Here is a 288,358-nt window from a genome sequence, read left to right as displayed (position 1 = left end):
ATAGTTATGTAGAGTGTTGTATTGGTGCAGGGATCACTCCATCAATGGAAGAGCTGAAGGCTAGGGACAGACTCTAGAATATATACAGCTAAGTACATGATGAAGATGCTCCCCTACACATATGCACACAGTAGATGATATGGATTATTCAACAGTGGTATTAAAACTATGAGAACAAAAGTATCAAGTTCGGTACTCATGTCATACTGTACATCAAAACATATATCAAACAAAAATAAGAGTTCATTATAAACAACAAACCCATTGAAAAGTAGAAAAAACGTGGTAGAAAACTGAAATAATTTGAGGATGGGAAAGAACGTTTCACACGAAGGATAAAATTTTAAATAGAAAGACATGTTTTTGATTACATACAAATTTAAATCTTATGAACATCAAAAATACATGAAAAATTAACAGGCAAATAATAAACTGAGGGAAATATTTGGAACAAGGATGACCAAACATTTTCAGAGCATTTATGAAACAATAAGAAAAAAGACAGATATTCATTAGAACAATGGAACTTGCCCAAACTACAAGACTACCAACGACCAAAAACATAAAAACTCTTCCATCTCAATATTCATTTTAAAAAGCGTCTTTTAAACCAAGATGAGGTTATTCTGCTTATCAAGTTCACAAATTTTTCTAAAGTTCCTAATTGCTAGGCACAGTGCAGTGAAATTGATAGCATTCTTTTTTGTTGAAGGTAGGGGTAAAAATTGATACAAAGACATGAATGTACAGACAGACATAGGAGAAGGCAAAGCTTGCATCTATGGAACCACACTGAAGAAGAGCAGATAAAGGAGGGGAAACCAGAGGCTCATATGCAAGGAGTCAGAAGCCGACATTTCCCTGTTTTAGCATCCTCATGATGCACATTTTAAACACATTGTTGCTAAGACTTTTAATGTCACGTTTCATTTCTTCAGCTGTAGGTACAAATGAGAATAGACCTTTTATAGTTGTTCCAAGAACTGGAAGATACTAAGCTAAGGGCCAGATATGGCCTAAGAGTCAGAGATATGGAAGTAAGCTAGAATTACTACAACTCCCCAGGGTTTTTCAAGTTGTTTGAATAATTTTTCTAATTACCATGTTTCATATATTTATGGAATATTTTATGGTTCTTGGGCCGTTTCAAGCCAAATGGGGACATACATGGTGCAGCATGCTCAGTTTTGCACTGAAGACTAGAGAGAGTGACCTTGTGGTCTTAATTCACTCTAAAATCTTTTAAACATGTATCTGAACTTAGCTCATAGCTTTCTGTTAATAGTGTTAGAAATCAACCAAGACATCTCTTATTCCAGGAGCCAAATGCTTTTGAATTACATAAAAATTATTAGATAAGGGAAATTAAACTATAAGACTATAGTTAATCTGAACATAATGGTTAAATCCTTGTAATGGATTTTGTATTTTAGGCAATGTTCTTCTGGACTACACTTTACTTTCATTCAGTTACTGTGGCACCTACCTGGCTAGTTACTCCTCCCTCCCAGAATTTGAACTGGCCCTCTGGTAAGTTGCAGCCTCCTGCAGAATTCCTTTCATTGGGTCACATTTTAATCCTGTCCTTCTGGATTGTATCAAAGGACATATACATGAAAAATCCAGAACAAGGAAAAATGGAAGGAATAAAAGTCCTAATCATAAGGTTTAATATAGTCACTACTTTCAGGCAGAAAATTGGCAGGGCAAAAGCTAAAAGAGCTTAATTACCGTCTTTCTCTTTTTGTTAACCTGTTATAATATTTCCTTTGTCAGGTACAGAGCACATGGATAAGTACATAAAGTTTCATCTTTTCTTAAAACAAATTGTACCTTTGAATTATTTTCATATTTTCCACTAATGTTGAAATTAAGATGGTCTCTATATTAGAGCTCAGTCTGAGTAATTGTTTTTAGGGACGTTGGAACAATTATATGTTCAGAGAATGGAACATTATATCCCATTTTCCAGCTGTAGAGGAAATACTTGTGAATAAGACACATGCCTGGTCTTTTCTGGGTCACTTCATGTGGCCACCTTCAAAGCTGCACTCACTCTTCCATCCATAATATAAACTGCTTCAGGGGGGAATTTATCTTATTAAGGGGAAATACAGAATGTTCCACCAATGGTTGAGGACGCTCCTTACATACCAGCATTTCTCAGGAAAAAATGTAATAATCTAGATCCTGAGAACAACACTTAGTTTATGCAGAGTTACTTTTTTAAAAAACAGCTTTACTGAGGTATGACTGGTGTATAATATACTGCTCATACACACACACACACACACACACACACACACACACACACACACAACTTGATAACTTTTGACTTACCCATAAATCATCACCATAATCAGGATAATGAATATATCCATCACCTCCAAAAGTTTCCCTTTGCTCTTCAGACCCTTCCTTACTGGCTCTTGCCACACATTCCTATACACCATCGTTGCCCTGCCCCTCGGCCCCAGGGAACCACTGATGTGTTTACTCACACTCTGGATTACTTTGCTTTTTCTAGAATTGCACATACATTATATACTCTATTTTTTGGTCTGGCTTCTTCCATGCAGCACAATTATTTTGAAATTCTCTCATGTACTCTGTGTTTCAATAGTTCATTCCTTTCTATTCCATGGTATGGATGTACCACAGTTTGTTTACCCACTCACCTGTTGATGGTTGTATTGGTTTTCTAGGGCTGCCATTAACAAAGTACCACAAACGGAGTGGCTTAAGCATAGAAGTTTATTGTCTCACAGTTCTGGAGGCCTGAATTCTGAGATCAAGGTGTCAGCAGGGTTGGCTCCTGCTGAGGACTGTGAGGGACAATCTGTTCCAGATTGTGAATAACTGTCTTCGTGTTCACATGGTGTTCTCCTTGTATGTGCATCTGTCTCTTAATTTCCCCTTTTTATAAGGATACTAGTCATATTGGAGTAGGGCCACCCTAAATGGCTTCTTTTAATTCAGTAAAGACCCTCCTTCCAAATAAGGTCACATTCTGAGATACTGAGGGTGAGGACATCCACCCTTGAATTGTGGGGGACACAATTCAACCATAGCAGTACTTAAAGGATGAGTAGGAATCAGCTTTGTGAAGAGGAAAAGGAAGAGGATTCTAAGCAGAGGAAAGGCATGTGCAAAGGCCATGAGGTCAGAAAATATGGCGAGTTTGCAGATTTAATTAAGAGATCATAATGATGAGGACAAGAGATCAGCCATGAGAGGCAAGCCCAGAGGGACAGTCTGAGGCCAGCTCATGAGCAGCCTTGTAAATATGTGACCATGTAGTTTACCATCCAAATCAGGACACTTGTGAGAGTGAAAGGGGTATGTTATCAATAATTAATACAGAAGGATACTCACCCTATGTATAAGTCATGCTAGTAGGCACATCCTTTATCCTAGAGACATTGGGAGACTATTAAGGATTTTAACCAGGGATGTGACATGATTAGATCTGCATGTAAGGACACTCCTAGTCACATCATGGAAGGATATTGGAGGGAAGTAAGCCATGAACATCAATTAGGAGGCTGTGGTGGTCCAGATGAGAGGTGGTTGTGGCATGGACTGGGGTGGTGAGTATAGGGACAGAGAAAAGTGGAGATGTTTAGGAGGCAGTACCATGAGGCTTGGTGACCGACTGAATGTTGGGCGTGGTGCTGAGGGAGAGGGACAGTTGAGGGTTTTACCCAGAGTTGTGACTTGGGAAACTTGAGGACGTTGTGGTGCTTTTCAGAAAGATATAGAGAGCATGGGTGGAGGGAGGTTGGACGAGGCAATGGGGAAGATGAGTTGGGACAGCTGAGTGTGCCTGAGATAAAGAAATGGGGATGTCCAGTTGGCAGTTGATATATCAGTTAGGATTTAGGTTCAGTTGCTGTCACAGAAGCCCAAATCACCCTAAAGAGGTGGCTTAAACAAGACTGAAGTTTCTTTCCCTCCCATGCAGCAGTACAGGTATGAGCAGCCCATGGCTGGTCTGGTGGCTCCCCAGTGTCTGGGACCTGTCCACCCTATTTTGTTGTTCTCCTACCCCTAGCGTGTTGCCCTCATCTCTAGTCTGAAGTGGGGCACCAGCCATGTATTCTGGGGAGCCATGTGGAAAGGAAAAGCATAAGGGGAAGGGCACAAACATTTGTTGGAATGCCCAGCCTGGGAGCTGCACACTCCACTGCCACTTAGATCCCACTGGCCAGCTTAGTCACAAGTCAAATCAAGCTGCAAGGGAAGCTGGGAAATATGGTCCTCACTGTGGGTGACATGTGCCTGGCTAAAAACCAGGGGTTCTGTTACTCAGAGGAAGAAATGGAGAACAGATGTTGAGAGACACAATCTGTCACTGTCCTAGATAGCCAGACCCAGAGCACAGGAGAGAGGGCTGGAGATTAACATTTGGTTGTTGTTACATCAGATTAGTAATCAAAGTGCGAAAAGTGGATTAGAGCACCTACAGAGGAACCTCAGATAGAACCTAGAGGAAGACCAATAAAAGGGATTGAAAGAGGCAGAGGGATCTCACAGGACACTCAGAAGGAGCAGTCACGGAGCAAAGAGGGACAGAGGCATGGAGGTTCCAAAATATGCCTCAGCCTGGATTCCAGAGAAAGCAGAGCCTGAGGCGGAAGCTCACCAGCGACTTCTTTAGGAGGGAGTAAAGTTCCAGGTGGGAGGCAAGCTGGAAAAGGGGGCAGGGAAGGGGAAGGAGCCAATGTGAATGTGCATTACTTTACTGGGTACCACTTGGCTGCTCTGTCCCGCAGGTGGTCTTCTGAGAGGCCGTAATGGACTCTTGTGAACATGGACAGTCCCTGGGCTATGACACAGGGGGCTGGGGAAGGGAGAGGAAGATATGGGAACTTACCCACCTACTCCCGTTACCCTATCAATCAAAGTTTCCCAGCCCAGGGTATTAACTCCGCCACGCTTTCAGATTTATTGCAACCTGGGATGGCCCTGTGCGTGTGGAGCGGGCATGAGGTGTGCCCGTGAAGTTAGTTGAAGCCTACACTGCTGGACAGCCACCGAGTCAGCTAGGCAGAAGAGGTGGTCCAGGTCCCAGAGACAGTGCGAGGCCGACAGGTATGGGGTGTCCCATAAGAGCCGTGTGACAGAGAGTCCAAGAGTCATCCCAGAAGGTAGTTGTGGTGAGCGGAGTCCAATTCTGCAGAAGTGAAGTTAGACAAGGACTGAGAAGTGCCTGCTGGGTTTGAGATGAAGGCGGATGTCAGTGGATCTTGGAGACACACAGCTTTGTCGATGGAATGGTGGTGATGGGATGCAGATTTCCTGGAGTGAGGAGAGAGTGGGCGTGAGAAAGAGGAGGCGGTGAGTTTAGAACAACTCGCTAGGGAAGTCTGGCTCGAAGGGAGGGAGAGAGACGTGGAAGGGTGAGACTGAGGGAGGGCTTTTTTTTTTTTTTTTTAAGATAGTACAGATGAGCGCTTAATTTAAGTGCTGACAGGGAGGAGTCAGGAGAGAGGGAGAATCTGAAGATGCAGAAGAGAAGGAACAATGGATAAACTAACGTTCCTAAGAAGTCAGGACCTGTAGGGTCCAGAGCACAGGTGGTGAAATTGGCCTTAGGCAGGAGGAAGGATATGCCTTCAGTGTAACAGAAGAGGAGAGGGAAAGAATGATACAGATCCTGGCAGGTCACTACACTCGCTAGCAGAAATTTGGAGGAATTCTCAGCTGATGGCCTCTGTTTTCTTTGTGGAAATCATTTACTGAGAGTAAGAAAGAGGTGGAGGAGTTTGAGGCTTCAGGAAAGTGGAGAGTATTAAAAAATCAGCACTTTAGAGAACAGGAGAGAAAACCAACCAGAGAAACATAGCAGGACTGGAGGTGGTATAGAGGGTCCCTGGGGGTGGTAACCATGAATTTATAATGTCACTGACACACTTAGTCCTGTGATCTTTCTTCTTTTCTGTCAACTGCCCAGGCTTTCAGTTGTATCCATCCAGGGTTAATGGGTTTTCCCAGGCATCTGAGGCAGAAAGTCAAAAAATCCAGGGAACCAGTGGTACCAGCAAGGTTGATATTGATGGATGGGACCTTTGTGACGGGGATGGAAAGAGGTGGAAGCAGGAGGGAGCTGATAGACAAGGCGAGCTCCACACCTATTAGTTCCAATTCGCAAACCACTTCAGGAGTCCATTCAGGAGTCAGACAGCTCAACATTAATTTTTTTTCTGTGTATGTCATCTAGCAAAGGAACTTGCTTGTGATAGGCATTCACGATATTCTCTCAAATAGGTAAATGATTTAGTCTGTTTCAAGGTACTAGTATTATGATTTTAAAAGCTCAGTAAATGGTCTACTGGCATCAGTGTGTACAGCACGTCTCGATCTATGAGGAGTACTCATGTGTACGAAGAGATTTAGGTACCTACACTTACTTTTCAGCAAATGTGATGATATATTCCATTTTCTAGATTTGAATGGGTCAAATCCAAATTTTTTTTTTTTTTTTTTTTTTTTTTTTTTGCGGTACGCGGGCCTCTCACTGTTGTGGCCTCTCCCGTTGCGGAGCACAGGCTGCGGACACGCATGCTCAGCGGTCATGGCTCACGGGCCCAGCCGCTCCGCGGCATGTGGGATCTTCCCGGACCGGGGCACGAACCCGCGTCCCCTGCATCGGCAGGCGGACTCTCAACCACTGCGCCACCAGGGAAGCCCCAAATCCAAATTTGATAAGGAGATAAAACAGCCTTAGTAGCATATTGAAGAGTAATATTTTAAAATAGTTATTTTGCTTCCCTAGGAGGGCACACTATAATGATAAGCATAATTATTTATAAATTTGATATTAAGATCATAGATTAATAAGTTATATCATAAATTCTCAATTTATATAAATTGTTTTCAGATAATTAGATAAATGTTCTCAAGATATGAAGCTCAAACGAATTATTTTTCACCAAACTCAATTTTCCTCTCAGGAACTGGGAATCGGGTGTCATTTTGTGCAAGAAATCACAACCCGGTATAGATGTGAGCCAGATGACTTTTAACCCCATGAACTGGCACCAGTTGTGCTTGTCAAGTCCAAGTGCAGTGACTGTGTGGACAATCGAAAGAAGTAACCAGGAGCATTATCTCGAAGCAAAGTAAGAGATTTCATTGCAACACAACAAAGTGGGGATTTTTGTTTGCATTCATGTAACGTGATTGGATCAGTCTGGTGAATTAAGTGGCCTTGTACGTGCATCCTTTTTTTTTGTTTGTTTTTTAAATACTTTTAAATTAAGTTTAATTGGAGTTTAGTTGATTTACAATGTTGCGTTAGTTTCTGCTGTACAGCAAAGTGAATCAGTTATACATATACATATGTCCACTCTTTTTTAGATTCTATTCCCATATAGGTTATTACAGAGTATTGAGTAGAGTTCCCTGAGCTATACAGAAGGTTCTTTTTTTTCCCCTTCCTTATTTATTTATTTATTTATTTTAAGCAGGTTCTTATTAGTTATCTGTTTTATACATATTAGCGTATATCTGTCAATCCCAATCTCCCAATTCATCCCACCACCATCACCCCACCCCCCCTGCTTTCCCCCTTTGGTGTCCATACGTTTGTTCTCTGAATCTGTGTCTTTATTTCTGCCTTGCAAATGGGTTCATCTGTATATACGTGCATCTTAACTTAAAACATTCTTTCTACATATATCAATATAATTTCCTTGGAGTGGTTGTTTGCATTTCGAAAGGATTCTCTGTGCTTTGATTTCCCACTGAGTTTCTTTTAAATATCAAGCTTTTCCCACATGGTTTAAATCAAAATTGTATTTGCTCTTACTATTTCAAAACATTCCTATTGTATATATATATATATATATATATATATATATATATAATTATTTTTTTTTAATAAAAAGGTCATGTTATCACTTTTTGCTCCTATTACTTTGATGCCCAACTGAAATCTCAAAAATAAGAAATTTTTAGATATGGGGAGTGTGTAGATTATACCTTCAGCCACATTATCTGTAAACAAAAGGGTAGTTGCATGTAGTGAAGTCATGGAATTGCCTGTTTAAATAGAACTGGGTCAAAGAGAACTTCTATGACCAATGTCCTGGTGATAGCTGATAATAATGGTACCTTTGTTGAAAAGAATTCAAAGACTCAGGGTGCCCCTGAGCTGACCATTCTCATCATACTCCCCAAAGTCAAAGACTAAGGAACGTTGGACATACACATCCTTGAAATTGCAGTTTTTGAAAAACTGCCTTCTTAAAGAGCAATGTAAAGTTAGTAAATGAAGTTTTCGAATGGAAAACCCTAAGAGAGGCACTTCTTTCTCCTCAGTATTCTTTATGTCTCAATTTCATTTTTACAAGAACCCATTGAATAGCCAAATCTGTCTCAGGGCAGAGTTGACAACACTGTACCTTTTTATAAAGTGGGTAATGTCTCTATCAGATCCTCGCCACGGCAGGCAAGTAATTTATCACATCTTTCTCTCCTTTTGCTTCCCTTGAATATGCTTCTTTAGCTCTGAATGTTGAGTTGTGATTTTTCTATAGGCAAATAAAGTGGGAGGCAAAGTGAGTGGATTGTCCTGGATCAGAAAACAAGCAGGATTTGAAAATACTTAGTTAAGTCTTGCATTTGAGTAGTAAGTACTGTTTTTGCGTGATCATTTTTCAAAATTATTCATCATTCATAAAACATAACCAAAAACATTTTGAGTTTAACACATAACGCCATGAATTCTCTAAACTCACTTTTATAGCCATGTTGTGGTTTAAAAGTAAATATTTGGCAAATCTGAAAATAAATTCTTGATACTAGAGGTTGTAAAGGTAGCTGAATACAACCTACATTTATGGTTTTTTTGGTCCATGTGTGTTGCCAATATTTAAAATTTGAGAAATTTCTCATAAATACACAGATTATGATTTTCTCTTGAAATTTTGGAACCAAAGTTCTCACAAGTCAGCAAACCCTCTTGGTTGGAACTGAGTGGTGCCTGCCAGCTTTAGGGGGTGTGTATAGAGAAAAAAACTCAGATTTTCTTTTTCTATGTAGGGAAAAGCCTAGTTCTTCCCTACTGTGTTTTTCTTCCCCATGAGTCTCCTTTACTACTCACAGTGAACACTTCAATTCTGACATTTGTGGAGGAGGTTTGTCCCGGCACTAAGCAAGTCTCCTTGATACCAGCTGGGTGTCTTACCATTCAACTCAATTCTTACGCTATCTACCCAGAGACAGAGTCAGATTCCACAGGCTAAGGGTTCAGTCCTACAAGACTGTCCTCCCCTTTCCACTTCAGACGCTAGCTGCAGCCCAGGTTGTTACCTGTACTTCTGACTAAGTGGCTATAGATTAGAGGTTTCAATGACTCCCTCCTTGGGTTCCATTAATTTGCAAGAGCAGCTCACAGAACTCAGGGCAACAACACTTACTTACATTTACTAGTTTATTAAAGGATACGATAAAGGATACAAATGAGCAGCTAAATGATGAGACACGTAGGGCGAGGTCTTGGAGGGTCTTGAATGAAGGAATTTCTGTCCCATGGAGTTGGGCTGCATCACCCTCCCAAGTGTATGTGTTCACCAACCTGGTGACTCCTGGGACTCTGCAGACTCCCTACCATTGTGATTTTATGGAGGCTTCCTCATGTCACACGATCAATTATTTGCTGCATTTCCAGCTCCTCTGCTCTCTCTGGAGGATGGGAGTTGGGGCTGAAACTTCCAAGCTTCTAGTCATGGCTTGGTCTTTCTGGTGACCAGCACCCGTTCCGGAGCCACCCAGGAGCCCACCTAGAATCGCCTCAGTAGCACAGAAGATGCTCCAAATGCTCTTATCACTTGGGGACTTACAAGGGTTTCAGGACCTCTGTGCCAGGAAACTAGGAAGAGACCTATATACATATTTTCCACTGTCTCACAGGAGGGAAAACACTTTCCCATCTGCCACAATCCTACCTGGCCACACACCACCTGCTTAACCCCTGTCAGTGTTCAAATTTACAATTCCCGCTTTACATATTAACTTTTTGAAAAATCCCTATATACTTAATTTATGACTGTGTATTACTTGTACTTTTATGATATATATTTTTAAATCTACTATTTGGTTTCATCTGGTTTTTGCTAGGTTTTTTTAATGAGTTGTAACACCTCCCATTCTGCTTACCACTGATATGCAGCAGTTCCATCAATGACTTGTTTCTGTTAATCTGATTATTCTGATGTCTCTTTTTTCCACAGGTCAGTAAAACTGCCTTTGGAAGATGGGTCATTTTGTAATGAAACAGATGTCGTTTTTCCCCAATCATTGCCCAAAGATCCTGTCTATGGACCTGTGCTCCCTGTGTCAGCCGTTGCCGGACTAGTGGGTGAAGAGGCAGAAACTTTCAGGGTAATGACCTGGCCCCTCTCCGTGTTTGCCTATTTGCGTTCATGACCATCCCATGAGACATGCAGGATAGAGAGGATCTTCCTGGTTTTTATTTCAGACTAGCCCTGGAGGCCACGAGAGATGAAGGCTCTGGAGTTTTGAGTTTGGGTGACTCGGAAGATGATGGCCTTGCTAACTGAAACAGGGGGCCCAGATGTGATTTCAGTTTTGGACATACTGACTTTGGAGTGCTGGGCAGCATCCAGGTGGAGATGCCAGGTGGAAGCTGGCAACTTGGACCTAGTGTCAGGGAGGAGAAGGCAGGGCTGGAGACACAGTGTGTGGTCAGAGTCATTCCGCCAGAGAGGATGGTGGGAGCGTGGCGGGGGGCAGGGGATAGGGGGTGAGGAAAAGGAGAGAGAGGGTGTCAGGGAAGAGAGCAGGAGAGGAAGGAGTCAGCCAAGAGACAGGAGGAAGAAGAGGAGCCTGAGGGGGGACAGTCACGGAAGCAGGAGCAAATCTAGGAGAAAATGAGGCAGTGGAGAACGGTGGAAGAAAGCTTCATAAGTAACTGTTTGCCAACAGTTACTCAGTTTTTTTCATTCAGCAGATACTTATCAAGCTCCTTGTAGGTAGCAGGCACTGTTTCGGGCAGCAGGGTCGTATGGCGACCAACCAGGCATAATAACCCTGCTTCTCGGAGCTTCCATTCTACCAGGGAGACAAAGCGGCAGCACCACCAACACCAGAAGTAAAGAGATACAGCAAATCGTTGTGAAACGTGACAGTTATTACAACAGGATAAATGAGAGGTGGGCGTGGAGGTGAGAGAGAGATTAACATGCTGCTCAAGGAAGGCCTCTGGGGAGATGACTGAAGGACAAGGAGGCGCTCCTCCTACTATAAGCAGGGTAAAGAGTGTTCAGGCAGGGAGAACTGCGCCTGCCAAGGCCCTGGGGGAAGAAAAGAACTCAGTATGTTTGAGGAGCTGAGAAAAGAGCCCTGTGTCTGGAGCAGAGTAAGTGAGGGGGAATGAGGTGCAGTGATGGTCAAGAGCGAGGCAGGGAGTAGAGAGTGACACGTGCAGGGCCTTTGGGATGAAGGTAAGAGGCTGGATTCTGCTGAGCCTCTGGAACCTGCGTTATGTGAATGCTTGTGTGAAAGCTCCAAGCCCAGGAGAACAGAAGTAGAGTTTCCCCAGTGTTTCTGAACACTGCAGAGAATTAAGCTATAGATGTTTAAAATAGTTCCATGTGATAATTAATCAAAAAATCTCTGGCCAGCAAGGGAAAAGGTTGTATGCTCTTAGTATTTCCTCTAAAGGATGACAATTACTCACTTTTTTAAATTACAGAAAATAACTAATTCCTTTTAATTGTACAGGTCCTATGCTTGGAAATGCAACCACATTCAGCCACAGTGGGGCAGCAAAGTAAAAACAAACACATCAGCCATCAAGGTTTACAACTTGAAACAATGTTTCTATGCTTAGTTTTTGATGCCAAAGAACCCACATTTTCAACCATCTCAAATTTGTGTGTGTGTGTGTGTGTGCAACAAATTTCTGTGGGAGCCCACATCATTCACCCTTTGTGCCAACTTGATGGTTCCTACATAAAACATTTAAAATTCAAGCAATTGTTCTTGTTATTTGAAAAATGCTATGAAATGCCACCTTTAAATAATTAAATGTGGAGTTACCATTTTTTAAAATGCTCATAATAAACAGGCATCTTTATTTCCTAGGACTTTTGTAACTCAGTTCATTTTAACCTTTTTCTGAAAACAGAAATTTAATATTAAAGTATGACATTATAAATCATACAGGGAATATTATTAAAGCCATTTACTTTACATTTAAATTAGAAATCAACTTTCCCAGTATTTACTTCTTTCATTTTATAGACAAATAAGGTGAGAAAAATTGCTAAAAACAATGAGTGAAAGCATAACTAAACTTAGATCTCAAATGTCTTGATTCTATTTCTTCCTGTGAATGAAATTTCTTGTGACCCAGTACCAATGGCAAAGAAACCAGTAATGACTTGACCTATTTAAGGGTCTTAAAAATTGACCCTTAAAAAGGGTCTTAAAAATTGACAAATGTGGATTTTTATAAAATTACAAATGTTAAATACTCCCCTATTTCTCTTATAGCTAACACTAGAAAGACACATTAAATAGGACTTTAAATAGGCCCGCATCACGTTACACAACTTATTTGGGGCATTAGAAATGGTATCCAGTAGTAGCATGGGGGAAATCAAAGGCAGGTGTTATCTGGGCAGAAATTGGATCCAAGATAGTGAATTTAATCTCAAGGGTCCAGTTTTCTTTTTCCATCTACTTTTTTTTTTTTTTTAAAGCAGAAGTTGCTAAACAGAAATTCCTTTTAAAACTCAAGTATTCTGACACATATTCAGATGCTTACAATTTCTAAAGCAATATTAAGTTGGGCTTGAGTTTTTTATGTTTTGTCCTCGAGTGATCAAAATGTTTGATTCCAGAGGACTGAACAAGGAGGTGGTGTTACCAACAAATACTTTTAAACACTATTGGCACCTTTTCTTTTAACATTCTCAAGTTCCAGGATTGAAAATTATTGTTTCTGCTTGCACCACATAATATTACATTCATTTTTAAATGGCACAGAACATATTTACTGATGAAAGAAAGTAATAGGAAGACAAGCCCAGGTTTATCTTAAAGTAAGAAAAGCCACACACAATACTAGTTTAATATACCAAGGCAAGAAAATTCCAAGTTTTAATTCTCACCTTCTATGGCATACATACAGATTCACTGGTATTGTGAGAACCAGATATGTGTGGTTTTTTAAAGATTTTTGAGCCCATTGCCATACGAGGTAAGAGTCTGTCTTTTTGTGATTTATAGTCTAAGGTCATCAAGACAACCCAGGCAACTTTTAAATAATGATGATTAAATAATGATAGTCAGTGAGTAACTCTTTTCCCTCTGAGTCAAATCTCAGTTTAGACACCACAAAAATGTCATTAATCAGCAACAGTTTAATCCTTTTGAGTGATTTTTGTCCGCTTTCTTTTCCTGCCCACTGGGTGGCGAAATTGTTACTCAAGTATTTATTTTCTAACAATCCAAGGCTATGAGGGCATGAAATAGGCCAATCATACAATTAAAGACAATGTATCCTTTAAAAAATTATCACGTGGAGTGCTTCTATGTATGATTTCTGCCTTAGTCATATTTCCAGGTCCATCCCAAATGATAATTCTCTCTCTGTCCACTTCCTTCACTCTACCAAGAACAAATTGCTTTCTCATAGATTCTCTTGTAATAGTTAAACACTCTTCTACTATAGCCTACTATATTTTCTTTTTTCTTTTTTTTTTTTTTTTTTTCAAGAAGATGTTGGGGGTAGGAGTTTATTTATTTATTTATTTATTTTTGCCGTGTTGGATCTTCGTTTCTGTGCGAGGGCTTTCCCTAGTTGTGGCAAGCAGGGGCCACTCTTCATCGCGGTGCTCGGGCATCTCACTATCGCGGCCTGTCTTGTTGCGGAGCACAGGCTCCAGACGTGCAGGCTCAGTAGTTGTGGCTCACGGGCCTAGTTGCTCCGCGGCATGTGGGATCCTCCCAGACCAGGGCTCGAACCCGTGTCCCCTGCCTTAGCAGGCAGACTCTCAACCACTGTGCCACCAGGGAAGCCCCTGTTTTTTACATTTTTAAGTGATTTAAAAAAAAAAAAAGGGATATGTGACAGAGACCTATGTGGTCTGCAAAGCCTGTTCTCTACCTGGTCCTTTACAGGAAAAATTTGCCATAGACCCTTGGTCCATATTATTTTTAGTTCCCAAAACCAACATTTCTTCTAGGCACATCCCAAAGATTTGTGCATTTCTCTCTGAGTTTTCCATGGAATCAAAGTCAAGTAGGATGTTTCATGAACTAGAGAGGCTACCAGAGGCAGATAAAGTGTCCTCTTATTTCCCGTGACAGTTAACCAAGCAGAGGATCGAGGCCAGCCTCTCCATAGCCACTCAAGGAAAATCACATTCATGCCCCCCTGCAGAACCAGGAGGGGAAAGGTTGACCAAAATCTTCCTCAAATGGTGTGATTTTAGCTAAACAATGACTTTCTTAGATGCAAGATATCAAAAAGTCCACCAAGAAACAGTGTAGAAGTTATTACTCAAGACTTTTGTGGGACTTCCCTGGTGGTGCAGTGGTTAAGAATCCGCCTGCCAATGCAGGGGACACGGGTTCGAGCCCTGGCCCAGGAAGATCCCACATGCTGCGGAGCAACTAATCCTGTGCGCCACAACTACTAAGCCAGCGCGCGTAGAGCCCGTGCTCCACAACCAGAGAAGCCACCGCATGTTCACCTGTTTTGTCTTGGAAATTGTTTTTGCTGAGTATTTCTCTGGCTCTTAAGCCATGACTGTTGTCTTAACACAAAGTTTTAAACCTTTCCTTGAAGCCTAAAGACGATCTATATACTTTGCTTCACCCGACTCTGCACTGCTGGACTCCAACAAGTGACCTATATGTTGGCTGTGAAGAGGGTCATCTTTTAATGATTAGTGGAGAAGACTTGAAGGTAACTGTGCTTAATAAGATAGAAGACGGACCACCAAGGGGTAAGAAACTGCTTTGCTTTATCTTCCCAGAAGTGTAGCCATTGGTGATGGTTTTGCACTTGACAATGGATGTTTTGTTCCCTATTTTTCTCTTTCTAGAGACATCTTTGATTCCTCCTTCTTTATCCTCTAGTTCATTACCGAGTCCTCTGGATGTTTCTTGTAGCTAACTAATGTTTATTGAGTGCTCTATGCTCTAGACTTTCTGCTATCACTCTATATGTATATGTCACATAATCCTTAAATCAAATTTGTAAGGAAATACATTTTTATCTTCATGATATAGATGAGGAAATGGACGCATTAAGAGGTTAAGAAACATGCCCAAATTCACATAACTAGTAAATTATGGAGCTGACACGTGAACCCAGACAATGACTTCAGAGTCCAAGTTCGTAGCTACTATGCTATATCCTTTCCCATACATATATGCCTGTTGTGTTTAATCAGCTAATGTGCCTTCTACAATGACCCTTTCTCCACAAGACCTTCTTTTAAGACCAACTGCCATCTTGAAAATTACTTTTTGTTGCTTGGTTAGAATTTCTGAGAGAATCTGACCTATTCTCCTTGGATCTGGTGTCCATTCCTGGTCCCGTCAGCTGTGGCCAGAGTTGGGCCTGAGTCAGAGAAGCCAATGTCACCTTGTGGGGGGCTACGTGTAGACACTTTGAGAAGGGATTCTCACCAGGGCAAGTTCTCCAACCTGACCAATGCACGCTCCACTCCAATTCCTCTTATTATTTCACACCTTGATTTCTGCAGCAACCTTAGGGCTGACTTCATTGACCTTAATCCGCAGCTGACCCAAATCAGGCATCTCATCCCTGCCAAACTTGAAGACCATTTTCAACATATAACTCAAGGACTACTTTGCCTTGATTTCAAGCCTTCTCTAATCTGATCTTACCTGCACCATTAATATTGTTTTAGTAATATTATTAAAATAAAAATATTATTATTTTAATAATATTATTTCCTGCTACTCCCCAGTATGAGTTTCCTGATCTAGCCAGTCATTTCTTCCCATCATTTTACAGACACACCACCCAGCTCATTCCCTTGCCACCTTACTCTCTGAATCCTCCAGTTCCCAGCTCAAACACCACGTCCTACAGCAAGTTTTCCCAGCTGCATGTCCCTTATCTGCTCCCTCTCCTGTTCCCTGACTCACTCCACTGAGAAAGTGAAGCCATTAGGTTCAACTTTCCTACCCCAGTCCCCATCTCTCTTCCCTTTACTGTCACCTGTACTCTCCAGGCCCAGTCCACCCTCTGATCTCATGTCCACAATGCCATCCCTCAGCTCTCTAAAAACTAAGCCTCTTTTCTGGCCTATCTTTCCAGTTTCAGCTCTCCCACTTGATCCTTTTAGAAGTTCTCATCATTCCTGTGCTCTCTCTAAATTCTGCCTGCTGGCATTGGTAGTTACCTTTGTCTAGGATGCCCTTCTCTTCCTTGTCTACCTGGCAAAATTATCCATTCTGGAGCCTTCCTCTGTCCTCACCCCAACCTACAGGCAAAATCAGGTGCCCCATTTGGGGTTCCATCAGACTCACTTCTTTGTTAGAGCCTCATCCTGTGCTGTTACAACGCCCCATGTGCCTGTCTGTCTTTGCCACTAGTCACCAACTCTTTGAAGTTAGGAACTGTGACTTACTCAAACTTTGGCTCTATAGTTTAATTCCAGAGATTGCTAGGGAGTAAATTGGCACTTCTGTGTGTTTGTAAAGTGAATTACCAAACAATGTTTCGCATTTCCAAATCCCTATCACACTTGTAATGTTTTACACAATTTAGGACTTAGTTGTATGTAGTCTTTTTTTTTTTTGGCCACACTTCGCGGCATGCTGGATCTTAGTTCCCTGACCAGGGATCGAACCTGCGCCCCCTGCAGTGGAAGCGCAGAGTCTTAACCAATAGACCACCAAGGAAGTCCCTGTATGTAGTCTTATATTGTTCACTATTTCCTTTCTGTACACTATTTTTTATTATTTTCACGATATATTATAAATACTTTCAAATAAATATTTATCTAGCTTCTACAATGTGGAGGAGGACACTAAGCAAGGTGCCTCCAAGTTGACATAGGTGGCAAATACATAATCTCATAATCAGCACATTCAACGTGCTGATTTATATTTTATTAAAGAGAATAAGACAAGTTGACAAATAATTGCAGCCAGGAAAATTAAGATGTGAGGAGAACTTCATAAAGTGCTATGGGAATTCAGATGAGGGAAAACTGCCAAGTTAAGTCATTTTGTAGGTGGCATTTAAAATAGCCCTTAAAGGATGGGTTCACAGACAGAGATGAGTGTAGGTGGAAGTTGGGGCAATGGTATCTGCATAAACAAGAAAACATGGGGAAGGCTGAGAAAGGGAAGTGGTCCAGTTTGTCTGGAGCATCGAGTGTTATGCAGGAATAGTGGGGAACAAAGGGACATCTATCTGATACCATATCTGACCTTGAATGTCTGACTAAGGCATTTATACTTAATTCAGCTGACAGTGGACTGACATCAACTCCTGAATGGGGATGTGCCCCAATTGGAATTGTGCTTGGGGAGATTAATTATCCATAGTTCAGGGAAGCACAGTCCTAGAAGCAGGTGGCTATAAGTAGCAGGCACCTAGACTAGGCCAGGAGTCATAGCAACCTGGACTCTGGTGGCAGTTGGATTGGAAAGAAGAGACTGCTGGGGTGAATAGTCTTTGAGGAAAGGACAGTATGTGTCTTAGCATCTGGCAAAATGCCAAGCATGTAGTGTTCAGTAAGTAAAAGTCTGATACATGTCTCTGAGCCTTTGATCTTATAGTTCTTGCGGTTTATCTACATAAAAGGTAATATGCTTTTTGTTACTTTCCCCAGGACAATATTTTATTAATAACAAAGTTCTTATAGATCACTTTTTCTTTTTACTTTTTTAAGTCCACTGTGTTTTATTTACTGAGGTATAAATTTATATACCATAAAATGTACAAATCTTAAGTATACAGCTTAATATAATACAGTTTTTGTCTTTTTTCTTTCTGACCCCTTAAAATTTCTGATACTTGCTTTCCTAAAAAAGAAAATATATTAACTATATAATTCCACAATGTTACTTCCATAGATCTGATGATACAGAACATTAAAAGAAAAAAACTTGTGTGATTTACATCAGTAGTCATTGCAAAGCAGCTTTTATTCTTCATTGTTTGAGAACCATAGCACATATCCTGATAGGAAGTTGATTTGTGGAAAGAAGAATTACAAAGAAATGAATAGTCCTAGGAAAGCAAGTGAGATTAATTACTCTGTACAGCACTTTTAATTATGTGTCACCTGTTTTACCTTGTTTTTCTTTTCCAAAGTTGGAAGAAATCTTGTCAGTCCAGTCACCATGGCATATCAGAAGGGAGGCGTGCTTGCTTCTGGAATTGTAATGTATTTTTTTCTTCAAAATCAATTGCTTTCAAGAAAATATACAAACATCTGAAGCTAACACAACATTGTAGATTAACTATACTTCAATTTAAAAATGGTTAAAAATTTATTTCAAATAGAAAGAAAAGAAAATATACAATTTCCATTTGCTTCTATTTTCTATGATGAGCCATGATTTGGGATGTCAAGTTCTGTCAGGTTATTAATTAAAATTCTGTTTGGGGAGATGTTTATTGTAAAACTTTTTATTATGAAGAATTTCAAATATATACAAAATTAGAGATAACAGTATAATGATCTATTATATGTCTATCTTACTGCAAATAAGCAAAAACAGGATTAAAAAATCCAACCCCCCAAACACACACACACACACACACACACACACACACACACACGAAGGAGTCAAGTCTTAGAGAGTTCACCAGCCAGTAAGTGGAGAAGCTGGGACTTGAACCCAGGTGTGGCAAACTCCAAAGTTCTTGCTCTCGTTTATTAGGGCATATAGCCTCAGTAAGTATGAAAAGAGGCCAGACCAAGTTACGTTTCCATGTGGTTGTAATCAATGCTCAGGTTTGGAGCTGACCTACACTAAAATCTCAGGTCTACTGGTAGCCGTCCCAGAACACTGTTAGCTTTGTGTCTTCTTTTGCCACAGATCACATCTCCAGGAACCTAAGGGCAGCTAGGCAATGATGTCAGAATGAGAGATGTAGATCCACCAACAAGAAACAATCTGGAGCTCATTAACCTACATGTAGCTTGTAATCTCCTCTCCCCAACCTTGCAACGGACTACTTCCTCCTACATTTAGTCTGCATTTGTCCTTCTCAAGGCCACCCTTGGTGTGTTTTTTTAACCTAGTTTAAAGGAGAGGTTGGAGCATCTGCTCTGGTGAGGGATGGAGAAGGATGATGGGCATGGAGAAAGCACCTTGCACATTTCTCCCCCCAGGTCTTAAGTCTGAACCCAGCCGTTTTTCTTGAGAGTAGTTAAATTAACCTAAAGCTGTTTACAACTAACTGATCAACATTTAACCAACGCTTTTTTACTGGATACTTGCCCTGTTTCTAGCACTGTGTGAAAAACTAGAAAAGAAAATACAAAGGAAATAAACAGCACACTCCCTACCTTTGAGTCATTTAGAGATTTAGGAAATGCACATAATGATGATTATACATACATTAAGGCTAAGGTCTTTGAAGTAAGGAGACTTCTGGATACCAGCCACACGATAAACTCTGCCTCATCTGCCCCACCTCCTATATAATGAAGAATGTGGTAAGAAGATAAATGCTAAAGAAGTTCAAAGAAAGGAGAGATCAGTAAAATTTTAGGTAATTGAAAAATGTGTCACAAAAGAGATAAAATTGAACATTGACCAGGAAACATGGTTAAAAGTTGGCTAAATAAAGGTAAGAAGCCACGGCATTCTAGATAATGTAAACATAGATGATGATTCCAAAAAATGGATAGTAGATGGTAATCAGTAATTCTTAGCTTGTTTGATGAGGAAAGTATATTGAATACTATGCATTGATCAAGACTAATTTTCTTCATTTATCTCATTGTTTTTGGTCTCTAGGATGGCTTTGTGTATTCTTTTCTTATTAAAGATACAAATTACAAAGTAGAGGATTTTCTTGAGGTTGAAGGGCCTGTGGAACATTTGATGTTTTCTCCCAGTTACAGAATGTTGCTGATTCAGACAGACAAGGTATGCTAGATGGTGGTTTCTTGACATGAAATTTAAGATATTATTATTATCATCATTGCATGACAGGAATGAAGGGCAGAGTGTGTTGCATAATGATACACTACTAGTCAGGACTCTTTAGCTTGCAAATGAAAAAATACCCAGTTTAAAAGACCTAAATAACAGAAGGATGTTTGTTTGTTTGTTTTTGTGTGTATAACTGAAAGCAAGCAAGGAATTGATATAAATCCAGGAGCTCCCATGAGGCTGCATGCCTTGTTTTTCTGCCATATCTTGGCTCTGTTTCCTCTCTGCTTCCTCCTTTTCTATGCAGACTCGCCCCTGTGGTGTCAAGAGAGCCTTCTGCAACTCCAATTTTGTATTTTTATCCTCTTGGTGACCCTGGTAGAAAATACCAGTTGGAAAAAAATGTCCTGGAATCTAGACTCATTGTACTAACTTGGGTCACCTGTTTACCCCTGGGTCAAGTATTATGTCCAGAGGAATTCTAAACTCTCATTGACCAGGCCTAAGTCACATGTCTACCCTTGGACCCTGGGTAGAGTCAATCCACCCAAACATGAACTGAGACTGGGGTCATGGGTGGTTCTCTAAGGAAGACACAGGTTCTGTAAGAGAAGAAGGGAGGGAAATAAATACAGGTTAAAATCAAATGCCCACCTGAATTATACTGTTGGGAAGACTCCTAGGTCAGGATATATTAGTTTATGTTGTTAGGCAATGATTTTAGATGAATTACAAGTAAAGTTCAATGATTTTCTGCCTAAAAGAAATTTAAATTTAAATATGGAAAGAGTTAAGTTTCTGTAATTACCAGAAGTTAAACTGTGCTAACGATGTTTTAATAAATGACAAATTTAAAATATCTATGGAGAACAGGAAACAATAAAAAAGTAACATAACAGAAGGGAGAAAGACACAAATAGAAGTTCTAAAAAATAAAAATATGCTAACAAAGAAAAAATTAAATGAATATGTCTGACAGAAGACTGGAGAATCAATGAATGGAAGATAGATCAGAAGAAGTTGTCCAGAATGAACCCAAGTGACAAAAGCATGGGAAATACAGAAGGGAGGGTAAGAGAAATGAATGATACAGTGAAAAGATCTAACATGTATTTGATTGGAATCCCAAAGAGGAGAGAGAGTGAGACAGAGGTAATATTTAAAGAGATATTTTCCAGAACTGATTAAATACATGAATTTACAGCTTCAAGAGGCCCAGTGAATCCCAAGCAGGAAAAATATACACACTTAGACTTAACAAAGTGAAATTTTTGAAAACCAAAGACAAAGAGAAAATCTTAAAGGCAGTCAGAGAAAAAAAAAGATTATTTCAAAGGACTTTCAGTTACACTAACAGCTGACTACTCTGGCAATAATGTAAGTAAGAAACAGTGGAATGAGATCTTCCATGTAGTGCAGGGGTCAGGAAACTGTAGACCCATGGGCCAAAACCAGCCTGCTGCTTGTTTTTGTAAATAAAGTTTTACTGGAACACAGTCAGACCCACTTGTTTATGTATTATCTATGACTGCTTTCACACTACAATGGTAGAATTAAGTAGTTGTGAGAGACCACATGGCCTGCAAAGCCTAGTATATTTACTAGCTGTCCTTTTATAGAAAAAGTTTGCTGACCCCTGATTTAGTGAAATAAGGTTATTACCACCCGGAATTCTATACTCAGGGAAAATAATTTTCAGTACAGGGGTAAAAAAAGACTTTCTAGATACTCCAGAATTGAGAGTTTGTTAGCACATCATCACTAGAGAAAATTCTAAAGAATGTACTTCAGGCAGAAGGAAAATGACCCCAGATGGAAGGACTGGGATGCAAAAAGAATGAAGAGCAGTAGTAAATGTGTAGAGAAATGTAAGTGAACACTGACTGTATAAAACAGCACAAATAATTCAAAGTTGGGTTTAAAAATAACATTGAATTAAAATTCCAGACAACAATAATGTAAGATGGAGGGAAAGGAGTAAATGGAATAATGTATTTCAAGTTTATTTTATTTCCTGGGAAGAGAGTAAATGTTTTAAGTAACTTCTGATATTTATAAGCTAAGTATGCATGTTCTGACTGCTAAGGTAACCATAAAAGAACTGAAACATCAGATGAAATTTCCACATCATAGAGGGGGGAAGTGAAATGTTAAAAAAAAAAAAACAACGCAAAACAAGGTAAGAAAAGAGAGAAAAAGAAACACAAAACAAATGAGAAAGTAGAAAGCATAAATTAAAATGTAATGTTTAATCTCAAATATACTAGTAATTACAATTAAAGCAAAACAGAATAGTTGGTCTAGTTAAAAGGCAAAGATTACCATATTTGATTAAAAAAGAATCCAGGGCTTCCCTGGTGGCACAGTGGTTGGGAGTCTGCCTGCCGATGCAGGGGACGCGGGTTCGTGCCCTGGTCTGGGAGGATCCAACATGCTGCGGAGCGGCTGGGCCCATGAGCCATGGCCGCTGAGCCTGCGCGTCCGGAGCCTGTGCTCCGCAATGGGAGAGGCCACAACAGTGAGAGGCCCGTGTACTGCAACAACAACAACAACAACAACAACAAAAAAGAATCCAAACCTAACTCTGCACTGTTTTCAAGTGACATATCTAAAGCATAAGATTGAAAGTAAATTTTAAGAAATAGAGTAACATTGAAAATAAATTAAAAATTGAAAGTAAATTTAGAAAATGGGAAAAGATATATCATGCAAACATTAACCAAAAGAAAGCCTTTGGAGATATATTAATATTAGGCAAAAAAGACTTATAGGCAAAGTTCATTACTAAGAAAAAATGGGCTTATTTTAGAATAGTAAAAGGTTAAATTCACTAGGAATACATAAACTTTTAAAATATATATGTACCAAATAAAATAGCCTCAAAATATATAAAGCAAAACATGACAAAATGACAAGGAAAAACAAAATCATGATCTCAATAGGAGATTTTAATATACTTTTCTCAGTACATGATAGAAGAGACTATGTGTACTCAACATAGCAGCCAAAGTGAGCAAAGCATCTCTCTCTACTACTCAGAGCCCCCCAGTGATTCCCCATGTTATTCTGAGTAAAAGCCAAAATCTTCACTATGCATTACAAGGCCCTTCATGATGTGGACTCCACTCCCCACACTGGCCTTATCTCCCACGACTCTTCTTCTTATTCACCCTGCTTCAGTCATGCTGGTCATCATGCGGCTTGCTTACACGCACCAGGCATGCTCCTCCCTCAGAGTGTTTGCACTGGCTGTTCCTTCTGTCTGGAATGCGTTTCCCACAGAATCCACATAAATCCCTTCCTCATTTGCTTCAAGTCTTTTCTCTAAACACACCTTCTCTGTAAAGCCTTTCTTGGACACTCAGTTTAGAATTTCACCCTCTTATTTGCCATGTCATATCCTCTTTCCCTGCTTTATTTTCTTCTTCTTATAATTATTGCTCTTTAACTTACAATATATATTATTTAGATATCTTATTCATTGGCCGAAGTCCCCAGTAGAATGTAAGCTCCATAAGGGCAGGGAACTTTTGTCTGTTTTGTCCTCTGATGCAGCCCCAGCATCCAGAGCTGTGTCTGGCACAGTGTATACACTCAATATTTGTTGAAGGAATTAATGAAAGGTAAATTAATGAAAGGTAAAATCAGTAAATACCTACCAAATTTTAGACTTTACAGAGTTGTATTTTTTAGATAAACAGGAACGAAAATATTCATGTTTAACCTAAGTAAACTTGAAGAACTTGTGATCAGTTGAAAGCAGACTTCTTATTGCTAGTTAAATAAACATACCATATTACAGTTACTTGCCAGGGATGCATAATGTACAGGATAGATTTTTTGGAGAGGTGAATTTGGAACCTGAGTATGATAAACACGTCATAAGTAACAGCTTCAGCCACACCTCTACAGTTTTCACAAATGTACATTTAAAAGTTTTTGTTAGTGCCCACCATGGTCTAGTATGTGGTAGAAGTTAGTTCATCTTAACAACTTTTCTGGTTTTCTACATTTTCCAAATTTTCTGCATAAGTAGACATTATTTTTAAAGTCAGGAAAAAGTGCTTTGATATGTATTGTAATCTTAAAAAAATGCTTGGAAATGGAGAAAAGAAGAAAGTCCTATTTATTGATTATTTTAATTGAGGAATGAATGAATGAATCAATAAACATTTATATTTTAAGCTCCTCAAGGTCAGGGCCTTACTGAGTTTATCTCTACTTTCCCACTACCTTTTCTCACACAGTGCCTTGTTCACAGTAAGCATTTAATAACTATTTGTTGAACTGAACACACAATTGCATTATTTTTTTCTTTTTTGGTATATTTACAGGGATCTATTTATATTTACACTTTTGATGAGGAGCCAATCTTTGAAAAACTCCTAGCGGCTTGTGATGGGAAATTTCAGGCAACAGACTTTATCACACCTGGAAATGAATACTGCATGGTAAGGAATATGGTATTGTTTCACAGTAGGATTTAAGGGTAAGATTTTGGAAGTTCATGTGCAACCTGTTGTAAATCCCTGCATTGGGATTGGGAGCACGAAGTCTTAACCACTGGACCACCAGGGAAGTCCCCCAAGCATACTCTTGAAAGATGTGGTAGAAATGCCAACCACTTCCATCATCAAATCTACTCCCCAGTTAGAATGACATCGTCATATTGTGACTTCATAATATTAAGTCTCTGAACATGACCAAAGCAATTAAAATCTTAGGAGCCATCCTGTTTGTTTGTTTTTATTTTTTAAACTTTTTGTTTTATACTAGAGTATAGTTAACAATGTTGTGATAGTTTCAGGTGTACAGTAAAGTGATTCAGTTATACATATACATGTATCTATTCTTTTTCAAATTCTTTTCCCACTTAGGTTGCTACATGATATTGAGCAGAGTTCCCTGTAGGAGCCATCCTGTTTGTATTCACCATCCAAGCTTTCCAGGCCAGATCGTTAAACACATTCATTGCTAATGAGTTGTCAACACTTATTAAACTATTAGTGTTTACTCTCTCAGAGTGATGCAGCCCGATCTGAAAATGAAAATGAAATAGTTGCCATGCACAAAACATGTATTCAGTCTACTTCGGAAAAAAAAAAAAAATTCCCTCTACATGCAGAAAAGAAAATTTTTTTCTGGTGTTTAACTGCTTACTTTTAGTTGATCTCAAGAAACATATTTCAGTTTTCATATAATTCATCAACAAATCCATTAAGATTTTGGGAGTTCTAGCAAATAAAAAAATACATAGACTATGGAATAGGTAACACTTAAGGTTCCTTCCAATCTTCAGATTCTGATTATGTGATTTTTCTTCCAGATGTTCTCTGATAAGAATTATGTCTGTTTTTAGGGTTGTTTCAACTCAATAAAAAAGTTTAATACAAGATTTTCATGTTTAGGATTTAGATACTTGATCCATAGTATCATGTTACCCACTCCCTAGTATTCAAGAAACAGAATTTAAATTGTATCACATTGCAGTTACTTTAAGCTGCTTTCAGTCTTGATCCTGTGAAAGAGTAAAAATTATCTGTAAAAATGAATATGAACTTTGGGTTTCCAGTCCAGCATGTAAAGAACCTCACAACAAGAAAAAGCTGAATTGAGCTTCCCTGGTGGTGCAGTGGTTAAGAATCCACCTGCCAATGCAGGGGACACGGGTTCAAGCCCTGGTCCGGGAAGACCCCACATGCCACGGAGCAGCTAAGCCCGTGCACCACAGCTACTGAGCCTGCACTCTAGAGCCCATGAGCCACGACTACTGAAACCCGTGTGCCTAGAGCCCATGCTCCGCAACAAGAGAAGCCACCGCAATGAGAAGCCCGCACACCACAATGAAGAGTAGCCCCCACTTGCTGCAACTAGGGAAAGCCCATGCACAGCAACAAAGACCCAATGCAGCCAAAAATAAATAAATTAAATAAATAAATTAATATATCTTAAAAAGAAAAAAGCTGAATAAATTTAAAATCAACAATTCCTCTTAGACCCATCAGATAATTGAGGTCATAGGGAAAACCACTCCCCCCAAAATTATAGAGACAGACAGGCAGATGCAAAGAATTACAGCTTACTGGAGCAAATGCCCAGAAGTAGAAACCACCACTGGAGCCAATACCCAGGTGGATTACAACTGGAGAAACTGCACATCTCAGACCAAAACAAGGACACCAGAGGAAATTTTAGTTTCTGACACATTCAGCTACAGCAATCAGTAAACACAGTCTAACTCCTAGCCAGATAAACATAAAACCTCACACTACAGTCTATTTAATTCATATTCTTTTACCCAGTACATCATGTCCAGCTTTGAACAAAAATTATAAGGCATACTAAAAGACAACAACAGAAGAGATAGAGCAAGCATCAGAACTAGACTCAGATATGACAGACACGTTGTAATTACCAGGCCAGAAATTTAAAACAAACTATGATTAATATACTAGGGATTCTTATGGAAACAGTGGACAACATGAAAGAATGACTGGATAATATGAGCAGAGATGTGGAAACTCTAAGAAAGAAAAAAGAAATATTAGAAATAAAAAGCAGTGTAACAGAAATGAAGAATGCCTTTGGTGGGCTCATCAATAGACTGAATTTTGCAAAGGAAAGAATCAATAAGCTTAAAGAAATGTCAGTAGAACCTTCAACACTGAAATGCAAAAAGAAAAAAGAATGAAAAAGAAAGAACAGAATATCCAAGAACATGGGACAATTATAAATGGTATAACATACACATAATAGGAATACCAGCAGGAGAAGAAAGGAAGGAAGGAACAGAGGAAATGTTTCACGTAATAATAGCTGAGAATTTTTCAAAATTAATGACAGATCCAGGAAGCTCAGAGAACACTAGCAGGATAAATACCAAAAAATCTACACCAAAGCTTGTTATATTCAAATGATAGAAAATCAAAAACAAAGTAAAAATTTTAAAAAAAGTCCAAAGGGAAAAAAAACCTTACCCTTGAAGAAACAAAGATAAGAATCACAGTGGTCTGCTCTTCAGAAATCATGTAAGCAAAAGTAGAGTGAATATCTAAAGTGTTGAAAGAAAAAAAAAAAACAAACCCAGGATTCTATATCCAGCAAAATTATCCTTCAAAAGTGAAGGAAAAAATATTTTCTCAGACACATAAAAATTAAGGGAATTTGTCACTAGCAGAACTGCCTTGCAAGGAATGTTAAAAGAAATTTTTCAGAGAGACCAGCAGGCAAAAGATCAAAATCATAGGTGAATTGAACAATACCATCAATCAACTGGATCTAATTGACATCTATAGACTACCTCATCAAATGATAGCATAATGTACATTCTTCTCAAGCTCACATGAATTATTCACCAAAATAGATCACATTCTTGGTCATAAAACATACCTTAACCATTTAAAAGAAATACGTTCTCAGGCTACATGGAATTAAATTAGAAGTAAATAACAGGTAGCTGGAAACTCCCCCCACCCCAAAATAATTGGAGAGTAAACAACACACTTCTAATAACACATGGCTCAAAGAAGTCTTAAGAGTAATTAAAAATTTGAACTAAATGAAAATGAATATACTACATATCAAGATTTATGGGATTTTGCAGTGAATACAGGGCTTAGAGGGAAATTTATAGCGTTCAATACATATATTAGAAAAGAAGAATGTTTAAGATCAATAATCTAAGCCCCCACTTTAGGAAATAGAAAAAAAAATTAAATCCAAAGTAAGCAGAAGAAAAGAAATAATAAAAATGAGAGCAGAATGCAATGAAACTAAAAATAGGAAATCAGTAGAGAAAATCTAAGAAACCAAAAGCTGGCTCTTTAAAAAGATCAATAAAATTGATAAACTTCTAGCCAAGTTAACGAGGCAGTGGGGAGAGGAGGGAGAGAGAGAGAGAGGAGATACAAATTACTAACATCAGAAATGAAAATTAAAGAGGGGTCATTACTACTGACCCCAGGGACAGTAAGAGGATAATAAAAGAGTCCAGTCATCCTTCAGTATCCATGGGGGATTGGTTACAGGACTCCCCGTGGATACCAAAATGCACGAATGGTCAAGTCCTTTATATAAAATGACATAGTACAGTCAGCTCTCCGTATCTGCAGGTGCAGAACCCACAGATACACAGATACCCACAGATACAGAGGGCCAACCATATTATGAACAACTCTGTGCCTACAAATTTGATAGTTTAGATGAAATGGACCAATTCTTTGAAAGGTGTAATCTACCAAAACTCATACAAGGAGAAATAAATAATCTGAGCCTATATCTATTAAATACATTGAATAAATAATTAATAATAACATTACAAAACAAAACCTCTCAGCAAACAACAAATAGTGGGTAGCTTCTTCAGTCTGATAAAGGACATCTTTAAAAAAGAAAACCTTAATGAAATCAACTGGAAGTCCTAAATGCAATAAGACAAAAAAAAAAAAAAAGGGGGACGTGGGGAATAAAAGGTATTAAGATTGTGAGGGAAGAAATAAAACTTTGTTCTTAGATGACCTGATTGTCTATGTAGAAAATCCCAGAGAATCAATAAAAAATCCTTCTGGAGCTAAGTGATTATAACAAGGTTGCAGGGCGCAAGTTTAATATACAAAAGTCAATTGCTTTCTTATACAAGCAGTGAAGAATTGGAATTTGAAATTTAATACCACACAATAGCATTTACGTTAGCACTGAATAAGTAAAATAGGAATAAATCTAACAAAATATGTACAGGATATATATGATAAAAACTATAAAACTCTGATGAAAGAAATCAAGATCTAAATAAATGCATAAATATTTCATGTACATGGGTAAGAAGACTCAGTATTATTAAGATGTCGATTCTTTCTAACTTGGCTTATAGATTCAATGCAATTCCGATCAACATCCCAGTAAATTATTTTGTGGATATCAATAAACTGATTCTAGAACTTACTGATTCTAGAACTTACTGATTCTAGAACTTACTGATTCTAGAACTGATTCTATAATTGGGTAGGACTAACACTACCCAATTTCAATATTTACTATAAAGCTACAGTAATCAAGACAGTATGGTATTTGTGAGAGAATAAACAAACAGATCAATGGAACAGTATCTTGAAATATAGTCAACTGACCTTTCACAAATATGCAAAAGCAATTTAATTGAGAAAGCATAGTTTTTTTCAACTAATGGTGCAGGAGGAAGTGGACATTCACATGCCAAAAAAGAAAAAAAATCTAGTCACAGATCTTACACCCTTCACAAAAAATTAACTCAAAATGGATTGTAGACCTAAATGTAAAATACGAAAACTATAAAACTCCTAGGAGATAACAAAGGAGAAAAATCTAAGTGACCTTGGGTTTGGTAATGACTTTCTAGACACAACACCAAAAATGCAATCCATGAAAGAAAAAATTGATAAGCTGGACTTCATCAAAATTAAAGACTTCTGCTCTGCAAAAGACACTGTCAAGAGAAAGAAAAGACAAAGCACAGGCTGGAAGAAAAATCTTTGCAAAACATATATCTGATAAAATACTGGTATCCAAAATATACAAAGAACTATTAAAACTCAACAATAAGAAAATAAACAACCCCATTGAAAAATGGGAAAAAAATCTGAATAAACACCTTAACACAGAAGATATACAGGTGGAAAGTAATGATGAAAAGATGTTCAACATTTTTCGTCATTAGAGAATTGCAAATTAATACTACATACCTATTAGAATGTCTAAAATCCAAAACACTGACAATACAAAGTGCTAGTGAGGATATGGAGCAGCAGAAACCCTCATTCACTACTGAGGCAAAATGGTACAGCCACTTTGGAAGACAGTTGGCAGCTTCTACAAAATTAAACATACTCTTACCATATGATTCAGCAATTGGGCTTCTTAGTGTTTACCCACATTAGTTGAAATTTTATGCCCACACTAAAATCTGCATGTGAATGCTTATAGCATCTTTATTCATAATTGCCAAAACTTGGAAGCAATCAAGATGTCCTTCAATAAGAGAATGAATAAACAAACTGTGGTACATCCATACAATGGAATATTATTCAGTACTAAAATGAAATGAGCTATAAAGCCATGAAAAGACATAGAGAAACCTTAAATGCATATTGCTATGTGAAAGAAGGCAATCTGAGAAAGCTGTATGGTTCCCTCTGTAAGACATTCTGGACAAGGCACAAGTGGAGACACTAAAAACAATCAGTGGTTGCCAGAGGTTCAGTGGGGAGGGAGGGAGGGATGAAGAGGTGAAGCATAGAGGATTTTTAGGGCAGTGAAACTATTCTGTATGATACTGTGATGGTGGTTACATGTCATCGTACGTTTGTCAAAAACCCATAGAATGTATAACACAAAGAGTAAACCCTAATGTAAACTATGGCTTTAGTCCATAACACTGTATCAATATTGGCTCATCAATTCTAACAAATATACCACAATAGTGCAAGTTGTTAGTAACAGGGAAAATTGTATGGATATTGGGAAGGGCAGGGAGGGAAGTGCAACTCTCTACTTTCTGCTCAAATTTTCTGTAATCCTAAAACTGCTCTTTAAAGCAAAGTCTATTAATTTTTTAAAATACCAATTGTGATTTTCTATTTCTAGGCTTATTCACTAGGAAATTCATTGAATTTCCAAGTAACTTATTTCAATTATGTTACACAGAAAAAAAAAACTTTATTTCACTTTTCTAATCCTAATTAGTTATTATGTGTTACTTAAATTGCATTAAAGGTAATAGTTAATATTTGTTCAAATCAGAAGTATTGACGTTGAAATTGTAATTTTAATCCACATAAATAAAATGAAATTTTATACTAAATCATCAGATTGACATACTAGAAGGGAATTTAGAACATACTCCCATAGCAAAGTCTTGTTTTCCATTTGAGTTTTCTTTTTCTTTCTTTTACAGACTCTCACACAGTCAGGAGAAGTTTGTGTTTGGGGTATAGAGGATGGTGCTTGTGTCAGCAGGATTTATCTGAATATCCCAGTAAGTGTGCCTTATAAATGAATTTAAAAATATATATATTGAATTCTACTCCAACCTACTTTTTCATATTCACATGTCAATAGTCTGTGGAAATACTCATTACAGAGGCCTTATTGCATTTTTACCTTGTATATTAGAGTAATTCTTGTGTATAAAGTATATTCCACAGCCCAGAGGGTGGAACATAAGGTACTCTATTGGTGTATGGGAAAGAACAAGATTTTCTGTGGTGGTAGTTATTCCTGAAACCCTAATGGTTTATATCTCACTCAGGCTGTAAGTTCATTGTGGATTGACAGGTTCTCTGCTCCACATGGCCTTTCAGGGAACAAAGTCGACAGAGGCTCCACCAGCTAATAGCTCCTCAGTGCCATGGTATGGGAAGAGTGCTGGAAGGTCTTGAATTAGCAATTAAGTGCTTTTACTAAAAAATGATACATCTCCTTGGCCATAACTAGATAAATGACCCCATCTAACCTCAAGAGGATTGGTTAGAAATGAAAGAAAGGGACTTCCCTGGTGGCGCAGTGGATAAGAATCTGCCTGCCAATGCAGGGGAACATGGTTTCAAACCCTAGTCTGGGAAGATCCCACATGCCGCGGAGCAACTAAGCCCATGCGCCACAACTGCTGAGCCAGCGCTCTAGAGCCTGCGAGCCACAACTACTGAGCCCGCGTGCCACAACTACTGGAGCCCGCGTGCCACAACTACTGAAGCCCGCGTGCCTAGAGCCCATGCTCCACAACAAGAGAAGCCACCACAATGAGAAGCTTGCGCACCGCAATGAACAGTAGCCCCGCTCGCCAAAACTAGAGAAAGCCCGCGTGCAGCAACAAAGACCCAGTGCAGCCAAAAATAAATAAATTAAAACAAACAAATGAAAGAAAAGTACCACTCTAACCAACATGAACCAAAAATTAAAAAGTGGGGGTTATTGACTCAATCAACTATAAAGTATAGAGTTTGTCTGGGCTCAGCTGTGGCTTGATCTAGCAACTCAAATGATATTACCAAGGATCTTGTTTTCCTCTCTGTCTGTATACTATGTCTTTAGTTTCATCTTAGGCTTCATTTAGTGGTACCCAAATGCCACAGGTACCAACGTCACATCAGATCATCAGGGAAGAAAGCCTCCTACAGTGGGAGGAGGAAGAGAAAAGGTTTCTCCTTTTCAGAAGGCTTAGTAAATACCTCCTAATATCTTAATAATAACCCTGAACTAATCACTGTAGACAGGGGGATGAGAAATGCTAACTGGCTTAAAGTCAGCCAGGAAATGGGAGTCAGATCTGTTCCACTCAGCCCTGAAAATAGGGGAGAGATGGTTTCTCAATGGATATTCAAGAAATTTTCCAGAAGGAAGGTGTGTTGATGCTGGGTGGCAAACCACAATTCCTTACCTAAGCCTAACCCTAGCCTACCATAAGGTGATACCATTCTTTCCACCATGTTCATGGTGCATTTTACATAAAATAATATTTTAAAAAATATAAAAAGACCAAGAAACAGTGGTAATGCTATTTTTTCTTAAATTATCATTTTCTGTATTACACAGTTCTAAATGAGATATGGATCTTGCTAGTAGGAAGAGAAGTTACAATCCTTCTCTGTTATAAATTAAAATCTCAGTTATAATACAAGATGAAGCATCATACTTCACATAAGAGGATACAAGATGCAAAAGGATGCAAGAGGATTACAAGGTGCATAAAATTCAATGAGATAAAAAACTCATCCTAAAAAGTAAAGATAAAAATTCTTACCTGAAAGAATATGTGTAGATGCCATAATCTATGTGACAAGGTTTATATGTATTCATTTCTGTTAGAATTACTAGAACTAGAAAAATCTTAAAGCTCATCTGATCACACCTTTTACAGATGAGAGACATAGAGATGTTTAACAACCCACCCAAGGGTCTGTATAATCAGGACTTACCTTGCACTTCCTGGCTAAGGAGGGATATAGGTACCACCAAAAGACCCTCTTTCTGCTTCAGATATCTTCCCTTCTTCTGATCAGAGGGGAGAGATTCGGACGACTGTCACAGGTAATTAGACAACCCTTCATTGAGCTCCAAACCAGGCATTGTACATTCATGTAGTTCAGCTCTTATTGGGGAGAGTCAGTGGTTTCTCCTTACTGGAGGATACTGCTGCCCCGTGGGGAAATGATAAGTGGATTGACCCAGCAGTGCTGAGGCCAGATCTTCCTGCCTGTGCTGGGGACTGTGCTCCCCATGAACATTTTAGGCAGTGGTCCTTAGAGAACCCTGCTCAGCATCATGATGGCAGGATGCATGAACACTACTAGCTTCCCCTGATGGTGCCTGCTAGGGTAACTAAGACCCCTCCAAATATTGCTGTACATATTTAGCCTAGTCCACAATAGCCCTGGAATGGAGGGTAATTTCAACTGATTATTTTGAGGAAACACAGACACACAGACACACGTACACACACACACACACACACACACACACTGAGATCTCCCATAAAGGCTTTTAGCTAAAAAAACAAACCCTCCCCACTTCGTTTCCAGTTTCATACTGAGATACCACTAAAGATTCAAACTGGTTAAGGCTTGGAAAATTCACTTTAAAAAACAAAATGAAAACCTGCTCAATGGGGAAACTGTGCATTCTAAATGGGGCAGGACACCTGAGTTTTCCTCTGAGCTTTGTTACAAGCTATGGGATCCTGGGGCAAATTGCTACATTTTTCTTTGCCTCCGTTTTCTAGTCTGCAAAACAATGATCTCTTTAAGATCTTTTCTATTTCTAACATTCCATTATTTTATTCAAAACAAACTACAAAATGTAATTATGTTACCACCCCTTTCGAGTTGGGCCCCAGTAGGGGTCCTCTTCTCAGGTGTTGCCCGTGCCAATCGATTGAGACTGAGTTTGGTTCAGAAACAAAGGAAAGTTTTATTCTTTGATCGGAGAACGGAGAGGTGGGAGCTCTCGCTCTAGAGCACAGGTTTTTGGGACGGGGGATGGGTGGGGATGCTCTATATGGTTCTCCTCATTGCGGGGACGGGGTGGGGGGGGTTGGAGCTCTCGCGGGGCTAGTGCAGCTGTGCTGCTCTGGCTTCACATCCAAGTTCTGGGTGCAGTGTCTCTGCGCACTGCCTGCCACTGCCGCCATCTTGAATTGCGGTGTCATTGGCAGCGCTTCTCCACACGGCCACGGAGTCGAAGTGTCACTTTCCTGGTCTGAAGTGCTGGGTGCAAGACTGCGGCACACAGCACCCTATGAGCAAGTGAAACTAGATGAAGCACAAAAGAAGAGGTTAGACCTTATCACCTAGATTCCATCTTATTTTTCCCGGGAAACCCAGTGGGCTTTGTCAGTGACAACTATAGAGGAATGAATCTGATTCCTTAAGTATCATGACAAAAAATTTATTCTCTTAGACATCGTCTTCTGTAAATGATCGCGACATAAGCAAAAATCTGTGATGCATTTCTTTGGTGACAGGCCACATGGGCCAGTGATATATTGGGTTGGCCAAAAAGTTCTGTAACATCTTATGGAAAAACCCAAACAAACTTTTTGGCCAACTCAATAGTTATTTTCTTAAGTCTTCCTCAGTTATGCCAGCATCTCAGGATCTACCGTTATCCAGCAGTTGAATGCTGATTTTTAAAAATTGCAAACATTCTATAAAGATGTCCAAAAGATGCTAGGGATATATTTTAAATTTCTTATTTTATTTTTCATTATTATCAGGTATAATAATTTTGCAATCATTTAAGGATAGAAATGAAGCCATGGTTTAAAGTTCAAGCAATTTCCTTATATTTTTATCATTCTAATTTTAGGATGAAAGAGGAGGATGTACAGATTGCTGTGACTTCTTATGCTATCGATTAGCTGAAGAATGTTGAGTGTATAATTTGTAATACCACACAACACTTGCCACTCTTCTTGTTCTGCAGGCTTTTCAAATAAACTGTAGAATTCTTATGTGAGGGAGAGCAGGTTTCATTTTCTGGCACAGTGAAGTTGAGCATCTGGGGGGTTATTTTATTTTATTTTATATTGAAGTGTAATTGATTTACAATACTGTGTTATTTTCAGGCGTACAGCATAGTGATTCAGTATTTTTGCAGGTTATACTCCATTATAAGTTATTACAAGATAGCAGGTATAATTCCCTGTGCTCTACAGTATACCCTTGTTGCTTATCTGTTTTATGTATAGTAGTTTATGTCTGTTAATCCCATACCCCTAATTTGTCCCTCCCTCCTTGTCTCTTCCCTTTGGTAACCACAAGTTTGTTTTCCATATCTGTGAGTCTGTTTCTGTATGGCGTTTATTTTAAACAGGCAACAGTTCTGGCTTGCTGTCCCTCCTCCCTCTCTGCAGCCGTGGGGACCAAGGGTGGCTTTGTCCACTTCCTCGACATCCAGGACGTTGAATCCCCTCACTCAGTTCATAAGGCCTATCTCTCTGAATCGCCCGTGCAGCACCTCCTGTAAGTAATGCCTGCTTCTGACAGCAACTTTGTCAGGCTTGTCTGTTGAGAATTCCAGTGAAGCCCTAATTTCTTTTAATTTTAAGTTTTACATGTATTGTTTTGAAAATTAATATATTGACTCGGTTCTACCTTCAAGAAGTACAGAGCAGTGTATGGTAAAGTTTCCCATGCTTGTCCCTGAATACCCAGTTCTCCTCGCTGGAGGCAGCCTGTTACCAATTTCTCATGTCTTTTTTCTGGATATATTTTATTCACAAACAAGCAAAAAAGATAAGTACTTCCTTTTAATTATATGAATACATATCAAGCACTTAGAGTGTGCCAAGCACTTCTGTTGTATTAACTTCATGAGATAGATATTCTTATTGTGTCCATTTTAGAGATAAGGAAGATGATGCACAAAGAATTTAAATAATAATTAATATTACATGCATAGTAAATGGCAAGTTTTAGGATTTGAACCGAGGCAATTGGGCTCCAGAGTCATTGCCTTGGCTCTTACAGGGCAGCAAACCATATACAATGTTCTGCACCTCAATTTTTTTTTTTTTCCACTTAATGGTATGTCTTAGAGAAAGTCTTCTATCCACACATGAAGACCTTCCTCATTCTTTTTTACAGCTACATAGCATTCCATTATATGGGTATACCATAATTTTTAAAAGACAGTATGCTGATGGACATTTAGTTGATTTCAATATTTTTTTTTTTTTTTGGTGGTACACGGGCCTCTCACTGTTGTGGCCTCTCCCGCTGCGGAGCACAGGCTCCAGACGCGCAGGCTCAGCGGCCATGGCTCACGGGCCCAGCCGCTCCGCGGCATGTGGGATCTTCCCGGACCGGGGCACGAACCCGTGTCCCCTGCATTGGCAGGCGGACTCTCAACCACTGTGCCACCAGGGAAGCCCAATTTCAAATTTTTTGAAGCAATACTTTTAAGAAGACAGCATAGAGCATTGGATTTAGATTCATGTTATTATTCTTTCTTTCGTTATATCATAATAGTAAGTATTAATAAGAAATGACATTTATGCCCTGCTTTACAGCTCGAGGTGCTGTCACACACTGTAGCTTATTGAGTGTGATATTTGCCCCACATTCAGAAAAGTATTATGCTTGTTCCTATTTCACAAGTGAGATAATTTAGGTTCAGAGAGGTTAAGGGAAGCATTTGCCCAAGATTGCTCAACTAGTGCCGGGAGGAGCTGGGTTTCCACCATCTGTGTTGTTCCTACAAGCTCTGCTGCCTCTGGCTCAGTGGGGAAGGATCTGTAGTCTCCCTCCGTTTACATTCTGCTCCTCTGTACTGTATTTTTTGGTGCTCCTTTTTCAGATCTTTCTCTCTTACCCTAATTTGCATTTCCCACTTGTTCCAATTTGATGATAGGATAGAAACATTTCACTACATTCTTCCTCTTTCTGCCAGGATGGGTACTGAGAGGCATTGGAATGTTCCACTCATCACTACTTTAACAATTGCTTATGTCCACTTGAAATATTAAGAAAGCTTTACTGTCATATTTCATTTACTTATGATGAAATAGTTACCCATTTTTAGTGAATCTTCTTGACCATGTACTTATAAGTTGCAATTGGGAAACAGTATTAGCCTAGAATGTAATGATTACGTTTATATATAATCACTCGCCTTTTATAAGGTCTGATAATATTAAAAATCACAAACCATAAGAATAGCTGGTTTTGGATGTATCTCCATGCTGTCATTCAATAAATTTGTTTACCATCTTATTAGTGAAACAAGTAGAATCTGATAATCAGATTTCTTCTTTTCTAGGTATGACCAGAGAGGAATATATCTATTAGTTGGAACATCAGAAGGACACGTCTTTGTTATCGATGCCAAACCCTCAAGCTTATTTCAGATTCTTGGATTCATAGGTACCCATGTAGAATGCTTATTAACTTAAAATATTGGTCACTTTATTCCAAAGAATTTAAAGTTGTGAAAATGGGGCTACGGTGAAACAATTACTTGTAGCATGTTTTCTAAAACAGAGATATTTAAATAACTGTTCAAAGTTACTTAAGAGAATTCCCACATCATATTTAGAGGTTTCGGTACATGTACTTGGTACATAGTTGATGGTAAATAAATCTTCTTGAATCAGTTAATGAGTTAATGAAATGGCTAAATGTTTCTAATGTTACTACAAAGGAACGTTGGGTTGATTTATCCCTGAAATACTTTTTAAATAACATTTGATCTCTATTTAATTAAGATATCCAAAGAAAGTTTTGTTCCATGCATCTTTAGAGTTTCCTCTTTAAACAAAATGACATCCAGCTTTTGCAGTAATGTGCATCCAAACGCCCAGGTAAACCACAGATTTGGTAGGTGAGATAGCGCTTAGGTGATAAATAATAAGAACTAATACTTTTCTTTCTGGCTTTACATACCAAATATGTATGTATATTTTAAAATCTATGTATTGATTTTTAAAAATTGAGTGCCTGCTAGGTGTAAGATGCTGAACCTAGGCTCTTTAGGAGCATCGAAAGGTCAAGGAGACAATTTAGTGGAAGAGTAATGGCAGAGATCTGTGTAGGCTCAGGGGAAGAAGCAATTAATTCTGCCATGTGTGAAGAAAGGAATGGAAGTGATGGGGTGGCACAGAGGACTAGGGGAGAGTTTTCCAAAGACTTAAAGTAGTGGAGGATGGGGCTTGTTGGTATTCTAGCTTGGGACAAAAGTTTGAGCAAAGGCACTTGGAATGGTAAGAAGTCTAGTGTAACAGGTAAATAAGAGTTTACTAGATGATGATCATGGTGAAAAAGTCTGAAAGAAAGTGGAGCACGCTGAACATCATTCCAAGGAGTCTGGACTTTGTTCTGTAGTTAATGACACATCATCAGATGTTTTCAAGATGGGACTGGTGTGATTTGACTTGGTTTTTAGAGGATGACTCTGGCATCACTGTGAAGGCTGGAGCAGAAAGGCAAGAGAATGGAATAAAAAAGACGAGTTAGGAAACTATAATATTACAGTAACTTAGGCAAGAAATGATATTAATCATAACAATAGCCAACATTTATTGAGGGATTCCTTGCCATGTGATAGCCAGTATTCTAAGTACTTGGCATGTGTTAATTCATTTAATTCTTACAGACAACTTTTATGAGGTAGAGACTACTGTTATGCCCAATTTAAACATAAGACAATTGAGGTACAATGAGGTTAAGTATTTGTTCAAAGCCGTGAAGGTAGGTGGTGGTGGAGCCAGGACTCAGACTCAGGAAGACCGACTTCAGGGCTTGTGCTCTTTTCCACAATGTACGAGGCCATGCAGCAGTCATGGGAAGAGAAAGGAGGGGACAGCTCTGAGTGATGGAATTGGTAGGACTTGAAAATTGATTATATGTGAAAGGGAGTGATCAGCAATGACTCCAAAGTTTCTAACCTGGATGGTGGAAGTTTGTGCTGTCATCAATTGAAGTAAAAACTCAGGGAAAGGCTTCCCTGGTGGCGCAGTGGTTGAGAGTCCGCCTGCTGATGCAGGGGATATGGGTTCATGCCCCTGTCCGGGAAGATCCCACATGCCAAATGCCGCGGAGCGGCTGGGCCCGTGAGCCATGGCTGCTGAGCCTGCGCGTCTGGAGCCTGTGCTCCGCAATGGGAGAGGCCACAACGGTGGGAGGCCCACGTACCGCAAAAACAAACAAACAAACAAAAAACCTCAGGGAAAAAGAAAGTTATGGAGGTAGAGGGATAGGGTGATAGCTCTGTAGAGTTGAAGCCAATAAACTCTTCATTTGGGAATCTTTACCATAAATTTGGAAATGAAGATTTGTAGTTCAAAGTCTAATGATAGAATTCTGATCTTGAAATCCTGGAAGCTGATGAGATAGATGGTTTAAGACAGAATTGAAGCAAATCCAATTGTTTAATGAGGTCAAACAGGTAACCTAAATATGTAAATTAGATGACATGGAATGTGGTAGGACCTATGGCTGACCTCAGAATGGGTACCAGTCCTGCCTAAATGTTACATTTTTCAATATATCTGGTCAGTCAGAGTGTGGAATGGGAAAAGCTACCTACTCTGAAGTTGTGGGCAGAGGAAGACAAGGCAGTGAAGAAAACTAAGGATGGGCCAGAGTAAAGACAGAACTGGGAGTCACCCACTCCAGGAAGAGCTTGAAGAAGGAAGGCTACGTGAAGGGGTGGATTGTGGCAGAAGTGTGAGTGGGGTGAGGGCTAGGATGAGGCAGTCAGTGTGTGAGCCCAGGGACAGCTACTCCTCTGGAACAGAGAGACAAAGAGGTTCAGGAGGGAGTGGAGGTCAGAAAAGGAAGTCAGTAAGTAGCAACTTCTGCTCTTAGAAGTTTGCAGTGGAGAAAAGAGAATTAGTAACTTCTAAAAGAGAATTAGAATTAGCAGGGTTGAAGGAAGCTCCTAATTTGAAGATAGGGGAGTCTTGAGGACTGAATAGGGGAAGCCATACAAGACACAAGGAAATTAAAAGAGGTAATTGATAGCACATGGTGTAATAGGATATTAGAGGTGTGGGCTCAGAATCACAGATGGAAAGGGTTACATTTTGTTCCCACAAAAATGTCAAGAAATGAAGCAGGAAGATGGGTACAAACAGACAGAAAATGTGAGATTCAGGATAAGAAACTTGAGGTCAAGTTTGTGTCAGATGTTTTCTGTCTTCCTCGTTAAGTAAGAGGAAAGGTCATCCAGTGGACACCTGAGGGGAGGGGCTGAGATGGGGCCTGAGAAAGTGGACACATGCTGAACAGTCCCTGGGGAGAGTGGCAGTAGTGAATCTGGAGAGAATCCAAGGTGAGCCCCAAGCACCTTGCAGAGGTCAGATCACCTGGGTTTCTGGAGGACAAACTCACAAAGGCATGTGTAATCCCACCACACCTGCAAAACCTTGACTACAAATACAAAGAACACTGATGCCTGAGTTTATTCAGTATCGGGAATGGGCAGATGGCTGGAGTGGACATTCAAGAGGCCAGAGCGTGCAGCTGCTGCTGAGTGGGGTGGACATGGCAGACTCTGGAGGCCTCTCTGTCTGGAAAGAAGCTGAGTCCAACCGAGCTGGATTGAATCTGCCAACCCAGACATCTAATGTGGAGAAGCCCCCATCTGTTCATCAAAAATGTTTCCATCACTTATGTTTAAAGGTCACTTAAATATCCAGTAAATAAATTTGGATCTAAAGATTTAGTGAAGGCAGTTCTATAGTGTGATATCTTACCTGGGAGTATAAAAGATTCTATAAACTTATCAATGATGACTTGTGGTGTTGATTTCCATTTTCTTTCAGAGGTGGGCAAAGGCATTTTACAAATATCCACAGTGTCTCCTTTGGAAACAGATGTAGTAGAAGTGATGGTGCTTTCCCCACTTCCAGAAACAGGAAGAAGCAGGCTGGAAATATTTACTCTGCCTAAAATACTACCACAAGGTAAGGAAAAAAATGATCAACAAATTCTGTCCTGGGCATCCAGTTGAATAGCTGCTATAGCTTTCCTTCTTTTTTTTTTTTTTTCCTGGTGATAGCATTTTTTTTCCTTTTAACGTGTGAAGAGGTTAAAATGGCCACCACCTTTTCTGTGTCTTACAAAATGAAATTGATGTGGCTGCTACATAACGTGAAATGTGGACTTTCCTCTAGGTCCCGTCATTCATATGAATCTGTCTTATTATCAGAGAAAAAACAGGATCAACTGTCACTTTTGTCAAATTGATTTGTCATTTTGTGATGTCTCTTTTTTGTAGCCTTAAATATACATAGTCAAATTCAGATAGGTTACTGTGTAGTTACGTTCACTGATAAAATTATAAAGAAAGCTTTCGGGATGAAAAGGTCTGATAAAATAGACACTTTATTTTATCAATAGATAACAAATATATCTGGGTAGCTATTTTGCAAATATATAATTATAGAGTATAAAAGAGTCAAAAACCTCAAAGTACTTTTGTGTCTTAATTAAGACTCTAGACCATCATGAGTTTCTTTTAATGCTGTCTCTACTTAACTGATAAAATTAACCAAGACTTTATAAAAGATATTTTACTCACTATTAGTCATTTAATACTCAAGTATTTCCAATGGAGCCAAGTAGCTTTCCAATCATTTTTATCTCCTAATTGTTTCTGCATTAATTGAGCATTTAACTTTTTTATTTTGCTTTTCATAGTTTTCATAACAATTTTTTAAAAATAAAATCAATATATGGTGCAAGTGATTTCTCTTCTTCCCCAAATCTTATAGTTTCTGCAAGCTTTGCTGATGAACGAGGGAGGCTGAGAGATGCATTCATTCATAAGTTCGTGTATGAGATAGAGCATACTCTGTCCTCAGCTGTCTTGAACTTTCAAAGTAACCGAATATATGGCTTCTGTAACCAAGTGCCATACATCTGCAGCTATCTTCTTCCTGAAAAAGTATGCCAAAACTTAAGCGTGCTATCATTTTTCTTAGCCGTCAAGATTGACACATCGTATCAATTAGATGTGATCCATGCTTTAACACTCTAGTCCAGTTAACAAATGTCTTTATTACAGTAACATAATTTCTTTGAATTAGATATATGTTAGCATGATTTGTTAATTCATCATAAAATACATTTGAGCAACCTCACACTTACAACATCATACTTGTCAGATAAAAGTGCAGATGACACGATATTAGTTTAGTGCCTTTCAAAACTGTTTTTTAAAAATCTATCATTAGAAAATCTATTCCACAGGTGTCAGCAGCTACAGGGTTGATGATTTTGGGTGGAACTTTGTACCTGAGTCCCAAAGAAAATTGCACAAAATACCTAAACTATGTTTCTGGCATCCTTTCATCATACTGTCTTCAAACTTCTCCCATACTGTGTCATTTCCTGCTACATATACTGACCCAGATTATCTATCACCCTTGCTTTTCTAAATCCTTCAATCAAAGGGCTTCTCTCCCAGAGTAGACAATGTCAGCAAGGTCTGAGACAAAGACATTCAGAGATGGAAGAAATGGTTTATCATAAGGAGGATTCAAGAGAAGCTTCCTGGTGGAAGTAATATTTGCACTGGACTTTGAAGAATAAGTCAGATTTAGACATGAGAAATATTGCGTGCAATCTTGGCAGGGAGGTGGGTTTCCTTATGTAGGGAGGGGGGCCAAATTGGTGGGGATGGGATGTGGAAGGGCATTCCAGACAAAAGTCACAACACATGCAGAGGTTTGAAGGTGGGCATACATGAGAAACATGGGGGGAAATTGACTCATTTATTTTGACTTGAGCACAGGGGTATATGAAATGGATTAGTGAGAAATAAAGATTGTCAGTTGTAGGCTGGGATTTTTAATGGTAGCTAACATACAAAGAAAGCTTTTCTTAGTTGGCCAAAATGAACTTTTACTTGCAATCAGAGATGGAAAATGTGGTGCAAATATAGGTGCCCACTTTATCATGTATCAGTTTATTTCCAATGACAGTGTTTTTGAACCTGACTCGATATGCTCAACTGCAAACCCCAAGGTACCACTGCCCTGAGCTTTTCTATAATGTGGTCATTTTCTTTGGCAGGAGCATAGTGGTATTTGCATTCTTAAGTCATACCAAAAAGTACAAAGCAAGCAATATGGACCTGGAATGCTCTCTCTGTCTCCACACGGATTGTGGCTCATAACAATAGCTAAATGTGGAATTCTGTGTATCCGAGATATTCATACTTTGGTAAACTCCTTTTTTTTTTTTTTTCCAGTTATGGGATGTGTGTCTTGATCTCATATAAGGAACAAAAGCTCTTACAATAGGAATTAGAACTCTTAAGTAAATTGGCTCACAACTTATTTAAATTGACTCACAACTTATTTAGCCCTAATGGTGTTATTGATTCCAACACTGGGTGTATTTATGTGCTAAGGTTTGAGTCTCTAAGGGAGGAAATGCCAACAAATAGACTGAGATCTTGCAAAGAAGGAACATGGGGCTGGGATACAGTAGGTGAGCTCTAGCCCAGCTCCATCGCCACTTACTGTGTGTCTTGGAAACTCACTGAGCCTCACTGAGCTTCAGCTGCTCCTCTGCAATTTTAGGGAAGCCTTGCTTGCTCTCACCCTGTGGGATTCTGGTGAGAGCTGGTGAGAGGGTACATGCAAAACTTCTTTGAAAATAGTGAGTTGCTGTGCAAACCTAGGGTTGATTACGGCTAGCTCCCTGGCCTGGAGGGCCTCTAGGCTTGTTGCTGCCACCCCGCCACCTGACTCTTCACGTGATGCTAGAAGAGCATAAGGGAGAAGGGTGGGGCCCTTACTGAGTCCTCCCCTATCACTTGCAGACCTTGATGTCACCAGTACCACTACCAATTCTGATTTCCATTTTTCTCAGATCTCTGAAAAAATGAAAATAGTTTCTTCTCCCAAAAGAGTGAAAGATCCTTTTCTAGGTTTTGAGACCAAGTAGTACTGGTTATCAATTTAATTTAATTCGGTCAGTTATTTTTACCCAGGGATCTACCCCACACACCCGAAGCATCACAATCACCCCACATGCCACTGTCCCATGGGGCCACAGGTAAACTGGGCCCTGGCTGTGCATATCCAGCTCTCCTTGCTCACTTGTGCAAGAAAGCATATTTGGAATATAGTTGGACAAAAGTGATATTATTATTATATAGGAAAAATCTTAAATCCCTTAGAAATTATTTTTAGGTGAACAATGTGCAAACTCTGCTACATTGTCTCTTATTCAAATGATTTGTAAATGTACACTACAACTGATAGCAGCAAGACGTCAGAGTTTTTCTGGGTGAGTATGCAAAGTACCTCACAGAGGAGGTTATTCATGGCAGTACTGTTTGTAAAAGCAACCTAATGTCCATCACCAGAGGACTGGATAAATAAATAATGGTACATAAACAGTATATAAATAAAGTATGGAATATTATGCTGTAATACAGAATGAGGAAATCTTTATGAAACGGTATGGAAAGAATCCCAAGATATATTGTTAAGGAGGAAAGGCAAGGTGTGTAATATACGTATTATGTTACAATTTATGTTAAAAATTGTTTGTATAAAAATTTGTTTATGTACATTAAAAAAAACCCTGAAAGGATATTGAAGGAACTAATAATATTGATTGCCTTTGGGAGGTGTTGGGGAATGGGGACAGGAAGGAGATTTCACTGCATACTCTTATAGTTTTTTAATTTTGAAACATTTGAATGTATTGCCTATTCAAAAAATTAAAAAAATTTTTAAAGGCATCATGGTTGATAACTAGTGTGATAAAGAAATCTCAGTTTTTAGTCAAAGAGTTTAAACCATTGCACTGTGTACCAATTAGTGATTTGTTTGGGTTCTAATGAAACTGGTCTAATTGGCATCCTGTGTCATTCTTCACAGAGCCCATCACCTTCTCTTATCACACTCAGCCTCTCTGCACATAAAGGGAACTTGCCTAATCCGTGAAGGCATCTGAATTTGCCCGCACCGCTTGCTCAAGGCCCGTTCTCGTAGTCTTCAGCAAGTCCATTCACCTCTCTGTCTGATTTTCCTATTATAAATTGATGATAATAATCCCTCTTCTTCCGTATTACACAGAAGGGAGAACAAACCAGTACTGGTGAATGTATTTTGTACTAGGAATTTTCAGTGCTATGTGTTATTAAGAGGCTACTCCATACCAGCTAAAATGCTGTTGACAAATAGAAAAAGGTTTATCCACGAGCAAAAGTGCACGTAACCCCCTTAGGAAAACCATGTGGTAGAATCGCATTTGTAATTTCTGCACTTTGTTCCTAAAACTATTAAGGAAACATTTGTTCAGTGTCGGAGTCATTCTCACCAGGGGCATGGAATTCAATCGGTGAGAATTTCAATGGATGGACAGAGCATTCTGGTGAATGGGAAGGATGACGGCACCCTTGTTAACCTGAGATGGAGGTAAGTACAGTATACAATAAGCAACCTCACATGCTACGGTGTTTTAAAATAAAGATGTTGTTATTATTTAGGTAGTAGCAAGGCCAACACAACAGGAGACAACTGCCATTGAAAAGATTGTTATACTAATGATCCCAAGAGGAGGGGATATGCCATGCTATGGGGGTGCCACATGGGGAAGCACCAGGGAGGGAAAGGAGGCAGAGGGAGCAGGGAAATGTGGGCAAGTGTCTTCAATATGGTTTCTATGGCAAGGAGCGGGAAGGTTTGGGATTGACTAGTTTGGATAATTTCAGTGGGCTCTGGGCCATAGGGGCTGCTGCTAGTTTTCTGGTACCTGACCCAGGGATGATTAGGATAGAAATAGTGGTCCCAAGTGTGAAAGCCCAATAGAGGATTTGGTTGGGGATGTGGGCTCTGGGTTGGTGGGTTTGCATTTGAAAGGTGAGCTCCAGATGAGTTGTTTACCATCTCTATGAATTGCTGGTTCTGGGAGGGGCATTTCCTCCAAGGTTATTAGCAAGACCCCAGATGTCAAAGCATCAAAATACAAAAAATAAAAAGACCCAGTTAAGACCTATGAAGTGATCAGTCCTCCCTTTCATAAAATCTGTTGGAGGAGCACAAGGAATGAGGACAATTCTGAACAGTAGATCATTTTTAAAACTCCTATTTATCTCTAAAAAACCTGACATAGGTATGTATGTATCTGTAAACACATACACGTTTACTTTCCTAATTAGACTTTGCCTAGACAATATTAAATTATTTAGGCTTTGCTTAGACTAAAATTAAAATCCTAAATAAACAAATATTAGCCAAGCATACAGATAATGGCCAGGGCATAGAGAACATGAAGGTGACACCCTGGACTTGAAATGTTACCTTGTTTGATCTGCCGATGCACGTCACTAGTCAATGTGCAATTCATTTCCACAAAAATTTCACGGTGCCTCCTGTGAGCAAAACAATAATAAAACATGGCGTATCTCAGTGACACTGTGAAATGTTACATATTATGGAGATTCTATATCATAGCAATTTTGGTCACCACTTATTTCAAAGACCCATTTGACGACTGACTGTATCATCATGCCCATTTTATACGTGGAATCCTGAATAAAACGCTAACCTGTATCTCACTATATAAATCCTAATGCATTCTTTGTAGTAAGGGATCACATAGCATCTCAAGCAACAGCAAACATGTGCTGGAGCCCTATTTACGGCAGTGAGGACATTTCCATCCATTGGCAGTTAATCTCATGGACCTCTGACTCAAAAACAGTTGAGTTTGAAAACTTGGTCCAGCACTTGTGACCTTAGGCATCTGACAATCCCTCTAAATCATCTATAACCATGTTATTCAAGGTGGAATCTGCAGCACCTGTGAGCTTGTTAGAAATGCATATTCTTGGGCCTCATCCAGACTTTTCGAATCAGAATCTCTATGGGTGGGGCCCAGGAATCTGTTATAACAAACCCTCCAGGCCATGCTGATGTGCCTGAAGTTTGAAATGCCCTGGTGTATTGAGTGGAAGTAATAATACTTTCCTGAGTGTGGGGTGGGGGCTATGAGGACTGAATGTGGTAATGTGGTTATATATGTGAAGCAGCACAGCACCTACTATCTCTGAGGGTTCAACCAGAGCAGTGGCTCTTCTGCGCAATGACCGGGGCAGATGGATACAGAGGGCATGCAGGGTAAGGGTATGGGGACAGTGTGAAGAGAGATGACCCCAGGGAGGTCAAGAAGTTTGTCATGTCCTGGAGCCCATGAAAGTACTGTCCTTTAAGAAGCAGAGTCCTAATATCTACAGGGCACTGCAGAGAAGTATCCACATATTTCTTTGCGTAGAAATGGTTAGGTATCTGGAAATAATACTGCTAAATGTGTCTTTTTCAAATTGTGATTTTGTAGCCTATGTGTTTTCTTTTTTATTAATACAGGCAGTTTGGAGGAAACTTAGCCAATGAAATCCTTGAATATAGCCAGCAACTTCCAACTTACCTGAGGAGCACCATGGATGAGGAGAATGATTATTTAAGTATAGCAAAAAAAGATTCCTTGGATTTGGGATCAGAACCTGAACATGCAGTTGAGTTTCACTATAGTTTTCTTTCTCCTTCCTTCCTCCCTCCCTCCTTTCTTTCCTTCTTTTTTTTTTTAATTTTATTTATTGATTGATTGATTTTGGCCACGTTTGGTCTTCGTTGCTGCGTGCAGACGGGCTTTCTCTAGTTGTGGTGAGCGGGGGCTACTATTCCTTGTGGTGCACGGGCTTCTCATTGCGGTGACTTCTCTTGTAGCAGAGCATGGGCTCTAGGTGTGCAGGTTCAGGAGTTGTGGCATGCGGGCTCAGTAGTTGTGGCTCGCAGGCTCTAGAACACAGGCTCAATAGTTGTGGCGCAGGGGCTTAGTTGCTCCGTGGCATGTGGAATCTTCCCAGACCAGAGCTTGAACCCCTGTCCCCTGCATTGGCAGGCAGATTCTTAACCACTGCACCACCAGGGAAGTCCCTGTTTCCTTCTTTTTTTCCTTCCTTCCTAAATCAGATATCAGTTTTCAGTTTGTGGTTTTATTTTAGCAGATATTTTAGTAATATTCCTTATTATGCAGCTACCTCATGATTTTCAAAAAGAGCATGCACTACATTTAAGAGAAAATATTCAGCCTTTCTCAACACAAATATCACATTTCAGATCTCATTTAAACCATAGTACAAGATCTGTCTGGGCTTGCTTGAAAAAAAAATCTACTACAATTCTGGCGCTTGTTCAAACTAGTCTCTCTATACTTTTACATCACATACATTATTTAGGATGTGTCTAGCCAGAGAACATTTATTCACTCAATCATTTAACAAATATTTATCGAGTGCCTACAAAGTGCTGGACTCTGGGGGATACAGGCATGAAAAGATAGGAAAAGTTTCTGCTTTCATGGAGCTTACATGCTAATTGGGGGTTGGGTGTGAGCAGAGAGAGATAAATAATCAAATAAATAAGAAAAAAATAGGTAGTAACAAGATCTATTTTGTTACCAAATAATCTATTTTTGTTACCAAACCAAATAAAATGGTTTGGTGTGATAGTGTTTGGCTGGAATAGCCCCTCCACGGAGAAAGGCTGTGATCTGACTTAAAAGAAATGTGCCAATATGTGGGGGAGGGGCAAGCACTCAGGGCAGAGGGAGAAAGAGCTTGGCACGTTTGAAGACCTAAAAAAGGCCTGTGCAGCTGAAGTGAGCAAGGGAGAGAGTGGTAGGGGATAAGGTCCTGGAGGTGGGAAAGCAGGGCTTTGTAAAGCAGGTAGCATTTGGACATAATTTTACATGTAATGAGAACCTATTAAAGTGTTCTGAGCAGAGGATTTACAAGATCTTATTTACATTTTTGAAATGATTACTTCCGCTGTGTGGAGAATGATTCCTGTAGGGCACAAGAGTAGAAGCAGAGAAGGAGTTAGAAGGCTTAGGTACCGGTGATAGAGGTGCAAGAGTGTTGTGGAGAGGTGGTAGTTTCCAGGCAGTTTGCAGAGGTAGAGCTGACAGAACTTCTGATGAATTGGACATAGAGGGAAAGGGAAAGAAAGGACTCAAGGATGACTCCTAGATATTCTACTTGAAGAGCTATGTAGAAGAAGGTACCACTCACAGAGAAGGGGAAGACTGTGGGGAGAGGAGCCACTGTGGGGAGAAAGAAGGGGATCTAAAATCAGTTCCCTGGACTGAGCATGAGAATACTGTTAGACATCCAAGCGAGATACCAAGTACGCTATTGTGTAGATGTTCTGGGGAGAGTCCAGGACTCGAGATGTTGATTTGAGAGTCAGGGGCATATGAATGGAGTTTAAAGCCATAAAACTGAGTAAGATCATCATGGAAGAGTGGATGGTGACACACAGAAGGGGACCAAGATAGAGCAACTTCTAGAACTCCAGGAGAAGAATTCAGGGAGGCGAAGGAGATTGAGAAGGGGCAGCCAGTGTGGTTGCAGGAGAACCAGCAGAGTGTGATGTTCCAAACTCTTTGAAGATTTTTTGCTGCAAAGGGAGCACAGAAATAGGGTGGCAGCTAAAGGGGAAGGTGGTGGTCAGTGGAGAGTAGCTTTCCTGGGACAGGAGATTCCAGAGCATGTTTAGATACTGTAGGGAAAGATTCAGTAGAAGGCAGAAATGGATGATGCAGAAGGGTGGTGGAAATTTTTTTAAGTGCAGAGCCTTCAAGAAGGAGGAAAAGATTAAGATCCTAAGCACAAATGGTGGGGCAGGCCTTGATAGGCAGCAGCATTTGGTCTACAGTAACAGGAAGAAGGCCAAGAGTGATCTGGTGAACGTGTGACCTGTCTGATCATTGCTGCTTTCTCAGTGAAAAGTGTGGCTGATATAAGCACAGAATGGAAGGAATAAAATTAGCTAAACATTACATCTTGAGCAGGCAAATTGTTTGGTGGTATATTTTAAAATGCAACAAGTGAGGGATTCAAAGCAATTAAATGAAGTAGGGTAGGAGGAGAACTTGATGAATTTTTAATTTAAGATATGTCTGTCTTCTTCTAAGATAAATGAGAATGTGAGGTTAAGCGATGACTCATTACAAGAGGAATTAGTCAAAGTTGACAATACGGTGGAAATACCCTGGATACAACAAAAAAGCCAAGAGGTATTTATAAAACACGAGAGAAGTTTGAAATAATGCTTTGTAGGGGTGCCAAATAGATTAGTTTCCTGTGAAACCCCTTGGAAAGTTAGAAAGTGGAAAGAGATACTACTTGGCAGACCATTACATGGTATAAGTGTACCTTCCCTGAAAGCAGGTAAACACACTAAACACGGCCCAGTGTTTTAGATAAAGTTATGTGAGCTTTAAGTGCTATACTTAGGCTAATACGAAACCCGAGAAAAGTGTCCACGTAGGCCAAAGCAAAGAATGAACTAACATACCTCATGCTGAAGTACATTTGGGGGGATGCTGCAAGGTAGGCTTAAATAAAAGGGGTGGGCCCGCAACAGAAGAGACATTGTGGCTTCTGATGTGCAGAAAGGTGACATAGGTGGCAGCCTGTGTCTGGATTTAGCTTGCTTATCTCGTCTCACTCAAGTTCCCAATAAAATAGCAGACTAGTTTTCTGTTATCAACTGTTCTTTAATTTTTCACTAAATTATTTTCTTTCTGTTGGCCTTATCATTGACCTCAGTTCCAAGTTGCTTCAGTGGCCACTTACATAGTAGCAATTTAGATTTAAGCAAAGTATTGCAGTGGTATTATTTCATGTACACTTTATATTATTAGTCTTTAATTTTTTCCTTATTTCTGTTTCTAGGGAAGTGCTATCTATGTATCTAAGTATGTACATATGTATCTATCATCTCGCTATCGTCCCTGTTGCTTGTTTAAATGATGTACTTTCTCCATTCCAGGCCATCAAAAACGAGGTTAAACTGTTTTCCAACAAAAGGAAAGAGATAAAAAGAGGAATCAAAGCACTTGCTAAAACTGTAAGTGTTGTGATTCCATATACTAATACATTTGGCCCTCCGTCTAAAATTACATTTTGAACTTTATTTTGTTCAACCCAGCATGAGACACTACACCCCATTTTTTTCTCTGCCTGTAAGCTTAGTTTTCTTGGGCACTTTAATAGGGTATAATTTTTATCATACCATACAACATATAAACAGTGGTTTTCTTCCTGTCTTCCCCAAATACTGTCTTTAATACTTATTTTTGTCAAAGTTATACATTTACATTTTTACAAATTAAATAATACAGAGTTACATAATTAAAAATAATGTTTTTGGGGCTTCCCTGGTAGCACAGTGGTTAAGAACCCGCCTGCCAGTGCAGGGGACACGGGTTCGAGCCCTGGTCTGGGAAGATCCCACATGCTGCGGAGCAACTAAGCCCGTGCGTCACAACTACTGAGCCTGCGCTCTAGAGCCCGCGAGCCACAACTACTGAAGCCCGTGTGCCTAGAACCCGTGCTCCGCAACAAGAGAAGCCACCGCAGTGAGAAGCCTGCGCACGGCAACGAAGAGCAGCCCCTGCTCGCCGCAACTAGAGAAAGCCCGCGCACAGCCACAAAGACCCAATGCAACCAAAAATAAATAATAAATTTTAAAAAATGTTTTTTCTAGCAGCACCTGCTCTACTTTTCTTCACTATGATTCCTGCAGTCCTGAGGTAAATGTTTTCAGTTCTTTCAGCCTTTTTGTTTGGATATTTACCTCCACCTGTGTAATGGTCTGCTTAATACTGCTATTTCTTGATATTTCTATTTTGACCCTCGCTGTGGGCTTTCTGGTATGGAAGATGAGTGCTCAGGTTCTTTTACACCCTCCACCACTACTGTATGCACATAAATCAATGCTCAGGAGGTACACTATTATAGTTATATAAATATTCTTCAGAGCTGAGCCACATGGTATATTATGACTACATTTCCATTTTTACAACTTTATTTTTCCTGGAATTAACAATTGCCTTTGTTTCAGATTAAGCCTTTCTATTCAAACTCTCTCAAAATGCTAGATACCTGAGGTAATCAATCTGTCAGTGAATTTTTTTGTGTGTGTGTGTGAGACCTCCCTTCTAGAGCTTTCTATGTTCCAGCACTAGTCTACGCACCTTGCTCTCTAGACCAGGCACACAGCTGCTGTTCTAGGGACTTCTCTTGTCCATCTTCCTGGGAAATTGTCTCACCTGCCTCCTGAGTTAGAGCCCCTGTTTCCAGAGTCCTGTGTGTTTTTCTTTGTCTTCTTGGTGTGCATCTTCCAGTAGCTTTCTAAGCAGGACTGCTGTGCAGGCCCATACTTGGGAACGTCATTTATCATGCAGCTGTGCTAGTGTCATTCAAATGTAATACAGTGTGAGTGATGCCTGCCCCCTAGAGGTGTACAATGCTTTGACTCTGTTCTTGAGAAAGGGTACATAGGAGGTACATTTTTTGAGACGTGGTTTTTCTCAAATACAATGATTTACCCTCAGAATTTTGAAGACTTGCTCCATTGTCTTTTAGCTTTCAGTGTTTGCTTTAGAGAAGTCAATATCTTTTTTGTGTGTGTGTGTGTGTGTGTGTGTGTGTGTGTGTGTGGTACACGGACCTCCCACTGTTGTGGCCTCTTCCGTTGCAGAGCACAGGCTCCGGACGCGCAGGCTCAGCGACCATGGCTCACGGGCCCAGCCGCTCCGTGGCATGTGGGATCTTCCCGGACCGGGGCACGAACCCGTGTCCCCTCCATCAGCAGGCGGAATCTCAACCACTGCGCCACCAGGGAAGCCCTCAATATCTTTTTGATTCCCAGTTCTCTAGGTAACCAGATTTTTATCTCTGGAAACTTACAGGATCCTTTCTTTTTCTCTGGTGTTTGGAAATTTTACAATATGCACCTTCATACCTTTGATGGATATTCTTGATTTGCTGGTGCAGACATACTCTTCACCCTTTTTCACCCTGCTCCTAGCCCCAAGAGGCTGGCCTCTGTGGATGGCATCAGTGAGCTCTCTTGCCTCTGTCTTCTGTTTGGGTTTAGACAGTGAGTGGCATCAGCAGACGATCGAGGGGCAGGAGAAGACAAGGTCAGTGTCTTTATTTCTCCAGTTTCCTCTCTGTGATGTTATGAGTTGGCAGTGACTGCTAGCCCTCTCCTACAGCTACTGATCTCCCCAGGTTCTAGTAACCACTTCCCATCCTTGCCTTTCAGACCTGGGAGTGGTGATAGCTTCCCGTGGTTGCTCGCTTGAGATGCTTTATCATGCATTGCTGATTTCCCTTTCCATGCCAAATCTGTTTTAAAGGTCCCTCTCCCCATTTATGCCATTTGAGTGTGTCATTCTGTTTCATACCAGGACCCTAGCTTGTTTGGGCTTTCTTGTCTCTTTCATGTGCTAGGCACTGGAGCACTTTTAACAAGAAACCTTTCTCTTTCAGGTCTGGGAAATGTTCTTTAATTATTTCTTTGGTAATTTCCTCCGCTTAATTTTTGTTTTCCTGATTACTAATGAGGCTGAACATCTTTTCATAACTCTGAAGACTGAATTTCCTCTTCTATAAATTCCCTGTTCATGTCCTTTGCCAATTTTTCTATCGGGTTGCTGGTCTTTTTCTTGTTGATTGTAGAAGTTCTTTATTTTTATTTTTAACTTATATTTCTTTATATAATTAGCGTTATATAATAATTCTGGGTAGGTGTTCAGGTCAGCAGCTGCTCTGTTCCATGCAGTCATTCAGAGACCCAAGCTGACAGAGACTCTGCTGTCTCTAGCACATGGCTTCTAAGGTTGCCTTGCTTGATCTCATCCCACTCAGCTGGAAGAGGAAAAGAGCACGGAGACGTGCATTGGGCAAATCTGGAGGTAGCCCTTATTATTAGGTTGCACCACATGAGATTGCTGTTTTATATGGTTCAGCCCAATATACTACAAATATTTTCTGTTTTGTCTCAACTTTTATACTGCGCCTTTTAATTTATTTATTATATTTATTTTTTATATAAATGTATTTATTTTGGCTGCGTTGGGTCTTTGTTGCTGTGCGCAGGCTTTCTCTAGTTGTGGCGAGCCGGGGCTGCTCTTCATTGTGGTCCGCAGGCTTCTCATCGCGGTGGTTTCTTTTGTTGTGGAGCACGGGCTCTAGGCGCACGGACTTCAGTAGTTGTGGCAGGTGGGCTCAGTAGTTGTGGCTCGCTGTCTGTAGAGTGCAGGCTCAGTAGTTGTGGCGCACGGGCTCAGTTGCTCCGTGACATGTGGGATCCTCCCGGACCAGGGCTCAAACCCGTGTCCCCTGCACTGGCAGGCGGATTCTTAACCACTGCGCCACCTGGGAAGTCCCTATACTGTACCTTTTTAAATGCAAAAGTTTAAAATTATTATCCGAGTGCATTGATCATTTATAGCTTTTGCTTTATGTGCATGATTTTTAAAGGCTTCCAAATCTCACGTATTTCTCCTGATACTCCTTTATTTCACCTGTAATTTACTTTTGTGAGTGGATATGAGGTATAGATCTAACTTTATTTTTTCAAATAAGTAGCACATTTCACCAATGCTTTTTATTGAATATACCGTCCTTTTCCCGCTGATTTGCAGTGCCTCCTTCATCAATCCCTGGATTCCCATGAATACGGAATTATTTCTAGACACTCTATGTTCTGATATTGAGCATGGATCTTTTCCTTAGCCAATTCCAAACTATTTTAATTGCTATAGCTTTATAAAATGTTTTTATATCTTGAAAGTAATTCTCCCTTCGCTCTTCACTTTCAGAAAATGTTGGCCTCTTTAGGCACACTTACTTTTTCATCTGAATTTTAAAATTAGCTTGTTGAGCTCTGTAAAAATCTCTGATTTGATTTTAATTGAGAATAACTACTTACAGTGTGATTTGGTGAAGAATTTATTTGCCATCTCTGAAATTTAATACATATATATTGTATATATTTATAAAATATATAAATCTTATATATTATATATTACATATAATTAAATATATATCTTTATTCACATTTTTAACAAGTTCTTTAGTGAAGTTTTATAGTCTAAAAGTGACTTTGTATACATCTCTTGTGAGGTCTTTTGTGAGTGAAATATTTTCTATAACATTTTCTAATTGGATACTACTGGATATGAATGTTACTAATTTTATATATGACCACCTTGCTGAATTCTCTCTTTTTTTTCTTTTTTTTTTGCTCTGTGCTTTTTCATTATTTTTTTCTTTTTTTTTTTTTTACATCTTTATTGGAGTATAATTGCTTTACAATGGTGTGTTAGTTTCTCCTTTATAACAAAGTGAATCAGTTATATATATACATATGTTCCCATACCTCTTCCCTCTTGCGTCTCCCTCCCTCCCACCCTCCCTATCCCACCCCTCCAGGCGGTCACAAAGCACCGAGCCGATCTCCCTGTGCTATGCGGCTGCTTCCCACTAGCTATCTATTTTACATTTGGTAGTATATATAAGTCCATGCCACTCTCTCACTCTTTATAATTGAAATTCCCTATTATAATTTCACTACACCAGTTCAGCAAGCTTGGGAAGAAGATGTGTAGGAGATCTGACTTCAGCAGGTGTTCCAGTCTACCTTTTGCTGAGCTCTGTCCTGGGGACCCATGGGGCCATGATACATCATTCAGATCCAACTGATTTTCATCCTTCAGACTTTAGAGTTTCCATGCTATTGAAGGATCCTTTTCTTCCCCCTCTTAATTGCAGTGTTGGATTTATTGATTTATTATACACTTTTTTTCCTCTTAATTTTATGGATTGGGGCAAGAAAGGAAGATTGTAAAGCCCATTCTCAGTCAATTTTGAAACTGAAGTCCTCATTTTTTTCTCTCATATTGTCTTTGTTGTTTTTGTTTATTTGTAAGGGCTCTTTATATTTTGAAGATATTAATATTTTGTCATATATGTTGTAATGTGTGCCCTTTGTCACTGAATTTTTTTGAAGCTATAAACTTTTAAAGATTTTTATTATAGAAATGTTCAAATATATATAAAAGTGGAGGGAATAATAATATAATAAATCTAATCACCAATATTTTTGCCTCTATACACCATCCACTATCCTCTCCCCTGATTGTTTTGAAAAAGACCCCAGATGTCATATCATTTCACCTTTAATTATTTAAGTATATGTGTCTAAAAGATAAGAACTCTGAAAATTCTTAATAATAATACTACTAGCACACCTAAATATTAGTAATTCCTTAATAGCATTACATATTTTTGTTGTTTTTAGATGAATGAGTTTTTATGGATTAAATCTTAAAACCTAAGTAAGCCTATTACCTAATGCTTTATTTGATAGTTACATTTAGATACACAGAGTATCTTTTTTTTTTATTGGTTTCTGTCTCAAGAGACTCAGAAAACCATCCCTTTAAAGTTTAATTCTTTGCTTGTCTCCATCCTTTACTATTGGAAAATTCAGATTCTGGACATGATGGAAGAAAATGAAGCAGTAGATAATATTGCAAAATTAGAGCAACAAGAATTTGGTCTGGATCTTGAAGAACTGGAAAGACTCCACGATGAAAGTGAGGAAGAAGTGGCAAAGGTATGGAAAAAATCTGATTTAAGCACCATAAAGATTTAATAAAGAAAGTAAAAAGAAAATAGGAAGGAGAACTTTTCTAGGATAATGCAAATAAAACAAACCTTTTCCAGCGTGATGTGAATACAGCAAATTTAGTGCATACAAATGGAATGAGTCAGAGAATTATTGAATTTGGGAGTCAGGGCAAAGAAGAACATCTAGACCAGCCAGACGTCTGATGTTTGTCTCTCCCCCATGACATTAATGCCAACCATCTTCCACCATATATTTGAACATTTTTAGAGATCTCCTCAGCCACCTCATACATTTTTGGTTTAGTAAGCCCTTTCTTCATTAGAGTTGAAATCTTTCTTCCTGTACTCACTGATTCTTCTACTCTTTTGAGCACCATCTCTATAGCCACTGTGAAAGTGGTTAGAGAAGACTAGCAATTATCATGTTTCCTATGTATCTTGTCTAGGCTAACTATCCCAGCTCCTATGATATCATATACTGTAGTTTTAATAGTTTTATTATTATTGTAATTTTCCTCTAATTTCGTTTTATTTCTGTATGACACCCACAAAAGTATTTTAATTATTATCTTTCCAGTTTAGAGAAAAGCATAAACTGAAACCTACACTTTTCTAGGTACTGTACTTCTATTAATTCACCCTTTGCACTGTTTTGTGGCAGTCACAACACATTGCTTACTCATACGGATTTTATTTTGGGTAAAAGCCTTAAGAGTGTTTTACACAGGATGTTCTTAAGCAACCTCTCTCTCAACCTGCACAGTACATTTGATTCTTTGAGTGTGCAAGTATAAAAACATCTTCCCCACTGAACAAGAGAATTAAATAAAGCTGGATATAAGGACATTTAAGTGGATTATAGTTGGTTAAACAACTACACCAAAAAGAGACTTGTTATTTGATTGATGATTCTAGGAGAGAAATCTCCAATCATGTGGCCCAGGACTCTGTCCTGTTAAACATGTTTATTAATGACTGGAGTAAAGATGTGAAAATGAGGCAGATCTGTCCAAATGGTAAATGACATGAGGCTGAGAATGAGAGGAAATATATTAAATAACAGAATTAATACCAAAAGTACCTCAAGGGACTAACTCAAGGAGATAAAATTCACCTGGATGTTCATTCGCCCATCCATTCATTCATTCTGCAACATTTATTGAACACCTATTACATGCCAGGCACTACTGCAGGTGCTGGGGATACAATGAATAATACAGATAGGTCCCACCCACATGGGGCTACTCTAGTAGAGACCAGAGACCATAAACAAATCTCTATATATTATATGATGGAAACAAACCAGATTTGATAATAGATGTGGGGGATCTACTTCTGTGGTCAGAGAAGACAACTTTAAAGAGGGGACCTTTCAGTTGCAGACTAAGAGAAGAGAGGGAGCTGGCTATACAGAGATCTGAGGAAAGAGATGTCAGGCAAAGGGAGCAGCAAGAACAAGGGCCCTGAAGCAGAAATTGCTCAGCATATTCCAGGGCCAGAAAGGCCAGAAAGGCTGTAGCACAGTGGACAGGAGAGGGCCTCACAGAATGAGGTGGGAGAGGTAGGCAGAGGCCAGCTCTGAAGACCTTGTATGTTGTGGTGAAGAATTTGGCTTTTGTTTTTAAACATACAACAGGAAGCTATTAGAAGGCACCAGTCTAGGGGCTTTTTGAATGTTATTTGATCATCACAGCAATCCAAAAATGTAGGTTATTGTTTTCCCCACTTAAGGAAACTAAGGCTTAGGTGGTCGAGTCACTTGGCTAGGAGCCCACAACTCGAGTCTGAGCCGGTAAGCAGTCCTGGTCTGCCCACCAGGCTTCTGGCTCATCCTCCTCAGCCCTGGCCTCACAGGCCTGGAAGGCCACCTCCTATTCTGGCACCAGGTCCTCCCAGCCCATTCATCTTGATCACTCTAAAATGAGTTCGGCTTAGGTGCCTGCCCCTGTTCTCACCCTCTCATTGCTTTTTTCTCCAAGCTCTTGTCTGACCACTCGGCCCCATGAACCTGCTCCTCTGGACTGTTGACCTACTGACCACTGATGAAGCCACTCTCCTCACCTGACCCCCACCCTGTGCCTCTGCCCCAGGTGCCCCCATCCCTTGATGCTTATCAAATTCCTGTGCATCCCTCGAGGAGCCTCCTTGATACTCTGTCGCAGGCTTTGGTACAGAGAAAGGCTCTTCACGTGCTCATTTCCCTCACGTTGTTTAGTTTTCCTGAGCTCCGGGCTTTTGAAGAGATATCAGCCCTAGATTGGGCGTGATAGTAGAACCAGACAGTCCAGGACAGAACAGTGCTAGCAGATGGCACCATAAATCCACCTGGGAGCAGAACACTAACCCCTGGGAAGAGCTAAGGATCCCAGTCCTAAAGGGACCAGGCTACTAGCCCACCCTGGCCAGGATCTCAACAATAGGGCAAAGACCAAAGCCCAGTAATGACCACCTAGACACAGTATTAGCATTATTCTGGAGGGATTGATAAATAGCCTCAAGAGTAGCAAGGGGAGGAATGGAGGAGCCTGGGAATCAGACAGGTTCTGACAACTAATATGCCAAAACAGCTGTTTAAGAAAAAATAATTTAATACTACAAAGCTACAGTAATCAAGACAATATGGTACTGGCACAAAAACAGAAATACAGATCAATGGAACAGGATAGAAAGCCCAGAGATAAACCCACGCACCTATGGTCAACTAACCTGTGACAAAGGAGGCAAGGATATACAATGGAGAAAAGACAGTCTCTTCAATAAGTGGTGCTGGGAAAACTGGACAGCTACATGTAAAAGAATGAAATTAGAACACTCCCTAACACCATACACAAAAATACCCTCAAAATGTATTAGAGACCTAAATGTAAGACCGGACACTGTAAAACTCTTAGAGGAAAACATAGGAAGGACACTCTTTGACATAAATCACACCAAGATCTTTTTTGATCCACCTCCTACAGTAATGGAAATAAAAACAAAAATAAACAAATGGGACCTAATGAAACTTAAAAGCTTTTGCGCAGCAAAGGAAACTACAAAGAAGATGAAAAGACAACCCTCAGAACGGGAGAAAATATTTGCCAACGAATCAACAGACAAAGGACTAATCTCCAAAATATGTAAACAGCTCATGCAGCTCAATATTGAAAAAACAAACAACCCAAAGCAAAAATGGGCAGAAGACCTAAATAGACACTTCTCCAAAGAAGACATACAGATGGCCAAGAAGCACGTGAGAAGCTGCTCAACATCACTAATTATGAAGGAAATGCAAATCAAAACTACAATGAGGTATCACCTCACACCAGTTAGAATGGGCGTCATCAGAACATCTACAAACAACAAATGCTGGAGAGGGTGTGGAGGAAACGGAACCCTCTTGCACTGTTGGTGGGAATGTAAATTGATACAGCCACTATGGAGAACAGCATGGAGGTTCCTTAAAAAACTAAAAATAGCATTACCATATGACCCAGCAATCCCACTACTGGGCATATACCCAGAGAAAACCATAATTCAAAAAGACACATGCACCCCAATGTTCATTGCAGCACTATTTACAATAGCCAGGACATGGAAGCAACCTAAATGCCCATCGACAGACGAATGGATAAAGAAGATGTGGTACATATATACAATGGAATATTACTCAGCCATAAAAAGGAACGAAATTGGGATGGATCTAGAGACTGTCATACAGAGTGAAGTAAGTCAGAAAGAGAAAAACAAATATCATATATTAATGCATATATGTGGAACCTAGAAAAATGGTACAGATGAACTGGTTTGCAGGGCAGAAATAGAGGCACAGATGTAGAGAACAAATGTATGGACGCCGAGGGGGGAAAGAGGCGGGGTGGTGGTGGTGGTGGTGTGATGAATTGGGAGATTGGGACTGACATGTATACACTAATATGTATAAAATGGATAGCTAATGAGAACCTGCTGTATAAAAAAATAAATTAAATTTAAAAAATCAATGAAATCAAAAGCCGATTCTTTGAAAAGATTGATAAAATGAATAAGCCTATAGCTAAGCTAAGAAAAAAGAGATAGATACAATTACTAATGTTAGGAAGAAAAGAGGGACATCACTACAGATTCCATGGAAATTAAAAAGGAATAAAGGAATTCTATGTTTTTGAAGATTCTATTGTTACATTCTCTAGCTCAGAGATTCTTTCCTCAGCCATGTCCGGTCTACCATCATGTCCAGAGCCCATCAGATACCTTCTTTATTTCTAAACAAAGAACATTTTTGATCTCTGAAAAAAAAAAAAAAAATTGAAAACTGTATTAGCCATTAACTCAATGGGTAAAATCAAAAATAAATAAAACGCAAATTAAACAAGGTATTTGTTCAGACAATGAGTAAGATAAACATGAATAAATGAGTAAATGAATGAATGAATGAATGAATAAATAAATAAGACATTTTCTAATCTGGGAGATATTATTTTCAGCTAGTTTGCTAACGATCTGCCAACAAAGTGAAATGCCAAAAAAAAGAGGTTCTGTACAACATTGTAAATCAACTATACTTCAGTAAAAAATTTTTTAAAAAAAGTTTCTGAAGAGGACCCTAAGGACTAAGGATTGTTGGGTGTCACTTTCATGCCAGCTCTTTTGGCAAACTTTATTAAAATAAGAATACTTAATCACTTAAGGAGGTAAAACTAATTGAGGTAGCATATGTTTCTAAATGGCAAAAGGTACATCATACGATCCCCAAGAATAGTGGAACATTCATTTCACAGTGGACATAAACAATAGAAGAATATAGTGCAATAAAACCCCAAGACAGAGGTCACAAAATGCCACTTCAAATATGCATTGACAAGGATTAAGCCAACATTTACATATTTCAAACTTTTCTAATAAAACAGGAAGACTTGGCACAGTGGGTTTGCTTTAGCACCTTGCGCCAACCAGGCAGATCTGTGATGGTGTGTGTGTTAGCTATCCAGCTACCATGGCTGTGCAACTGCCCACACACCTGCCTTGGCTCCTGTGTAGGACCTGCCTGCCTTGGTGGTGTTTGTGTTGACACCCTAGTCCTCAAGGAATGGAATCCTAAGCCTCCAGACTAAATCAAAGACAGGGAAGTATCCCCCTCCAAGTGCATCTGGTTTTTACAATTGAGGCCACATTTTCATTCTTACTTTTCCCTTCATTTGTGTTCCTTAAGATAAGAAAGGATGCTGAGATGCAAAACCTAGCCAAGAGATATTTGGCTGAACTTATCAAAGGAGAATGCTGGAATTCGATGGCTGTGAAAGGCCGAGCTCTTAAGGTAACAGATAGAACTTCAGGTACAACACCTTTGCCAATGAAAATTTTCATGGAAAGTCTCATGGCAGAAAATTTTAAAAAGAAAAAGTTTAAGAAAATCCATATATAGGAAAGCATTCGAAGCACACCTTGCTCCTTCTTGTACTGACTCCACCTCAATGTGTCATTTTCCCTTGTCTCGTTCTTTTGTCTCTGCTCAGTCCCCATGTGCTTCTAAGCCAGCATCTCTTAAGCTTTGTTTCAGCACCTCTTTCCCTCTTTCCTCTACGACACCACCTGCATCCGGGTCTCAATATCTGTCTATTCCAAAAAGCCACTTCACTCACATTCCACACAGATTGAAAACTAGACATAATATTATTCACATTTCTTTCTTACATATAAATTTATTTTATTTATTTATTTATTTTTGGCTGTGTTGGGTCTTCATTGCTGTGCGTGGGCTTTCTTTAGTTGCAGTGAGTGGGGGCTACTCTTCGTTGCGGTGCATGGCTTCTCATTGCAGTGGCTTATCTTGTTGTGGAGCACGGGCTCTAGGCACACGGGCTTCAGTAGTTGTGGCACGTGGGCTCAGTAGTGTGGCTCACCGGCTCTAGAGCACAGGCTCAGTAGTTGTGGCGCATGGGCTTAGTTGCTCTGCGTATTATTCACATTTCTACCTGTACCTGCCTTCACATTTTCTTTTCCTTTTTTATTTTTTAAAATATTCACAGTGAGATTTTTATGATATTTTTTTTTTAATTTATTTTTTTATTTTTGGCTGTGTTAGGTCTTCGCTCCTGTGTGTGGGCTTTCTCTAGTTGCGGTGAGCGGGGTCTACTCTTTGTTGCAGTGTGTGGGCTTCTCATTGCGGTGGCTTCTCTTGTTGTAGAGCATGGGCTGTAGGCGCACGGGCTTCAGTAGTTGTGGCACGAGGGCTCAGTAGTTGTGGCTCGCAAGCTCTAGAGCGCAGGCTCAGTAGTTGTGGCGCACAGGCTTAGTTGCTGCGCGACATGTGGGATCTTCCTGGACCAGGGCTCAAACCCTTGTCCCCTGCATTGGCAGGTGCGTTCTTAACCACTGCGCCACCAGGGACGCCCCTGCCTTCACATTTTCTAAAGGACTGTTTTTTGTGCCTTTTTATTGAGATTCCTCCCAACACAGTTTCCCTCTTTGTGTAGGGTGACCAAGAGTCCCAGTTTATGCCTGTGGTCCTAGAGTAACTATTAACAGCACCTTTTTCACTTTCAAATATGCCCCCTGTTTAGATAATGAAGTATTGATCACCCTCCGTTTATGTGATTGAGTATTGCTCTAAAACAGGGTTTCTCGAGAACGGCACACTTGGGGCTGGATAATTCTTTGTTGTAGGGGCTGACCTAAGGATTGGAGGATTTTGCAACATCCCTGCCCTCTATCTACCAGGCCCCAGCAGACTCCGCCACCCCAATCAGTGACAATCAAAAATGTCTCCAGACATTGCCAAATGTCCCTGAGGGGCTGGAGAGGATGGAGACAGTGGCCAGCAAAATCACTTCTGGTTGAGAAGCACTGCTCTAGAAATAAATCTTTCACAAAAGCACAGTATTTTTTATACAAAGTTTACACCAGTACTGAAGGCATACATTGTTTTATTTTATTTCTTTTTTTTAAATCGAAGTAGAGTTGATTTACAGTGTTGTGACAATCTCTGCTGTACAGCAAGGTGACTCAGTTATACACATATAGACATTCTTTTTTCATATTCTTTTCCATCATGGTTTATCACAGGATATTGAGTAATGTTCCCTGTGCTCTACATTAGGACCTTGTTGTTTATCTACATTTATTCTAAATGTAATAGTTTGCATCTACCAACCCCAAACTCCCAGTCCATCCCTCTCCCTCCCTCCTTCCTCTTGGCAACCACAAGTCTGTTCTCTGTCTACAAAATAGATAAGTTCATTTGTGCCATATTTTAGATTCCACATATAAGGGGTATCATATGGTATTTGTCTTTCTCCTTCTGACTTACTTCACTTAGTGTGATAATCTCTACATTGTTTTATTTTAAAGAAAGCTTCCATGGGCCATTTCACTCATGCATGATAACCTATGGATTAATTTTGTTGAGAGAAAACATGCCCCACTCTGCCCCAGATACACACAATTGTTCTAAAAATGGATTTATTTCATTTTGCTCTTTTTTTCCCAAGTGCTTTCACATTCCACGTGTGGTTGAGAACTTCCCAATGAAAGAACGCACAGATGAGGAGCTTAAAGAATTGAAGAGAGTCGTGCAGCAAAAAAAGATCGAAGCAGAGTGTCTTAAAGTACAATTTTAAACATATATGTGTTTATATAAGTGACGTGTTTTCTTTCAGGATTTCCTTCATACAGATTTGAGTTGGAATACTACTTAAAATACGTTTAGATATTGTTTGTGTTTATATTTATATTCCTTGTTTATGTGTAGGAATATATTCTAATGAATATAGGAGCCTATATCCACGTAAGGAGCCTATATCCTAACAACATTGGCTATCCCTCAAATATGATGATATACTTTTAAAATTGAGATTTGGGATTTTGTTCTTGTCCTGGTCAGAAGTTCTTCATCCACACATACTCTTTTTACCACCTCTTATCACTGGGGATTGTGTTTTAAGATAGTTGGCCAAGGATGAAGTAGAATCTGTTTTGGTGGGATTTATGGTTTTCCTAAAGCAATCCTAGCTTTTTTTTTTTTTTCCAGTAATCTCTGTCAAACAACTTTAAAACACTGCCCAATTGGTGTAGTTTCATTTTGGCCAGAACTTTGCATCCATTCTTTTTCTAAAACTAAAATGAAGTCATGCTTAATTCTTTTTACATACACATACCAGTCCTATGTGAATAAGTTCCTTTGTAAAATGTGAAGAGAAAGTATATTTTTTAATGCTTAAGTACCAAGAAAGACTCAAAATATTTATGAGAAGCTGTCGTCCCGACAGAAAAATATGAATATTACACACTATCAAGAAGAATTTTTACTCTTATGATTTATCTACAGTCTATCAATTTCTGAGGCTTTCTCTTCAGCAGGTTCAGGACATCACTTTAAATTCAGTTGTTGGCAAGACAATTAACATCTTAAAATGATTGTTGAAATAATTAAGTTGTCCCAAAATTGCCCTTTAGAGAATTCTTCTTATTGCATAACTTTCATTTCATCTTTTTCTATATTTAGCTACAGAAGGAAATTGTAGAGGTTCAGTCTGCAATTACCTTGGTTAAAAAGCATCATGAAGAGGAGGATGAAGAAGAGGAAGAAGATGGGACAGCAAAAGATACCAACTTGCCCAATTACCTGCTTGGTAGTCTGAGTACTGATTTTAGGGTACCTACCTCTTTGTTGTCAAGCCAACTGGAACTTCATTCCAGAGAGGAGAAAATCAACCAAATTATATTACTGAAAGTGGGTGAATTTTTTCTTTACCCTTGAAAATCTCTAAAACTTTCCATGAGGTGTCTTGCAAAGGCTCAAATTGAAATCCAATGCCAATCAAATGATGTCTTTAAAGTACACAGAGAAATATCCACATGGCTAGCATCCATGTTCTTTAAACAGAGCTCGTGGACAAGAGTTGTTTTCATCCATTTGGTGTGGGTTCTGTGATACCAGGTTTTCTAAAGAGCACCCTCCACTGACTAACACCGCAAACCATTTTTCTACTTAGATCTTCGGGAAACTCAAAGATAAAAGAAATCCTTGAATGCCACCTTCTAGGTAACCCAGATGTCAATTAGGACCTCCCTGTAAGATCAAGATGTGAATGCTTATCTATCTCCTTAATCTAGGAAAATACAATTTCCTCTCTAAGATTTCTATAAGTGCTGGGGCTCAGGGATAAGGCATGGTGTCCTTCAGGCTCTAAGCTCCTACTCCTTGCTTTCCACCAAACAAGTCAGTTTCAGAACACACCTGTACATGCCACGCCTACTGAAGGTTTTCGAAAACTCAGTAACTGAGATTGCACCAATGCAGACGGTTTGAAATTTAATGTTTGGCCATTCCTATTCCTGAAGATCCTTCAGCCATGTCTGAAATTTGAGTTTTAGCCTCTTGCTGTGTTACTCTGCTCTCCCTTCCTATCTTTTTCTCTTCTTTGTCTCCTCCAATACCTAAAATTCCTGTGCATTTATACTGAGAACTGTTGAGTTATCCCTTTTGTTGCTTAGCTTCTGCTGACCTATGCCCTCAGTGTCTCACCTTCCTGCTGCTTTATTAAGGTGTTTTCCTACACGAAAGTAATTTCAGCCTGAGAGAAATTCTGGTGCGAGCCGTTAAGATCATTTTCTACCCTGCTTTAATGGTTTCATCTTCAGTAGGATAGATATATAGACTGAAGTCTGACGGTAAAGTCAGGTCTACTTTTAGTTTGACCCATCATTCTACTCACCAGCAGAGCTAGGGGCAATCCAGCTGGACCCACATCCACCTTAGTAACTGGCTGATCCAACTGGGCAGCTTGGGTTCCCTTTCTACCTGAAAATGACCTGTCCATACAGAGGAAGAATATTGTGTGTAGTTGTGCTTCTCTGGAAGATTCTCCAGACCTCTAGAGGCCATCTTTTCCTCACCTCCTCTCCCCAAACCTGGTTCCAAAGAAAAGATATTTCCCAACTTTAATACTGAATATTTCTTTTTAAATATTTTTATGATGGATTTTTTTAAGAACATACACAAAAGTAGAGAGAATAGCCCAAAGAGCCTCCAAGTAGCCATTACCCACTTATCAATATACCTGCACACTGAGTTACATCGGGCGTTTCTGGAAGTACGTTGTAGTATAACAGTTATGCTGTTGCTTAACCTTACCCATGGTGGGATGCCACTATAGATTACTGAACCAAGACGTGACTTAATATAAACAGTATTTTAGAAAGATTACTTTACTTATAATTTGTAAAGTGATTTTGGAGGGAAAGTAAAGCTGTGGGACCATGTTGCCAGGAAAGGTATAATACATGGTGTGTTTATAATAACATATTGATATTTTAGGATATTATTTACAAGGTAAAAACTGCTTTCAATAATGAGTTTGATGCGGCATATAAACAAAAAGAGATTGAAATTGCACGTGTGAAGGAAAAAAATGTAAGAATTCAAGAAATCGTTTTGGATCTGGAGTTGGAAGAATCAGTCTGGCAACCAGAATTTGAGGACTGTGAGAAGCCAGAGAGAACCCTTATTGTGGAAAGTACTGAGGTACGATTATCCGTACATCATCTCTTCCCTTCTTTCTCATGACGTCTTCCAGGCTCTTATTTATTCTTCTTGTTTTTGCTACCAGAAGCAACTGTATAAGGTAGCATTCTTGGTTACAAGTAACAAAAACAGTTAACACAGCCCCAGCAATAATGGGGATTTTTTCTATGAATGCTGTAGAGTCCAGAGAAGATTTGGACACCAAGCCTAGAAAGAAGCAGGAACCACACACTGGAACCTTGTGGAGAGTCCAGAAGTGCTCTTTCTTCATCTCTTGACTCACTTCTCTCTGCATTTCAGCTGCCTCTAGCAGTTTCTATGTTATATCACCTATGCTCAAGAGAGCAATTTGTCCAAACTATAATCTCTTAGTCCTAGTTCTGGATTCGCCTGGGAAGGGGCTTCTTGGTCCAACTTGGGTCCAGCACCTGTACCCATGGAGGCTGGGTCATATAATGGGAATGAGGCTGATGGAGCTCCAGTAATTATCTAGCCATTAGAGTAGTATGGGTCCCAGAGAAAGGGGCTCACTGGACAGCCTTCTTAAAAGGTGTTTGGCACAAATGCAGTTACAAATAAATGCTTAAAGAAGACAATTCAAATATAATCATACTTCATTTATAAAAAGTAACTCAAAGAGAACACCCTTGGTCACATGAAACCATCTTGATTACTTTGAGGCAAAAGATAATAGTGTTGCTTAGAAGTAATAACAAACACTCATACAGTCCCTGTTAACAGTAACCATCTATTTTTCTCACTCTCTCATTTTGGACCTCATCTTCATTCCAAGATAGGAAATTGGTTGCAAAATCTGGATAGTCCCTCTATCTCCTTAATCCCTTCTAACCTCCTCCCGGTGTGTGGAAAGAAAGTATGGCTTGAATTTTGTAAGAATAACAGCAGGAGACCACATTTTCTCTTTCAGATTACAGCTCAGAGACATATTAATCCACAGCAAAAAGCCAAAACAGAATTGCTTGTGACCCGTGAAATGGAGCGATTGCTTCTGTCACAGGTATACGGTTTTTTTAAATGGTACCTAAGACCCTTTTCCTTTTAGGGATATTTGTTCCTAATTTGGTTGAATAGCCTTGTACTCCACCATAGAAACACATCAAGGCATTTGTTGTGGTCAGAGGTCACTGGAATCTCAGTGGCCTCCTCTTCTCCCCTCCATGCATGCCACTGCCCACCCTCCCCAATCCTAAATGCAGTCATTCTAACATTGGGGACAGGGGGGCTGTCCCCAGTGCCACTGGAGTGTCAGACCTCTGTCTCAGTGACCCTCTCTGACCTTGGCTTTTTCCCAAGGGCCCCACCACAAGACGCCGAGCCCTCATGGACATGATGGGAGGAGTTCTGGAAGTCAAGAAGGAAGACATTTTGAGAATGGTGAGATTCCTGGTCATCCTTGTGGAAGGTGGAATGGGATGGAAAGAGCTACTGAAATGTGACCATTTTTTCCCACGTGAACCTGAGTTGTAGAAATTCTACAGCGACAAATATACCACCCCCCAGTACCTTATACACTTACCACATCAGGCAAAGAAGAAGAAGTTTGAAACACCAGGCTTGCCTTCCAATCTGATGAAAAGCAAACAAATGAACAACAACAAAAAAACAACCACAGTTGTTTGGGTCTCTACAGAAAGTAGGGATAATACTGCACCTCTAATTTTCCAGATACACCAAGAAACATTCCGTTTGATACCTGACATAGGTATCCCTGGAGCTCAGGCATAGTTCTAGCTATGCAGATATCAACTCACACTTTTGAACTTGTCACCTAAGAGTCAGGGTACATCCCAAAATGCTTACCCTCGCTTAAGTGACAGAAAAACCATTGTAACATTTTTTCATATCCTTTGGTCAAAGTGTTAGGTCATTGCCTTGCCAATGTGAAGAACTATACCCTTTTAAAGGACTCTTTTTTTTAAACTGTAACAATAACTCTGAATTTGACTATATTGCTATATTTATGTTTAACCTAGAATATATGCTTTCCTTTATATCTTCAGGTGATTCCTCAACCTGCTTTCATGTCAAAACCTGATGCTTTGTGGTCTGAAAAGGAAAAGAAACAATTCAAAGAGTATGAGAAAAAAGTCAAGGAATTAAATGAAGAAAGAGATAAGTATAGAAAGGTCAGAAGAGCAAAGAATATAACCTACCTTAGCAAGGGTTTTGTTTCAGTATCTTTTCAAATGAAGTGCTCTTTATTTTCTCAGTGTCTTTAGTAGCCTAGAGATGGTGTTTGGGCTTAAATTCTCAAGAGAATTTGAAGAAGCGAGTGGAGATAAATTTAAAGGCTTACTACAATTTAAAACGAAAAGAACATGTAGCAATTTTTTAAAGTTCTTATTGATTTCAAATTTCACATCATTACAGTTCATTTGGTCATTCATTCTTCAAATATCTAATGAACACCTATGGTAGTATGTTCAAGGCACTGCAAGGGACTGCTCTCTATTGTCTACGTCAATTTGAGTTGTATACTGTTGCTTGACTTGCTCTCAATTTCAAGGAAAAGACTTGAGAGAAAAATGACACAGTCAATAAAGTTCTAATTTGAGATTTTTGCAATGCAGGTCTCCCACTTTTATCCTTCCATCACAAGGAAACATTCCCACATTAAAAGTGCTTACAGTTATAATAGAGATGTAAAAGGTGATGGTATACAACCAAGTAAATGATATTTATTCTTCTGTGAAGGAAGTAAAATCATACCATCATTTGAGGCAGGGCAGTTTGTCAGCTTTATGGTGAACAATTCCTTTGAACGTATTGTTAACTTGTCCCTGTTTTTATTCACTGCAGTCCTCTAACAATGTCTTTGTGTATTATCCAAAATGAGTAGTTTTGAATGCAGTAAAGATTTCAAGAAGTTACAGAGTATAGACGCCTAAAGTGGCGCCATTTACTCCACAGTCTTGCACTGTAAAATAGCCTGCTGCCTACACCTTCACCCCCTGCTCCTTGGCCATGCTCACCTGGTAAAACCTCAGCCTTGATTAAGCCAGGACTCAACCTTCTCTGCACCTGCACCATGCAGTGGGTAAAGGAAAAATACTGACTGGTTTCAGTCTAATGACGTTAACCTTTATTGTGTCCCTAAAGCTGCTCAACAATGCTATTCCCCCTAGCTTTCAATTTCCCCCTAGCTTAATCCACATCACCTGGGGGAGCTTTTTTAAAATACAAATTCAGAGTCCATCATTCTGAGGACATAGAAGGACCCTGAGATTCTGCATTTCTAACAAGTAACCACATGGTGCAGCTTCTGCTGGTGGGTGGACTACAAGATCCTAGCGAGATCCTAGAGGGCCACTTCATGTGTTCTCCCCATCCTCAAACCTCCAACACCTGACCGTCAACTCACTCTCACCTTATTTTCTTTTTCACTGGGAGAAGAGAAGCAACTAAAAGAGATTTTCCTTACGCCTCTCCCGCCACATCTACCACCCACCTGCATTGAATCCAGAGATCCTCCCTGCCTTTCTGTTCCTTATGGGTGAAATGGCCTTGCAACTGCCGAAGCCTGGTCTTCCACTCGTGCACTAGGTCCCATCCCATCTTACCTGTTCAGTGCTGTTACTCCAGCAATTTGCCCCTTTTCCCTGCATCGTCAGTTTTCCCCCCTCTACTGGATTTTTCCATAGACACATGCTGTAGTCATTGTATACATCTCTCATCTTATACAAAAGGAAAAAAGACTCCCTTGAACAGGATTCTGGAGTTCTTTCTATTATTCTTGTGACTTTGGGGTTAGTCTGAATTTATTTCAAAATAAAAAGTTAAAAGAAAAGAAAAAACAAACACTCCCTTGACTCCACTTTCTTCTCAATCCACTGCTCAATATCTCCTCGAAAAACTGATGTTCACTGTCTCTATTTCCCCTCTTTTAAAAGAATCTTTTTTTTAAAAAAACTTTTGTGTTATGGAAAATGTCAAACATATATAATGACGCCCTTATGCAGCTTCAACAATCATTGACTAATGCAAATCTTATCTCATTTTATACCTCTACCTATTTCCCTGACACTGAATTATTTTTTTACTCATTTGTAAAACTTTTTTTTTTTAATTTATATTTTGGCTGCGTTGGGTCTTCACTGCTGTGCACCGACTGGGCTTTCTTTAGTTGCAGCAAGGGGGGGGCTACTCTTTGTTGCGGTGCACACGGGCTTCTCACTGCGGTGGCTTCTCTTGTTGCGGAGCACGGGCTCTAGGCGCGTAAACTTCAGTAGTTGCAGCATGCGGGCTCAGTAGTTGTGGCGCATGGGCTTAGTAGTTGTGGCGCATGGGCTCAGTAGTTGTGGTGGCGGGGCTTAGTTGCTCCATGGCATGTGGGATATTCCTGGACCAGGGATCGAACCCGCGTCCCCCGCACTGGAAGGTGGATTCTTAACCACTGGACTACCAGGGAAGTCCTGGGAATGGGAGAAAATCTTGGTGTGATGGATTCTGCATTGTATATTCATCCTTCCTACTTGGTCTCCCATCTCTCACCTCCCCTGCTTCTCATTTCTCAGCATCTGATACAGACATTTTTAGACAAAATTAGATTTCCCCAGGAATGTTTGAGGGAAAAACTTGTGTTTTTAACCAATACTCCTTGAGTTCCCACTATGTGCACCAACGTTAGATCCAAGGGACACGTGGTGAATAGAAAGACACAGCCCTCAACCCTCAGTGTTCACTATCTGGTGGTGAAGGGGGTTATATATTAACTGGACATCCACAAAATAATTATTTGACTACAGTGTGATAAATTAGGAAGGACAAGTTCTATAACAGCAAACACAGAGGCACTGACTTAGATCGGGGTGTTCACCTGGTCCCCTTTACAGGCTGGCCTGCCCGTCCCTTTGCTGCTGTGAGTGCTGCAGCTAAAGGCTTATACCCAAGGCCACCGGAGTCTTGTCCTTGGCTGACCAAGGGGGCATTATTGTCCAGAGACACCGCAAGGTTATACCACTGCTCCCACCCAGAACGGCCAGCAATTGACTGATGAGATGGGGGTATGAAAGTCCAGCCCTCTCGGCTCAAATTGGGACAGGTCAGCAGAGCCTCTCTATTACCCTTATACCCCTGAGAATCAGGCCAGGGCTGGGCCACCTGAGAGCACATCATAGCTCAGCTCCTGCCCCTTCCTACCCGTTTCCTTCACCCCCGTATAGGTGTCAAAAGCATGTGCACTGGAATCCTGTGCCAGCCTTTGCTGCTAAGACCCACGATAGTGCCCAAGACAGGACCCAAGAAAGGCTTCCTTGAGAAAGTGGCATCTGTTCTCACATTAGAAGAATGAGAAAGAATGAACAGGTTGAAGAGTGAGGAAGGGACGGCAGGCAGATGGAAAAGCCTGGAGAAGGGCCTGCAATGAGAAGAGTGTGGGGCATCTGAAGAACAGTTTTAGCAAAAGACCATTTTGATATCATAAAAAGTTCCTTTCAGACCAGAGAGCTTCAAAGGCCTGAAAGCTCAGTGTTTAAAGAAGGGTGCATAGGGGACCCTTGGACAATCTGGCCTCAGGAGGCTGTGTCTTTGGCCATTTGCCATATAATGATGCTTCCATTATCCAGAAACACCTGAACTTGATAAACAACTACTAGGAGGCCACAATTCATAGGATTTTTCCATTCCTATGAGATAGTGTCATAAATTATTACAAGCAAATTGGCCCAGAGCTGTATTTGTTTTATTTTTAATATTTCCTCATTGCTTAATTAGCCTAATTTAGGTGGTGTTTCTCCTTGTATCATATATTTCTATACATTTTGCTAAACTTCTCTCTCCATAATCTTCCCAGGGTTAGTCTCTTCCTTTATTAAACCAGCATAGAGAAAACTTGGTTTTTTAAAATAAATTTAAAATAATAACAACATTCTACCATCATAGTAATAATTGATTCAGGTGAGAATTATCAATGGATGCTAAAAGTTTGATGAGAAACAAGATTTTTTTACATAGTCTCAAAGTATTTTCCCACAAATCAATTACAAATGGAAAAGCGGGAACGGTACAATAGAGAAACTAGAAGACGCTACCTAACCCAGTGATCACAGTTAACATCAGCCAAAGTGAAACGAAGCAGCATTGTGTCTCCTGAAGTGGTGCACTGGGAAGGATACAACATGATTTGTGGAGCATTCCTGCTAGAAATGTACATGCTGGTCTAAGCATAGGAAACGCCAGACAGACCTAACCTGAGTGGCAGACCCCAAAATTACTAGCCTGTATTCAAGTGTCTGCAGCTTATTCTGAAATGGTTGAGAGAGAGAGAGAGGAAGGGGGGGAGATTTAGCAAGCGATAAAGGAAATGGGGTAGAATATTAACTGTTGATTAATTTGGTTAAAAGCATATGAGAATTCTTTGTCCTATTCTTGCATCTTTTCTGTAAATTTGAAGTTATATCAAAATTTAAAAGTTACCAAAAATTTCTAAGGTAAAAATAGTTTGTAACAGTATGTCTAGGATTGATCTGCAGATGTCATTCTCTTTAAAAATGTAAATTTATATCTTTCCACCTACCTACTGTGTGCTTAGTGCTAAGTCTTGTTGGAATTTTAAAGAAGGAGGTGGTACTTTTTCCTTCTGATGTAGAACTATATAGAGGGAGAAAACATACAGAAAACAAGAGAGAGTATAAATAACATAAATATGTATATATACAGTTCACCCCTAAATGACTCAGGCTTAGGGGCCCTGACCCTCCTCACAGTCCAAAATCCGAGTGTAATTTTACCGTTGGCCCTGCACATCTGTGGATTCAACCATCCGTGGATGGTGTGGTACTGTGATACATATTTGTTGAAAAAAAAATCTGCGTATAAATGGACACACACATTTCAAACCCACGTTTTTCAACCACCAACTGTATTCATAACTTAAAAAAACAAACCAAGATTTCTTAGGGCCAGATTGTGTGCCTGGAAATTTCTGTCCTGTATAGAGAGTCAGAATTTTCTGGAAAGCTTTGCTGCAATTTGTTTTACTGGACCTCTGTCTGCTTGCATCATTAGCCCTGATCAGTGATTTTAACTTTTTTTTCCCAGTGTAATCTTTTTTAAGCAAAAATCTCAGATTCACAATATAACAGACCCAGCAGAAACATCTCTGGTTAAAGGGGGAGCCCAGAGTACCTCACGAGGCCTGCCCTCCACCTGCCCCTTTGTTTTAGCAAAATGTAAACAACCACTTCCTAGGAACATTTGATGTTCCTAAATGTTAACTTTGCTGTTGATTTCCTTTTAGTCATTAGAAACAGAAATGAAGAAACTTCAAAACTCTATTCAAGAAAGCACACAGAATTTTGATGAACATTTGAAAAGACTCTTTGAAAGGAGAGTGAGGGCGGAGATGGCTGTCAGCCAGGTAAATAAAAGCTTTACTTATATGACTTGTTCTTTTAAGGAGCCTCCAGGGCCTGTCATTGCTCTTAGGACAAAGACCAACACCCTGTCTGGCATCCAGGTCCTGCACTCGATGGCCATGACTCCTGCTCCAGCCTCATCTGTGGCGCCCCCCTCACTTGCCATGCTGAGTTCTCTGCCTCCTGTTCACATCTCCTTCCTCCCAACGCGGCAGTAAGACTCTGCCCACCTCTCTGCTTCCTGGGCTATATCTACTCATCTGTCAGGTCCCAGACTAGGTTAGGTCTTCTTGTTATATACTCTGTTCTTTTACTTCCTATCACTTATTACAACTGAATTTTAATTTATTGTGAATCATTTTTTAATGCTCCCAAAACTCTAAGCTCCGTGAGGGTAGGGACCGAGTCTGTCTTGTTCATTTTTGTATTTCCAGCAACTAGCAAAGGGCTGGGCTCATCTTGTATGTTGAATGAATGAATAATATACATGCCCTAAAAGATCAGATGAAAAATCTGACTTAATTTGATTCAGCAGTAAGAATATAAATGAAGCATACAATAACTTAGAAGCAAGAAGACCAAGAATGAAGGCTTTAAATTCTGAGGGAAAATTATTCCTAACATTAGATTCTATACCTGACCAAACTATCAACTGAATGTGAAAGGAGAATAATGTTTTGAGAAATGCAAGGTCTCAAAAATTTATATGCACCCATTCTCTGGAAGCTAATGGAAGATGTATCTCACCAAAGCAAAGGGGCCAACCAAAAAAGATGAGAGAGGTTAAGGAACCTCCAGGAGGATGTCTGTATTGTCAGGGTCCTAATAGGAATGGTACCCTGAAAGGGTTACGTTTAAGAGAGGTAATGCAGGGACTCTTCACTGAGGTATGGGCAGGGTTAAGAGAAACAGTAAAGAATGGTGAAACAGCCAGAGACTAGAAACGATGGGAAGCCAGTGTCATCCCTAGAGTTAAAGAGGCAAGGGAAGGGCACTATTACCAGGACCCAGCAAGACCCGTAGCGATGGGAGAGGGGCTGTTCCTCAGTTATCGTGGCCACAGATAGAAGAACATAATCACTGGCCCAGCAGGGAGAGGATGTATGCATATGGTAGTTAGGTGGGGGGAGATTGGGAATGAATGCTCCAGCATTAGTCTTAAGAGTGCGTTAGTCATAATGGCCAAAACGTAGAAATAATCCAAATGTCCAACAACTATGAATGGATAAATAAAATGTGGTTTATCCCTATAATGGCATATTATTCAGCTACAAAAAGAATGTAATAATACATTCTACAACATGGATGAACCTTGAAAACATGCTAAGTGAAAGAAGCCAGACACTCTAGGCCACATATTGAATGTTTCCATATATATGAAATGTCCGGAATAGGCAAATCCATAGAGACAGAAAGTTAAAATTAGTGGTTGCTTTGGGTGGAGGCATGAAGACCTCTGGGAGGTGTGGGGAGAAATGGGAAACGGCTGCTAATGGATTTCTTTTAGAAGTGATGAAATATTCTAAAATTGTGGTGAGGGTTGCACAACTGGTAATCTGATTTTTAAAAACCATTGAATTACAGACTTTAAAGGAGTGAATTGTATGGATCGTGAAATACATCTTAGTAAAGCTGTTATTTTAAAAAGATAGAACATCTTTTCATACAAGACAATGAGGAAACTATCAAAGACTACTAAGTAACATCAAAAGGACTCAGGAGTCAACTTTAAAAGTTCCCCTAAATGGGACAATTTAAGATTCAACGATAATAATAATTGCAATTAACTGAAACCTATCAAATTTGTTAGATTAATGAATGTGTGATATTTTAAAAATAAAAATGCCGTCAAAGGATAACAAATTTATTATCTAAAAACTAATAAAGAGAAAGTGTCAAGTATTTACTGTTTTCCTGTATGAACTAAACTGCTAGGTAACCAAATAGATAGGGAGAAGCGTCCCTTTATAAGAGGATTTCAATCAGTAAGTGAAAAAGGAATGATAGAAATATAACATCACCATTTTGCAGCTCCCAGTGGATTAATGGACCCGGGCATTGAGATCTACAGCTGCTAACATCTCAAAAAGAAAGACAACTTGATACTACCTGTTTCCTGATCAAAAAGCACAATATCCTTTATGATCTTCATAAAAGGATCAAACATAGGTCTGATCTGTCCTCTGATTCAGCTGCCAATTTTCAGGAAATACATGGGATAAAGGACTCTGAAAAACTTGCCATAAGTATGCAGTTAGCAAAACCCAGACTAGGTGAAACTACAGATAACTGCAAATAAATGTGAGGAAAAGAAAGGGCTGAAAGGGAACCTGTGGATTATAAGAGACTTTTAAAATGTGACAGTTTTTTCACCAGCATGTTATACAATAGTGCCTAGAGATACATATTTGGGTAATAATACTGCAAAGAAACATAAAGAGGTGATTACTATAAAAGTCAGGACAATGGTTATTATCGGGGTTGAGATTAGAATGGGGACACATGGAAAGGGCTCTGGTAAAGTGGTAAAGTTCTAGTTCTTAATTGAGTGGCGATAACAAGTGTGTTTTGCCTTTATAATAACTCATTCAACTATACATTTGTTTTACGTATTTTCCTATGTATGTGTTTTATCTTACAATGAAAATTGAAAAAGGTAAAAACTACTGAGCAGTTATTGCAAGTTTATATTCCCTTTTTCTTTAAAAGAATTTCTCTTACTTGTATGTCATAAACTTGCTTGATGAGTGCCAAGTCTGTGACCCTCAACAGGAAGTCCTTTCAAAGGTAGGCATATTGATCATTTCCCCCCTTTTTAAATATTTCTGTAGGAGGAATTGAAAATAAACAACCTTGTGTTTTCCTTACTGTTGGATGAAGAAATAAGCTCCAGAGAAGCCTTCCTGAACAACTACCTTGCAAGGAAGCAGGAGGAGAAAGTAAGTATAGTGTCTGATACCTGAGCACAAGCATCTTCTGACAAAGGGGATCCCTCTTAACAAGAGCTCACATGCCTAGCCCCTTCCTTCCTTCTACATTCCTACTCAACTGTGTGCTTTCCTTGGCTCCCTGTCTGGGACTTTGCCCCAGGGTCAGATGAAAGTGCCCACTCCAATCTGTTCATAAAGTTATGTGATTCTGCGTCTGCAATCATTTAGTCAAACGAACTATGTAACTTTCATATGACATATGGTTTATAAAATGAGGCCATGTGGCTTCATGGTTGAAGGGGCCCACTTTTAACCACTGACTAGCTATGGGACCTTGGACAAGACACATAAACTTTAAAGCTATTTTCAAGCTCTTCTCTAGGGAATGTTGTTCTCTCTGGACCTTTTGGCACCCTAAGTTTCACTAAATATATAAGTAATGGCTTAGCTTATAGAATGAAAAGCTGTCATAGTTTGAAAATCTCAAATAGGAGCATGAATAGATATGTTTCATTAAAGAGACAATGAATACAAAATACATGTCACATGATAATTTTCAAAAGATGTCAGCTTTTATTAGTATTAATAAATGACATTTATGAATGATATAAAGTATCAAATGACATATGTAGTTATTGTTGCCAAGAGGCTGTTAAAGAGCATATGCAAAGCACCTTCTAAATACAACCCTACTTATAACAACCCTACAGAGTACGGGATTTCTTTTGTAGATGAGGAGTCCATCTCAGAGAGACGGGTAACAGGCTAAGTCACTCATTAGTGTGTAACACACCAGAAATTGGAACTGTAGATATAAATAAAGACCCTCCAAATGAGAATAAGCAGACTGTTTATTCAGAGCTTGGTATAGTAAGGGAATCAGCCACCATCACTTGTGTTTGGCAGACACTCAAAGCCAGGCAGGGGATGAGAAAGCTTTATAATGAATAGAAGAGAGGGCTTCAGCTATTCCCTGATTCGAAGTTGTTGGCATGGAGAAGCCTGGAGCAAGTTAATTAGAAGCTTGGCAACCTATGTGCTTGGTTTAGGAAGGAGCTTTGGCTTTCTCTGGTTGGTCCTAAGTTGAAAATGGTGGCAAAAATTAGGAAAGCTGAAAGTTATTGACCAAGTCCTGGCAGTTTAGGGCCGATCGCTGCAGAGGCTGTGGTTTCCCCTCCTGGCTAGTTGTAGGTTATGGGTCAGGGCTCTATCTTTATATACGGTCTGGCCGTTGTCCATTTACATATTCAGTCTCTCAGAACCAAGGTCCGTGCAACTCCCAAGCCTGTGCAATTTCATCATCCATACTGCCCTGCCAAGAGTGTAGTGTGCTCCCTAGTCACTTACACTCACATACAGAGCTGGCTACCCTTTGAAACAGGTGAGTGGATGTTTGTCCTTTCAGTCTCCAGTCAGTTTACTTTCTTCTGTGAATGTTATATGTAATCGATACTTCACTTCACATTTATCTTGTACTAGGGAATTCCTTGTTCTTTTCAGTATCCCCAATATTTTTGTTTATCCTGAAAAATCTCCAGTTCCAATCTTCTATTCCCGATGTTATTATAGAGCCAGACTACAGAGGCCATCCGGAAATCTAGAGAAGACCTCGATATGTACAAGGAACACTACGACAACTTACTGGCGGAAGACAAAGTGAGAGCTGTTGTCTCACCCACTCGCTAATGCAATAGAGTTGCTGCTGCCTGGATTTGGGGAAGATTAAGAGGGATATAATTTAATTTCCTCATAGATTTTTCTCCTACTGTAATTCACAGTTACGGGTGTACTTCATTCTATGCCACTGTGTATTTCTAAAAATCACTGTGTAAAATAAATTTTTTAAAACTTCTCTCGTTCAAGCTTTCTCTTGTACAAAAAAGAGAGAGCTCATGTAGACTTTGGAGCTTTTTGAACTTCAGGTTGCAAGTCCCATTAGTTGGTTATGAAATCAATTTAGTAGGCTATGATCAGCAGATTTATAATGGAAAAGAATAGGATAGAAAAGCAAACAGAAGAATAGAATAGAACGGAATGGAATAAAATAGAGGTAACTTGCATGTTTTACAGGTAAATATCATTTTGTGAAACTTCAGTTCTGAATGATTTCTAAGACCTCTTATATGAAGTAATGTTTTAAATTTACTGAGGTGCTTCTTGTTCAAAGTAAATCTTTGTTAAATCCTTGCACAGTGAGTGGTCACCCTCTAACAAGGTTATAAACCAAGTTTTCATGAATTTTTAAAATCAAAGTGACACAACCTATATTTTAAAGAGTATTGTCAACAAATAAAAGCCTTCTGAACAAAGTTACAATCCTGTCAATGATATGTTTTCCCTTAGGTTCTAGATCGCAGCTTTAAAAAGGAATTTTCTGAAATTCCCAGTCATCAGGTGGATATACTCTACAAACTTTTTAAACGCCGACCAAGGTTTGTTTCCTCTTTGTTATCATGTTTTTGAGAAAAAAATTTGTAAGCGTTATTAGATGTCAGCTTTTTCTCCCGATTAGTTCGTAATATTCAATGTAACATCTTTTATGTGAAAATGTTCAAGTGTCTTGATCATAACTCAGTTTGTTAAAGATCATTCTTATATCTTACAGTAGGCAATGAAGACTAAGGATTTCTTTTTTACTATTTAAAAATAGTTAAGTATCTAAGTAATCATAGTGCTATTATAGGTTCTATTTTATACATGAAAGTAGTTCCTCGTAAGACACAGATGGCAGACAGATTTATAAACTGTTTTTCCCAAGATGTGTTCCAGCAAGTATGAGTCCCTTGCAGTATGAATTGGAATTACACATAAAAGTCTTCCAGGACAAAATAAGTTTAAGGAAATACTGGGTTGAAAAAGATAAAGTTAAAAGATTTTCTTTACTGAAGAACATTTCAGAACTTTTTGTAGCCTTTGCATCCCCAAGTATAAGAAATAGAGTAGGAAATGTTTTCCAGACTTATTCGACCACCAATACCCTTTCCTCGGAGCATCTCATGTGATTTGTGTTCAAGATAAAGTTTGAAAAATGCCAGTATAAATGATTGAAAATAACCATTATCAGAAGAGTTCTAAAATATCTGATTTTTATACCAAGAGTAGCATTAGAACTACATTTCACAGATTTCCAAATTTTTATAAATTCAGATTTCCATAATTTTTAATTAGACATAATGTAGGAATCATGGAGTTTGTCACAAAGATATAGGCTCATTTGTGTCTGAGATGCAAACCCATTCTCTCACCTTTGACAGGTTACATGCAACCTGAGGAATTCAGTCTAGAGCAAGCCTTATGTCTTTGTTTCCCTATTTTTAAAGGAGTGAGTTACATAAGCCTGTGAAGAAAGAAGTGAGACCTCCCATATACTGGGAGGCAGCAGTGGAAAAAGCATAAACTCTATTGTCCAACAGAATTAGCTTTAAATCCTAACTCCACATCTATCAGACCTATGGCCTTGGCCAGTCACTTCTCTCAGAGCCTCACTTCCTTCATCTAGAAAAAGAGGATAACAATAGTAACTTCACGACGTATTGTAAAGCACCTTGAGAGTGAGTGCCTGGTACAAATCTCTGTACCCTTCTCTTCCCAGCTGCAGGCCAGGGAAACAAAACTAATCCATTAATGTAGATAAAAAGAGGCACTTCTCCAGTTGCACATATAGCTGAACATTCTCCAGGCTACTCACCTGCAACAAGGATACCAGCAGGGGATGTATGGGGCAGAACCAGGGGACATCCACACTTCCCTCAGGCATTTACTTACCTGCTTAAAATGCCCAGAAGGGAGACATTTTCTAGTGCAGGTAAAACTGCCAGTGCTGACAGAAACTGGGGACATCTATAGTCCAGCCGAGGTCATGTCTGGGGATCCAGAGGGGATGGAAGAAGGTCCAAGTGGGTGCTTTTCTCTTTGGGGTAATCCACCCACTAGCCACAGGAAACTGTCTTGCAGTATCACACCTCTGCTAAGGGTTGCATTAATTTAACAGTGATTTTTTTTGTATGTGAGAATGTGAAAGGTTGATGGGCTTTTATTGGTAATACCAGGATTCACAAACAAAAAGTGCACTCAGATACGACCAGTCTTGTGCCTTTTGGAGAGCGACCAGGATCTGGGAAATTGAATAAGGATGCCTTTGCCCAGTTAATGAAAGCCATGGATGACTTGGACAGTATTAATAACATGCCACAAGGCTTGGACCCCTCCGTCTGGGAACATTTCTGCATGACCAGACGAGCGAAAGTGGAAAATGAACAGAAAGTATATAATAACATTTTATTATTTTATTTCATTTCATTTAGTGTACTAGTATCAAATATATAGTTTATGGTGGTCAGTGCTTCTAGAAAAGCTAGTTATTTAGGTTTTCGCACTAGGGTAATAGTAATATTAATAATAATGATAAAGAAATAAAATATTAACCTCAGTCCTATTGAGGGCTAAGTACTTGTAGACCCAAATTGATGGCCACTAGCCACACGGGGTTATTTTTTACTTGAAATAAATGTGGACAGTCCTAATTGAGACATACTGTAACTGGAAAATACACACAGATTTAGAAGACTTAGCATGAAAAAAAGAAGGGAAAGTGTCTTAATATTTTTTATATTCCTTACGGGTTGAAATGATAATGTTTCGGATATATTGTATTAAATAAGATAATAAAATTAATTTCATCTGTTTCATTTCACTTGTATAATGTGGCTCCTACAAAATTTATAATTACATATGTGGCTTGCATCGATGGCTCACGTGACATTTCTCTTGGACAACACTGTTGTAGATACAACTTCTCCTGTCTGCTCTGGTCCTGAGTAGTCCTCATCCCTTTTTGCATAGAAGAATTATGTTTCACCAGAATCAGCTTTATAGTTTTGCTAGAATATTTTGTTAATGTAACAAAGGGTAGCAATTTGAGAGTGTGTTTAATTAGGAAGAGACTTCTTCCTCTTGCTGCTTCTTGACCACACCTTGCCCCCTGGCCCTGCCACCAGATTACCTAAATTGTGTGCCGCATGCGTCAGGCTGTCATATTTTTGTTAAAGTATCTATGATTGTAAAACTTTATCTAAGATGATAAGATATAAGAAAAATTCTAGTTGCTTGCTTATTGTCTTTCAGTGAGAAGCAAATTTGATACTTTTCTAATTATTCATGGGAGGTACCATGTAGGTTTTGGGTTTCTTATATTACATAATGGCAGGATTTAAATTTTGGTTTATTTCTTAGAAAGTTGGACTTGTTAAGGTTTTGTAGCAAAGTTAAAAGATGTATTTTTTTAAAGTTCTTTAAAATTAGTTTGCTTTTATTTCTAAAGCTCCGTATGTTCTGAGATGTTGGTGGTTTGTTTTCTTCAGGTAAAGCAGAAAGCAGCTGGCTTAGTAGATATGGTGGCTTTCCTCCAGAGGAGAACTGAGGATGATGAGAAGGTGCAACATGAAATTGAAAAAGTGTTCCGTGAGCTCACCCTGTAATTTGAACCTTTCATTCATGTTCATTTATTCAAAATCTAGGGCTAAATTAGGTTGTGTTATCATGGGGAGAGAATGCTGACTCACTGGTTTTCAGCTGGCACTGGCTTACCTATATTCATGGCTTTATAACTTCTCCTTGAGAAAGTGCATTTTGTTACATAAGACCTTATTTCAGAATGAAATTTGCCTACTACATGCTCCACTGTTCTTACTGCAAATGGTCAAGTTTTTTTTTACTCTTCAATTTCTGTTTTTCCCTTTTTTTAAATTTGGAGCATAATTGACTTACAAAATTAGTTTCAGATGCGCACATAGTGATTTGATATTCCTATACATTACTCAGTGATCTCCATGATAGGTCGTTACCATCTATCATCACACAAAGTTATGACAATTTTTTTTTTTTTTTTTTTTTTTTGCGGTACGCGGGCCTCTCACCATTGTGGCCTCTCCCGTTGCAGAGCACAAGCCCCAGATGCGCAGGCCCAGCGGCCATGGGTCACGGGCCTAGCTGCTCTGCGGCATGTGGGATCCTCCCAGACCGGGGCACGAGCCCTTGTCCCCTGCATCAGCAGGCGGACTCTCAACCACTGCGCCACCAGGGAAGCCCAAAGTTGTGACAATTGTGTTGACTATATTCCCTATACTATACCTCACATTCCTGTGACTTAATCAAATAGGCAAACTTGGGGAAAATCTTTTATTTTAATCTCCTTCCACATGAAAATACAAAGAACACGTTTCTGCTGGTAAGTACTTTTAAGCTCAAGCCACACAAGCAAACTGTGTGGAAAATTAAGTAGATATCCAAGAAATTTCCATGTAGAGGCCTAAGCAGCTAATATTTTTTCTTCAAGGGAGCTTGTTGTATTTTCCAGAGTAATTGGGTTACTGTTTTAAGTCCTTGCTTCACTTTTGGCTGTATTTACAGCCACATTGATAAATACTTCTCTGATGTTCCCAAATTCATCATTAAACATCATTTTCAGATCTAGGTGATAAGTAGGAATATGAATTACCTAAAAATAGATTTGATAAGTAGTATGCAGATTAAACATTGTTAATATAATGTCAGAGATCAATACACAAAGTCAGAACTTTAACAGATTTGTTATTTGGTAGCATCTCTATTTTTTCCACTTACATTCAAAACCATATTAATCTTTTCTTAATCATGAAGTAAAACTTTATGAATGTGTTTCTGTCCATACCATTCTTTGAGCAGCCCAAGTGTAATTCCACATCAGTAAGAAGAGGTACCATAGAGACCTCTAGGAAAGCTTGTCATTGGGAAAATATTTTCCACATTAACCTCCAGCATGTTTTCCTTCAACTTAAGGAAAATTAATTTTGAATTTTATATTCAATTTTTATATCAGATATATTTTATCAAATTTATATATCAGATGATAGATGAAATTTTGAATATAAATGTATTACAACTACTTACTTTAAAGTCTTTTTCAATTTAGATTACAGGAAGACAAAGTGAAATTCCAGTTGAATTTGACAATCCAAATCCTCCTTAAACAAGGGCAAGTAGAACTGGAGAATTTCCAGTTACTGCTGGATTATTCTGATGCAATCCTCATCAACAAGAACATAATTGAAGACTTGAATTCTGTGATTCGGGTAATTATCATGCTTTAAGGAGAAAAAACCAACATATCACCTGCTGTACCAAATATTTTTCATATTCTCCCATTTCTATGGTAAATCATTTTCATTCAGTTGAACCAGTGGTTGCTAACTCTGACTCTACATTAGAATCACCTGAACAAGTTTACAAATGTGTCCAGACCCCATTTTTTAAAGCTTGCCAGGTAATTCTAAGGTAAAAGAAGTTCAGGACCATGGAGTTAAATGTTCATCCTAATATACATACTATTATTTTGTTAGAGTCAATCTCCTCACCTAATGATAAGTTTGATAAGCTTAGAGAATTGATTTCAGACCTTGCTTGTTTTCTGATATAAACATTTAATGTTATAAATTGCTTTCTAAGCACTATTTTAGCTGCATTCTGCAAATTTTGAAATTTTGTATTTTTATTTTCTTTCCATTTAAAATATTATCTAATTTCCCTTGTAACTTCCTATTAGAAGTTACTATGGGTTATTTAGAAGTGTGTTATTTAATTTCCAAATATTTGAGGATTTTGTGCTATTTGGGAATTATGTGCTAATGTTGCTATACATATTACTTTTATAAATGCTCTTAACCCACAATATATTGTTATTATTGTTGCTATAGATAGTTATCTTTTAGAGTGATGAAAGTAAGAAGAAAGCATTTTCTATTCCCCTCCAATTTCACTATTTCAAGAGATCTTTCTTTGTATAGATTGAAGTTTCTGTCTTGTATTATATACCTTATACTTAAAAAACTTCTTTTAACAACTGAATTGCAAGTCTGTCGGTAATAAATTCTCTGTTTTTCCTTGTCTGAAATTGATTCACCTCTATTATTGAAAGATATTTTGTTGGGTTCCCTGGATTGACAGGTTCTTTCTTTCTCCCTCTTATTCTTTTCACTTTAAAGGTGTTCATCTTCTTCTGGCTTACGGAACTACTGACAAGATGCCTACTATATTTTTTTAATCTTTGTTCCTCTTAAAATAATGTGTCTGCCTTTGAGATTTTTCTCTTTATCTTTGGTTTTCAGCAGTTTGAACATATGTCTAGGAGTGTGTGTGTGTGTGTGTGTGTGTGTGTGTGTGTGTGATCCTTTTGATGTACTGTTGACTTTGGTTTGCTAATATTTTGTTCATGATTTTGGCATCCATGTTCATCAAGGATATTGACCTGTAATTTTCTCTCCTTGTGGTGTCTTTGGCTTTGATAATCAAACAGGGTAATGTTGGCCTCATAAAATGTTTGGAAATATTCCCTCCTTTTCAATTTTTTGTTAAGTGTTTGAGAAGGATTTGTATAAGTTCTGGTATGTTACATTTTCACTTACATTCATTTTAAAGTATTTTCTAATATCCCTTATTTCTCTTTTGACCTCACTGATTATTTAATAATGTGGTGTTGAATTTCCACATATTTGTAAATATTCCAGTTTTCTTTCTGTTATTGATTTCTAGTTTCATTCCCTTGTGGTCAGAGCAGATACTTTGTATGATTTCCATCTTTTAACATGTATTAGGATTCATTTTATGGCCTCACATGTGATCTGTATTTGAGAATGTTCCATTTGCACTTGCAGATAATGTGTATTCTGCTGTTATTGAGTGATGAATTCTGTATATGTCTCTTATGTCTAATTAATTTGTAGTGTTCAAATCCTCTATTTCTATATTGATCTATGTACTTGTTCTGTCCATTAGTGGAAGTGAGATATTGAAGTCTCCAATTATGGTTATTAAAATGTCTATTTCTCCTTCAATTCTGTCAATTTTTGCTTCATATATTTTGAAACTGTTTTAAGGTGAATATATGTTTATAATTGTTATATATTCTTGAAGGATTGGCCTTCTATCAGCATATAAAAGACAATTTTTGTGTTAAAGTTTATTTTGTCTGATGTTAGTATAACTATTCCAGCTGTTTTTTGGTTACAGTTTGCATGGAAGATATCTTTCTATCCTTTCACCTTTGAGCTACTTGTGTCATTGGATCTAAAGTGAGTCTCTTCTAGACAGAATATTATTGGATCTTTTTTTAATCCATTGTGTCTATCTTTGCCTTTTAATTGTAGGCTTTAATGCATTTACATTGAACGTAATTACTGGTAAAGAAGAATTTACTGCTGCCATTTTGGTATTTGTTTTCTGCATGTCATATTTTGTGGTTGTTCAGTCCCTCCATTATTGCTTTCTTTAGTAGATAATTGGGGTTTTTTGCAGAGTACCATTCTGATCCCCTTCTCTTTTCCTTTTCCGTATGCTTTCTTAGTGGTTACCCCTAGGAATTACAATTAACATCTTAATTTTATAACAGACTAGTTCAAATTAACACCAACTTAGTTTCAGTAGTATGCAAATCTCTGCTTCCATGGAGCTCTGTTTCTCCCCCAGTTTGTTATTATTATCATGAATTGCATCTTTATATATTATGTGTCCATTAACATAGATTTTTAATTATTATTTTATGCATTTTTCTTTTAAACCACACAGGAAAAATAGAGTACTTACAAACAAAAATACAAGAATACTGGCTTTTATATTTACCTATGTAGTTACATTTTTTATTTAGTTTTTTTGTTTTTTTTATTTCTTTTGGCTTTGAGTTACTATCTACTTGCTTTTTATTTCAGCTTGAAGGACTCCCTTTAGCAATTCTTGTAGAGCAATCTAGTAATGATGGACTCCCTCAGTTTTTGTTTATCTCAGGAATTTTTAATTCTCCTTCAATTTTTGTTGTTAGGGTAGGAGCAACCATCATCAGATTTGTTGATGGACTGAATGTGAAGGGTCAGGTAAAGAGAGGGATCAAGAATAAATCTTAATATTTTGGCTTTTGAGCAACTGAGAAGGCGATGGTGTCATTCACTGACATGAGAAAGACTGGGGAGGTATAGCCTTGGCTGGGGACATAGGATGAAGAATGTTGGCTTTTGTTAAATTTGAGATACCTATAGAACACCCCAGTGGAAATATCTAATAGCCAGAATTCAGGGTTGAGATATATATTTAGGAGTGTTCTATATGTAGATCACATATATTTAACTACATATGGATTATTACATATAGATATCTGCATATAGATAATTTATGCCACAAGATTGCTTGAGACCACGTAGGAAGTGGGTAGATAGGAGGAGGGCGTTTGGGCCAACACCCGAAGTCCAGTTCTGAAAGATCTAGCAGAGAAGGAGTTAAGTGAGGAGACTGAGAAGGAGCTGCCAGTGAGATAGGAGGAAACCTAGAAACCATGAGAGAAACAGTTCCAAGGAGGAGGGAACCATGCACTATGTCAATTACTTGACAAGAGCAGTCTTAGTGGAGGGTTGGGGCAGGAGCTCAATTGGTGATGGCTGAAGAAACAATATGAAGTGAGGAAGTTGAGACCAGGACTATAAAATAAATCTTATGACAAAGTTGACTGAAAGGAAAGGAGAGAGGAGATGTGGTAGTTCGACAGAAGTGTTTCTCAACCTCAGCACTACTGACATTTTGAGCTGGATGATTGTTTGTTGGGGAGAGATGTCCTGTGTATTGTGTGAAGTTTAGCAGCCCCCCTGGCCTCTACCCACTAGATGCCAGTAGCAATGCCCCCCTACAATTATGTCAGCCAGAAATGTCCCCAGACATAGTTGAATGTGCCCTGGTGGGGCAATATTTACCACATTTGGGAAATACTGCTCCAGAGAAATGCTTGACCTTAAGATTTCGGAACTGGCAATGACAAGATCAAGGGTATGATCATGGGAGCTGGGTGGCTGAGCAAGATAGAGAAAAGAGCATTGAAAGTGGGAAATTCAAGGAACTGAGGCCAAGCAGTGACCAAAAGATGAAAATAATTTTTAGAAAGAGTAGCAGTTGGTATAGTCTAGTGGCATGAACTTGAAAAAACTAAGTTCTTGAAGGAGAAGGGAGGAAAAATATAAAACATTAACTGATGGAGCTCACATACAAATTTATTTTAGAGACATAGTAGTTTCACTGTTAGCAATCTGGGAGAACAACTCCATGAAAATATTCCTGAACTTCATGTAGGCAATTTGAAACGAAGTACAAAACATCTAGGTGTTTAAATATCATATTTAACCCATTGAATGTTTTTGCTTTTCCACTAGCTACCAACAAGATACTGCTGTGCCTAGCTGCATTAAATTACAATCCTTTATCTATAGTGTCAAAAAGCAGGGCAGACTAGGGGTATAAACGCATACAGATTGGTAGATGGGTGATGGCAAGAGGAGTTCCTGCCTAATCACTGACATAAAAGTAAATTGGCTATGCCATTCAAATGTATCTTATAATCCCTTCTGTTCAGTAACTACCATGCTTTATAGTGATCAGATTGTGCCCACAAGTAATTTTTTAATATCTACTACATTTTAAGAAAGAGGATAGAATTATCTCTGCATTCCAAGCGTTTTCTAAGAAAAGCATTCAGCTTCAAATATTCTGTTTCCTGTATGTAGAATCATATTATATGAATATCGGAATGTACTTTTTCTTTAAGACTCAAGGACAAAAGAAAGTTGCTAGCATGATGGAAAGTAAAGAAGTCCACAAAGGAATATTTCAGATCGAGTGGGAACATAAGAAAATGGAGATGGAAATGGAAGATCTAAGTCAGAAGGCTCGGGATATTCAGATGCTGTTTTTCTCAAGAGATCGTCAAAAGGTAAGTTCTCCCTGCCCCCCACTATATAATTTTAATTTCATTCATTAATGTATTCATTCATTCAACCAGTATTTAATAAGAAGCCTCTGTGATGTCAAGCATGTTCTATGCCAGAAGTAGTTCATAATGTGACTATGAATTCTGTCTGTTTCTTCTGGTAGTTTACATTTGCTGCCTCTGGTTCTTTGTGACCCATTCGGTAGTATAGTTCTGTTTTGCAGTTCACCAAGAATTTCCTAATTGTCAAATCTAGTGGTCCCTTTCCCAGTCATAACCATCCCTGTAGCATTTGTCCATCTTTTTTTTTTGGCCGCGTGGCATATGGGATCTTAGTTCCCTGACCAGGGATCGAACCTGCAGTGGAAGCGCGGAGTGTTAACCACTGGACCGCCAGGGAAGTCCATCCATCTTCATTCTTAATTGCCCATTGTTCTGGCTTTAATCATCCCTGTTTTCTCCTGTATTTCTTCCAACATGTCAGACCACTCTGCCTCTTTTCCTCATTTCTCTTTTGTTTCTCTTAAGTATAGCTATTTTTAAGATTCTGCCCTCAGCTCTGTGTTTCTTTCCATGCCCTCTCCTTTGATGATTTCTCTTTTTCTGACTTTCATGATCACTGCTAAGACTCATCCAAGCTTTCTGGACTCCAATTAAATTCCAATTCCAATCTAAGCTCTCTGAACCTGACCTTTCTCAAGCTCTATTTCTGTATTTCCTACTTCCCAACAGCTCCTCTTCTTATTTTGCTTATTTCTGTTCTTTCAGCCATTCACTCAGGGTTAAAGTTGTTGTCCTCTTTGATTCCGCTCTTTCCCTTGTCTTCCAAGTCTTGACTAGTTTATCCATTTACTCCCTCATTCCCTATGCCCACTGCCTTTACCTTGCTTCAGTCCTTCCTTTTCAATGGTTTAGAGTATTTTATAATAATCTCCTAACTAGTCTCTTGACCTTGGGTTTTTCTCTTCTAATTATACTGTATACTGCTGTCACATTCCTATTCAGGTCTAATAACATTACTACTCCGCTCAAACATTTTAATGCTCCTCTTCTTACCTGGCACATGAATTCTGAAATCCTTAAGTGGCGTTTGGTGTCCTTCAAACTATCTTTTGAAATTCATTCCCACTGTTCCTCTTACACATCAGTATTCTCAAACCAAACTGATTTTATATTCCAGGATTCTACCTCTGTGCCTTTGCTTATACTGGTTCTTCTACCTGCAATATTTTTCCGCATTTTTTTTTCACATCCCTAATCTATCTATTTTTCAAGGTCTGGTTTAAATGCCACCTCATCCATAAAGCCTTTTGATTTCCCCAGTTCAGAGAAACCATGGCCCAACTCAAACCACCTTTTAATTTGCATGTCACCTTACATACATTCTGGCAACTAATCGTACTACACGTTCTCTTTTTCTTGAAGTCTCTGTCATGTTATCTATCTTTGTTATCTCCCTCAGTATCTTTAACTGGGATACTGTTAATATGGGACTTAATGAGACACTCTCAAATGAGACACAATAAATATTTGGTGAGTTGAATAAGTGAATGAATGAATGAGAAGATAAACTCTAGGCATTTGTAACTATTAGTATATAGATGAGTGTATCAATAGTCAAATATAAGTAAATAGCATGACACTAAAGTCAAGTCAATCCTAACTTGGATAGATAATTTTCATGAGAAACAGTAACTTTCAAAACTAAGATAATCTTTATAAAATTATCTACTGAAAGAAATAGAAAAAAATATCCTTACATACATTGTGGGGTTTTTTTTTTCCTCTTAAAGTACTTAAATGAACCAAACTATGAGACTATGATTGCCATTCAGATTGGAATAATGGAGCAAACCATTGCTGTTTTAGATAAGGTAGGTCTCAAGGATACTGATCATTATAATTCCAGTAGTTGTGAATGATTTAAACAAAGTAATAGTTTGCAAATCATGAATTCAAATAGAACCTACCAAAATCTTGCTCTTTTATACTGATATTCAGGATGTAATTAGAGGTCTCTAAATAGTGTCTTTGCAATTGTAACCAATGTGGTAGCCTGAAGCACTTCTTTTTTTAAAAAAATTTTATTTTATATTGGAGTATAGTTGATGAACAGTGTTGTGTTAGTTTCAGGTGTACAGCAAAGTGATTCAGTTATACATATACATGTATCTATTCTTTTTCAAGTTCTTTTCCCATTTAGGTTATTGCAGAATATTGAGCAGAGTTCCCTGTGCTATACAGTAGGTCCTTGTTGCTTATCTATCTTAAATATAGCAGTGTGTATATGTCAACCCCAACCTCCCAATCTATCCCTCTCTCCCTTCCCCCAGTAACCATAAATTTGTTCTCTAAGTCTGGGAGTCTGTTTCTGTTTTGTAAATAAGTTCATTTGTATCATTTTTTTAAGATTCTGCCTATAAGCAACATCATATTATATTTATCTTTCTCTGTCTGACTTACTTCACTTAGTATGATAATCTCCAGGTCCATCCATGTTGCTACAAATGGCATTATTTCATTCTTTTTAATGGCTGAGCAATATTCCATTGTATGTATGTACCCCATCTTCTTCATCCATTCATCTGTCAGTCATTTAGGTTGTGAAGCACTTCTTTTAACATTTGAATTAACCCCTTGGGAGATATCAGAGTGTAGGTGAATTTCCTGTTTCACATTAGGTTACCTAAGATTTATGTAGTAGAAGTGTTGATAGTCTTTCCTTTGCATTGTAAAGGCTTTGTTTTACCCTAATTGCCTAACAATGCTCAGTTTTGAGTGTTTAACATATATAAGATGGAAACAAAGTAATCTCAAGGCTATGTGTTTTTTAAATCTTCTCTTATTTCTAAGAATATACAAATATTTTTCTAAAATGTGTATTAACATACCATTCTATCTATCAACAAATAATTTAAGTACCCACTATGTGCAGGTATTATGCTAGGTACTAGGGATATGATGGTAAGATGTCCTAATGATGACAATGTATTTAAATTTTAAGAATAATGTCTTTATAAAATATATTTTTTTCAAAATTATTTCTGTGGGGTGTCATGGGAACAAAAATTTCAGACCCACAAAAAGAATGTGGAAAACTGCAAAAAGCTGCTTAAAAAACTGAGAAGGTACAGCAATCAAAAAGATGTAGCAAATTATACCCTAAGCTGCAATTTACGAGAAGAACTGGTGGCTGTCTCAGAGAGAAAAGACATCTGTAATGCAGTGGGTAAGATTTTTTTCTTTAATCAACTGTCAGTTTCTTTAAAAGTGATCATAATTCCTAAAATCTGTACAGTGGTTATAAAGCTACCCGTATTTGTTCCATATGTTTAATTGATTCTGAGTGCTGTTTCTGTATTTAAAAGTATAGATAATAATCCAAATAATTCCTTCTTCTTCATTTCTGGGATAAGGGTCTACACTGACTTGTGAAAAGATTGCCAAAGAACGATATGAAAACATGATGCAACAGCAAAAGTTAACAAAAATTTCAAAAGAACAAGCTGAGCAGATTTCAATACTACAGGCTGAAGTTGAAAGATTAAGGATGAAAACATTTCCTGCTCTCGTTCAAATGTAAAAATGCTGGTGGGAAACATAAGACCAAATCAGTCGTTTTAAAAATAATTTCATTTGGTTAAAATGATTTCTGTCTCTCTTATATAAGGAAATTTAAGTAGAGTCTCCTCTTAGTGGCATATTTTTAATAGCAAATTGATTGATTTTAGCCTTAGTCATTATAAAAACGTCCTGCATGAATAAATGTCTAAAGTAACACGAATGATTTTTATTCAAGAATGAACACGATTTTAACTCAGAATATATTCAAGATCTATTTTATTGTCTTAATTTGATCAAAAATTATTTTCACAGTAGAAATACAGAAAGTCTTAAAGACAAAAAATTATTTTTAGCCACTACTGGTATTTCTAATTTTATAAAATTACCAGAAATGTTATGAGATTATGAATGATTTTTATCTTTTATACTTTTCTATATTTCCCATTTTCTTCAGTAAGCATTTCTCTATCATCAGAAAAAAAATTAATAGGATGTTTAAGATTATTCCCTGTCCTACCAATGGGAACAAGGTGAATTGTTTACTTTTACCAAGCCCTAAATCATTTGTAAATTACAACATATTTTCTTCTACATAGACGTTCTACATAAACATGACATAATCTTCTATATTCATATATATTGCAACAGAACTTAATTTTGTGCCCCACACGATAGTTTAGTAAACAGGAAAAAAGCATTTTCTCATTGTGATATTGTGATTTATAATAAGAAATATATATATTTGGTCTTCGACACCATTCCTGGCACAGAGATCCTAAAACCCTCGGAATTTCCTAAGTGATGAGAGAGGTACAGGTGTCTTGTTATGTTAATGAGGTGACTTTCTGGATTGCACCTAAGGATGGGGGCTGTTTTCGAGGAGAACCAACCCTGTGTCCCAACCTCCCATCCACCCACCCACCCTTTACGCACACCCACCCCCCACCCCCACCTCTAGGAAGGGTAAAGGGGCTGGAAGTTGAATTGATCACCAATGACCAATGATTTAATCAATTGTGCCTATGTAATGAGGTCTCCATAAAAGCCCAGAAGGACAAGGTTTGGAGAGTGTGCCCAGAGAGAGCAAGCAAGCTCTGAGCTTTTCACCATAACTTGCCTTAAGCATCTCTTCCATCCCGAGGTTCCTGAGTTACATCCTTTTATAATAAAATGGTAATCTGATAAATAAAATGTTTCTCTGAGTTCTGTGAGCCACTCTAGCAAATTAACTGAACCCAAGGAAGGAGGGAATCTTGGGAACCTCTGATTTATTGCCAGCCGGTCAGAAGCACAGGTAACAATCTGGGTTTTCAAATGGCATCTGAAGTGGAGGGCGGTCTTGTGGGTCTGAGCCCTTAACTTGTAGAATCTGATGCTGTCTCCAGATAGATGTGTCAGAATTTAGTTGAATTGTAGGACATCCAGATGGTGTTTTGAGAATTGCTTGGTGTGGAGAAACACAGACACACACAAAGGAATTTGGTGATCAGAATTCTTACATTTCCGTGAAATAGTTTATCACTTTATTCATGTAGATGATGATAAATAAGTAATGAGAAGATTAACTGTTCAGAAAACTGCTTTGCCTTTCCATAGCCTATGGACTGCTGCATTCCAAGGTAATACCATTGGGATCATTAACCACAATCTCCAAAGGGTGTCAATGTCTCAATGTTCTGCAATTTGTGAATTAAATGTTAAGTTTAATTAGTAACACCATACCCAATGTACACTGGTGTAGGTAAAGCAAGAGAGCAATTATAAAACATTCTATTTAGAAAAAAAAATTTAGAAGTTTTAAAACCTTCTATTTAGAAATTGCCAGGATAGTACCATAATTGATCACCTGTATAGTGATCAGTGGTGGGAATGGTAAGGAAAATAGAACCAACATCATTTTGACATCTCCCCCCCTTAGACCTAGAATGACTCCTGAAGTAGTCGATTTGGCTGATTAAGCAGGGTAGTGCCTATTGGTAACATTTCCATGTCACCTAAGTTAGCTACTGGAGCCTCCATTTGCTACTAAGGCAAGGCCACAAATTTCGCTGGACAGTGCTCTGTGGATTCCCAGGTCTTAACAGCCTGTTTCGTTTCTGTTTCTTAGTGTCTACCCTGAGTGATTCTGGCAATGCTCCTTGCTTGAATGCCTCAGCTTTGAGGCATAAATAGAGTGGAGGTTAGCAAGAGCCTCTTGCCCCCCCAAGCTGTATTCTAGTAGCAGCACTTTCAACAAGAGGCATCTTCTGCTTTGGGGTTATTGGCAGGTGCTTTGGAAGGGCACATGGGTCATGGAACCCAGTCCTCTCTCTTGATATGTTTATGGTACTGATTCCTCTCAGCTTCTGCTGAACTAAGAGCAATTATATTTGTATTTTTATAGCCCTTTAAAATATTATCTATATTATCAAGTAGTAATATATATAATTAATTGGGTCAAACATAACATGGTTATGAGCTCTGTTGCTGGGTCGCTTGGGTTCAAATTCTGACTGTCACTAAATAACTAGTTAATCTTAAAATTTCCTCATCTTTAAAATTGGGATGTTGATAATTGTAAAACTCAAATGAGTTAACATACTTTTAAAACTGGCACAAAGCAAGTGCTAAGTGTTAGCTTTCATTTTAATGAATAAAAATAATTCTTATTCAGTAGTTCTTAATAAATATATCCTATTAAATGGAGGTGAAATTCAATAGAAATTATTAAAAAGGGGACTGCTTCATGGGCACCCCTAGGCCCCAAACTCTCCCATAAGCCCCATCCATACTCCATGATCCACCTCCTCTTGTAGAAGTGCTCACTGAGCTGTTGGAGCCCTCAGCACCTAGCCAATGCCTTAGAAATCCCCATTGCTATAGCACCAACTGCTCCCCAACTCTCCCAAAACCAGAGTCCCATTGATGCTGTAGTTCCCCCAAATGGACGTGTAAGGGTGACTCCAGGGGATGTGCTAGTCAGTAATGGGCAGCTGCAGTCAAATGCTGGCACCATCACCAGGGAAACCACTTCTCCTGCCACATTTAGGACCTCTGGCTGAGCAGCAAGAAGCAATGGAGGCTGGTCAGCACAGCTTCCCAGGGATGCCCATCTGGGAATCCCAGAGCCAGGGAAGGCCAGTCCTCTTGGGTTCACAGAAGCCAATGACGATGGCGTGTCTAGAAAGCAAGAATTGAGGCCGGGGTGAGGGTTAGGTTACTGGCATGGGCATTAACAATTCGAATGCATGCAAGAGCAGGGTCTTGATATGCCAACATTAATAGTCTGTTGGATCACGGGGAAGGACTGGGCTGAGAGTAAGGAGCAGCTGGGGGCGGAGCGGGGAAGCTTAGGGTAGTGGCTGTTTACCAAGTAGTAGGGAAGTACTTTTCTTTTAAGATTGGGGGGAAAAAAAACACAACTAAGTAAAGCTGTCTCAGCCCTTAAAAGGACCCAAGAGACTGGAAACCAGAACCAAGAAGCCACTGACCCACAAAGTTCTCTCTCCGTCATCTCTGCCTTTCTCTGTAAGGGCAGACTTAAGCACACCAGCTTTTCTGCTTTCAAGTTCACATACAACAGCTCCAGCCACAAAAAGAGATGGGCTTTCTTTTCTTGAGCTCAATTCCGAATTCTCAAGGACTGGGATGCTTGGGTCCATCTATGGCCAGGATGACAGATAACGTACAACATGGCAGCCAGAACCCCATCCCAGTGAAGGTGGGTTTCTGACTGAGGAGTCACTGTTAATGGAGTAGATACGCTAGCTTTTACCTATTTCACAGATAAAACTAGAAAGGTAGATGAATGTAAAAGGCCCTGTATGCTGTGATGCCCTGAAGTGGGTGATGAGGACATGTGGTTTTATAAGAAATAGATGATCACTTCACTAACTGAGATGACGAATACAAGTAACAAATTTGAAGAGACAGAAACTAATGTAATTTTGAACATATGTGCTTACCTGCTAGACCATCCAGATGGAAATATGTGGTAAATGGGTGGAAACAAAGGAGAGGCATAAACTTAGGAGAGGCGTAAACTTAGGAGAGGCAGACATTTTCAGACAAGTTTCAGTTTAGACATTCACTAGATGGACTGTTTTTTAACATTTAAAATAAAACTTCTACCACAATAAATAGAACAATGTATTAAAACTCACTTCCACAGTTGTCCAAATTATTTTTTTAATCATGATTTAATTTAAAAAAATTTTTTCACCTTTCTTTAACTGTCAAGTTTTCTTTGGCAAATTTATTCAAAACACTAAATTTTCATTTTAGAACCTGGTTTATACTTATATAACAAAGGCCCTAAATTGATCCAGGTTCACCAGGATACCTTTCTCTAAGCCCTAATGGTTTACATCTTCCCTTTAAAATGTATAAATATCTTTTAATTACATTGTCATCCACAAAGACATTCTGGAGAAAAAAATTATGAATTAAACACCTATAAATTCTTCTTCATTTCTGTTATAGTGTAGCAATTTATCATCTAACCCATAGTGGTCTATCAGCTGAGTAAGGCTTAGTTTCTTGTTCTCCTCAGACATAGCTGACTGCAGCTCATAAAGCAACAGCTGGCTACAGCTTCTCCACTTCTTTATTAACATCTGTAACTGAGACAGGTCATTCTGAAACAGAAAAAAAAAAAAGACATAAATGTATGTCAATAACTAGATAGCCATCCTAACTTACTTAATGAAAGTTGTCAAATCAGTCGATGAGTAGTAGGTTTAAAGGGTAACACATTGGACATAAATGGGACTTCTACCCAGGAAAAAAGTAGGATGGTTTTAAGTAACTATCACTCAAATTGAGTTCTATGGCTGTTTTGTTTGGTAGAAGCTCTGGGCTATCCTTACCCTCAGGGAAAAATCGAATCATTAAATAGGGCAAAACTATGTAAAGAAGCAAAAATATGGGTTAAAAAAAAATCTACTTTTTCTACCACAGCTGTACTTTAAAAAATGATATTAATATTTTTCAATGTCACTATCTCATAAAACTCAAGTAGTTATATTTAGAGAAGTCCTAAAAATTCAAGAGAGCAAATAAGATACAGTATTCCATCATTTATGACACATTTGCTGGGGAAGAAGGAGCAATTGCAATATACATGAATGATCCAGGTAAGTAAGGGTCATCTTCTTCCAAGTGCCCAAATTCTATTTTCTTCAACCTTATCTGGGTTGAAATCTAAAATCTAATATACATTTGTTGTTTTCTTAAAGAAAATGTTCGGAATACTTTAATAATTTGTTACACACAATTGAGTAACAAAAGATCATTACTAAAATTACTTTTCATTGTACTCTGTGGTCCATTTTTCGCTTTTTTTCTCATTCACGTTCACTGTTGCTTCTGTTCTCATTGCCACTTGCAGCTAACATTTGAAGCTTCTAATACTGCTGTGGGCTGGAAACTAGATAGAAAGCTTCAACTGCATATGAAATAAGGGCTGGGACTTTTAAAAGTTATACCTGGTGTTTAGAGGCCTCTTCTGCTCTACTCTAAATCTATGACATATTTGAGTTAAAGCTGTTGGAAGCCAGGTTTCTGGATACTTGGCTTACTTCTTATTATGCTAAAATAAACTTTTCTTTTTGAAATACTTTCCTACCATTTATCTAAAAATAAAAAAATTAATTAGGCAATGGTTCTGAAATTCTTCTTACCTTTGATCTATACATTTTGACTAGTTTTAGCCTCCGAAGAAGTTCTTCTTTCTCCTGAATCTGCTTCACCAATTTTGCTTTTTCTTTGTTTAATCCATGTTTGGGAAGATTCTCACTCATGAAGTCATTCCGGAGGTCACTGCATGACTCAGAATCAAGTGATTTAGATGCACATGCATTGATATTCTTGAAGGTATTTTTCAAATATGTACTTTCTTCAAATTCACCGTCTATGTGTTTAAAATTTTCTTGAAATTCCAAACAGTTTTCTTCTGTTGAAGGTGCTGGTTTCTCTGAAAAGGTCTGATCATTTTCTTCACTCTCTACTTTAAGTCGTTTTACCACACCATAACAAGAATTAAATGAAGATCTAGTTTTCCTTAATCGTTCCCTAAGGGTTGCACTCATAGGCTGAAAAAGGCATCAAACGTTAATAATGTTAATCAAGACTTGATATAAATAAATATACTAGAAATCAAGACCGTACGTTTCTATGGCAGGCACCACTAGATGACTTTCTGTCTCCATATATCTAAAGTAACCATCACAAAATATCTTTAATTCCTGTAAGCTCCACTAAGTTTTAACCCCTTTTTATATTAGCAGAGCCAGCACCCTTCTAAAACAGTGCTGAAACACTTATCTCAGTAATCACAAACATTTGTTCAGCAATTGTCCCAAGCCTGACATGGTTAGGTGCTTCAGAGTTACAAATTAAGGAAACGACCTAGATCTTTCCCCCAAAGACCTTCATGATGTCAGATTCAAACTTCCTGTTTGGAATGCTGTAAAAACTTGAACTGAAACTAAATGAAAATAATTGGGTCAAGATGAAAATTAGAGGGGAAGGTCCAATACATTATCTAAGGGGAAAGACCTAAAATTATGTTAATAAAATTTTTACTTACTAATTTACACATTACGTTAACTGACAATGTTCAGTAGACTTGAAACCACCATTGCCACAATACTTAGAAATATAGACTAGATCCACTGAAAGAACTAAGATTTTCATACTTGTTTTCTTGAACTGCTTGTACGAGGAGACGGTGGATTGGCACCAGCCTGTGGAGTGCTAGGTAACACCACAGCTGAGTCTGATGGACTTTCCATCTTGAAATCTTGCTTTACTTCTAAAAAACAAAAAATAATCACAAAACGGAAATCAAATTAACCCACACCTCTATATATTCCTTAATTTTTATCAAAGAATTTTTTATTGTTTTACATAACATCACCAAGTAAGCCAGCCAACTTCCTTCTTTCACTTAGTTGTGATTCATTCTTGCTTTTTGTTTTGTTTTGTTTTCCACTTACTTTCCTAAATCGGATTGTGTTGCTCATTATGGTGACTACTAGTTTTTTTATGACAAGTTAACTAGCTAGCATCTCATATGAACAACTCCACATTTGTTTTTATTGATGGATAAAATCTGACAAAAATCCTCAAAATCTGCCATATTCGGGGGGGTGAGTTGGATAACAACTTTGGATAGTCAGGAATTCTTTAATTTCATTACGCCAGCTTCACAATGAAAGGAAATGTAACTGAAATCTTGACTCAAAAAACCATAATCAGACCTGTCACGCTACCCTAAATCCTAAAGGCTCTGTGCCTAAAACAAATGACCCTCCAGGCCTGAGGAATAAGGAGCCCAAGCACAGATAAACTTACTCCTGTCTGCATCGTTTTCGATTAAGCAGCTAAGAGACCCTGAAAAGGAGAGACTGAAGTTTGCTTCTCAAACAAAGGCCATCAAACTTTACCGGGAAAAATACCACAGGGAGTCCTCCCTCCCCTCCCGCCACTACAGCAAGCCCTCGAGAGACCCCAGGCCTGAGGTGGAGCTGAGAGGTTCCCTGACCAGGGAAAGGGAGCGCTACTCGACTCCCCACCCAATCCCCGAAGAAGTCCAGTTCTCAGACGCCCACTCCAAGCCCAGCACGCTACCTCCCTCCGCCATCCCCGGAGAGCGTAGAGAACTAACCCAGCTGCTGCCGGCAGCCGAGAGTCTGAGAGGCGGGGCCGCGCGGGAGGCGGAAGAGACCCGCGATTGGCCAGATTGACTGACGCGCGCAGCTCCACTCAGCCCCGCGTCAGGAGCGGCGGGACTGCGCGCGCGCGGCCGCGAGCCTCCGCAAGGGAGCGGGGCGAGGCCGCGCGGGAGGGGCCGAAAAGCGTGATTGGCCAGGTTGACAGAGGCGCGTGGCTCTGCTCCGCCCAGCGCCCGAGAGCTGTGGAACTCGCGCGCGGCCGCAATCCTTAGCAGCAGTCGGGCGCTCTCCGTAATGCGCTTGAAACGAGTAACCGATTCCGGGAGGGGCGCGCTTTTATTCACGGCTTCCCCTCCCTCCTCTCTCCTTGCTTCGTCTTCCCTTCCTGCTTCCTAGATTTTGTGTGTTTGTGAAGGACGCCTGGGAATGCCCCTCCCGTTCTCCTGGCTCCCGTCAGTCCCTTCTCCGCGCTCCCCCCAGCAAAGGCCTTTCCTCAGACTCCCCGGGACCCAGAGCCGCGCGGCGGGCTGTGTGTTAAATTTACAGCTTGTGAACTCCAAAGGCAGAGACCACGAAAGAGCAGCGCGGGGTTCAATGGCCTGTTGACAGTCAAACACGTTAGCAGTCTCTCTGAGAGCCCCGGCGGATGCAGTTGAGCTCTTTTGTAGCCTTCGTTGCCGCAAACTCTGCGGTCCCGCCACGGGTTTTCTGCCGGATCTACCTCAAAAGTTAGATTTCTTAGCTTGGCTTCGAATCTTGTCGTCAAATCTGAGAGAAAATGTAGCCCAAGGAAATCTGTTATGGTGCAACACAGGAAGCAGAACAATCACTTAATAAGATTGGGTTGGTCCAGAATTGGGGTGATTGAGGCAGATAGGGCCCTGGCTGAATACTGGGCAGCGGCATCCTCAGTCTAAAATAATCCTCCTCGTTTCCTGTGTGGTGATGTTCCGTTGCTGTGCAACAACAAAGATAACTAAGTTGGAGCCCTGGGTTTAGGAAAAGACAGTTGAGTAATTTCTGAGTCGCGTGGAAGTTGGGAATTTTAACGGGCCAGTGTTGCGAATCCCGGTGAATGGCCATTTTAAACGTTGACCCTGTCTTTTTACTAACATCTGATAGTAATGGCTTAGAGGTAGCTAGGATCCAGAAGGAATTCACTGAGTGCTAAACAGTGGGATGTAAATATAGAACCTGAAGACAACCTAATACAGTGATTAAGGACATAAATGTTGGAGTCAAATTGCCTAGGTTCAAATCCCAGCACCATCATTTTGTGTGCTTTGTAAGGTAGGGTCGCTGTGCCTCGGTTTCCTCATCAATAAAGTGGGGATAATATTATCAACCTCCTAGGGTTTGGAGAATTAAATGAGCATTCATGACAGGCAGTGAAAAGCAGCAGTAGGTATCTAAGAAGCACTCGATAGTTATGCTAGAGATGCAACTATATTCACCATTCCCTAATTGATCTAAAGGAATGCATCATACAGTTCTTTCACCCCTTCACTTACCTCCCCAAAAAAGGCCACAGATTTTTTTAAAAGATGCTGTGATGTGTAGGACACCTCACCATGTAAGCCATAAATAGCAGAAGACTTGGAGCTTCCACATATAATTGATAATATATTCTGATCCTTCTAAATTTTTCAAAAAGTATGTAAATTAATCTCAAGGAATTTACAAAATGAGAGAACTCATGATTTTGTGATACAGGTGTTATTCACCTCAGCAAGCCACAGGTCCCAGCCTGTACATTTATTTCTCCCTTTACTCATCCATTGGCATCAGTTACACTGAAAAAAAGCGGAGTGATTTGTCCTGAAGCATAATGCACACTCTGCATTGCATATTCTTTACACTTTGGGTTGGGTTGTTTTTATGATTCCCTAAAATAAGCTGCTCCAAAAGCCTTTTATCATTATAACCTAAGCTTAGAGCTGTGTTTTTGCTGGCTCCATAAAGGAAAACAACATCTTGCCTAGCAAAAGTTCTGACTTGCTTATTATGTGAACTGGTATATTATAAGGGATTGTTTTAGCCAGATTTTCAGAGAACTTCAGAACATGTACTCAGAAGAACTTGTATTTCATAAGTGTGCATTTGTTGACCTACATCTCAGACTTTCACGTGTTAGAATCGAATGATTTTCCCAAATACAAGTTTGCATTTTACTTACTCCCATTATGTACCAAAATGGAAACATACCTTTCACTCTCAATTTAGTGTAAAGGATCTGGAATATAGCCCCTATAGTTTTCATTGTACCTTTAGATAAAGCCCAGCAACCATTTCCATGTCTTTAGGAACTTGAAATCTACTGGCCTATTAGGAGTTTGTTGTTTCTGACACATGACATTGTATGTTTCATCCGAAACTTTTTTTAAATCTTTTTTTTTAAATTTGTTTATTTTATTTTTGGCTGCGTTGGGTCTTCGTTGCTGCGCGCAGGCTTTCTCTAGTTGCGGCGAGCAGGGGCTACTCTTCGTTGCGGTGCACGGGCTTCTCATTGAGGTGCTTCTCTTGTTGCGGAGCACGTGCTCTAGGCGCGCGAGCTTCAGTATTGTGGCACGTGGGCTCTAGAGCGCAGGCTCAGTAGTTGTGGCGCACGGGCTTTGTTGCTCCACGGCATGTGGGATCTTCCTGGACCAGGGCTCGAACCCGTGTCCCCTGCACTGGCAGGCAGATTCAAAACGATTGTGCCACCAGGTAAGCCCCCATATGAAACTTTTCAGGCAGGGAAAAGTACTGCCCCAGAGAACCAGAAGGCAAGGACTCTTTACTCCACCATAGAGAATAATTTGGGCAATAGAATTCAATGATAATAGTAATTAATACTAACCTAAGGCAGGCTTTCTCTGTTTTTAACTTTCTTCAGTACCCAGGGCTACTATTCACCACTTTGTTATTCATCAGGGTGTGGTAAAATGCTCTTCCGTTCATTCTTGTCTGTGATTATTGTTGGTGGGGTAATGACGTAAACCTAAAAACCTTTATGAGGGTTTTTTCTTTTTTAATAGCAAGAAGAGAATAGTGAATAGTGTCTCTCTCCCTATCTCTCTCTCTCTGCCCCTCTCTCCATACAACCAAGCATACACACAGGCACACACTTTCAAGCCACAATTTAAAATTTTATGGCAGTAATTTTTGTAAAAATTCTTAGCTTTAGCATTACTTTAAAAATCTTAACAGTAATCTCAGGATGACCTAAACTCCATTCCATTGACTTTTCTGTATTGATAGGTAGTATCCGTAGCTATTTTTAAAGCAATTTAAAATATACATACACACTTTTAAAACTGGAATTAAAATCCACTTGGGTGAAGAAGAGCTATATAAAATCCACATGATTAAGTTGATTATAAAGTCCATCAGGACAAGTTAAACTAAATTTATAACACTCACAAGAAAGTCTACTACATTCTCTCAACTGGCTTTCAATATTTCTAATGACACTGATATGTAAGTTGAAAATCACCTTCAAAAACTCTTCTCTAGGTTTCTCTTGCCATGAATTCAAATCTCATCCTATAGACCTATCCATGGTGAAGAAGATGTAGTTTTAGTGCTCTGTCATCTCATAAGTTTCCCTTTGAATAACTGACAAACTCATTCTGTTTTTTTCTCTATTACCTAAATATTTCATATGGAATTCTACAGTGTAATTGGTTCACTTGTAAAGACTGTGGAAGACTTTGTTATCAAAAAGTGACCTTTGAGGGTAAACTGTTTAATATTTTTAGTCAAGCTAAACAAGAAAGGATTTTATTTTCAACTTCAAGGTGAAAGAGCCCTTGACTTAGCTATTAGGCATACCTGTGAGGTTGCCTCACTGAGCAGGATGGCTACTTCGAGCCTGGAGATAAGGGGAGGGTCAATGATAAAAACCTGTTCACCACCAGGTAACCAGAAAGTTGATCTGGGAACTAATATTGAGGGTAATATACTGAACAAGAACCTAAAGAACTCCTTTCACCTGAGTTCCTATCCTTTTATTCTATTAGATCTGGCATTTCATCAAGTCCATTAGAGACTAGAGAAGTAAGAGTATCTATGATTCACTGCTATTAGTGGGGTGTGTTCTCTTGGAGGAGAATAGAGTGATTCAGGTCAGATTAATAACGCAGTGAGGAAGGCGGTAGGATGTGGGTGAGTGGGAGGGTCATGGCAGAAGAGTTAGATGGTGGGAAAGTAATGGTAATAAAAGTATTGCTCAAGGCCACATCTATCTCAGATCCTTTATTAACTCAGAAATGTCATTTGGAGAAAAAAGGCAATAGATGTCAGCAAATCCTTAAGCAACAGAACATGTCTTATAATCATCTTTAACCACCTGAAGTTTGAGAGGTAACAGCTCCCAAGATAATTTCACAGTGTTGAAACCTTTTTGAAGTGCCAGCAAGAAGTCAATTCAGTGCTCTAGCCTCACCTCTCATTACTGTTTTGGTCTTGAGAATATAAAAGGTTTCTTTTTGGTGATGCTTTTTTAAAATGGGGGAGTAAGAGTGTCTATTAGTACCAATAAAATAAGGAGTTAAGATACCATTCTACCATATTCTAGGACACTACTGACCTTTTGGCTTCTGCTCTGCCACACCTTGGCAAAGTTTGTTGATAAGAACAGTAGTAGAGTGGATCTGTGCTTTAGCCTATAACCAGGAATTTTCTGGCCCAGTTCAGGATCTAAGAGCTAGACTGAAACTTAATCCCTTCCCACCACTCCCAAAGGCAACATAAAATGTTTTCATCAGGGACCTTTATGAGCAGTACCAAACCCACTGAATGCTAGAACCCCTGACCAAGAGGTCTGACCCCCCGGGGAGGATCCCTTGCAGAGGCATGGTCAGAGGTGGGGAAGGCGGCTTGAGCAAAGGTACCTCTTCCTTGATCCTCTCCCTTTCCATCTCCAAGATCATGCCTAGTGCCCATTAACCCCACACTGTGTCTAAATTACACTAGTCAGTGATATCAACATTACCCACCTCTCCACCTCTCTGGCTCCCCAGAAATAATGTGTGAAGTTTAATGATGATGCTGGTGGCCCACACTTGGCAAATGATATCACTGTTTTTTTATAGTGAAAATATATCTTTCCCATGGAAAAGAAGCTCTTGGAAAAGAAGCATAGAATGCAGCCTACATTCACCCTCACGTGGTTCTCCAAGACTTCACTCAGCTATTTAGACTTTGTTAACAGGAGATTAAGACAGATAATACTTTTCCTTCAACAATGAACACCTTTAGCTCGAACTCTTCCCAACACTTCCACCTCCCCAAATTTCCCCTTATGTGTCACTCTGGTTATTACTATAGCAGCTATCAAGTACTGATATCGTCTCAGTTATTTTTCACTTTTTGTAAGTGACTAGCTCTGAGTCAAATTATACTTTTCTTATGGCCACTTTCCAACTTTTATCTTTTTTTTTTTTATTCAAGAGAAGTTTACTTACTTTTTGCCAGTACTCCACAGTACCTGGGAATGTTGGCTTACTCTATCTCCATTGTACTCTTTACTCTCTTTCTCACACTTTTTTATAATGTGTGAATCTATGCCCTTTTATGAATGCTGGATATTGAAAACTCAACCTCTATGCTGCTGAAGATCTGCTGTGAGAGGAATTCATACCAAGTGCAGGAATAACACTCACCAGCAAAGACGGTCTTCTTGACTTTTGAAAGCCTGTCATTTGGCAGATAGCATCCCTTGATATCAAAGAACACAGATTTGGGTTTTGGAGGACAGAAAACTAATCACGTCCACATTTGTTAAGCAAATTCCTAAGAAACTATAAACTATAAACCACCCATAGGTTAAAAACAAACATACAAACAAACAAGCATTACTACAGGTTGGCATTATCTGAAATGCTTTCCTAGCTTAACTCTGGGCCATTGAAATAGGGTATTTTGAACCTGCATGTGCAAGTTTAAGATTTTTTTAAAGCTGCCAAATCTTTAATATAAAAACAATTAGCATAAAGCTTGTGCAGTTAAGCTGCCCCAAGAGGAATGAGTTTGAATCTTTGGCAAGATGCTCCTCTTTTTAAAAAACAGTTTCCCAGTGCATGTTATTTTCACTCAGAGCTATTTTCCTCAGGTTTTGAAGGTATGTAAAGCTGATTTTGTTTCATTCCAATAATTGTCTACAGGGATAGCAATTTATATTCAGCCACTAGCTTTTAGGATGACTCAATCAACCAATTTTACCCACCCATACAGCCCTGTCTGCTATGAATACGCTACCCAAAAATACACTATTTTTTGCTGGAGAGGGTGTGGAGAAAAGGGAACCCTCCTGCACTGTTGGTGGGAATGTAAATTGATACAGCCACTATGGAGAACAGTATGGAGGTTCCTTAAAAACTACAAATAGAACTACCATATGACCCAGCAATTCCACTACTGGGCATATACCCAGAGAAAACCATAATTCAAAAAGACACACGCACCCCAATGTTCATTGCAGCACTATTTACAATAGCCAGGACATGGAAGCAACCTAAGTGTCTATCGACAGATGAATGGATAAAGAAGATATGGCACATATATATAATGGAATATTACTCAGCCATAATAAGTAACAAAATTGAGTTATTTGTAGTGAGGTGGATGGATCTAGAGTCTGTCATACAGAGTGAAGTAAGTCAGAAAGAGAAAAACAAATACCGTATGCTAACACATATATATGGAATCTAGAAAAATGGTACTGATCAACCTAGTGGCAGGGCAGGAGTAAAGACACAGACATTGAGAATGGACTTGAGGACACGGGGTGGAAGGGGAGGCTGGGATGTAGTGAGAGAGTGGCATGGGCATATATACACTAACAAATGTAAAATAGATAGCTAGTGGGAAGGGGCTGCATAGCACAGGGAGATCAGCTCCGTGCTTTGTGAAGACCTAGAGGGGTGAGATAGGGAGGGTGGGAGGGAGGCTCAAGAGGGAGGGGATATGGGGATATATGCATACATATGGCTGATTCACTTTGTTGTACAGCAGAAACTGACACAACATTGTAAAGCACTTATACTCCAATTAAGATGTATAAAAAAATAAATCTATTTTTATAAAAGATTACAGATTACTAGGCTTGTTTACTCCATACTACAAATTATTCTGTAGATTTACCCTGGGTTTTGATGTCCAAATAATAGATCAAACACCACAAAACCTGGGCCCACTTAATTAGGGCTAAATTCTGAGAAAATCATGATTTTTTTCCTTAACGAGAAATGCATACTTCATGTTCTAAAGACCTTTTGATATAATTGACTAAAAAGGATTATGGAAGTTCATGATTCTATGATTAACATTTTATGATATAAATATGCATTTAGTAGATATACGTGTACTTTCTTAGGGCTGATAGAGTATTGTAACAATCATGTTAAACTTGATTGTATCTTGTAAGTGAGATAAACCACATTTTACAGTAGGTGAAGTTTTAAATGAGTAAGGCTGTAAAGCCACAGACCTCACCTACTTGGCTTTTCTTTGGCCTTCCAAACCCTTTCTTTGCTGATTTTTGTTGCTGTATACAGTGAACTGGAATTGGCTGTGGTCACAAATTGTGAAGGTGAGGTTGCTTAAATCTGTACTAAACATGACATAATCATGGGTTGTCAGTTTAAATTGGGGAAAATTGGGAAGCCGCTTGGGAGTTTTGTTTAAATACAAGTTTTGGTGAATACATTGATGTTTACAACTTTTTTTCTCTTACCGTAAGTTCTCAACAAATATGTTTTGAATGGATAAATCTAAGGATAGATGGATTATTTAATCAGTAGCTCAAAAAGTGAGAATTCCAAACATGATAAGAAGAGAGAGTGACAGTATAGCAATCCAATAGAGGCAGGGACAGGGGAATATTAAGGTAGAATAGTGACAACAATGTGAATGTATTGATACTTAATGTTACAGAACTGTATACTTAAAACTGGTTAAAAGAGTAAATTTTGTATTATGTATACTTTACCACTATCCCAAAAACAATCTCCAGGGAAGAATATTCTCTAGCATAACTGATATCCATATTGAACAGCTTCTCTGAGGGGAAAACTGTTCCTCAGATCTAATCTACACCTTTCAGCTTCCTGTCTTATTATTTCTTATTGTTGCTTCTGTCATTGGACCAGAAAGGCTACTTGGAGACAAACACTAAGATGTGCTCCCTTTCTGGGTGATGCCACCAGCCCTCTTTGGAAATGGTGCCTTTGAGTTGCTGTATTCACAATGGGATGGGTTTTAACACGCTTGTCTTTTCTGCCCCTTACTCCATCCTCTTGTGAAAGGCAGCATAATTTTCAGTCTGTGTAGCCAGGGAATAGAGTAAAGGTTAAGTCAGGTTCGTGGAAATCCACCCATAACGTCAGTTTCAGGGAAAGGAGTCAGGCAGTGCAACAAGAAATGAATATATGTTGGGGTGCTTCAAAGAACACTAATTCTATTAAATCTGCTAATTGTGCTTTATACCAGTAGTACAACCTCTGGAAAAAGTAGAGAAATGTGAACCTTTCAGGGACATCATAAGAAGTTAAATAAGTTTTATTTACTTGAAAAACTGAGATTACCCTTGTTTTTCCCCATTTATTCATGTTATTTGCCTAAATATGTCTTGTACCTCACTCCTCCTCTTCAACGTCACTGCCACTGCCCAAGCTCAGTCTGGCCTGGATGCCTTCAAGAGTCTCCTGACACCTAGACTTGCGCCTTGCTTTCTCTGTGCATCTCATTTCCCAGGCCCATCTGCTCTCTACATTACTGCCAGGATGATCATTCCAAAGATCTTAAAATCTTCCAGTGATACCCAAACCTCTTCATGGTAAAATCCAAACTCCTCACCAAATCACTTAAACATACTTTTCCAGCTTGACCTGGTGCCATTTCTCAGCACACACCCTGCACACAAGCCTTCTCGAATCATGTGCTCGCAGTTCCCATAACAGGCCAGGCTCCTCTCCTCCTTATCATCTAGCTTCGTTCTTCTGCCTAGAAAACAGAAGCACATGTGTATGCATGCACACATGCATACCTACGAACACATACACATCTCCATCTGCCTGATTTCTACTCCCACCTGAAGACTAGGATCAAGGGTCATAATCCCCATTCCATCTCACTTCCTTCCCATTGGCCCACGTTCTCTTTTTTTCCCCCTCCCTCAAGTCTTCTACCTAGAGTTAAATGCTTTTCCTCTTTTACAGCACCGTGTAGGTATCATAATACACATTTCACCATGAGCTATTTGAGAGTAGGGACCATGTCTTTGATCTCTGTATCCCCAGCACCTGCACAAAAGACTTAGCAGATTTTGGTGGGTTCAGTTGCGAGATAAAGCGCTAAGGGTACAGGGAAAGTGCTTAGGGAGTTCCCAGAAGGTTGAGTCAAGGAAGGCTTCATGGGAAAAAAATGGTATATGGACTATATATGTTATCGTCTTCACAACAATCCTGATAGAATCTTCCTTCTTACTTTTCAATCAACACCTCTTTTTTACAACTAATTCTGTAAAATATATTCTACAAGTATATAAAACCTGGTTACAGGACACAGATACTCCTTGGGTAATAGAGTGATAGATTTATGACTGAGAAGTTTTCAAACACCAGATTTAAGGGCTTATTGACAGGCTTACAGAATACAATGGGTTGTTATTTTCCACTCTTGTTGCTATATATTTGGTCATGCAGAATGCATAGGTAGCACTTAAGAGAATGGATAGTGGGGTCAGACATACCTGGGTTTAAATCTCAACCCTGCGTTTATAAGCCATGCTAATGATAACCTCATTAAAAGTGTTTCCTCATACTATATCACATGGGTAATAATATCTACTCCATTAAATCTAATGAAGCAGATAAAGTGCTTAATATGGATATTAACATATTAACATTGAACATATGGTCATGGAGGTGGTGATTACCTTAAAGCCAAGGATAGAGGCAGGTGGCAGGGGCAGTACAAGAGAGCTGCTTGATGAGGGAACTTTTCTCATCCCTTTCATTTAGCCAGAACTTCTCAGATTGTACTCCAAGAGAACATTATTGTTCTGTGAGCTGGTCTGAGGGGTTTCACAGGTAAAATCAAAATCAGGGTGATCTTTTCTAAATATGCAGGAAACATTAAAATACAAGTAGAATGCTTCCAGTTATATATTTTTTTCTGTATACTCTTCTTAAAACTGTAGTGTCTGCCAATGGATGACAGATAACAGGATGAATAGGTAGAAAATGAATATTAAGAGGAAACATCAGTAAATGATTTATTTCAAATGTTTATTCAACATTTAACAAATACTTGTTTTATAAAAGGTTTTCTTTCTTTCTTTCTTTTTTTTGGTAAAGACGTGTAAACATGTAGTTTGGTCATTTTCTTTCTAATATTATTGCTCCTAGTGCCAAAATTAAATGTGGCTTTATCTCATGCTATTCTGCAAAGAGCATAAAATCCCCAAATCACCATGTCATCCAATGCTCCGCCACTTGCAGAAGCACACGGTCTGTTATTGCCAGCATCCCACTGTCTGAAGCTTTAAAGTCCTGGTGTTTAGGGCACCCCTAAGACTTCACTGAAGGATCCATGGAGAGCCCAACCATTCATCTCTTAATTCCCTCTTATATTAGAGGAACACTGCCTTACAAATACAGAATTTATAAGAAAAAAGTCTTATCTGCTACACATTTCTGTTATTTATGGTGTAATATATACCATGAACGAATAAGTACATCTGTACCTCCTGGAGTTACTGTATAGGAGGATATCCCAAAGAGTGGGAGTAGGAAATGGGAAATGTAGAAGAAGCATGTCTTGTTTTAACCTGTGCTCTTCACCAGTCATTCTCAAGAAGAGAGAATGGTAAAGCTCACAACTAATGACTGAACAAGGTAGGTGCTCAAACTATGGAAAATACAAATGTTTAAATCTTGACTCATCTTCCTCTCAGAACTCCTCTGAGGCTCAGAGTAACTTGTCTATTTCTTGTTCTTGACAAGTAGGTGAGTCTAGCACATTTCTAGGTATTGACTGGCATGACTGATTTCTGAGGACTGCAGGAAGCCAATCTGCTAAGTAGCCTTGGGCCGCCCTCATCTCATGGTGGGGCTGCAGTGTTACTTCTCCCATGTCTACCCTACTAAGTCTTCCATGTTTATTCAGAGGCATGGAAGAAAAGGATTTGGAAATCTCATTATCCAGACACAAATAAAATGGCTCAAAGAACACGGCATGAATTTGGGGACCCAAGTCTAGGTTTCTCCAGGCGCTTTCATACTGCTGAAGGCCTGGTCGGACACTTCACTTCGAGTCAAGTTTCATTTTGCAAGTAATGCTTCACATTCAAGGACGTGTCATAATTTTAATTATATTTATTTTTACTAATTGCTTATCTCAAATGTTGGCTTCATTGCTGTGAAGTAGAATCTGAAATGCTAAAAAAAAAAAATTAGGAGTATCAGTCTCTCTTCCTAAGGGTTCTGTAACTCAGACCTCAGTTGGATTTACAAGAAAAGCTTGATGGTTAGCTTTAGTTTTAAGGTAACAAGTATTTCTATGTATTAACTATGTTAAATATATATATATATATATATATATATACACACACACACACATATATATATATAATTTTTTTAAATCCTTGTAGTATGAATAGACTATTTTTAGAGCACTTTAAGGTTTACAGAAATATTGAGCAAAAATTAACAAAGAGTTACCACAATACCTGCTCACTTCCTCTTCCCACCAACCACATAGTTTCCTCTGTTATGAACATCTGACATCATTAGTGTGGTACATTTGTTACAATTAGTGAGACAGTATTGATATATTATTATTAACTAAAGTCCATGGTTGACATTAGGGTTCATTCTTTGGGATGTACATTCTATGGGTTTTGACAAATGTATAATGACGTATATTCACCACTACAGTTGAATGGATTTTAAAATTTCATTTTAGTTTAAGTTGGTATTCGGTTTCTTAGCTTCATACAGTTTCCATAATGATTATTCTTTCCCATTGCTGATTGATTTTGTCTTCTTTATAATTACAGCTATTTTCCAGATAGGATGTAATTTTCTTTTTATGCCATTAGCCAATGGTTTGAATTAAGTAATAATCAAGTTAAGGATTCAGGGTCAAGTACTTGGGCAAGAGAAGTTGCTTCTTCTACCTTCCACTTGTCTTTGGCAGTTAGAAGGTGTATCAACATTCTGGTGAAAGATTCTATTATAATGTTTCAAGGAAGACTTGCCATGGGCCATTCTACCCTCAGCCCCTACAGTGAGGATCACTGAGTCATGCTCTGAATCAACACAAGACTCAGGACAGGATGTGCAAATTCTTACCCCTGGCACAGTCATCTTAAAAGGCTTAGTACACCCTACCATGTGAATATCAATCATACTCACCTGGAGAGGGTCTGGACAGCAGATTTCTCCTCCACTCCTTCCCAGGACAGCACCTCAGAAATGACTAACGTTATGACAGGAAGGGAAGATGACTGTTCTCACCTGCCTTAGTTTACTAAGAAGAAGCCGGCAGTGGTGGTTTCTAGTAAGTATGCAGGGCTAACGGGGAAAATCTAAAGACTGCATTTTGGTCTTAGAGTGAACTTTGCTGGATATGTAATTATGAGCACTGGATTAGAGAAAAATCCACTTTTTAGTCATTGAAAAGAACAACATACTGGGAGTGTCGATTATACATTGGAAGAAGAGAAAGCAGATACACTCAGAGGTGTTCAGAAACAACCAAAAAATTTGTCACATAAACACAATCCACAAATAGAACTAACAAAATCCAAAGTCAAGGATCACATCAAAGGCAGCTCAGAGTTGTCATGAGACAGGATGTGTTTACCAACATTTTAAGCCAGATAATACCAAAATTACCACTGGTACAGTCTCATTTTAATACTGATTTTTCTAAATCAGAACTTGAGGAAGGATTGGATTGACATGTAATGACCTTAGGTTTAATGAACTTTTTCTTCATGGAAAATATTAAAATGATAAAATTATGAGGAATTATTTAAGAAAATCATTTTTTAACTTTTTATTTTATATTGGAGTGTAGTTGATTAACAAGGTTGTGTTAGTTTTAGGTGTACAGCAAAATGATTCAGTTATACATATATCTATTCTTTTTCAAATTCTTTTCCCATTTAGGTTGTTACATAATATTGAACAGAGTTCCCTGTGCTATATATAGTAGGTCCTTATTGGTTATCCACTTCAAATAGAGCAGTGTGTACATGTCAACCCCAAACTCCCTAACTATCCCTAATAAAACCATTTTGAAACACTTTAATATCTACTTGTATACCTACAAGCATGATGACAATTACCTATTCACTAAAATAGTGTCTTCAACCACTACAACAAAGCAGTGTGTTACATGAGTTTGAGGTACCGCAAAGCAAGAATTACATTCATTAGTTCTGGTTGTCTCCTATATTATACTCCTTTGCATGAAGCTTATGGGAATTCTCAAAGTATCCCAAATTATATTTTTTCCATCACTCATCTTTGTTGTTTCCATCCACCAGATCATAAATCTTGTTTAGAAACAGCAAATATATAGACATCTCTTTCTTTTCTGAAAACGTGCTTACCTAATGATACATCATGAACTGCTGGTTCAGGTGTGGCTGAGAGTCTCTGAGATACCAACAGGCTTCCCCATTCTCAGGCCAAATATGTCGTCTGGTGAATCCTGTTAGCTGCTTTCTGAAATGCAAGGTTCTCAGATGTGTTTGGGTAAATCAAGCTGCACAAATGTAAACACTGGTAATGGAATGCAGGGTTCACCCATAGAGTCAGTGCTTTGTGGAATATCACACTCATCTAAACATAAGCTGTGTGATAATTTCATTTACTGTGTGGTAGATGTCATTTGCTTTATTAAGAATGAATGCCTTGTTCCTCTCATAGGAAAATGATTCTTGCCTCTGAACTCCAAATTTTTAGGACAACCTTTTGAGTTGCATGGGGATGTACTGAGCTCTAATCTATACTGTTTCCTAATTGCTTGGTGAGCACCACGCCTGAAGGCAACAAGCTGAACTGTGTTTTTATATTCATTTATATTTGAAACCTACAGAAAACTCTTAATACAGTCTGTACCATGTGAATAAGCATCGAGGAGTGCTTGTACTGTTTTGTTTAAAAGACTGCAAAAAAGAATATGCTTCAAGTCCATGGGCCAGGGTTTCAGCTGAAAGGGACTTCCTGCTGTTGGTTTTCACATCCTGCCTCATGTGTTGACTAAAGGGAGTTAGTTCACAAACTCTTGCCCATTTATATTTCAGTGAAATCCTCCATTCCAATGGAAAAACCTCTGCCAAGGATCCCAGGAATCTGGGGTGTACAGATTGATACTCAGCATGTGAAGGCAGCTACCTTAGGAATAACAGTGCTTTCACTTGTTTAAAAAAAAATCACAGGAGTCCTTTAAGCCTCTTTTTGGAACAACTGTTGAAAACAAATAATTTCTTTGGAAAATGCTCTTTTCATAGATCTAAGCACCCTTCAAAACTACCAGATGTCAGCATGATTTTACTAAGGCCTTCACAATGGCAGAATATTTCTTACACATTTCCATGTAGGCTAGAATGTACCTCCCACAAATAAAATCAAGGAGTGCCTGCATCTTGCCTTTACCTGAAAATGTCTTGGGGTTACAGTTATGACATGTCATCACTCAGAGAGATTAGAGCATTAGACTTAAAATAAGCTGGCAACAGAACCCAAAAAGAAAACATACAAAAAGTTACAAGACTGTAAGAACTCCAGGACCAGAAGAACAGGCAAGATCTTGTCCCTCTATATACCTAAGGCAAAATAGGGAATCATTCCCCATGGGAAAAACAAATGAACCTCAACCCCAGACCTTTATTTCAGAGCTTCATCTTGAGAACTATGAGGTTAGGAACAGGCTTCTAATCACACTTTTTATTTTTGCTGACTGGTACACAAAATCCTGTTCCATAGTGGAAAATGGCCCAGCCACTCCTATTATCTACATGTGCAGGAATGGCCGAAAAGGTGGAAACATGCCCCTTAGTCCCTTCTCTCATCACACTCACAAAACACTGAGAGTCTAATCCAAACTGGAAGCAGTTAATACAACATTGGAAGGGAAGAGGAATAGTTGGAAATGTGTTCTAGTTCTTCCACAGAGGGCTCAGGATGCATTCTATCCCTCCCAATTTGAGGAAAACCAATCTAAAATATCCTTGTCACCATCCTATCCACCGTCCTCCTCTCCTCTTCCCTCTTTTCTTTGTTACCTCCATGATTCCCTTCTTTATTTTACTACTTTTTCCTCATACTTCTTTTCTGTTGTCTTTTTCCTCATTTCTCTCCTCATTCCACTTTGAATATTTTCTGAATACTTACAGGGGACTTGATACAGACCCTGCCCTGCAGACCACCACAGCCATGACTGAGGAGAGGTAAGGGGAGGTAACAGGTCTGGTTTTTAACATGGTGAGTTTAAGTGCCAGCAGGACATCTATGGAGGTACACAGTAGTAGGTGTAAATACTAATCAGGAGCGAGAGAGAGAGAGAGAGAGAGAGAGAGAGAGAGAGAGAGAGAGAGAGAGAGGAGTTTTATTGAATGCCTGTTATACTACAGGCACTGTGTTTGGTGTTGGGAATACAGCGAAACGATAAAACCCATCCCATTTCTCCAAGGACTTTAAGAAAACCAATATATTTGAAGTGTTTTGAGAAAATTCAAGTGTTAGAGGTGCAGAGAGAAAAGTATGGGCAGGTGCTGAGGACATACACAGGACAAGTGGTCAGAGGTACGCCAGGTGGGGAAACAGGGTCAAGTCAGACTCTCAGCTTCGTTAAGCAGACCAGCTAGGATGGTGTCCATAGGCATTAAATTTGAGGTTGGCCCTTGAAGCTCTATCGATACCAAATTGTTCCAGCCAGTCTCACCCATGGGGTGTTAGCTTTTCTGATTTGTGTTCTTCTTTCTTTAACTGGGTACTGATGTCCGAGTAGTAGAACAGTCTTCACCTTTATATGGGGAGGGGAAATCCATGGCTACCTGTAAGGTCTCCTCCCCAAGTTGTTAAAAGAAGCCTGTGTTTTTTAGCTTTATTGTCAGGCTCATCACTATACTGATTTTTCAAAATAGTCAGTGATCTCTTTACATTCTTCCCATGAAATTCCTGGGCCCTAGAACAAGCCTGAGGGTATTCTGAGATGATAAAGCTGGCAGTCTGAGGGGCTGTAAAAACTGGGAGCACAAGTAGATCATTACTGTGGAGTTTTTCTCTGGTGTGAGATGAGATGAAATTAACTTTCTATTTCAGACTTTCCAGCTTTTGTAATGAAATCCCCTTCAACTATTAACTTATCAGATCTTGGAACTAATGGAAGTGTCTTTCCACCCTACCCTTCCCCCAGCCCCACTTGTCTGAGCATCAGAGAAAACTCCCTTGTCTTTCATCAGTCTCCCACTTGTGTCTCTCTCTCCTTACCTAAAAAATCCTCATAGGCTGATTAAGTATGTTAAGGTTCATGTAAACAACTTAACTCACTCAGTCCTTTCTCAGATGCCCGAGTTAACCAAGACAAACCAAAAATGGAAAACCAAAGATCACATACCTGCTGCATTTTTATCCCTTTAAAGGAAAAGTCCCCTTTTGTGCTTTTCCTGTGCCAAGAACATTATTCTCTACCCATGAGTTATCCCTAAGAAAACAGGCAGCCTTGAATATTGGCAGGGCTTCTATATATAGTAAATCAATATGGCCAGCCATCAAGTGGGATATTTCTTCTCAGTCTGGGTTTGTTTTCCCAGGTTTTCAATTTAGATTGTTGACTTCCTTCCAAAACTACCTATTAAAATGTTATTTAAGTTATGGTAATACATTATTAATTGATCACTTCTTGAAACTTATTTATAATACTCTTGCAAGTTACATAGGATTATTATGAAATACTTTTATTGAAGTTAAAGTTGCTTCCTGTTAGTTCTGGGGAAAAGGAAAGACTGCTTATTGGATCTTTACCTTTTTTTTTGCCATTTAAAAGTTTAATTAAGTCCTCTAGCTACTCTGAAGAGGTGGAGTATTTGAGATAATCAGACATGATTAAATTTTAGTACCCCATTTCAGGTACTCTTCCTGCTGTGGCTGTTTTATTTATATAGATGAAATGAATACAATCTGATAAATGTAAAGTAGGTGGCAAAAAAGTTATCTTATAAAACATATTTGATTTTATGCCACACTAACTACCCTGCCCTTTCAAGTATCCTGTTAGTATGTAGGATAGCTGAGCCCACTTCTTCCAAGAGAAAATAGTGGGTGGTAAAAATCATCAAGAGCATTGTTAAAACTTGCACAGGATTTTAATAGCATAGATTTGGGCCACACATTTGGGGTAATTCTTCAGGTTCCTCAGTATTTAGGATAGTTAAGAGCATCTTAAACAACTTTCCCAAATGCCATAGCAAAAAGAAGCAAACAAAAGATCTGTATCCTAGTCCTGATTCTACCGTTAACTACCTTCAGTAACTTACTTAGTTTATTTGGTTCTCAATTTTCTCACTTGCATCATCATTATTTGATCTCTAAGACCTCATTGAGCTCCAAGATTTTATGATATTGATATTAGAACTATGCCCACGTTTAACTAAAATTAGCCTCAAAGAGTCTAGCGTCTTCTGAGAATGTTTAATTTCTTCATGGTACTTGTAAAAATTAGGTGTCTGTGTGGTCTTCACAGTGAGTGAGCTACATTTGAGTCTGCGTGAATCACCCTCAACCTTTGTAAATGTAAATATCTCTTCTTACGGTCAAAGTATTTCGCAGAGTTACACATCATGATACTTGTACTTTTGGAATCAATTGATCGAAAAATTAGGCAATTCCGGAGGGCTACTTTGACTCCAATAACATTAAAAATGAACTTGTGCTTTATTATTCACAACAGCATCTACACATATTTGGAGAATACTATTACTTATTGTGCATCTATATTTGGAGAAAACTATAACTTATTATTAGGTATATGTGAGGATGCTTTCAACTCCAATAACAATATTGGCTTAAATGATAAGGAAGTCTATGCTCATACAAGCAAGGGATCCAGAGGTAGGGTGGCTCCAGGACTGTTTATTCAGGTGCTCAAGTGTTGGCATTGAGGAGCAAGGATGTTTTCAATTCTCATCACCTCACTGTGGAGATTTGACTCTTGTGGCTGTAGTGCTTTAGCAGTACCCAGATAACAATGTCCTGAAAAAGAAAAGGGTTGTCTCTCTTTTGTCTCCTTAGAAGCAATAAGTCCCTGGACAGGCTTTCTTCATGTACCAATGGCCAGGAATGGGTCATAGTTTCTTCAATAAATCCATCACAAACAAGGGCAATGGATTAAGATGAAGTTTGGGGAAGAAATAGGGAGGTAACCACCATGACCACTATAACAGGTAATACATTCTCAGTCAACAGTGTGCTGTGCACAGAGCTGTGGTAATAACCCTACGTGCACTGCCCACTTCTGGAAATGCTTGGTCCATTCCTCTCTATAAGACCAAAGTCCATGAACACTCACCACACTATTAATTATTTGTATACCTCTATGGGGAAAAAATGAAATTAATAGTTCCGAAGTAAATCACCCTAACTTGTGTGTGCATCTTTCCTAGAGGACAAATCTCAAATATTTCAACAAATATAATACTATGTACTGCTTTCTTACTAGTTAATGTAAAAGAAAAACAAAATAGCAAAAATCTGCCCACTGAACCAGTCTCAAATGAGATCACAGAGGTTATGGTTAGATATCATCACTGCCAATCATTTCTGCCACAAGAGTGGTAATAAAAGGTCGGAACATTTTTTTTTTGAAGCAGTCACCTGATAGCAGGCAAAACCCAATGCATCTACTCCCAGTCAAAAAATGGGTATTCCAGAACATCTAGGCAAAAAAAGAAGAAATCTCATTAGCCGGGAGCTGAAACACATATGAAGAAAAATTTGAATGATTTTAAGTATTGTATTGGGAAGATAATAAAGGAACAATGGACCACCCTTTGATTGCCTAAGTCTCTTGGTATCCTAAAATTCCCACTCTATTTTTTTTTAACTTTAGGGTTTCCACATGTGCCTGGAATGTAAGAGCTGAAATAAGCATTGCTCCCATACTAGCAACAATAAAAATCCAGATGAAATATAAAATCATAAATTTGCTTCAACCTCTCAGAATGCTGAGTCTGCAGGGCAATCAAGCAGCCTGAAATTAAGGAAAAGCAGGGCTTTCTCCCAGGATATGGGATACAAGTACTGGTCACCTGTAGCCAGCACACAAGGGAAAGACCCAATCACCTTATAAGGAAGTAAGAAAAATTCAAGTAAAATTTTAATCAGTTTCAAAAGTCTTTTTTCAAGACTTTTTGCCAGGACATAAGACAAACCTCAACAAATTTAAGGGAATTGCAATCATACCAAGTATGTTCTCTGACCACAACATAATTAAGCTAGAAATTAATAACAGAAAATATTTGGAAAATCCCCCCAATATTTTAAAATTAAATTACTCATGTGTCAAAAAGGAAGTCACAAGGGAAATTAAAAGCTATCTTAAATGAAATGAAAATACAATATATCAAAATTTGTAGTATGTAGCACATACTTAGAAAGAATATTTACTAGTAAAGTTTATAATAGATGAGAAGAAATATCTCAAATCAATTATCTAAGCTTCCATCTTAAGAGACAATAAACAAGGAATTCCCTGGAGGTCCAGTGGTTAGGACTCGGCGCTTTCACTGCCGAGGGCCCAAGTTCAATCCCTGGTTGAGGAACTAAGATCCCACAGACCTCTCGGCACAGCCAGAAAAAGCAAAAACAAGAAAACTAGAATCAAGCAGAAGGGAGGAGATAATAAAAGAGCAGAAATGAATGAAACTGAGAATATAATAACAATAGAGACGTCTGGTTTCTAGTTCTGCATGTGAGGGGTCATCATCCTTGGATTCCTAAGAGAGGGGAGGACACAGGGCAAACCACTGCCCGCAAGATCGGGGAGGCAGACAGGTGAACACAGGGAGTCTAGGCTTACTGGAGCGGAGACTCATGAGAAGAAACTACCCCAGGAACCAGTGCTGGTGTAGGAAAACCTGAACTGTAACCAACCAACTGCTAGAGACTCAGTGTGGACAGCTCTGAGAGTTGAAAACTCCAGGGGGACCCAGTCAAAGGGGTCCCCACAATACTGTGAGATTAACCTCCAGGAGCTTGACCACATTCCCACAGTAAATATTGGAGAAAAATCCCTTCTTGCTTCTGGCAGGAGGAGGACAAAAGGAACCATGTTGAAATACACCAGAGCACTCTGTTCTTAACAAGGCCCAACCTCAGGGAAAACTAGTTAACTAGAGTCTAACCTCCTGGAGTATTTTTATGAGCCTAACTGACCTGGGGAAGGGAAATACCCAACTCCAACCAACTCCAGCTATTCTGTCCCACCTAAATGGGGAGAAAAAAATCCACATTTGTAAAGTTCACAGTCCAAAGGCATAGGCTTTAAGACTGACACCCAGTCATAGGACTAAAGAATGCTCCCCCTCCCCCATACCTCACCACCACATTCCTAGAGGCCTATTTACAGCAGTTCCTTTTACCTGGTACATCATGTCCAGCTAGCAATAAAAAATTAGAAGGCATACCAAAAGGCAAAAAACACGATCTGAAGAATCAGACAAGCATTAAAACCAGATATGGCAGGGATTTTGGAATTATCAGACTGGGAACTTAAAACTACTATGCTTAATACACTACCGCCTCTAATGGATAAAGTAGACAGGATGCAAGAACAGATGGGCAGTGTAGGCAGAGAGATGGAAGTATTAAGAAAGAACCAAAAGGAAATCCTAGATTTTTTTTTTAAGTCATAAAAGAAATAAAGAATGCCTTTGACAAGCTTATTAGTAGACCAGACACAGCTGAGAAAAGAATCTCTGGCCTAGAGGATATAACAATAGACTTCTCAGAAATAGAAAAGCAAAGAGAACAAAGACTGAAAAATATAGGTCTGTGAGACTGTTACAAAAGGTATAACATATATCTGACGGGGATACCAGGAGGATAACAGAGAGAAAGAAGCAGAAGAAATATTTAAAGCAATAATGGCTGAGAATGTCCCCAAATTCATATCAGACACCAAACCCCAGATCCAGGAGGCTCAGAGAACACCAAGCAGGATAAATGCTAAAAAAAACTCTACATAGGCATACCATTTTCAAACTACAGAAAATAAAAGATAAAGAAAAAATGCTGAAAGAAGTCAAAAGAAAAGAATACCTTACCTATAGAGGAACAAAGATAAGAATTGTATCTGACTTCTCAGAAACCATGCAATGAGTGGAGTGAAATATTTAACGTGTTGAGAGAAAAAACCCACCAACCTATAGTTCTGTATCCTCTGAAATTATCCTTCAAAAGTGCAAGAGAAATAAAGAATTTCTTAGACAAAAAGTGAGGGACTGAATTGCCAATAGACCCGCCTTCCAAGAAATGTTAGAAGTTCCTTAGAGAGAAGAAAAATGATAAAGGTGAAAAAATGGGTCTACATAAAGTAAGGAAGAGCATGAAAAAAGGAATAAGGGAAGGTAAAATAAAAACTTCTGGAACTTTCTGACACCTCAATCCAGATGAAAACCTTGCTTCTTTGAACCTTACCCGAAACCACCCAGCCCACACCCAAACCCTATAGAAAGCCTCACCTGACCGCCCTTCTATTGAGATGACTCGTGGTCCCCTGTGGTGTGTGAACAGCCTTTTACAACTTTTTAAACTACAGGCTGAATAATGGCCCCCAAGACATCCAAGTACTGCTTCCTGGACCCTGTGAAGATGTTATCTTATCTGGCAAAAAGGATTCTATAGCTGTGAGGGAGTTACGGATTTTAAAATGGGAAGAGTAGCCTAGATTATCCAGGTGGGTCCAATGATGTAATCACAAGCGTCCTTATAAGAGGGAGGCAGGGGGAGCTGCTACTCACTACTGCAGAGATGGAAGGCGGAGTGGTGACTGAGGCAAAATGTTATACTTTTGGCTATCAAGATGGAAGAACATCCAGGAACCAAGGGCTGCAAATAATATAGCTCTAGTAACTGGAAAAAGCAAGGAAATGAATTCTTCCCTAAAGCCTCCAGAGGGAGAGCAGCCCAGCCGACATCATGATTTCTGGCCAGTAAAACCGACTTCGGATTTCTGACATCCAGAACTGTAAGTGCATAAATGTGTATTGTTTTAAGTCACCAAGTTTGTGGTACTTTGTTACAGTAGCCGTAGGAAACCAATGCACTCATCTCTTATAAGCCTATAAAGCTCTCAGTTTCCCTCTATAGAATGATGTAGCTGTCTACTCAGATTTTTTTTTTTTTTTTTTTTTTTTTTGCGGTACGCGGGCCTCTCACTGCTGCGGCCTCTCCCGTTGCGGAGCACAGGCTCCGGACGCGCAGGCCCAGCGGCCACGGCCCACGGGCCCAGCCGCTCCGCGGCATGCGGGATCCTCCCGGACCGGGGCACGAACCCGTGTTCCCTTCATCGGCAGGCGGACTGCCAACCACTGCGCCACCAGGGAAGCCCTGTCTACTCAGATTTTCATTTATTGTGTCTTCATTTTCATTTAGTTCCAAAAAAATTTTTTTAATTTACTTTATTTTTTTACTTGATTGTTGTGTTATTTAAAATTGTGTGGTATAATTTCCAAACACTTAGGAATTTTCTAGATACCTTTTAGATACTGGTTCTTTTTTTTCTGTTATTAATCTTTTTGTGAGGTGTGGTTGATGTATAATATGTTTCAGGTGTACAACTTAGCAATTCACAATTTTTGAAAGTTATACTCCACTTATCATTATTATAAAATATTGGCTATATCCCCTGTGTTGTACAACACATCCTTGTAGCTTAATTTCACAGAGTAGTTTGTACCTCTTAATCCCCTACCTCTACCTTGCCCCTCCCTGCTTCTTTCTCCCTACGGGTAACCGCTAGTTTGTTCTCAATTATATACTGATTAATTTAACACTTCTGTGGTCAGAGAATATATTCTATAAGTTGTGTATTTCAGTATGGTTTGAAATTTATTGAGATTTGTTTTATGGCTTAGCATATGGTTTCTTTTGATGAAACGTCTTTGTGTACTTAAACTGAATGTGTTTTCTGTTATTGTTAGGCATAGTGTTCTATAAATGCCAATTAAGTCATGCCAATTAAGTCATGTTGGTTAACTTGACAAGTGTTTCAAATATCTATATCCTGAGAGACTGTTTCCTGTTCTATCAATTATTGAAAGAGAAGTGTTAAAATAACCATGGTTATGGGTTTATGTCTGCTTAGTACCAATTTTTATTTTGAAGCCACTAATTGCATAAATAGTCTTTCATAACTTCTTAAATAGTTGACTAGTTTTTTATTCTGAAATGACCTTTATATCTAGTATGTCTCATGGTCTGGAAGTATACTTTGAGATACTAAAAAATGCAGAAGTTTTCTCAGGAAAAAACCCTTGTTTCTCTTATTCTTAATTGATTTGATATATAACAGTTCAAAATAATACCAAAAATGTATTCAATTATGGATGCTTATCCATTGGGTGCGTGTGTATACACACTTACGTATGCTTATATAAGTTAAATGAAAGACAGCAATGATGCAAGGGACAGGAGAGAGGAGTTAGGATTATTTTGTTATTATAAGGTACTCGTACTTCCCATGAAGTGGTATAGCATTATCTGAAAGTGGACTTTAGTTGTAAATGTATATGGCAAACTCTAGGGCAACCACTAAATAAAGTTAAAAAAGAAATATAACCAATATGCTAAGAAAGGAGAGAAACTGGAATCATAAAATACTCATTTAAAATCACAAAGAGCAGAAAGAGTGGAAGACAAAAATAGAAACAAAGAACAAGGGTAACAAATAGAAAACAGTAACAAATATTATAGGTATTAATCCAAATATATTAATAATGACTTTGAATGTCAATGATCTAAATGCACCAGTTAAAATACAGATTGTCAGAGTGGATCAAAACACAAGACCAACGGTATGTTGTCTATAAGCAACCCACTTTCAATATAAAGATGCATATAGATTAAAAGTATGGATGAAAACTAAACAATTGAGAAAAATATAACATGCTAACACGAATCTAAAGAAAGCCAAAATAGCTATATTCATTTCAGACAGAGTAGACAAAGCAAGGAAAATTATCAGGGGTACAGAAGAGCATTACAAAATGATAGAGGTCAATTCTAGAAAAAGGCATGACAATTCTTAATGTGTATACACCTAACAGAACATCAAACTTCATGAAGCAAGCATTAATAGAATTGCAAAGAGAAACAGGTGAATCAACTATCATAGCTGGAGACGGCAGCATTCCTCTATCAGAAGTGGACAGATCCAGCAGGCAGAAAACCAGTAAGGACATAACTGAACCCAACAACACCATTGATCAGCTGGATATTAATTGACATCTATAGACTACTTCATCCAAAAACAGCAAATTAAACATTTTTTTCAAGCTCACATGGAACATTCGACAACATTCTGGGCCATAAAATACACCTAAACACATTTAAAATAGAAATCATATAATGTCTGCTCTCAATGACAGTGGAATTAAACTAGAAATCAGTAACAGAAAGATAACTGGAAAATCCCAAAATACATGGAAATTAAATGACATGCTTCTAAATAACACATGAGTCAAAGAAGAAATCTCAAGACACATTTTACAATATTTAAACTAGGTGAAAATTAAAACACAAGTTACCAAAATTTAATGTATACAGTGAAAGCAGGGTTTGAGGGAAATTTATAGCATTAAATGAATATATTAGGAAAGAAGAAAGACCTAAAATCAATTGTCTAAGTTTCTACCTTAGGAAACTAGAAAAAGAAGAGCAAATAAAATCCAAAGTAAGCAGAAAGATTTTTTTGGTGATGGCCATTCTGACCAGTGTGAGGTGATACCTCATTGTAGTTTTGACTTGTGTTTCTCTAAAAATTAGTGATGTTGAGCGTCTTTTCATGTGTCTCTTGGCCATCTGTATGTCTTCCTTGGAGAAACGTCTATTTAGGTCTTCTGCCCATGTTTTGATTGGTTGTTTTTTTTTTTTTGATATTGAGCTGCATGAGCTCTTTGTATATTTTGGAGATTAATCCCTTGTCAGTTGCTTCATTTGCAAATATTTTCTCCCATTCTGAGGGTTGTCTTTTCATCTTGTTTATGGTTTCCTTTGCTGTGTAAAAGCTTTTAAGTTTAATTAGGTCCAGGGTGTGGAGGAAAGGGAACCCTCTTGCACTGTCGGTGGGAATGTAAATTGATGCAGTCACCATGGAGAACAGTATGGAGGTTCCTTAAAAAACTAAAAATAGAACTACCTTATGACCCAGCAGTCCCACTACTGGGCATATACCCTGAGAAAACCATAATTCGAAAAGACGCATGAACCCCAATGTTCATTGCAGCACTATTTACAATAGCCAGGACATGGAAGTAACCTACATGTCCATCAACAGGTGAATGGATAAAGAAAATATGGTACATATATACAATGGAATATTACTCAGCCATTAAAAGGAACAAAATTGGGTCATTTGTAGAGACGTGGATGGACCTAGAGACTGTCATACAGAGTGAAGTAAGTCAGAAAGAGAAAAACAAATATTGTATATTAATGCATATATGTGGAATCTGAAAAAATTGGTATAGATGATCTTATTTACAAAGCAGAAATACAGACACAGGTAGAGAACAAATGTATGGATACCAAGGGGGAAGTGGGGGGGGATGAATTGGGAGATTGGGATTGACATATATACACTATTGATATTACGTGTAAAGTAGATAACTGATGAGAAACTACTGTATAGCACAAGGAACTCTGCTCAATGTTCTGTGGTGACATAGATGGGAAGGAGGTCCAAGAGGAGATATATATATATGTATACATATAGCTGACTCACTTTGCTGTACAGTAGAAACTAACACAACATTGTAAAGCAACTACACTCCAAAAAAATTTTAAAAAATGATGAGTAGTCTCTAAGGGCTGGAAATGGGGGTGGACTACAGTGGAGCACAAGGGATTTGGGGGTGTGATGGAACTGTTCTGTATCTTGAATGTGGTGGTGGTTACATACCTATATGCATTTTTCAAAACTCATAGGACACTAAAACATGGAATTTTACTGAATTTAAGTTAATCTGATTTACATCTGATTCTGGCAGATGGCAAAAATAAAGAAAAAAACCCAGGTCCTCCAAAACACAAGCTGGGAACCACAGGTGTAACAGTAATTCAAAAACTTTCAAATGCATGTTATAATCAGTGGAATATGTCAACAAGTATGTCAGGCAATGAGACCTGATTTTCAGTGTGAGTCTATGTACGAGAGATAATACCCGTGAGGAAAAGAGTGGTAATCACCAACCAGATAATAGGGTTCGGTCTTCATCTTAATGAAGATAGTCCTTGTGTGGACATGTTTTGTGAGAGCCAAGCCCGTCTTCTGAATCATGGCCTACAGTACAAGATAATTCTCATCACCTGTTACAGACCTTGTAGACCTTTGGGCGAAAAGCCAATAAAACCCAGTAATAAATCCTACTGTCAGGTGGTTTTCTGCTGTTTTGTTAAATTGTTTTTCCTTGCTTCCCAATAAGGATCAAGCCTAATACAAATTTTAAACAACTGGCCTACTTATATTCAAACACTGGAACACATATTCATCTATGAGCAGCATTGAGCTTTTCATCTCCTTGACGCTTCTGGCATACCTCCCATGTCATTTCTGAGCAAATAAAGTGCAAATATCTTGGCTTCCTCAGTTCATAGAGAGGCTTAACACCACCAAGGTGGGCAGGTCAACAATGCCAAATATAAGACTAGAAATCGCTTCCCTCTCAGACAAGGGGATTTTCGTTTCTTCCATGATTGCGGGAAGCTTTCGGAATACCGGCATGTTTTTCTCTGATTATAAAAGGGTAGCATCTGCTAAGGCCAGCACTTCACATATTTGGTCCATTGCTGTCTTTTGATAAAACTAATCTATTAATGTTGAATTATCAGAAACAAGCTACAGATAACTTAGTAGGGCATGTGTTAGACATAACACATGGTGGTTTTTCACTAATTAAATGTATTACCTACTGGTGATAAATTCTAATAGCCTATTGTCTTAATATCTAAATTCTTCAAGACAGAAGAGTAAATCATTTTTTTAAACCTCCCATTCGTAATGTGTTAGGTCATGAACATGGAACAAAATGGGGATGGGGAAGAACCCAAACCAAAAGGAGTCAACTTTTTTTTTTTTATCCTCCATTGAAATGTAAGCTCTACCAGGTGGACTTCAGAGGAAGGTAACTTGGCGGGGAAGGTGCTGTGGTCAGTGGTTGGTTTGGAAAACTCTAGGCATCATCCTAGGCACTGTCCTCTCTCTCATCCAAGAGCAATCACTAGGTACCTTGTCTTGTCCCAGCCTCACTGATATGCCCCTGCCCCCGGGTTCCTTTCCTGTTTCATCTTTGCCTTGCTAAACTTCAGGCCCTTATTATCTTTCACCTAAACTATAGCTGCCATGGTGTTCTGATCAGCCTCCCTATCTCATCTCTATCTTTTCTGGTCCACTCTACACTGTCACCAGATTCATCTTTGTTCGGCCCAGTTCTCATCATTTTATTTTTGACTTCCCACAACTCCCCTTCACCCACGGAACAACGCAGACCCTCCTCAGACTGGCATTTCAGATTCCCCATGATCTGACTGGCGCACCTTATACTTCCAACCTCTCCCCAGTTACACTTCTTTTACAATATGTTTCACCATCCTCCACGCAAGCTCTACTCTCTCCTGTGTTTATGCCTCTCATGCTGGACTCTGTGCTTGAAATTCCAGCTCTGCCTTCGGCTTCTTAGTACCGCTCATCCTTTGAAGTCCAGCTCAAATGACACCTCTTTCATGAAGCATTGGCCGACGCCCCCAGCTGGAAGTGAATTTCCATAGTTCTTCATTCTCTTATGGTTTACAGTCTTCCTTGTATTGTAATTATTTGTATGTGTGGTGAATATAGCCATATATCTTTACATTGTCAATTCCTTGAGGGCAGGTTTTACAGCTCATCCTCAGTTGTATCTATACACCCAATGCCTTGCTCATGATAGATCGTCAATAGGTGTTTCTTTAGTCGTTCAGCAAATATGTGTGAGTTTTGAAAGGATAAATGAATGAATAGATCTGAAATTGGAAGAAAGGAAACCAGGGTGCTTTGTTATTATAATAAAAGCAGCAAGGAACACAGTTTGGGTACAAGTCAAGAACAGTGATAGACAAGAAAGGCAGATAGAGACATTAAGTTGACATGTGAAGGGCAGGAACTGGTATTATTTTTTTGCTGCATCTTTCCAAACGCCAAATCTTTCCATAGACTGTGACATATGCTGCTGTCATAATTGTTTACAGAGAAGTCTTATTATCCAGAAGCACCTGCTAACCAAAGAGAAGATAGGTGGAAATACGGTCCTCTAGCCTTAGAAAAGTAGTCACAAACAGAAAAAAATAATTATTGTATCATTTTTATTTTAATGTGTAAGAATTCTTTTTTTTTTAAATCAGTGGAGTTACTGTCAACAAAAGAGCTAAATCAATGATTGTAGATACTGAAATTATCTCACTAAATAGAAAATTTTCTTCTCTCACCTCAACAAACTTCACTTCATATTGTTTCTTAGGAATGCAAGGCAAATGTGTCCCAAAGCTTCAGGATCCCCAGATGAAAGTATCATAAAAACACCATATCACACCATATCACATATCATGTGATACTGTTTTATGAGAGGAGGGTCACAGAATAGGTAGAAATCCATCTATAGGGTTCACTCCTTTAAACCAAACAAAGAGAAATCAACATTCATGAAGATTGATGAGGTAGTGACTAGCCATTTGACAAAAACACTCACCCTGATCACCAAAAACTGGATTTACACATCACTTTTCAGAAACTCATCAGCCATGTAAAACGGGGGCCACCTTTACTCTTGTCACTCAGCCAGGGATGAGTCTAGACACCAGGTGCCAATCTGGGCTACATGTAAACAGACATTTTTTTCTCCCCAACCTATTTAAAAGTCAGTAGATAACTTGGGCAGGGTGAATATTTTTCTAGTTACCTCTTAAGGAAATTTTCTTTCTGATGCATCAAAAATTGATTAAATATGACTCATCAACACAGCTCCAAATGGGGCAGGGAACAAGAAACACCTTTCCGGTGTCTTAGTCACTGCTATCTCCTATATCTTGTTCTTCATTTTAGCAAGAATTTTGTTTCTTGGTTTAATTTAAAACATTTAAAAGACAATTCTCCAGTACCAAGCATATTGTAGGAGCTTATTATATGAATGTTGGGTGAACATAAGGTTTCTTTCACTCCATGTACCAAGATAATGTCTTATTGTAAATGAGTTTGCTAAGCACCATAAACTATGAGGCTTGAGTAACTAGAATATAAGCACTTGAATTCTTTTAATTTTCTTCTCCCCCAAAGTGCCTACTACAGGACTCTGCAAACAGTACTCACACATGCACGCGTATGAACACGTGGGAACATGCACGAACATCACACACACACACACACACACACACACACACAGGCTTAGTAGCTTTTGAGTTAGCTTAGAGGATCCTGGATGAATTACATTGGGGTTTATCTATTTCAGATCTGACTTTTCCATTGTCCCTGGAGAATACCACTACTATTACAGAACCTAAGGGAAGGAAAAACCAGCCATGCTGATTCCCATGGTTGGTTAGCATGTTTGCTTTTATATCGTAGTTATAGTTGAATAATAGATTCTATGGATGCCGAGTCCTAGTAGACAGATTTGCATCTTAAGTCATCAATAAATTATACCAACACCATAATGCTCTAGACCGAAACTGTCCCCACCGTTCCAATAGTTTTAGTTCTTATTTAAGTTGTCATTTGCCCTCAGCCTGATCTGTTTTGATACTATTTTCTTTCAATACAAAGCTATGGGCATACTTATATTTTAATAATACACAAGGCGTTGGGAAACAAGGGTTCAAAAGTCAAGTGGGTTATAGGCTCTGCCACTGTATAAAAACCTCCCCGTCCTCCTCCTGCTTTTCATTACTCTCACACCACTACCACACTCAACACTTCTGATACCAGATGTGGGTTTTTTCCCCACACCAGCCAGTTGTGCTACGCCAGTCAGGTATCCAAGAATTCAATCAATACTGACACTGTACCTGGAGATAGCATCAGATCCCACAGGTTAAGGGCTCAGTCCCGCAAGACTGTTCCCCAACTTCAGGTGCCCATGGCAAGTAGTAGGTCCCCAGGTTACCTACAACTTCTGTTCAACTTGGCCACAAATTGGAGGTTTCCATTACCCTCTCTATATTCTATATATTCCATTACCCTCTCTATACCCTGTATAGAGTTAATCCTTAATGTCAATTTAAAGACATCTGTCGGGGACTTCCCTAGTAGCGCAGTTGTTAAGAATCTGTCTGCCAATGCAGGGGACATGGGTCTGAGCCCTGGTCTGGGAAGATCCCACATGCTGCAGAGCAACTAAGCCCATGTGCCACAACTACTGAAGCCCACGAGCCTAGAGCCCGTGCTCTGCAACAAGAGAAGCCACCGCAGTGAGAAGCCCTTGCACAGCAACTAGAGAAAGCCCCTGCGCTGCATCGAAGACACAACACAGCCAAAAATAAATAAATAAAAAGACATTTGTCCAGTACCAAAACACGCCTCCCTACCACAGCTCTTGAGGTCTTGTGTGATCTAGCCTCTGCCTATCTCTCCAGCTTCTCTTTCACTGCCACCCTCTCTTCCATTGGTGTACTTAAATATATTGGCCTCATCACTCTTCTTTTATAATAGTTATCACCTTCTTAATTGTACATTGGTACACACTTGTTATGTAGATAATTTGCTATGAATTGTCTCTCCTCAAAATTCAGATGTTGAAACCTAGCCCCTAATACCTGAGAATGTGATAGTATTTGGGGATATGGCCTTATAAGAAACAATTAAGTTTAAATGAGGCTGTTAGGTGAGCCCTAATCCAATCTGACTGGTGCCCCTATAGGAAGAGGAGATTAGGACACACAGGGAGACCAGGGATGCACATGCACAGAGAGGGCCACGCAAAGACAGCAAGAAGATAGCCATCTGCGAGCAAAGGAGAGTGGCCTCAGGATAAGCCAAACCTGCCAACACCTTGGTCTTGGACTTCTAGCCTCCAGAATTGTGAGACAATTAATCTGTGTTGTTTAAGCTGTTAAAAAACAAAACAAAATTACACTGAGTAAATTTGAAGATCTAATTGGTTTTATTCAATGATGAATCAGGCAGCATCCCATCCAGTAAACAGAAAGTTTCTCCTGGGGGTTGTACAAAATGGAAGATTTTTATAGGCAGAAGGAGGGTAGGGTAAGTACGTTATTAGCTTGGAAAAAAATAAATTGTTCCAGGCGGGGTCATTTCCTATTGGGGGGAAAATGGCCAGGGTCTCATCATGCAGATTACCTCACTAGGGTTGATAAGGACATTTCAGATTGCATGTTTAAAGGTCACGTTCCTGGGAGACGTGGAAACTGCAGTAAGTCTTGTTTTGCTGTTGTGGGGGCAGATGACTCCGTTTGGGGCTTGTTACATCTTTTTAACAAATCCCCCTTTTGATAAACTCTCAGCCCAACTGAGAGGCATGATCAAAATTTAAGGAATTAGCACCACTCTTGGCTACCACTCTGTAGTTCTTGCAGCTTTGTTGATCTTGGGCGTGGTATCCAGAGGACATGATATTTCATTTAATCCCTGTGACATTCATGGGTCACAATCTCAGGTTTATAATCCTCAAACTGGTCATTCTCTCATTCCTTTTAAATTTTTTTAAAACATCTTTATTGGAGTATAATTGCTTTACAATGGTGTGTTAGTTTCTGCTGTATAACAAAGTGAGTCAGCTATACATACACATATATCCCCATATCTCCTCCCTCTTGCATCTCCCTCCTACCCTCCCTATCCCACCCCTCTAGGTGGTCACAAAGCACTGAGCTGATCTCCCTGTGCTATGTGGCTGCTTCCCACTAGCTATCTATTTTACATTTGGTGGTGTATATATGTCCATGCCACTCTCTCACTTCATCCCAGCTTACCCTTCTCCCTCCCCGTGTCCTCAAGTCCATTCTCCACGTCTGTGTCTTTATTCCTGTCTTGCCCCTAGGTTCTTTAGAACCTTTTTTTATTTTTTAGATTCCATATGTATGTGTTAGCATACAGTATTTGTTTTTCTCTTTCTGACTTACTTCACTCTGTATGACAGACTCTAGGTCCATCTACCTCACTACAAATAACTCAATTTCATTTCTTTTTATGGCTAATATTCCATTGTATATATATGCCACGTCTTCTTTATCCATTCATCTGTTGATAGACACTTAGGTTGCTTCCATGTCCTGGCTATTGTAGATAGAGCTGCAATGAACATTGTGGTACATGACTCTTTTTGAATTATGGTTTTCAATGGGTATATACCCAGTAGTGGGATTGCTGGGTCGTATGGTAGTTCTATTTTTAGTTTTTTAAGGAACCTCCATACTGTTCTCCACAGTGGCTGTATCAATTTACATTCCCACCAACAGTGCAAGAGGGTTCCCTTTTCTCCACACCCTCTCCAGCATTTATTGTTTGTAGATTTTTTGATGATGGCCATTCTGACTGGTGTGAGGTGATACCTCAGTAGTTTTGATTTGCATTTCTCTAATGATTAGTGACACTGAGCATTCTTTCATGTTTGTTGGCCATCTGTATATCTTCTTTGGAGAAATATCTATGTAGGTCTTCTGCCCATTTTTGGATTGGGTTGTTTGTTTTTTTGATACTGAGTGCTTGTAAATTTTAGAGATTAATCCTTTGTCAGTTGCTTCGTTTGCAAATATTTTCTCCCATTCTGAGTGTTATCTTTTCGTCTTATTTATGGTTTCCTTTGCTGTGCAAAAGCTTTTAAGTTTCATTAGGTCCCATTTGTTTATTTTTGTTTTTATTTCCATTCCTCTAGGAGGTAGGTCAAAAAGGATCTTGCTGTGATTTATGTCATAGAGTGTTCTGCCTATGTTTTCCTCTAAGAGTTTTACAGTGTCTGGCCTTACATTTAAGTCTTTAATCCATTTTGAGTTTATTTTTGTGTATGGTGTTAGGGAGTGTTCTAATTTCATTCTTTTACATGTAGCTGTACAGTTTTCCCAGAACCACTTATTGAAGAGGCTATCTTTTCTCCATTATGTATTCTTGCCTTCTTTATCAAAAATAAGGTGGCCGTGTGTGTATGGGTTTATCTCTGGGCTTTCTATCCTGTTCCATTGATCTATATTTCTGTTTTTGTGCCAGTACCATATTGTCTTGATTATTGTAGCTTTGTAGTATAGTCTGAAATCAGGGAGCCTGATTCCTCCAGCTCCGGTTTTCTTTCTCAAGATTGCTTTGGCTATTTGGGGTCTTTTGTGTTTCCATACAAATTGTGAAATTTTTTGTTCTAGTTCTGTGAAAAATGCCATTGGTAGTTTGACAGGGATTGCATTGAATCTGTAGATTGCTTTGGGTAGTATAGTCATTTTCACAATGTTGATTCTTCCAATCCAAGATCATGGTATATCTCTCCATCTGTTTGTATCATCTTTAATTTCTTTCACCAATGTCTTATAGTTTTCTGCATACAGGACTTTTTTCTCCTTAGGTAGGTTTATTCCTAGGTATTTTATTCTTTTCATTGCAATGGTAAATGAGAGTGTTTCCTTAATTTCTCTTTCAGATTTTTCATCATTAGTGTATAGGAATGCAAGAGATTTCTGTGCATTAATTTTGTATCCTGCAACTTTACCAGATTCATTGATTAGCTCTAGTAGTTTTCTGGTAGCATCTTTAGGATTTTCTATGTATAGTATCATGTCATCTGCAAACAGTGACAGTTTTACTTCTTCTTTTCCAATTCGGACTCCTTTTATTTCTTTTTCTTCTCTGATTGCTGTGGCTAAAACTTCCAAAACTATGTTGAATAATAGTGATGAGAGTGGGCAACCTTGTCTTGTTCCTGATCTTAGTGGAAATGGTTGCAGTTTTTCACCATTGAGAACAATATTGGCTGTGGGTTTGTCATATATGGCCTTTATTATGTTGAGGTAAGTTCCCTCTATGCCTACTTTCTGGAGGATTTTTATCATAAGTGGGTGTTGAATTTTGTCGAAAGCTTTTTCTGCATCTATTGAGATGATCATATTGTTTTTTCCTTCAATTTGTTAATATGGTGTATCACATTGATTGATTTGCATATATTGAAGAATCCTTGCATTCCTAGGATAAACCCCACTTGATCGTGGTGTATGATCCTTTTAATGTGCTGTTGGAATCTGTTTGCTAGTATTTTGTTGAGGATTTTTGCATCTATGTTCATCAGTGATGTTGGCCTGTAGTTTTCTTTCTTTGTAACTTCTTTGGTTTTGGTATCAGGGTGATGGTGAGCTCGTAGAATGAGTTTGCAAGTGTTCCTCCCTCTGCTACATTTTGGAAGAGTTTGAGAAGGATAGGTGTTAGCTCTTCTCTGAATGTTTGATAGAATTCACCTGTGAAGCCATCTGGTCCTGGGCTTTTATTTGTTGGAAGATTTTTAATCAGTCTCAATTTCAGTTGTGATCTGTCTGTTTATATTTTCTATTTCTTCCTGGTTCAGTCTTGGAAGGTTGTGCATTTCTAAGAATTTGTCCATTTCTTCCAGGTTGTCCATTTTATTGGCATATAGTTGCTTGTAGTAATCTCATGATCTTTTGTATTTCTGCAGTGTCAGTTGTTACTTCTCCTTTTTTATTTCTAATTCTATTGATTTGAGTCTTCTCCCTTTTTTTCTTGATGAGTCTGGCTAATGGTTTATCAGTTTTGTTTATTTTCTCAAAGAACCAGCTTTTAGTTTTATTGATCTTTGCTATCATTTCCTTCATTTCTTTTTCATTTATTTCTGATCTGGTCTTTATGATTTCTTGCCTTCTGCTAACTTTGGGGTTTTTTTGTTCTTCTTTCTCTAATTGCTTTAGGTGTAAGGTTAGGTTGTTTATTTGAGATGTTTTTTATTTCTTGAGGTAGGACTGTATTGCTATAAACTTCCCTCTTAGAACTGCTTTTGCTGCATCCCATAGGTTTTGGGTCATCGTGTTTTCATTGACATTTGTTTCTAGGTATTTTTTGATTTCCTCTTTGATTTCTTCAGTGATCTCTTGGTTATTTAGTAGCATATTGTTCAGCCTCCATGTGTTTGTATTTTTAAAGGTTTTTTCCTGTAATTGATATCTAGTCTCATAGCATTGTGGTAGGAAAATATACTTGATACGATTTCAATTTTCTTAAATTTACCAAGGCTTGATTTGTGACCCAAGATATGATCTATCCTGGAGAATGGTCCATGAGCACTTGAGAAGAAAGTGTATTCTGTTGTTTTTTGATGGAATGTCCTATAAGTATCAGTTAAGTCCATCTTGTTTAATGTGTCATTTAAAGCTTGTGTTTCTTTATTTATTTTCCTTTTAGATGATCTGTCCAGTGGTGAAAGTGGGGTGTTAAAGTCCCCTACTATGATTGTGTTACTGTTGATTTCCCATTTTATGGCTCTTACCATTTGCCTTATGTACTGACATGCTCCTATGTTGGGTGCATAAACATTTACAATTGTTATATCTTCTTGGATTGACCCCTTGATCATTCTGTACTGTCCTTCTTTGTATCTTGTAATAGTCTTTATTTTAAAGTTTATTTTGTCTGATATGAGAATTGCTACTCCAGCTTTCTTTTGATTTCCATTTGCATGGAATGTCTTTTTCCATCCCATCACTTTCAGTCTCTATGTGTCCCTAGGTCTGAAGTGAGTCTCTTGTAGACAGCATATATACAGGTCTTGTTTTTGTATCCATTTAGCTACTCTGTGTCTTTTGGTTGGAGCATTTAATCCATTTACATTTAAGGTAGTTATTGATATGTGTGTTCCTATTACCATTTTCTTAATTGTTTTGGGTTTGGTATTGTAGGTCTTTTCCTTCTCTTGTGTTTCCTGCCTAGAGAAGTTCCTTTAGCATTTGTTGTAAAGCTGGTTTGGTGGTGCTGAATTCTTTAGCTTTTGCTTGTCTGTAAAGATTTTAATTTCTCTGTCAAATCTGAATGAGATCCTTGCTGGGTAGAGTAATTTTGGTTGTAGGTTTTTCCCTTTCATCACTAAATATGTCCTGCCACTCCCTTCTGGCTTGCAGAGTTTGTGCTGAAAGATCAGCTGTTAACCTTATGGGGATTCCCTTGTATGTTATTTGTTGTTTTTCTCTTGCTGCTTTTTAATATTTTTCTTTGTATTTAATTTTTGATTGTTTGATTAATATGTGTCTTGGCGTATTTCTCCTTGGATTTATCCTGTATGGGACTCTCTGTGCTTCCTGGACTTGATTAACTACTTCCTTTCCCATATTAGGGAATTTTTCAACTATAATCTCTTCAAATATTTTCTCAGTCCCTTTCTTTTTCTCTTCTTCTTCTGGAACCCCTATAATTCGAATGTTGGTGTGTTTAATGTTGTCCCAGAGGTCTCTGTGACTGTCCTCAATTCTTTTCATTCTTTTTTCTTTATTCTGCTCTGCAGTAGTTATTTCTATTTTATCTTCCAGGTCACTTATCCATTCTTCTGCTTCAGTTATTCTGCTATTGATTCCTTCTAGAGAATTTTTAATTTCACTTATTGTGTTCATCACTGTTTGTTTGCTCTTTAGTTCTTTTAGTCCTTGTTAAACGTTTCTTGTATTTTCTCCATTCTATTTCCAAGATTTTGGATCATCTTTACTGTCATTACTCTGAATTCTTTTTCAAGTAGACTGCCTATCTCCTCTTCATTTGTTTGGTCTGGTGGGTTTTTACCTTGCTCGTTCATCTGCTGAGTGTTTCTCTGTCTTCTCATTTTGCTTAATTTACCGTGTTTGGGGTCTCCTTTTCTCACGCTGCAAGTTCGTAGTTCCTGTTGTTTTTGGTGTCTGCCCCCAGTGGGTAAGGTTGGTTCAGTGGGTTGTGTAGGCTTCATGGTGGAGGGGACCAGTGCCTGTGTTCTGGTGGTTGAGGCTGGATCTTGTCTTTCTGGTGGGCAGGACCAGTCTGGTGGTGTGTTTTGGGGTGTCTGTGACCTTATTATGACTTTAGGCAGCCTCTCTGCTAATGGGTGGCATTGTTTTCCTGTCTTGCTAGTTGTTTGGCATAGGGTGTCCAGCACTGGGGCTTGCTGGTCATTGAGTGGAGCTGGGTGTTAGCGTTGAGATGGAGGTCTCTGGGAGAGCTTTCACCACTTGATATTATGTAAAGCCAGAGGTCTCTGGTGGACCAATGTCCTGAACTCAGCTCTCCCACCTCAGAGGCACAGGCCTGACACCTGGCCGGAGCACAAAGACCCTGTCAGCCACACGGCTCAGAAGAAAAGGGAGGAAAAAAGAAAGAAAGAAAAATAAAATAAAGTAAATTAAAGTTATTAAAATAAAAAATAATTATTAAAAAAATTTTTTAAATGGACAGACATAACCCTAGGACAAATGGTAAAAGCAAAGCTATACAGACAAAATCACACAAAGAAGCATAAACATACACACAAAAAGAGGGAAAGGAAAAAAATATATATATCATTGCTCCCAAAGTCTACCACCTCAATTTTGGGATGATTCGTTGTCTATTCAGGTATTCCACAGACGCAGGGTACATCAAGTTGATTGTGGAGATTTAATCCGCTGCTCCTGAGGCTGCTGGGAGAAATTTCCCTTTCTCTTCTTTGTTTGCACAGCTCCTGGGTGTCAGCTTTGGATTTGATCCCACCTCTGCGTGTAGGTCACCTGAGGGCGTCTGTTCCTGCCCAGACAGGACGGGTTGAAGGAGCGGCTGATTCAGAGGCTCTGGCTCACTCAGGCGGGGGGGGGGGGGGGGGGGGGAGGGAGGGGTACGGATGCGGGGGGAGCCTGCAGCGGCAGAGGCCAGTGTGACGTTGCACCAGCCTGAGGCGTGCCGTGCGTTCTCCCGGGGAAGTTGTCCCTGGATCATGGGACCCTGGCATTGGCGGGCTGCGCAGGATCCCAGGAGGGGAGGTGTGGGCAGTGACCTGTGCTTGCACACAGGCTTCTTGGTGCCGGCAGCAGCAGCTTAGCGTTTCATGCCCGTCTCTGGGGTCCGCGCTGGTAGCCGCGGCTCGTGCCCGTCTCTGGAGCTCGTTTAGGCGGTGCTTTGAATCCCCTCTCCTCGGGCACCCCAAAACAATGGTCTCTTGCCTCTTCGGCAGTTCCAGACTTTTTCCTGGACTCCCTCCCAGCTAGCTGTGGCTCACTAGCCCCCTTCAGGCTGTGTTCAGACCACCAACCCCAGTCCTCTCCCTGGGGTCTGACCTCCGAAGCCCGAGCCTTAGCTCCCAGCCCCCTCCTGCCCTGGCGGGTGAGCAGACAAGTGTCTCAGGCTGATGAGTGCTGGTCGGCACCGATCCTCTGTGAGGGAATCTCTCTGCTTGCCCTCTGCACCCCTATTGCTGCGCACTCCTCCATGGCTCTGACGCTTCCCCCCTGCCACCCCCCCCACCGTCTCCACCAGTGAAGGGGCTTCCTAATGTGTGGAAGCCTTTCCTCCTTCACAGCCCTCTCCCAGAGGTGCAGGGCCTGTCCCTATTCTTTTGTTTCTGTTTTTCCTTTTTTCTTTTGCCCTACCCAGGTACGTGGGGAGTTTATTGCCTTTTGGGAAGTCTGAAGTCTTCTGCTAGCTTTCAGTAGGTGTTCTGTAGGAGTTATTCCATATGCAGATGTATTTCTGATGTATTTGTGGGGAGGAAGGTGATCTCCATGTCTTACTCTTCTGCCATCTTGAAGGTCTCCTTATTCCTTTTTTTGATGTTCCAGCCTTAGGGAGATCATTTGCTTGGCAGTTAGTGGCTGGAAACATGTATTTAAAGCTTTTGAGAGGATACAATGCACCAGGGAGATTTTTATAATAACTATAAGCAGATCAGTTCCCAATATTTGAAGGGCACTTGGGAGCCATGGTCCCCAAGACCAAAACCAATCAGAATCAAATAAGTCAAAAAAAGACCCCATCAAAGGATTTATCTTCAAAAGCCAAGTGGCTCACTCAGTGACCTTATGTTTCTGAGTTTCAACTTCCCCAAAAGTGTTAATCCAGGTGCAGCAGGTAGTGTTGGCCACAGCCCAGACACCTCCTTAATCAGTTAAAAGATAATCAAGGAGTATTCTATTAATAAGAACAACCTTGGTCAGAGAGTCCAAAGACTTTTGCTGGGCAGGTAATGGCTTAGCAATAGAATCTGCATTATCATCAAGGGTTAAGGAGAAGTTTCAGGAAGATGGAGGGAGGAGAGAAATAGGTGATGGAGATTAAGAGGTACAAAGTAAATGAATCACAAGTATGAAATGCACAGTGTGGGGGATACAGTCAATAACTACATAGTACATTTGTATAGTGACATTGTAGCTAGACTTACGGTGATCATTTTGAAATGCATAGAAATATTGAATCACTATGTTGTGTACTAGGAACTAACATAATCAATCATATTTCAAAGCAAACTCATAAAAAGAGATCAGATTTGTAGTTACTAGAGGCGAGCAGTGGGAGAAGGGGGAAATGAATGAAGGCAGTCAAAAGGTATAAACTTTCAGTTAAAAATAAGTACTACAGATGTAATGTACAGCAAGATAAATATAATTAACCCTGCTGTATGTTACATATGAAAATTGTTGAGAGTAAATCCTAGGAGTTCTCATCACAAGGAAAAAATATTTTCTTCTATTTCTTTAATTTTATAGCTATATGAGATGATGGATGTTTATAGCTTTTATTTTATTTTATATGTTTAATTTTATAGCTATTTGAGATGATGGATGTTTACTTTATAGCTTTTATTTTACTTTATTTTATATGTTTTATTTTATAGCTATATGAGATGATGGATGTTTACTAAAGTTAGTGTGGTAGTCATTTCATGCTGTATGAAGGTCAAGTCATTATGCTATACATGTTTTTTTTTAATTGGAGTGATAAATTGATTTGATTTACAGTGTTGTGTTAGTTTCTGCTGTACAGCGAAGTGAATCAGTTACATGTATACATATATCCCCTCCCTCTTGGACCTCCCTGACCCTCCCCCCATCCCACCCATCTAGGTCTTCACAAAGCACCGAGCTGAGCTCCCTGTGCTATACAGCAGGTTCTCACTAGCTATCTATTTTACACATGGTAGTGTATTTATGTCAAATCTATACAGTGCTGTGTGTCAATTATATCTCAATAGGACTAAAGAAAAAAGAGGTTAAGGAGAGGTTTCTGAGCATAGTCTCATTCACATCTACTCCTAATCAGGGAACTAGGGCTCTGCTAAAGGCAGTGAACCATGAATCATGAAAAAAACTCCTGGTCAGTCCTTTCCAGAATAGTTAGGGACATGGTTAGGTAACACAGGAAGCATTGTTCACCTGTGCACCAGCCATCTAGGCACTCATAGGTCCAAGGAGAATCATAACCACCCCAGAAGAAGATAAATCCTGTTGGGGCACGAACTACTTCCACTAAGGCGGCACTGTTAATGGATTCATTTGTAAGAATTGTTGCATGTGCCCATTCAAGCCAGGGGTCAGTGAAGTTTCTCTTAGCCTGAAATAAAAGTTGCTCTAAATTCCAGGGATTACTCCCCTTATCAATGACCTGGGAGATACAGATGAGGGTGTATGCCAGAGTAAAGGAAAGGTCAATGCCAGAGTAAAGGAAAGATAAGAAAGGGTTTCGTGTTTAGTTAAAGTAGGTCTTGATCCATCATTTTGGGTGGAAGCAGTCTACCTCAATGGCAGCTCCTCTTCTTCCTCGTCAATTAGATTTGAAGGTCTCTAGCCTTTGTACAGAACCAGATGTCAGCTGTAGCCCTTTCATGTGTGTGATGTGTGTCTGAGGCTCAAGTCCTGAAGTTCGGCTGCCGTCTGGGTAGTGAGGAGGACCTGGTACAGTCCCTCTCAAGGAGATTGAAGGGCCATCTTTTGTTGTGTGATTTCAAAGCAGAAGGGTGGGAGAAAATGTGAAACATTTCTTGTGGCCGTATATTTGAGGAAACTAGAAGAATTCAGGATTCAGTCTAGTTTACATTTATATAACAAAACCTCAAAGATAATTAACAAGGCTAGAATCTAATATCTATAAAGGTATAAACATAATTCTTCTCCATTTTTTCCCAAACATAATCTCAGTAAAACTAATTTGTTTATATTAAATTTGGCCTGGTTGTTTATATAGGTGCTGCAAGGGAAGACTACAACCCAACCAGAAAACGTACATGCAACAACAAGAACATATTGATAACCCATACTAAACGACAATTGGACAAAGTCCAGGTACAGACACGCAAAGGGCCCAGAGGAGGAGTTCTGAGGCCTCTGGAGACAAAAAAAAAATTTTTCCTATAGTGGGTTAAGAAATTTGCAAACAAAAAATGGGGTTTGCCAGAGAGCCGGGAAGAACCAAGCCACCATCTTGTTTTTCCCATAGCCTGTCTCTTCCTTTTTTTTCTTTCTTGAATTTTATTTTATTTATTTTTGTATACAGCAGGTTCTTATAAGTTATCCATTTTATACATATTAGTGCATATATGTCAACCCCAATCTCTCAATTCATCACACCACCGCCCTCCCCAACTGCTTTACCCGCTTGGTGTCCATAAGTTTGTTCTCTACATCTGTGCCTCTATTTCTGCCCTGCAAACCGGTTCATCTGTACCATTTTCCTAGGTTCCACATATATGTGTTAATATATGATATTTGTTTTTCTTTTTCTGACTTACTTCACTCTGTATGACAGTCTCTAGATCCATCCACGTCTCTACAAATGTCCCAATTTTGTTCCTTTTAATGGCTGAGTAATATTCCATTGTATATATGTACCACATCTTCTTTACCCGTTCGTCTGTCGATGGGCATTTAGGTTGCTTCCATGACCTGGCTATTGTAAATAGTGCTGCAATGAACATTGGGGTGCATGACTCTTTTTGAATTATGGTTTTCTCTGGGTATATGCCCAGTAGTGGGATTGCTGGGTCATATGGTAGTTCTATTTTTAGTTTTTTAAGGAACCTCCATACTGTTCTCCATAGTGGCTGTATCAATTTACATTCCCACCAACAGTGCAAGAGGGTTCCCTTTTCTCCACACCCTCTCCAGCATTTGTTGTTTGTAGATTTTCTGATGATGCCCATTCTAACTGGTGTGAGGTGGTACCTCATTGTAGTTTTGATTTGCATTTCCTTCATAATTAGTGATGTTGAGCAGCTTTTCATGTGCCTCTTGGCCATCTGTATGTCTTCTTTGGAGAAGTGTCTATTTAGGTCTTCTGCCCATTTTTGCTTTGGGTTGTTTGTTTTTTCAATATTGAGCTGCATGAGCTGTTTATATATTTTGGAGATTAATTTACAGCCATTGTTTACCCATCATAATGTCTCTGATTCAGGATCAGATTGTTGCCATGTTACAAGGACATCAGAATGTCAAAGTCGGGTGATGAGGGGTCATTTTTTGCAGAAGCAGAATGGGCTTCATCCACATGTGCCACAGTCTTTACAGATTCTATTGCTCCTGCTCTTGCGTGAAAGTCAGCCAGGGCATTTCCCTGATACTCATGTTCAGTCCTTTTACTGTGAGCCTCCATTTTGATAACAGACAACATTTTATAGCAGGACACATCAGACTTCCAGGAATTTTACATAATTTCTGGAACACTTATAACATCTATCTATGCAGACGAAACATGAACAAGGCTTAATGTTACTTCCTATTTAGCAATACTTCCCATGTAATTTAATGTATCAAGTAAGCCTAATTAGTCTAAGAAATATTTTGGAATGTTCCAGGGGCCCTCTGGAAAAATCCCAAAGTTTTTTCCAGGTCAAAAGACTTCATTTTTGGAACTTGATTTTGGAAGGTTTGTTGAAGATATCAAAAGGTTTGGACACTTAACTAAACAGGATCACAGATCAGTATGAAAAAATACTTAATTATCTAGTTAGCAAATGAAAGAAAAGTTCTAGTTTTACATAAATATACTATGATGTCAAATCTTAATTTTGAAAACCCTTATAGTAACAATGGGATTTTAGTCAGCTTGATTACACAAGGTAAAATTCTTTTTTTTCCTCTTTCTTTCTGTATACATTTAGTCTGTCCTTCATTTTCTTCCCTTCCATTCTGAAATAAGCAGAAATTCTAGTTTAGACAAAATTATTCTCATTTCCTTTAACAAAAATCCATCTTCAGTCTTCATACTTTTCTTAGCCAAAAACACACAAGTACTTTCTTTGCATATGGAGATGTTTCATTTTTTGTTTTCAGTAGCTTTAATTACATTAGTATTCTAAACCTTTAGAAACTTTATTTCTAGTGAAAATTTAAGAAGTAAACAATCGTAGACTGTCTCTTATACTAGTGTTCTTTAGTTTGACAAATTCGTGAATACATTTCATTATTTCTAGAAACATGTGCTTCTTCACAGTACAATCTTTCAATGTGACAAAAGACATGTTTTCTAAGAGAACCAAATTTATCTTTAGTTTCTCTAAAAAGAAGCCTAAAATAGATAAACCTATGTTCAATAATTAATGTTTCAGTTTTTTTTTTAATTTGGACTCTATTCAATGAATTCCCATCATTTACCTTAATTTAGCAAAACTCTAAGGTTTCAAATTACCAAAAACGTTTTAGTTGCTAGTTTTAAGTACATATACCATAAAATATAATTGTTGTTAAAAAGTTTATCTGTAAACTCTTATCCAATTACATCTATCTAAATCATATGTTCCTATAAGTGGTTTATATTATCTACAAAAACTTCATCATACCTATTTTTCTAGCTGACAAATTTGTAAATCAAGGTAGAATAAAAGTGTTATATTTAATGCTGGTAACTCTAAAGACATGTCTGTTTTAATTAAACCAACCAACAAACTAGATTTTATTTATAAAAGATTAACCTTAGATCACGTGAACTTAAAAAAAAATTGGGTTAGTCTCTATATTCTGAGAGTTGTGGAATACCCAACCCTTAATTTATATAAGCACTTGACTTTTAACCCAATTAAATACAACTCTTTTACAAATTAAGTTTAGCAACACCAACCAGAGGTAAAAAAAATCACACATCTACAACATACATATATAGATACACATAGATGCAAATAGAAATCTTATAGCTACTCATATTTGTGGAGAAGACACTTAATTTTTTTTTTAATCTGCCCAATTTCTTCCTCCTTTTTTTCTGATGAGAAACATTTGCATTTCAAAGAATGGCTCTTAGGTCCTAGAGAAAATGAGGGTAGAAAAGGCACAGAGAAGGTGTCCAGGTTTTCTCCAAGATGGAGTTTGGGGATTATATTTGCAGGACAATTCTGTTTCTAATATCCCAATATTTACAACTATTTTGAGATGAATAGAGGAGGTTTGGGGGTTGACAAAAAAGAACTGATGCACCGACCCACCTATTGTTGGAATGTCTCCTTCCCTCTGGATACATTTAGCTAAGGGGAGAACCCTAAAAAAAAAACTCCTAGCAGACCCTGAATAACAGCTTCCAATTTGGCCACATTTCTGATCATAAAGTTATTAAATCCTTTCAAATATCTTGTCAGGTTTCAATTGGAACAAACTGAATATTTCTGGCAGTATTGAACAACCCAATAAATTTTAACTTTAGTTTCCCCTTGGCTGCTTGAGGGAGTAATATAGCAGTTTACCAGAAAAGCCCTCAGAATTTCATCAACTCTGGGAGGGACCTATACCGGGGCACTTAAGTTGATGTTGAAGAATTTGCGAGGGCCTTTGAGGAGAATCTTTTTTCCAGTGTTTCTTTCAGTTGATTACAATTGAGGCATCAACTTCTGGGCCAGTGTTTTGATGACCGCCTAGAAGGGTGTAATGGGGGACGCCTAGGTGTTGTTTTAAATACCTTTAGTGTCTTTAATTTTTCATTAGCCTTTACAACCAATCTTTTTTTTTTTTTTTTAGTTCATTTAATACATGCGCCATGGCTAAAGTGTGTGTGCGTGTGTGCATGCGCATGTGTGTTTCTCATGGGAGATGAGGCTGTTTGAGACTATTAGCACATTACTTTGAACACATTACTTTGTACAAAAATGATCCCATCTGTGGGAGATTCTGACAGAGAAGTGACTTAGAGGGAAAGTAACAACATGGTAGCGGAAAAAAAATGCAAAAGATGGTGGCACAGGGACTTATGTTCCTGATGAGAAATACATTGAAGAATCAAGAGGCATAGTAATGAGGCAGGGTGATGTCATGAGGAGGCAACAGGACATTCTGCAGTCCAAGGCTGGCATCCCTGATCAGACACTTTACAGCTGACTGAAATCAGAACCAGTTGCCAAATGTATCTGAGCCCGTTTCCTTATATGTAAAGTGAAGGTGATATCACCAAAGTAAAGCATTGCTGCAAAGGTGACAGAGACTCTGCACTTTCTAGGTACTTAATAAATACTGTTTGATGATGGTGATTAGTAATTCTCAGTTTCCTCTGATTGACTGTAAGTTCCGTGAATGGAAGAAACGCATTGATTTCCCTGCTGTATCGAGAGCATCTAGCACAGAGCAGGACGCATATTAAGAATCTCGTAGCTATTTGGTATATAATGCATGAGTGAACAAATAATTGGGACAGAAGTAGACAACAGCAAAAACTAATGGGGTTAGGGAAGACATGCTGTGGCAGCATCTCCAGGTGAATAAGAACATGGCCTTTGGAAAGACAACTGGCTTTGAATATCAGCAGTGCCTCTTAACAGGCTACAGGCTTTCATGAGGATCATAATCCCTCCCTAAATGGGTTGTGGTGATGAAATGAAGAGCTGTATGTAAAGGGCCCTGCGCTGGGCAAGGGCAGAGTGCACACGCGAGCACTGACTGTACAACCAATCTTTTAATGAAACTATTTTGAAATTTCAAAAACTTTTGGAGCCTTCATCATGCTAATTAAAATAGGTATTCAATTCTGTTTGATTTAGGAGCTCTTGCTTTTAAGTGCACTCTTTAAATGATCTTATCTCTTTGGAATTTTCCTCATAATGACTGTTGTAATTCTAGATTGTTTTTAATAAAATCTTGCCATCTTGTTAGAGATCTTCAACTTCCAGGACTATAGTTTTTAAACACAAAGTAAGCAAGTATGCCAGAAGGTGACACACACAACTCTTTGGATATAAAGAATCCCATTTCTTTACCTAGGCCTTTGGGTTTCTTAGAGTCATACTAATAATCTGGGGAGTGGAGAAAGAACTGAACCTGCAGGTCCCAAAAAATGGGGACTGCAGAATGATTCTAAATAAATGGGGGAAGTAGAGCTGCCACCAACAGTTCCCAACATGGAATCTGGGGATCCTGGGACAAACCCCACAGGGGTTTCTTTTGGTTTTCCAGGTACGTACTTAGCAATAGCCTTTAGCTGCACAAAACAAGACAAACACCTTAATGTATTAGCAGTAAGTAAGAGATGTTACTGTGTCCTGGCCAGAAGATGGCCCTGTGCACACCCCACCAATTCCCATGGAACCTTGGATTGGGGAAAGGATTGGACCAGCAAACCCCAAAAAGTGGGGACTGTAGTCTAATTCCACACCTATGGAGAGCTCCAGCTGCCCGCAACAGCTCCCAACATGAAACCTGGGGAAAGATTCCAAACAAACAGAGAACTGCAGACCAAACTATCAGCAGTGTCCAATGTGGAATCCAGGGACAGAGCTAAGGGCTGGGTTTTTCACCTGGGGAATTGTGGTCTGAAAAGTTAGGGGCTGGGCTGTAGGCAGAAGCACCCGCCAGCTCAGTTGGGCTCTGGGTAGAATCATCTACAAGCTCAAGCTGACCTGTCCTGTAGAGGAAAGTCAATTAGGTTGGGAGCTTGAGTGCAGAAAAAGCAGAGCTAACCAGAGAGGACCTCGCCAACCTCCCTCAGAAACAGTGAGAAAGGCAGTGAACTCAAAATGGTTCACGGGGTACCATGCCTAAATGTTCTGAAAGCCATCAGAAGTTCACTTTGGATCCCAGTACTGCCACCAATCTGTTAAAAAACAAAATTTGACCAAGTAAATTTGAAGATCTAATTGGCTTTGTTCAAGGATTCATGAATCAGTCAGTATCCTGTCCAATAAATAGAAGGGCTCTCCAGGGGGTTGTACAAAATGGCAGGTTTTTAGGCAGAAGGAGGGTTGGGCAAGGATGTTATTAGCAAAAGACAAGAAAGAATTGTTTCAGGCCAGGTCATCATTTTGTGGGGGAAGGGAACAGCAGGGGTCTTATCATGCAGATTACCTCACTAAGTGCTGATCAGGAAATTTCGGATTGTCTACTTAAAGGTTCCATTCCTGGGAGAGGTTGGAATTGCAATTAAGTCTTGCTTTGCTCTTGTGGGGGCAAATGACTCCATTTGGACTTGTTATTTCTGGCTTTTAACAAAACCAGTAGTATTTTGTTACAGCAGCCCTAGCAGACTAATACATGTAAGGTCTATCTTCCTCCACTAGACTCTGAACTCCATAAGGACTGAGAATATGTCTATATTTCACCACCAAATTCTCAGTTCAATGTCTGGCTCCAAGCAGGAGGCAATAAGCCAATATATCTTTGTTTAATTCATGAGCTAATGAGTAAGTGAATAAATGAGGCAGGGTTATGTTCATTTCATGCTGAAAGCTCTCCCTCTTCAGATCCTTCAATGCTCTTCTGTGAGATTAACAGCAGACATGTTGAGTAAATATTTATTTAGGGAAGGCAGGAACATCCCAGAAAACAAGAACCCAATAAGTGTCACATTCCAGACCATTGAAAGGGGTCTGAAATGAGTGACTTCAATGCAGAAATATTGGGAGCTTAGGAGTGAGAATCCCACAAGGGGTGCTTAGTTGTCTGCTACCCTCCCATGCAGTGTGAGTACCCACAATAGCACAGTGTAGACATGCATGGGCACTATGCTACAGGAATTCCTCAGCTCCCCTCCAGGATCTTGGAATAATGCCTCAGAACAGGGAATCCAAACCTGGCATTGGGTCCCAAGAAGATGCTATGGTTCCAAAGAACCACCTGGGTGAGTTCTAGGGTCAGACTTCCCATATTCCCAACACCAAGAGTCTCAAATTACTCTTTTTATTGGGGGGGGTGCTATGGAGGGATGTGGACCATATTTAAAGTCTTTATTGAATTTGTTACAATATTGCTTCTGTTTTATGTTTTGTTCTTTTGGCCCAGAGGCATGTGGAATCTTAGCTCCCCAACCAGGGATCGAACCTGCACCCCCTGCGTTGCAAGGTGAAGTCTTAACCACTGGACTGCCAGGGAAGTCCCTCAAGTTAGTGTTCAGGGGTCCCAGAAAGCAAGATGCTATCCAGGTGCTCATGAGAACTTTCTAGATTGGCACAAATTGGCCCTCTTAGAAAAGTCTAATGGCCCCATGAAATGTACCTGGAGTCACAGGGCCTCTGGGAGTCCACACATGTCTTTGCATGTGTAGAGACTATGTGGGTGCTGAATTGAGGGGCAAGAACGTCCTTAACCCTCCCCAACAGTACCTCTCTCCATTACTAGGTGGCTAAATGCCTAAAATCCTGTCACTCACATCACTCCTTAGACTCAGCATTACTATACCTGGTTACTTTTAAAAAATGAACCCTATGCCACCAATTGCTCTATATTTTCAGTCATTAATGTCTTACTCTGAATTCGTTCACCCACTGTTTCCTCCAGGTGAGATTGACATGGGGTGGGTCAGAATGGGGGAAAGAGGGAAAAGGTATGTATAGGGGAAACAGGTCTTGAATATAAATCCTGTCAACTTCACAGTTTTTCTAGGGCTCAGGCTCAGACCTTGACCACAGGCCCCTACATGCCTGGCTACACCATGAGTCACGCACATGGGGATTTTGATTATTCCCATGGCAGCGCGCGAGGAGAATACCGGGTTGTGGCAGCTCTCTGGCTGTAGAAGGTAAGGAGGAGCAATAAAATGTCGTTTCCTTATTCTGAACAGTTGCTCCCTCTTCCCCATGGCCCATAAATGATTGATCCACCTAAACTGGAGAAGGTTTCTGCCTCCTGTAAAGTTTGATCCTGGAGGCAGATTTTTTTTAATCCGGCAAGTGTCAGATAATTGGAAGGGTGGAGTCACACTGTAAATGCCGACACACCTTTGTCAGGACTTGTTTGGAAGCAAAGAACTGAAAGAAACAAGGGCAAGAGAAGAAGTGAACATTTTTGAAAGATCACTCAGCTCTAACACACCTTGAATGGGCCTGGATAAAAAAAAGTGGGAACAGCAAACGTCTAGAAGAAAACGTCAGGGGAAGAAGGAGAGAGGGGGTATTTACTCAAAGTTGTTTCTGATTCCTTCAACACCTCAAACTAGGTAAGTAATAGGAATTTGACCGTTTTCTCTTCTTGTGAGATTTTAATTTGAGGTTTGCCACTGAGAACTTCAGCGTTTGTCAGAGAATCTGAGATGACATTATTTAGTTTCCAGTGTTCTGGTTGAAGTGATTAATTGATCATAAATGATTACTTTGGCTTATGTGTTCTATTTTTAGGGTAGGTCTTTTAAAGGAACAACAAGAAAGTGTTGTCAGTGGGAAAGAGAATAAAAAGGCCAGTTAAGATAAAGTGAGCTCCAGTGGCCAGATTTCTTTGGTATTGTTTTCAGTAGTGTAAAAAGACTTATGTTAAATTGTTTTATTTAAAATATGATGAGTTTATAATTCCTTCTCTCTCAATCAGTTTCTCTCTCCCCACCCTCCTCTACTTCCCCTCTCTCCTCTTGACAGCAAGAGGACAGCTCAGAGGTGAAGTTAAAGTGTAGGTGAGTTGAGGCTTCTAGAAGTAGCCCCTGAGAACTAAGAACCAAAGTGTTGCCTGGGTGTCTGTGCTGGCAGGTTCTGATAAAGCTCAAGGGGTGGGTGGACACTGCTGTGTATCACGCTTGACAATTACTGCCCCTAATCTAAAGTAAAGTGGAATATCTGAAATGATATAATTAATCCAGAATCTTCCTGGAGGCAAACTTGGAACAAGAAAAAAAAAAAATCTGTCTTACTTTTACTGGCCAATTTGGGCCAAAAGGAATTCATTTTGGGGTGAGAATTACCAGTTGAGGTATCTCACTGGACCACATTAACTACTAACTGACAAATTACCACTTTACTTTTTGAAGTGTAGGCAAGTGAGGCTCTGGCACCTCACTTCTTTTGAGAAGCGGTCAATTAGTAGCCTTAAGAGTTGGATTTGTTCTGTCCATAAAAGGTAGTGAGCGAGACTTTTAAAAGAAATTTATTTGGAAAGGAGAATTGTTTCTTCTTACACCCACATGCTTTCTCTTAGAGCTAAGGCACAGATCAAAGTCAGAACTAAACGAAAGCACATGTCCAGCCCCCCAGGGAGCCCTTCCGAGAGTCAGAGGGGGCTTGCTTTACTCTCAGCCCCTTCAAAACACTCACACAAATCTGATCAGAGTTGACATGGGGGCAGTTAAAGCAAGGAGTCCTGCTTCAAGCTTGGATAGAAACCCAGATTGGTGAAACCGATTTGACCTAAGGACTAACCACATTCTTAAATTATGCCTGACCGAAAGAAGTTTGCATCTGTCTGGTTTGGCTCATTTGCCATTGTTAGCGGCGGCAGGATTTAACCAAACATGGCTCGAAACAAGCGGCATGATCACAAAGCCAGGGCCCAAGCTCCCTCACCCCTGGGTTATGAAAATGGAGGATGCCAAATGCAGCAAGCTGGAGACCCATTGCTGGGGAGCCATGAGGGTGGGGTGGCGTGGAGTCAGAAGCCTCTGAAACAGTTAACTCTAGGGCATGGGTATTCATACCCCCTGCAAACTGCTTGCCCCTTCTCTGTTAACAGAGCAATAGCTAGTGGGTGGTTTTCCCACACTTTGGTTATTCCGTTGTTTTGTTTTACAATGTAAAGTATGCAGAGATTGGAAAGTAGAAAAACACTTAGCTTCTCTATTCCCTTCTTTGTGTCAAAGACCAAGTGTTTCATGAGTTGTTATAATAAGTTCAGTGAGGTGGTTTTCTGTTGGTATCAGCGGTTTGTGCCTGGGTTACACCCCATCTTCATCGGAATAGTTTCAGGTGGATGTGACATCATTTAAATGAAGGGGAAAGGAAAAAAACCTCATACAAGTAGAAAAAGGATTTTGCATTGTGTTTTCTTACATAAGAAAATGACACAGGATCATTTTTACATCTTCAAAAGAACATTAAGTATTGAAATAGCCCCTTAGAACTATGGATGGAAATTAACATAATTTTGGAATTAAGAACTTGAATGACCTGCTTATCCTTGGTTCTAGTTAAGTGGCTCAGACATCCAAGAAGTTTAAAATTATGCTACTTGACTGTGCTTCCATTAAGTAGTGCTTTTGGAGGAAGGTGTACGGATGAGCACTGCTGGGAGAGGCAGGCTCAGACACGTGCCTGGGCATGTAACTTTCCTTTCCCTTAAGTTACACTTTTTAAAACTACCGGCACTTAAAATATTTAAAAAGGAAGTCCTGTGGGAAAACTATAGGCCCCATGGGATGATCCCTGTCCAGATTTGTGCCTCAACCCATCATTTTCCTTTGATAACTCACAGAAAGCTTCCCATTACCTTTGGTTTAAAGGAATCCACCTCCCAAAACATCTCTGCCATTTCAGACTATCAATCTGGGAAAGAGCTTTGGCAAAGTCAGCAGAGCTCCGTCCTGTGTACTTCAGGCCCGAGAGATCATTGTGTTAAGGCCATGGGATGCAGCCATTTAGGGGCTGCAGGCTGAGAGAGAGGCAAGAACCAATCTACCTGCACCCACCTAGGGGGCCTTCTATCCCAGAGCACCAGTCAGTGGAGAGCCCCCAGGCCCTGGAGGGGGGCATCTGATTTCTTAGCAGGCTGTCTCCTCACGGCCTCTGGAAGTTAGGGAACTCTTGGCTTTTTGCTGCAGATCTTAAGGCTTCATCATTGGGACCTAAGAAAAAGATGGGGGATACCTAGAAATGTCTGTTATATCTCGGGGTACAGAAAGAGCAAGAAAACACTTGCCAGTTTTGCTGCCTAGACGCTGAGACTCTTAACAAATGGAGTGGAGCTATCATCAGTCTGCCTTGATGGCTACAAGTGGAAACAACCCAGCCAAACTGAAATTTATAGCTGCCGGCAGCAACTTTCATTAAAGGATCATAGTAAGCAATAACTTGTGGGAAGTTAAAGTTTCCATGGATTGTTATAAACAGTTCCTTTCAGGATAATATTTCATATCAATTCAGGTGCCATCCTAGGTGGCTCCCCACCAGCAGCCAGGGGCATTTGAACGTTTGATCTCCAAAATACCTCCTGCTTCACAGCTAATGACCAGTTGGGGGAAAATAAAAAAAGGAGGAGGGATTTCAGAGGTACCAAAGGCAATTCATGCTTCAACAAAGGATTTCAGAGAGGGTGTCACGTTGTAGGTAGGTTGGTGTGACATAAGTCATACAGGTAATAGCTGGAATGCAGACAGTCACAGGCTAGGTTTGGCCCTCTAATGAGGTTGGACTCCATTGTTAAATTGCTTATGGAGCCCCTGCTCTTTGGCTCTGGGAAACATACCTGCAAAGAACTGTGTCTTCTCAGATGCAGCCAGGAGTTTTTCCGTGATGCCTCATTCCTTGCTGCATTTAAAAAACTCTGATGGGCAAAAAGTTGGCACATTCGATCAGGCCCAGACGCTAAGTGTGTGGATCTTGGTGAATTTCCCTGGGTAGTTGACCAGTTGGTCTTGTGTGGTCTTGATTTTCAGTGGGACAGTCACTCGGGGCTGCACTAGGACTTCTGTTGGCCCTAGATAATTTTGCCTTTGTGGATGTCCTGCCTCCAGGAAAAAAACAAGCAACAACAACAACAAACAAACAAAAAAAACCTGCATTGAAAGAATATAATCCAGGTTGGATTGTGTTCATTTTTCCTTTCGATTATAAAAAAGTTCAAACATTTTTGTGGGCCCCTGAAAGTATGATGGGGCTAGGCACTGTGCCCATTGCACCTAATGGATAAGTAGACCCTAAAGTCACCAGGCAGGAGAAAAAGACTAAAAGCGTTCAAGAAAGGGTTGTCCTGGGCAGAAGTAGCTTGCTCCAGAATTCTAGAATCCAATTTGAACTGCATCCAACAAATAAACGAGGAGGAAGGGAAGGTTGGGGGGCTGGGAGGAGAGAACCACAGGGAAAGCCAGATTTCAAGTCCCTGCAGAGCCTGAGACTGGGAACTACAGCCAAATGCACCCAGTTGGTCAGGGATCCTTGCCATGGTCTCCTGTGTGTTCAAGCCTGAATCACGCTCCTCCCCCACCCCCCCAGCCCGGCCCCACCCCTTAAGTCAGCCTTGCCTTATCTCATCTAGGCTTCAGGACACAGCGGACAAGATCTCAATGATTTTTCTACTCAGAACACAGAGTAAGAGTGAAGGGAGAACATAGATGACATGTACAAATATTTTCCTATGTATTTCAATAGATTTTACACTGATTTTCTTCATGTTTTCACTACTTATGTCTGTAAATAAGCATAGTAGGGCTGGTGTGTTATGAAGAGAAAGTTTCATGTTGTAAGAAGTGTAAAGTTCCACACAAGTATGACCATTATGATTTTTATCTTGATTTGAATCCATCAAACATCATTCTCACATCCGAACTCTAAATAATGACGCATGAATGTCTTGTATTCGTAGAGCTCCATATAGAACACTGAACATTATGGGATACATCAAAATGAATTTTTTGAAAGCACCATGTGCTTTGACAGATATCCTTCAGCTATGTGTTACTTGGGCAAAAAGCGGAAGTTTTATAGTCAGGGCACCAGATCTTCTATGTAAGACCTTTAACATTCAGCAGGGGGCAGCCTGCTCAATTAGACCTTAAAAAAAAAAAGATCCCAATACAAAAGAATAGGATCCAAGGTGGAACTATTAAATTACTATCTCACTGATACAAGAAGTGGGAATGACTCATTAAAAAATAAACACACGGGGCTTCCCTGGTGGCGCAGTGGTTGAGAGTCTGCCTGCCGATGCAGGGGACACGGGTTTGTGCCCCAGTCCGGGAAGATCCCACATGCCGCGGAGCGGCTGGGTCCGTGAGCCATGGCCGCTGAGCCTGCGCGTCCAGAGCCTGTGCTCCGCAACGAGAGAGGCTACAACAGTGAGAGGCCCGCGTACCGCAAAAAAAAAAAAAAAAATATATATATATATATATACACACACACACACACACACACGAAAGAATTATGCTTTGAATTCTAGGAATCAAGTTTTGAATTCAAGTTTGAATTCTAGGAATCAAATCACTATTATTCAACATAGTTTTGGAAGTCCTAGCCGTGGCAATCAGAGAAGAAAAAGATAAAAGGAATCCAAATCAGAAAAGAAGAAGTAAAGCTGTCACTGTTTGCAGATGACATGATACTATACATAGAGAATCCTAAAGATGCCACCAGAAAACTACTAGAGCTCATCAGTGAATTTGGTAAAGTTGCAGGATACAAAATTAATGCACAGGGCTTCCCTGGTGGCGCAGTGGTTGAGAGTGCCTGCCGATGCAGGGGACACGGGTTTGTGCCCCAGTCCAGGAAGATCCCACATGCCACGGAGCAGCTAGGCCCATGAGCCATGGCTGCTGAGCCTGCGCATCTGGAGCCTGTGCTCCACAACGGGAGAGGCCACAACATTGAGAGGCCCACGTACCGCAAAAAAAAAAAAAAAAAAAAATCACCAAAATCTCTTGCATTCCTATACACTAATGATGAAAAATCTGAAGGAGAAATTAAGGAAGCACCCCCATTTACCACTGCAACAAAAAGAATAAAATACCTAGGAATAAACCTACCCAGGGAGACAAAAGACCTGTGTGCAGAAAACTATAAGACAGTGATGAAAGAAATTAAAGATGATACCAACAGATGGAGAGATATACCATGTTCTTGGATTGGAAGAATCAACATTGTGAAAATGACTATACTACCCAAAGCAATCTACAGATTCAATGCAATCCCTATCAAATTACCAATGGCATTTTTTATGGAACTAGAACAAAAAATCTTAAAATTTGTATGGAGACACAAAAGACCCTGAATAGCCAAAGCAGTCTTGAGGGAAAAAAACAGAGCTGAAGGAATCAGACTCCCTGACTTCAGACTATACTACAAAGCTACAGTAATCAAGACAATATGGTACTGGCACAAAAACAGAAATATAGATCAATGGAACAGGATAGAAAGCCCAGAGATAAACCCACGCACCTATGGTCAACTAATTGATGACAAAGGAGGCAAGGATATACAATGGAGAAAAGACAGTCTCTTCAATAAGTGCTGCTGGGAAAACTGTACAGCTACATGTAAAAGAATGAAATTAGAACACTCCCTAACACCATACACAAAAATAAACTCAAAATGGGTTAGAGACCTAAATGTAAGACTGGGCACTATAAAACTCTTAGAGGAAAACATAGGAAGAACACTCTTTGACATAAATCACAGCAAGATATCTTTCTATCTCCTACAGTAATGGAAATAAAAACAAAAATAAACAAATGGGACCTAATGAAACGTAAAAGCTTTTGCACAGCAAAGGAAACCATAAACAAGATGAAAAGACAACCCTCAGAATGGGAGAAGATATCTGCAAATGAATCAATGGACAAAGGATTAACCTCCAAAATATATAAACAGTTCATGCAGCTCAATATTAAAAAAACAAACAACTCAATCCAAAAATGGGCAGAAGCCCTAAATAAGCATTTCTCCAAAGAAGGCATACAGATGGCCAAGAAGCACATGAAAAGCTGCTCAACATCACTAATTGTTAAGAGAAATGCAAGTCAAAACTACATGAGGTATCACCTCACACTGGTTAGAATGGGTATCATCAGAAAATCACAAACAACAAATGCTGGAGAGGGTGGAGAAAACGGAACCCTCTTGCATTTTTGGTGGGACTGTAAATTGATACAGCCACTATGGAGAACAGTATGGAGGTTCATTAAAAAACTAAAAATAGAATTACCATATGACCCAGCCATCCCACTACTGGGCATATACCCAGAGAAAACCATAATTCAAAAAGACACATGCACCCCAATGTTCATTGCAGCACTATTTGCAACAGCCAGGTCATGGAAGCAACCTAAATGCCCATCGACAGACGAATGGATAAAGAAGATGTGGTACATATATACAATGGAATATTAGCCATAAAAAAGAAATGAAATTGGGTCATTTATAGAGACGTGGATGGATGTAGAGACTGTCATACAGAGTGAAGTAAGTCAGAAAGAGAAAAGCAAATATCGTATATTAACGCATATGTGTGGAACCTAGAAAATGGTACAGATGAACAAGTTTGCAGAGCAGAAATTGAGCCACAGAAGTAGAAGAAAAACGTATGGACACCAAGGGGGGAAAGCGGCAGGGGTGGGTGGTGGTGGTGGGATGAATTGGGCGATTGGGATTGACATGTATACACTGATGTGTATAAAATGGATGACAAATAACCTGTATAAAAAAATAAATAAAATTAAGAAACAGGTTATGAATTTTTGATTGTTGTGGCTGGATTATGGGAACAGGGATATTCATTGTCCTATTCTCCCTGTTTGTATATATTTTCTATTATAAAAAGTTAAAGTTGAAAGCAACTTAAATCTTTATCAGTGGGGAATGAGATAAATTATGGTGTCTCCATTCAAAAAAAAAAAAAATCCCAATACAAAGGAGCAGAATCCAAGGTGGAACTATTAAATTACTCTCTCACTGATACAGGAAGTGGGAATGACTCTTGTTAAAAAAATATACACATGAAAGAATTATGCTTTGAATTCTAGGAATCAAGTTTTGGTTCTCAGCTTGAATAGTAGGGACCTATACTTATGAAGTGATGGTCATAGACATGGTTATTCATGGTTTCTGGCTTTTTCCGTAGGGGGCGATGGTATGGATGTAACCAAGAAGAACAAACGAGATGGCAGTGAAGTCACTGAAAGACGTAAGAGCATGAAATGTGTCATTATAAAAGTAAAAAGCATTTTGGAAAGAGTAAATAATTTATTCCTAATTACCACAATTACTGTATCTTTTTTCTATTTGTTATGTTTTTGTTTTTAGTTTTTTTCTTAGCTTTTTCTTTTTGCTTTTTTTCCTCACTGTATCATTTTAAATGTTTTCCTAAATACACTATTTCTTCCTATAAGAAGCCTTTTGTTGATTTTTTTTAACACACTTGTAATCAAAATGTGTTCTGCTTTTTCTTCAAAGATGAAAATCACCGTTTCTGTGTTCCAGTTTTTATAACCAGCATTTTTAATGGTTTCATAATATCCTGTTGAATGAATTTACAACAGCTTATTTAACCGTGTTCTTTTTTAGGGATACAGGGCAACAGAAATCCAAAAGAATAATATCCCATTATTGCAGGGACAAAGTTGGAATCACACTGGTGTCACAGTTGCAGTCTACACTGAAAACTGAAAACAGACACATTTCTTTTGTGAAATTGCACAAATAATAAACTCAGAGACATTAAAATAGCCCCTTAACAGCTCTGACTCTTTCATTTATCCTGTGACTTTCATATATTGCCAATAAAAAATTCTGGCTCCACAGACTTGGAACTTTTAGCTTAAGCAAGAATTTATTTTTATGTGTCATAGGATCCCAGAGGTCCACACAATGAGAGGTTTAGTGGAAGCTCAAGGACTATTATTCAAATCAAGCTGCCATTTTAGTCTGAAAAACCATTTCCTTTTACGCATGGAATGATGCTTCTGCTCCATTCATAACGCCATGTCGCTGCTAGGACAACCAAGCTAATAGGAACACACAGGGTGAAGAAGGAAAGGGTGAGGGAGCAGTAAGACGGGTGTGGGATGCAGCCGTTGCCAGCAGCACAAAGTGACGCCCCACAATCTTCCTCATCCTTTTCTCCTTTCACCAACCATACGTGCATACACAACACGCATGTGAATATGCTTGGGCGTGTGCACGAGAAGGGTGCTTCCAGAAACCAGCGACCTTAGCTAGATAGGTGCTCCTTGATGTCCAACCCGGAGGGAGGTAGTGGTTGGTGATGGTCACAGGCAGAGCACAGAACTGGCCCAGTTATGGTTTCGGGAATCTACTCACCTCCCCATGCTGCTGTAGAGGAAAGAGTGATTCAGGAAGGCAAGAGGTCTTTCTTCTAACTGGTGTTTTTCAAAAACACCGGAAGCTTTTGTGACCTCTATAGACTCACCATCACTTGGAGTCTTCTCAGTTTCGGGAGGCAAAGGGACTGGTTCTTCAAGTCTGTCTTGGATGTTCATCTGTCGAAGCACCAAATGTGACTTACCGGCCCCCTTCCTTCCTACACCTCCTCACACTCAGGGGTGGCCCTGAAGACTTTAGAATGAATTATGATGTCCTTGAGACACCCCCAAATTCATAAAGAGGTCCAAGGTAATTATTCGCATCACGGTGTAGTCAGCCAGGATGATGTGCTGGCCTCCGCTGGACTGGGTGACCATTCAGAAGGGGCAGTGCAGAGAAAGAGAGTGACTTGAGGGCCTGATCCCCCTTCAAGGGCAAATCCAGGCCTGGACTAGATCTAATTGTTATATGAGAGACATTAATGCAAGACAACTCATTGTTCAAATCAGTGGGTAACTAACTACTTTTGGTACCAAAGAGATATAAACCTGTTTTCCAGGTACGTTAAGCCCTATTGTTGTTGCACCTATTTGCTTTTACAGTGGGTCAGATCAAATACCTTAAAGCACAAGTGTATAAAAGTCTATATTGAACCTAATTTAATGAGCCGAACCTGTGAACGATGTGAGACCTTGCCAAAGTACAGAGATTTCAGTACATTACTTAAGATCTCATCTTTTCTTTGTCTTTTTCTAGTTATCACGGAAACAATAACTACAAGACTTACGTCCTTACCACCAAGTAAGTGACCATCTTGAGAGCTTTCTTCTCAGCAAGGCCTGTGTGAAGGGCTCCACATGTAACCTTTTCCGTGGGTACTCACTCTCCCGTTGAGCAAGTCCAAAATATCTGAAATCTTTTATTTATTTATTTATTTATTTTTGCGGTACGCGGGCCTCTCACTGTTGTGGCCTCTCCTGTTGCGGAGCACAGGCTCCGGACGCGCAGGCTCAGCGGCCATGGCTCACGGGCGCAGCCGCTCCGCGGCATGTGGGATCTTCCCAGACCAGGGCACGAACCTGTGTCCCCTGCATTGGCAGGCGGACTCTTAACCACTGTGCCACCATGGAAGCCCTGAAATCTTTTTTTTTAAACAGCTGTATTGAAATTACCTTATATCCCACAAAATCCACCCGTTCAAAGTGTATAATTCAATTGTTGTTAGTGTATTTACAGAGTCGTGCAGCCCCTTTGCAACAATCTAATTTTAGAATATTTCCATCACTCAAAAAAACCCTCCATGGCCATTAGCAGTCACTCCCATTCCCCCTTCCTTCTCCCCAGCCTCTGAATACCACAAATCTACTTTCTGTCTCTATAAGTTTGCCTGATCTAGACACTAAAATTTCAGAAATCTTATCCAGCCTGGGCCTGGGGTGGGAGGAGGGAACCACAGCCAGGCTTCTGTCTGAATCCACTTTTTTCTCAGGAGGTTATTAGGGTTAGTGGATTCTATAATGGAGAATCTGAGCCCTCAAACTAGCCCTGCACCTCTTGGGAAGCCTGGCTCAGTGTGGGGAGTGGGGAGATCCCTCCATCCACACACGAGGTTGGAGCATGATGGGCTGCCAGGTGAAACACCAGCAACCCAGAGCTCTCACTCATCCCTCTAACACTTCCAGTGGCTGCCATGTCCAGTGTACCGACCAGGCATTCAAAAAAAGCAAGCCCAACCCAGGCCTTGGCCTCAAGGAGTTTTCATCACTTGCTGACTTTTCAAATATTTAATTTTCTTAATCAGTAGCTTGCTGTGCTCCACCCAGGGACTCTCTTCTTAAATTGGGTAGAATATTTGCTCTTGACATTTGTATCAAAAACAAACGAACCGAGAGCACGGCAGCATGTATCGTGCAGTGCAGGTGGGAAAGGGGCCCCAGACCAAGAGCCTCGTGTGTGAGAAGCCAGGGAAGGCTTCCGAGGGGCAGGGAACGAGGAAACCCTCTGCACTGACTCCACTTGTAAATTGTCACCTGCTCCTCCTTTCTGCAGAAGGGGGCACCAGCAACGGCTATGCTAAAACAGGCTCTCTTGGTGGAGGGAGCCGGCTGGAGAAACAGAGCCTGATGCATGGCAGCAGTGGCTACATAAACTCAAGTAGGTGCCTGCTGGTGTGAGGGCTGGGGAAGGGCAGATGGACAGGGAGAGAGAGGGTCCTGAATGGAGGGGGACCATTACCACTGCTTGCCACCCATTCCAAATACCCCAAAGAGCTGTGTAAAGGACACACATCCCACCAAAGGTGAGACTTTCGAATTACCCACATTTGAAGCCTACTTAAAATGGAATCAGTTATCATTCTGTCCCCCAATATAAATAACAATAATTAATTAAGAAGGCTTCCTGGGGAGTTGACTCCTTTCCCACTGAATTACTCTCTTTAAGCCATCTCTTTTAGAAAAGGGTGTGCATATCTGAGGGTTTACAGTTTGAATTAGCAACAACAAAAGAAACTTAACGATTGGGTTACTGTGCTAAGGAAATCTGGTGACATATGAACCCACACTTTGTGCGTTTCCACTGGGCAAGCGTCCAACACAGGCCTAGTTGTTTCCAAAGAAGCATTCTTTCATGGTAGCTTTCAAACTGAAACAAAACAAAGCAGGGAAAACACACACACACACACACACACACACACACACACACACACACACACACACACACACACACACACACACACACACACACACACACACACACACACACACACACTACCGCTGAAGCTATTTTTAAAATCTTGGAATGACACTAAAGAAAAGACCCAAGACAGGCAAACAGCTGGGCTGACCAAGTGCAGCGCCTGCCCTTACCTCTCGAGGAATACTTCCACGTGGGGTTGTATTCTAGTCCACCCAGCAGAGCTCTACGATTGCAGGCCAGGTCCTCAAGAAACATCCCGCTTCTCCATTTCCATGCACTTTGGCCACAGACATAAAGGACCTCCCTACCTTCCAGTAGCAAGAATTCCATCTCCCATTTCTGAGCAGCCGCGGGAATGCTGAGGGGTGGATCCTTTCGGGCGTGCTCTCCTGAAGTCCTCTGGCCCCTCCATAGGGCCCTCCTTCATTAGGAGCAGTCTGTGTGCATTTAGTGAAACCAAATGTCAATCTGTGAAGTGCTCTGAGGGTCTGTGCTTTTTCCTCTCTTGTAGGTGGGAGCACACGAGGCAATGCCTCTACCTCCAGTTACAGGAGGGCCCCTGGTGAGTTGGCCTCCACTCTGCCCAACTCACCAGGCTCGACCTTTGAGAGAAAAACTCACGTCACCCGCCATGGAACATACGAAGGTACCGGTCCCACAGACTTTAAGAGAGAGCTACTCTCTTCCCTCAGTAACTTCTCTCATCCTTTGAAGACTGAAGCCTCAGCCACCTGTCTTCACCTGGGCCTTCCCACCTTTCTTTCCATTCTTGTTTCGGTTCTTTTATGGACTCAGGTTTCTTGGGGATTTTGTTGATTTATCGACCCCTCATTTATTCATTTATCCATTTAGTCACTTTTTCAGCTGGTATTTTATCAGATATCTACCAGGCGTTTAATGCCGTGCAGAATGCCTTGATGGATGCTTAAATGAATCAGACCTGGATCTTGTCTTCAAAGGGCCTAGAATCTAATAGACAAGTTAAGATGACAGATAAACTATAATGTAAAGTAGAAGGGGATTATCATTTCCAGTTGGGTCTTCAGGGAAGAGTCTATGTGGGAGGTGGCATCTGAGCTGGGCCTTCATGATGTGTAAGACCTTTACCCGATGGAGAGCTGGCCTGTTCCAGGCTGCAGGAACAGCAGCACAGCAAAGACGGGAGTCCAGGGCTCAGGTATGAGCAGCAGTGGTACTTGTGTGAAGAGAGATGGAAAGACTCAGATTCGGTGCTAGGCCAAGATGTTTGGGCTTTATTCTGCACACAATGAGGAGCCACAGAGATTTCCGAGCAAAAGCGTCCATCATGTCTGTGGTCCAGGACTAGAACTCTGGTTGCCATGCTCAGGACAAATAGGGCGGGAAGAGGCTGAACACGGTGACAAGTTAGGAGGTGATCAGTAGTCCGGGGAGGGGAACCTTGGCCAGGACTGCGGTGGTAGCAATGGGAGCCGACAGGAGGACCTGGAGTGAAAGGTGTTGCAGAGCTGGAATTGACAGGCTTGTTAATTATTCAATTTTGGGGGGAAGGGAGAAAAAGGAGTCAGTGTTTCCACTGAGATTTCAGACACAGGTGGTTGGGTTCATTGTGGTGCCAACGACTGAAGCAGGGAAGCCAGGGGGAGGCCTCCCAGTGGATGAGTTCAGTTATTTTGTCCTAAAGTAGAGCTGCTGGCACAGCTTTCTGGTGGGGGTACCACGCAGGCAGTGGGACACACAGGACTTGAACTAAGGGGAGATGTCAAGGCAAGACACCGGTTTGGGGTTTTTCACAAGGAGTTGTTAGTAGAGGTTGGAAAACTGAAGGAGTTGGCCAGGGAAAGAGTTTAAAAGCAGAAGGGGGGCATCCCTGGTTACGCAGTGGTTGAGAGTCCACCTGCCGATGCAGGGGACACGGGTTCGTGCCCCGGTCTGGGAAGATCCCACATGCCGCGGAGCCTGCGCGTCCGGAGCCTGTGCTCCGCAACGGGAGAGGCCACGACAGTGAAAGGCCCACGTACTGCAAAAAAAAAAAAAAATAAATAAAAGCAGAAGGGAGCATAGAAAGATAAAGTTGGGGGAAGATGGAGAAAGAAGAGCCAGATCACAGAAAGGAGGAGGAGTCAATGGTGACGCCACTGAAGTCAGAGAGATAGAGAGAGAGAGAGGGAGGGAGGAAGCTCATGACCAAAAAGGAGAAGGCGAGAGGAAGACATCTGGGTCCTGCTCCTAAGGTTACTGGAGTTCCTGATGATCTGAAGAAACAGTTTTAGTGGAAAATAGACAAGCCAGGCGGCAAATGGGTCTAAGAGTGAATGGATATGGGTACCAATGATGGAGAAGCAGGATTAAGGATGGGTACCCCAGTAAAGGATTTTGACCCACGGCTGCTAGGGCTAGGGAGAGCCCCAAATCTCGGCCAGGTGGATGGGGTCACCACAGTGCTTCCTGCTGCTCTGCCGGCACGTGGGCTTGTCTCTTCATTTCACAAGGCCCACATCCGGGATGAGCTGCATGGAGTCAGAGGAGCCCTGGTGCTGACAGCACGTTCATTTGATCAGAGCCGGTTCGCCGATGTCAGCACTGCATAGGGCCAATGCAGTGGAGGGCGTGAAAACAAAAAGGAAACGAAAACTTCCTGCTCTCCTTTGCTCAAGCCTTGCCCCACCACAGTAGATCAGTGACCAGAAGGGAGTGCCGCAAGCACATCCATTGGGCGAATCCTGTTTAAATCTGGTGCTGAACGCCCAGGCTGCAGAGCTTCAGAAGGGACCCACTCTCTGGGAAGCCATTTGGGCCTAAGGGGCCATTTGTACTAAGTGTTTTCTCCTCTCTCCAGGGAGCTCCAGCGGCAACTCTTCCCCTGAGTACCCTCGGAAGGAGTTTGGTATGTCCTATCCTTATTTTCTGTAGAAATGGTCAAACGTGCCTGGCGGGGATGGAGGGGGAGCATCATGAGTTAAGTGGATTCTTCTCGAGGAGTCTGACCTCTGCTGACCCCTCTTCCCCGCTCTTTATCCTGAAGCATCTTAAGGGGACTGTCAACCACATTCGTTTGCTGTCATAAGTCTTTGCTCGTGAAATGGCAAGTTATTCATACAAGGCTCAGGCTTGGACAGATAAGCCCTCAGGCCAGGCAACAGTCATAGGATTTTTCCTTCCACAGGACCCACAGAGACCTCCCTGCCAAGGGGAGCAGGGCTTAGAATGCGCAGATGTCAAACATCCCAGCACCTCCTCCAAAGCAGTCTCAAAGGGACACATTTTAACCAAATGAAACCCTAGGCTGTATCTTCACATGACCTTAAATCTTTAGTCCACATTCTTGGGTTCTCACTGTGCATATGAATTTATGATATGATCATTGATTTTACAGTGATTATAATTTCATGCATTTATTTGCATACAGTGGGAAAACGAAGGCAGCCTCTACAAAAGACCTGGAAAGGGAAAGACCTGGCAGTCTTTCGATACAGTTGATCGGTGTGGTCAGCCAGTCCGAGTGGATCATGCTCCCAAACAATTTCCTTAGTTAACACTAAGTGTGAGCCAACTTCACATTCATTGGCTATACTTAACACCCTAAATGCACTGAGGCTTACAAAACTTTCTCTGCCCTTTGGCTATGTGGGCATGATTTACTAAGCATGCACCATACATTAAGGCTTCTATCTGGATATAAATGCACTATGAAAACAACCTCCACCTCCCACCCAAATAGGTCTTCCTCCATGTCACAAATATTTAGCATGCCACCTCTTATATGTGCCTAATATTACTTTCCTTTGTTTCTCAGCGTCTTCTTCAACCAGAGGACGGAGCCAAACACGAGGTGAGCTCTGTTGCTGGATTCAGTTCTGTTCATTCAACCAGTATTTTCTGAGCTGCTAACGTGTGTCCAGCTGTGAGCCAGGAAATGTGAGGTGTAAAGAATGAATAAGTCACGACTTCTACCCTCAAGGAGCCTGTAGTATCTGGGCATCTTCCGCTGGCTCCATGAGGGTGGGAAGGGTAGATTTTGACAGCGACTTAGCAAGTACACGGAGTGGTTCGCACTGCTGTGGATTGTCTGAAGGTGCTGGCGTCACATCTGGTTTCGCACCCGGCCTCCTGGGTGACTTTAACAAGATATGCTGTAATTGCCTTTGTGCAGCAAAAAGTGAGCACAAGCCCTTCTTTTTCATCGTTCCAGGGGACAAAAGGCTCCCTGAGAGTTTTGCACTCTCCACAACTGCCTGTAGATAAGGCCCTAGGAGGGAATGTGTCCTGGAGAAAGCTGGCCTTGATATATCCGGTGAGGGTGGCAAGGAGCGTGTGAGGGCTATATGGAAGGCAGAATTCTTCACAGGCCCTGGGAGTTCTCCATGACCAGTCTAAACTTCTCAGGGGCCTGGTTGTATTGGTAACTGGAAAGTTAGGCACATACCGACCACCTACAACTTTAGGCTGACAGTCCGATAGAGGCCCATACTCCACCTGAAGCTAATGATGTTAAATCACCCACTTTCTGCCCTAAAGAGGCCAGAATGGCTAAGGAAACACTACAGGCTTTAGAATTGTCTTGCTATATTGCGGAGTGGGCCCTGTGAAAGGGGCTGGTCATTGCCGATCGTGACGGAGTCTCGGGGCTCAGCCTGGCGTGTCTGCTCCAGGCGCCTGGGAGGTTAGCTGTGGGCAGGCTAGGAGGTGGAGAGAAGACGCCTCTTTCTAAGCACTCTTCCTGGGCACACCTAGCTTTTCTGTTCCCAGGACACAGATTGCAGAGCAGCCCAAAGATAATCTGCCGCTCAGAGCTCAGTGTCAGGCACTGCGAGCCAGGCTCCTTCATTCACAGCTTCTCCATCTCTCCCCTGTACAGAGAGCGAGATCCGAGTTCGACTGCAGAGTGCATCCCCATCTACCCGATGTAAGTGCTCAGGTCTTGGGAAGGATCCAGGAATCCAGGGCTACTGCTGTGTGTGTGTGCACGTGTGCGCGTGTGTGTGCAGTCACTCCATCATAAGTGACATGTCTAAGGCCTTCTGTGACGGGGACTCCGGGCTGGGTGCAGGGAGTGAGGAGCTGTGAGCCAGTCATGGTCCCTGATGCTTCACAGTTCACAGACTAAGGGGAGACAATAAACCTACCAACCGTGACAGCTCTGGGAGCTGAGGGAGTGGGGGCCATAGGAGTCTCCCCGGGCTAGTCAGTCACTTGAAGGGAGACTGAAGGGTGGGTCAGCTAGACTCAGCAAGATGAGAGGGCAGAGACACGGGAGGAAGGTTCGGTGCAGCTGAAGGAGAAAGAGCAGGAGGGGACGCAGTGGGGCTGGTGAAGCTTAGAGAAGGCTCAGAAGCAGAGTGTAAGAGTTTGAACTTTATCTCGAATGTCAAGGATTTCCCGGTCTCTGTCAGTTGACTGTGCTGGACTCCTGTTGTTTGCCATTTTGAAATGAGCCCAAATGGGTGAGAGCCAAGTACAAAGACTAGGAGGAGAAAGATCTGGGTCGAGTGGCTCAGCAATCAGAGCCTGGGACTTGCCCAAAGAGCTCAGGGCCTGGGCTGGACTCCAGGCCTGATGCTGTCTCACCTGAGTCCTTCCAGGCTCAGGGTGCCTGAGCACAAAGGATGGAGCTCTCGGGAGAGGGGCTGCCTGGGCTGTCCTCCAGCAATGTTGTCTGAAGATGTCCTGTGCGTTGCCCTTGCGCGACGCCTCCCTCCCCTCTGTTTGCCACCTCAGGAGGCACGGGGTGCTCACTCCACTGAATCACCTCGCTACAGATTATATCGGCCAGAGGGTCTTGCAATTAACCCACAGGAAAGCAGTGTAATATTTAAGAGTTATGGGCCACAAATTCCTTTTGACACTACAGAGCATACAAGGTCAGGGACCCAACACCTGAGGCATCCTGTACCCGGGATGAGACCACTGTTGAAGCATTTGTTTCAAGGGGTCTGGTGCTCCAACTGTCCTGGGTGTAAATGTTCCAGGATGACAGTGTCTTCCAGCCACAGAATCTTCCCTGTGCTGTCTGATGAGGTCTAATTAGGAAATATGTACTGAGAACTTTGACCTCCTTGTAGAGGCACTGTATTTATGCGGCCACTAATATTACAAAACACCAGGTTAATCAGTGCTATAAATTGACAAAAGGCAAAAATTATAAGGCTAACGAAAAATGTCCCGGCGGGTGAGGTGGATGCTTCATCCTCCCTAGTATTCAGAGTGCCGCGAATGTTCCTCCCACTGCGCTTGGACTCAGGAAGGGATCCTGGGCCTGATGAAAAAGTGGAGGATTCCTTTACAGGGACGGAATTGGATGACGTCAAGCGTTTGCTCAAGGGAAGCCGATCAGCAAGCGTGAGCCCCACCCGGAATTCCTCTAACACACTCCCCATCCCCAAGAAAGGCACCGTGGAGACCAAACTGGTGACAGCGAGCTCCCAGTCAGGTAAGCCCCACAGCCCTGATCTGCTGTGGAAGGAAGGGAACAAGGTGGCAGATGTGTCCGCGCAGGGCTTTCAGGCCGTGGCAGAGACTTCACAAAACCCTGAGCATTGCTCTTCCAGCAGCGTGAAAATGTGGGCTGCACCCTTCTCACCCCCGTCTGGTCAACCATTCTATGTGCTGGCTATAGTCTGGCTCTAGAGCCTAGAGATTCTCTCCCAGGAGATTCTTGACATGTCCTGGGAATGTGTTGGCCAGGTTCCCTGAATGAAGACTATTGGGGAAAGTTGCAGTGTTTTCTATCATTCACTCATTCATCCAATGAACATTTATTATATGCCAAGCACCGGGCACTGAGGAAAGACAGTGAGCAGGATGGACACGGCCACTGCCTGTGTGGATGTGAGGGCCTCTGGGGGGAGTCAAGCAGGATGAGTGTAGTTCAGCGTTCATATATCACGTGCCTACCAAGGGCAAGGTCTCTGGGGGGAGATGAGGAAAGAAGCCAGTTCTGCTATGAGGTGAAGCTTTCCTCTCATTCACTACTGAAGAAAAACCATCTTGAGATAGTGATCTTGTGTTGTTCAATATAAAACCAAAACCTCAGGGTACTTTGTGACCTGAGTGGCTAACTCCCTCTCAGATAAGAAATAGGCAGAATTGACTTCAGACTTGAAGAAGTACCCATAGCCCCTCTTGGGGGCAGAGTGCCCCTTGGGTCTGGTTGGCACATGGGAATGTTTAAGGAGGGTTCAACCGGAGAAGGCTGCCACCCGTGCGGCGTGGCCTTGGGACGGAGGGCTTCCCTACCTGTGCTGCTGTCTGCCTGGAATTCTACTGTAAGGGAGTCTCGGGTCCATGGCATCTTTGAAGGTGGAGTCAGCAACAGAGGGAGAGAGAGACCGTTGGTGGGGACAATGCACCAGGAGGTGGCAAAGGGGGCTTAGCAGGAGAAATGGGTGGACCGCAGAGCAAAATTTACCTACCTCAGATTTCACCAAGAGCCAACAAGAATTTCTAACCCAAGAGGTCAGGTTTTCACCAGCTCTGAGATTTCAGACAGAAGTGATATGACCAACTGTCCCAGTTCACCTCAGACTGAGGGGGTTGCCAGGGCATGGGATCTTCAAGGCTAAAACCAGGAAAGTCCTGGCAAACCAAGCCCACTGGATGCCCCCAGTACAGAGGGGGTTTGTCTCTCACTGGGGTGTGGTCGGGCATGTCTGTTTCCAGTGTCCGGCACCTATGACACAACCATCCTGGATGCCAACCTTCCCTCCCACATGTGGTCCTCCACACTGCCGGCAGGGTCCTCCATGGGCACCTATCACAACAACATCACAGCCCAGAGCTCATCCCTCCTCAACACCAATGCCTATTCTGCAGGATCAGGTACGTGGCTTGCAGTGCACATCCCCTCCCAGTCCTAAGCCCTCCACATTTTATGATGGAGCTGAATGACCCCTCCAGCATTTGCCATCCCCAAGGCTTCTTAGAGGGGCTTTCTGTGGCCAAGCATCCCAAGATTTTTCCACTGGAACTTCAATTCAACTTCTATGGCATTTCCTCTGGTGGGTCCCATATGGAAAGGACTACATGGTACAGTATATCCAAAAAAAAAAAAAAAAAATGGGAAAGAACATGAAAACAAATGTAAGGAACCTGGTTTCACTCCATGTGGATTAACTGTGTGACCTTAAGAGGTCATTTAACTTCTCTGGGCTTAAAGTGCCTTCTCTGTAAAATGGTCACTAACAAGAGGGGCTTAGCTGGAACTGATGTCCACTCAAACCCCACCGACCTGTGACCGCCCATTGGCTGTTATGACCCAAGGCACACCACACACTAATGGTTGGTTCCGTGCTGCAAAGCAAGAGCCCAGGTTTTTCCTAAAAACAGAAATGTAACACAATGCAGTGCTGGCCTTTCTTCCTGTGCTTCTTTGCCCCTGTTCTGTGTGGACGTCCTCTCACCAGCCTTCTTCTTCCCCCACAGTCTTTGGAGTTCCAAACAACATGGCCTCCAGCTCCCCAGCTCTGCAGCCTGGAATCAGCACCAGCTCCTCAGGTCGGTGCTTGCCAGCTTGAAACAAACAGGGATGCTCTTGCCTAGTGAGGACAATGGAATGGTTTGTAGGGAGGATGTTCTTCCTGACCGAGAGCGTAAGGACTTCCTCCACGCCCATGGCAACGTGGAACCAGCAGCCAAGGAGCTGCGTTAGAAGGCACAGAGCCTGCCCTCCATAGGAGACTCGGCTCAGTCCCGGAGGGAAAGGGCTAAGGGGGAGGGCGCCGGAGACCACACTTAGGCGCTTAATTCTGCTCTGGTCTCCTTATTTAATGGGAGAGGTGGAGAGATGGAAATAAAGGGGCCAAGTGAGGCAGAGCTCAGGACATTTTCAGGTGGAAAGCATTGTTAATTTAGAAAGAGCTTAACTTCACATCTTTTTATAAATATTGCAGTTCCTTGGGGGCTCAATAATGTTACTGCTTAACGTCCAAGGCAAACATAGGATCATTTTAAAGAAGTATGTGTTCACTCTAGTTCCACATACATCGTAATAGCCTATACGTAAATAAGTTATCCGCCCACATCTTTTGTTAAAGCAATCTGCCTCCTCTCTGTGATATCATGACTAATAAATACGGTGATGTGAGCCTCCCTTATTTCCTTGGCTGGTATTCTTGGCTTCTGATTTTAACACCTCCAATTGACTAGAGTCCCACAAGCCCAGAAGACACCAGCTTCATGCTTTGTTCCTCCTGCCTTTGCTATTCAATCAATACTTTGCAAAGTCCTGACTGAGGAGGGCAGGCATAGGGGATCCTTGATCTTGATCCTTGATCATGCTGGATCCATGATCTTGTGCCCCAAACTCTAGACAGGATGGAATAAGAGAAGCTGTTACCTGGGAAGGAATCAGCTTCTGCACATTGTTAAAAACAGACAAATAACCAGCCTTTGAAATCGTAATGGGGGCGAGGAGAGTTTTGTGTGTTTGAACCAAGAAAAGAAAGGAGGAAAACTAGGGTCCTGCCCAGTCAGTGCTTCTTAGCCTCCACTGTGTCTGTATCCACAGTTCCCACACTGTACACCACGGCACCCAAGGGTCCTGCAGGGAAGGGAACCCCTGGGATATTTTAAATTTTTGAGGCATACAGCAACAGACCCTATGCGAACTACCGCTATTAAGTTGTGTGAACCCAACTACTCAATAAATGGAGCTTAGTAACTTTTGCCTGGGGTAGGGAGGTGGGGTATTAAAAAAATTGCCACGTCAGTGAGAGTGTGGGAACTGAGAATGTCCGGGATCTCTGTCATATACAAAGGCATTACTTGTGAAAATGGTTTGGGGAGCTCCTGGGACTGGCTGTCTTAACCTGGGGGGGGCTCATCTATGTACCTGCACTCACCTGTCCTCAATTCCTCTCACAGTGTTTGGCATGCAGAACAATCTGGCCCCCAGTTCACCCGCCCTGTCCCATGGCATGGCCACCACCTCCACAGGTCCGTAACTGGGGTTTGGAGCCTAGGGGATGGGAAATAACGCCTCTTTGCAGCTATAACTCACAATAGCCCTTTTCAACAAGGGAATTAGAGGGGCAAAAATGTCGCTAAAAATCAATCGACCTTTCCCACCAAAGAAACAACCCTCCACACCTCGACCCGGAGATGCCAAGCTGAATCATGTGCTGGCACAGACATGAGTGGGAGCCTGTGCTGGGGGTGGCTCCTGTATATCCCCATGTCTCACTGCTGTCCTTGCCAGCCCACTGTCACTGCAAGTCAATCATCTGGCTGACTTTATAGTGCACCCGGCGGGGTGGGGGACAGAAAAGGTGGGAGCCTCAGCCTTTGAACTCAACCTGCTTACTGTTAAGTTGGAGTAGAAAGTCTAAGACACATGAAACGTCTGGGGGATCCTGTTAGAGAGCATGAATCAAGCTGTGCAGAGCAGGTGTTAGCTGAAGGAATTCAGAAGGGAAGGAGATGTGGGAGGGTCTGGGAGGACTTCACGGGGGAGGTGGCCTTTGGAATGGTCCTCCAAGGATGGGGATTATATCATAGACATTTTCATCTAAACTCACTGCTGCCCCCAAGGTGGGAGAGAGTTGATTCCATTATTCATTATTATTCTGTTCATTATTATCGGGTTGGCCAAAAGTTCATCCAGGATGCTACCAAAAACCCGAATGAACTTTGTGGCCAACCCAATATCTTCCTCTCACCTGGGGAGGCTGCCTGTCTGCCAGGGCGGGTCAGGCTGCTTCCACCCAGTGTGGAGCTGCCCTCCTATGCTGGCTCTGCTCATTCATAGGTTCCTCTCTTGCAGCATATGGTGTGAAGAAAAACATGCCCCAGAGCCCTGCCGTTGTGAGCACTGGGGTGTCCACCTCCACAGGTGAGTGCTGTCCCCAGCTGCTGGGGGCAGGCTGGCACACAGGAAGAGCTGTTTCTGAGTGACACATGGCAAGAGGGGACATAACCCATTGGTGGTCTGAGGTCTGCAAATGGGACTCACCCCACGGGCCTCTTGGTTGTTTTCAGGAGTGGGCAGGTGGGTATGCCCCTTACCTTACCTTGGCCTTCCTGTCCCAGGGAGCCAGGAAGCTCCACACCTGCCCAGGGTCAGGCACTCACACCCCAGCCCCCACCCTTGTTGGAAGCCCCTGGCCTGGTCACTGGTTACCCATCACAAGGGCCAGGGCGCCCCCCAGAAGCTGCTGCACCCTCCCTACTTCCCGTGGAATCTATCAACTTAGGCTGCCACGAGTCATGTGTCCATCTCTTCCGTTGCTCTGATTCTGGTGCGTTTCCCTCCATTCAACAACTCATTCATTCAAAAGCTGTTTACTGAGTACCTGCTTTGTGTGAGACCGTGTTCTGTGTTCCCGGATTACAGACATAGGCAAGGAGGCTAGATTCCTGCCCTCACCAGGCTGACAGTTCCAGTGGAGGAGGCAGATAACAAACAAGTGGAAAAAGTATACAAGATAGTTACAGGAAATGACACATAATTGAAGGGCCGACATAATGGGGTGGTAGAGACAGGCCTGTGTGTACGCTGGGCGGAGGGGTCAGGAAAAGTGCCCCCAGGCTGCAAACACTTGAGACCTGCAGTTAAAAATGAACCCACCCAGTTGATTAAAGAAAGGCCTGCCTGACACAGCAACTTTTGACCATTCACTGAAGACCCTGTAATGTTCAGGTGGGGGGCAGCCCCTCAGGCCAGCCTCCAGCACTTCTGACATTGACCCGACCTCCTGATGGCCAGGCCCAGCTAGGCAGGGGAGGGTGTCTCTGGTCCCCAAGATGCTTCTTAGTAACCACGGCGAGCAAGAGCAGGTGACCCTCCGACACACCCACTAACCCTTTCTTTTCCTCCACCCTCCTTCCCTTCCTCTTCTCCTTCTTCTGGTCATTTCTTCCCTCTTCCTCTCCCTCCACATTTTCCGTCCTCCTCACCCACTTCTTTCCTCTCCAGCCAGCACCACAAGTGTCCAGAACAATGACCTCTTGCACAAGGACTGTAAATTCCTGATCCTGGAGAAAGACAACACACCTGCCAAGAAGGAGATGGAGCTGCTGATCATGACCAAGGACAGCGGGAAGGTCTTCACCGCCTCCCCCGCCAGTGTCACTGCAAGTACGTGGGAGCCCACGAGACTTGGGTTTTGGAAGAAGGACAAACAGTGTAGACAAATGTCCTAGCAAGATGGTTTGAGACATTTGAATGATGAACCCACAGTCATCCCATTCAAATGGAAAATGGCTGACAAATAGGGTGTCCCAGGGTCTGCCTTGAATGCAGACAAGTCAGGGAAAGTCCAGCAAAGAGCTCCCAGAGTGTCTTTGGGCAATAATAAGTCTCCTAACCACAGGCCCAGACTGGGGGGATTAACCCCGGGAAAGCAGGCCCTCTTCCTACCAGGCTAACTTCTACCTCCACAAGCGGGAAAGGATGTGGGGTGGCGGGAGTGGGGAGACAATATCCGGGATCATCGTGGGTTGCGTGCACAGCTTCTTTTTCAGAGGACACCCTAAAAAAGGAAAAGCAAGCTGCATATGCCACTGACACCTACCTAATGTCAGAAGCTAATGGTAAGAGCAAATCTGATGGCTGTCCACTTTGACTCCGGCCAATCCATCTGTCATTTATTTGTCTCCCAAGACCTCAGTACCCTGCGTGTGGTCCTGGACCAGCAGCACCTGTGAGACCTGGGAGCGCGTTAGAAATGCAGAATCCTGGGCCCTAGCCCAGACCTGCTGTGTCGGAGGTTGCATTTTAACAAGCTCCCCTGTTGATTCATGTGTGCTAATTATAGAAGCAAAGTGTTCTCATGGTACATCTAAAGTCCACAGTGGTATTTTTTCCTCACCTTACTTGTCCTCCGTAATTTTCAGAGCTAATAGAAAAAGGCTTTTCAAAGCACTTGCTAGCTTTATTTTTTTTCTTCCCAAATACCTGGATTCTGTCTTGGATAACCACATTTCTTCACTGCTCTGCTTCCTATGTATCTTTCCAAATCACTGATTTTAAGGAGGTCAGTAAAGGAAGAGAAAAGTTAAGTCACAGAACAATTTTTTAAAATGCAAATGACATCAGTTATAATCCTCTCAAGGTTGGAAGCCAAGTCTTCTAAGTTAGCAGTTCCTTACATTTTAGGGGTGGAGGTGGGGTTTGGAGCCAAAAGATCCTTTGCAGAATCTGGTGAAAGCCATAAACAGTTTTCCCAGAAAATTCCACACATGCCCACAAACTCAGTGGTCAGATAGCATCCAGGACTCATGATCTGCTCTCCTCCAAGCCCATCTTTGCCTTTCTGTTCCCTCCACCCCAGGTTAGGAACCTGTGTGCAGTCTTGTAACCAAGAAATCAAGAGTCATTTCTCACAGGCACATTTATTATTTGAATGCCATGGTCATTCCTAACACGGTCCTCCAAAGAATGTCTCGGACTTTAGAGGTTGAAGGTCACAAGAAGGTTATGACACTGTGTTTTTTCCCACTGTGACTTGTTTGCCAAGCCGTGTCTTCAACAATGTGATTGTTGCAAATATGAGATCTGTGAGGACTTAGTTAATAGATGTTCCTGCACATGCACGTGGCTGTTCCACAAGGTCCCTGGGGGCACATCTACTTCAAGCCCTGTCCCAAGTCCACGCACAGGCTGGACTGGACTGGGCTCCTGCAGTTGAAAGGCTCAGTCAAAACATGTGTTCTCGGTGTTTGTATTTCAGGAGACGTGAAGACCGTGTCCGCAAAGGGCAAGGCCGCCTCTGCCGGTGAGTAAGACCTGGGCCCTGCAGTGACTGGAGCGGAAAGGGCTGGTTATGGTCAATGGAATAGATAACGGCCCCCTAGCCTGGAGCCAGGGCGTGCATGAGCCACCCAACTCTACAGATCTTCCCCAAAAGCCTTCAGTGGGAGCGGGGTGGAGGGCGGGAGAGGGGCTGGCTGGGGGCTGGAGGAGGGCTGCTGAAGGAGCTTAGCTCAGGAGATGTGCTTATGGGCCACACTGCCCCTGCTGGGTGCCCATTGTTTGCCCTTAGCTGCAGAGTCTGCCAACATGGCAAGAGCAGCACAGCAAGGCTACTGTTGTGTCTTACAAACCCCTCCCCTCCCCCCACCCACACGGGCTGCAAGGTGACACTAAGACCGCACACTTCTCCAGTCCTTTACACTTTCCTCACTTGCTCCCATAATCTTGTGAGAGAAGCAGATCAAGGGGTATCAGCCCATTTTAGATACTAAAAACTAAAAACACTTTCACTGAAACTAAAAAATAAATAAAAATAAAAAGCTTCCTGACCACCCCTTAAGAGCTGAGTGCAGTTCTAGGCACTGTGGGGATTACAAAGAAAGAGCCATGTGAACTGAGACATGAAGATGAGAATTATTCAGCTTTGGGCATAATAAAATGCAGGAGGTTGTAGCAGATCCACATTCATAACCAAGAATTTTAAGCCTGGTCGTATCTGCTAATTACTCTACATGCCTCATTTCATTCAACATCCATCTCATGAAGAATGGTCAGCTTTGAACTCTATTTTCTAAAAAATGAAACAGAGGTTAAGTTACTTTCTCTGGGTCACACAGCTCAAGGCCAGGATTGTCAGACCTCCACTCTTCGCCAGCCACAGCCCTGTGTTTTTTCCAGGAGCCACACAGGAACCTGAAAGCCCCACTCACATTCACTCAGGCCCACAGGAAGGCACCAAAAGTTGGAGAATTTGGAGGGAAGAGGGCAAGAGCTGCCTGCATTCACCTTACCCTTGCCCTCTCTTCCACAGACTTCTACGGCTACAACCGCCACCGTGGGGGCGGCAGTAGCAGCGGCAGGGGCGCCGGCAGCGGGGTCTCCGGTGGAGGCAGCAAGGGCTCGTGGGGGGCAGCGCCAGCCTGGTGCCCCTGCGGCTCCTGCTGCAGCTGGTGGAAATGGCTGCTGGGCCTGCTCCTCACCTGGCTGCTGCTCCTGGGGCTGCTCTTTGGCCTCATCGCTCTGGGTATGTGGTGATGGCAGCCCCGCTGCCTGTTCCGAAGGGCAAGAATCAGTGAATGTCCCAAGCGTCAGGGGCCAAGGGTCCCGAGATCATGGGTGCAGACCCCATGTTACTGCAGATGAGAAAACTGGGCCTCCAGGAGGCATCTGGCCAAGGTCCCATGGCTGCTCCGTGGCTGAGCTGGGACTCTAAGGCAGCTCCTCGGTCCTGGCCCCGGGCCCCAACCCCGTGGCATCCTGCTCTAAGCACCTGGCTGCCCTTAACAATCAGGCCAGGCCTTTCATAGCTTTTTTACTTTCCACGTTCTGTTGGCTCTCACACCAGCTCCCTGGGAGAGAGGGCCAGCTTTGTGACCATCTCAGATGATGGCCAGGCGTCTTCAAGGCTCGGTTCCGAATTTGAGTAGCTCATCCTGCTGGTAGCCACGACAGACTGTCTCCCCCAAAATATGCCAACAAAATGTCCCCATGGCATGAAGAAGCCGCCATGGACTCCAGAGCCCCCTTTTCAGGCTCCCCTGGAAGCTTGGAAGGCACTGGCTCGGGGGCCCCTGTGCTGACACTGCCTCCGTGTGTCCATTTCAGCCGAGGAGGTGAGGAACCTGAAAGCACGTGTGGACGAGCTGGAGAAGGTCAGGAGCAGCATGCTGCTTTACAACAAGAAGATGGAGAGGACCAGCCGGGACTCCGTGCAGGGTGTCGCGCCGAGGCTGGGCGAGGGTGTCGGCAAATCTGGGCTTGATGGCTACAGTCAAGAAGACCTATGGCAATTCATGAGGGGCAAGCTGATGGCAGAACAGGAAAACGGTGAGCACATCGCAAGGCAAAGGGCCAGTGGCTCCCGGTCCCGGCTCCTGTATGTGGAGTGGTACCCATTTAGGGTACTCTCAAGCTCCCCTCATTCAGCCCTCTTGACAGCCCTGGGAGGGAGGGAGGGAGGGAGGACCCGTATTGCTATCCTGTTTTACAGCTAGTAAAACTCAGACCTGGGGAGAATTGCCCATGATCAAGATCACACAACCTGCACACTTTAGAATCAGATTGTTAGTCCTAGCCTCTGTTTCTTCCTACTGTACCACGGTGATCCCCTTCAAATGTGTGTGTGCGTGTGTGTATGTGTGTGTGACACAGAAGATGTGCGGCTAACTCAGGCTTTGCTGTCTCTTGTAGGAAATCTCCGAGGAAGCCCTGGCCCTAAAGGTATCACAGTGGATGGAGCCCTTTCCCTGCTCTCATTTCCTGCACTTGGAGCTGGGTTTTCTGGGAGGATCGGAAAACTTCTCTTTTTTCCAAATTGAAGGATAAGCAGTGGAAAGATCTTACAGAATCTGTTGGGAGGGTTGAGAATTGGCTCTACAGTCAGAATATCTTAGAATGAGAAGGAAACTAAGGCATCATCTAAGAGAGGCCGAGTGAAGTGCCCGAGAGACGCAGACGGAGACCGCGAGGAAGCTACACCACATGCCAGCTCACCTTGAAATGCCATTTACACGCTGTCAGCTGGCCTTAAGATACTAGGAGAGAATGGCCCTTGGGTTCTCACCCCATCTCACAGTTTTCATGTCTTTCTGATTTTAGGTGACATGGGAAGTCAAGGCCCTAAAGGTAAACAAAACCTGGAAAACTTTACCTTAAATATTAGTGAGGGTTGACAGTTTGAAGCAATCAGCAAGTGTCAGAAAACGCACCTCCCACTCCCCTGGCCATGTCCCCTTGTGGTAGGACCGTGAATTGCAGAGCAGCCTGCACACCCTCGGGCTTTTGGGACCCTGGGGCTTCATGACAGAGCCAGGCTACATCTCTGGGGCAGCACAGTGGCGCTGGCCCCTTCTCAGGGGTTCCCACGCCAGGGACCCTGAGGAGGCCTGCATCCAGGGCCTGCATCTCCCCCAGATGCAAAGGGCAGCCTGAGGGCCTGCTACTGCACAACCCCCGGGGAGATTTTGAGAAATACAGATTCCTGGGCCCTGCCAGGAATCAAATGCTCTGGGGACGGACTCCCTCCCCCCAGGTTAATTCTGATGAACCAGGTCAGGAATCACCGATCCAGGTGAGAAGCCTGCTCTCAGGGGTTTTAGCCCAGGTAGGCTGGGAATAAAAGCCACCAGTCAGGAATGGAGCACCTGGAGGGGGGGAATTCAGTAGGAGCAACACCACCTGCCTTCAGGGGAAGTAGGGGCGTCTGGCAGGGAGACAGGACATAGTCACAGGAAAAGGTGCTCCTCAGTGTTGGTTAGCTGGGGGACAGTCACCTGCTAACTTGGGTAGCACAGTGTCGCTGTAGGAAACTGATACATGTCCTCAGAAAAGTGGTCTGACAATCACTGGGACAGGCCTAGGGGTGGGAGGAAGACCTTTCCAATCCCAGTGACCACAGAAGTGCCCCTCGATCTAGCTGAGTGGGAGTCTCAAGATTTGGGGTATGTGGGAATTGCTGGAAGATTCTGGGCTCTACTCCCAGAGCCTCTGAGGAGCAGGTGTGGGTGGGGCCGTGAGCCTGTGGCCTGGATCAACCCCGGGTGGTTCTGAGGCCAGGGCTGCACAGACCATTCTGAGAATCACTATTGGGAATGACAGGGTCACCCCTCTCTCCTTCCCAGGGGATCCCGGTGCAGGAATTGGGGTTCCTCCACTTGGTGGCCCTCAACTTCAGGATTCCCTGCACCGACACGCACACCCTGGGTCACCGCCTCAGCCCCCCTTCCTCAAGGCTCCAGCTTGCAGGTCCCACACCCCTCCTGACTATAATATAGGATGCCCAGTCAAATGTGAATTAATATAAACACTAAATCACTTGTCACTATAAGTAAAAGTTTATTCAATGTTTTCCTGCAATTCAAACTTAACTGAGAGTCCCGTATTTTTACTTGCTAAATTTGGCGATCCCACCTGAATTGCACTGGTGGCTCCTTAGGTGACCGGCCTGAGTCCTCTGGCTGACTTTTTTCTCTCTGTTCCCACAGGAGATCGAGGGTTCCCTGGGACTCCAGGTGCGTAGCCTCTGATGGTTCTGCTGAGGTTGAAGGCTGCCCGATCCTTGCTCCTGGGGTTTGGGAGGAAAGCAGGGCTGAGCTATTCTTGTGTGTCCACAGGTATCCCTGGGCCCTTGGGCCACCAAGGTCCGGAGGGACCAAAGGGACAAAAAGGCAGCGTGGGTGAGAACCGCTTTTCTGTTCACTTATTCCCCTCATTCCCTCATTCATTCATTCATTCATTCATTCATTCAGTAAATGTTCCTTAAGTGCCTGCTGTGTGCCAGACCCTGTTTTAGGTGCTGGGGAGGTGTGGTGAACAAAACAAAACCCCTGCCTACTTTTGGGTGGAGATAAACAATAGACATGATAAATAAGTGAAGTACATAGAGGGAGGAAGTGGCTCGTGAAATGGGAACACAGAGCCCAGTGGAGCCTTGGGAGGGCTCAGGGGTAATTGAAAATAGGGCCGGCAGGGAAGGCCTTGCTGAGAAGGTGCCATTTGAGCAAAGAAGTGAAAGTGGGGCGAGAGCCAGGCCTGAGGAGATCTGGGGGAACCCTCTAGGCAGAGGGAGCAGCTACACGCCCTGGGGCAAGCGTGTGCCCGTGGGTCCAGGAGCTTGGGGGGGAACAGGAGGAATGGGGGCGGGTGCTGGAGCCCACTAACAAGGCAGAGAGTCGAGAGGGAGGGACCTTGGAGGCCTTGCGAGGGTTCAGTGAGTAGAGAAGCCATTTGCAGGTTGGGGCAGAAATGGGACACGATCCACTTGCCTTTTCAAACTCTCTGGCTTCTGCTTTGAGTCTGGGCTACAGGAGAGAGAGAGAGGTAGGGAGTTGGGTGTGGACGCTCCAGGCAGGTGTCCCGCCAGCGAGGTGCTGCCTGGGGCGTCCTTCGCAGCCCTAACTGAGATGGACATTCCTGTCTTTAGGAGAGCCTGGCATGGAGGGACCCATGGGCCAGAGAGGGCGAGAAGGCCCCATGGGGCCTCGCGGTGAACCAGGGCCTCCTGGGTTTGGAGAGAAAGGAGACAGAGGTAAGAGGTGATTCCTTCACCAGGAGGGTTAGCTGCGTCCACACTTCCTTCTTACATCATTCTCCCTCTCTCTGTCTTTTACTAGCATTAGCTGAGCACCTGCCTTGAGCCAGGGGCTGTGCTGGGCCCTGAAGAGACTGTGGTCTAATGAGGGGGCGTGGGCTGTGCTGTGCGTTCAAGCCTGGGGCTAAGACCCCTGCAGTCTGAGTCCACAGAACATGGTCACAGGGAGAAATGATCTTCCCGGGAGGGGGTGGGGACGAGTCAGGGCTGAGGTGGAGAGCTCAGGGCAGGGCCTGAAGGAAGGCAGAGTGGCGTGCCTGTCCTGGAGCCTCTCATGACTGGAAGGAGGCGGGGAAAGCTTCAGACACAAGTCCAGCCCTGGAGGGAGCTGGGAAGATGTTGCATTAGATACTTAACCGTGAGCCTGCTTTCATCAGGGGAAATGAAGCACAGACACCAGAAATCCTCTCAAGGCCAAAAGATTCACTCTCTCTTAAAAATATTGCTCAACCAGGCAACAAATACTTATTGAGCACCTACTGAGTGCCAGACTTCATGGAATATAGACTCTGGAGGTAGAAACTGATTCTTGGCCTCATGGAGGCCCCAGTGGATCAGAGACCACTGGCGGGGTGGGAAGTGTTCCCTCCACCCTGCAAACGACACCACTGGGCTGGGTGGGCAACCAAACTGCGGTACTCTCTCAAAGTGCTTATTTCTCCCCAGGGGATGCTGGTCAACCGGGCATTCAAGGCCCACCTGGTGTCCCAGGTTCTGTGGGTCCCAAAGGAAAGTCAGGTACCCAGACGGTACCCAAGTTTGCCACAACCAGGATGGATCTCAGAGATCCAGGCACTGGGATCCCAGATGGTCCTAACCCACGGTCCCAGGCCTGTGTGCGGTCGACGGGCCCACAGAGGGTCCCCCCACAAAGAAATCCCTGGGCATCAGGATCGGGGCTGTATTTTTGGCTCTGTGGTGGATTTGGGAGTCACGTTTCCATCTCTCTTTTTGTATTTTTTTCCGGTACGCGGGCCTCTCACTGCTGTGGCCTCTCCCGTTGCGGAGCACAGGCTCCGGACGCGCAGGCTCAGTGGTCATGGCTCACAGGCCCAGCCGCTCCGCGGCATGTGGGATCCTCCCGGACCGGGGCACAAACCCGTGTCCCCTGCATCGGCAGGCAGACTCTCAACCACTGCGCCACCAGGAAAACCCTCCATCTCTCTTTGATGGCCCTGTTATGTGGCCCCTAAGTGGGGGGATGGATCTGGAAATCAGAAGTCAGACAATTTCCTTGCTGGCTAGGGCCGAGATGCAAACGTTTGAGAGCAATATGTCTGGACAAGCCAGGCAAATGGGGCCTTCTCACAGTGTGATGCCCATCTGGTCCACTCTCCTCCCTGCCCCTGCCCCTACCCCTACCCCAGCTCAAATGTTTGACCGGGAAGGAGCAAAGGGTCTCTTGATCCCAGCAGCTACAGTTTCCTGCCTAAGGAGGACTTTGCACTGGGATCACTCCTGGACCCACTGGCTCTGGGGTCCAGCCCTCATCTGGGGGTGCGTGCCCCACCCCTTCCACCTGCCACTCACCATGGGGTCAGTGTTCCTGGCCTGTACCCGACCCATCTGATCATCGTTGTCGTGTTGTCCTCCTCAGGTTCTAGCGGTCTTCCTGGCCCACAGGGTCCCCCAGGTCAGTAGCCTTCTTCTCATAGATAGATGCTATTTCTGGGGAAAAGAGAGGGATGTTAAATGGAGAAACAAACATTTTTAAGCAAATGAAGCAATTATAAAGAGAGCCTGTAAGAGACACAAAACGCACATCTGCACGTGTGTCGCCTGCGGCTGAGGCTGGTACCGATGGGTGCCCTGAGATCTGTTCTGACCTGACTTGGGGCACGAGGCCCTCCAGCAGCTTCAGCAGCAGGCAGCTCCCAGCCTGCCTTGATCTGAGCAAAGCGCCTGCCTCACCTGGTCCCCTGTAGGCCAGAGCTTGTCCTGCTGTCCTGGGAGTCTTGAGCTGCAGCCCACTCTGTGATGCAGGCCAACGTCTCTGCCAGGGTCCCATGAGGGGTCCTCATCCCCGGGCCTGGTAATCTCAGGGACAAGGAACCTGCACCAGGACGATGTAGCAGGGACATGGGGAGGAGTCTGTGAACAGCAGCCCTTGACTTTTACTCCAGGGAGTGTGTGTGCCTATGTGTGTGTGTACATTTGTGTGCCAAATAGGTGTGTGTACGTGTTGTGTGTATGTGTGCCGTGTGCATGTCCATCCCTTCCAAAGCTGGGGACACTCATCCACCCATGTGGTTTCCTCTGTGTGCAGGCTCTGTAGGTCGCCAAGGGCTCCGAGGTGAAGTGGGACTCCCTGGCATCAAAGGTAAGCTGGAGGAAGGGGTTAGAGGGAGGGGACATCACCTTGTAGATGCCACTCACTTAAGAAGGAGGTCTGGGGGACTTCCCTGGCTGTCTAGTGGTTAAGACTCCATGCTTCCAACGCAGGGGGCACGGGTCAAACCCTGGTCAGAGAACTAAGATCCCACATGCTGTGTGGTACAGCCAAAAAAAAAGGAGGAGGTCTGGGGGGACAGGGTTTGGTGGACATGCCAACAGCCTGTGCAGGCCAGCAGGTGCATGAGGGGAAGGGGCAGTCAGGACTGTGGAGGAGCCTGTCTTCAGACACAGACTCTGCCCCTTGTTGGTCGTCCCTACCAAGGCTCTTTACACTAAGGTGTCCATTTCCTTATCAGGTGACAAAGGACCTATGGGACCACCAGGACCCAAAGGTATGCTTCTCCTGCTGCTGCCCGGACAACACCACAGCCTGCCGACTCCTGGGAACCCAGATGTGACCCCTGTCCCGGTGTCCAAAAACCCATATGACTTGGCTCCTGGACCCTGGGGCTGGGAGGGATCTGAGATTCTAGTCGAACCTCAGGGAAACTGAGGCACAAAGAGGAGAAACAGTACCAGCGTCACAATGCTTGGGGTGGCCCTCGGGGTGGCATCAATGCAGCACTGAGGCTTCTCCCCTCTAGTGTGGTCCCCCTCTTGCCCACAGCACCCACTGGTGTGACAGCAGGGCCTGGGTCAGTTTGTGGGTGGGCCCCGACCCAGAAGAGATCTATCTAGTGTGCCTTTTGGGCTTTGTTAATGCTGAGTTCTTGCCAACACTCAGCTGACAGCAGCTTACAGGTGCAGTGGGAACCGTTCTGCAGCCCGGGGTCCCTCTTACTGGGTGAGGTTCTTTTCCTTGCTCATGACTGATGCTTGTTTCCTCCACCCCCCACCCCTGCCCCATTTTTATTTTAGGTGACCAGGGTGAGAAAGGACCCCGAGGCCTCACAGGTCAGTCCCACACAGGAATCTACTGTGATCCACTAAAGACTTTTTGTAAATCCATTGGGTACTGGAGATGGGGGGGAAAAATACAGAAGTAGGAGACAGAATCTCTGTCTAAAACCTTCAGGGGACTTGCAATCTAGAAAAAAGCAGGACAAGATAAAATAAAGCACTGAATGGAGTATAAGCCAGCACCAACATGTATGGTCCAGACAGTAAATGTTTGGGGCAGAAAAGGGAGCTTATGATTATCTCTGATTCTTTTGAAGAATTGAGTTGGGAAAATTAAGCTCTTCCCTAAGTGGCAGAAAGTTTGCCCTACTTGTATCCACTTACCTCCTGCCAACTTGCATGATTAAAAAGAATTTGACAGTACTAGTGCTTTGGCTACAAGGGCCAGCTTTTTGTTGCCAAGGAAATAAGACTCATACACTGGCCCCTTCAGACCAGGCGTGGTCTCTGGGCCAGTCCGTGCCTACTGCCAGGGGTGGGAGGCCTGACTTTAGAATCAAAGCTGACGCTGTGTCTCCAGCCTCTGCTTGGCACACCAAGCTCCTCTGGTTGGGGAGGTGGCAGCCTTGGGGGTGGCCGGGAGGGTAGAGTGTTCTACCACTGTCAAGCTCCTCCAAACACCTAGTCCATTTCCTTTGCAGGCGAGCCCGGCTTGAAAGGTTTACCTGGTGCTGTGGGCGAGCCCGGGCCTAAAGGAGCAATGGGTGAGTGTCTCACAGCAGCAGACATCATGGGTCTGCCCCGCCACAGTCATCATCATGGCCCTAGAGTTGAGATTCTCCTAGAGCTGCATCTCCCATTCTCTAATCTACCCACCCCCGGTAGAGGCTCCATTTACAGGCTGTTCCTGGATCTGGGCATCCCTCTTGGGGCTCAGAGAGCTGCTGCTGTCTCTAACAGTTTCTTACTGCTCTGGAGGGGCTTGGCAGGATATGGTCCATCTGCCCCGGTTCCTGCCTCTAAGACCCTCAGGCCCTTGGGGAGGAGAAACAAGGGCTGAGGTTCTTTGGAACCCACAGAATTCCAGGCACAGCCCTGATACTCCAGGGTTCAGCCCTTTGGCTGACCCTTACTGAGGGACCTGTCAGCCAGGACAAGGAAGCTGGCTAAAGACCCCCCACGGGGCCAGGCATTTGACACCACATCCCAGAAGGGTCTAAGCCCCACCAATGGAGATGTGGTGCATTCATGATCTCATTCATTAACAAAGTGTTAGGAAGCGCTGATGGTGTGCAGGATGCTGTGCTGGGCGAGTAAGATGCTTTACCTCCCTCGAGGGGAGATAAAGCTTGTGTGAGATGACAAGGGCCATGAAAGGTACAGGGTGCTATGCGGAAACAGTAGAGAGAGAAGTTTCTTCCAACCGGAAGGATGAAGGAGATGCCTTTTCAGATGGTTCTAAAAAGTAAAGAAGATTTTAATCACATCAATTTAGAGAATGCCACGCAGAGACATGAGTGAGGAAAGACAAAGAGGTGGGAAAAAGCAGGTGGGAAGAGCTGGCCCCAGAAGGACATCACTGTGGACGGAGGTTAGGGTGATGCCTACAGCAGAAGAGACAAGATCTTGGAGAATCTTGACCTCCAGGACCTGGACCAAATGAGGCTGACGTGTATTGAGCATCTGGTGTGTGCGAGTCCTGTGCCATCGATGCGGGAGATGCAGTGGGGGCCGTGGAACAGTTCTCAGCAGGAGAAGAGGCATTACTGGTTTAGGAGGAGAGGGCAGGAAAGCTGCACCCTGCAGGTGTGACAACGACAGGGCTTCTTCCACGTCTGATGGCTGCAGGAGGGGATGCATGGGTGCCCCACCTAGGAGACAGCTTGTGAGGCTATAACGCAGTGGAGGGAGGGAGTCCCAGAGTAGCTCCCAGAGTCACTGATGAACTTGCATCTGCTTTCCTAGGACAAGCTGGCCCCGACGGACACCAAGGCCCAAGAGGTTGGTCGCTCAGCTGCTCTCCTCACTCCCCCGGCCCACCACTGCCCCCCCCGCCCACGTCCCAGCGCTCAGCCCCCAGCCCCCCGCCCCCCCATCACAAGGCCAGAGGGCGTACATCACAGGGAGGTGTGCAAGGTCCCGGTCTCATCCCCCTCCTCCCTTCCACCTGCCAGCAAGTTACTCAGTAAAACCCCAAGAGACCATTGGCTCCGATGCGTTGGCTGGTCAGCTTGCCTAAAAGGCAAACGTTTCCACGTTGGTCATGCTTTCTCTAGGGGAACAAGGTCTTCCAGGGATGCCCGGAATCCGGGGCTTACCAGGACCTTCTGGAGACCCAGGAAAGCCAGGTAACAGAGTGGGAAGCGGGTGCTGGCCATGGTGTGTGTGTGTGTGTGTGTGTGTGTGTGTGTGTGTGTATGTGTATGTACCTTCCTTAATCCATTTTCCTCTAGCAGCTCATTAGGAAAATGCCACAGCTGCTGGCTAGAGCCGGGCACAGCGGCTGTGAGTCCTGACACCTGAGTCACCAAGTCTGGCAACTTGGAAAAGAGAGATCAACACTGAAAGCAAGGAGTTCTAGAAAGGGGCAAGGAGTCTCCTAAAAATGGCAGTTTATCACCACCTCAGTGTCTGGGTCCCCTGTGGACCCCCTTGGGCCGTGCCTGGACCCTCGCCAATAGCCACCAGCCTGGGGAGATAAGCCGTTGTTAGGGTCTCCACCAAAGGCCCAGCAGGAGCAAGATCCTCAGGGCTGCAGGAGGAACAAATCAAAACAAGCCAAGAAAGCCGGGAGGACAAGGTGGCAATCCTCAGGGGCCGATGAGGAACAGGGGGCCTCTGGGCTCCTTTGGTGGGCGCACAGATGGAGAGCACCCAGGAGGGAACCTGGGGGCAGCATTAGGGGTCAGTGAGTGTGTGAACTTTTGGGGTTTGTAGCTCTCAGACGCCAAAGGGTCTTGAGCCCAAATGGGCTAAGAACCATCCCCTGATGGAGCAGTGAGTCAGAAAACTGCTCTCATCCAGGGCTGTGGGGACCCTGGAGTCCGGCTGCCCCAGACACGGGGTTCGTCCTCCTGCGCCCACCAATCCCTTCCGCCCGCTCCTGCTGCTGAGGGGTCGGCTCCTCCGCCCTTCAACTCTCCTCTCATGTCTTCTACTCTCCGTAGGTCTCACAGGACCCCAAGGACCTCAGGGTGAGTCATCGGGTCACTGCCACTTCAAATGCCGCCGCCAAGCCTCCCAATCCCGGCATTCAGCAGATGCGTCTCCAGTCACCTTAGTGCTTCCTCTCCTTCCCTCATTCCCCCAGCAAAAATGGGTTCAGGTTATTTTGATGTGAGTCTTGAGAAACACCTTAGGAAGGACAAATATGCACAGAACAATCTAGAAAGCCATTCTAGGAGAGATGAGGTTAGATCCCGTGTGAATGCTGTCTGCCTGAGCCTGCTCCCCTTTGGTGCAGGGACCCCCAAGAGGAGGCTCCAGGCCCAGGAGTCCCATTAGCCCCACAGAGGCCCACATCCCCTGTGGCACGGTAGGGAGTGGGCACTCATCTCATGCAGAAGGGCCCGGCCTCCCTGGGACAGTCTCAGTGTCAAAGCCTGTCCGATAGTTGGACAGTGTGCACCCACTTGGATTTGAGAAGCTGTCACCACACCAGCCCCAACTCCTAAAGGAAATTAGGCAAAGATGGAAAATAAAATCAAACAGCATCACCCCTCAACAGTTGAGTGCACAGGGATATCTTTCAAATGCTCCCTGGTGGAGTTGTGGACAAAAGCAAGAGGGGGTGTTGCATCAGATACAGGAAGCCCAGCCCCTACTCCCCCAGGCTGCAGGGACGGTGGGTTACAATGGCCGCTTTGCAGGCTGCAGGGGACTCATCACCCAGAGGGGCTGGGATCCCCCAAAGCTGGACCTGTGAGCCTCTGCCTCCAGCCCAGCTGTTGCTCCATTTCCTAGAGAGGGAGAAGGGTTCAGAGCAAGAGGCTCCCTCAAGGGAGCTGGGCTAAGGTGGAAGGTTGAGCCAGGTGGGTCTGCAGGTTTCAGTCAGCAGTTGTGGCCTTGCCAGTGACAGAGCACCAGGTGCTACCACAGGGGGTCTGGAATTGCTGGCCCTCAATCATCCTGACTGACTTGTTTTCAATCACACCAGGACTTCCTGGGACCCCCGGCCGACCAGGGGCTAAAGGTAAGTGATTTTCCAAATTAGACAGTCACTGGTCATTTTGGCAGGAGGGGAGGCATTGGCAGGAGGGAGGTCCCTCTGTGGCCAGAGCCTGGATCAATAGTGGCATCTAGTGGCTTCAGTGGAAGGCTGTGAGGCTGGGGAGCCAGGGATTCTTCTGACCAATTAAGCCCTGAGTCCTCAAGCCCCACCCTTCCCCCCACAATCCAGAGCCTCGCTTTGGTGCCTGGTTGTGTCCAAGCCCTCGATGGAGGAGGATCTGCAAGGGTGCTGTCCCCACCGCTGACTCTGTAATGCCCCCCACGATGCTCTGTCCCCTCACTTAGGCGTGGTCCCCCCATGATGTGCCTCTTCCCTGGGACAAGTGTTATGGTCCACACAGGCCTCAGTGTAACGGGGACACTGCCACCCCCTTTCTGAGAGGGGGCTTTGATGCAGGCAGGGAGGAGCCTCTCAGATGTTACTAAGAGGCCAAAGTCAGAGTTCTCAGAGGGGCATCCTCAGGACTCAGACCCTTACGTGTAGGGCGACATTCGCATCTGGTTCTGGGCCATCAGACCCCAACCCTGAGCCAGTCCAGGAAAGGGGCTGCTCAGGGACGGTCCTTCTCCTTCTGTCCCTGTGACCCCACGTTCCTGAACCCTGATGTTCGCTGGAGCTGCCCTCTGTCACTGTCACCTTGGGGGGAGACCTGCTTTCCAGAAACTATGGCTAACAACAGGTTGGGCCAAGGAGTTCTTTCAAGAACATCCCAAGCAGACACATCTCTGGGTCCACAGATCTGCTCATGGATTGATGGCATCTTTAGTAAAAGATCAGAGGCTTGGGGATTCTCGAGGAGAGACACCCTGCCCTTCTCCAGGGCCTGTGACTTTCTGTCCAGCGTGCACAGAGGTGGACATTGTACCTGACACTGGATTGTGTTCCAACAAAAAGAAAGTCAAGTGCTTTCTCTTGGCCTTGACCTCGAGGGGCTGGCAGATTGCAAGATTCCCCAAAGGGAGAAATCAGTATCACCCCTCAGTGTGTGGATGACTGAATTGCCCACAGGCCTTGGGAAATGACAAAAAGGTCCCAGAAGAATCTCCAGTCAAGGGTTTTTCCATCCTCTACTTCACTCACTTGGTTCTGCAGAATGTGGATTTCCATCGCGACAGCCTTGGGAAAGTGTGAATCTGACATTCCCTTCTTGGAAGTCCTCCATGCACATTCGCATTTTCAACCCTCTAAGACACAAGGCAGAGAAGAGATCTGTTAACCTTTACATGACTCGGAGTTTCCCAGGCTACAGAACCCCCTCTTGACTCTGTGCAGACCCTACTACTGTCCCAGGGAATTAGCACCTGAGGGGCACTGGGAACCAGGCTCTACCCCGCAGGCTCACTGCCTCTGCTCTTTGACCTCTCAGTGCTTTTTGCACCTAAAGCAATTCCTAGTAAGAGCCTGCAGTGCCCAGTGTGGGAGGAGATAGAGTGTGGGAGGGGGAACGACCCCTGAGTCAGCTCATTCTGGCCTCACCACAAGGCAAACTCTCCAACATCCACAAACGAAGCCCCTTCGCAGAGTCCCAGCTTCTTCCAAAAGCTAATGTGGGCCAAGAAGGTTGATGCTCGAGCCTCCAGGGTCTCCAGCGCAGAAATTGGTGCTTAATGCATCCTGTATGCTCCCCTCCAGTTCATCAAAATGCCTTCAGCCTGAGGGTTAGAAGCCCAGGAGTGGGTCTCAAATGCAATCAGAAGCCTTGAAAATGATTCATTGAGCCACTAATTGATCCTGGGAATAACCACTCTCCTTTGCCTCCCCTCCCAGGTGAACCAGGAGCTCCAGGCAGGATCGTGACTTCAGGTAGGTAGACCCTGCACTGTGTACAGGGCGTCCGCCCTGGCTCTGCCTCAACACCCTGCAAGTCCGCGGGCTCCGTGCTTTGGGCAAGGTGCAGTGCTGAACTCTTCCAGTCAGAAGTGAGGAGGGTCGGGGGATTTCAGACGTAATACTGGCCCAACCTGGCCCACAGCCTGGCCTGGGTCCCCTCTGAGCGAGGAGAGTGGGGCTCAGCGTTCAACGTGCCTTCTGTTTTCAGAGGGATCATCGACTCTCACTGTCCCAGGTCCCCCGGGACCTCCTGGAGCCATGGGACCTCCAGGACCTCCAGGTGCCTCAGGTCAGTCTGTTTTCTTGCTTTGCCCCAGATCAGCATCAGGCCTTGGTTGCATCTGACTATAGCAGCATTCGCTCAAATCCTGAAACCCGGGCCGGAACCCGGGGAAGAGTAGGAAGGGGCTGAGAAAGCCCCTCCCAGACAGCCTGGTGAGCCCTAATCACTCCCCAGCACGTATCCTAAGCCCTGCATGGCATTGCTTTACTAGGTCCCCGCAGTACCGTTGTAGGCTCGAGCAGGTAAATGACACGCCTAAGGTCACACGGATAAGAAATAGCAGAGTCAGGGTTCGGCCCAGGTCCTTCTGCCTCCAGAACAAGTATTGACTTGTCAGAGTCAGTCCTCAAATTGTTTCCTCTTGGAAAACAACTTGATAATATGCATCAAGAGCAACAAAAGTGCGAGGAATCTATTTGAAGCAAATAGCCCCAAATTGTCCAACAATAATGAGATGGCTACAAAAATATGAAGACTTAAAGTTGTTAGCAGATAACAGTGTTATTTAAAAGGGCAGGTAACACAACGTTGTAAATCAGCTATACTCCAATTAAAAATTTCTTTTTAAATAAAAGAGCAGAATACTCAATAATGTGTGCTCTGTAGTTGCAACTATATTTATATAAGATAAAAAAATGCTGGAAGGAAATACAACAAAATGCCTGTAAGTTAAAGAATTGTGGGTGATACTTTTTTCTATTTATCCAAAATGCCTGTTTTTTTATATCTATTTTTTAATTATTTAAAATGTTTGTGTGTAAATGAAATACATTATTTAATATGACCAAGGCAAGTATGGATCGGCCTGCCCTCCTGATAAACTCCAGTGAGACTGGGAACACTGGGGGTGTTTAGAAGTCCCTAACCATCGGAGGACAGTGTCAGAGAGGGCAGTCCTGCCCATCCCAGGGGCCCCAGTGCCTGGCAGAGGAATTCTCACTGGAATGGACCACAGGGCTGGTCTCAAATTGCTTATTGCTTTCAAATAAGCAAGATGACCTCTTTGGGCCACTGTTCCATGCCTTGTGAGGAAGGTACTTAATGTACCCAGGCACCTGTCTTTTCTTCAGTTCTTTCTAGAACTCTGCCCCTAGAGGTGTGATAAAACCTTTTCTTCCCCAACCCCATTTCCAGGCCCCATTGGCCCAGCTGGTCTCCCAGGACAGCAAGGTATGTCACACCCTGAAAGAACGCATGACTGTAGGCTGTGGAGAGCTTCCTTCCTGGGGTGGCCCTGCACCCCATCTTTAAGTGAGAGATGTGCATGTTGGGAAGGGAGGTGAGGGGCCACCAGGCTCTTCTCCAAGGCCCCGGCAAGGCCTCCGTAGCCAGAGGAGACACCTCCTCCCACCTTCTTCCATGCTTCTGAGAAGGTAGGGATCCTCCCGAAAGGGAGATTGAGGCTCTTGGGTCAGGATCAAGCTCAGCTATCTTCACAGGCCTCAGGCCTCTGGTGACCAGATCCTGAGAATCGTGTCACTGTCCAGCAACTTATCCAAATATCAAAAAACGGACTCCAGGTCCTCCTGGGATGTGTCTCGTTCCCAGCCAACACTCCGGCCCCGCCCACAGTCAGCTCAGCCCCGCCCACAGTCAGCTCCGCTTGGCCCTGCCCCACCCCGAGCACCTGGGCGGCTCCAGAGAGAAAGCACTGACAGCTGCAGGCGGTGTCCCCCAACTCTGTGTCCTCCCCACAGGCCCGCGAGGGGAGCCAGGACTTCCTGGTGAATCGTTCATGGGCAGCAGCAGCTCCATCTCTGAGGTCCTCTCCGCCCGTGAGTGCCACCGTGTTCTCCGGGACAGGTGACACAGGGGTGGGAGTGGGAGAGGTGGCCATGTACTGGGGCCTGCGGCAGCTGCACCAGTGAGTCATCGTAAGCCCCAGTGTAAGGATGGCCAGTTCCTCTGAAACGCAGTGCTCGCTGAGAAGGAACAGCAGGGGTTTTATCAGCTGTGGAGGATGAGTCACAGGGGATGGCACAGCTGTCAGAGAGGCTCTCCGGATTCCAGGAGGACCAGGGTCACATGAGGCCTCTGAACCCAGCCCTGTGAGTGTGACTGGAGGAGTCCTGAATCCCCCACACCATGAATAACGACGAGGGTCCCTGGGTTCTCAGCCACAGGCCCGGCCTAGGAGCGCTGACTCCTGGGTCCTCCGGTTCCCAGAGTCCTTTAAAGAACCCGGGCAGAGATGCCGCTGGGCCTCCCACCTGGGCACCTGGACACTTGAACAGCAAAGACAACGCCAGCCCTGGTCTAACAGTCACCATGTGCCAGGCGCTGTGCCTTGTCGTCCCACCGAGTCTGCACAAGGCCCTTGTGATGTAGATCTTGCGCCTCTGGTTTACAGTGGAGGAAGCTGAGGCTGAAAGGTCAAGAACTTGCCCACAAGCTGGCAGTGATGAGGCAGGATTTGAACTCAGGCTGTCTGACACCGAAGCCATGCTCTTAATCATCACTGCACACCCCCATCAGCCACCAGGGAGCTCGACTCAGCCCTGCCCTGCCTCTGAGCAAAAGGCATCTCTAGCAGAGGGGGTCTTGGAGGGTCCTGTGCCACGACCCACGGCCTGGTGTGTGGGTGTGAGCACAAGGACCGAGGATCCTGGTGAGGGGTGAGGCTGGCGGAGAGCAGCCTCATGACAGCTTTTGCTCATTTCTGGTTTCTCCTTTCCACAGAGGGTCTTGATTTACGAGGTCCCCAAGGCCCACCTGGACCACCTGGGCCACCAGGTGAGCACCTCAGGGATCTTTGGAAGGTGGGGAATCTTGGGGGCAGGGGGCTCAAGGCACTTAGTGAGGAAGCCAAGATCCTGGGTTCAGCATTGCCTCTTCCTCACCCTCTTCTACAGGACCATCCATTCCAGGACCCCCAGGACCCCGAGGCCCAGCAGGTGAGAGCTGAGCAATGGGAGATGAGAGACGATGGGACCCAGAGCCCAGGCTTCTTCCGGGCCAGCTCTTAGGAAAGAGCTTCTCTGTCACTTCTGCTCCTGGGCAGAGTGTTCCTGGCCCACCTCTTGGCATTAATAGGTCTTGGGTGCTCTCTTATCTAGGGGAAGGCTTGCCAGGCCCACCAGGCCCACCAGGATCTCTCCTGACCAGCTCAGGTAATGCTGGGGAGTCAAGTCGCTCCTGTTCTCTACCTCAGCCCCAGCCCCAGCACATGCCATGGTCATGGGCACACAGCCTTTCTGACCTACTCACCATGTTTCTCCTTCTGACTTTCCACCGTGAGTGTGTTTGCATAAACTCCATGCTACCTGTTGCGTGGAGAGAAGGTAACTGATGCCAATCCAGCCACCCTGAGAATCCCTGGTTGCCTAGCCTGGGGGAGATCTGCCTTTGGGAAGCTTCTGGGCCAACTGGGGAGACCTAGTTCCTGTCCTCAGGGAGCCCAGCTCTGATAAAGTAGATAGGACACATGCTCATGAAATGAGATAAATGCTGACAGTATAACATAGAAACATATGGAAATAACTTTAGAACATACTTTAGCCCAGAACTTGTCTCTAGTGGAAAATTCATCCATCCATCCATCTATCATCCACACTCAAAACTATTTCTTTCCTCTACAGAGACCTTCTTCTCTGGCCCTCCAGGCCCACCTGGCCCCCCAGGCCCCAAGGGAGAGCAAGGTGAGCACAGTGTCTTAGGGAGCGCAGGAGCCTGTGTGAACCCCAGCTGACCCAGCTGGTGGCCGGGAGAGTTCTGATGAGGCTGGATGAGCGGGCCTTCACCCTCCTGCCCTATCCCATTAGGAGCTCAGCAGCCTGCAGCAGGGCGTGGGGGGTGGTCGGAAGCTCCGCCACGAATATCCGCCTCTGCCTTGTCCTGATGGGAGGAGAGGCACGAGGGGCCCTGGAGCCCCGACCCCTTCCCCACGGACCCCTTGCAGTCACAGCATCTGGGTGGGACCTGTCTCATGACTGTCTTCTCCTCCAGGTGCCCCAGGCCCCCGAGGACACCAAGGTACAGTAGAACTGGCATCAAACAAACCTGGGGTAGGGGTGGGAGTGGCAAAGGCTGACCTTCCAAGATCCCTGAGCTTCTTGAGTTTGGTCCAGATGAGGGTAGATCAGAGTTTGTCTCTGATGGTTGAGAACTTACATGCGTGCGTGCGTGTGTGTGTGTGTGTGTGTGTGTGTGTGTGTGTGTCTGTGTCTGTGTCTGTGCGGCAGCTCTAGATACTACCCAAGGGCCGGTGCTGTCCCAGCCATCATGAATCTTGGGGAGCCTTGGGAGGGAGGTGGTGTCTTGGGCTGGGGCACGGGGAGAGGGAGGCCGGCACAGCTGACTGTTCCCTCTCTGCTGTGTCCCTCAGGCGAGCGAGGCCTCCCAGGGTTCTCAGCCTCAGGTAAGTGCTGAGCCCCCTGCTGCCGGCTCTGCCGGAGCCTCTCCCCACCTGGCTGACTGCCCTGTGTTGTTGGCCTCCAGGCTCCAGTTCTCTCGGACTCAACCTACAAGGACCGCCAGGCCCACCCGGCCCTCAGGGACCCAAGGGTGACAGAGGTCAGTGAAGGCGGGGAGGAGTGGGAGCAAGGCTGGCTCCCAGAGCCCGAATAGAGGGCAGCGAGTACTTGCTGATGCTACAGCCTTGGGAGGAAGAAGAGGCTGAAGAGAGGAGAGCCTGGAGGGAGAAAGGGACGGGTGTGGGGATACAGTCTCTGCCCAGGGAAGCTGTGACACCATTGCAGAAATGAGACTGAGAAACATGGGACAGTTGTTGAGCCACAGCTGACAGTGTGGTTGAACTTGAGGAACCAGGGGAGGCTTCCTGGAGGAGGTGATGCAAACAGAGCTGCTTGTTTTGGATTCCAGGTGATCCCGGAGTCCCAGGGGCTCCCGGCATTCCCAGTGGGCCCTCTCGAGGTAAGAACCAAAGGTGCCCAAAGTTCTTCTCTCTTTCTTCAAGTGAGGCTGATCATGCCAGTGAGGATATTAATTAACTAATTCATTCACTTATCCATGATTCAGTGTTGATGAGATACTTTCTCCACGTGCTGGGATCTCTGAACTGCCTTTAAGGAGGTTACAAGTTAGCGGGGGTGGGAGGGAAGGATGCCTGCACAATAAAGATGACTAGCAACGCCGGTGATGAATGATGGCGAGAGCAGAGCCTGGGAGCTAGGGGTTCAGGGGCGAGGGAGGCCATGTGGGCGGTGAGCAGGTTGCCGAAGGAAAGGGAGGGCTCGGCCTGGGAGAGCTCCTAGGAGGTCTTTGCCGCTGTCTTAGTTCTCCTACTGAGAAAGAATCTCCCTCCTCAGACTATAAAAGCATTGCCTGGACTCCCTTGTTGGACCCCAGGGTGGAGAGACCAACTCAGAGGCTTTCTCTCCTGCAGGGGGATCGTCATCGAGCACCATGTTCATGCAGGGCCCGCCAGGCCCACCAGGGCCCCCCGGGCCTCCAGGCTCCATCAGCAGCTCCGGCCTGGAGATTCAGCAGTACATCTCTGACTACATGCAGAGTGAGTGCCCGGCGTCTGAGTGGGGCAGCGTGTGTGTGTGTGTGTGTGTGTGTGTGTGTGTGTCCGTCCACATATTGATACATAGATTGTCCTCACCCCAGCAGAGGCTCGTACACCCACATGCTCATCCACATGCATGTGCGTACACACACACACACACTTTCACACTGGTGTGCACTCCCCCAACCTCATCCATGTGCTGTGGAGGTGAGGGTGTGATTTCCACACATGTGGGCACCAGAGCTTTGTCAAATGGGTGGCTGACTGGAGTCTTGTTAGTCCACAGCCATGGAGATCCACCTGGCCCAGCACAGAGTCTGCCTCAGTTTCTCCATCTATAGCAAGGGGAGTCTAGGCTCCCTGCTGGCCCTGCCTTGGCCCCTGTGTGGGATGGGTGGGTGCATTTCATCAAGTACTTCAGGTCACCTCTGTGGGGAGGACACGCCCTCTTGGGGACAAGCCTGACTTTGCTTTATTTCTTTGTTGGCAGGTGACAGTACCAGGTCTTATCTATCTGGAGTTCAGGGTCCCCCAGGCCCACCTGGTCCCCCCGGGCCTGTCACCACCATCACGGGTGAGACTTTCAACTACTCAGAGCTGGCCAGCCTCGTCGTGAGCTACTTACAGAGTAAGCCTCTCCCCACCCGCTGTAATGACACCTTCCTCCCAGGGTCCACGGTTATTCCTGGAGTCTCGTCTCTTAATTTGCTGTTTGCTTTGCCCTTTTTCTGAATGTGATGTTCAATGCTGAATTCACGGTAATCAGGCCGCCGAATCTAGCTTCAAAAAAGGTTTGTTCAGATTAAGAAATATAGAAATAAGAAATTATAAATGGCCTGCTAACACCGCCGTGCATTCATTTCCCCCAAACGGAAACAGCTGGTTGACCGGGTCTGTGATTCTGGAGTAATGAGTGCATTGCTTCAGTACCAGCTAAGCGGGTAACCAGTTTCCTTCCCCACAGCTTCGGGGTACAGCATCAGCACGTCCTCCACCTCCATCTCCTCTGAAGACATCCTGGCTGTGCTCCAGCGTGAGTCGGCTGTGGTGGGCTAGAGGGTGGGGTGCCTTCCCTCTCTCCTGGCCGCACTCGTCAGGCGCACTTGGCGGTCCCTTGGGACAAGGAGCCACTCCCTCCTCGCTCCCAGCAGCCAGCTGGAAAGGGGGCATCAGCTCTCCCCTCTAACGCCAGGCAACCGGGCAGGAGGCCCTTCAGCTCCCGGAAGCTTGATGATGTCCCCCTGGGGGTCTGAGAACCCCCAGCTCACACGTCACTTGGGCCAGTCTGTGGGGAGGTTAGGCTGGATGTGTGGTCCATACTGGCGCCTCCTCTCCTTTCAGGGGATGACGTGCGTCAGTATCTACGGCAGTACCTGATGGGCCCTCGGGGTCCCCCAGGGCCACCAGGAGCCAGTGGAGGTTGGTCCCTCCAGTCTTTGGACTATGCAGAGCTGAGCAGCCGCGTCCTCAGCTACATGTCCAGTGAGTGTCAGCCTCCGTGGCAGGGCAGGCAGCAGGGCGGGACATCCCGGAAATGGCCCCCTGTCCCTCTCCCGCCAGGCTGCACCCAACCCAGAGGGAGGGGGGCCGCTTCAGAGCTGTTCAAACCTGTGGCTCCAGAGCAGGTCACGGAGCTGGGCGAGGGAAGCCAGAATGAGTGTCCCGGGCACCGTCCTGCACACGACTCACACGCACACTTCTCTATACACACATGCACACACACACACTCCCACACACCCAGCAGGAGGAGGGCTGTGGGCACTTCGGACCTGCACTCGTCCCGGGCCCTGGGGCCTCTCCTCCGTGGTGCCGTTACCCAGGGTCTCGTGTCCGCGTTACCCTCTGCCAGTCTCTTCCCGCTGCCCCTCTCGCCCCTATCCCAGCCTCCGCTTTTGTTCAGGTTGTTTCTGTCTGGCTTCCTCTCTGACACGGTGTTTCCATCTGCCCTTCCCTGTCTGATCTGCATCCATCGCAACTTGGGATTTGTTCCTCAGGCTCCGGAGTCAGCATTGGGCTTCCTGGCCCCCCAGGGCCCCCAGGCTTGCCGGGAACATCCTACGAGGAGCTCCTCTCCTTGCTCCAAGGTACGGCCGAGCAGGGCCATCTGACCGAGTGCTTCGGGGTGGATGGCAGAGCTCCTTGGCCCAGGCTGTGACCGATCCTTGCTCTTCCTTGGTGTCTCAGGGTCTGAATTCAGAGGCATTGTTGGGCCCCCAGGTCCCCCTGGGCCACCAGGGCTCCCAGGCAGCGCGTGGTCCAGCATCAGCATGGAGGACCTCTCGTCCTACCTGCAGAGTAAGGAGTGAGGCAGGCGAGGGCTGCAGCCTGACCTCCAGGGCTCCCGCGGGTCTGAGCCAGGGCAGCCATGGAGGGCTCAGCCCAGGCACCAGTCCTCCTAGAGCGGGTACAGGGCCGGGCTCTGGGGCCCTGGAGGGGGACACACTTGACGTTGAGGTGCTTTCAGCCCTGGCAGGGGGAGAAGTGGGGGGACACCATGCGTCCAAGTCACGAGAGAACTCGGGGGCCAGCGGGTGACCAGGTGCCCAGCCGGGAGCCCCAACTCCCAGCGGCAGAAGGGCTGAGGGGAAGGGATATGATTTGGGTTGAATGAGGCCCGGGACTGGGGGTGGAGAGCAGCGGGGAGCAGTCACCCCAGGGGAGGACGGGACACGCGTGTGGGGGCCTCCCTCACCGCCTCCTTCCAGACGGGCCCAGGCTGGGAGTTCCGCGGTCCTGGCAGGGGATCCCTGATCTTTCTTTCTCTTGCCCCCTGCTCAGCTGCTGGCTTGTCATCCATCCCAGGCCCTCCTGGTCCCCCTGGCCCCCCAGGCCCTCGAGGGCCCCCGGGTGTCTCAGGAGCTCTGGTGACATACGCAGCTGAAAACAGCGACAACTTCCGGAGTGAGCTGATCAGCTACCTCACAAGTGCGTGTCCCTGACGTCACTCTCCCTCCTCCATCCCCTCCCAGACCAGGCTTCTCCCTGTGAGAGGGGCAGCCAGCGGGGCTTGAAGGGAACTGAAGGCCAAACACATAAGCCGCCCTGGTCGGTCGAGGAAGCCCGGCTTCCTCCCAGCCCACATGCTCCCGCTCGGTGCGAGTTCACATCCTGCTCAGGGGTGCTGAGGCCCTGGGAGAAACACCCCCAAGTCCCACTTCTTTCTCTCCCCCAGACCTGGCTCCCACTAATGCCGCTTCTTCCCCACAGGTCCTGATGTGCGCAGCTTCATCGTCGGCCCGCCGGGTCCTCCCGGGCCCCAGGGTCCCCCCGGGGACAGCCGCCTGGTATCCACGGACAGCTCCTACAGCCGGGGCGGCAGCTCCTCTTCTCTCGGTCGGGCCTCTTCCTACGGCTCCTCCACGGGCATAGGAGGAGCAAGCGGAGGCTCCCTGGGCGAAGGGGGAGCCTTTGGCCTGGACACGGGCCGGGGCCGAGGCTATGGGGCAGCGGCAGAAGGCGGCATGTATGGCGGTGACGGTGGTTTCGGGGCCAGCTTTGCTGGAGGTCTGGATTACAACGAGCTGGCCCTTCGGGTGTCTGACAGCTTGCAGCGTAAGTGGGGACACGTAGGCTTCAGCGCTGCGGGGTTACGGGAGCATGTGAGCATCTCCACATCCAGTAGGACAGCAGTTCTGGAATCAGACGGGCAGGGACTGAAGACAAGCTTAGTTTAAGGGGCCCAGTTGGGACTGGAACCTATGCTGCAGGGAACAGAGATGCTGGGGTCTTTGTCCTTTGTTTTCCCAGAGGAGTCTATATGACTATGAAGGTTTTCTGGTGGGGCTGAGGGAAGGCTGTTGACTAAGAAGCCCTTTCCCGGGCGGCTCACCAGCACAGCTATGCAGTAAAAGGCCTGCGAAACAAGCCCACGGAGGCGAGACGTGCCTGTCAACAGGGGAGACTAAGGAGACTCTTCCCTCGCTGCTGCACAGAAGAGCTTGGGATGGGAGCCAGACAGTCAGAGGGCACCGCGCTCCCACCGTGAGGAGGGTGCCGGGTGACCCCTGCTGCCTGTGCCCACCCACTCTGGTTTTTACAGGTCAGGGCCTGCTCCAAGGGATGGCCTACACTGTGCGGGGCCCACCAGGCCGGCCTGGGCCCCAGGGGCCCCCTGGCATCAGCAAAGTCTTCTCCGCCTACAGCAACGTGACCGAGGACCTCATGGACTTTTTCAGAAGTAAGGGCATGCCCCAATTACTTTCCCAACACTTCACTTGCCGTGTAGTCTGCTCCACAGAAACCAGTCTCCCCAAAAATCTTGTTAACACTTGAGATGCTGAAAATCGGATAAATTCTGAACCGTTTTCTTCTTACAAGTCCAAATTCTACCACTACCTGCCTGTGTTAGTCTGAACAAATCACTTTACTTCCCAAGCTCCAGGATGAGCTCTCGTCTAAGGCCAGTTTTTCCCCCTTGCAGCGTATGGAGCCATCCCAGGACCCCCTGGGCAGAAGGGAGAGATGGGCATCCCTGGCCCCAAAGGTAAGTGGTGGCAGGAAACAGCCACCAGGATCCCGTGTTAACGACTGCCTCTTGTGGGAAGCAGCTCCCTTGCCAGCACCGTGCTGGGAACGTGTGCGGCTCCTTCAGGTCCTGCACTGTGCCTCGCTTAGCCGTGCCCCCTTCTGTCCTCCTAGGTGAGAGGGGCCCTGCTGGGCCACCAGGTCAGCCTGGGCCACCCGGCCCTCGAGGACACAAGGGAGAAAAAGGAGACAAAGGTAAGCCTCACTTGCCACAGTTCCTGGAGTGCTGGGAAGCAGGCCACGTGTTCCAGAGCAAGCCTGAAAATTTTAGGCAAATGCCAGCTACGAAAGGCAGGCACTGGCAACAGCATACTTTGTGTACCTATCAAATGAACAGCCAGGGAGAAAGGAAGAAGAGTGTCGATGCAGGGAGGAAGAGGAGAACCAGGCTGGTAATGAAATAGGGTAATCAATTTCAATCAGTTGACAGTCTTACAAAAGAGTTCATCTTTCAAGCCGGTTTTGTAGTAGTCACAGTTACTGTAATTACCCAAGCGGAAGTCCCCACAGACCACAGGACATTTTCTAACTTCCCATTCATCTTCCAACTTCTAGGTGACCAAGTCTATGCTGGCCGGAGAAGGAGAAGCATCGCCGTCAAGCCATGAGCGACCCTTGGCGGAGCAGCCGCCTGGACCAGTTCTTGCAGTGGCTTATGGCGCTTATGTCAAGACCTCTCCAGAGGGTAAAAGCTGGAATCTCACTGTCCTACTGAGGCAGCACAGCAACTAGTCAACTAGAACCCTTATCTTAGTCTGGAGCAAAATATATGTATGTAGAATTCAGTCCAAGGTACACAGTCTGAAACAGCTTCACGGGGTAGACCCAACAGTGGCCGCATGCAGTGTGGGAGGATGAAGCTGGCCTCCCTGCTGTCCAGGCCTGAGCTCCTCGGCTTCTTTAACACTGAGTTCAAGCCCCAGCCTAGGAAAGCCAGGTACATAAAAGTTGTTTCGGGAGCCCTTGAGCTTCACCTTAAAAATGAGCCCAGAAAATGGAAGATGGGGTGGGGGGGTGCCTTCCTGGGAGCCACTCGATGGGACTGTTCTCGTCAACGCTGCAAGGCTGTGCTCTCACCTCCTCTCTCCTCTCTTCACTCTGCCTTCTCTAGTCATAGGAAAAAACTCTCAGCTGAAAAAACTTAAGAAATCCACTTCCCCTGAAGGTGGTGACAGGGTTTCTACTAGTATTTCTCACTATGTATCACATTCCCACTTAGGAAGTTTGTTTGACTGCAGCTATGATCTGTCTCCATAGGTCCATGCTAGAGTTGATAGTATGTTACACTGAACTAGGTTGCAGCCGATAGGAAGAGAAAGGCAGGGGGCAAGGAGGAAAGAAGGGGAGGGGAGGGGAGGGGAGGGAGAGCAGACTGCCTGACACCACCGGAAGCCGGCACCCCTGCTCTGCACTTAGGAAACGCGTGGGGGACTGGGCGCAGTTGGTTTTATTGCACTTTTCAATGTCTACAAACATTCACGTGGTCTATTAGATGAGTCATTTCAATTGCAAAATTTCCAATTAAAGGGTTTTTTCTTTTTTAATATGCTTAATGTGATCCATCTAACCAAAAAAAAAAAAAAGAAAGGAGGGGAGGAGGGAAGAAGGAAGGAAGAAAGGAAAGGAGGAAAAGAAAGAGGGAAAGGAAGAAAACATTTTTGGTTAATTAAGTTTGACATTTTACTGTCTAATGAAAACTTATGTATAATGAATGAACGCAACGTGCCTTTCTCATATGTTAGTTTTACCTAAAGGCTGACTCAATTTGTTTTTGTAATAGTAGCTTTAGAAGCTCAAGTATTATATCCCCTTTAATGATTCTTACCTTGATTAACCAGACTTTTGAGTTTTGTCCTAGTTATGAGATCTGCCTATCCAAGCTATCCCAAAGTCTTCATAGAATCGTATGCCCAAGAGAAATAGGGTAAAAGCCCAAACTCGCTGGCTTCTCTGGACAGAACCCAGATATGAGATATGTCCTCAGCTGCATGGCGGTGGATCTTAGCCTCTTTTGTTTCATTAAAAAAAAAAAAAAAAGTCAAGCATGAGCTCCACAGTATGCAATGCTCCTGGATTAGAAAATGACATGCTGTGCCTCCCTCCATCCAAGCTGACCACGTGCCAAATGGTCAGCCTAGTATGTCTACTGAATCTTGCATGAATGATGAAAAGAGGTTGTTTTTAGCAGAAGTGACGTCACAGTTTGTGAAATGTTTGGTGAGAAAAATAATCCATTCCAAGGGGAAAAAAGGACATAAAAAAAGGTATATATACATATGTCGATGGAAATATTTTAAGCACCACCCAAAGGCGGGGTTTGGGCACTGAAAGACCAGGTACCAGTCCCAAGTTACCAGTAAAAAGGACCCTCTTGTGTGTGATGACTACAGATGGTCTGGAATGCTAGTAAGTCTGAAGGGTCAGAAGATCTGGAGGACTGCGAGTTTTTAAAATATAATTAGGATTTTAAAAGATGCTACAAAATGTTCTCACGCAGGACAATCTAGTTTCAAATAGTCTCAATAAAAGACTGCTTCCCAAAGTAGAGTAAGAAATAACTTTATTTTTCATTTGCCAACCCCATGATTGAAAAGACATGTTGCTCCCAAACAGACAAGAGGCATTTTCTGAAACAAAATTCTTTCTGAAAATTTAGCTTGTGAAGTTATTACACTGCAAATCAGAGAAGGATTACAAAAAGCTACAGCCAACATTTAAAACTGGTATCACATTCTACCCTAAGCTTGGTAACAGAAGTTTTAAAGCTGTATCAAAACCATGTCAGCCACAGGATAGCAACAGTAGTGGCATTAACAACTGTTGTGCCTTCAACTTAAGAAAAGCATTTAAAATATCCCATTTCCTATAAAAGATCATTTCCCAGGAAAGAAGTGATTTATTCAACCAGAAGCCTATTAGAACTGGAACTACAGAGCTCGCCGCCTCCGCCTCACAGCTCTACATTTCCCTGTAATCAACAATATCTCTAGCTAATCATTTGACAGAATTTGGCTTCTCAGAAGAGTCTTTGTCATTTAAGCACAGTGTGGAATGGGGAAAAAAGTGTGTAGTTACAAGGGAACTAGGAGACTACAAAAGACAATCACTTCTGAAACTCACTGATGCTCAAGAAATCAGAGACCCTCCATCACAGTGGGTCTCATATGCCTGAGAGCTTTGTGCTTGAGGAAACACTACTTAGAGGTAGCTCTGGTTCTGGTTTATATTTAATTACAATTTGCTGTATCCTGTCACAGGAAAGTTTCAACATTTTCAGCAAGGTATAAGCACTCCAAATTTCCTCCTTACCCACCCTATAGCTTCCCCATAGAAAACGGTAAGAAAAAGCTTAACTGTGAGTCCATGTAGCATAGCGGCTAATTCAGCAATTCACACCCGACTATGGATTGACAGGACTAGGAAAGGCAACCTGGTGCAACGAGCTCCATGAGCTAGACCTGCAGAAGCGTGGTGGCCTGGCGTGTCCACAGCACGCAGGGAGAGGAGGGGAGGCTGAGTAATTAGGGGGCACACATGGAGAATTTCTTCTATGCATTTCATAGCACATTCTGCCACAGCAACAAAACCACCAACTCAGGAATGCCTTTGACTGTACTCTTTGATCTCAAAGATGTCTGTGTCCCTCCCCAAACCCCCCACCTACACTTCATGCAAGAGAGAAGGATTACACTTCTGTACGTGAATACAGGGCCTACAGCAAGAAGTGGGCAGGGATGGGTACAAACAGCATGGTCTATACAACAAAATACCTTTTGAAAAGATTTATGTAACTTTAAGTATTAAAATGAAGGTTTTACCTCTACATGAATATCATTCTGTAGTCCTGCTCCTACATGCACATGGTCTGGTCACTTTTGAAAGAGAACTCGAGCGTGAACAAGGAATCCAAAGGGCAGTTTTACGGGAGATGCAAGAGGTGCTAACAAACTTACCAGCGTGTCAATCGTTCTACTCTGAGCCTCTTTATTCAATACTCTGTCAACTTGAAAGGAAGAAAAAGAACCAAATATTCAGACCAAATTAATTATGTGCCATAAACTATTCAGCACACAGGATATCCTTTAAACGATACTGAAAAAATGTCCACTGCCTGAAGTATTAATTTTTAAAAAGCCAATAAACTGAAAATTTCAAAGGAGAAAGTGGTATGAGAACCTTCTTCCTCTCTCCCTCTTCAAATAAATCATTAAATACACTGGGTAACATTAGACTGTCATTTCTATCATAACAATATAAACAATTTCCATCATCACCCTGAACATTACTGTATAAAGATATATATTTTAAAAGGCTTTCAAAACATTCTTCAACCCAGCATTTGAGAATAAAGCATTAAAAGAGTTTTGTATACAGTAACACATTCATGTGATAAGTGTATGAATTTACAACCATACATAATATATATATATGTATATATATTTATATAAAAAACAAACTTGGCCAGAAGTTAAGGCTACCTACAAAGTTGTCCAAGTAAGTTATGCTTGTCAAAACAATTACAAAATTAAAATCACATGCATTTTTAAATCATCTAAACCACTGAAAAAATAAGGTTCAGCATTCAAAGTTTTCAAATTAACTGCAAGAAAGTGCTACAGATATTTACATTTTCTTAACATGAATCAGTGTTCCCACAAAGTTTCATTTGCATTTTTCACGAGCCTCAAATGTAATATAACTAAAAACTGAAATTTCTACAATTTGGTACCTGGCACTCATGACAGAACAGGCGCACATGGCAGGCAGCAAGCTTCGTCTACAAATGTACTGTCTCACACCCCGAAATATGGTTTATAATACTGTTTCGACCTGACACGTGCTTGAAATTCTAAGCCTCAAAAGGGACTAGAGTGAACATTTCATTAATAATTACACGTATCAGCACCCTCATGATAAAGGTTTCAGGCTTTTCCCACTCAAATCAAAGTAAATAATTTAAACATGGAACAAAACAAAACCAAAATATAAATGACTCGATCTCAGAACAACGAAAAGTCATTTCTGATATTTGCCTAAATATTTTAAATTCTTAAAAACTATTCTGAACAAATGCCTCTTTTAAGATTAATTTCATAAAAATATATTCATAAATATAACACAGAGCCTGCCAGCCTCCAACAGTTTTAAACAGAATTTGCTAAGATGGGAGAATTCATTTAACCAGCTCATGTATTATTTTCAGGAAATAAGCTGAGATAGCTATATCTGTATTTTTTTTAATTTGGTGAGTTTTACATTTCCAATTTGGACATCTAAAAGCTACCGTTTATTTTTTTCATCTTTCCAACTTTGTACAACATATACTTTAGGATGAAATTTTCTAACAATTGGTAATAGGAGCAAGATTTAAAAAACAATAATGCTTAATGCTAAGGGTGTTTTGTCCCTGTTGAATCAAAAAAGGAAATGCCATTTTAGACTCAACTGAAATTTAGTGTTTTAGGCACTATTTTAATAAAACTAGCACCCTTAATTATTAGCTCATGTCTAAACAGGTATTTTAGACAAATTATTGAAATAATTTTTCTCTTTTAAAAGAGTTTGATGCTAACATTTAAAGGTAACAGATTTATTTACTGAATCAATATCACATTTTGAGCAACTCATAGTTTTTTCATGAGAGCTGATTCACCAAAAAATTAATCCAACTCTCTACAGCAGTTTCAACTATAGATTTTAGGCATCATTGAGAAGTTAAGTCAGGAAAAAAGATATTTAGTAATACTTAAGTGACGTAACAGGGTTTTTTTAAATAACTTTAAACATTATCTCTCTACGAGTTTTTCAGGTAACAGTATCTAAACAACACAATTTTTAAGATTATATACAAAAATCACCTTAGGGAATTACTGCAAGATGCTACTTTGCCAGCATGGCCCAGCATCTGTCTTAGTGCCTTTCCCTTTATCTTTGCTAAACAAAACAAACAAAAAACCATCTAGACGGTGAGGCAGGTGATTGTCTTCGTGAGCTCTCTGATACAGACTATGGCAGAAGATGAAGAGAACGGAATGACATACTTAAGAAGACAAACCCAACCACAGAATGCTTCCCATTGTTATGATCCAGTGGAATGCAAGCTAGGAATAGGATAGAATTTGGAAATCCGGCTCTGTGTTGATGGGTTAAGGCATTCAGACTCCCCGGTCATTTTAAAGAACACTTCCTGTTCCTGTAGTTTCCTAGCAAACTCCTCTTCCAGTGTCTTAAAAAGGAAGGGAAAAAGAAATTATGCACTGGTATTAAAAACAGAATTTACTCTGACAGCCCAGATAAAATTATTTGCCCCAAAGACTTTGTTATCCTAAGGAAGAAGAGACTGCTCAACAGCTAGGACCATAGGCTGTACAGCCAGCCCTGGGTTCAAGTCCTGACTCAGCCACATGAATGGATAACTTGGGGGTAATTACTTAACTTCTCTATATTACAGAATCATTTCATTCTTCTGCTATGAAACAGCGATAATACCATCTACTTCTACTGGGTTGCTATGAGAGGATTAAATGTGATAATAAGGTACTTAACACACACTAGGTACTCAACAGATGGCACCTATAATTAACTATTGATATTAACTGTCTCTTCCACATGGAACTTACCATTTTCTATTTTTTTATTTTGATTACTGATGTGCATGTCTTTTCTTTCACATTGAACTACACACTGCTTGAAGGTAACACCTAAACCAGATTCATCTTTACAACCCCACAATATGGAACAAATATAATAAGTGCTTGATAAATATCTGAGGTATCAATTACTTTGTGGACAAGTGACTCAGGAGAAGTACTGCTGTAAAAATACAAAGTACAGGAAAAGATGGAAGTATAGGAAGGTTTCTCAGAGGAGGAAAACCATGAGCTTAGTTTCAAAGGAAAGATAAGAATTTGACAGACAGGATGGGGAAGACACGCCAGACAAAGTGAGCTGAAACAATGCACAGAGGCAGGAAACTGTGGAGTTGCTGTGAGTAACGGTGATTATACCCAGTACTGGAACATGAACTGGGAACAAAGTGGCTAGTGGGAGACGAAGCTAGAAGGGCTGATATGGGCAAAGTGTGGCACTATGAAGGCTTCAAAGTCAAAGTGAGGCGTTTATATTCTACTCTGTTGGAACTGAAGATTTATCAACACCACTATGACAGTAACAGAGATGCTCTTGAGGATAAACACTCTGGTGATGGCAGGCAAGTAGGAGGAAAGGGAACAAGAGACCAGAAGGACCATTAGGACATTACTGAACAATTTTAAGCCAATAGTAGGAAGACAGTAAAGGGAAAGAGAAATATTATGAAATAAGAGTCAAAATTATTTGTCATCTGATTGAATGTGGGGTGTGATGGAAATGAAAGGTAATTCAGGTTTCTAGCCTAGATGTCAGTTAAGAGAACAGAAATGTTAGCAAGAACACCTGATGGTGGGTAGGACTGGAGAGAGGGGGAAAGATGAGATGGAGATGAAAGAAAGATTTTGAGTTTAGTTTTATCTCCACTGAGTTTACAATCTTTAGTCAACGTTCAACAACATTCAACAGGTATGTACTGATCATTTACAGTGTGCAGGAATTGTTCCAGAAGCTGGGTATATATCAATGAACAACGAGATAATGTCCCCGCTTTCAAGGAGCTTACATTCTGGTGGGAGAAGACACACAATAAAGAAATGTGTCTGGTGGTGATGAATATTATGAAGAAAAACAAAGAAAGGTTGAGGGGATAGAGAGTGTTCGAGGTAGGCATTGAAGCTATATTTTATATACAGTCATCAAAAAAAGAAACCTTTGATGAGATGACAATGGGACAGAATGAATGAAATAAGGAGGAATGGAACATCCATATGGAAAATGAGAGCTGAGAGCACGAACCGATAAGAAAAACAATAAAATAATAACCATAACAACCATTCATTGGATCCTGACCACATCTCAAGTACTGGGACAAGTACTGTACACGCATCACTTCCGTTAACTGTCTTAACAACCCCAATTAGGGAGGTAGTAACATCCTCATTTTACAAATGAGGAAAGCTGGGCTCAGAAGTGTTAAGAGACAAAATTAATCAGTGTCAGCACTGAGATCTGAACCCAGACCTGTATGACTTTATAATTCATGTTCTATACAAGTTTTGGAATTGTCCTTAAACATGCAGCTGAAGCCATGACAATCTACAAGATCATCAAGATAAAGAGCAGAGGTAAGAGTGTAAAACTGGAAAATGTCTACATTTCCGGTGACTAGATGACAAAGAAAGAGCACAGAGAAAGAAGAGAGTATGTCACAAAAGTCAGGTGAGAAGAAAATTTTAAGAAGGTTTTTAAGAAGAACAGGTAGATAATGCCACTGGTGACCACTGTCACCCAATTCAACTGGGGAGGAATTTGAGGCGAAAGCTAGACTGCAAAGGGTGAAAGGAGGAACTGGAGAAGGGACTTCTCACTTTCACCCCTCTGTGTACCCTTTGAATGCAGAAACACATGAATGAACTACCTATTCAAAAATGTAACAAAAAACAAAATTCAAGTTAAAAAGCCACACTATTAGCACACGGTAGGTGCTAAATACATATTTCTTTGATTAACCCACTGGGTGAATGGAAGAAAGGAATGGTTGAAATGTATAGCAGGCAGGAAGCCCAAGAGAAAATAAAGGTTTAAATTTGACAGTTGGCAAAGAGAGAGAATCATACAGTAATAGCAAAGACAGAGTTAAAATGGTTGACCAGTTAGACCAGGCTAGCGGGGAGTCAAGTGCAAACAAAGAAGATAGCTAGCTGGCTGGCTGGCTGGCGCGGTGTAGAGAGCCATCCCTATTTTACTAAATTGTCAATTAACACAGCACACAAGGGCCGTGTAATCTGGCTCCAGTCGACCCATCCAGACAAAGCTGTCATCCCTTCCCTCTCTCCCTCCCTAATGCCTACACACAGGCACACACTCCCTCTAATGCTACAATGATAGGGAGCTACTTATGATTCCTGTACACATTATTTTCACTCACTCTCTTTTCTGTACTTAAATTGCCCCCACTCCACTCCGATCTGTCTGTCCTCCTAGCAAGCTCTTACTCATCTAACAAGCCTCACTTGGCTTACAAGGCGTCTCCTCTCTAACCCTTCCTGACTTCCCTGAGCAGACTTATGCACTCGTCCTCCTTTGCTGGCACACTGTGCCCCTCTGCTCTGTATCTTGTGCTTACCTCCCTCAGACAAATGCTGCTACTGATCTGCAACGGCTTGTCAACTAGATTCTGAACCTTTCGGGGACAGGGACTTTGACTCTTCATCTCTGTGTCTCCTGTCCCTGACACTGTTCCTGACACATATTAGGTAAAAAGCCAATAGCTGGGAGGATGGAGGGATGGATGAATGCAAGCATATTTTAATTAAAGCTTTTAAAATTACCTTTTTCCTAGGTCTCAATTTCTCTCTCCATTCCTTTAATTCTTGGCTGTGTTCCTCATCTAACTCCTTTAGTTTCTGAGTCTCATGCTCAACCAAGAGGTGGCATTTTTCATTCTGAAAATAAAGTTTGGATTTAAAAAATTTCAGATCAAGCTGGCAATTTTTCACAAATACAATTATCTTCCAAAATAATAAAGTATTCATCAAACATAAAGCTATTACTGAGGTTGAAATTCTCCTCTAACAACCAAAGGCCAAGAATCATGAAGAGTCATAACTTCATTTTTGCAAGTTTAGAGGCTAGATCTGTTATCCATATGAAAAGAACTTGAATAGAAAGAAGTAGTTTGATCCTGATTTTCCTTCTAAGAAGGTTTACTCACAAAACTGACACTTCAGAGGGCAACTTGCAAGCATTACCAGAACATGGGGTTAGAAACTATTCCACTCTAGTAAATTAAGCAAATATGTAGCATATCCACAATGTATACACTACTCTGAAACTGTAAACATTTTAGAAATTATATTACATTACATTACATTATATTATATTATATTAGAGAGCTGCATACTCCAGGTAAGGTTCAAAAACAGTCCCCTCTAAAGTAATGTTTAAATTCCTTAGGAAAAGAATTCTCATATACTTATCACCTTTTTCAAAAACCTTGAAGAAAATGAACTATTTCTCCTTAAATAAAAAGAAATTTTAAATTCAGAATGATAAAAAAAAAAATGCCTACATCATTTTTAAAACTTTGTTCATCTTCTTTGCAAAATACACTAAAAATTCTCAATAGTACTTTTGAAAGATGTAACTTCTTTTTTTTTTTTTTTTTTACCGGTACGCGGGCCTCTCACTGTTGTGGCCTCTCCCGTTGCGCAGCACAGGCTCCGGACACGCAGGCTCAGCGGCCATGGCTCACGGGCCCAGCCGCTCCGCGGCATGTGGGATCTTCCCGGACCGGGGCACGAACCCGCGTCCCCTGCATCGGCGGGCGGACTCTCAACCACTGCGCCACCAGGGAAGCCCGAAAGATGCAACTTCTTATATCATAAATTAGCTTCATGTTTATACTAATCACGGCTGTGTAAGTTCTAAACAAGTGCCTGCGATACTAAACTGATCTTCCTTTGGGTCTACAGAGGAAAGAAAACCTTTAAATCCCAGCATCTTCACAAGCAATGTGCAGCTTACTCTGAGTAGCTATTATTTCCTCAAAACCAGCCACCTGTACCGTGCATCTAGTACCATCTTTGCATTCATGCTTCTGCAGCTAACCTGCAGCTGATGCAGTTCTCGGACATTGGCTTCACACTGCAACTGAAGATCCCGCATTTGATTTTCATGTTTTTGATGCTGAGCCATTCTCTCATTTTTCTGCCTCTTTTCTTCTTGAGAGGCAAACTATAAGTAAGAAAAACAAAAGATAAATATGGTTAACAAGTAATGTAATTTCTGCATCTTCCAAAGGTGTAATCAAGGAATGTAACAAAGCTTAAAGTACAATAAACTAAAGCTTCAAGTAGTAATATGCTGGGACTCAAAGCTGGAGTCTACGTCATGGCTTTGGTGGAGTGTAGGGAGGTGGAGAGAGACTTCTGATTAAAACCTTGTTCCTCCTACCTGCTTAGTGACCTCAGTTAATTTGCGTGTGGGATCTGTGACTGTAGAACTATAGTGAGACCACACGATTGACTGAAAAGCTGGCCAAGTCATCTTATTCCCAGAGCTGGTCTTAGGACCAGCCTAGCCCTGGATCTGGTGTGGGGCGTGGAAGAGAGCAGCTCTCCGTGGCCAGCACCTGGGGGAGACTGAGTTGGTATGTGCCATATGTGTACAGAGCCATGGTGAACATCAGCGAGCCCAAGGTAGCTCCAAATGTTTACAGCACAATTATGTGGTACTCCTAAAGGCCACTCAAAACTTTTAAACTTAAAGAGAGTAATTTTCTTATTTACTTGTTTAATTTTTTCACGATCCTGATCCGGTGTTGCTGTTGGGTTAATTCTCAAACTCTTCTTAAACATGGCCATGCGAGTCTTGGCTTCACTGCGCTGAATCTTAGGCAGTCTTGCTCTTTCTTGAGTCTGTCTGTTTTTCAACTCCTCAATAAGGCGTTGATTGTAACGCTGCATTTGTTCTGTTTCCTAAGAAAGTTTCAGAGTCCAGTGATGTAGATATAATACTCTGTACCCACATGTATGCTCAAACATGTCATTTTGCTGTTGCTTCCCCAAATTACTCTCTCCCTTGTTGCATACCAACCAGCAAAATACTAGGCAAAAAATAATTTATAAGAAAAATAAGCTATTAGTAATAAGAGATTCATATTGACTCTCGTATACTAAGTATAGGGAGTCCACATTTTTAAGATACCTGAACCATAAATGGAGCCAAAATAGCTAACTCTGAGAGACAAGATGAAGATTATAATGTATAAGAGGTCTTTAAGCATTGTAATTAGTTACCTTCCTTGGAATTTGTAGAAAAGAGTTTGCAATCGTGACCAACATACAACTAATTACTCCAAATTTCAAAGAAATTTTAGGATAAAAGAAAGGAAACCTGAACTTTATTCTGTAAAAAATATAAGTTTCAAAAATAAATAGCTCTGCACACTTTAAAATGAACAAAAAAGTGAACAAATTTTCCTTTCATTAACCTTCTCATGGCGCTTAAGTAGCTGATGTCTTTGCATAAAATACTGATCTTTAAGTTGCTGTTTGAGCAGCTGGTGTTTTTCTTGTAAGTGTCGTTCTTCAAGCTCCCAAATCGCAGCTTCTCTAGCTAGAAGAAGAAAGCAATTTCAAAATGTAACTTTGCTCTTTTTACTAATGTACTTTGGTCTTCCTTTTAATATTTACATACAAGTGTTCTAATACACTAATTAATACACACGGACATTCTGAGCTATAAATGCAATATTACCAACATAAAGATAATATCCATTACCACTTTCCGTTCTGCTCTGATGTCCTGTAAACAGAGAATGCCCTACCCACAACACCAAAATTCCATTTAATCATCTTAATGAGAAAGAAAAAAAATATCAGGTATTTGTTAGGGGAAATAAGTGCTTAAAATTCCATTCTATCATGTAGCCAATTTAAGTATACCAACACTGTAAGGCATAATGAGTACATAAAATTATTCAGGTATATTTCTACCATCATCTGGACAAAAAAGATGTTTTAAGGATTATATGTTTATGTTCACTTCTATTGCAGTATTTCTTAATTTTATAAAGTATTTTCCTCTTATTTAAGTTGCTTCATCTTTCCCTCTACCACTCTAGCAAAAGAAAACATTCAAATAATTTCCAAGGTATATCTCCGCAATGTTTTGAGATATATATATATATATACGTATGCTGCATAATTTCATATACCTCTCATGAGCTGTTGTTTGTTATTCAGGCACTCTCTTTCAATATTGGCTAACTCTGCCTTCTGCTGTTGGATGATCTTTTTCAGAGAGCCATCTAATTCTTGTTGTTGCTTCTGAACAAACTCTTGTTCCTATTAGACATAGTTAACCATCAGTTAATAAGTATCTACTGAGCAAAACATCCATTTATCTATACCTCTGTATATTTTAGTGATTAACAAGATTTCTGAACCAAGTTTCAAAGTCAACTAGATTTAAAAATCACCAAAATTATATAGTATAGACATAACATAAATGTATTAGTCACCCAATTCAAGCCCAGAAAGGAAGTACTAGAATACATAATATTCTAAACTATTAAGAATAACACATACAAAAGAAGTCCATAATCCACTCATAATTAAAATGCCCTACATCTTTGGGAAAAAAAATAAATTTACAGTTTCTAAAACTGACTATTCATTTCACTAGAGTGTGGACAAAACAAGAATAAACAAGAAATGCCTTTCAGGAAGAGAGGCAATAAAGAGCAAACAAGAAAAACATATCAGGATTTTAAACTCTCTATTTTTCTATTAATAAAGAGGAAGCCATACCATGGCTACACTAACAGAGAAAGACAGATTCTGTATCTTTAGCCTGTGCCTAAAAAGAACAATACTTTAAGGATTTAATGAGAAATAATGCACTGCTAGAGAAATGTGAACTAGAAATAGGAAAATGAATTAACATTTTATGACTCTACGAACAAAATTCCTTATAATCAGAGAATTCTACCAACATGTAAGGGATTCACTCATTCATTCAACAGTATTTACTGAGTACATACTATTTTTGCCCGAATGCCAAACTTACACTTTCAAAAAAAAATCCTTCAGTTACTGTGTAAGGAAAGGGAAGGTTGAAGTGACTTATGGTCATTATGCTAGATTACACATTTGCAGAAGGAAAGGAAGCACACTCAAATTGAAGAAATGCAAATTTTGCCAGTAAACGTTTGGCTCCATCCCTCTCTTGGCTGTTACAGCAGTTTGTGATCAGCTCAAGGGTATTCTGATCAATTTGAGTATAGATTTAGAAATTTGGGGTTGAGCAGCACTTCACCTATAATCCCTCCTCTTGCACATCTAAGAGATATAAAACCTCAAGATCCATTTTGGAACTATTTTTTAGGCCTTGGACAGAGTCTGACAGGATCTGGATCACTACCAGCCTGGTCTTCAGTGCACAAAGAGTGAGTCAGCAGTGCTCCTCAAGATGCTTGTCTTACTACTGTTTCTCTGGAGGTGAGAATCAGGTCTTACCATCCATGACATCCTGTTAGTTTGTTGTCACAAATGCTGCTGTCTCATCTACATCATGATTTGTATTTTAGCATAAATACAAATATACAGTTGCTACTGTATAAGACTAATAAACTGTCTCTATAAAATACAATTGCCAGTTGCAAGTGGAATAACATGTACTTTTGTATTTATTGAGCTATGGTCTTATGTACTGGGGACAGGAAATGTACTTATGTGTCGTTAAAAAAAATATCACGCAAGTTGTCAGTTCCATAGATACAATAAATGCTGAGCAAATTTATACAAAAAAAATTTACAATTGCCAACTTGACTAGAGTCACCTACGTCGCTTTATCACAGCAAATAAAAAAATAAAAACTCAATGAATATTTAAATTCAACTATCTAGAATAAGGCTTTTGAGCTTTATTTAAAGAGATGCAAAAGTCTCCATCCTATCTTATAAGCAGTTATAACAAAGTAAGTTGTCAAGCTTCTCTTTTCCTACAGTAAATATCATTTGTAATAAAAAGTAAATTGATTCTCTAATTTCATTGTGAAATTTCTATGTGCAAACTTGTTTAATAAACAATATAACCTGCAGATATATCAAAAGTTTTCTTTTGTTCAACATTTTTACCACTAGTTTGCATAAAGAACTTTTAAAAAATATCTGTGTGGACAGAAATAATGGGTCCAAATTATCATAAATAAAAATATTACATTTATATTTATCAAAAAAATCAAGTGTAAAAGATGGGGCAAATAAATATTTGTATGAAACTAAAAAAGGTAAACACAGTGGACCCTTGAACAACACAGGTTTGAACTGTGTGGGTCCACTTAAACGTGGAGTTTTTCACTAAGTATGTACTGCAGTACTACACATTCTATGGTTGGATGAATGTCCAGATGTGGAACCACAGATGCGGAGGGCCAACTGTAAAGCTATATGTGAATTTTCAATTGCGCGGAAGGTCAGCATCCCAATACCTGAGGTGTTCAAGGGTCAACTGTATAAGCCAGTGCCGCTAAAAAAGTGAACGTGATTTCTTGTCAATGCAGTTTTTGGTCATATTATTATATTTATGTCTAAATTAAACAAGATAAGAGTTCAGGTCAAAGAAAACCTTTATTAAGCACTTAGTAAATGCTGGGGACTGTACTACTTACAGGGTTACTAAAATTAATAAAAGACAGTACTGCCTTCAAGGAGTTTCCACTCTATTGGTCCCAAATTGGTTTTATCTGTCAGCCCATATAAAGAGTAGTGGGTCCCTTCCCTTAGTAACATACTTTGAAAAGTTCAAAAGTAAACCACAGAGAACTCAAAGCAAGGAATAAGGGTCCAGAGATCAAGACTCAAAATGAATGACAAGGAACTACAAAAGCATGCCCTGAAGTGGCCAGTATATGAGGAAAAAGGAGCTAAGACTCTTATATAGAAGCGGGCAGAACTAGCACTGTGCTGCTCCAGAAGATAAATAAAGATCAACAGGTCAAGGCAGGCAATGTATGGAAGCGTCTCCTAACCACCAGAGTTTGCACAGGCACCAGCTGCCTTACAGAGCTACGGACTTGAAGAATCAAGCAGAGTGTGGATGACTACACAGTCAAGAATACTGCACATTTCATTTTTTTTTATATTAAGGCCAAAAACTACCGAAAAGGTCCCTTACACATTAATATATTTTATTACCACAAAAGAAATGAAAATTTAATATCACTGAGCTTTCATTAAATTTCCTAACTTCAAAAGCCAAGTATAATACATTCACAGCGGAATCTGTAATTAGAAATTACTCTTAGGATCTAAAAGAAAAGTGATCTTACATTCCAAAAAGGCTGCACAAATTACACTCATTTAAAAAAATAATAACAGATCAATTTGATCACTAAGAGTAACAATTTCAAAATGGACACAGAAATTGTAAAATGAGTGTTCTTTAAATGTACAAGTTTTAATTCTGGTAAGGAATCTTATCCTATTAGTCAGATAACTGTGAACGTTAAAAAATACAGCTTTGGGTTCTAGAAAACTCTAAGAAAGGGTTATGATACGTGGCACTATTTGTACATCATCTGGTCATTTTAACTTAAAAGCTAAAAATGGTAATGATCAGAAAAGTGTTCGTAATTCATAATTTCTCCCTCTCGTCAAAAAATAATTAACATTTTGACTACTCTTTCAGAAAACTATAGAGTCCAATGGCTGACAATAATATACATAAATAAATAAATAAATAAATAATTTCAGGAGGAGGGGAGGAGGGGTTGAAATCAAGCTGTATTCTATCTACTCCAGTTGTGTATATCAAACATCACAAACAAAACTTACAGTGTTAAATAAGCTAGTCATTTCCCTATAGAAACTGTGAGAAAGAATACAGCCTGGAACTCCAGACTTAATTTAAAACTGCAGCATGGAGAATAGCAACCCACCATTCATTATGGACAATTTGAACCGTGAAAACTAAATGGAACTAAAATCACCACTTTTAACATGGCTTTTCTGACCATATCCATAATTAAAACATCTACATAAACATATATGCAATCAAAATGTCACTTCACACGAAGATAAAAATCTAACCACAGCATTCAATTTCTCACATGTGCAAAGTTCATAAAATACTATTGAGAAGATATTTCTTGAAAAAGGTGAAAATCTCAGATTAAAATTTGTGGTGGTGTAGACAGAAAAAAGAACACTGTAGTAGAAGTGTTCTAGTTCCAGCTCTACCACTAATCTCTTTTGTGACTTTAGGCAAATCACTTAGTCTTCTGTGCCTCGATTTCCTCATCTGTAAAACAGATACACTCCATCCCTATATTAGGGGTTGGCAACGAGAATCAAATGTGAACTCTTCAAAGAATACTGTACTATAAAGTTCATGTCAGGTTATTACTATTGTCATCTCTGACATTATCATCTATCAGTCTTCTAGATTTACAACAAATGAAGCTAACAATGAAAAGGCACATGTGAGCCAAAGAAAAAGCAGGTAAAACAGAAGAAGGCACCCTCCTACAAGGCACGCGGGACTTACGTCCTGCATTTGGGCGTTGAAGACTGCACAAGATGACAACTGAAAAGACTGAATCATGACCTGAGCAACGCCCTGTGGATCAGAATACAATGCACTTCCCAGGTAAGAATAGAGCTGAATGACTTTTTGTAAATGGAAAGAATAATTATACAAACGCAGAGTTTCCTGAGGCCTGGAACAAGTCACTTAACAAAGGGGTCTCTTTCTCATCTGTAAAATGAAGGATTTGAACTAGGTCAGTGGTTTCCAAACTCTAATTTGCTGCCATTGTCTTTAAACCAGTTGAACTCTCTTTTTAAAAAACACACCAAAACAATCTCAGTTTATAAAACAGATGTAAAGTGGTCCTGCTCTGGAAGCAGGGGCCCAGAGCCCTACTGTCCTTTTTATTGTTTTTTTGGGTTTTTTTTGCGGTACGCGGGCCTCTCACTGTTGTGGCCTCTCCCGTTGCGGAGCACAGGCTCCGGATGCGCAGGCTCAGCGGCCATGGCTCACGGGCCCAGCCGCTCCGCGGCATGTGGGATCTTCCCGGACCGGGGCACGAACCCGTGTCCCCTGCATCGGCAGGCAGACTCTCAACCACTGCGCCACCAGGGAAGCCCTGTCCTCACTTTTTGAAGGATTCTCGAGATGCTTCTTCCAAACTCAAGAGCTCCTGAGAGTACAGTTTGAAAACCACTGGACTAGATGATCAAATACATTCTAGTTCCACGACCGTATGGCTATTATTCATAAACTCTTTAAAAAGTTTAAAATATTAGACTCAAGTTATCATGTGTTAACACCTTCATCAAAAGTGGTAGCTAAATAGAAATACTTTTGAAATTTGTTAGATTACTAAACTCTTCATTAAATTTACAGATAGAAATTTACTACTGCTTTCAGCTTTAGTTGGAAAATACAGGCTAGCCCCTCAAATTATATGAAAAATCACCAACAAAGTTTTATTAAAGCATTGGATCACTTACCATTCAACACTAAATCCTCAATTTCAACTCTAGAGTCTGACATATTACCTTTTGGAATTAAAAACTTTACATTCCTTTACAAGGCAAAACCAAATTGTTATCTTCTGGTTTGAAATCCAAATTACCCCAAAACTGATGTGTGGCCAGCAAGGACTTCCTCTTCACCTATTAATAAGACACGGCCAACAACCACTGAGCCAAGCCAATAATTTAGATTAGGCACAGAAGGGGTAGCTTAAATACAAGAGGCAGTATGATGTGGCGGTTCAGTGTATGAAACATGGAGCCAAACTTGCCTAGATGAGAATTCTGGCTCTACCACTAACCAGATGCATGAACGTGGGAGAGTCATTCAACCTCCCTGTGCTTTAGTTCCCTTACCTGTAGAATGGGGGTAATATGAGTAACTACCTCCTGTGTTGTGAGGTTAAATGAGTTCATATAGGTAAAGCATTTAGAACATACAGTAAATGCTGTGTTTGCTATTATCACCTTAACTACAGGCATACCTTGGAGATGCTGTAGGTTCGGCTCTAGACCACCGCAATAAAGCAAGTCACATGAATTTTTCAGTTTCCCAAATATATAAGCTATGTTTACGCTATAGTCTATTAAAGTGTGCAATAGCATTATGTCTAAAAAACATACATACCTTAATTAAAAAGTAGTTTATTGCTAAAAAATGCTAACCATCACCTGAGCCTTCAGCAAGTCATAGTAGTAACATCAAAGATCACAGCTCATCATAATATAATAATGAAAAAGTTTGAAATATTGTGAGTATTACCAAAATGTGACACAGAGGCACGAAGTGAGCAAAGCTGCTGGAAAAATGGTGCTGACAGGCTTGCCCAATGCAGGGCTGCACGAACCTTCAATTTGTAAAAAACACAATACTGCAAAAGCGCAATAAAGTGAAGAGCAATAAAACGAGGTGTGCTTGTAGTAATTCCCATACCAGGCCAAGACAAAATTTTTCATTGGCTCACAGGAAGAAAAAAACAACTAAATTTATTCAAATAGGCTAGTTTTATTAAAATTTTAAATTCTGAGATAGTTTCCTTATTTTTCATGGTGTTAAAATCATCTATCTCTCTTTTGAAATGATGGTGACAAATAAAGGGCAGTTTCAAATAACCTTCCTTGTCAAAAACAAAAAAAATTTTTAATGGCAACCCATTTGTCATGCCTCCCAAAGGGTTTTGTTGCTTCTATGTTTCTTTTCATGAATCTATAAAATTCAAAAGTCTGGGAACCACTTTTTAAATTACATAAAACCCACATTAAAAAGATAATTTAAAGCAACAAATAAATAATCCATGTCTCTTCTTCCTTTCATTAACATCTGTAACCACAAACTGAGCTCACTTCTCTCTTTGCCTCCCAGCTGAGTGCAAGCCTAATTAAAAGAAAGGTGATCCCAAGTATAAAAGACCTCATACTCATGTGAGATACTTCTAGAAAAATCTGTTGAAAATACCAATTTATCTATTTTGTAGAGAATTCACCCATCAATTGGCTCAGCCTTATCATAATACAGAATCAGGTTTATATAGGTAAAAACTGTCTATTTTTGTAACTGCTGGATTCTGAACCAAAAAGAAAAACAACATACTTAACATTTAAAATCTGGTTTTAAGTTGCTTACATTGTTGAGTTTAACAGTAATAAGTGTTTGATCTACCATTTAACATTACCATTTACCAGGCTTGCAGGATCTCAGTTCCCCCGACCAGGGAAGGAACCCAAGCCACAGCAGTGAAAGCCCGGAATCCTAACCACCAGGCCATAAGGGAACTCCCGAATTAATGGCCTTTTAAATATGCATTCCTTTTGTATGCATAAAGCTTATATACTCACCCTCTATATTCTTTTGCCCTAAAAATCTTCTATCAACCATTGACATTACCACTTAAATACAAACTTCCATCATGATTAAACTAAGAATACAGTGGATTATACATTAACATACATGTTTATTTCATCTGGAGTCAGCTTTCCAAACATTTCACTTAATTTCACGTTAGCAACTTAAATATCACCATTAGTGTGAATTTAGTACTACATAAAGAATGCCCTGGGAACCTTTGTATAAGGAGACGTCAACATCATATAAGTACCGAATTTACCCTTTCAACCATGGTTTACTGAGCTGTGAGAATATTGCCGCTTTCTGTTTTTAGTAGCATTAAGCTGCTGCTGTTACCTGAGCATGCTGGCTTTGTGCAAGCTCCTCTTTCCTGCGTTTCATGAGCTCTTTTCTCAGCTCTTTGGGTGCTTTCTCCACTTCATTTATAACCTACAGTGTATAAGCATGCAGGAGGTGGGGAAAAACACTTTCTCCACAGCAAGCATTTATGTGAGCAGACAAGCTACAAGTCAAGTCAAGTTGTTAAAAAGCTCCTTTCAACATGCATCAGCACAGGTGTTAGTTTGGTGAAAAAGAATGAAAGGATAGAACATGCTTAATCTCAGTGCAGAAAGGGACATTACACCATATAAGGAAAATTAGTTGCTTAATTATCCCTACATATCTTTCTCTCTTTAGATCCAAAGACAATCAGTAAAGAATTACTTGCAATGCTAACGCTGAACTAAAGGTGATAAACTCAACTGACCTTGAAAGATCATAAAAATATAAACATATCTACTAACATTGTCTGAAATATTGGATATAAGGAAAACAAATGCCATTCATTTATAAATTGCAAAATTTCATAATTGGCTTGATAAAACCAATGAAATAATTCTAAACGAAATCCACTTAATGAGATCAAAAGAAAAACAAAAGGGAAAGTAAGCATTAGAATACACAAAGGAGAGACAAATGGACACTAAGTTTTCTTTTTTCATAATAAACTATTTTATATATGGTGCAATAAAAATGAACACATCTGATGACTTCGGAATTAGATTAGAAAAACATTCTCCTTTGCTGATAATTTAAGCCAAAATCAATTGTCAGCTTTAAAATCAGTAATATAACCCCTCATAAAATAAGTTTATATGCTGTGATTTATTATACCAAATAAAGTATATTATAAAATGAAGTATATTTTAGAGCTCCTTCTTTCAATCATTTCAAAACCCTAGATATGTATTCCACCTAACAATAGATCTGTAATCCAACTACGAAAGACGATCACGTGTTTATAAGTAGAAGCACCAAAAGCAACCAGATTCCAAATCACCACACGCCATTGATGGTCTGTGAAAGAGACTGATTTTGATTTAACATAGTGTATTTAAAATTTCCCATCAGTAATCTCTCATGAAACCAAATCACCATGAAAAAGAAGAGACTCCCCAAATGCAAGAAGTTTAGCGGTAAGGAAAAAAATACAGAATAGAATTATTTAAAATATGCATATCACTATCTCAAACATGTTCTCTGGCTAAACCTCTCCTAGTCCAAAACAGTAACAATAACTAGAAACTTCTATATATCTACAATTAAACCATATACTTACCTACAAAATTTTTAAAATTTAACCTGATATTAAAAAATAACCTCTTAATAAAAACTACTCATGGTTTCAAGAAAATTAATATTTAGTTAATACAGTAAAGGAATACATCATGGTATATAGAGCGATTCTATATAAAATATAATAAACGGTAATAAAACAGTAATTTTTAGAAATGGTAGCCAAATCAAAAGGCTATATACCATTTCATTTATCTTTACCTAAAGAAATCATAGAATGCACTGTATTTATTAACATTTGATTCTATCCTTTTTAAAGCAGATCCTCAAGTTCAGCAAAATGATGTTCCATTATCTGCATAATTTCATTTTTAAAATCAATGAATCTGAGTACTTGGGACATGCAACAAAAGTGAAAATGTATTCACTAGTTTGGTTGATATTAGTGTGTTCCAAAACTAATAAAACTGATCATAATATTGTCCTGGGGTCTTTCATATCATGAAAAGATAAATTCTCCTCTTACACTAAAGGAACAGAATAAATTATAAAATTATCTCTCAAAACTGCTAATATGTAAAAGCTCTCTTAGTGTTATTTTAATTGGGGAAGCAAAAGACACACTAATACAATATGTAAATCCTCTTTCTGAAACAATGACAATCCTTCATAGTAAATAATACCACAAATAGATTCTATGACAATATGGAACAGTTTCAGGAAAAATGAAAAAATTCATTATAATCAAATGACTTTACAGATATTTTCCACCTGTGATTCTTCAAAGTATCTCACAATTTGATAAAGATATTATTTCAAATTTCAGCTTACTCAGCTTTTGTTTTGACACAAAGTCCAAGAAAGGTAATCAAGCTAATCAAGAGAAAAAAAATTTTTAAGCATGAATTAAATATTACAAATAAATATTAAGATGAATTATTATTGCCACCTGCAAACAGAACATAGTATGCTTTCTTGAAAAAAAACATTACTATGTCAGGCCTTAAATGTTGCATTAATAAAGGAGGAGTGATAGGTTGAAAGGAAAATGGATTACACTCAATTTAAAGACTTGGTTCAAGGGTTAGCTGGACATTTAATAATAGTTTGTGAACTTGAACAGGCCATTAAAACCTCTTCTACTCCAGTTTTCTTGGCAGTAAAATGAGATAACATCTGACCTTACTACTACCCTACATAACTGCTGGGAAGACCAAAAAAAAAAAGAATGGGTGCCATTTAACTACCAAGTATTATCTTAATTCCTTAGACAGTCTTAAGTGTACATTAAAAACAGTAGTTACACTTACCTCTTTCTTTCGGTTCTTTAACATATTCTGAAATTTGTACAACTCTTTCTCTTGTTCACCTTTAATGCGTTTGGCTTCATCTCGTAAGCGATTTGTGTGTTCTTGTTCTAGACGTTCAATAGTCTGTTTCTGCTGTTTTTCTAGATTCTCAATCTCTTGGTCATATTGTCGTTTCTTGCTCTGTAAAATGATGTAGCTCAAGATCATTTAACTTTAACATTAACGCTCATATCATTATACTGAAGATGTTTACTAAGAGCACATAACTGGCATTTAAATTGAGTGACGTCATACGTACCCTTTGCAATACTGAACAAGTTCAAATGCACTCAAATATGTTTTAAAAATTTTTCAAAAAGATGTGCATTTCGTTTTTTTCTAATATGGGAAACACTTTTTTCTATTGTACAAGTGTAGAATGTTCAAAAATTTTAGACAATCTAGAAGAATATCCAGTTGCTATGAAATACTAAAGTAAGAAAATTTTCAATATTTATCCTATAAAATTTTTGATAAATCCAAGGTCTCATTTGAAGTCTATTTTAAAAACGTACCATTACTTGTCATTTTCAAATTTACTCTTCCTCATTAAGATTCTTAAACATCATATTTCATTGATACAAACCTTTTAGAATTATAAATCTACTCTCTCAACAAAAGATTCCTGCTTATATAATACTTGAGTAACATTGCAATTTTAGACACAGGTATTTGTAAAGGGTGTTTCCTTTTTAAAAAAATTAAAAAGCAAAATATTTTGGAAAATATGGGGGGGGGAGAAACAGTTTTTATAAGGTTCTGAAAAAACAGAATATAAGTACTGTAAAAATACTCAAAGAGAACAAAAGTTCATAATTTTCTTAGGAATTCTAAGTTATGATCCAACATATGTAATCAGCAATGCCAACCTTCACACAAAACAATCCTTACCACTTAAAATTATAAAAATGTAAGTACTATAATCAACCATGAATCCTATAACATTTCAGATGGTCTTTTTTCTAACCTACATTAAGCTACATGTTCAACGTAAGTTACTGAAATTTTATATCACATTAATAATTCCTTTTCCAACTTTGGACACAAAGTAAAAATTTAAAGACTCGGTGACAATTACCCTTTACAAGTCAGCACTAACTTCTCTAGCAGCTGTGAAAAGGGATGTGGAAGCTTAACTGTAGTAGCTAGAGAAGTAAGTGTACTTTGAAAAATTCCCCAGGAAGTTCTAATACTCAGCCAAGTTTGAAGACAACTGCTCTAGACTGGTTTAAATCTTGGATTCTAATTCTGAGAGGTCAAATTGTAACAATAAAAAGTTATACAGCAACAGGCACACCTAAGAACTTTGCAAACCATCTACTAGCTTCATAATTCCAGGTTTTCATGACAGATTTAATTAGAGAAAAATGAAAACACCTAACACACTGTAAGTCAGGCAAAAGGAGAAAAGAAGAGAAGAGAAGAGAAGAAAAAAGAAAGCATCTAAAACACCAAAGAGATAAAGGCGAGAAATACATCACAAAGCCAGAGAAATCTAGTAATCAGAGAACAAGTTCTAAAACCTGCCAGTGGTGTTTTTTTTTCTAAGCCTTAAATTTCTTTATTAACAAAAGGGTACAAAATTCCAAGACTTTACCACCATCTCCTGCTCAAAACGCCGGAAAATTTGCTCTCGCTGTTGTTGCAGTTTGCCATTGAGCTGCTGTTGGGCTCTTTGCTCTTCTTTTTGAAGAAATCTTAATTCCCGAAGTTCCTGACGTCTGATAAAATTTAATGGCAAGGATAGAGAAAGACAGCAAAAGTTACACCTTTGAAGTAATGCTTTAAAAGAAAAAAAACTTTAAAAGTAACATTTATTTTCAAATGGAAAAGTAATACAAGAATCCAAAATTAGCCAAGACTTTACTCTTGTTTCTCTATTCTTCAGACTCTGCAGAGACTTGAGAAGTCACAAAACCAGTTTAAATCATGTTGTTTCTCTACTCACCTAAGAAACCTCAATTCTTCAGTTTTGGAATCACTATCTGTAACTATCTTTGATGTTGTTACACTCACTTCGACACCATCAACAATAAATTTGCGTGTTTTCTTCAACGTTTTCTTTTGTCTTCTTGTTTCCTGAGTGAGATTTTATTTTAGTTAGGCTTTATATGGGGAATACTAGAGAGAGAAAACATTTTCTTCTTAAAAAAACAAAAACAAGAAACTGAACAGCTATGAAGACTACACTATAAAGTATGAATAGAAAGCAGTAAGACTCAACTTTGAAGCCAATTATATCATCTCACACCTCATTTGACTTTCACATGATTTTACAGATAAAATCAAATTTTTTTCAAGTGAAATTATGCATTTTGATGATGTGCATGTAGAATTTTTATACCACATCATAATTAGGCACAAGTGGTAACAAGCAATTCACAAAAAAGAGTAATTAGTACAACTTTCACATGTTAACCATTCTTTCCTCTTTTTATCTTGTAGGTTCGCAGATAACCTCTGCTTTTCTGTTTTAGAAACACTTACAAAGCAATTAAAAATGAATTCCTGGGGCTCATCCCTTAAAGAATCTAAATCAACAGGTCTGAGGGTGGCTGAGAATTTCATCTTGAAAGGCTCCCATATAACTTTTAAACACTGCCAGGACTGGGATTCAAAATCCATTTCATCAACAATAGTATCACCAGCCCTCTTCCATCTCAGGGCTGGAGATGGATGAGTGATTTTAGAGTTGCTAGAAGGACAGCACCTTTACCGTACTCCCAAAATACCAGATCTGCCTGTTAGCTATTGCCCAAAATTCTTTATCAAGACCAAACTCTTCATTCCTCAGTTGGTTATCCAAATGCTTTTTAAAAGCAAAGAGAAATAACAGAAGTGTAACACTGCTACAAATACTTCTTGGTAAACATGTAAGTATTCAGAACAGATAATTACTTAGTGTTGATAGGTGGAAAAGGTTAGAAAGCAGAGGGAGCAAAAGGAGAATGTGAAAATACTACATTCAAAATGCATTAGAATTTTTAAGTTGATCTTTGGCACTTACTAATCACCTTTCTTCAGCCTCTTACTGTTGTACTCTCTAGGCTTCCAGTATTCTCACACTGCTCTCCATAAGCCCTGGACTACGGCCACCCTATCCAGACTTCACCTAAAACCTAAAGTGGGCATGCTCCAAAAATAAATCTACCTCCCTGTAACCTCCAAATTTTCCATTTCTTCAGTTCCTACTAAAGTATCCACAGCTAATATCACCTTAATTCTCACAGAAGTATCTACATTTTTTGGAAAGGCTAACTATTAAGTCAGTGAATGAACTTCAGATTAACGGAATTTCAGCAGGGAAACAACCTGAAAACTGCAGACCATCTAGGCAATGCATGTAATAATTTGGGGCAGATACGCAGGCTGATCAGTCATGCCCTGGCGTCCTATCCCTAAGGTCAATTTTCTTCAGTTCTTTCTGCTTTTCTGCCACCTGTCAATCCACAGTCTCACCTGTATCAGAATTCCATGGGATCTTTTGCTATAAATACTGATTCTCTGGCCCCACTCCATACTCCTACACAGCCCCCCCTAGTAACTCAGATTGGAGAATTATGCTTAACAGCTCCAAGTGTTCGAGGTTTAGCGTTTGGCTTTCTTCCCACGATGATTCTCACGGCAGTAGTGATTGCTATGACTGAGGAGGTAAGAGTGGTCACCGCACGTGCCAGTGGTAACAAGGGCTGTTTATACCCTAAACATTCTTAAAAAGAGATCATTCTTTCAAGTCCTCAATTCTTTCATATACTGCTGATTCTTGCTACAATTATACCTAGGTATGTACATTAGGAAAACCCAAATTCCAGTAAGCAACTGTATTATACTATTTCTATCAAGTTGGCAAAAATAGATAGGTACTACCAAAAAATTTAAAGATTACATCCAGAATCTCTTTTTTTTTTTAATTGATTGCCCTCATAGGCCTTAAGAATTTTATAGGGTTAATACTACACTGATTTAGTGTTGTTTTGTTTTCAAGATGTCAGTTTCACATAAACTCTCAACTGCCAAAATAACAAAGAAACACCCAAACAAGGACCCGTGTACACTTACTTGTAAAGATATTGATCCATTGTCTTTAGTTTTGCTTAGGAAGCTAGAGATGGATAAATTCAAGTCAATGCTGCTATTATCAGCAGTGGAACCAGTGCCTGAATCAGTATCATTTTCCTTTTGATTCTCAGATTCTGCTAACATGGTTTCAGTTTTTGATAAAGCACCTATTTCTCCTTTATTTTCTGCATCTTCAGGGTTGATATTAATACTGGGTATTAGAACAGGCTGAGGTTCACTGGGCTGTGAAGTGGCAGGAACTTGAGGTTCTGCCTTAATTGGCACTTCGCACGGGATATCTTTCTGCTCTGTGTCCATCTGAGCAGTGGCTTCGTGAGCATCCTGAGTTTCACTTCCTAGAGCCTTTTGGTCACCATCAGTCACCGCACTTCTGACCTCCATTCCTTCAGTGCTACTTGATTCAGCAATCTCAACTTCATTTGTCCCGAGCTCCTCATTGGTCTCCACTCTGTTCTCTGAACTGCTGATTAACTGTTCCTCACCTTTACCTTCTACAGATTTTTGATCTATCTCATTAGTTTCAACTATTTCTTTAATAGAAACTTCTTCAGTACCACCAGCCTCAGGGCCCTCTGTGGACTTGATCACTAGTATCTGGCCTACTTCACCCACTTCTTTCCCATCGTTACTCTGAGCATCCTCAGCACTGTTTTCAGTTGCCTTCTGAGCAACGTCTTCTGCCTCATTTGTTCCTATCACTTTGCTTGTATCACTGATCATATCTTTTTCAGTTTTGTCATCTCTTCCCAATTCCTCGAGGGTGTCTTCCTTTGTAAACTCAACTTCACTTTCAATTGCCTGAATATCTGCCTCTTTTTCTCCAGTCTCTTGAGAAACTAAATCCATTGTCTGAATAGCAGGGTCTTCAATTTCTTCAGATTTTATAAACTTATTTTCAAATATCTGTTGCTTTTCTTGATCCCCTTCTTCCTCAGGTTTCAGATTCTGTTCAATATTTGTTTCTGAAGTTATCATTATGTTATTTTCTTTTCCTTCATTGACTGAATTAATGTCCACTGTTTCATGATCTTCTGTGTCAGGTAGATTTTCAAGCTTCGGTCTCTTCTCCTCTCTCCCATTTTCCTCGATTACTGTTGCTCTATTATGAAGTTCAGCCATAGCTTCTAAATGAGTATCATTAACATGTTCATTAATGCCTACCACAGTATTTTCAGGTTCATCGGTGGTGGGTTTTTCAGTAGGAATTTTACTGTTAAATTTATCTTCGGAAGTATTACGTTCTGTTTTTTCTGAGACAGGTTCCAAAATACAAGCATTTTGTGAAAGCTTATCTTCTTCAGAGCTCGCAATACTAAGGTCAGAGGAGGCACGCTTACTTGCAGGTATCGGCTAAAAAAGATTTTATACAGTTTTAGTGTTAAAACGTAATTTCAAGATGGTAACCAAAATAACGTTTCATATATAAAAATGATTTAATTCACATATATAATGATTTAATATCTTTATTCAGTAAAATTTGATGAAATTATAAAAATAACTTAAAGAATTGACAAATCTTCACATAATAAATATGACAAAAATGGGCAGCAAGGAGCAAACTTAATAAATCTTCACCTCTAAAATTAAAGGTTTTTGTAATGCTACCCATCAATTAATTCTTAGACACAGCTGCAATCATACCTCAAAACTCAACTCTAAAAATGACCTAAATGAAATTTCCTTTCTAAATACTGACCAGAGAATTTTCTGTTTCCTCCTCATCATCCTCCTCTTTGCCATCTTCAACTTCTTCTGTTACTTCAGCCTTTGCCTCTGCAATCAATTCTCGAATTGGTTTGTTGGAATCAACAGTCACAAAGGGATGCTGTTTGATCATTAAAAAGAGCATACTCAGTAACAACTGAAATGCTTGTGAAGTAAATTTCAAATATATAAAACATATTGTTATGTGGCAAAAATATAAACATATAAGTAGGAAAAATGCAAACAACTTCAGATGATATTACATCTGGGAAAAGAAGGAGGGGGAGGGAATTGAGCAGGAGTAGGGGCTGCCTGCAACTGTATCTGTACCTTTTTTTAAGAATCTGAAAGAAATATGTCAAAAATGATAACATATTACATCTGGGTAGTAGGTATATATACTTTTCTGTATGTCTGAAAACTTCATAACCTAAAATCTAAATTAAAATTTAAAGCAAGTTTCAAGTACATTACTAGTTTTAGAAAGTAACGATATGTTTACAATATGTTTGTTAGAAAGTAACAATATGTATAAAGCCTCAATAAAAGAATTACAAAAAGCTTTAAAGTTCCGTTAAAAGTATCTACCTCCTACACTGGTGGTGGGACTGTAAATTGGTTCAGCCACTAGGGAGAACAGTGTGCAGGTTCCTTAAAAAACTACAAACAGAGCTACCATATGACCCAGCAATCCCACTCCTAGGCATGTATCTGGAGAAAACCGTAATTTGAAAGGATGCATTCTCCCCGATGTTCACTGCAGCTCTATTTACAATAGCCAGGACATGGAAGCAACCTAAGTGTCCATTGACAGAGGAATGGATAAAGAAGATGTGGTACATATATACAATGGAATATTACTCAGCCATAAAAAGGAATGAAATAGTGCCATTTGCAGAGACACGGATGGACCTAGAGATTGTCATACAGAGTGAAGTAAGTCAGAAAAACAAATATTGTATAATGTCACTTATATGTGGGATCTAGAAAAATGGTACAGATGAACAAAGTCACAAATGTACAGAACAAACTTATGGTTACCGAGGTGGGGAAGGGGGCATAGGACGAACTGGGAGACTGGGATTGACATATATACACTACTATGCATAAAATATATAACTAATGAGAACCTACTGTTTAGCATGGGAACTCTACTCAATGATCTGTGGTGACCTAAATGGGAAGGAAATCTAAAAAAGAGTGGATATATGTATACATACAACTGATTCACTTGTTGTACAGCAGAAACTAATACAACATTGTAAAGCAACTATACTCCAATAAAAATTTTAAAAAGTGTCTATAAACATCTGTTTTTTGACATAGTTCAAATATTCTTAAGAGTAAGAAGATATTTTATTCACCTCTGTACACTCAGCACTTGGTGTTTGTCACAGATTAAGGCCTTCAAATGGGGGGGGCAGTGAAATAATAAGAGAAAGTGTGTTCCAAGGATATACTTGTTGTACAAAGGAAATTTTTCCCGCTTCTCCCCCCAGATAAATAGATCAACCTAAAAAACTATAATGGAGGAGTTGTACTCAATCTAACAGTAACTGCCTCAAGACTTGTCATTCTATTTCTCTACCTATACTATTACTGACAAAATTTTATTTCAAATATTACAAACAAGTCCTGCTATAAAACAAAATTATCCAATCACTTTAACACCATTTTTTAAAAGTTAGCAATATTTACTGAACATTTACCCTCACTGTAAGGGACATTAAAAAAAAATTAATTAGCTCATGGCCCCTGCCACCAAGGTGCTTGTTTTCTAGTAACTGGAGAGACAAAATGTAAGTAACTGATAAAGTGGAAATAACTAAACAAAATGAAAAAAACACAAACTGAATCAAAAAAGCATACAAGAAATTTAAAAGCTAAATAAATGCCCTTTAATAGCAGCAGCAAATGTTTGTAAAGCAAATGTTAACTACTACAATGAACCTTGAGTGAGTCTGCACAGGGAAACTCAAGTGGAGAGAGGGCACACTGAAGGAATCTGAAACTGTATTCTTCTTAAAGAGACGTTACAACAATTGTATGGTTTGCCATTGTCATACTACTCTTATCTTACCTGCAGTAGCTGAGATGTAGTCCACCTGGAATCCACATTCTTTTCCAAGCATTTCTTTAGAAAGTCCTTAAAATTTGAAGACCTTCAAAATAAAATTTTAATAATGACATTCTATTTTTCTTGTTAATAAAATCAAAACTCTGAGAAACTATGGTTAAGTTCCATTATGTATGTAATAGTATTAATTCAACATAAGAAAACTAGTTATGAGAATATTAGTATTTCATAAGTCATTTATCTATAAATATTAAGTTACATATATGTAAATAGATTCATAGTTTAAGTCATTGAGATACAGCCGTATACCCATAAGTATGCTAAAAATCACAAAAATTCTTCCATTATATATATATATATATATATTTTTTTTTTTTTTTTTTTTTTTTTTGCGGTATGCGGGCCTCTCACTGTTGTGGCCTCTCCTGTTGCAGAGCACAGGCTCCGGACGCGTAGGCTCAGCGGCCATGGCTCACAGGCCTAGCCGCTCCGCGGCATGTGGGATCTTCCCGGACCAGGGCACGAACCCGTGTCCCATGCATCGGCCGGCGGACTCTCAACCACTGCGCTACCAGGGAAGCCCCCTTCCATTATATTAAACTCCACAAATACAGATCAATCACATATATGCCTCACTTTCTCATAGTACAGAAAATACCTCTTTCATGTAGAACTCAAATCACTGGTATCTTTTAATTTATGGGGAAAGTTAGTTACAGGAGTTTATATGGTCCTTAAGTCTTTAAAATACACCAAAAATCAGTTTTCTACTTCATACAATCTTTGTACCATGTACCTAAATTTAAATACCCTTGGAAAGTTGGAAGAATAAAGCATCAAGTTTTGCTTCTTAAAAAAAATTGTTTAGGAATACTTTACCATTTTGATGGCTGTGCTAATGTAGGGGGCTCAGATTTTGCTATTTTTAGCAGCACTCGCATTGGATTTAATTCATGATGAGGTGGTTCTATCTCAGCCATTTCTATTAAAGTGATACCCAGGGACCAAACATCAGCTTTGTAGTCATAGGGTCTGTCCTTAGATGTTTCACACATGACTACCTCAGGAGCCATCCTATGAAGACAAAGAACTGAAAATTAAGATGTTTAACTTAAGAGCAGTGATCACAAACCACGTAAAAGATAGACAGTATAATTGATTATGTGGACAAAATTCATGAGTAATAATAACTGTTGACATAACTAACGCTGCAAATCCATAAAACTGAATACATACCAATAGGGTGTGCCGATAAAGGAATCTCTCCTTTGAATTGTCCTTGTGTTTTTAGCTGATACTCCAAAATCCGCTTGAAATAATCATACAAAAGTATTAATGACAGTTTTTAAGCAAAGGACGCTATATTCAACATAAGGGAAAAGCATATCAAGTCTTTAATAAGGCCACTGTTATTAAAGGGTAAGCAAAATAGAAAGATAAATAACTTCTCTATCATCCTAATTTTGACCACCCTCTTTCTACCATACGCCCACCCCCCAAAAAAAAACTGCCAAAGAAAAGATTCCATCATTAATACACTTGATACCACCATCCTTACACATCTTCAGATCACAAATTCTCCAGAATTGAAAAAAAAAAAAAAAGTAACTTTAAAATAGATCAGTCTATCCACTTCACCAAAATAAATGCCAACTAGTGCTATATGTGACAATTAAATTAACGGACATTTTTTCTATAGTGTGAAAAACAGAAATTATACAAAGCAGCCTTTATGACAGCATATGTCTTGCTAACTTCCTCATAAAATTATACCACAAAGAAAAAAATTAGGAACGATGCTTTCTAATTTAAATTATAGGGCACAGCAACATTATAGCATTATCGGTTGTTAACCCCTTTTCAGCTTAGAGCTCAATCATTAATAGCAACATAAAATTGCTATTGCTGCATAAATTACCTCATGCCATATACATTTAACTTTTAAAGTTTCATTTGACATGCCATGATTCTCAAAACTGAATAAATACCAAAAATCCTGTATTTAGTATTCATGCCCCAAGGCCTGGCACAGAATATACACACAATAAACGTCAGCTATTGTTATTAATCATATGTGTAATTTTAACCTTTGTGATACTTTGGCCATAGAACTCTTAAAACTCATGAAATCCTGCCCTATATTCCAATTATTTATGTCTATTATATAGTTCTTTCTTTTCTTTTTTTGACCATGTAGTTCTCCTGCTTAAAACATCTTGGCAGCTACCTATTGCCTGTAGAATGATGTTTAAGCTTCTTAATATGGTGTATGAAGTCTCTTGTTACACTAGATATTTCATTAATGTTTTATAATTAAATTAATAAATTAATTTGCCAATAGAACATACTATACTTGGAAGATATATCTGCAGAAAATGCAACATAAATAGATGTATTCAGGACTCTCCATCCCTATTATCCCCCTACTTCCTCAACTTATAACTTGCGATGTTTCCACAGGACGGGATTGAGATCACAATATGAAATTCCTGCCAGAAGAGGTTTTCTACTCAGGTAGAGTCAGCTCAGTACGTATTCCAGTGTGTTCCTAGAAGCTACTAATGGTCTATTCTTTTTAACTTTTTCCCCCTCAGAACATGACTGGGAAAGGAGGTTGAGAAACAGGCCTAAACCACTAAGGTCCACTGTCAACATTCGTCCCTCTCGAAGCACTCTTATGAGCAGGAGGTAAACTAAGGAGGGACAAGAAGCCATCTTCATTTTTGTGCAAAGGGGAAAACTAAGGTCATTATGTGCTTTACAGTTCTACTTATAATGATATGGCATATATATGCTGGTCTGTTAAAATAGCATTTTACATACTTATTTCCATTTGTAACAATGTGATCTGACAAGACCATAAAAATTTGATTATTGTATATATGGTTCTTGAGGATAGCATGGTTCTACATGCATCTGTGTACACTTAATACAATGTCACAGAATTGGAAGGTTCTCTGTATTTATGAATTAATGAAACAAAGTGCAACTATTTTAAATGTCAACCAACTCAAAACTATTTTGGCATTCCTAAATCTTCAAAAATATACTTATTTTTAATGGCATGCATTATTTTACACAAAAGTATATTCCTGTATTCAAATAAGATTTCAGTACACTTACAGAAAAACATGCACTAAAAAAGATCAAAATTACATTTCAAAACAAGCTACAAGACTAAAAAATGATGACATAAAAGAGTAACAGAAGTCAGAATTTTAAAACTCATAAATGAGGTGACAGAACTCAAGGGAAAATTAGAAATAAAAAACAACTTTAGAAACAAAGGCTAAAGTAGGAGGAATGCAAGAGCAAATAAACACAACAAATGCACACCCATTACCACTTCACACCCATTAAGATAGTTATCATCAAAAATACAGAAAATAACAAATGCTGGCAAGGAGGTGGAGCAACTGGAACTCTTGTGCATTGTTGTGGAAACGTAAACTGGCGCAACCACTGTGGAAAATGGTATGGTGGTTCCTCAAAAAATTAAACAGAGAATTACCATATGATTCAGCAATTCCACTTCTGGGTATATGCCCAAAAGAACTGAAAGCGCGGACTCAAATAGATATTGTACACCCATGTTCATAGCAGCATTATTCACAAAAGCCAAAAGGTGGAAGCAACCAAAGTGTCCATCAATGGATGAACGGATAAATAAAATGTGGTGTATACATATAACAGAATATTATTCAGCCTTAAAAAGGAAGAAAATTAACACATTCTACACCATGGATGAACCTTAAAGACATTATGCTAAGTAAAATAAGCCAGTCACAAAAGGAAAAGTATTGCAGGATTCCACTTACATGGGGTACAGAGAGTAGTCAAGTTCACAGAGACAGAAAGGAGAATGGTTGCCAGGGGCTGGGGGAAGGAGGAAATGGGGACTTAAGCGTTTTAATGTGTACAGAGTTTCAGTTAAGGAAGATGAAAAGGTTCTGGAGAGGCGTGGTAGGGTTGGCTGCACGACAGTGTGAATGCGCCGTATGCTACGGAACTGTGCACTTAAACATGGTTAGGACGGTGAATTTTAAGTATATTTCGCCACAATGAAAAAAAATGAAGAAAGATAAAAAGAACCTGAGAGAAAGTTATAAATACTGATGATTGTCAAGCCTGACAAAAAGATAATAAAAGTCTCCAAAGGAGAAAGTCAGTGCAAGGGAACAGAACAAATACTCATATCTATAATTACAGAAAACCTTCCTGGGGGGCGGGGGGTGAGCAGGAAACAAAAAAACAACACTTAGAAAAGTTTAGTCAAAGTTTAGTCCTTAAAAAAAAGTCTTTGGCATCTAGGCAAAAAGATCACATGACTTGCACGAAAAAGAAAATCAGATTCTCATCAGACTTTTCAATAACACTTTATAATAGAAGAAAACAGAGGAACATATTTTAGATATTCAAGGAAAGAAATGTGAACCAAGGATTTTCTATCCAGCAAAACTGACCTTCAAAGTATAAAGGGTAGAAGTGTTACCATTATATAAGAACTCAGAGAGCCCTTTCAGAGAAATCTACCAGAGAATGAACTTCAGACAACCAACATAACCAAAGAGACATGAACAAGAGCGGTGGTGAGCGCTGAATATAGAAATGAAGGTTAAAATGAGTAATTACAGAATACTCCAAATCTATCTTCAATGTTCTTGAGAAGCAAGATTCTCAGGATAGAAGAAAAGCAATACAGATGTAATACAGAAGGGGCTAAGAGAAGGAAAAAAAAAAAGGCTTTACCCTGAATTTGAATAGGTCATATGTAGGAACTCATGGGAGCCTAGCTCTGTCCTTTGTAAAGGCCTAGAATGAAGGCAAATCCAGAAACTATAAGCATGTCTAACACTCAGATTGTGGTCTTGAAATACCATGTCCTACTAAAACTTCTTCTTCAGGGCTTCCTGAAGAAATGGCTAATTACAGGTCTGAGGCAGGAAATGTAAAAGATGAGCCTGAAACATCTCAACCTAACAGATGGCAAGGAATCTACCAAAGATTAGTAGAGTCATGTCAAAAAGATTAACAAGCCAGCTTGAAGAAGCTCCCACTGACCAAGATGGTACAACGTGAGCTTTAATAAGGATAAAAATTGTAATAGATTTGAAACCTATAAAATAAAATTACATTCATGAATTAATAATGCCATTTAAAAAAATACTGGCCACCAACTAAGGATGAGAGAGAACCAATTCATTGTCTTTAAAGCTAAATAAATAAAAGGAAAGAATCAAGTATTTTTCCTGTCCTGTCTATAGGAACTATACTCCTGAATAACCAAACAGTTGAAGGGAAGTGTCTTTTTATATAAGTATTCCTAATTTTTTAATGATGATAAATGAAAATAATGAAATAACTGATGAATAATTACACCAAAATTATTATCAAAAATAATAAACGAAAACAAAATGATGTAATTCATTTTGCCACTCCAATCAAAGAACGGATCCAGGCATTAAACATCAACAGCTGCTAACATCAAAAAAAAGATCAAAAAGCCGGTATTACATGCCTCCCAATGAAAGAACACAAAACCACCTACAGTCTTGCCAAAAAAGTCAAACTTGAGACTGATGAGGCTTTTGGATTCATCTGCAAATTGAGGGAAATACAGAGAGGAACTTACTAAAGTCATCAGGAGTACACAGTCAGCAAAATGCAAGATGAGAGAAACTCTACAGGTCCAACAGCCTAGGTCCTACACATCAGTGTTTCTCAACCTTTTTTCATCTCTCTCCTAAGGAGCCTTTTTAGACATTTTTTCCGAATCCTCCCTCCCCCCCATGAAATTTTAATGCCACAGATATACTGTATATCTGTTTGTGTATATCTATGGGCCTTTGGAGGGTCACAACCATGGTAACACTAAAATTTTTTGTCCCCAAAGAACCAACTTTCTTTGAGAAAGCACGCCATGAGAATGAATGCCATAGATAAAATGTAAAGAGAAAAAAGGAATGACAGGGCGGTGGGGGGCAACCTATAAATTAAAAGAGACTTAGAAGAAAAAGCAGGTTTTAAATATGGGTAAGTCTAAACTCTAAAGTCTAGACATGAACACTGGGTGACAGAGCCATAAAGAAACACAAGGAAGTGATTACTATAAAAGTCAGGATATAGATTACCTGTGGAGAAAGGAGGGACAGTGTGATTGAGAGCGGGCACATGAAACAGCTGCTAGGGTGCCTGACATAGTTCTAGTTCTTTTTTTTTTCGCTGAGGCATGCGGGATCTTTCGCTGTGGCGCGCGGCCTCTTTGTTGAGGCTCGCAGGCTTCTTCTCTCTAGTTGTGGTGTGTGGGTTTTTTCTCTCTAGTTGTGGCTCTCAGGCTCCAGAGAGTGTGGACTCTGTAGTTTGCGGCACTTGGGCTTAGCTGCCCCGCGGCCTGTGGGATCTTAGTTCCCCGACCAGGGGGGATTGAACCCACGTACCCTGCTTTGCAAGGTGGATTCTTTACCACTGGACCACCAGGGAAGTCCCATTCTATTTATCTAGGTGGTGGTCACAAAGCTATTGTGTACAAAGCTACAAGTCAATAAGCTACACAACTGTTAGTGTGGTTTTCTGTATCTGTAACCATTTCTTAATAAAAAGGTTAAAATTTAGTAGTCCTAAATTTTACTATAATTTTTCAAATTATACCTGTTTAGATGTCATGACAAAGTGAAGTGAAATGACTATGATCACTGGTATCAGCATGGCCTTTGAATATATTTTGTTTTTAATATCCATCCAAAATACCCAAATTTAGACTTCATCACCAGATTTTTTAAAAATTCATATCTTGGGGATACTTACTTCTATTTGTATGCGCATATGAAATTCATTAATTTCCCATCTAAAATCTACATCTATTTCTCCTTATGAAATTATCATTTATTCCCTCAGGGTAAAAAACAAAATTAAAAATTCTAGTCCTTACATTTATTTTAGGCATCTTTTTCAGACTTAAGGTTAGTTACTTTGTTAGTTTAGCCAAGATACCATATCTACAAAATAGAATATAAAACTAAACATGGAAAAAAAAACCCACTAGATATGAGTTTTGGAAATGAACATAAAACTAAGTTAGTGGTTTTACATACTATAGCATTTTCTAAATGTATTATATTTACAAGTATTAAGTCTACATACAAAAATTTAAGGGAAAAATAATTAGCCAGTCTTTTAAAAGTGTGCCATTTTAAAAATAAAAATCCATCCTTTCTTACTTTTAAAGAGTCTTTATATGAGGTACCTATACTTAGGAATTCTGGGAGTTAATGGATAATTATGTATCCAAGGAAGTTTTGTTTTGTTTTTTGTCCACACTGCATGGTGTATGGGATCTTAGTTCCCTGACCAGAAATTGAACCCAGGCCCTCAGCAGTGAAAGCACCGAGTCCTCACCACTGGACCGCCAGGGAATTCCCTCCAAGGAAGTATCTTAAAAATTAACACTGAGGAGATACGGGGATATATGTCTATGTATAGCTGATTCACTTTGTTATAAAGCAGAAACTAACACACCACTGTAAAGCAATTATACTCCAATAAAGATGTTTAAAATAAATAAATAAAAGCATACAGGAATTGAAAGACCTGTACTCTGAAAACTATACAACACTGTTGAAAGATATTAAAGAAGACCTAAATAAATGGGGAAAAAAAATTAACACTGAATAATTCTCCATGTTTCACATATTTGAATACAATTCTCCATGTTTCACATATTTGACTTGTAACAAAACAATATTAAGTTACAGACATACGGGGGAAATCTCAAAGCACAAATTCAAATGTTTTATATAAAGGAATAAACTTACCCAACTTAATATCTCCATCTAAGGTAAAAAGAATGTTTCCAGCCTTTAGATCTCTGTGGATGATTTTATTATCATGTAAGTAGTTCAATGCCTCTAAAGTCTGCTTACAAACTACTTGTATTTGGGACTCAGTTAATGGTCTCTCAAGCTCTACAAGGAAAAAAGTAAACAAATCTGCATTTTTGTACAGTGAAAGCATACCAGCAGGCTATATAACTTTACCATCACTGTCAAAGATCATACACAATGAACTGATTTTTAAAAAACTATACACAAAACTTTCTTCACATATTATACTCAATGTTTAATTTTAGAATTTTATTACAATTATCCAAGAATATAAAAATAATTAGGCTGATTTCTTAACTTACTGAATGTCTCTAAACAATAAGATAAATATATATATATATAAATGTTTGAAATCATTTGACTTTTTAAAGTATAATTTAAGATATAAACATGAAGAACAAAAAACCATTTACCAAGCATCACAGCATCCACTGCTCCACCTGCACAAAATTCAATGAGGATCTGCAGGCAAATAAAAAAGCATGTGTCTAACATGACATTGAGTTTGAGTATTTTTTCTTCAATTTAGCATAAAAGATAAAGAAATAGCTATAAAATAACCTAGGTTACAGAAACAATAGTATGCTAACAACCATAAAGATCTTCTTTGTAAAAACAGTTACAAGTCTTAATGATATACAACTAAGAAAGCACAAAGAAAACACATTGTGGAAATATGTGCATTTTTGTTAATCTTCATTTTTAGTGTCCCTGCTTCTGTAAAATTACCAGGTGTAGAATTTTTATTCAGGACAGTATTATATATCCATTTCATCACCACTGAAAGATTTTATACTCTCCTTTTTAAGGTAACTATTGAGAAGTAAGTGATCAAGTATATTTTTTAACTTTATTTCTAGGAATAAACCCTGAAAAGAGAAACTTTTAGTTTTTCTAAAAAACAGGAGAAAAAACATATACAAACGCTTCAGATCCTAGCTCAATTATCACTTCCTGATGGATGCCTTCCCAGACCTCCCTGGTACATACCACCATGCACCTTTCCTTCTGAACCCTTTATCACAGTTTTAATTTTATATTTATTATGATTCTTTGATTAATTAATGTCTGTCTCTCCCACTAAACTGTCCCTCACAGTTGTCCAGCTTTTTATTTTGTAATAGTCTCAAGTTAAGATCTTATCTATTTATTAAGTTGTCTAGGAATTCATTTTCATCTTATCTATTTATTAAGTTGTCTAGGAATTCATTTTCATTACTATCTCTGGAAACATTCTGCTAGAACTCTGAACAACTATATTAGAAGGCACCACACTAATAATAACTACAGATTTTATTTTTAATTACATACCTTAACAAATTGTGTAGCTTCACACTTTTTTCTCCTCTGTATAACAACACTTTATTTTTTACAGGAGCTTGCCAATAAATTGTTTGGAAATTCATTATATCATATGAAAAATAATTTGAGAGACAGATCATTACTCATCCTAGAGATGAGTAAACAAGTCATAAAGGTTAATTGACTTATTCAAGCTCCTGCCTAGCGTCACCAAAATCAAAAAATAAAGGCCTTTTGATTCCCAATCAGGTACAGCTTGTACAATCTACTCTTCTTTCGTAACACTTTGTTTCTTCCTTCAAGGAGAAAAAACTAAAACTCCATTTCAAAAAGTCCTCTTGATTAAATTAGTATCGGTGCAGAGCAAGTGACTGACTGGTTATTATACTAAATATTAACACTTTACTTATATATTTATTTATGCCTAATATTCCCTAAAAATGAATAAAATTTTTACATACAGACTTGGCCACTACATCATGCACTAAAGTTGGGCTTGATAATATATAAGATAAATGTTGGGTTGGCCAAAAAGTTTCCGTAAGGAAAAACCTGAATGAACTTTTTGGCCAACCCAATATTTAACATTTCTAGTAAGCATTTTATAATTTATTACATGATTTATCAAAAGTTTAGTATAAGAAATTATAAACAACTGCAAAGAAAACAAAAGAAACTCTAAAACATTTTAAGTAAATGCTTAAATTTAAATCAAGACACTTAAATTTAAACAAGACACTTCAAACTAACAACATTGTAAATCAACTATACTTCAATTAGAAAAAATAAAATTTTAAAAGTGCTGGAAAAAAAAGACTTCAAAGAAAGAAAGAAGTTCCAACTGGGAAAAAAATTAATTAAAAACAAGAAAGGCATCTAATTTCATTATTTAGGAAATTTAATATTCTTAACCAAGTTTCTACATTTGAGGCCAATGCCAAACAATCATGAAATACAGTACAATCTGAAATACACATCAAAACATCTGTTGAAGGGGCTTCCCTGGTGGCGCAGTGGTTGAGAGTCCGCCTGCTGACGCAGGGGACACAGGTTCGTGCCCCGGTCCGGGAGGATCCCACATGCCGCGGAGCGGCTGGGCCCGTGGGCCATGGCCGCTGGGCCTGCGCGTCCGGAGCCTGTGCTCCGCAACAGGAGAGGCCACAACAGTGACAGGCCCGTGTACCGCAAAAAAAAAAAAAAAAAAAAAAAAAAAAATCTGTTGAAGCTAAGGATAATTATGTTGCTAATGACCCTCTCATCAGCAGGTCAATTCTCATTCAAGTAGCATAAGTAACTAAAAAGAAGAGGTAGTACATAAAATAGGCCTACAAAACTTATAACCTCTTTAGGACAATTAACTCATTTTGGTTATTCCTATAGATTAACAGAAAACACTTACCCAAAGATTGTTCTCATAATAGAAGGCATCTAGAAGCTTGACTATATTAGGGTGATCACAAGATGCTAATATATCAATTTCAACCATGTAATCTTCAAGTTCTTCTTCAGATTTGGTGTCAATCACCTTTGCAGCAGCTAAAACATTGGTCTCTTTATTCTGGGCCTAAAAACAAAAGTATCAGAAGTTCATGCTTATAACGCATACTTGCTTTTTAAATTTTTTTTTTTAATAAACTTTATTTTTTAGAGCAGTTTTAGGCTCCCAGCAAATCTGAGCAGAAAGTACACAGAGCTCCCATGTACTCTCCTCCCTACACATGCACGGCCTCCCCCGCTATCAACATTCTGCACCACAGTGGTACATTTGTTACAACTGATGAACCTATATTGACACATCATTATTACCAAAAGTCCACTGTTTACATTAGGATTAACTCCTGGTATGTGCTCTACGGGTCTGGACAAATGTACGATATGTATCCACCATTATAATATCATACACAATAGTTTCACTGCCCTAAAAATCTCTATGCGCTGCCTATTCATCCTGCCCTCTTCCTAACCCCTCCACTGATCTTTTTACTGTCTCCATAGTTTTGTTTTTCATACAGTATGTAGCCTTTTCAGATTGGCTTCTTTCACTTAGTAACAAGCATTTAAGATTCCTCCATGTCTTCTCATGGTTTGATACCTAATTTCGTTTTAGCTCTGAATAACAGTCAATTATATAGATGTGCCAGTTTGTTTATCCATTCACCTACTGAAGACATCTTGGTTGTTTCCAAGTTTTATCAATCGTGAATAAGGCTGCTATAAACATCTGTGTGCAGGCTTTTGTGTGGACATTAAGTTTTCAACCCCTTTGAATAAGTACCAAGGAGCAGAATTACTGGATCATATGGTAAGAGTATGTGTAGTTTTGCAAGATACTGCCAAACTGTCTTCTAAAGTGCCTATACTATTTTGCATTCCCAACAGCAATGAATGAGAGTTCCTGCTGCTCCACACCCCTGCCAACATTTGGTGTTGTTGGTATAAATTTTTGTCATTCTAATAAGTGTGTAGTGGTGTCTCCCTGTTTTAACTTGCAACGCCCTAATGGCATATGATACTGAGCATCTTTTCATATGCTTATTGGCCATCTGAATATCTTCTTCAGTGACGTGTCCAAATCTTTTGGCCATTTTTTAATCAGACTGTAGGTTTTCTAATTGTTGAGGTTTAAGAATTCTTAATGTATTTTGAATAACGGTCTTTTATCAGATATATCTTTTGCCAACATTTTCTCCAAGTGGCTTGTCTTCTCATTCTCTTGACATACTTATTTTTTAAAGATAGCCTAAACATAAATATTAACTGATGCATGCTTTTCACTGTGCTAAGTGCTTTATATACACATACGATAGAATTTCAAATTGCAGGCTCTACTGGGTCAGACTGGTAGGGCTCAAATTCTGATTCTGCCACTTGTTAACTATGTTGCTTGGGCAACTTACAAACTCCCTTTTTTAGTTTTAGCTTCCTCATCAATAAAACATACTTATATCTCACGAGTTTGTGAGAATTAATAAATATTTGCCAAGTGAAAAGAATACATATAAACATTTAATACAACGCCTGCCACACATAGTAAAAAAGATTCAAACATCTTATCTGGAATTATTACTATTATTATTTAATCCTCAAAATGACCCCATGATATATTAGCATCCCTACTTTTAAGGAGGATAAATAAATTTAGAGACATTAAAAGGCTTCCCCGAGGTCATGTAGAGCTAGTAAGAGGCTGAATCAGGATTCAAATCCTGGTTGTTTCCAAAGCCCTTTCTTTACTTTAATCATTACCCTTTCCAGTTTCCCTATACTTCCATCAGTTTAATTATTTTTCATTGTTTTTAGTACTTTAACTTTTCCATTTTAATTGAATAACTTCTCACCTCCATTTATTAGAAATGAAAGGTTTCCAAATATGTAGTAGAAGCCAAGATCATTTTTTTAAAGTTAGGAATCAAATCTTAAAATACTAATGGGTTTTTAAAAGACATTTCAATATTATATATGTTACCATCACTTAAGTAAATCTATCACCTTAAAAGAAAAAATAGCAAACTTTCAAAAGCTAGTAATAAGTGTTTTAATAAACAAATAAATGTCCAAATCCCATTTTTAATAATTTATAAGGAGATAATTTTACAAAAAATAAATGCATGCACAAAATATTCATCAAAGCACTGTTTACAATAAAGAAAACTTAATCAGCCTAAATGTCCATTAACGGGAACCTACTTAAATCATTCAGTATGCTTCTACGATGGAAAATTATGCAACCATTAAAATTATTTGATTAACCAATTACTATTTCTTAAGATGGGACAAAAGCCACAACATATCACTGAATGGAAAAAAAGTAACTTACTAAACACAAAAGGTATGCAGTTTTACAAAAACTACACATCCATTTTCACACAGGGATAGCTACATAAGAAATATCTGGAAAGACATCATCAGTGGGGATGGCAGAGTTTCACGTGCTTTTGACTTTTTCTATATTTTTCATATTGTTTACATTTTTAAATGGACGTGTATTATTTTTACAGAGGCAATAAGATATAAAAAAATCAGTCTATGGGATATTTCTTAGGGATCTATTATCCAACCTTTGAGATGATGATGAAAGAATAAACAAACCAGGTATCAGCCTATATATAAGAATTCTCCTAAGTAGATTTTGCTACATTTTACTTCCTTAGGTAGAAAGAACAAACAAACCAGGTATTAGCCTATATATGGGAATTCTCCTAATTAGATTTTGCTACATTTTACTTCCTTAGGTAGAGGTAAAAATTAATACTAATTACTAACAAAGTAACCCTAATGTTTAGGGTTCACAGAATATGTATGGATAAAAAGGTAACTTTATTAGTCATAACTACCACTCTAGAATAATATGCTAATCTACCATATTTTATCTAATCTACGAAGCCTTTTAAGATGTGCCATTATCTTAGGCTCCACTAAGGAAGAAAAACTGCCAGGCACTTTATTATTTAGAATTTTCACATTATTCCTTTTTAAGAGCTCTTCTGGATAAATATAGACAAAAATTGTTAGCGTATATTACCCTTGTGCATACATGAAAAATTAAACACTTCTTCACATTTAACTCCTGAGTCACTTTTTCACTCAGAATTATCTAATGTCTGTGTTTTTCCACACAATATCATTCTCTAGCCATGAAAAGCTTTGGTGATGCAGCATTTCTTTAAAAAGTGCCCCTCTACTGTCTCCAAAATTTTCTTTGAAGCCACTGTCTCCCATTTTGCAATTATAATGCTGATACTTTCTTGATCTTACCACAGGTGCTAAATGAAGTTTTCAGATGACAACCAGGACTCACATTCTTTCTTCAAAACGTTCTTAAATGGTTTATTGATTGAAACATCAAGGGGTTGCAACTGTATGACACCAGAGATACAACTACGTTCACAAAGCATAGGCAATGACAGATACATCACAACTGCCATCTGGCGAACAATACTAAGGCGTCAATCAATAAATTGGGACATATCCCAATTTGAGAGATGTTTAAAAGTTAAAAGTCTGGGCTTCCCTGGTGGCGCAGTGGTTGAGGGTCCGCCTGCCGATGCAGGGGACGCGGGTTCGTGCCCCAGTCTGGGAAGATCCCACATGCCGCGGAGTGGCTGGGCCCGTGAGCCATGGCTGCTGAGCCTGCGCGTCCGGAGCCTGTGCTCCGCAACAGGAGAGGCCACAACATTGAGAGTCCCGTGTACCGCAAAAAAAAAAAGTCTATCATAACTGGTAAAATATGACATTACGTTTATCTCTCTAAGAAAGATACTACAGCTGAAAAAATAATAAATAGAACTCGCCCTCCCCCAAGTCAGGAAATAAGCCAGTGAGAAATAAGCCCTTCTCTCACCATTTTAACTTAACACTTTGGGAAGAAAGAGTACAGAGGAACTGTTCTTAAAGAGGAACACTACAAAATACAAGCCCTGGTAAGAGACCAAGGATATTGTGAGTAAAGTTAAAAGTCATCCTGCTTCTGCATGCCTCTACCAATGTCCTGGAAGATTTTAAAGATGTGTATTTTACTTGCGAATAAAATGGCATGAAAGGGGAAAAATAATTAATACTAGATAATCTCTAAAGTTCTTTGTAGTAACAAATTTCATTATTCCATTGCCCTGGGTATACTAATTAAACCAACAATAATACCATTTGGTTTAATATAAATAATAAATAAAATTTACATTAGAAAATGTAGTGCTTCTTACATTATTGTTTGAAAATAACTTGATTACTCATCAGGATCTGATTCCAGAGAACTCTAAAAATCAAAACTGAAATAAACGTTGTTAAGTGTGTAAAACTATCAACAAACATAATGCAAAAAAAGTGTTAAAAAGAAACAGTCTTGGGACTTCCCTGGTGGCTCAGTGGTTAAGAATCCGCCTTCCAGTGCAGGGGACATGGGTTCGAGCCCTGGTCCAGGAAGATCCCATATGCCACAGAGCAACTAAGCCCGTGCGCCACAACTACTGAGCCCGCGCTCTAGAGCCCACGAGGCACAACTACTGAGCCCACGAGCCACAACTACTGAAGCCTGGTGCCTAGAGCCCGTGCTCCGCAACGAGAGAAGCCACAGCAATGAGAAGCCCCCACACTTCAACGAAGAGTAGCCCCCGCTCGCCGCAACTAGAGAAAGCCCGTGCACAGCAACGAAGACCCAATGTAGCCAAAAATGAATAAATAAATAAATTTATTTTTTAAAAAAAAGTCTCATCTACCACCTAAAGCATGAAAATTCTTCACATAAAGATGTAATTATAACTAAACAAATGTTAATAAAAACAAGAATTAAATAACAAATACTCAGATATTAATTTAAAGGAGACATAACTTCAATACATAAACAGTTTTCAGAGATCAGTCGTGATCACTTAAAAATCACTATGTTTTTATCTTCACGAATCACAGGAGCCAAGGAAAGAGACTGGAATAACTAAAACTCAGAAACCTGGAGGAAAGATTCTGCAGAGCTGAAACTGAGCTCCCTGAGGAGAGAGTGCTGCTCTGCTCAGCTGCTGCTGGCGGCTCTGAACTTGGAAGAGGATCTTGTGGGGCTAGGGTACCTTTTGAAGAAGAGGGGACTAGCCAACTGGAGCTGGTGTTAGTAAGGGCTGTGATGAGGCTGGCTCTGTGAGTGTTGGAAAAACTACAAACTGAATTCAGGACTACTGTTGCTGGAGTGAAGAATTTCCACTAGGATGATGGTCAAAGTAACAGGAAAGCAGACAAGGGAGCCCACAGGAAACAAAGAGAAAGGTGTAGGTTCTTTCTTCCTCCTCCTCCTTGCAGCCTCCCTCTAGTGCTCCATACTTCTGAAACCTAAAAGTGAGCAGCTGGCAAGTCAGAAACGTGATTTGCAAAATCTTAGAACAGCATCACAAAGTAGAGCTATAGAAGGGGGTGTCTGGAGCTGAAAGACACGAATTTAATAAGTGGCATAATCCTCCTAAAACAGATGAGGATTACAGATGGGAGAACTAAGACACAGAGTAGTATTAAATATTTGGTTACGCAGAATCTAAAAAGAAATGATACAAATGAACTTATTTACAAAACAGAAACAAACTCATACTGGGAAGGATGGGGGGAAGGGATAGTCACGGAGTTTGGGATCAACATGTACACACATGTACCAGGCCCCAGGTTCATTCCCCGGCACCTCCAGCTGTTAGTTGGCTTTCAACAAGCCCCTTAAAGGCAGACTGAGCTATTCTTGGGGCTTCCCTGGTGGCGCAGTGGTTAAGAATCCGCCTGCCAATGCAGGGGGCATGGGTTCGAGCCCTGGTCCGGGAAGATCCCACATGCCACAGAGCAACTAAGCCCGTGCGCTACAACTACTGAGCCTGCGCTCCAGAGCCCATGCTCAGCAACGAGAGAAGCCGCTGCAATGCGAAGCCTGCGCACCGCAACAGAGAGTAGCCCCCGCTCTCTGCAACTAGAGAAAAGCCTGTGCACAGCAACAAAGACCCAACGCAGACAAAAATAAAATAAATAATAAAATAAATAAAACTTTTAAAAAGATCTATGCATTTAAAAATAAAGAAATAAAATAGATAACCAACAAGGACCTACTGTATAGCACAGAGAACTCTGCTCAATGTTATGTGGCAGCCTGGATGGGAGGGGAGTCTGGGGGAGAAGAGATGCATGTACATGTATAGCTGAGTCCCTTTGCTGTGCACCTGAAACTATCACAACATTGTTAATCAGCTATACTCCAACATAAAATAAAAAGTTAAAAAAATTAAAAATAACTATTGGTTAATAAACATTCAAAGCTCCAAAGAGCAGTTAAGTGAGGGAAAAAAAAAAGAATAGCACTAGAGATAGTTTTAGATTGTTTAGCTATTGTTGCTACCTGTTTTACATTATATGCTAATTCTGGTGATCTTCTCAGAGCCCTGATAAGATTTTGCTAGGAATGAGTATGAATATCAAATGAGAATAAAACTACTCAACATCACTTGGCAAAGATATACAGTTGCTTTCCATTATTTGTGCTAGTTATGTTCTATATAGGTCACTACAAATCCTGAATTAGTGAATACTGAACCACTGCTCCTAAAAGAAATACACACACACACCCCTCCTCATATAGATTATAATCTTCAATCTCAAAAACAACTCATCCTGGTAGATTCTATTTTCTTTGTTTTACAAAAGAGAAAATGAGGTTCAGAAATGTTAGGTGGCTGCCCCAATTAACAGGTGCCAGAGCTGGGATTCAAACCCCATCCAACTCGTCCCAACGCAGGAGCTTCTTGCACTTCACTACATTGCTCTCTACTGTCTCCATCCTTTGGAAATCTCTGTATGAGAGCTGAGACAAGAAGACGTAGCATCACCTAGTTCAATCTCAGCATGTAATGTGTGGGTCTAGGGACTCACATTTTACATAGCTTTGCACACGTACACAAATGACTGTGAAAGTAATGCATGTACAGACTTGGGGACTACAAACAGATTTTAGCAAGTAGACAAATTCACAAATACAGAATCCGCAAATAATGAGGATCAACTATACTCTTCCCATCTGGAAAATATTACAGAAATCCTTTTTAAAAAAGCATTTTTCGGGGAATTTCCTGGCAGTCCAGTGGTTAGGACTCTGCGCTTCCACTGCAGGGACCATGAGTTCATCCCTGGCTGGGGAACTAAGATCCCACATGCCTCTTGGCATCCCCAAATAAATAAATAATTTTTTAAAAAGAATTTCCATGTCATTTCCTGAATTCTGCAAAAGAGAAAGGAATATACTCTATAGTCTCTTTATATTCCCAAACACTATTTTATTTATATTGTTCTGGTTATTTATTGAAAACTGAGTTACTGCCGGTCAAGACACCAACAGCAAAATGTCAGTAATAAGTTAATGTTGGCTAAATCTGCAGTTTCCAAAATGTTTTACCAATTCTCAGATCACACAGTTTTCCCACTTATTTCAAGGACTTGCTGACTCGGAGCAGCCTGAATAAACTGAAACATTATTGACAATTGTGTGAAAGATAAGCTGTGGAAATTTGCATAGGCTGCGTAGTTGAAAAGATGAAAAAGTGAGAACACGAAAAGACAATTTCAAAAAAATATTTAAAAATAGGACAAAGATGTACTACTTCTGGACATTAATTCAAGAAGAATAAAGGCTTTTAAATGGTAAGGAAGGTCATTGCCACACAACTATTCTCAACGTTAAATTATAAAAGGGCCAGAACATGCTGCTCTCAAGGCAAGTTATTCCATACAAATACTAAGATCTTTACAAAGAAGAACAAAAGAAGAGCCAGCACGTTAAAGCTATTTTTGCAATCCAAAGTTTCAGTTACCTCTTTTAAAACATAAATGTATACATGCTAGGAATTTGGACTTCATGTGGTATTGAGTACAAAACATAATGTGGTATTTAATAAACACCAAATAACTTTAGTAATAGTACAGAAGTAGTTGCCTACTCTGAAAGGAGACTTTGTTTCTCCTTTCATAGAAAAAGAGAAAGAGAAAAATGATGACTATATAGAGGGAGGGAAAAAATGTGAAAAGGAGAACTGTTAAGTGAAATAAAGCAATGTGTAGAAGAGTATTTTAAAATACGACCCCTTACTTTTTTATTTTGAAAAATTCAAACCTACAGAGAAGTTGAATGAACAGTGAACACCCATACACCCCTCACCCAGAGTCACCAATTAACATTTTGTTATATTTGCTTTTCTCACTCTCACATACACACACACACAAGATCCACACACATATCTTTTACATATATATGTAAAAGATATGTGTGTATGTGCATAAATATGTATATACTAACACACACATACATGCATTTCTTTTTTACTATGCCACTTGCAAAGTAAGCTGCACTTCACACATAACCACAATATAATTAACATACCCAAAGAATTTAACATTGATATAATATCTAATATATACTCCATATTCAAATTTCTCAAATATCTAAAAAACTCCTTTATTGCTTACATTTTTAAAAGTTCAAACCATGGATTTGTCTGATTGTTTCCTCATTAACAGATTCAGGTTAAATATCTTTAACAAAAATACTACATTAGGTGATTATACAGTTCCCACTGAATTATATCAGAAAATACAGTTCCTCCTGTTACTGTTGATTAACGCCAGGTTTGATCACTTGATTAAGATGGTATCCATCAGCTCTCTCTACCAAAAAGGTACATTTACTGGGTGATACTTACTTATGATACTTACGGGGTGAAACCGTGTTCCTCCACAGCCTTCCACACAATGATTTTTTTAGCATCCATCAATAATTTTTGCCTGAATTATTATACTGTGGTTGCAAAATAGTGGTTTTTCTAATTTTATCAATCTTTACATATTAACTAACTAGCATTCCTCTATTAGGCTACTATTTTGTTGATATTTTTGTTGCTCAAAACTAACCGGTATTCTTTGGGCATGTCCCCATCAATTTTTGAGCATATCTTTGCTTTCTGGTCCAAGATATCCAGGCTCCTTTGGGAAAAAACGAGTAGTGGGGAGGCTTTTACTTTTCAATTTTTATCACTTTTGTACTTCTCTAGCCCAGACCTGGATCAGACTTTTCAACAAGCCCTGGTTCCTTTTAGTGGGAAATGGTATTTAGAAACCAAGAGCTAGGAGTACTACTTATCATTACTTCTAGGCCTTTTCAGTGGAAAACAGGAATATGTATAATATGCATTGTGTGTGTGTGTGTGTGTGTGTGTGTGTGTGTGTGTGTGTGTGTTGGGGGGCATGAGTGCATGTGTTATCACGAGTTCAAACTAAAACCTCCAGTTCAAAAATCAACGTCATAGAGTTCTTCCTTACATTTCAAGCTTATAACCCCTTTCTCTGAGTTACAATCCTAGTTTCTAAAACAGCACTATATTAATTTGCTCTATCCTATAGTACATATAAAGTATTTTCAGAATTATAAGATTAGTTATCACTACTAGTAACAAACCTATTTAATAAAGTTCAAGCATTCTTTGCTGTTCTTTTTATCCTTTAAATATATCCCACTAGTCAGAGCACTCTATTCAAAAATCATTTGGGACTTCCCTGGTGGCGCAGTGGTTAATAATCCGCCTGCCAATGCAGGGGACACGGGTTCGAGCCCTCGTCCGGGAAAATCCCACATGCCACAGAGCAACTAAGCCCATGTACCACAACTACTGAGCCTGCACTCTAGAGCCCATGAGCCACAACTATTGAGCCTGCGTGCCACAACTACTGAAGCCCACGCACCTAGAGCCCGTGCTCCACAGCAAGATAAGCCACCACAATGAGAAGCCCGCGTACTGCAACGAAGACCCAATGCAGCCAAAAATAAATTAATTAATTTAAAACATCATTTGAAGCACTTTTCCAGTATAATTATGCTATCAATTTGATAGGCAGTTAAGTTCACCGGTATATACTAATGTGCATGTGTCGATATATTTTCAGTTTTACAAACAAGCATTTGTATATATGCTCATACAGGCATAAAATTTTACCTGAAAAGATACACAGATATTATTATAGTGGTTAAACTCAGGAAGAAAGACTGGCAGGGATGGCTTTCATTTTTCAATTTTATCATTTTTTGTACTGTTCAAGTTTCTAACCACGAGTATACCCTTGAGTTCTTTTAAATTAACAGGTTATCTAAAAGGTAGAATTATTTTTATATATTCTTCTTTATACTTTGCTATATTTTCAAAATAATAGTATTTACATTTCTAGAAATAGAGAAAATATATTTTTGTTTTTTTTAGGGTAGAATAGAGCGTCATGTCAATTAAAATTAAAATTTTAATTGTCAATTAAAATTAAAATTCTTCATAACTGAACTATTAAGAAGTTTAGAAGAAAATATAGATAAATATTTATCTAATTTCTGGGTAGGGAAGGCTTTTCTAAGCATGAAAGTGAAGAAAAAAAAGCAAAGTAACACACTGACAGATTTTGTAGAATAAAGAACATTATATGTCTTTATATCAAAAAAGCAGCATAAACTAAAGTAACTAAAATAACTGCGTCATTATTATAAAGTGCTCATTTTCAGAGTACATAAAAAGTACTTTCAAATCAACAAGAAAACAACTCTATTAGAATATGAATAATTCAATTAATTTTTAAATGGCAATCTCTTTAAAAATGAGAGAAATGGAAAATGAAATAAACAGATACTCTTTTTGTCTACTGAAAAAGTAAATAAAAGTAAAACTTTTTTAAAAGGATAAAAACTAACATTGAAAAAGGTCAAGGAACAAAGGCACAGAAATAGACCATTGTTGGGTTGTTTAAATAGGTATAACCCATGTATATATACGTAAGTACACAGAAAAATATCTAGAAACATATACATGAAACTGATGATGGGGAGTTCCCTGGTGGTCCAGAGGACAGGATGCAGCGTTTTCACTGCCGTGGCCTGGGTTCAATTCCTGATCAGAGAACTGACATCCCGCAAGCCAAGCAGCACGGCCAAAAAAAACCCCCCAAAACAAAACAAACAGAAAAAGAAACCGATGATAATAGTTACATTTATGGAGAGAAGAGCAGGAACAATAATTAGAGTAACGGTCAAAGAAACTAACTTTAATCTCTAATAAGTTAATTTTCCCAATAAATAGAACTTCTTTAATTATTTGTATTGGATTGGCCAAAAAGTTCATTCAGGTTTTTCCATAACATCTTACAATATAATTAAAAATTAATTTAAAAATAAATTTATAAACCTTTCTAGAGTAATTTCACAGTAAACATTAATAAATGATCATGTATTTTGCCCTAACAATTCTATTTCTAGGAATTTATCCTAAAGAAATAGGAAATTCATAGAAATATACCATGTGTATATGGACATTTGACATATGATGGAGGCATTGCAAAGCAATACGGAAAGGGTGGTCTTTTCGGTAAACTGTTGAGACAACTGGGTATCTACATAGAAAAAATGAAACTGGACCCCTACTTCACACTATAGACAAAAACCAACATCAGTTTAATTACAGACCTAATGTATAGGAAGAAGGCAACACCATAAAACTTTAAGAACATAACATAGGAGGACATCTTCATCACCCTGGGTAAGGAAATTTTAAGACAAAAAGCACTAAGTATAAAAAGTTAATAAATTGAACTACATTAAAATCTGAAATGTCTATACAAAAGAAGGATATCATAAAGAGAAAGAAAAGACAAACTACAAAGCAAGAGAAAATAATGTGCATCATATATAACTTGAGAGGATTAGTTTCCGGAATATACAGACTCCCATAAATCAATGAGAAAAAGAAAAAGAACCCAAAAGACTTTAACAAGCACTTCAGAGAAGAAGAAATCCAAATGGCCAATAAGTATATAAAAAGGAACTCAACCTCATTAGTAATCAGACAAAGAAAACCCCTGCAGGAACAGGAATTGACTGTAAATGGGCACAAGGGAACTTCAAGCGGCCAAAAGAGGATTCTAAAGCTAGATTGTAGTGATGGTTGCACAACTGTGCAAAGTTATTAAAACTCATCAAGTTATAAACATAAAATAGGTGAATTCTGAGTTATATAAATTATACCTCAATACAGCTATGTTTTTAAATGGGCAAACAGGAAATTTCACAAAAAAGAAAATACCCAAATATTCGATAGGCACATGACTCAATTTTTTTAGTCATAAGGAAAATGTAAATAAAACCACTTCACACTCACCAGAATGGCTAACATAAAATATTAATAACAGTATTAATAACAATAGCAAGTGTTGGTGAGGACAAAGAGCAATTGAGAAAATCCCCATCCCTTACTTATGGGGGTATAAATTCATACAATCACTTTGGAAGACTGGCCATAAGTAAGGGATGGGGATTTTCTCAATTGCTCTTTGTCCTCACCAACGCTAGTTCAAAAATGTATTTTTGACCTAGAATTCTACGACCAAACTATACATCAAGTATGACATTATAATACAGACATATTCAGACAGGCCTGGTCTTAAAAACCGAACCTTCCATTCATCCTTTCTCAGAAGACTACTGAAGGTTGTACATAACCAAAACAAGGAAGAAATTCCAATAGGAAAAACAAAGCATTTAAGACACTCTTGAAGTAGTTTGAGCTCCTAAGACTTCTGGGGAGGAAAAAGAGAGATATTAAAAAAAAGACCTAGAGATAAAACATATGCATAGGTAGGAAGACTCAGTATCAGGGAGACGTTAATTTTTCCAAAGTTGATCTAAATATAAATTCAATTAAACCCCTTCAAAAAGGCACAACAGGTTTTTTTGTGGAACTCAATTAAGCTAATTCTAAAATGTACATGAAAGCACTAAAGGCCAAGAATATACTAGACACTGCTGAATAAGAACAAGGGGAAGTCTTTCTCTAGCAGAGATTTGTTTCAATGCTTTCCTAATTAAGACAGCGGGATACTGACAAAGGAATAGACTCATAGATCAATGAAGAGACTAGAGATCGCAGAAACAGACACATGTTGCAGACAGCACTGCAGAGCAGTGGAAGAACAGTTTCCCCCAGTGATGAGTCTTGGGACAATTGTGTATCCATGGGATAAAAAAATGAAATTGGACCCCTATATCATACCATTTGCAAAAATCTATTCTAACATTTAGGGTTGTAGACCTAAATGTTAAAGGCAAAATCATAAAGCTCTTAGAAGATAAAATAGGGGATTATCTCCATGATCTCAGGTTAGGAAAGCCTTTCTTTTCTTTTCTTTTTTTTCCCAAAGATCTAATTAGCTTTATTAGGTGATTCATCAATCGGGCAGCATCCCATCCAACAACTGGAAGGACACTCCAGGAAAGAATTTCTCAAATACAATAGAGAAAGCATTAACTGAAAAAGAAAAAACAAAGTTGGAGTATATTAAAGTCAAGAACTTCCTGTTCATAAAAAGACACCATAAAGAAAATGAAAAGACAGGCACAGAATGAAAATGTATTTGCAATAACCATAACCAGCAAATGGTTAAAATCCAGAATACACTACAAATAAACAAGAAAAAGACATCCAAGAGGAACATGAACAAGAAACTTGAACACAAAAGAAGAAATTCAAATTACTAATAAACCTATGGAAAGAATCACTTATTAGCAGTCAGAGAAAGATGTATTAAAAGCACAAGGAAAACTATAACATCAGATTGTCAAAACTTAAAAATTCTGACAATATCAAATGTTGGAGAGAATGCAGAGCAAGGAAATTATCATACGCTGCTGGTGGGAGTGTAAACTGGTATAGTATGGCATCATCTAGTAAAATTAAAGATACACTACCCTATAACCCAGCAATTCTACTCCTGAGTCTTAGTGAAACTCATACATATATGCACCAGTACTGTGTATAAACGCCAAACACTGGAAACAACTGATATATCCATTAACAGTACAATGGTAAATAATTGGTGATGTAACCATATATTGGAATTCTATGCAACAATTAACTACATACCGCTTTAGCGATAACAAAGACACACCTCACAAACATAATGCTGATTTCAAAAGAGGCAAGACACAAAATACACTCAATACATACAAAACTAAAGTTATCATGTTTAGTTATACACTCCTAGATAGTAAGTTATGAAGAAAGGAAAGAAATGAAAAACTTACAGATAGGATAGTGGTTTCCTTTAGGGGGAGAGAGGAAGTAATTCAGAAAGGAGGTGGGAAGGATTCTGGGGTACTGGCAGAATTCCTTTACTCTGATGGTTGTTAATATGAGTTCACTTTACTATTGTTTGCTAAACGTACATATATGTTTTGTACTTTTCAATACAAAGATTATATATTTCTAAAAAAAGGTGCATGCCCATCAGGGACATAAAAAGAATCACTTTCATCCAACACACAGTCAATAGTTCAGCTTCAATTCAACAGATCATTTCATGTCATTCCTTTTTTTTTTTTTTTTTCTGTTAAAAGCAACAGAAATCCAAACATAAAAAATTGTGAGGGATACTACATATCTTCATTTATGTGTCAAATAATACTATTAAAAAGAGAAAATAAATTTAAAATCGGGAAGATCTTTCAGGCAAGAAAGTAACTGTTACAAAGTTGTATAGTGCAGGACTTAGTGGAGAGCATACAACAATATGACGGAAAAATGACTGTCTATTTAGAAATTTAACCTTTGTAACAGCTACTAATTTCCATAAGCAAATGACAGTTGGAATCAACTTTAGAAATAGTTTTCTATTACATACTAATACATACAATTGTAAAAAAAGCTATCAAAGCTTTTTCTCTTACACAGAAGTTTATAAATTTAAAATTTCTAGAGAATCTTGTACAGTAAAAAAGGTTACAAAAAAGGCAGAACAGGTAAGATACGTTTAAATTTAAAATTCTCTTTTTAAAAAAATCTCAGAGCTTACTCCTTGAAAGCATAAAAAAATGAAAGACGAAAAGAAAAAGATGCAAAGAACTCACACTCTTCAAGTATCACACTAAAATAGATATCAAGCCCACAAAAATTATCCTTGACACAATCTTATAGTGTTCAACTACATGGAGTAAGTCTCTTGTTTTTCAAAAATTTTTCAATTGGTGTCCCACTATAGGAAGATACATTCACTTTGCAGAGTCATTAAAGAATTAAATCACATAGCATTAGCATGTCCACACAATCTGCCTGTGCCAGAAAATGGTTTACTATCTTCATAGGTCCCTTTTCCTGTCCCATCCCATATTTTGTTTCCAAGCTGTAAATGTAACAACAGTAATTTTCTGCCATTTTCTGAGCCCTTTTTTGTGTCTTACATTTTTTATCTCCTTTAATTCTCACACACTAAGGAGTAGGTCTTACTGATGAGAAAAATGAGACATGGAACGATTAAGTAACTTGTCCAAGGTCACAGGCTGCTATTGAGGGAGCCAAGATATAGTCCAACTCTGGAGCCAGTGTCTTAATATTCCACTGTTTCTGTTCAATAAAACATTTATACCATGAAAACTGCCCATAATCACCTACTGCCTTCTAACTACCAGATCCCAGATGCCTTGAGGATTTATTTTTGCCTTTCCTAGATAACTGCATACTCACAGAACATTAATGGGTAAAAGAATCTAAACATTTAGGGAAATCTATGATTTCCCACCTCAGAAAAAGGAGGTCCAAAGACATTAAATTTCTCGAAGATCTCGAAGCTGGTTTGTGACAACCAGCAATAAAACACAATTCTTAACTCCCAGGAGTGATCTTCCCACTGCACTAAAAGCCCTGTCTACCATACATTCTATACTGTAAGCTCTTGTTGAAATCCATAGTCTACTCTCCACATTAGGCACTGAAGTTTACTTTGTCAACTTTCACAGCACATAGTAGCTTCAATAGCGCTCACAAGCAGGTAACACACATTCCTTCATTTCCACAAATATAAAGAGAAATGCACTATGTGCTAAGGCAATAGAATTAACCCAAATGTATATAATTTTGGCCCCTAGTCTTATCATAAAAACATAAATACATTAACATGTGACAACTGCCATAGTAAGCAAGGTGAACAATGTGTTTTGAAAGCACACAGAAAAGAGTAGATATTTCAGACTAAGAATGAGGGGCTTTGAGATGCATTAGAGGCAGGGCAAAGGCAGACAGTGTGATGATGCTTAGAAAGAAGGAAAAATGCTATCACTTCTACCAATAGACATTAAAGTAAAAAAAAAAAGTAACAGTAAATATGGGGTCAGAAGACTTGAGATCAAATCTAGGCTGTGACTAGTGTGAATGTGAACAATTTGAGTCTCAGTGTCCTCATCTATGAAATGTAGATACTACTGACCTGCATATCTCGCAGAACTCTCATGGGGGCCAAATTATGTGAAAGTACTTTAAAAACTGCAGAGTCCTGTATAAACTTAAGTTATTTATATTTTCACTTCTAGGCAACCCTGTGGGTCCTTCCCCTTAAACTGTCTCATAAAATCCTCACCATTCAGGATTAAAATATTCCGATGACATCATTCATATATTCCTTACAAGACAGTAAACAGTTAACCCATGCCTTCCTATTGAAACGGCAAACCTCTTTCTACTGAAATGAATATCTGTATGTAAAAATATGTGTATATATGTAGGTGCATGTTTTTTTTTAATTTCTTAAGCCCTGAAATTGACTTCTAGTCAATGCTTATTATAATTATATTTAGAAACTAATACCAGATGCAGGTTTTCTTCCAAAAATTTTCTATCAGAAATTCCACTCCATTTTACAGTATGCTGTCAAGCCACCAAGTCAAGAATAGTCTGCAAGTAGCAATCACTTTGCTCTCATCCCCAAGAGACTGGTTATGTATGAGCAATAGATACAACCAAATATATACTCTGGACCCCAAAAGGGAACTGCTTTAGTGTAAGTATATATACGAATGCAAACAGCTAGTACACAAATAGAAATCCACTGAAAAGTATAATGAGTTTCTGATTTGAAAATGCTTGAAGGCCACAACCAGACCCCTCCTTTAAATTAAAGAACACCCTCATTTCCTTTAACGTTTAACAGAGCAGACGGTAAACCTTGCCTCCGTTTGGCAACCACTCTTTAAACTACATCCAGGCCCCATTTTGTTCAACCTTAAACCCTACCTCTTAGCTACTGCTTGGATGATAACCTAAATAAAGTTCCAACGTACGTTTACGAAGTCCTAAGAAGGTCCAAGAGACAGGAACAGGACGCGGGAGCGAGAAATCCTCGTGCCACTCCGGGCCACGGGCTGTTTGATCTCACAAGTGCAACTTCCCGTTTCTCCCTCTTACCTTGTACACTTTCCCAAAGGCTCCGTCGCCCAATTCTCCTATAATTTCCCAAAACTCCTCGGGGTTTAGGTCCCTCTTCACATGTTCGTACTGCTTCTTCTTCTTCTCGATCCCCAACTTGAAGATCTTACGGAAATTGAAGAAGGACATTCTTCCTTCCAACAGAGTTTCTTACACTTAAGGAGTAAAAACAACAATAAGAGGCAAAGTTTCTCCTCCCCGCTCTCCCGCGCAAGCCCGGCGGGCGACGGCGGGCGCTGGCTGTCCGGGCTCCCGCCGCTCCGGCCCGGCAGTCTCCAGAGAAGGCGGGGCGCGACTCCCGCTCCGGCCCGCGGGGTGGGGACGCTGTGCGGGCGGCCCCTCTGCCAAGCCCGGCCCGCGGGCCGCACGGCTAAGCGCCTGGCCCCCGGCCGGCCCTCGGGGGGCGGCACCTGCCCCGGACGCTCGTCCCTCTACTGGCCCGGCCCGACGGGCCCGAGTGGTCCGGACGCCCGCGGCCACCGCGGTTAGGCCCGTGTCACGGCGAGTCTCCAGGGGCGTCGGCCACTCCGGGATAGGGACGCGGCCGGCGGCCTCTGAGCCGGGCAGTCGTCTGGCCGAGCTCTCCCGCCCCGGGCCGGGAGCCCGGGGTCTCCTCCGCAGCCGTCTGCACCCGCGGTGCGAGGTCCGCGCGTCCCCCTGGGCTCTGGGGCGCAGCCGCCGCCGCTGCCGCAGCCGCTGCCGCCGCCGACGCCGCCGCCTAGCTCCCTCCCGAGCCCACGCAGCCTCGGCCTAAAGCGCGCGCCAACGCCGACGCCGTAGCGCGCCCGCGCGCTCCCCCGGCCGCGCGCCAGGCTCTCCGCGCACTCGCGCGGGGGTGGCCCCTCTGGCCCCGCGCACGCGCGTTGAGCCCCGCAAGCTGGCGGCCCTAGGAGGCTTGCTTGCCCCCGGCGCGGGGTGCGCTGTTGGTGCTTGAGCTGGTAGCTGGTTGACGGTTGCTCCGGGTTTGTCCTCCAAGCCCCAAATTCTTGTCAGCCAACGGCTTTGATGGAGTTGCCCCTTTGCGCACGACCCTGTTGGTTGTGCTAGCGGATGTTTCCTCCATTCTGGATCTGGGAAAATACGTAGCGAGCGAAAGCTGAGCTGTCCCGATCTGGACCTTTTCGTTCTCAAACAGGACCCAGAGTGAGTGGGAAGTATCTGTGGTGGCTGTTTGCTTTGGATCCAGAGCTTATGAGCTCTGTGACCTTGGGCGCCTAACCTCTCCGAGCCTCAGTTTCTTCATTGTGAAATGAAGGTCCTTAAAGTCCCGACCTGGGGGTTGTGGCGAGGAGTAAATGAGGCAATGGATGTAAGCCCTTTGCAAGGTGCCTGCACCGGCAAACGCTCAATTTCAGTTCCTGCTGTTGTTACAAGTGTGCACGTAAGACAGACATAAACATATAAAAATTGTTTAAACCCTATTCTTGAGTGATGACCACGACACTCCCTTGAGGGTAATCTACCTTCTTCTGGCCACTTCCATAGCCGTAATCCTGGTGTCACCCTTCGTGACTCCATCTGAACCACTTACTAAGGCCTTCACTTCCTGATCTGCCTCCGGCCCCCTTGGACAGCACTAGTGGAAAACGACCTAATGTGGGCGCTGGCTGCAATCTGTCAGATGGTGCCGCGCCTTCCCCTCCACTAGGAGGGAGCACTTTCAGGGCAGTGGCTGGTTAAGCATCATGATATGCAGGTACCTACCAACATTCCTGGCATGTGATAGGAAGGCAGATTCCATGAATGAATGCATGCATGCATCCATGCTATCTGGAGCAGAGGCCATTTTGCTGTCTAAGTACCCTTACCAAATCATTTTGTCCTCCAGCCCCCAAATGGCATAACAAAACCCCTCTTGTAGTAAGAGGGGTATGATGATCTTGTTTCTCAAGACTATTTTTTAATAGGTTTATTGAGGTATAACTGATATACAATAAAATCTACATATTTAAAATATATACTTTTAGGTTACTATTATCAGTATCTTGTAATAACCTATAATGGAAAAGAATCTTAAAAAGAATATATATATATATATATATATATGGTCTGAATCACTTTGCTGTACACCTGAAACTAACACAACATTGTAAATCAACTACATTTCAATAAAAATGAGAAAATAAGTTATTGTAAAAATAAATAAAATAAAATATACACTTATGTTTTGACAAATGGAAACACCTGTGAAAACAATACCATAATTAATCTTTTCTTTTTTTTTTTTTGCGGTACGTGGGCCTCTCACCGTTGTGGCCTCTCCCGTTGCAGAGCACAGGCTCCGGTCGCACAGGCTCAGCGGCCATGGTTCACGGGCCCAGCCGCTCCGCGGCATGTGGGATCTTCCCGGACCCGGGGCATGAACCCGTGTCCCCTAGCATCGGCAGGCGGATTCGCAACCACTGTGCCACCAGGGAAGCCCTATTTTTAATTAGTATCATTTATGTAGTTGGCTTTAGATGTAAAGAAAATACATATTCATTGTGGGAAATGAAGAAATGCACAAAAAAATTAAAAGTGCTATAATTCTACCATCCAGAGATAACCATTGGAAAGATTTCATTATATTTCCAAACAGGACTTTCTGGCTGTGCATTAACTTTTTTTACATGGATAAAATTATAAAGATTGCATATAAATATTTGCATCCTGTACCTTTCATATTTCAGTGTGATTAGTAATTGTTTTCTTCCATCATGAGATATTTAGATTGCTTAACAACTTTTCTCTGTTTCAGATAAAACATTGATAAATATCTTTGTTCACAGATCCTTTTCCACATATTTGATTATTTCCTTAGGGTAAATTACCAGAAGTAGATTTGGGTCAAAGGGTATAAGTCTGTTTCCTTTTTTTGTTCTTTTCAAAATAGAAAAACCTTTACTGTTTTCTCAATGAAAAGATAGTATATCCTTGGTGTAAATTAATTCAAATGAGACAGAAATGATAAACTAGGAAGCTGTCTATAATTCTCCCCTCCCGCCTTCACTCTCCCAGACTTCACCCTCAACCTAACCACTGTTAAAAGTTAAGCCTTAATGAGCAGGTGGGAACTTTGGATGGTAACAAAAAAGTTCTAAAACTGGATTGTGGTAATGCTTGCAAAACTGTACGCATTTACCAAAAGTCATTGGATTGTAAACTTACAATGGGTGAATTGTATGGTATGTAAATTATACCACAATAAAGCTGCTTTTAAAAAGTTATAGATGACCAAATTTTTTTCTATGCATATACCTTTTTAAATAAAAATGGTATCTGATATGGATCATGGACATCTTTCATGTCAACACAAATAGATCTATCTTTTTAATAGCTGCATAGAGTCCCAGTGTATAGCTCTACCATCATTTATTTAAGCATTTCTCTACTGACAGGCATTTAGGTGGTTTCCAATTTTTTGTCATCACAAACAACACTGCAGTGAGCATGCATATACAAGCATTTTTGTGTATTTGTCTGATTATATTCCTTTAAGATAAAATTCAAGAAGTGGAACTGCTGAATCAAAGAACATATTTTTGTTTTTACTTGTATTGCCAAATTGGCCTCTAGAAAGGTTGTACTAATCTCTGCTCCTACTACCAATGTAGGTATGAGAATGCCAGTGTCACCAGGCCCTCAATAGCACCCAAACCATCTTTTTAAACTTTGCCAAGATAGTCCAAAATAATCTCTCATTTACAATTCTCTGATTGTTGGTGATGTAACACCTTTTCAGATGTATACTGACCACCTTTATTTCTTATTTTATGAATTGCCTCATCATATCAATGAATAATATCAAATGACATTGTCAGTAGTGTATAAATGAGGTGATCAAGTCCAACATACTTTGGTGAAATGATTGTGGAGTTAATAATAGCTTATATAGTTTTTCCATGAAGTTACAACCACAGAAATTATTTAATAATACCAGGTGAGATGATATGTAGTCAGATTCAGATTTTCCCAATAATGACCATGATATCTAGATGTTTGTGTTAACTGTAAATATAGTTTGCCTTCCTTGAATTTTTAATCCTTTAAAAATTAAGTTTAAACAGTGGCCACGTAAAGTATTCATTTAATACACAATGTTTTGTCTCCACTCACTAACAGATTGATGAGGGGAGAACTGTCTTCACAATTTACCAGATAACTAACCTTCACTGATAATAATAAGGATATCATTAAAAATTAAAAACTGAATACGCATGGAGTGCTTACTACATGCCAGGCACTGTGCTAAGTGGTTTACATGTATCATCTCATTTAAACCTCATATAAACCCTTGGAGGTAAGTTCTGTGATAGCTCCCAAGTAAAAGTGAGGAAAACTGAGACAACATTAAATATAAATAACATAGTCATGACCTCAGAGATAGTAATGGAGGATCTGAACTTGAATCTAGATCTTGGTAAACCAGTTCCTTAGCATTTAACAACTCCGCTATGACTATCTCCTTAGCCGTACTGAGCTTCTGTAATAGCTGTCTCACAGGATTGTTGCCACTGTTATTTCTTTCTCCTTCCCTTTGTAACCTGGAAACATACTCTACTCATGGTCTCCACTTTGTGAGCTCCCAAATGTATGTGTGTGTGTATGTGTAAATATGTTTATATGTGAATGTGTGTGAGTATGTGAAAGTGTATGGGTGTTGGGTGTGTTTGTGTATGAGCAATGAATATGTATGTGAATATATGTGTATGGGGGTATATGTGGGTCTGTTTGTGTGTGTGAGCATGTGTATATTTGAGTATATGTCTGAAAGTATGTGTATGTTTCTCCGTCTAGACTTTGAGGGCAGGGACTGTGTCTTGCTCATCCTTACACCCCCTGCATCTAGCCCAATGTCTTTGTCGTATTCCATAAATTTTTGTTGGATAATGAATGAAAATAAAAGAATTTTATACCTAGTGAAATCAAGTTACATGTCAATTCCTTTTCCCTTCCAAATTTCTAATTTAGGCAGTAAATTTGCTAATAAGTTCTTTAAATGCTACTGTGGAGGTTACGTGGAAGGAGCAAATTCCTTTGGTGTACAAGCACCCTGTGGTGTAAATATATTTTTCTATCCTTGTGAACTTACACTTCTAGGAAGGAATTTTTTCAGGTATTTTAAGAAAGTAACCTGCAATTATGACAATTATTCTCCTGAAATAGGATTTGTGTGTCATTCAGGAAACTACAGATTTTTGGTCATTTTTTCCTGTTTTAAAAGTAAACAAATTACTTGATTTAAGCTATTTTTGATTCAAAAAAGGAATCCAAAACTTCCTCCCTTCTACTTCATCTCCCTTTCTGCGTCATACAGAACTGATACACTCACACTCCCACCCTCTCCTCATCCCTAGCTGCTTCTGCTCAAATGAATCATAAGCATTTCACAGTGTAATGACAAGTCTTAACATATTCAGATCTTAGGAAATTAAAAAAAAAAAACTGTACAGACATACTTCTTTTATAAGTGGTATTCAAATTCCAGTTTAAAAATCTAGATGCCATAACATATTTTGAACTTCAAGGATTTGAATAATCCATATCAAATTTATTTCATTCAGACATTAACTAGCCACAGCATTCAGGCAACTAAGCCTGTGAGGTTGATAGAAGCCTTTGTGCTAATATGGCTCCATAGTTGTATGTATTATATTTCTTCTCTCTTTGTTACATAAGACATATGTTGGATGTGATCATTTTGAGCCCTGGCTCAAAATTACTTGTCCTGTGATTAACCAGCTCTGTGCACAAGTCACTACTCTACACCCTGAGGATTACACATGAGTTTCACTTTTAACAGAGGTGTCTTCAAGGAGTTGAAACAATTCAGAACGACCCAGAAAACAGGATAACTGCTAAGGTAAAATTTTTGTAGTAGTTTGCCCTTTCAGAATGATCGTATGGTCTCTAAGAGCCCTGGCAACTATAAAATTCTGTTTTCATGGTGCCCCTAACTTTAGTTGCCTTATCTACTAGTAACTGTGTCCATTTTTCGGACACAATTTTGACTGAAGAGTAATAACTGTAGTTAGGAATTTCAAAAAGAAGGGCATGTCTGCTGAAATTCATTGAGAATCCCGTTTCCACTGAAAACTATTCTTGGGAGAACCCTTACAAAATTTACCTAGTGAGATGTCACACTGTCACATGTGCTGGGGGGAGGGAGGGATATTTTCAGAGTAAAGTCAGTGGCTATCTTCCAAAAGAAATTTTTAGATTTTTCCTGTAAAGAAATAACTTTCCAAGCCCTTGTTACCATCTTGTACTTCTTCCTCCTCCCCTTCTAATCTTTTAGAACATAGTGCCTCACCCAGGTTTTTAACGAAAACTTTGTTACTGCAAATTCCTGTTTCACGAGGCTGTCACAGCAATTACAAACCACAGTTTGTGGCTTATTATAGTAAATCATTAACACTATCATGGGATACTGCCTATTTGTCTGGGTGATCACAGTTTTTTTTCTATTTCCCTGGCTTGTATTTTACGTTGCTGCAGGAAGAAATTAACCAATATATATTTCTATTTACATGCATATATATTCTCGAGTTTTTAAATCCATGTGAACTTCATAAAATGGCATTTCTCACAAAAACGAACAAATTATATGTAATTGAGGGTTCAGCTGTGTAAATATATAGAGTTGAGTCTTTAAATATCTATTTAGAATTGCTACCTTTCATTCACTCCTCCATTCAATAGATAGTCTCAATTTGCTACTATACACCAGGCATATATTCTAGGAATTTATATTCTAGATGGTTAAGAGGGATTTAGACAAACAATAAAGGAGAGGTATTATCTTCTAACCCAGTGATTTTCAACTGGGGGTGATCTTGCTTGCCCCCCTCCCAGATATTTGGCAATTTTTGCAGACATTTTTGGTTGTCACAACTAGGGGAGAGGGTGCTTCTGTCATCTGGTGGGTAGAGGCCAGAGATGCTGCTAAACATCCTGCAATGCACAGGGCAGTTCCCCACCTAACCCCCAACAAGGAATTATCCAGCTGGGGTTGAGAAACCCTGTACTAACCTATAGTATTATAGTCCTGGGTGTTGGTTACCCTTGAGGGGGTAGTGACTGGAAGAGGACAATGGGGTGGGAGCAGAGCCAGGGTGGAGGGAGGTTTCTGGGTGCTGAGTACACAGGCACATTTATTATGCAAAATTTCTCTAAACTCTGCTCTTATGGTTTGTGCATTTTTCTATGTGTATAATTTTAACATATATCCACTACATTTTTTGAAACTCCTTCCACCAAGAGAAGTATCTATGTTCCCTCCCCATGAATCTGAGATCTGTGACTGCTTAACCAATATAATACAGCAGAAGTGACACTTGTGCCAGTTTCTAGACCCCGACTTTAAGAAATTGGCAATTTCCACTTCCTGTCATTTGGAACGCTCACTCTTGGAACCCAGCCACCGTGCTCTAAGGGAGCCCAAAATAACCCACGGAGAGGCCCATGTGGAGGAAACTGTGTGGAAGGAAACAGAGGCCCCAGGCCCTCAGTCCTGGTTGAGCTCCCACCTGACAGCCAGCATCAACCTGCCAGCCACGTGAGTGAACCATCTTGAAGTAGATCCTCCTGACTCTATTCAAACTACCCCAGCTGACATCCAGTGGAGAAGAGCCAAACCTTCCCCACTGAGCCCTGCCCAAATTGCAGATTCATGAACTAAATAAACAACTGCTGTTAATTTAAGCGACTACGTTTTAGAAAAGTTTGTTAAGCAGCAATCTATAACTGGAACAAGGTTAAGTAAATCAAAACTTTACTTTAAAAAGGAGTACTACAGCCATATATCTTTGGGAAACTCTTGGCTAAATAAAGTTTTAAAATTTCTCTTACTGCAGAACTTTTAATGGGCTAATGTGTTTTGCGTTTCTGCACAAGATTACCCACTGTTTCTCAAACATTTTTAACCGTAGAATCTGCATTTTAAAGTGCCATCTTGCAAGAAAGGTGCTCAATAGACCAGATTAACCTTTTAACCAGATTAACCAGAAAACCAGACTAACCTTTCAGGATTTGAAATTCTAACCCTTAAAATTGAAGAGTTAATATCAAGATAGTTTTAACTAGAAAATTCATATGTAATCCAGTTAATTCTGGTAATAAAGTGAAATACCTTAAATTTGCCTAACAAAATTTAAAATTATTTTAACGGCAGTTAAAAAGCGTAGATGGCATCTCAGTAGCTATTTCAAAGTCCCTGGGGTCATAATCAAAGGCTACATAAGTTAAAAAAAAAATAACTCTACATTCTGTTTTTGCTTGGAAAGTAATAGTAGCAATGTGTACTTCAATTTATTTTTTTTTAAGTGAAGTATAGTTGATTTACAATGTCGTGTTAGTTTCAGGTGTATGTATACTTCAATTTAGGTGTTGAATGTTATAGAATGCTTTCCATGTTTCCTAAAATTCTCACCTGATCTTAAATTGAACCACACCACATACTTCTAATATACTGATACAAAGTTGTCTATTTATTTGTCCTTAAAGACAACATTGGGGACTTCCCTGGTGGCGCAGTGGTTGAGAATCTGCCTGCCAATGCAGGGAACACGGGTTCGAGCCCTGGTCCGGGAAGATCCCTCATGCCGCGGAGCAACTAAGCCCGCGAGCCACAACTACTGAGCCCGTGTGCCACAGCTACTGAAGCCCGCATGCCTAGAGCCCGTGCTCCACAACAAGAGAAGCCACTGCAATGAGAAGCCCACGCACCGCAACGAAGAGTAGCCCCTGCTCGCCGCAACTAGAAAAAGCCCGCGCGCAGCAATGAAGACCCGACACAGCCAAAAATAAATAAATTAATTAATTTTTTTAAAAAGAAAACATTGGACTGAAGTGGATAAATTTAAAAATTGTATCCTGTCTCATGTCTAGTGGAACTCAAGTTTATTCATTATTGTCATCATCCAAAATCAAATGGAGGTTTTGTTTTGGTTTTCTTATCAAAGACCAATTCACAGTCCCCACACACATTCAGTTTCCCCATGTCTCAGCTCAGATGTATCACTTCAGCATGAGGGAACTTTGGAATAAAAACTGTAGCATCAAAGTATATAGCATTGTGCCGAGTAGGATATTGACCAGCTTCACAAATACCCCTGTCATCATTCTCCTTTAGCCTTTCAGATCCTCCACTAGAACCTGACCTCTGCAGATAGAGGTCTCCAATCAGTCCTTAGTCCCCTCTTATCCTGGATCCACAGCACCTTGATTTCCATCCCCTGGCCTTATTATCAAGTCTTAGCCACCCTGATCTATACTTGATTGCTGGAAAAGTTATTTTGTTTGAACCTTCGTGTTCAAACTGTGCTGACTCTAATCAGCTCCCTCTCAAACCAACTGAGTTAGAAATTCTGGTTGCTAGATTCCTCTCTGGCTTGGGGAAAGACACTTGTTTGGCTTTTGTGCCAAAACACAAAAGCACACCATCAAAGGGGTCTGGGAAGGCTGAAATCCAGCACACATTTCATTAATCAGGCTGAGAGCCTGTGAGTCTGTCAGCCCAAAGGGACATCTTTTCTGGTTTCAACAAAGGTGATTCATAAAGTGGTGGTATCACTGGCCTCTAACATAGACCTCAGTGTCATCGTTGAAACCTCTGGGGTATTCTCTTTCCATCTTTTCTATTGTCTTAGGCTCTGTGCTATCCCATGGCATTTCAGAAAGGTCTTTTAAATATGAGACATTCGACAGGGTGACCTCTAAAGAATTTTGTGTCCTCAAGTTCTATGACTCTATATTCTATTCTTCCTGTCTCCCCCCTTCTTATGGACTTAGTGCCCTATCCCTCCACCTGAGAAGCTGTCATCTACCCACTGCTGCAGCAGAAGTTTCGGTTCTTCCAAACCCACCCCAAATTATCCCTTTTTCCAACAGCCTCACATATAGATGTGCAGACATCCAATTAAATTGTAAAGGTAAATCTTATTGACTTCTATTACAACGTTTAAAATCATTGAGAACTATGATTACTTTTTAATGAGGTTTTTTTTTTCAGAGAAAACCTAAAATAATTGTAACATGTTGTGTTCCTTACCGAGGGCAGGAGAATATGGATGTCCCTGCTCAGAGAGCAAATTCACCCTTGCTTTGCCTTTTAGTTCTATTCAGGCCCTTTACAGATGGATGATACCCACCTACACTGGCGAGAGTGGATCTTCTTTACTCAGTCTACCAACTCAAACGCTAATCTCTTCTGAAACACCCCTACATACATATACCCAGAAATGATGTTTTACCAGCTTTCTGGGCATCCCTTAGCCCAGTCAAGTTGACACATAAAATCAACCATCACACCATACAATGGAACACTACTTAGCAACAAAAAGGAATGAACTATTAGATGTGCACAGTAACATGGATAAATCTCAAAAACCGTGTTGAGTGAAAGAAGCCAGACAAAAAGGAGTACATGGAAACTAAAAGGCAAACTAAACTACAGTGATAAAAATCATGCCAATGGTTGTTGGGAATGAAGAGGGAGAGGACTTAGTGGCACATGGAAACTTGCGGGGGGTGATAAATGTGTTCATTATTTTGATTATGGTGATGGATTCATAGGTGAATATTTATGTCAAAACTTACCAAATTGTACACTTTATTTTTTTTTTAATTTTTAATTAATTTATTTATTTTTATTTTTGGCTGTGTTGGGTCTTTGTTGCGGTGCACGGGCTTCTCATTGCGGTGTCTTCTCTTGTTGCAGAGCATGGGCACTAGGCATGTGGGCTTCAGTACTTGTGGCTCATGGACTATAGTGTACAGGCTCAGTAGTTGTGGCGCACGGGCTTAGTTGCTCCACGGCATGTGGGATCTTCCAGACCAGGGATCGAAACTGTGTCCCCTGCATTGGCAAGCAGATTCTTATCCACTGCGCCACCAGGAAAGCCCAAATTGTACACTTTAAATACATGCTATTTGCTGTGTTAATTACACCTCAATGAAACTGAAAAATACATTTTAATGATGTTGTCTAATCAATTAATAATTATAATCAATTATTGTGACCTTGTATCTTATTCAAAGGCAATTCATAGGCTTCTCCTTAGTAATGGTAATAATAAATCCAGGTTTATATTACGGATATGCAGCTAACTTAAGTTTACAGTCAGGATCCCTAAGCAAAACATTAAGAAATGGTCCTTTGATAACTTTGTTTATTGAAAATTTATTTTCACAGGAAAGAAAAATGGTAGTATGCAGGGGTGACCTGAGTGGGCTTTGGCCCCCCCATCATCTCTGTTGGCAATGACCCCCTCCATTCTTTGAGATGGACCAATATTATAGACATAGTTTTTCTCAATGTTATGTAAATGGTTAGAGGTAAATCCAAACCAATAAGCTTCCAGACATACAAGTCTGGCCACCACTGGGAGAGATCTCCCCTTTAAGTGACTCTTCCTACAATGTGGAAGCCACTTTGGTGGTTTTTATGCCTTTGATTAGCACCAATAATTATACTGAGATTTGTAGAACATTTTGTTTCTGATTGGTATTCACTAAATTTCTCAAAATGTAGGCTTCCAGTGGAAAACTGTAAGTTCTTTGCTCCCCTTGAAACTTTCTGCCTCATTCAGGAAACCGTCTTAATTCCATTCCACAGCTTTGCCTTTCAAATGTTTGCTGGTTCACATAACAACAAGGATTAGGGAATTATTAAAGGATAAAGACTGCTTTGACGCCAGTATTATTGCCATCCAACCCCAGAACCGATCTTGCTAAACCCACAAACTCAGAAGCACAAGCTCTCTTCCAGAGCTTTCCTTTGTCTTCCTCTCAAGCCACATGATTTACTTTCCCAAAGGGAGGTTATGTTCCCTTATGTTTTGATAGCATCCAGATTCTCCAGATAAACTCATTTACAAGGTGGTACACTCCTGTAAACCAGGCCAACTTAATTATTTTCCAATTACTCACCCCTTGATTAAACTGGCAAAACAAGCTAGCTTGATTTTTAATATAAAAGCACTGTAATGCACTGATGTGCTTCTTCAGCTTCAATAAAACATCATTTTTATTAAAGAATGAGGGTTTCTGTGTAGTCAAAGTATTACTTATATATGTACTACACAGAAGGAAAAATTCAGTATTCCCTTAATTCCCAAGAGCAGGTAGCAAATTCACCAGAGGATTTAAAACCACTGCAATAAGAGTCAAACAATGAGTGGGTGGAAGTAGGGTTTAAAAAAAGAAAAAGTGATGTTTCTGATATAAAAGACATTTCATCTTTTACAATTTGCTTAATATGAGAAGTTAAGAGCTCAAGAAGACCAGCAATTAAATGGTGTTGGTCGATATTTTAATATGAGGAGGCAATGTTTCAGGATCAATAACCAAAAGCCAGTGCTGTTCTTAGCTGTATCAGCTGTCTATTTTTGTCTGTGTTGGGTGTTCGTTGCTGTGCACAGGCTTTCTTTAGTTGTAGCGAGCGCGGGGCTACTCTTCGTTGTGGTGCGCGGGCTTCTCATTGCAGTGGCTTCTCTTTTTGCAGAGCACAGGCTCTATGTGTGCAGGCTTCAGTAGTTGTGACACACGGGCTCATTAGTTGTGGCACCTGGGCTTAGTTGCTCCGTGGCGTGTGGAATCTTCCTGGACCAGGGCTCGAACCCAGGACCCTGCATTGGCAGGTGGATTCTTAACCACTGTGCCACCAGGAAAGCCCTCAGCTGTCTTTTGAAGGGCTAACCATGTGGGGTTCTCCTGACAAATTTACAATGCTATTGAGTCTGCAGGAAAATGGGCTCTGCAACAGAAGTGGTGTTAAATAGGCCACCCAGTTCCCTCTTCAGAACTGAAGGACTTAGTCCTTTTGGGCGATGGGAGACCAGAACTGACTCAGCTCAATAGTCCCCTCCCCCGAGTTCATATCTTCCTGTGACAGCCTCACGCATTGACTGGTTGATGCCAGGGTACATCAAGGTCTGGCCCTCTCACCCCAATGCAGGGCAGCTCTGAAGAGCCATCCCAGCTCCAGAGATCCCAATAGGCTTAGCTGAGGCCATTGTTGAGACTACTTCACAGCCCACCTTCTTCCTGCCCAATCCTGCTTCCTTCCCTTCCTTCCACAGGTGTTGAACCCAAGCATGCTCAAGTAATAAACCTGCAGCACAGTTATCTCTGTCTCAGAGCTGGGTTCCCTCAAATCCCCTGTTATTCCCAGCTGTAGTGAGATATAATTGACATACTGTGTAAATTTGAGGTATACAACGTATTGATTCGTTACATTTATATATTGCAAAATGATTACCATCATAGCATTAGCTAACACTTCCATCATGTAACATAATTACCATTTCTTTGTTTGTGGTGAGAACATTTAAGATCTACTCTCTCAGCAAGTTTCAAGTATATAATACAGTATTATTAACTATAATCGCAATGCTGTAGGTTAGGTCCTCAGAACTTATTCATCCTATAGCTGAAAGTGTGCACATTTTGACCAATATCTCGCATTTCCCCACACACCCCAACCCCTGGTAACAACCATTCTAGTCTCTTTTTCTGTGAGTTCAGCTTTTCTAGATTCCACTTGTAAGTGATATCATACAGTATTTATCTTTCTCTGACTTATTTCACTTAGCCTAGTACCCTCAAGGTCTATCCACAAACGGCAGAATGTCTTTTCTCATAGCTGAATAATATTCCATTGTGTGTATGTAAGTATGTGTATATGTATCTCATCTTCTTTATCAGTTCATCCAATTATGGACACCTAGATTGTTTCCATATCTTGACTGTTGTAAATAATGCAAACCTATAGGATGCCTTTGTTTAAATTTTTTAAAGGTGTCCCCTCTGGGTGGATGAATTTTAAAAGTTCCCTCCCCACTCCCAACTTTCTAGATGGACACAGACCATGCCAGAATGTGTAATTTTCCATTCAGAACTCCATTTCCACACTGCTCTTCCCTTGGCCAGTCACCTTTGCACATTGCCCAAGCTGAACAACTCCACATGGCAGCCCTGGAACCTCACTGTTTGAAATTGCATTTCTTTAACTATGCATTACGTCCATACAACCCTTGGTACTTTTCTTGGTCATTTATTTTTTCATTTTTCTTTATGGAGAAAACTGTTCTAAGTAGCTCAAAACCCATCAAGGTGATATTTTCATGAATCTGTATAATACCCCAACAGAATAGATGAATTGTAAATAATGATATCATTTGGTACCTTATTTACTGTATTGAAACCAGTTGACTTTATTTTCATTTTGTTTATTTATTTTTAAAGTTTTGGCCTCACCACATGGCATGAGGGATCTTAGTTCCCCAAGCAGGGGTTGAACCTGTGCCCCCTTCCATGGGAGCACAGAGTCTTAACCACTGGACCACCAGGGAAGTCCCAAATTGTCTTTAAATTTAGTGATTGTGGGCCATTAGCTCATCTGCCTCAACTAAAATTGTATATCCAAATGTATGAAGCAATTCCTAGACCCTTGTCCTCTTTTAAGAGCACTAGAAAAAATGATAATACTAATAGATACCATTAATCAAGTGTCTGGTATGAGCTGAGCAGATTAGAAGGCAGTATAGCTTAGAGGCTTCACACGCTCCCAGCTGTGCCTAACCTATGACACAGACTCTAAGATCTCATTGACTCTACTCTGGCCACTGTACACCTTAGATAATTTACCTAATCTCTCTGAAAACACCCCTCCCCTCTAAAACGGGGATAATAATAGTAATAATAGTACCATCCTGATGTTCGAAAACACTTAATATGATACCTAGTAATTGCTCAAAAATTGTGATCTATTTTGACTGGACGTCTTACATACATTATGTGACTCTCCTGATTTTAACCAAAAAACTTCAGTAAGCCCCTATTGCCAGCACAATCATATTGTTTTTGAAACTGTGTTCTCTGGGACTGTAGAGGAACACTGGGGCTGTTATAGGGAAAAGGACTGAGAGAGAATAGTTCCATTCTTATCTGTCTATTATACTGTTCCAAAGAAAGCTTAATATGAAAAAAAAAGTTTCTTTTTTTTTTTTTTTTTAAAGTGGAAATTTCTCTGAACCATACAGGGGAAATCTTGGCTTTCAAGGTCTTGCAACAGTTTGGCCTCAACCTACTTTTCCAGACTTATCTTCCTTGATACTTAGCCACAAACTTATCATCGTATCCACTACAATGGTGTATTTGCTACCGGCACACTAGATTACTCATTCCTTAGAAATGGGTCCACTGTCATTTATCTCAATATTTTCGGAGACTAGCAGAGTGTCTGACACCAGCAGGCATTCAGAAAATATTTGTTTCATTTATTTCAGTAAATGAATCCTCCACTTCAGTTAAATTTGTCTCCTGGACACCACTCAAATGTGTCTTGTATCTCCTTCCTGCCCTTTGTTCATGAATATTCCCTTGTCCGGATGGCCCTTCACCATCTCACCTCCACCAAATGCTTAATTCAATCTTTAAGGCTAAAATCAAATTGCGTGTTTCCTATAAACTCAATCTTGACCCTTCTAGTTGGAAGGCCTTCTTCCCCTAAACTCATATGGTTTATGAGTTGTCCGTAATTCACTCAGTGATTTAGCACGGATTACTTTCTATTGACGTTTTCTGCATGTCTTATCTTCCTGTCCTGGAGAGCAGTGACCATGTCTTAAAGTCATCTGCTTTCTTTTATTGCTTAGCCCAGTCTCAATGTGCTCAATAAACATTTAAGAAGCAGATTAACAAAGGAATGAATGTTTTGTCCCTTGATATCCCAGCCAGGGTAGCCCCAGAAAATGGGGGACACACAATAGGTAAATAAGAGTGAGACAATGTTTCTCAAAAGTTTCAAACAGGGACTCCCGAAAATGAGCACTCTTGCCCCTGGGGTAGGTGATCGAGGAAATCCTCAATTCCGTATCCACCAAGGGACAGCTGTATAGATTTACAACAGTGTAAGGTTAAGTTCAGATAACAAAGCAAAGATAAAAAGAAGACTTTTTTAACTCTCTACAACTGTACAATAAATTAATATGTTTGGAAAGCAATCCCTTCTTTCTGCAGCATCCCCTGTGAAGTTGAAGCTGTTTGGGCAGCCTAGGCATTTATGAAGTGCAGTGTTTCAGATATCCATGACTGTGTAACAAACCAACCCAACACATGGTAATTTAAAATATCAATGTTATATTATGTCTCACAATCTTGTGTATTGAATCTCTAGGCATCTACTTTTCAGGCTCAGCTGGGGTCACTTATGTGGCTGTAGTCATCTGACCACTTGCCTGGAGCTGGAGGGTCCAAGATGCTCTCACTTACATGTCTGGCAGCTGGTGCTGGCTGTCTTTCGGGACCCAAAAACTATCCTTCAGGTATGCTAAACTGGGCTTCCACACAGCATGAAGCATCTCAGGATTGCAAGATGGCGAAAGAAGAAGCTGCAAGGTCTCTTTATTTATTTATTTATTTTTGGCTGTATTGAACCTTTGTTGCTGCACACGGGCTTTCTCTAGTTGCGACAAGCAGGGGCTACTCTTCATTGCGGTGCACGGGCTTCTCATTGTAGTGGCTTCTCTTGTTGCGGAGCATGGGCTCTAGATGCATAGGCTTCAGTAGTTGTGGCACACAGGCTCAGTAATTGTGGCTCATGGTCTCTAGAGCGCAGGCTCAGTAGTTGTGGCACACGGGCTTAGTTGCTCCATGGCATGTGGGATCTTCCTGAACCAGGGCTCGAACCCATGTCTCCTGCATTGGCAGGCGGATTCTTAACCACTGTGCTAACAGGGAAGTCCAGGAGCTGCAAGGTCTCTTAAGGTCTAGGTCCTGAAATTCACATCGCATCACTTCTGTCACATTCTATTAGTCAAAGCAAGTCACAAAGCCAGCCCAGTTTCAATTGGTGGAAAATTAGACTCTGTTTGTTGATGGGAGGAGTGGCAAAGTCACATTTCAAAGGGGCGTGGACACTGGGAGCTGGGATTCATTGGGGACCATTATCATGACCTAACACAGGCAGCTCCAGACATTCATTTATATGCCCCATGATTCTGCTGAGTGAGAACCACCTGACTACTTTTGGTCAAGGGACACTGACTTCTTACTGAAGAAAAAAAGTCGCGCAGTGGTTAAGAATCCACCTGCCAATGAAGCGGACACATGTTCGATCCCTGGTCCAGGAAGATCCCACATGCCCCGGAGCAACTAAGCCTGTGTGCCACAACTATTGAGCCTGGGCGCCACAACTACTGAGCCTGCATGCCACAACTACTGAAGCTCGTGCACCTAGAGCCTGTGCTCCGCGACAAGAGAAACCAAGACAATGAAAAGACCACACACTGCAATGAAGAGTAGCCCCCACTCACTGCAACTAGAGAAAGCTCATGCACAGCAACAAAGATCCAAAGCAGCCAAAAAGAAAAATAAATAAAATAAAACAAATTTATTTTTTAAAAAAAGTAATATAGACTCATGGGAGAAAACTTAGAAATACTGTCAAAGCAAAGGAAAGAAAAAAGCAATCGCCTATAATACCACCACCCCAAAATAACCATCGTTAAGATTTAGGTTTATATCCATCCAACCTTTGTTCTAAAATATGGATAATAATACATAGTCTACATAAACTATATATTATTGTACACATTCTTACCAGGTGCTGTGCTATGTACTTTGCATAGATTATCTTATTTAACACTCACCATAATCCTATGAGATAGATACTATTATCTCCATTTTTCAGAAGAGGAAATTTGAGGCCTTAGCTAACTTGCCTAATGTCATATACATACACATATTTATGTATCTGTATCAACCATACTACTGTGAACTCTCTTTTTTCCTATAATATTTTATCATGAAAATTTCCTTACTTGTTAGCTTTTGTATGGGCTAAATCAAAATTGAAAAGCAACAATGACTTTACAATATCTGAAATCTGGTTCCTGGCCATGATTGCTTCTTGAGCCTGTCAGGTGGCTGCAGATTAGAGCAAAATAATGATGTATGCCCTTCTCTACAAAGTACTAGCTTTGAAATTTTAATCTTTCCTAAGAGCCTCAAGGCTTGATCTTGGCAAGGTTGGTTAGTGGAGAAAATAGCATCTGAATTTTTTTGAATGTTATGACACATTTCTTAAAAGCCCAGCAGCAGGAGTGCAAAGTTGGAACACGTTCATTTCCCCAGGAAGCCAAGAAGTGAGAAATGACAGGCATCACGGACCACAGGGAAATCACAGATCTTTCCAGGTGTAAGGTGTTTGTGGTTTGAGACAAGATAATATTGATTCATTGATCACCTACCTCTCAGTAAATGAACGTGTCCTTCCAGTGCACACATCTTACATTTCTATTTTTAATCACTAAATTTTGTATATTCTAGGGCAAAAATTGACAGGGGTTTGTGATAAGTGGGAGGGAAGTGACAGGTGGAAATGTTTGGGAAGAGAAACATACAAAGTCCCTTTTTACATGAAACTACAGATTAATAACATGAGAAGAAGTGAAAATGGCAAATGTAATATGAGAAGCAATATAAACATACAAAATAAAATTATGTTCTTAACGATTACTTTGGAAATTTAATGCTTATTTGTTCTTGTATATGAGAGGATGACTTATGATTCACCTCAATTTCTACCTATCAGAAATAGAAGATTCAGTAAGCTTTGCTGGAAAAAAATTTTTTTTAAATTAAGCCCTTTAACCAATTATTAAAATCATGCTCACAATTCATTTCCAGCTAGCAACATAATAATAAATATAAATTTATGAACGGAGCATTTTACTAATAAAAAGGATAATTTTGCGTAGGCCTAATGTTGCTTTTAACTTAACAGATATCTTTTTTTTTCAACTTTTGAAGAACTATATGAGAAAAATAAACCAACTAAACAGAATGGAATTTCTACGTTCCGGTTGTTATGTAACCCTCCCGTGGATATTTACCTTTGTAAATACTAAACCCTCAATTTCAAACAGTACCATATGCCCAATCAAGTAGAGATTAAATGCTATTGGTTTGGTTAAATTTTAAGGCACATTGGTAAACAAGTTCTTTTTCATATGCCAACTACAATAAGTTGCAAATGGCTGACTAGCACACTGAGTTGAAAAGGGTTCTGAGTATGAGCGTTCAAGTTCAGAAGGGGTTCTGAGATAATTTAGTGGCTTCTGCCACTGGTAGGTGATACAGGGAATGGCAGCATGCATGTTGCCATCTCTGCTAAGATGTAGGGAAATATTACTTTACATGAAACAATTGTTTATTATTAGTACTCTTTCTTCACAGTCATTTGACACATATTTATTGAGCACCAACTTTGTCCTAGAAAATGTTCTAGGTACTGAGGATACAGCAGTGAACAAAAAAATACACACACACACACTGACATTTGAATATAGTACTTTGCTATTTTCAGAGGTTTTTCTAGAAGATATCTCATTTAATCCTCACTATAGCCTAGCAAAATAAGTAAAACAGGTGGTGATATCTACATATTACAAACGAGGAGAATGAAGCATAAAAAGGTTGAATATACTTCTTTAGCTTAAGTATATTCACCAGAAAAGCATAGAGAGAAAAAACAAGAGCAAACAAATACTTAATGGTGAATCTTTAAAGGCATTTTTATCAAAATAAAGAGTAAGAGTAACCATTTCCTTTTAATACTGTACAGGAGCAATATAAGATTTGGAAAGGAAGAACAAAAGCTGTTCTTATTTACAGTCTATAGGTTATCTATAAATTCCAAAAAGTCTACATACAATTAATATTAGGGCACAAGATTCTGGGTACAAAATCAAAATATGAAAATCAATAGAATTTCTATGCATCATTAGTACTAACCAGAAAATGCAATAGTAAAAAATCTCAGCTTTAGCTATTTGTAGAGTTTGACAAGCTCAACCCAAAGTTTTCATTGAAATACAAAGGGTCAGCAGTACACAAGACAATAATGAAAATCAAGATAGAGGAATATTCATACTACCAGATATCAAGACCTATAAAATTGTAGCAATTAAGACAGCATAGCTTTGACCCAGGGACAGAAAAATAACCAATGAAGCAGATTAAAGGACCTATAAACAGAACCCAGCACAAATGGAAATTTGATATATGGCAAAGTTGTATTACCATCAATTGAAAAGATAGACTAGTCAGTAAATGGTCTTGAGGGGAGTTCCCTGTTTGCCTAGTGGTTAGGATTCCAGGCTTTCAGTGCCGTGGCCCGGGTTCAATCCCTGGTGCGGGAACTAGTTCCCACAAATCGTGTGTCTTGGCCAAAAAATAAATAAATAATAAATGGTCTTGGGACATTGGCTATTTTTATGGAAAAAAATAACATTCATACTATACCACACACACACACGCGCGCGCGCGCATGCATACACACATGCATACACACATGTATACACACATGCATACACACATGCATACAGGCTCAGAAACTTTTACAGATAGATTAAAGACTTAAAATGAGAAGTTTTTAAAACTTTCAAAAAGAAATACAGAAAAATATCTTTACGACCATGAGACAGGAAAGAATTCTTACACAAAGCAGCAGAAGAAGGAGAATAATAAATTAAACTTCTTTCTTTTTAAATTTTTATTTTATAGTAAATTAAACTTCTGTCTAACAAAGATACTTTAAACAAAGTAAAAAAGATAAGCTACAGATTTGGAGAAAGTATTTACAGTGAACGTAACTGACAAAAGATTAATTTCCAAAATAAAAAAGTATTCCTACAAAACACTAGGGTAAGGAAACCCACTACCGTCATGGGTGAAGGGACAGGCACTCACAGAACTCAGTGACAAACAAACATTTGAAAAGATGCTCAGGATCACTCATAATCAGCAAAACACAAATTAAGGACTTCCCTGGTGGCGCAGCGGTTAAGAATTCGCCTGCCAATGCAGGGGACAAGGGTTTGTGCCCTGGTCCGGGAAGATCCCACATACCGCGGAGTAACTAAGCCCGTGAGTCACAACAACTGAGCCTGCGTGCTGCAACTACTGAAGCCCACGTTCCTAGAGCCGGTGCTCCACAACAAAAGAAGCCACGCAATGAGGAGCCCGCGCACGTCAAGGAAGAGTATCCCGCACTCGCCGCAACTAGAGAAAGCCCGCGTGCAGCAACGAAGACCCAACGCAGCCAAAAAATAAACAAATAAAATAAGGAAAGAAATAGAAAAATATCCTAAAGACACACACACACAAATTAAAACAATGATTTCACACCTTCAAACTGGCAGAAAAGTTTTAAAAGCTAACAAAATTCAGTGTTGATGAAGATGTAGAGCAAGGGATATTCTCAAACACTGATCCATATAGTCATTCAGGGATACATCAGTCGTTCAGGCTGATGGAGGTTCCAGATCTTCCAATACTGCCATTTTAAAACATGCTTCCATGGTCTCTGCAGCAGGGAAGAGAGCCCAGAGAATTCATTCTTCTATGCTTACTTTGGAACTTACACACACACACACCACATCTGCTTACAGCCCATTGACACAACTAGTCTCATGGTACCAACCTGCCTGCAAAGGAGGCTGGGGGATGCAATCTTTTTGTGTGCCCGGGGAAGAGGAAAATGAAATAGGATTTGATGAACACATGGCATTCTCTCTGTCATAATTGACAAAATATTAAAATTTTATAAAACTGGGTGGTAGGTAGATGTTAATTTTATTATTCTTTATGTTTACATTTTTCATAATTATTTAAAAGAGAGGAAAATGAAGAAAGATTAAATGATCTGTCCAGAGCTAAGGTGCTAATAAGTGGTGAATTACACTAGAACTGTTCTCTCTCTAATAAAATTTTCCTCCAAGAGGCAAATCCAGGTACTGAATTCAGATTATTCATTTAAGACATATATATTGAGTTCCTATTATACTCCTGTCCTTGAAAAGGGCGCATTACAAAGGTAGAAGAAACAGACACATAAATTATTGCAATACATTACAATTATCACAATGGAACATGAAAAAAAGTATGTACAGAGTACTTTTGTTCATTAAAACCTGGTAACATAATCACTGGAAACTTCTTCATGGTGGTCTTGATTCCCAGAAAACTTTTGAATGTGCACTAACAGTGCATGAGGTCAATGTAATCTTCAATTATGAGAGCCGAACTTTTGTGGAGAGTTATTTCAGGAAATTCCTGAAGCAAAACTTCGCCATGAACTCCATCCAGTTCATACTCAACCTGTACAGACTTGCTAGGGAGGTGATGCTAAAACAATATATACAGTCTTCTTTGACCTCACATCTTCAAATAAGAAGCTCTTTGCTCTACACAAAAGTAGAGTGAGATAGTGAAAAAGGAGAATTGTTCCGTTTACTAGTATTGAAATCTTATGCCTTGCTGAAACCTCTAGGAAGACAGCTCTCAAAGCACGGCACATTTGTGGAGGTCAGAGACTGAAAAAACCTAGTGTATTTTCTAGACCATCCTCCATGACCAAGTACATAGCTGCTTCTGATAATTTACCTCCTTATATTCTCATCAATGCAGTTTTAAAATATTCCCCTTATGTATACAGCTATGTTTATCAAATGAATTCCATAATCTAGTTCATTCATTTATTCAACACAAAGTTTGGAGTTGGGGATATAGTGATTAGCAAAACAGACATGGTCTCTGACTTCTTGGAGCTTATAGTCCAGTTGGGGAAAGAGACATTAATCAAACAAGTACACCAATAAGTATTCTCATATATGGACAAGACTTATGAAGACAAATAAAGGGTTCTGTGAAAGAGAATAGAGACTACTAAGGATTCTTATTTAGAATGAAGGGATTCAGGACTGCCAGTCTGGGGTAGTGACTAGTGATAGATTAGACTAGGGAAGTGGTAGAGGAACGTTGAAACATTTGTGATATCTTTTAGTGGTTAAATTGCTAAGATTTGATGATTCTAGGATATGTAGATGGAGGGAGAGGGAAGGTCCAGGATGACTCTCAGGACCAATCCTCAATATAAAAATTCCCCTCATATTCTCAGAATGCTTTTTCTCATCGAGTTTTACAAAAACACTCATATTCATCTATGTACTGTTGCATTCCTTGCATAAGCACTTTATCCTTAGATACAGATGTTTTCTTATCTGTCAGGGGGATCACTGCGACACTGGCCACATTTAAGTCTGCTGCACTCAATGCCATTCATCTTCTTTCTTTTTTCTGTCGCCAAGATGATGCTAAATCCAGAGCTAAAGGCTCTCACTCCCCTACTGCTCTCTGCAGTTATTTTTTACTCTTCAAGGATTTTTAATTCACATTGAATTTATTGTATCACATTTACATGTATATTAACATGGTACAAGTATTACAAGGACAAAGGGTACACAATGAAAAGTAGGTCTCCTTCCACCCTGCAGCCCAGTTGTCTACCTTCTCTCCCTCAAATCAGCCACCATTATAAATTCCTTGAGTGTCCTTCAAGAGATAAGCTTTGCATATGCAAGCAAATGTTTTGTAAATAAATGGAAGGGTACTATGATGGTTAATTTTATGTGTCAACTTGACTGGGCTAAGGATGCCCCAAATAGATAATAAACATTATTTCTGGATGTGTCTGTGAGGGTGTTTGTGAAGGAGGTTAGCATTTGAATCAGTAGACTGAGTAAAGAAGATCCACCCTCACCAATGCAGGTGGGCATCATCCAGTCCTCTGAGGGCCTGAATAGAACAGAAAGGCTGGAAAAGGGTAAATCTTCAAAAAAAAGGTAAAGCTGGGAGAGACATTCATCTTCTCCTGCCCTCAGACTTTGGTGCTCTTGGTTCTCAGGCTTTCAGACTCCGACTGGGACTTACATCGTCAGCCCCAGATTCTAGGGCCTTTGGACTTGGACTTACATCATCAGCTCCCATGGTTCTCAGGCCTCTCTTCTCAGACTGAATCACACCACTGGCTTTCCTGGTTCTCCAGCTTACAGATGGCAGATTGTGGGACTTCATGCCCTCCATAAGCCCATGAGTCAATTCCTACAATCTTCTCCTATCTATCTATCTATCTATCTATCTATCCATCCATCCATTAATCCTATTTGTTCTGTTTCTCTAAAAAGCCCTAATACAGATACTATACTCGCAGCTCTGCACCTTGCATTCTTCACTTATTATATCTTTTCATACAGGCTATTTAATGACAGTGTACAATTTAAATTGACTTGATTTGATTTAATTTGATTAATCTGTCCTTTATTGATGGACATTTATGTTGTTTCTAATTACAGGCCATTACAAACAATGCTGCAGTAAATAATCTTTACATACCTCATTTCACACATGTAAGTTCCTCTACAGAAAAAAAATCCTGTAAGTAGAATGCAGAACCAAAAGGTATGTGCATTTGTAATTTTTATATCTATTGCCATAATTTTAAAGGATACTCCAATTTACACTTCTATCTGCAATATATTGGAGTTCCTCCTATCTCACATTCTCACTCACATATTATGTCATCAAACTCTTTGATCTTTGACAAAATGAGAAGTGTAAATATTACTGCATAATTCTAACTTGCATTTTTCTTAGAGTGAAATTGAATGTATTTTCCTACAGCTCTAACAGTGGTAAGGTTTAACTGTGAAATTTGCACATCTGTTACTTTATGTGAAAGAAACTTTTCAAAGTTAAAATGAATAAAAAACGTTCTTTGATCAACTATGAGTAGATAGATTGTCAAATCTGGTTGTACTGTCCTTTAAATATGAAGATGCACAGATCAATTTTGATGAAGTCATTAATTTGCAGACATTAAGTTGTGAAATGTTATTACTCATTATTGAGATTGAATTGAGTTGGCATATGTTCTCTCCATTTTTTCAAAAGGAACAAGCATTAATCCATGTAACAACATGGGTGAATCTTAAATGCATATTGCAAAGTGAAAGAAGGCAGAAAGATAGTCTACATTCTGGGAAAGGCAAAACTCATTAGAGCTGGAAAACTGATCAGCCAGTCATTGCTAAGGATTTGGGGAGAGAGAAGGACTGACTAGGTTAAGCACAGGGGGACTTATAGGGCCATGAAACTATTCTGCATATTGCTGTAGCAGTAGCTACACAACACTCTCCATTTGTAGAAACCCATAGAACTTTACAGAACATGTGTGAACCTTAATAATGCAAAATTTTAAAAAAATCAACTAGGAGGGTGGGGGAATCCTGGGATGGAATACAGCCTGTGACAAAAGAATCTAGCTATATTACTAAACTGCAACATGACCTCACTAAGGGAAATAGGGAAAAGAGATGCTGACCTACCTAACTTTGGAAATGACCGGAAACTGTAAGACTAAAGACAAAAGAAAGAGTACATCAGACTATACTCTGGTTGGTAAAGGTGTTTCTCCAGGGGGACAAGTTAACAATTCTGAAACTGCTATATATGTATGCCAGGAGTGAGCAAATAAGTAAATGGCTGGTGGAGAGCCAGGTTTCCCACTATCAGTGAGAGAGGTTACAGATCAGCAAAAGGAGGAGGCTAGAATGAGCTTTGTGGTTCTGGATGAGACTGGAAGAATTAGTATGCACTCATGTTAATCTTAATGCAGATATCGATGGATAGATATAGACATAATCTGCATCCTTATATAGACATAGATTACATAACCTGTAATAATCTATATCTAAATATCTATATATGTTCTTATACACAGGTTAGTATACATGCATATATTTCTTAGCTCTCTCTGCTGAGAGGGCTTGGAAAGAACAATACTCTAGTAGCAACAAGCACCCCTTGTGCCCAGATCTTGGTTTCTGACACCATTCTCCAATAAAAGGAACCAGGGCTCCTTGGAGAAATGACTGATTCTAGGACTGGGTCTGGGAATATACAAGATGAGCCTGGAGCACTTTGTAGTGCCAGAAAGTAAGGAAGTGCTCAAAAAGTAAAACTATGAGGGTATATCAAAGGGATACCAGAGCTAATTGGAAGACCTCCCAAACGCCAAAGCAGGAAAAATTGGGGCAAAAAAAAGACTGGATTTTAGTCCAAGGTATAAAATAAATACCCAAGAATCTATTTTAATATAAATAAATGATTAAGTAGATAAATAAATGGATGAGAAGAGACAAATCTCCCCATATAAAAGAACCCCAAATAATCCCCCCTCCACTACCTAAGGGTGGGTTACACTTAGTGATTTGCTGCCAAAGAGCACAGTATGAAAAGGAGAGGGAAAGGTAGCTTTACAATGAAGAAGCCTGGCAAACACTACCTTGGCCAGGTGACGAAGGTTAACATCCTCAGTAATAAATCATGTGGATAGCATGGACCTTGGATAATTATGTGCTGAAAATGGCTTAATTTCTGTGGTCTTCTTCCCCAGAACCTGTAACACCAGGATAACCGTGAGAAAAACATCAAATTAAGGGACATTCTACAAAATTCCTGACCAGTACTCCTCAAAACTGTCAAGGTCATCAAAAACAAGGGAAGTCTGAGAAACTGATATATCCCAGAGGAGCCTAGGGAGACATGGCAACTAAATGTAATGTGATATCCTGGAGAAGATCCTGGAACAGAGAAAGGATATTATGAAAAAACTACAGACATCTGAATAAAGTATGAGTTTAGTTTAAAAAGATGTATCAATATTGTTTCATTAGTTGTAACAAATGTACTACACTAATGTAAGCTGTTAATAATAGGGAAAACTAGGTGCAGGCTATGTGGGAAAGCTCTGTACTTATCTTTGCAACTTTTCTATAAATCTAACACCATTTTAAAATAGTTTAAATATGAAAGATAAGATTGATAGGTAGATAGAGGAATGGATAGGTGGGGTAACTATCTGATAAGGCAACTATAGTAAAATATTACTGGTAAAATCTACGTGCTGGGCGTATGTTATCATTAAAACTTCTTCAACTTTGCTGTATGCTGGAAAAATTCATAATAAAATGGCAAAAATACATTCATGGAATTAAAAGCAATCTTATTAACTTCTTCCTTTTTGTACTACAAGCTTTCCTTCTGCTTTTCTTTCTTATTTATTTACAGGCCTGATTATCCATACAAAATTCAAAAAAAGAAAATTTTCACTGCTGCATTTCTCTTCTGGCCATTATCACTATTCACTTCTTTCATGATTATTACTGAAAATAATTTATCAGATGGAAGGGAGTTTAAAAATTATCACTCCTGGATATCAAATCACTAAATATGGCACTGCTGAGTACAAGTGAGAGTGGGCTACCCACGGTATCCCCCGGCCCAGCTCTGGTTTTGGGGAAAGGCAGCGATGGAGGGAGGTCAAGGCCATGAAGGCAATTTGGCTGGGCTGTCTGTGGGGCACTGAGAGCCCAAAGGGCAGCGCCTGCAGTGGCCGCGTGGGGACTGGCAGCCTTGGCAGGGGACAGCAAGGGCATCTGTAGGAGAAATCGGGCACTTTTGGCCCAGGCATTGGCTGCCTTGGCCACAGACAGAATCCCAGGGAGCTGGAACAGAGTCAGAGGAGGGAAATGGTGATGCCACCTGGCATCTGGGGGAAGAGCCAGAGAAACATGATTTTATATCAGGATCCCAATTTTATCCCCTAGTCAGGAAACATGGGTTAAAGCTTCAGCAGCACCTTTATATTTTCTATGCAAATTGCTGGAGAAAAATTGAGGAAAGCATTAATATTTTGCTGCCTTTTATAACTCATTTGGCTCCTTTTTAACAGTTCCTCCCCACCTTCCTAATTTGTATAATGATGAATTAGATATGCAGCGCAGTTGTCAGCTGGGGTCTCTCTGCCAATCCATTTTTGGCTCAATTTCCCTGGTTTTCTGAAAATTTCCAGGGTACTTAGGTTCTCTGTTGCCTGGGGTTTTAACTTCCATATTAGAGTCTCTGTTTTGTAGCAAAAGAATCTGAACGTGAAACTCTGCTGCCTCTTACACCCACGGTAGGAGACACCACTTCACTGAAGACTTTAGGGGGTGATGGAGAGGGAGTTTACAAGGCAATGCAAACAACTTCAAATGCACTGGTCTGCTGGCTAGAAAGGCCCAACTGGCAGGGCTGCTGTCACCACATCCTGGACTTACTTCAAAACCCCATTCAAAGCTAGAAGCCTTCTTAGTTACCAGCAAAAGGACCAAAGCAGTATTCACGAGTGTGGAAAATGCTGACTGCAGAACCCTAAGGGCCTACCATGTATTGTGCTCCCTTCTTAGTAGTGGAAGGCATGAAATGCAAATTTGTCCTTTACTTTGGAGGGGATGTCCCAGTATAGCCCAGCCTCTACACCCCTAAAAACTTCACTGATGTACAACAGCCCTGGATTTTTGTAGGGTTTAACTCCCACCCTCTGATGCACAAGTATCTCACCAAAGCCTTCAACTTACTGGCACTTCCCGCTCACCTAATGTGATGAATATGATATCATTGATACAGCAGACCGATGTGATATGATGTTTTCTCCAAGCTTCCAACAGTCATCCTAGCAGTGTGATGGCAACATCTCCTGGGGTCCTTACCAGGATGAGCTCCTATATCATAGGAGCTCTCTTAGAAACGAGTTCTTCCTTACCCAGCTTTATGTTCTTCCCTGCCTTGATCACGTATACCCAAGATCTCTTAGAAACGAGTTCTTCCTTACCCAGCTTTATGTTCTTCCCTGCCTTGATCACGTATACCCAATATCTATATATACTCTTCCAGCTTCCGCCAATACAGCTTTTCTGAGACACAGTCTCTTTTTTTTCCCATCGCTTATGTTGTGACTTAAACCTAGTTGTTGGTTTTGGGGGTGGGGAGTGGAGGTGGCAGAGTACCTGAAGATCCTTTGAGGAAAGGAAGTATTTTTTTAAATTTTATTTATTAAACTTTAGATGATTTCAAATATTGTGTTAGTTTCAGGTGTGCAGCTTCAGATTCTTTTCCATTATAGGTTGTTACAAGATACTGAATATAGTTCCATGTGCTATATAGTAAATTTTTATTGTTTATCTATTTTATATAAAGTGGTGTGTATCTATAGGAAGTGTTTTCTTTGAAGGCAAAAATCTCTGTATAAACTTCAAAAGTGAAGAGTGCTTTTAACCTGGAGAGTAGGTCCCTTCTATAGCCCAAAGGATTCCAAGGAAATCTGGAGAGATTTACAAGGACATCGACCCACATGTCCTCATTCCATATCTCAGGATCTCATTCTTCTCAATTAAGGCCATGATTTTGACATAGCCGACTTGTTAGGATTGAGAATTCTGTCTTCACTGGAGCTCTGCTACCTTATGATTTAAGTTCTGGGCCTCAACCTCAGGAGGTTCAGCCTCTCAAATTGGTGATTAATCACTGTCAGCCTTTCTTGTCTCTCCCCAATACATGGATAGTGGCCAGTAACACTCATTCCGTTGTCCTTAAATTACTACTCTCCCTGAACCTCTGGGTGCCCAGAATGCTGCACCCTCCAGTACATTCCCTTCTGCTGGCATCCCGCCCCAGTTTGCTGCTGGTGAAAGTTTTACAATTGCACTGCTACTTTGTCAGGGCCTCCACCTACCACTAGTGAGGGGTTTTCATTACCAGCTAGTCAGCAGGTAACCCAGCTCCAAAATCTTATTCCAGAATCTCTTCACTAGGACCACCCCAATTCTGTGCCAGCTACTGGAGGGCAGATTTCTCCAGACTCTTGAACTCTGAGATTTGCCTGTAGGGGTATATTAGGGAGTGCGCTCAGGAGCTGCCT

General features: G+C 40.7%; 4 protein-coding genes across 13 annotated transcripts in view; 2 read left to right on the top strand and 2 right to left on the bottom strand.

The window, feature by feature from the left end:
• The window catches only part of CFAP43 (cilia and flagella associated protein 43), a 102,693-nt gene extending 6,945 nt beyond the window's left edge, over positions 1-95,748 (top strand). The window contains exons 3-38 of the mRNA XM_022568835.3: positions 1,434-1,530; positions 6,957-7,124; positions 10,239-10,389; positions 14,828-14,987; positions 18,344-18,411; positions 20,002-20,133; positions 24,474-24,590; positions 31,067-31,147; positions 35,482-35,630; positions 37,429-37,532; positions 40,934-41,074; positions 41,885-42,057; positions 43,188-43,337; positions 45,420-45,550; positions 47,501-47,648; positions 50,112-50,213; positions 50,972-51,049; positions 56,489-56,614; positions 61,817-61,921; positions 64,095-64,211; positions 65,108-65,335; positions 66,923-67,129; positions 68,058-68,147; positions 68,444-68,524; positions 69,151-69,276; positions 74,388-74,507; positions 77,337-77,444; positions 79,005-79,091; positions 79,779-79,867; positions 81,485-81,698; positions 82,796-82,908; positions 84,385-84,544; positions 89,047-89,211; positions 91,002-91,082; positions 92,284-92,437; positions 92,625-95,748. Coding sequence (XP_022424543.2) covers positions 1,434-1,530; positions 6,957-7,124; positions 10,239-10,389; positions 14,828-14,987; positions 18,344-18,411; positions 20,002-20,133; positions 24,474-24,590; positions 31,067-31,147; positions 35,482-35,630; positions 37,429-37,532; positions 40,934-41,074; positions 41,885-42,057; positions 43,188-43,337; positions 45,420-45,550; positions 47,501-47,648; positions 50,112-50,213; positions 50,972-51,049; positions 56,489-56,614; positions 61,817-61,921; positions 64,095-64,211; positions 65,108-65,335; positions 66,923-67,129; positions 68,058-68,147; positions 68,444-68,524; positions 69,151-69,276; positions 74,388-74,507; positions 77,337-77,444; positions 79,005-79,091; positions 79,779-79,867; positions 81,485-81,698; positions 82,796-82,908; positions 84,385-84,544; positions 89,047-89,211; positions 91,002-91,082; positions 92,284-92,437; positions 92,625-92,791 — 4,688 coding nt within the window. The 3' untranslated portion in view covers positions 92,792-95,748. The remainder of the gene's footprint in view (positions 1-1,433; positions 1,531-6,956; positions 7,125-10,238; positions 10,390-14,827; positions 14,988-18,343; positions 18,412-20,001; positions 20,134-24,473; positions 24,591-31,066; positions 31,148-35,481; positions 35,631-37,428; positions 37,533-40,933; positions 41,075-41,884; positions 42,058-43,187; positions 43,338-45,419; positions 45,551-47,500; positions 47,649-50,111; positions 50,214-50,971; positions 51,050-56,488; positions 56,615-61,816; positions 61,922-64,094; positions 64,212-65,107; positions 65,336-66,922; positions 67,130-68,057; positions 68,148-68,443; positions 68,525-69,150; positions 69,277-74,387; positions 74,508-77,336; positions 77,445-79,004; positions 79,092-79,778; positions 79,868-81,484; positions 81,699-82,795; positions 82,909-84,384; positions 84,545-89,046; positions 89,212-91,001; positions 91,083-92,283; positions 92,438-92,624) is intronic.
• A 1,183-nt stretch (positions 95,749-96,931) lies between these two features.
• Positions 96,932-100,840, bottom strand: SFR1 (SWI5 dependent homologous recombination repair protein 1). 3 transcript variants are annotated; one of them, XM_022568836.3, is made up of 4 exons: positions 100,384-100,840; positions 99,450-99,565; positions 98,433-98,843; positions 96,932-97,388 (listed from the first exon to the last, which is right to left on the bottom strand). In XM_022568836.3, the coding sequence occupies exons 1-4, from the start codon at positions 100,394-100,396 to the stop codon at positions 97,197-97,199; spliced, it is 732 nt and encodes a 243-aa protein (XP_022424544.1). In that variant the 5' UTR covers positions 100,397-100,840; the 3' UTR covers positions 96,932-97,196. The 3 variants fall into 3 exon arrangements, with proteins under 3 accessions (XP_022424544.1, XP_022424546.1, XP_022424545.1); XM_022568838.3 differs by having other exon boundaries at positions 100,421-100,813; XM_022568837.3 differs by lacking the exon at positions 100,384-100,840 and adding an exon at positions 100,108-100,332.
• Positions 100,841-149,491: 48,651 nt separating this feature from the next.
• On the top strand, positions 149,492-204,596 carry COL17A1 (collagen type XVII alpha 1 chain). Of its 4 annotated transcripts, none has more exons than XM_089898114.1 (57): positions 149,492-149,570; positions 157,577-157,639; positions 159,535-159,579; positions 160,828-160,932; positions 161,987-162,121; positions 164,294-164,341; positions 165,251-165,286; positions 166,313-166,360; positions 167,741-167,884; positions 169,114-169,272; positions 169,876-169,947; positions 171,316-171,387; positions 172,214-172,282; positions 173,366-173,527; positions 173,902-173,982; positions 175,122-175,166; positions 176,175-176,387; positions 176,969-177,190; positions 177,554-177,583; positions 177,962-177,988; positions 179,347-179,373; positions 179,476-179,538; positions 180,285-180,389; positions 181,119-181,182; positions 182,051-182,085; positions 182,719-182,772; positions 183,143-183,178; positions 183,705-183,740; positions 184,388-184,450; positions 185,652-185,687; positions 185,963-186,034; positions 186,854-186,880; positions 187,843-187,878; positions 189,685-189,720; positions 189,956-190,036; positions 191,165-191,200; positions 191,728-191,805; positions 192,710-192,763; positions 192,883-192,924; positions 193,087-193,140; positions 193,609-193,668; positions 193,976-194,002; positions 194,355-194,387; positions 194,468-194,542; positions 194,852-194,902; positions 195,375-195,500; positions 195,991-196,128; positions 196,465-196,533; positions 196,842-196,982; positions 197,495-197,584; positions 197,685-197,795; positions 198,279-198,425; positions 198,708-199,052; positions 199,540-199,677; positions 199,921-199,983; positions 200,139-200,219; positions 200,580-204,596. In XM_089898114.1, the coding sequence occupies exons 2-57, from the start codon at positions 157,588-157,590 to the stop codon at positions 200,630-200,632; spliced, it is 4,548 nt and encodes a 1,515-aa protein (XP_089754240.1). In that variant the 5' UTR covers positions 149,492-149,570; positions 157,577-157,587; the 3' UTR covers positions 200,633-204,596. The 4 variants fall into 4 exon arrangements, with proteins under 4 accessions (XP_089754240.1, XP_089754241.1, XP_089754239.1 ...); XM_089898113.1 differs by lacking the exon at positions 149,492-149,570 and adding an exon at positions 149,610-149,987; XM_089898115.1 differs by lacking the exons at positions 149,492-149,570; positions 160,828-160,932 and adding an exon at positions 149,609-149,987.
• Positions 202,568-259,449, bottom strand: SLK (STE20 like kinase). Of its 5 annotated transcripts, none has more exons than XR_016388155.1 (20): positions 258,712-259,449; positions 241,356-241,520; positions 239,068-239,116; positions 238,586-238,735; positions 232,011-232,083; positions 231,654-231,848; positions 230,778-230,859; positions 228,690-228,818; positions 226,973-228,343; positions 224,862-224,992; positions 224,511-224,634; positions 222,875-223,054; positions 220,344-220,436; positions 212,836-212,965; positions 212,110-212,234; positions 211,406-211,594; positions 210,726-210,851; positions 209,447-209,560; positions 205,883-206,250; positions 202,568-204,027 (listed from the first exon to the last, which is right to left on the bottom strand). XR_016388155.1 is itself a non-coding variant. In XM_089898117.1 (20 exons), exons 3-20 carry the CDS (start codon positions 241,440-241,442, stop codon positions 206,104-206,106), a joined length of 3,495 nt encoding a protein of 1,164 aa, XP_089754243.1. In that variant the 5' UTR covers positions 241,443-241,520; positions 244,712-244,812; positions 258,712-258,733; the 3' UTR covers positions 202,568-206,103. The 5 variants fall into 5 exon arrangements, 4 of the variants coding, with proteins under 4 accessions (XP_089754243.1, XP_022424549.1, XP_089754244.1 ...); XM_089898117.1 differs by adding an exon at positions 244,712-244,812 and having other exon boundaries at positions 202,568-206,250; positions 258,712-258,733; XM_022568841.3 differs by having other exon boundaries at positions 202,568-206,250.
• Positions 259,450-288,358: the final 28,909 nt, after the last annotated feature.

The sequence above is a fragment of the Delphinapterus leucas genome, chromosome 16, assembly GCF_059928025.1.
Source record: "Delphinapterus leucas isolate spDelLeu-1000000601 "Yukka" chromosome 16, BTC_Dleu_Yukka2, whole genome shotgun sequence".
NCBI classification, from domain to species: Eukaryota; Metazoa; Chordata; class Mammalia; order Artiodactyla; family Monodontidae; genus Delphinapterus; species Delphinapterus leucas.
This window is presented reverse-complemented; position numbering and strand designations above follow the sequence as displayed.

Bases quoted from the DNA above. Each gene is read 5' to 3' on its own strand.
- SFR1 (XM_022568836.3), bottom strand. The intron at 98,844-99,449 runs GTATGAAAATCT...TGCCTTTTTCAG, and splicing joins CAAGCAGTTCAAGAAAACAA to CCTATGAGTGCAACCCTTAG. The intron at 97,389-98,432 runs GTAAGAAGAATT...TTTCTGTTTCAG, and splicing joins TCAAAATGTATAGATCAAAG to AATGACCTGTCTCAGTTACA.
- SLK (XM_022568841.3), bottom strand. From the start codon at position 258,861: ATGTCCTTCTTCAATTTCCGTAAGATCTTCAAGTTGGGGATCGAGAAG. The intron at 232,084-238,585 runs GTAAGTTTATTC...GATTATTTCAAG, and splicing joins AGATGGAGATATTAAGTTGG to CGGATTTTGGAGTATCAGCT. The intron at 220,437-222,874 runs GTAAGTGTAACT...TATACACTGTAG, and splicing joins TAAAGAACCGAAAGAAAGAG to GTTATAAATGAAGTGGAGAA.
- COL17A1 (XM_089898114.1), top strand. From the start codon at position 157,588: ATGGATGTAACCAAGAAGAACAAACGAGATGGCAGTGAAGTCACTGAA. The intron at 181,183-182,050 runs AAAGTCAGGTAC...GTCCTCCTCAGG, and splicing joins GGTTCTGTGGGTCCCAAAGG to TTCTAGCGGTCTTCCTGGCC. The intron at 182,773-183,142 runs GTAAGCTGGAGG...TTTCCTTATCAG, and splicing joins GGGACTCCCTGGCATCAAAG to GTGACAAAGGACCTATGGGA.